At 40.7% G+C, this 288358-nt stretch overlaps 6 protein-coding genes across 9 annotated transcripts in view; 3 read left to right on the top strand and 3 right to left on the bottom strand.

Moving 5' to 3' along the window:
• Window positions 1-3219, bottom strand: part of LOC124134188 — a 12573-nt gene extending 9354 nt beyond the window's left edge. The window contains exon 1 of the mRNA XM_046498905.2: window positions 2023-3219. Coding sequence (XP_046354861.1) covers window positions 2023-2929 — 907 coding nt within the window. The 5' untranslated portion in view covers window positions 2930-3219. The remainder of the gene's footprint in view (window positions 1-2022) is intronic.
• Window positions 3220-65780: 62561 nt separating this feature from the next.
• LOC124134196 lies at window positions 65781-70074 on the bottom strand. Its single transcript, XM_046498917.2, has 2 exons — window positions 69074-70074; window positions 65781-67465 (listed from the first exon to the last, which is right to left on the bottom strand). Exons 1-2 carry the CDS (start codon window positions 69891-69893, stop codon window positions 66501-66503), a joined length of 1785 nt encoding a protein of 594 aa, XP_046354873.2. The 5' UTR covers window positions 69894-70074; the 3' UTR covers window positions 65781-66500.
• A 56518-nt stretch (window positions 70075-126592) lies between these two features.
• On the bottom strand, window positions 126593-161556 carry LOC124134180. Its single transcript, XM_046498891.2, has 4 exons — window positions 161267-161556; window positions 144254-144444; window positions 132222-132313; window positions 126593-127461 (listed from the first exon to the last, which is right to left on the bottom strand). Exons 2-4 carry the CDS (start codon window positions 144412-144414, stop codon window positions 127145-127147), a joined length of 570 nt encoding a protein of 189 aa, XP_046354847.1. The 5' UTR covers window positions 144415-144444; window positions 161267-161556; the 3' UTR covers window positions 126593-127144.
• Window positions 161557-167495: 5939 nt separating this feature from the next.
• On the top strand, window positions 167496-224563 carry LOC124134166. 3 transcript variants are annotated; one of them, XM_046498869.2, is made up of 31 exons: window positions 167496-167654; window positions 169462-169553; window positions 171525-171581; window positions 174348-174417; window positions 175487-175540; window positions 176399-176563; window positions 177157-177206; window positions 178547-178729; window positions 179842-179891; window positions 180049-180089; window positions 180231-180389; window positions 181595-181672; window positions 183878-183970; window positions 184652-184803; window positions 186970-187126; window positions 188410-188567; window positions 193340-193409; window positions 195978-196075; window positions 197214-197444; window positions 198749-198816; window positions 199199-199334; window positions 200146-200241; window positions 201033-201121; window positions 203045-203139; window positions 206519-206567; window positions 212920-212990; window positions 214605-214675; window positions 216974-217064; window positions 220431-220490; window positions 221396-221491; window positions 222246-224563. In XM_046498869.2, exons 1-31 carry the CDS (start codon window positions 167570-167572, stop codon window positions 222380-222382), a joined length of 3102 nt encoding a protein of 1033 aa, XP_046354825.2. In that variant the 5' UTR covers window positions 167496-167569; the 3' UTR covers window positions 222383-224563. The 3 variants fall into 3 exon arrangements, 2 of the variants coding, with proteins under 2 accessions (XP_046354825.2, XP_046354833.2); XM_046498877.2 differs by having other exon boundaries at window positions 167503-167654; window positions 220431-220469; XR_006861063.2 differs by lacking the exons at window positions 221396-221491; window positions 222246-224563 and having other exon boundaries at window positions 167503-167654; window positions 212933-212990; window positions 220431-220476.
• LOC125380994 lies at window positions 223289-224563 on the top strand. The gene is made up of 2 exons (XM_048396833.1): window positions 223289-223931; window positions 224065-224563. The coding sequence occupies exons 1-2, from the start codon at window positions 223289-223291 to the stop codon at window positions 224448-224450; spliced, it is 1029 nt and encodes a 342-aa protein (XP_048252790.1). The 3' UTR covers window positions 224451-224563.
• Window positions 224564-242691: 18128 nt separating this feature from the next.
• Window positions 242692-273184, top strand: LOC124134160 (transketolase-like). Of its 2 annotated transcripts, XM_048396831.1 has the most exons (13): window positions 242692-242903; window positions 253870-253987; window positions 255204-255317; window positions 257684-257781; window positions 259148-259153; window positions 262321-262512; window positions 263844-263971; window positions 264718-264914; window positions 265499-265612; window positions 266697-266904; window positions 268523-268737; window positions 270317-270533; window positions 272297-273184. In XM_048396831.1, the coding sequence occupies exons 1-13, from the start codon at window positions 242797-242799 to the stop codon at window positions 272467-272469; spliced, it is 1887 nt and encodes a 628-aa protein (XP_048252788.1). In that variant the 5' UTR covers window positions 242692-242796; the 3' UTR covers window positions 272470-273184. The 2 variants fall into 2 exon arrangements, with proteins under 2 accessions (XP_048252788.1, XP_048252789.1); XM_048396832.1 differs by lacking the exon at window positions 259148-259153 and having other exon boundaries at window positions 242693-242903.
• Window positions 273185-288358: the final 15174 nt, after the last annotated feature.

The raw sequence follows: 288358 nt of genomic DNA, 5'->3' as shown, positions 1-288358 counted from the left end.
TTCGATTCCAGACATGGGTACAATATGTGAGGCCTCTTTCTGGAGTCCCCCGCCGTGATATTGCTTGAATATTGCTAGATTCGGCGTAAAACCATACTCACTCACTCACTAAAACCAGCAATGAGATATGCACAAGCAGCGTGTAGCACAATCGCGGCAACTGCTCATACACGGATATGTAATCTCTGTCCTTACTTTACAAAGCCATATGACCATAATATCCAAACAAACAGATTATACATGACTTTACAAAGCCTTCTGAACATAACACCTAAGCAAATAGATCATAAAATATATGTCGTTTTATTTGTTGCATGTGACGTCAATCAGAGAAACACATGGTAAACAAAAGAGACAAAACCCTTTCATAATCATAAGAAATCTCTGCTAAAGTCACGTTATTTTGTTGACACTATGTCGATGGATATTGATACTGAAATCCCCTAGCTTTTGCTGGATTTGTTATATTTGTCCAAGAAAGTGTTGCGAAACAGCATCTCAAGACATACCATACACACTCGCCAACATAAAATGTTTACTTAGCTTACAATAAATCCTAAATCATTTGACAGCAGCAGACGAATGCAATGTTGAACATGTATTAAACATAACAACATTTGATGTAATCTTTAATTATTGAAATAGCACGTAATTACATGGAATAAAAAATAAAACAGGCCGAAACAGTTGACGCAATGTCATCTTCAGCTGTAGATCTTACCCATCACCATGGTGATATTTTATGAGTGTACATAAACTGCAAAAGTAAGTATACACATGAACACTGACACTTCACTTTGCTCATTACTGTAAAATTGCGACCACCACGTTCCTGGAGACGTCATTTAAATTATGCAATACTCGTTTTAATGATGCAATACTCATTTAAATGACGTAATATCGGCAAGATACCCGTATCAAACTCATCTCCATCAAATAATCATTTCTTGTTTGTTTTATTTTAGCCACCATCAAACATGGGTGTATGCTTTCTTTGTCCCAGCAGTCTACAATACAATACAAGGCGATACTAGAACAGTCCCTTTTCATGGTGCGTCTTTCCTTGTGGTAAACTTATTGCATGACAATGGTTAAATCTTAACCGGACAGTGGCTATAGGGCACGCAGGCCCCAGTATTCTGATCCTATCCCATCTATTGATTCATGCCTTCCTTGTACTGAGAGGTGTCAAGACGTGTCACCTTCGAACTTAGGCGAGGATAAATTGTCAAATATCTCAGGGGGGTGAACGATTTGACCATATAACCTTAATATAGATGAAGGTTCTTTACTGGTTTTCTATTCAAGGTTAAGAGGTGTTTCAATTTTATTGTTTCCATGTCAACAGCAACATTTCAAGTTAAATCAAATTCAGGCTTCTTTGCTTTATAATTTAGAAGAAAAAAAATGAAATAATGCGTTACATTGAAGATTTCGTTCATGTTGAAGGTATTCTTGGCAAAAAGATCGTACTTACAGATGCGATAATAACATGTTTGGTTACAGTGATACACATGAATGTTTGATGGAATTTACCAGCTATCATGACACCTTGAGTGGAAAAAGGTGTACCCTTTGCTAATTAACATGACAGGCTAATCAATTTCGCTGATATGATGTTTTACTCTGTTTAGTGTCAGTATACGTATTAAATAGTATGTTATCGATAAAATGATATTGTGCCTTTTGGTCATGCATATCTCAGTAACCAATGAAAGTTCTTTCGAATTTCAAAACAGCATATGACTGAATATGCAATAGAATTATGGCAGTTATGGTGGGCCAGCCACTCATTCTAGTGATATTTTTTTAGTTTGTACCATTCAATGTTATATATAGACTTAACGTTTTAATGTACATTGTCCCATGAAGAAAACTTTAGTTGCACGTTTAAGATATGTTCGTTTAACTCATACGTTTATAGGTCACGAGAGACTAGGTATTCCAGACATCATTTGTTCTGCAACTCTATAAAATATACCTTTTCGGTAGATGTAGGAAAGTATAGGTACACTTTCTTACCTGGCTTTCTGATGATTTTCCTTTGGGGCTTCGGCTCCTTTTTAACTTCTTTCTTCTTCGTCAGTTGTGTCTTCTTAATAAGAGGCTTCGCCGGGGGAGGCTGGTGCCGGGAGGCCACGCTGTTGACGGGAACTCGCCCTAGTGAACTTCGGATCGGGTTGTATCTAGTCCTTGATGTCCTTGAGGTCTTTGTCCTCGAGACCCTTGATGTCCTCGATGTCCTTGAGGTCCGTGGGGTGTAGGGGGACCCGGACCTGTAGCCAGGGGTTGGGGTGACAGGGCGGCGAGACATACGGGAACGGTTTGCAGGCGTTGCAGACTTCGCAGCCCACCATGGGTAATGGGCCAGGGTCCATTTGTCCCGATTCTGGTTGATGTTTGTGTCTACAGTTCTCGTGTCTTTCAGCTGATTTTTGTTTTCATGATAGGAGTGTTGCTTCTTGTACAGGTCATCGGCGACGTTGCGTTCCCTGTCAGTGGGGTTCTTGTACTTACGAGGACCGGTCAGGGCTGCCACGGCGTTCACAGGTTCACCCCGTGATTTAGAGGCTGCGCTGTTCACGTTTCCACCCTGTTTGTTGCTTTGCCAGGTGTACGACGGTTGTCGGCGACGTTGACCGCCGAACTGGCGTTGTGACATCTGTGGGGTTCGACGTTTAGGAGGTGGTTTGGTGACAACCTGAACAGGTCGACCACAGTCAGCGTTCCTGGGCCAGTCACATGTCTGGGTCTTGGTACTGAAGTGTAGGTTCCCTGGGCATTTCATTGTATACTGCTGATCTCCGATACAAATCATAAACTGACGAGGATTGGACGGGTGGCATACATACTTGTTCTGTACCCCGCCGCAACGCTGGGCTGACGACGCTCCCAGATATGCCACAGTTAGCAGCAACAGAGGGATCATGTTCAATTATTGTCCCAGTATATCGTCCACAAATGGTTCCTAAGAAATAACACGTTGCTGCTACGACCGAATCCACAGATGGTTGAGTGTTACTGCTGCCCACGTGTCTTGTCAAGAGATGTGAGACACCGGTTCGATCCCTTCTTGAGACTCAGGTTCTCTACAACCCCGTGGCCTAACGAGTGTCTACCCACACCGACAAGAGGTGGTTAACTGATGCTGCTACCCGTTGGACAGAAGGCTTAAATACTATCGCACTGGCAAGTACAAAAACTCCCTGGCTGCACGTACTGTCCCTCACAAACAATAACATGTGATCAAGGGAGTGTAAACATCGGCCCCCGCCGCTTCTCCGTCATTGCGCAGGTCACAAGGTCAACTGATGCCAAGAGCGCTAGCTCTCGGCCAATCAGATCGCTTGTCTCATCCCACTTGACAATCCTAGTTAAGGCAAAACAGACCGCCCATTTCTATTGCGAGATGTAGACAGGCTGGCACGTCCCTAAGTGACCCTAAATAGCTCTATATTTACAAATGTTTGCTAGACACCAGTCCTCAAGTTCGACAATAAAGGCTTTGATTAAAACAAAGCTTCTTTCGCAATTAACGATCCCAGCATGACAAGTTCGATTGACTTTGAAAAAATGGAACGTTTGACTTCTTGGATTTCAAATATTTCCACTGTAAGAGAATGACACTGGAAAACAACGGGGTTGTTAAGAGGACACTTTTTTACCTACATCTGTATGGATTCAACACTCTGGTTCTCCACGTCATCTGTCAGTTTCTTCCGATGAGAACAGGGCCACGTAATTAAGGAGTGTTTACAGAAACCTTAATCATTCGTTTTGTCAACGTTTTCGTTAAACCTTCCGTTCTTCTGATTAAAGACATGAGATTTGACAAGGTTACCACCAGTGTTCCCATCTCATATGATTCATAACTCATGAATTTAACCTAAAGAGCATTAAAATTGTGTGTCACAACGCCTACATGAAATATGCATTTCTCTGAAAAGTGAACTTTGCAACATAAAGCTATCTACTTTTCATTAATTCTCATTAATAATAAATTATACATCCAACATCCATACAGGTATCTTTATTTTCATATGGTTATTGATTAGTGTGAGTGGGTGAGTTGGCTTTAACACCAATTTGAACAGTATTCCAGTTATATCACGGCGTGTCAGCTTAATGTGGGAGGAAAGCCTGAAAGGTCTTAGATGTTTACCACTTTAGTGAAACCTACGAACAAGGGTATGGTGCTAACTAGTCAAGAAACATAATCGGGGCGAACCGGGTTTCGAACCCACGATCATAGGATTCTGGTAGGATTCGGCGCCTTAGACGACTGGGCCACCCGTGCCCCGGTTATTGATGAGAGCAACTGTCGAGTATATTATTTATGATAAATATCAAACTGAAATTATCATACCACACAGATCTCGGTTAATTGTGACAATGGATATGCTGCTTGACTTTTGTCAATACGTTAGTATCGCTGATACGTCAACCAGATGGAGGTTACAGATACAGTTTATCACAATGTCTCCCAAATAAGTTCGAGACAGTAGGGAATTCGACACATCCAAGTTCGACACAACACGGTTCGACAAAACAACCAAATGCTTTATTATTCGTTACATCAGTTAATACATCGTTTACAAAATATGAACTATACCAATCATGCCGCATTCGTAACATATCAACTGTTACAATGTAAGTAAGCTACACATGTGCACTGACACCCGTCAATACGGACGGTACCGTTCCGAATCCGGTAACTTGTCCGGAATAACGAACCATGGACACAATAATTTTCTGTATATAAACACAGACGTCCCCATAAGTAACCGTCGACCAGGGGTCCAGATTCACAACGTCCGGCCTAACGGGGTTTGACTGAAGTCCCATACATTATCCTACAACGATACACGAATTTTGCGATCACGCCTTCAGTTTGTCTTACTTGTATTAGGGCGGTGTGGTAGTCTAGTGGTTTAAGCGTTCGTTCGTCACGCCGATGACCCGAGTTCGATTCCCCACATGGGTACAATGTGTGAAGCCCATTTCTGTTGTCCCCCGCCTTGTAATTGCTGGAATATTGCTTAAAGCGGCGTAAAACCATACCCACTCACTGATATTTCTAGAATATTGCTCTAAGCGGCGTAAAAATCCAAATCACTCACTAACACAGGAACTTTATTCATCCTTTTTTCATTATCTCCATCATTCCTTTAATTTGTGTAAATTGTATTAATGTAGCCTTTCCCTCCCTCGCCGCCCTACTGCCTTTCACCGACCACTACGGCAATTCAGCGAGACCTGACCATCTATTCCGCGAACACGTGGTGTCCACATATATATCATTATATTCCCCGGAGCTTGCACATTCAATTGCGTTGGGGGGCACGGGTGGCCCAGTCGTCTAAGGCGCCGCGTTTCGCTGTGCAGAGTTGCGTCCCTTGGGCACGCCAGAAACCTATGATTCCGGGTTCGAATCCCGGTTCGCCCCAATTATGTTTCTAGGTTTGTCAGCACCATACCCGTGCTCGTGGGTTTCACCGAAGTGGTAAACGTCTGAGACCTGCATCATTTCGGGCTTTCCTCCTACATAAAGCTGACACACCGTGATATAACTGGAATACTGTTAAAAGCGGCGTTAAACCCCACTCACTCACTCAATTGCGTTCGTTCATATTTGATTTCTCGTTTGACAGATTTAGTAGCATAAATCGATTTGCGGAATTGATATTCGATCATGAAGATAGGTGATTAAACAATTCAAATATACGAAAACAAACATTTGCTTTCATTTTCACCACAGATTTGCCTTTCGTACCCCATCGAATCTAATACGGCAGATTAGCGCTAATAATTGTTCTTCGGAATTCACGTTTTATATTTACGCACACCTTACCATTGTGTGTTGTTTTTCTCCTTTTCGCAAACACCTGATATCATCACTATCTGATAGTGATTTATAAACATATGCCCACGATATACTCGGAATCGTACAATTGTCTCTACCTTACTTATGAATATGAAAAGAGTTTTATCGCTTTTATTTAGATGGTTAAGATTTTTCATTATCAGCAGTACATCAAACGTTGTATTTCCTATCCTTACATTGAATTTAATACAAGTGGTATAATTTATGTTTTCAAAAAGGAAAAAAAAATCGATATTTTCATTGTACACAGTAAGACATGTTGTTTTTGAAAAAAAATCAGCACAAAAAATGCGACACATTTTTTCTGTTGGCAGACGGGAAGTTTTGGCGTATGGCGAAGACATGTGTGGTGAAGGTGTTTTCTTGGATTTCGTGATTTACATAACAACAACTTCAATGCACTTCTCCTAAACTGATAAAATGCGGAACCCAACACAGTAATACAATTCTATCAAATATTCTTTCTTGTATTGAAATGTTTTAGGACTAAAAAACCCCAAAACCTACATTGAATATTTCTAACGATTTATCAACGTTTTATAATCCTTTACGTTCATTTTATAATCCCGCACAACAGACACCTTTTCTTTCTTTTTTATTAATATTTTATAATTCCGTAACTACTACAATCATATTTTATTTAAATAAGAGTAAATGCAGTAGTGGGTACAATGTTGAACATGTATAGTGTAGCAACAAATTTAAAGTCAGTTACTGTGTTCCCTAACAGATGAGTAACGAAGAAATCAGTCATGTGTCTGCGACGGGTGCCACCGTAAGACTGGAAACGCTCACTTTTTCTTGAACACTTGGTATCATCACTATTTGAAAGAGATTGATAGACACATGCTAAAGATTAAGTTGGAATTGTACCATGGACAGTAGTGATTTCTTTAGAATATGAAAATGGTTTTGTCACTTTGATTAACAATGCCAGATCGTTGATAGATATTCCGAAATATGTAGATTATCTCTCCCTTATTCCATACCTTGCTGGATTTCTGTCTGTATATCCACGTCATGGTATATCCACGTCATGGTATATCCACGTGGTAAGAAGAATACATGCCATTGATAACATTGTAGTTAGTTCAAATCTGACTTGCCGAATAAAATTTATTTAAAACTACAAAACTGGTGCATTGCACTTGTATCCATAAATAGCTTACACGCTTGAAATAGAAAACTTACCTCGGAATGATTTCCAACGATTAGAAATCTGTCAACATGTGGTAATCCATTTGCTGATGTAGCCCGCCGCTAACGGGATATCTTGCCAGTGGGAGATACTGATCGGGAGATTCCTGCCATGAAGGTGGCAAAAACCACTGTAGAGGTGCATACAGAAACAAGTGAAACACATAAGCATGTGCGTGTAAGGATGGCAGTTTCTGTATCGTGGATGAGCAGGTAAGGATAATAGTATATCCACGATTCAAAGAACGCGGGACTCTGCATTCCATTAGCATATTATCAGAGTGTGTTTCCGTAACTATCATATATTAAAAATGAAAATTGTATTAAGCGAGCCTTTGGGGAGCATAATACATATTTTGTATTCTTGATATTAATATATGATGTTTACGATTTAGAAAGACGGGAGGGTAGTACGCTCTTTATCATCATTCTAAAAAAATATGTTTAAGACTTTATTTCACTCACCAAAGTAACTTAAGAAACCACACATTGTGTCAACTGATATGAGTGAGTGAGTTGGGTTTAACGCCGCTTTTAACAGTATTCAAGTTATATCACGGCGCGTCAGCTTCATGTTGGAGGAAAGCTCAAAGTCATGCAGGTCTTAGACGTTTACCACTTCGGTGAAACCCACGAGCACGGGTATGGTGCTGAGAAACAGAAGCATCCATAAATCAGAAACACCCATCTAAGCTTATTGAAAGTGTAAGGCAACAGTTTATTAAGCAAGCAGACATTGTTTCCATACCTGGCGCTTATTTAGAGTAGTTCTTGCTCATGATAGCAAGTTAATGTGATTCGTTTATCGTATGGATACCAATACCATCATATGATAAATATAGCTATGGATCTAACAGTAATATTTGATAATCTTCATATTTAGATGTCATCTAGGAATGATGGTTTAAGTGTATGAGTTAAAGCACTATGACATTATATTATATACTGTAATCGCCCGCAAGGTGGTTAAAGTGTTGTCTCGCACATAGGAAGAGCGATCTACGAATGGGTACAATATATGAATCCCTTTTCATTCCTTATAAAGTAATTGATGGTTCTTGTATTACCAACAAAGCAGTTGTACAGATCACCTGTTGTATTACCAACACAGCAGTTGTACTGGTTACCTGTTGTATTACCAACACAGCAGTTGTACAGGTAACCCGTTGTATTACCAACACAGCAGTTGTACAGGTTACCTGTTGTATGACAACACAGCAGTTGTACAGGTTACCTGTTGTATTACCAACACAACAGTTGTACAGATCACCTGTTGTATTACCAATACAGCAGTTGTACTGGTTACCTGTTGTATTACCAACACAGCAGTTGTACAGGTAACCCGTTGTATTACCAACACAGCAGTTGTACAGATCGCCCGTTGTATTACCAACACAGCAGTTGTACATATCGCCTGTTGTATTACCAATACAGCAGTTGTACTGGTTACCTGTTGTATTACCAACACAGCAGTTGTACAGGTAACCCGTTGTATTACCAACACAGCAGTTGTACAGATCGCCCTTTGTATTACCAACACAGCAGTTGTACAGATCACCTGTTGGATTACCAACACAACAGTTGTACTGGTTACCTGTTGTATTACCAACACAACAGTTGTACAGATCACCTGTTGTATTACCAACACAGCAGTTGTGCAGGTTACCTGTTGTATTACCAACACAGCAGTTGTACATATCGCCTGTTGTATTACCAATACAGCAGTTGTACTGGTTACCTGTTGTATTACCAACACAGCATTTGTACAGATCACCTGTTGTATTACCAACACAACAGTTGTACAGATCACCTGTTGTATTACCAACACAGCAGTTGTACAGGTTACCTGTTGTATTACCAACAGCAGTTGTACAGATCACCTGTTGTATTACCAACACAGCAGTTGTACAGATCACCTGTTGTATTACCAACACAACAGTTGTACAGATCACCCGTTGTATTACCAACACAGCAGTTGTACAGGTTACCTGTTGTATTACCAACACAGCAGTTGTACATATCGCCTGTTGTATTACCAACACAACAATAGTACAGGTTACCTGTTGTATTACCAACACAGCAATAGTACAGATTACCTGTTATATTACCAACACAGCAATAGTACAGGTTACCTGTTGTATTACCAACACTGCAATAGTACAGATTACCTGTTGTATTACCAACACTGCAATAGTACAGATTACCTGTTGTATTACCAACACATGAATACATATTACTTGTTGTATTACCAACACAGCAATAGTACATTTTACCTGTTGTATTACCAACACAGCAATAGTACAGATTACCTGTTGTATTACCAACACAGCAATAGTACATATTACCTGTTGTATTACCAACACATGAGTACATATTACCTGTTATATTACCAACACATGAGTACAGATTACCTGTTGTATTACCAACACATGAGTACATTTTACCTGTTGTATTACCAACACAGCAATAGTACAAATTACCTGTTGTATTACCAACACAGCAGTACAGATTACCTGTTGTATTACCAACACAGCAGTGGTACAGATTACCTGTTGTATTACCAACACAGCAAGAGTACATATTAACTGTTGTATTACCAACACAGCAATAGTACAGGTTACTTGTTGTATTACCAACACAGCAATAGTACAGATCACCTGTTGTTTTACCAACACATCAATAGTACAGATTACTTGTTCTATTACCAACACAGCAATAGTACAGGTAACCTGTTGTATTACCAACACAGCAGTAGTACAGATTACCTGTTGTATTACCAACACAGCAATAGTACAGATTACCTGTTATATTACCAGAGGAACATTAGTGTAGTTGCAGTAGTTATCAATATAACATATGATATTACCCTGGGTCTATGGTTCAATAATCTCCACAGATCACGTTACACCATATCAATTTCTCACTTTCGTTAATATCTTATTAACTGTCATGTAGAGTATACAGTCACGTTTGCTTTTCTGCCACGAATTGAAGTCAAAGCAGTCATCCAAAGAATATGATAAACGTATTGTCTTTAAGAGGAACATCCTCATTTCACAAAACAAGATGTAAAATGCTCTGAAAGATTAATGTATCACAAAAAAAACCAGTTGTGTATCTTAATAATAATAAATAAAAGTAACAAGGCCATTTCCATATTCATAATAAATCTCTGCTAAAAGCAGAGTTGACTGTAATTTATCATGACCATGTGTGAATGAACCACTATCAGGCATGGCACCAGGTGTTGGCGAGCGTGTCATTCCCCACCGGTGGCATCCGTCACAAACTTGTCATATTGTCACATAACACAAACCTTCCAAGACAAGAAATAAATAAATAAAGTTAAATATAGAATCGATTATCCAGATCATTATTGTTCTACGTTAGCTAAACTTATAAATGAACTCTCTTTATTTTTGAAACCGTCCAGCCCGAGCCATTTGATGTTAAGCTTAGTATGTCCATATTTAAATTTCACATGCTTTTTCTGAATTCATTTACTATTGCAAGCTTAGCATCTTTTATTTTTGTTCTCATTAGCGTTGTTTGTTGAAAAGACTAGACTATACGCGAGGCCAGGCAGTGACAGCCTTAATATTTTTAACACTGTTAAAGCAGCGGTGCTGTTTATGGAACGTTGTTAACACTATCACGCGACTTTCAACAAAGAAATCTCTTGTTTTCCTATTCGCCTGGTTTATCAACCTCGGCCTTTGTGTGTTAAAAATTAGAAAGGAAAACTGTTTTTCATACAGGACATATTTCAGACATGGGTCTGACAGGAAGTTTAAACATAAAATAATAATGATGATGATGATGATGATGATGATGATGATGATGATGACAGTGTGTGCTTACGTATAACGTACCGGTATTTTGAAGAATCTACTAAACATGAACAATAACTTGTATTGCTATAATAGCATATACTTAAATGCTTTGGGAAATTATTTTAATTATGTATATTATATGAATCAATGTCTTATAAGTATTCATATCGTATAAAAATGAAAATGGTGATTTTTGGAAGCCTACATTCATGACTCGTTGTAATATTTCATTTGTTACATCGGTGTTCGCGAATAGTGGCATTAAGGTGCAGTACGAGGGTTTCTAATGGTGCCACCGGTTGAGCAGGACACGCTTATCCTTTTTGCGAACACTTGACCCAATCAATAATTTTCAGTGATCCATTCATAACAGTTTCACCATTATTTTGCCTTCTACGCCCAATTAATACTTCATGAGATAATTGTCTGGAGTTAAATATTACTATTCCTTATAAATGAAGGGCAATATAAGTCTTCCAGATGCTCGCTATAGCCTAACTAGTTATCAATGTTAGATGTGGCGCACACCCACATCCTGGAATATGTTCACCTGGAAAATAGATGAACACAACCCCTTCCATATGTTCACTGCCTGTGCATGTGTTTGTGACGGGTGCCGCCGGCGGGGCAGGATATGCTAAGCTATTTCCGAACACCTGGCAGTGATTCATAAACACCAGCTCATGATATAGTTGGAATCGGACAATCGAATCTGCTTTTAGCAGAGATTTCCAGAGATATGGAAAGGGTTTTGTCTCTCCTATTTATATTCATATATCGCGAACTTTTTAACCTTTTAAAATATATATACATGACATTGATCTCATTTTGATAAATGTCAAAGACACCACTGATACGTACTGACGGTAAAACAAGAACGCTGCATGTTTCTCCAGATGGTACCGAGTCATACAATGCAAAGCGTGAGTGAGTGAGTGAGTTTGGTTTAACGCCGCTTTTAACAGTATTCAAGTTACATCGCGGCGTGTCAGATTGATGTGGGAGGAAAGCCCGAAGTGATGCAGGTCTCAGACGTCTACCACTTCCGTGAAACCCACGAGGACGGGTATGGTGCTGACAAACCTAGAAACATAATCGGGGCGAACCGGGATTCGAACCCATAATCATAGGTTTCTGGGATGCCCAAGGGATGCAACTCTGCACAGCGAATCACGGCGCCTTAGACGACTGGGCCAACAGTTCCCCCTACAATGCAAAGAAGTTCAGAAAGCAAATAAAAGGGTAGCCAAATGATTATTACCATGAAACAGCTACAATATATAACGTCAAAGACAGATTCCCTTGGTTGTAAAAGGCAAAATAACGCATGGGCGGATACAGATGGGGGGGGGGGGGGGGGTGTCGAAAAAATCTTCATTTTTGTATAAATTACCACCAAAGACAATACATAGATCTTAATTGTGCACCCCACCCCCCCACCCCTTTTCAAAAAAGCTGTATTCGCCCATGTAGTGGTACAGATTATGTGAGTCAAAGTCAGTGATGACACCAGGTGTTCGCGACAAAAGATGTCATTGAATAATCGGTTTTGTTTCTGTATTTTAATATTGGTAAAGTACTATAAAATATCCAAACAATTTTTTTTCTCCCGAAGAATTCATAAGCATTAATAAATCTCTACAAAATCTATGGAGGTAATATACAGACGTAATTTGGACAATTATAGTCTATAATGTCTACGGTGCACAAGCGAATATATGAGGGACGAAATAGCAATTTACAATTTTCTATAACTCGTTACAATATGTTATCATGGACATGTTATTTGATCACGATGACAAATCAAGCTTTGAAGCTCATTTATCGAAATGCCACTTTACCGTTCAACTGACGCAGGTGATGTGAAAACTTGGCATGGTCATGAAATTCTTTTTTTAACATTCTCATTGTTGTCTCAATTAATATGCGTCTCAAAATCAAATGTTGAAAGAACGAATTTGTTCACAAATCACAAAAAAGGGACAAATTTTTTTAATGTTGACTGTTTTTTAGATTTCGTATTAATTCTACTTCCTGTCTCCTACTATGCATGTATAGACATTGTTTTTGTACCCCATCTGTTTAATGAACAATGCTAGAAGAAAAGATAAATTAAACTGATGACAACTGTGGGCATACACACTGCGATGAAGACAAACAATAAGATTTTGCATTGAAACAACACGTATTACAATACAAACATGATCATGAGAAAAAAATTAGATAGATGTTTAGTGATAAATTCTTCTCTAAAATAACATTCCCTTTTTAAACATCAGAATTACAGGTATGCTGTTCATGTGCACAGACATGTAGAAGGGATTCTTTTCTCGGGTAATTGAATTCTATAGGACGAGTAAATAAATGATAATAACATGGCCACACACACAATCACAACGGTGTGTCGGTCCGTCCTATCAACGTGTCTGCAAGTGTGAAGAGGTCTGGCCTTTCTGGAACTATTTGAATTGGACATCCTGTTTCCTGAAAAAAAAAATGCTCAAAGATAGATGTGTGAAACTCACGCTGTCTTCCCATCCTTTAATACAAGTTGGAATATTTGGGACACAAATATCTTAAATTCGTCAATGTCGATACTGTGAATGTTAGAAATGTTCTTTTGCCGAATCACATTGATTACTTGGTTTAAAAAAGGAAGAAACTAGACAGCATCAATAGGTTACTAAGCCCGTCTTGGTGCTTAGTGTAACTTGCGTTATTTGCTAGCAAGTAGAGTCTTATTGCCAATAAAAACATGCACTCGGAGACGAGCGCCGTCAGAAACAAATAACGGTATACCCATTAACTATACAAATATCTGACTTTTCTAGTGTGTGTATGTCTTAACTTTCAGATGTTTTAGTTCCAAATCCGACCTTCGTGCTTAAGGAGATGAAAATCGAGTACATACTATTACGATGAGATTGACATGTTTGTAACCAAACATTTTGTATTCTTATTACACGTGAACTACGTCGCATTCATGATGTACGCTCTCAACTGATGTTCTGGTAAACGACATGGCGATGATGACGCCATGAGTGTAATTGTCAGAGTGCATTTTTAAAGTCGCATCTCAAATAATCCAAATATTTGAACGAGCGTTTCATTAAAAATAACAAACCACAAGCTACTCTAATTTGTTTCCGTGGTGAAATTTGATTTAAATTTATTCCCCGCCAGCAATGTTAATTAGCATGCGGCTGTTTAAGTCGCCACGTGAGATGTTTTAAGCTGCCCCTTATACGGATCACCAAACAAAGGGCCCCGTGCTCCCGTCTACCGCGGGTTCTGCACATCTTCAGCATGGGAATGTTTACTGGGGGCTTTACTTTATTAAGCATGTTTAACTTTAGACGTTTTAGCGCACGTTTCATCTACTTGCCAACATTATATAACCTCTTAGTGAACAAATGTTTATTTGGTAATTTGGACTTGTTGCGCAGGTGAAATCTTTAATTCTGTCTGATTAAAGCCCTGTAAAAATTGAATGAGTCAATAGATGAACAAATATGGATTAAAGACGATTTGAATAGTTTGTTTTGTCGTCAGTTCCGTCGTGGTATTCAGCGTCTATTGACATTGCATTGTTAATCACTGCTTTAATTAGATTAGGTTGCAAGCTTGTGTGATACTCCCACACTTAACAGGGAGCGCTATCGCGTCAGGCGTGTGTTTAAGGTAGCTTTGTCCGAAAGCAATCTTGCTCTTGTCATTGCTTTTAATAGTCGTTGTCCATTTTTCCAGTTTCATAATAGCATCCAATCAGTGTGACAGACATACACAGCATTTTCTTCAACTGTTAATGACACTGTCGCCATACTTGGACCTATTGAAGCTAATTGCATATGTTCATGTTTGACATCCAACATGACCCTTCAATAATGGCACTTAGTATTTTACGTGTTTAATATATGTTACAAACGTGAACAGACGCACAGACACAAAGACGTGAAGAACTAAAACAGAATCAAATAATTGTGAACTTAAACCTATCATGGAGATAAATAGTTATAAATAAAAGATTAAAGTGGCTGGAATACGCAGAAGAAAAGAACGAGGCATCTCCTCGTTGAAACAGTCTGTTGCTTTTAGCTGTTGTCGGCGATATGAGTGTAGCGGCCATCCCGTGATGGGATTCGAACCACGGACCTTCTGATCAGAGGTCGGACGCCTTGTCCACATGACCAAAGAGGTTAACCCCGTCAGCAAGCTGACAAGGTAAGGATGTCATCTGTGGGATGACTCCACGCCCTGCTACATACTTCCCCGTCAACAGAAGGCACGTCCCGGGCCACATAGTAGGGTACTGAGGCTTATTTTGCTCAAATTTAATATGAACATGCCCACCCCTTGTTGGGCGCCAATGTAGTGGCCATAAAATTTCCGAGTCCCGTGATGGGATTCGAACCACGGACCATCTGATCAGAGATCGGACGCCTTGTCCACATGACCAAAGAGGTTAACCCCAGTCGGCCGCCCAGAGGGTGAAAGAGTCTTTGAAACCAAACATTCAGATCCCTGATCCGGACAGGTTCGACACAGTACACAGGATGGAATCTAAGGAGACTATGCCAGTTATAATTGCCAGGTTCATGTGTAGAAACAGCAGACAGAACACTGCTGCAAGACAAGAGGGATCACAGGGCGTCGGGGATTTTACCTTTGACACGAGGGGTATCCGAAGAAAATTAATTCCTTGGAAACTGCGAGAGAAGTGAAGGAGGCCTTTTGTCTCAAGATAAACTTGATTGATGTTGTACCAGCTAGGATGTCAAAGTCACTCGCAAGAAGACGGAACGATGCATCTACTAAAGGATTGGGACCTGGAACCGACCCCAAGCAGCAATCGTTCCGGACTAAAGTCTCAAATGATGTATCTACAAGGGAAGGGGGTTACTAAATATGCATTGATTAAAAGGCATAGAAGAGTGATTTTAGCAAGTTGTATAATTTTGATAAAGAATATTTCTTGAATTATCAGCGTTTCCAAATGTGGATGAACATCTTAGAAAACCCTGAAATTTGTGAGACTTGCCGTCTGTCTTTTGAAGACCTATGTAGTGAGTTTCATAAATCAGAAGTTTTATACCAGCCCTTTTAATAAGCTAAAACAGGTAAAGTTCCAGGAAAGGATATATTCCCGCAGAGTATTTTAAGTCAAAAAAGGTCTCTCATGTGCCACGTTTTATCACTTGTTAATCAGTTATGTTGCACAGGGCAAATTCATAAGAGTTGGACTGTGGTTTTGAGGGTAGTGTTAGTGATCCTAATAGTTGTAGAGCTGCTACTTTGCTAAACATTATGAATAAGATCAGATCAGTTTGTACAAATCATTGTTAGTATTGGCTAGTGCCAAGGCGGAGTTAGAAGAAGCCATTCTACTGTCGTAAATATTTATATTCTTCAATCTCTTGTCCAAAAATGCATTACTCGAAATAACGGCAAATTATATGTTGCTTTCATCGCTTATCGCAAAGCATTCGATCTGGTCAATAGGATCAAGATGACTATATTTCTTTCTTTATTACAAAATGGTGTCCATGGAACATCCAAATAGAATAATGGAGAGTAATGCATGAAAGTGGAACATTTGCAGTTGTCATTGAAAATGGTAAGAAACTTTCCGATTTGTTTCTGGACTTCCGGTGTCCGGCAGGGATGTACGTTCAGTCCCTTGCTGTTTTCTAGTTTTATTTAGGAACCGGTCGAGTATATGTCTTCTCTGCAGGATGGATGTTCTTGTCTCCGAAGACATGTTTAATGTAATAGCGCTATTGTTTGCAGATGATCTAACTTTAGTAGCAAATACTCCGTTGCAACTGCAAAAGAGACAAGAATTATTACATATATACACGTACTCAGGGGAATGGAAATTATTACAGTCTACATCTCATATAACGGTATTCAAAAACCGTCATCTCTCATTACACTCCTTACATGACAAATGGTTATATTATAGTAATGTAATGATTGTTGTTAATGCCTATAAATATCTTGGTCTCATGATTAGGCCTAAAGTTGTGTGAACAAAGCCTCGAAGACGCTATTAGAACAGGGTAATGAGATACTTATCCCACTGAAGTCAGTATCAAAAACCGTCTAAGGTTGCCTTTGAGATGTTTGATAAAAAAATTGTACCTGTATTAACCTGTGGATGTGAAATAAGGTTTTTTTCAGTCCACAAATCTATCGAACACGTCCACACACAATTTTGTAAATTATGTTAAAAATGAGTTATCAAGCATCAATTAGTGTGGTGTACGTTGAACGGGGTAGATATGATTTATCTGTTATTTACCACACAGGATCATTGCCAACATATAGATATCCAAATGCGGAGTGAGTATACTGTGTCTGAGTGGGGTATTCATGTTAAACTGCGGCATGGTATTTCAGTGAGCAAGCAATATAAATCGGCATCAGTCCGGACTAGTACAAGCAGCCACACACACACACAAACACGTGTATGCACGTCGCTATATAAGTACAATAATCTTGGACGCGACGTTAAACCCAATTTCACCACACCCCACCTTCTGTATATGTAGTATATGTCATATAGCCTTGAAATCATATAAAACATGGCTAACATAAACAATGTGGCTCACATTTAACTGAGGAATACCTGCGTCTCCTCAGTATGGATGGACATCTCTGTATCTTGCAAATTATACTCTTTAATTGTGAATTGTTCAGATACATACCCAATACGTATCTATTTTTCAAAGCATCCTTAGATTTGTTATGTATTTGCACTGAAAACTGTGGGAGGTGATCATTGCGTGATTTCATCTTGAGCTTCAGGTAAAATGGATGATCTGGTATCGTTTTATAATGTTCAAATAGCAACTCCTTTCCACTGATTTACCCAACGGAACTAGAAATAAAGAGACAAATGAAGCAACCTCATATTTAGATCTGTCATAAAGATTCAGAGTGACAAAATATTAGCAAGACTGTGGGAGAAGAGAGATGATTTCATCTTTCCAATAGTCAACTGTCCTTTCATGTCGAGAAATATTCCAACAGCATCAGCTTCTGTGTGAGTGAGTGAGTTGGGTTTAACGCCGCTTTTAACAGTATTCCAGTTATATCACGGCGTGTCAGCTTATTGTGGGAGGAAAGCCCGAAGTGATGCAGTTCTCAGACGTTCACCATTTCGGTGAAACCCACGAGCACGGGTACGGTGCTGACAAACCTAGAAACATAATCGGGGCGAACCAGGATTCGAACCCACAATCATAGGTTTCTGGCGTGCCCATGGGGCGCAACTCTGCACAGCAAATCGCTTCACCTGGGCCACCCGTGCCCCCTCAGCCTTAGGTGTCTACATTCTGAGGTACATGTACCATCTTTCTTCGAATATTTTAAAGAGCGTCAACGGACAATGGTTACAACATGGATTGGTATTTCCGTTCTTGTCGTCATGCTGGTGAACAATTAACTTGCCATTGCATGATTGTGTATGTGATGGATGCCCCCGGTGGCCCGGACAGGATGCACTGGTACCATCACTATTTTATAGAGAGTCAGCAGATATCTGTTTGAAATGTTGTCTTTTACGCCCGAAGGAATCTGCTTCATCGGTTATTCGACACTGGCTATTCCCTAGCGTTGACATTTTATATCTAATGCAGGGTGATGTTACGAAGACACGAAGATGCGATGCTAAGAAACATCATGTCATCGCACCATCGTACCATCATACCATCATAACATTGTCCCCGTTCAAATATATGCGATAAATGAGTTTGATTATTGGATTCAAACAAAGTTTAAGTAGAAGTGGTGGTTAAAAGATTATTTGTTTATGAGTGGACACTTCTGAAGTATGAGAGATGTATCTTTAAATAGTTAGTTGTAATCGATGTCATCATCTATGGTGAACACTTTCCATCAAGTACGAGTGAACAGTTCTTACACTGGTGCTTTTATAAGGAAGGTAGGCGAAACCGGGCATCATACGCAACAATGGCAAGCGCACACGTTGTCCAATAGCTCATGGAGTAGATATCTGTCAGGATGAGGATTAATGAATAGAGTTTATAAGAAAAAACGAGATTGGATTTCTTGGAGCGGCATTATAATAGACTGTGGATCGTCTTCTCCTTCTATAAATTACCTCGTCATGATGGCTAGAAATAACCACACCCACCCAGCTGTTCTGACTGACGTAAAGGAAGTTCTTATCCACAACTGAATCCATAACACAAATGTAAAATGCATGTAAATGTATGATGGACAAATATTTATTGGATGTCGATGAAAATATAAACACCATATCAAACCAAATCAAGATATTACAGACATAGAAAACCTTTAATTTATAGTAGTTTGTTTGGTAAGAATGTCGTTATTAACGAACACTCGTGTCGACAAAGAACTATTGTGCTCTATTGTGCTCTAAAGTTAGACATGTGTATGCTTCAGACGAATATGCAAAGTTCTGCCGAAACCGTGAACTCTTAGATTTCTTGTCTGCAAGCGAGGACTTTGTCAATATCCCACGTGTAAGAACCTGTTGATGTATGAACATGAAAAACGCATCAACTATTCCAGCCATATCATGAGCATGTGTCTTCGAGTCACTGTCAAATAGTGCTAATACCAGATGTTCGCGAAAAGGTATTTTCCATGTAGAAATACAATAGTAAAGAATAAACTATGCAGTCATGATAATAATATCTTATTATGAATGTACAACTTATGCATGTGCACCCATGTTGAAGGATTATCATTATAAGTTTCTTCACTTTAATAAAGCCAAACAGACTGAATTCTATACGAAATGGGCTCCTTATGAAAACCTTTTGAAAATATAAACATTTGCTATTCCAAAACTTTACTAAATATATATCCTGCATTCTGTCTTCATAAGTACTAAAGCTTCTAGTGAGTGTGAATGTGTGTATGGATATGTTCGAATGATATGTACTTTCTTAAAAAACCCTGGTCATGTATTTTGTCTCTCATCCAAACATGATGTACTTTTACCAGGAACAATAAAAAAAATAATAATAAAAAAAATAAAATTATAAGTTTCTTCACACTTGATAATGTTAATCCCGTAACATCAAGAAAGAAAGATTCAGAGTGACAAAACCCTCTCCACAAGACAAGAGGGGTGACTTTAACGTTCCTAAGGTCAACTTTCCTTTTATATCGAGCAATATTCCTGCAGCTCCAGTCCATGGTGTCTACATTTGTCAACTTCTGAGGTGCTAATCGAGCATGCTCTTTCTACCAAAATTTCAAAGAGCGTCATACGACTCTTGCTCAGGAGTTGTTTGATCAAGGTTACAACATTCAAGGCCTCGGTAGAGATTTCACATAGTTTTATGAAACACATATGGGGAGAACATTTCCGAATTTGACGCATCAGTGGCAAGAATGATCTCCGATGCAATTCCCTATTTTGACTTGTACCATATATTGCCGTCTTTTTTATATGAACAATTGACTTGCCTTTGCATGTGTTTGTGACGGGTGTAACCGGTATGGCAGGATAGGCTCACCATCAAATAGTGATGATACCAATTGTTCGCTTAAAGACGAGCGTATCCTGCCCCGATCAAATTGCATCGGAAATTTGAAAATGTCCTCAACATTTTTGAAAGCTTTACCGAGGGCTTGAATGTTGTAAACAACTTTTAAGCAATAGTATGACGTTCTTTGCAATCTTCGAAGCAAGAGAATGCCAGATTGTACCTAAAAAGTTGTGAAATGTAGACACCAAAGGCTCGAGCTGCTGGGATATTGCAGGACATAAAGGGAAGTTGACTATTGGAAAGTTGAAGTCATCCCTCTTCTCACACAGTCTTGTGCATATGTATGCATAGTTTTTAATATGAAACGATGAGGCAGTTTCATTGGTCCCTTATATTTATATACCACCGACAAAAAAAGGGAACTGATGAAATGATAGTGAAGGTGTAGTGACGATAAATGTTCGAAAATAAATTTCGTGCGTGTAGATCAATATCTAGTGTCTCCACTATGCTGGGTGATACATGCACGACACCTTGGCATGCTGTTGATTAACTTGCGTATGGTTGCTTTGGTATTGCCCGCCATTCAGCCTGAAGAGCTACCCCAAGCTGGTCCATGTTGGCGGATGCTGGGTCTGTAGCGTACACTCTTCTTCCGAGATAATCAAACAGATGCTGTATTGGGGACATGTCAGGGGACTTAGCGGACCAGTCCAATGTCCGTATGCCTTCTTGTCGGAGGTAATCGGTGACGTTCCTGGCTCGATGTTGTCTGCCATTGTCCTCTTGCAGTTCAGATTCTGCCGAATGCAACAATTGGGCACACACTGTCGCTGGACAGTCAAATGTCCATTCACAATGAGAAAATGTGAGCAAAACTACCGCCCCCAAACCGATAATGGTCAAGAAATGTTGTCCTGGCATACCGCTCGCCGCTACGTCGCCAACAACATTTTCTGACATCTGTGAATAGGAGAAAAACCCTTGATTCGTCTGTAAACATGCAGTAACGCCATTGGCGCACATAGGGCCCCTGGTGTTGCCTGCACACTATAATCTTTGCCACCTATGGTAAGCTGGTAGGATTACACCCTTCACAGGTCGCCATGCTTTCTGGCGGGCTGCAATAGTGCTGATTTTTCAACGATCGATGTTGAAATTCGCCTTCCTGTTATTGTGCGGAATTCGCTATTGATAACAGGAGCAGATTTTGCTTTGCACTATTGCATCAGTTATCGCGAGTTACCCTATAGACGCACACACTTATGTGTGCACGTACATAACGTGCTCTTTATGCATGATGTGAAATTTCATTCTGATTAGATGTTGTGTTCAGAGGCAACGCAACGGTAATGTAAATGTACACTTCATAGATTCAAATAATTAGTTCCCATAAGTAGTGTCCACTTGGCTCAAATATTTTCTGTGAATGTACAGTCCCTCCTTGATTTTATTAAGGATTATAGTTAATCTAGGAGACAGGGATTTGGACCCAGCAATATATCTCTTTAGTGGAGTTTTGGAATCCAGTACAAATAGGAGTGGGCATGTCTTTAGGCTTCATAGTCCAACCAGTTAGCAGTACTGATGCGTGGCTCTGGCAGATTGCTGCCACTTTCTGCAACTCGTCCTTACAACTGAACAACTTGGATGAGATGGTGTTCGTACAGGAAAATGAAATTGTTTGTTGTTCCTGAAATGTCTTGGGGCATTTAGGGAAACTGATTTTTGTCTGATAATGTTACTAAGTCTAAACCCTCAATTCCCTTGCGACATGGGTACAATGTGTGAAGCCCATTTCTGTTGTCCCCCGCCGTGATATTGCTGGAATATTGCTAAAAGCGGCGTAAAACCATACTCACTCACTCAATTCCCTTGTTTGCATATTTCAATTTCAGGAAAGTGCATTTTTTCTGATTTAGTGGTCTTTTGGCCAAACGTTTCAAACTATATCAATAAATATTCTCTTTAGTCTATAGTGTGGGGTCTCACTGTTTGTAGACCATCAGCAAATGTTGCTCAAGTCGTTTGATTTTCTTTCAACGACACGGAGCATCGTCTTGTTCTTACATTGTGCAGACCCAATAGTTTCTGGAGGAGGGACAACGAAGCTTCCAAATCAGTAGTATCATTTGGCCTTCGTCTTTTCTTGTGGCCATGACTGCGTACATATACGTTGGCAGTCCGTTGCTTGGAAAGACTGCCAACTTTCTTTTATTTTGTCAGTTTTTCCATACAGGCTCAAAGATTTAAAAATACAAACTTAAACAATTTGAAACATTCTACCAATCAATTGCTGTTTTCATTATAGGTTATTGGGATATAATTTATTCCCCGTGGAGAACTACAGAAGTTTAAAAGTGAAACAACATTGTCTTCACGTCTTTTTTACCCCAAGGAAAATTAAAACGGTATCATGCTTCTCTGGAATACCTTGACAAGTGGGTTGCTTTACACACGCGATGTAATCATATTTATCATAAAGTTTAAGTTGCCAATACATCTATATGATAACCGCTACGTTATCCCTTGAGTAAATGTTGTTCATGCATGTAGCTTGTGGACATGAATTAGAGTACCAATCCTTTGAAATAACAAAACGATATCAATAGACAATGTGCTTAAATATTTTCTCATCATGAAGACCTGACAATTTGAACTAAATTGAAACAATTGTGGGCACGTTTCTCGTAGTTCGCAACGTAGTGCCATGTCACTTCAGGGAATGAATGGGGAGTCTAGGTTTCTCTAAATACGAATGGACACTTCTCATACTCAACGGAAAGGTTAAATCGAAGACTGACCCGAATCACGTAATGGCAAAAAAGTACGAATATTCCCCACATGTAAATAAAAACAGAAGCGGATTTGTCCTAATCAGGAATTACAACCATCATCATCCGCGTTCCGTACATTTACCATCGTATGTGACATGGGTGTGAGATATTTATTCTTAATTGTGTTAATCCACTTGGTTGACAAGAGTCCGACTCTTTGACATACTCCACGTGTTTCTAGGAGGATAGTGGAGTGTTGTATCACAACACACGGGCATCTATTCTCCATATTGTCTTGCCCATCGCCCTGTCTTTCGACAAATTTGTACTCGGGGTTTATACAGACAGGGGATCACGTGGGTCAGGAGAAGATGACCCTCTTGGTGTTTGTGTAGCTCGTACAGCGCGCACTTGTTAATTACAAATATTATGACAGTCTCGAGGTGAACGCAGTCAGGCTCTGTTTGCATCACATAGATTTACCGCAATCCCATTGACGTTTCCGCATAATTTGTCACATTTGTTCTTGTTCCACACTTTTGAAATTATAAATTACTCTGGTTATACAGTGTTATAATCCTACAGCAAGGTGAAGAGCCTGCCAATGTATATTCCATGAGCTCGACATGCAACACTCGACGGACTTTACAACTTTGTCCTCTGCAAGAACAAAGTAACAATTTATTAAGTACATATATTGTCAGGTATACAGTCGGCCTAAATTACCCCGTAATAACAATATTATATAGTCCGGATACAATACCATACCCATATGAAGTAGTGCAATGTGTTCCCGCTGAACCTTAACCATACTAGTCTCGTGGCAGGATCTGTTCCCAATCCGAGTTTGAAATCAAGTCATTTAAACCAACCTTAAGCTCAAATAAATGCATCAGTTTGTAGTTTGTTTTTAAGTATTACAAACGCCTGTGTAATCAAATTATATGTTGCAAACACCTGTGTGTTTCAAGGAAGTGTTACAAACGCCTGTGTAATCAAATTATATGTTGCAAACACCTGTGTGTTTCAAGGAAGTGTTACAAACGCCTGTGTAATCAAATTATATGTTGCAAACACCTGTGTGTTTCAAGTAAGTGTTACAAACGCATGTGTAATCACAGTAAGTATGGCAAAGGTAAGTGTAATCACAGTAAGTATTACAAACGCCTGTGTGATCACAAAAAAATGTTGCAAACACCTGTGTAATCCACATAAGAGTTACAATGATTCGCGGGTGTCGCTATCTATGAAATAAACACTTTAATTTGTTGATACTGCGATGTTACGTCGTCAGTAGGTAAAACTAATCAATTAAAGTAATCACATATCCCCCACTATGTAACAACCAAACGCTCATATGCATAAGGCGGCGATATACATTTTTTATATTTTTCCCTTTTCTCTATTCATCTTAGCAGGTACAGCATATATATACATATCATGTCAACAAATTGTTATACATGGTATTCATGAAGTGGAAAACTATTCATACATATAAATTCTTGCCTATAAAGTCAAAGTGCCTGTATCACTGTGTATTGCAGATTAGTTATTAAACAAAGTGTGGAAGGAAGACCAGAAACTAAAACCTTTTGCATAGTTGCAATTTGTAAATGAAATTACCTTTGTAGTATTGTAATAACTAATTATCTCATGCTGTAGTTGTTAAAAATGTTGCATTAATTTGTTCATTCAATGTGTATAACTTGTTTTGTTATTAAAAGTACAATATTCAATGGGGTGTTATGTTTGCATTGAAATCCAAATAAAACATTTTCTCTTTTCAAATCAACGGTTCCTTCCACAACGGTTTTTATCCAAATGTACAGTTTCTCCCAAATCTTTCCTACATGTTCACACTCATACAACATATGTATTATAGCTTCAGGTTGACTTGTACAGAAAGTACACAAAGGAGAATTAACATATCCAATTTTATATAAATATTTGTTAGTTGTAAGGATGTAAGGATTAATCTTAAACGGAAACCATCTAATCTTCACTTTGAGTAAATCTTTTTGCAATCAATATATGTTTTTGCCAATCCGTTTCACTAAATGTCTTATTTAGTAAACTGTCCCAATTTTCAATGCCATGAAATTTATCTAACTTTGGTGCTGATAAAGTCTTGTAAAATTCTTTACTACCTATATCTTGGTTTAGCAGATTTGATTTATTGAATGACATGGTTGGTCAAGGAGATATAGAATTAAACACATTATGTTAAATTACCTTACAAAATTGTTTGACTGCATTGTTTGACTTAATATTAGATGGCGATATAAATACATACTTCAACCCATATCCCTTTCCGTAAACTGGAGATGCCTGTATGTTTCAATCAACCGTCAAAATATATTGGCATCACATATTCCCATTGTGTCTCAATATATCTATTCTTGTCATACACAATGCAATTGAACAAAGTATATATGAATGGCAAGGATCGAAAAAGACACAGACAAAACATGTTTGTCCCACCGATACTGATACGACTTTTTGCGACATAAACACATGTTTGTGAACCAAATAGTTTACATAAATAATACAATTTAAACCTCCCGAGGCATCTGTTTATTTAAACTCATAAATCCGCCACAACAATATACGGGTTGAGCATTTATATTTTTACTAAAATTCTGTTATAACCAACTTTATGCCAATGGTACAGCGCATAGAAATCAATTCGTTGTTGGGGAATACCTCAATGTAATTTTACAGACCAAAGAAAAACACACTAATCCTAAAACAGCCTTCTTTATGTTTGTATTTACTTCGTATTATTGACATATCCCCAGCTATCATTAGAACAAAAGTTAGCGGCCACATATGGCTATTTCGAGTATTTAATATGTGACTTGTTCTTGGATTTGGTAAATTCTCCTTTGGAGCTAACTGTAATGTCAGTCATGTTGTATGTCCAAGAACCTTTGAAGTTCACCTTCTGATGTGATATGAACATTAAGAGGCACATGGTCATCAATAGTTCTTGACGTGTACGACTTGCATACTGGCACGTATGTCGTACAAAATGCATTCGTGGATGACGTACCAGAGACAGCATTGTTGAGATTGGATGGAACAAATGCACAATGATTATCCTACTGAAATGCCATTTAGTAGAAATATGAGAACTTGTTTGGGGGGCTCATTTCGTATTGGCTGTTTGAAGTGAAACACGTATGTTGCACATACTCTCAGCATTGGGGGGACGAGGCAACATACACTGAGGGAACTGCTATGAATATAGGTGATATAAAAGTTATGAATCGAATTGTGTTAACACTATTTCATTTGATACAAATACTTGAGATCTTTGTCACTATATGTTGATGATCACGAATCATTGTACTGCTGTGGGGTGTTTGGCAATAAACACTTACTTTTATATGCTTAAAGTGTAAGTGGCGGTGCTACCAGTAGAACAAGGAATGCTTACCCTTTTCGCGAACATCTGGTGTCATCACGACTCATTAGTGTAATTTTGACCAATATTTTGCCTTTTACGCCCAATGGACTCTGTTTCGGAATTTAATCGAGATTAATATTCTCTGTCGTTTGTCGGGTTGTATTATATGTATAAACAGTTCGACGTTTTATTGCACGTATCTCTGAATTTGAAAAAAAATGTAATATCTTTAACAAATATGCAATCAATGTATTTAAATAAAGACCGTACCACCTTGGTCACGTGTGTGAGAAAAATCGAAAATACGGATCCAGTTTTGAAAATACGTCTTTTTTCAAAAGTTGAAACGCGGACATTTAACTTCATGGCATTTATGTCATACACGAGAAAAATGGGTCTGCCGTGTAAATTGCCCCACGTTTCGTTGTCGTGGAGTCACTTTCACATGGCGATGGTGTGCAAAAGAATCAATTTTAAGAGAAGAGGCAAATATTGGACCTTTCAACCTTTTTAACACCTTGCAACAGCTGACACACATCATGGGCGATCTCCAAAGAGTATCGGTGTGGTTGTGTGATGGTTATCTGACCTTGGACTATCTCAAACACCTTGTGATATTGAACACCTGCGGGGTTAATCAATGTTAAGGTGTATCAGATCATTGGAATATGTCATTTATTGAATACCGATGTGTCAGAGAATCAAAGCAAACTTAGAAATGGACTGGGCCAGGTAGTGCGGTGTCACTGTTCAGACTTATAACATACAGAATGGTTTCAAATGAATGTTTTCACATGAAAAGCGATAAAATGTGTAGCTTCCATGTAGAACCAACATCTGTTGTTACGTTAAAGGGTTTTGAATGTGAATTGCTTAATTGTGAATTTGAGTTCTCTACACGTAATTCAAAATTAACATATCGTTTTCAGTTTTAACAAAATCAGCAAACGCTATCAGGTCACTGGATAAACTGGCCCAAATCAATTGATTCTCTGGTCAAGACTCGATTGTATGGCTGTGCATCTGTGCATCTGTGCGGCGAAAGACAACAAATAAATGTAAAACACTTACGTTTTTAAGCAAGATGTGTGAGTGGCGGTGATACAGGGTAGAGAAGGGTATGCTTACCATCACTAACTTTCAGCGATCCATTCATACAATTATCACCACTCGTAGGCCTTTCAAGGCCAATGAAATCGGTTTCGGGAGATAATATAAGGGTAACGCTATTTTTCAGGGCATTATCATTTGCAGAAGCCCGAGGTTTTTCATTAACTGCCCTCCTTCGTCGGGTGACGTCATAGGGTAGTCGGGCAGTTAATGAAAAACCTCGGGCTTCTGCAAATGATAATGCCCTGAAAAAGAGCGTTACCGTTATTATAGCTAAAATGGATGGAATTTGTTATCAAATAAAAAGAAACAACAATATCGGTTTTGAAACATTTACTGCAATCAACACGAATGTCCCTGACCACATTTTACAAATATGGAAACGTCATAGAACAAACCAGATGACGTCACTATAATACGTGACGTAATTTTCTCAACCCTATGACGTCACCTAACAACGGGCGTGATAATGGCCCGTCGTCAAGTAATATGAGGGCATTATCAAGTTACAGTGGCCCGCTCATTTCTGATAACTCGCGGGCGGTTTAATGATAATTCTATCAATTTTAGCTATAATCGAGAATAGTTATTCCCTGGCGTTGCCTTTATGTATTAACAGTCACTAAGAACGTGTTTTTACAAACTAATCTATAATCTAATCACCCATCTAAATCTGAATCTGGAGTTAAGCCCTTTGCCTGACGAACAGAAGGTAGGTATAATGATAGTTATGTAAGTAGGGGTTGAATATCCACTGTCTGCACTCCTCTATAAAACACTTAAATTCGCATTGTACAAAGAAGTAAATAATTCAGCATGACGGTATCAAGTATCCAATCGATGTGGGAGTTTACATGATACATATGTCCACGATGAAAAGGAATCTGGTGGGCTTTCCTTTCTGAACAAAATCGTTGTATTGAGGGATAATTGATTCCACAAATGGCTTACTAGTATTTGACATAGATTGCCTGCTTATTAACAATACAGATTATACAATATGACTCGACATTTCATTGACATAAGAATAAGTAAACGTGTTTGGAAAGCGTAACAAATCTTTGTCATATTCACCACCACCCGGGTATATCAGTGTTTTTGTCATAACCATTGTTGATGGATAAAACAAATGATCTAACACCCTCATAAAATCAGACAAATATGCTTGTATAAATATGTTATATTGCGTACAGACACACGATCAACGGCCTACTGAAGTAATGTAAAATGTATTCGTTTTTTATCACTTCAGAATCTTTTCCTGATAATGTCGGTTCCATGGTTAAGTTTAAGTAAATGACATAAATATATTCAATATTGTTATTGTTCAAAGACAACACGACAATTAATCCTGCAGTTGTGTTAATGGCCATGAGAAATAAGCAACATTAACCACCTGTGTTTTACAATGCCAGCGACTAGCTATTGGCGTGTTTACTGAACGTGCAGAGGATGTTGTTCTAGCCATATTTTTATGATGCGAAGGTCAATGACTTTTGATATTGTAAAGTTTAATAACAAACTTTGCGACATGGCTTTTATTTGACTAGTAATGTGATGACGAATACACGTTTCAATTGTTAGAGTTTGTAACACGCATACGAATATACTTAGCGATTCAGTGTGTGTGTGCCTTTCTTTCTCTCGCATCAGGCTGTTATCTGGATTGTCTGGTCAAGAGTCGTTTGTTTACAGGCCGCCGTCGTGTGGCAGGAGTATTGCTGAGTGCGGCGTTAGGCAACAACAAACTTTTAATTATTAATGACAATTGTGTGGCTGGCGGGTGCTGCCAGTAGTGAAGGACATGCTTACCCTTTACGTGAACACCTGGTGTCATCACTGATTTTCAGTGATCTATTCAAAATAATTTTCACTACTATTTCGCCTTTTACGTCCTGAGGAATCTGTTTAGGCAGATAATCTGATTATTCTCTGGCTTCTACATTTCATTTTGATAGTGACTCATAATCACATACTTACGATATACTCGGAATCGCAATGGACTACAATGAGTATTTTTAGAGTGGAGTGAGTATGGTTTTACGCCGCTTTTAGCAATATTACAGCAATATCACGGCGGGGGACACCAGAAATGGGCTTCACACATTGTACCCATGTCGGGAATCGAGCCCGGGTCTTCGGCTGACGAGCGAACGCTTTAACCACTAGGCTACCCAACCGCAAGTATTTTTAGAATATAGGAAATATCCTTTTCGCGTTATATGAAACAACACTAATCTGTTAAAGGAAATGCCGGTATGTACAAAAAAAAGGAAGCAATTTCACTCTTTTTGCTTTTTGACATGTAATAGACATACATGTAATGAAAAAACTTTTTATTTTTGATACTGTATTTGTTTCTCGTTATGCCTTTTATTAATTCAGTAAGTCGGGGTTTTTTTTATAAAACGTGTTATTTAACATTCAGTAGTTAAACGGTACGTATACGCGGTACCAGCAATGCTATAAATTCTTCAATAAACACCTTCGTTATCAATGTAATTTTCGTGCAGCAATTGATAAATTTCCCGCTAACTGGGTCATAGCAAATGTGATAATCTCCGGTTCAGAACACAATGTTCGGAGAAACGGGTTTAAAAAACACTAGCTAGCTATAAAAGCACTATACAAAATAACATTTGAAGACACAACTTCGTTCACAGAAATACACTTTCCGTTAAACAATCACGCAGTTTTTGTATGTTTAAGATATATGTACCGTTGTTACACAATGACAACAGCATGACAAGCTAAAACTTAAACAATATACTGTCGTTTTTACTATGGCCCTCTTTAAGAATTCCCCGAATGCGACTTAGCCTGTTGTAGATGCATATCTCAGAATCCAAACACAGTGATCACAACTAAATTGATCGTCATCTCTTACAGGCGCTATTATTTGAAGAACAAAACAAGGCAAACATTTTCTGAACAGTAAACGAAAAGGCTAATTGAAATCCTTGGGCAACAGACTGACTAACGCCCTGCCCGCAGTGAATATTGTTATGTTAAGCCGCGACCTTGAATCATCAAAATGTCACGTTTTGCGTAATCTTTGATGATTTCTTTCAGTCAAATATACGGTGAATATGACGAAGCAAGTCCACATGACAGAAGGGCATACACCACTAACTGCCTCTTTTGAAGCTCTTTGTTAACATTGATTACACTACTGACTCAAACAAATTTAACTCAGTAGACTTATCAAAACACAAGTTTCAATATTTACTAATTGCATGATACAATTAAATGTGTCAGTATATCATTTTTAAAGATCATTTTACCTGAACAAAAAACGCCATAGACGCCACGCGGGGCTGATTGGGTTCATCGAGTCACGCAAACCTCACGTGACAATAACAAAGTAAAAATAAAATAAAACAAATTGACTTGAATAAATAATATTCGTGTAAATACTGATTTTTGTATCGCCGATTCCTATATATGTACACGTTCATGCATGTGCATGACATGACTTAACAGAATGTGTACTAAATAACATTAACAACTAACATTCACGCGGTCTGTTTGCAGTGACACATCAAGAACAGGTAACATGTTTAGACTAGGGTTCTGTAATGAGATGAAGCATATCTGTCTTCTGCACGAAAGCGTCTTCCAATCAACACCTTCTGCTATGCCTTGTCCTGTCATCGTGAATGTGAATCACGCACACAGATGTATTTTCGTCGGTGGAACTCAAACCGTTGCATTGAGGTTCATAACGGACATCGCTGCTTTCAAAGGCGATGGGAAAGAAGAAGTCAAGTCATTGGCTAAACAAACTTTTATAATTGTAAACAAACTCGCCAAATAGCGTCAAATATATGTACCCATCCCTCTTCGTGCCGTGGAAGCTGTTAGTTTCTATTTTGGAAATCTATTCATACCGTACGTGAATCCCAGCTTGCTCGGATGCCTGTTAAACAACACTAAGTGTCTCCTGTAAATAGTTGTATATTTAGAAATATTAGAAATAGTGAAACATGTATGCACTGTTCATCTGTTATTGGAGCAATGGTGCAAACTATCCGTCGTCACAATGTTAGTGTTACTGGGGAATTGTATGGTAATAGTTCAGTTACTACTCAACAGAGGGCGATGGGGGCTTCAGGAAGGGGTGGGGCCATGCCAAGGAGGGTGAGCTCATCAACTATTTCTGGTGTGTGTGTGTGAGCGTGCGTGCGTGCGTGTGCGTGTGTGTTTGCGTGCGTGCGTGTGTGTTTGCGTGCGTGCGTGCGTGCGTGTGTGTGTATGCGTGCGTGTGTGGCGGGAGGGGTGGAGGTAGGGGTAAAACGCCGTCTGAACCTGTTTCTCCATATAATTACTGATATCATTAATTACTCTAAAAACTTCATTATCATTAAAATATCATTGCATCACTGAAGGTTCCACTACGTCCATGCATACGGTTCTTCCTCAAATATAGAACATGTTTTGATTATCAATTGATTCATGCTCACATCACAGAGACTACATATTTTTATGCTAATATTATTATTTATTATTTACCAAGGACATCCAGTACGTAAGGTTAATAGCGTGGATGTAACAAACTGACAGGTGTTGTATCTCCTCATTACCTGTTCCTCACAGAAACATGTCTGAATCTTCATATTCATTTGCTTGCAATTGTTTGTTTTTAATATCTAAAGGAAATAATATATGTAAATGGCAGCCCATAAAGTTCATGGTATGATACACATTAGCATCACACATATTGCTGAGAGACGCGGGAACATAAAAACGTCGACTCCGGACGCCCGCAGCAATATCGGCACGTGTTGTGATATATGGGGTGCGAACTCCACTCAAACAGAAAAACAGCACAGGTCAGTTTGTCTTGCAACAAGAAAGTTTGCTTCCACAGCGACATCTAGTGCGGGGAGTTTTTTTCAATATTGTTTTCTGTGTTTGAAGTAGAACTTGTCGAAAAGCCGATAGATTTACAAAATGAGAAACCATCACCAGGCATGGTTTTACACAAGAGTGTCGGTGTCACCAAAAGTAGACTAAATACACGCTTAAAGGGACAATCCTACTGAGCAACATTGAACTTGAAAAGTGATTGGGTTTGTTTTTCTATTTTGTCATCAGGGTCATGTTGGCCATTCGAAAACGTACGTGACATTTGATAGACTTAAACTTCCTTCTCGTATAAAGGACATTAGTAATTGTTCTTTTTTTGTCCTTAATTACAACATTATTGTTAGCTCTTCAAACATCAAATATTAAAATGGTTACTTTTCGAAGTAGTTTAAATTATTATTTCTAAAAAAAAGAAAGTAAAGTTCATAAGGTATAAAAAGTGCACGACGGTCATGATTACAACGCTTCACAAAAAACAACACTGGTATTTAGGCATGTCTGATCATGATTCTAAATACACGAAACTATCAAAATATTTGCCATATTGGCGCATACTGAATATGTCAAATGCATTTCAGGATTCGGGGTGATCTCACTGACGTGCATTCTCTCTTTTCATTGCCAAGGTTACGAGATGAACCTCGGTTGGGGTTTGGAAGTCTTTAGGATGTCCCTCGTGCTGTTTTCACGTGTGTGAGTTAAGCCGTACAGCCATTCTTTGTTTATTCTTGCCGGGAGAATATTGCTAAAAGTCGGTAAACACATTTTTAATCACAGTTGACTGCCGAATCCACTTCGATTTTTTTCCGAAAGAAGAAACGCCAATGCTGAATGTGATATTTTGTTGTCAGAATTTAAAGCAAGAGAAGACTTTTGAATAATATCATTGCTTTATGATGAATTTCTATTTATCTTTTCGCTTTGCTATTTGTTTGAGGCTCTACTCTCATCCTTTGTCAATTTACCTGGTCAAAAAATACAATATGGCGCTTTCATATTAACGAGTGAGACATTTAGAAAAGCAAAAATGCATTTAAAGCGACAAAAAGAAAGTATGAACTATTTACATTGTGTATTTGTTTCAATATGATTTTATTTACTAACGAAAGTTACATTGATACTCTGATATTTTAGATACATGGCATTTGCTATATCCACCTCACCTGTGAACTATGCTTACCGCTAAATTTGCAGAAGGACATCTTTCTTCTTTATTCTTTTCTATAACATTCAATGATAATGTGAGCGAGATAGGCACATAGTAGAGTGTGACTTTTTGCATTGATCCGTTTCACACTGAATAACATGTGTTTAAAAAAAATAAAATACATAGCGCATGAAATGTCTTTCGTCATTATGATACTTGCTATTTATCAAGTTTATATTGCGATTTACAAGCTGCGAGTCATAGAGAGTGGGGTAGCTCTGGGGGTAGGGACGAAAAGGTCGGGAGGGAGCGATGGTTTCTTTGCATAAAAAGTATATGTGTTGAAAAGATGACACCTTGAAGATGAAATGTCCCTTAAGTATTTGATGTGACATAATCAGTTTGACATATGAAAGTTTGTTACATGAACGATGGTGCCATGCAAATGATATTGTGTACTGATGTGACATACTTCAAACTTGGTGATGGTTTTTTCTGATTCTTAATTGTGATCGATATATCGGGACAGGTGGTATCAATGTTGTCTTGTTCTTTGTCTTGTGAAAGAGATGCAGGTATTGGCGTGATCTCTTGATTTACAGTCTTTAAAAATAACATTTAACCAGTCTCGTAATTTGAAATAGAACTTTAAGGCCAAAGTGTGTATTTTGTTTTTTTAAATATACCACGCTAGAGGGGCTATGTAATACACCAACACAACACAATATATCCATACTGTTTACATTTGATTAATTCATTGTGTTCCCTCTTCCTCCTGTTCTCCTCCCAATGTGTCTCCTGCAAACACCCCTCCCACATTTCACATCTATGAAAAAAATGTGCTTGACCACAACCATTTGAAGAATTTCCAAATACATTCTATGCCAAGAGATATTTTCATCCCACAATGCAAGCATCGCCCAACGGTTTTGTGTTTGAACATTACAACTCTTCATGCCCAGAGCGTTCGTGATCTGCCCCTCCCGCCTGCCCCTCTTTACCAACAAGCCAGTAACTATCTTCGTACACAAACACAATCCCCTCGACACACCAGATAAGCCTTAATAAGCACAAACCCATGATCTGTGTTTCCTTAAGCATATATCGCTTTTTGTATGTACACATTAAGCGTTCCATATAAGACATTAGACATTTCACTTATTGGTATGTAATTTGAGTTTTCGACACCTCCTAAACATTGTAAATACTTTGCTGTTTACTTTCATTGTGGTGACTGTTTTCAGTGTGTCTTCCACGTTTTGCAAATACACACTTTAAATATTTTACGCAAACACATATGTATATCATGTTTATCCTTGCTGCACGTACGTGTTTTACAAGACACTTGTAGGTGGAGTACTGTGTACAAGGTATCATACATCTTCATTTATGTATTCATTGCGAGCGGATGTTTTATCACCTGAATGTCACCTAGACACATTGGTACATACATGTTGTAGAAAATCCTGGGGTATTAAAATATCATACACGCTTCTTATGAATTGCTGCAATCACACAGATAACATGTGTTCTGCGATACAGAATGTACCGCCCTAAAAGTATCAATTTTGGATTCTCACTACATGACCACCAGCCTCCATGAAAATATAAGTATTTGTGTCAACTTGTAGTGGATATGGGGACGGTCGGGTAGCCTAGTGGTTAAAGCGTTCGCTCGTCACGTCGGAGACCCGGGTTCAATTCCCGATATGGGTACAATGAGTGAAGCCCATTGCTGGTGTCCCCCGCCGTGATATTGCTGGAAAATAGCTGAAAACGGCGTAAAACCATACTCACTCACTGTAGTGGATAGAGCGTCTGCTAGGCGAGCGGAAGGTAGGTAGTTCGATCACCGGTCGCGTCTTACGAAAAGACGGTAATTAGGGTGGTAAGTGTTGTTACCCTCTCCTCATGAGTAGTGTGCGAACCATACACATACACAGAAGGGCATGTAAGATGTCTCCTTTTGAAAATGTTATGTTTTCCATTTTTTTGTCAACCATTTCTCGGCATACAAGTTCCTTACTACATTAACTATTTGTTTATTGCAAAGACATGAACAATATGAGTTTGGGCATTGCAGAGGAAATCTAATCATGGCATTTGTTTATGAAAATAAATAGTAAATGTGCAAAATAAGGCTATTAAGGACAACAGAAAACTTCATGAGAATAATCAGTCTCGATTATCTGCCGAAACAGATTCCATTGGGGGTAAAGAGCAAAATAATGGTGAAAGTTATAGGATCAATGAAAATCAGCGATGACACCAGGTGTTCGGGTAAACATGGTCTGTTCTACCAGTAGCTCCCCAACAAACACAATTTGCATAAAAAGTAAGTCTTTGTGAAGAAGAAGTCATTGTGATATCATTTTAAGGAGTGCAACACAGCCTTAGCATAGGACAGTGGATAGTGACATAGCATAGTGAATAGTGAAATAGCATAGTGAATAGGGACATGACATAGTCAATAGTGACATGGCAGAGTGAATGGTGACATACTGGAAGATTGCAACATTTCCTCAGTATAGTATAGTATAGCCCAGCATAGCAGCATATACTATGCTTCAGGATTGCAACACGACTTCAGCATAGCATAGTATAGCAAATTGCAACACAAATCAATGTGAAGTATTGCAACATTTTCCGCAGCATAGCATAACATGGCAACCTTTAACACGTATCATGGTTGTAACATTGTCGTAGCATAGAATAACATAGCAACATTTAACATACTAAGTATTGCATCATTTTATTATCACAACACACTTTTGAAGCATATCACATACTTCAGGACTGCACTTTGACTGTTGTATAACACAGCACTGTAGCGTATCACTTGTTGACGTATTGCAATAAACGCGACCACATTCATTCCATAATGAGCAAGAGCCGAATGACGCTCTTTAAAAGGAAAAGAGTGTGCTCGATTGTACTTCAAAAGAAATGTAGACACCAAAGGCTGGAGCTGCTGGAATATTGTTCGACCTAAAGGGAGTTGAAAGGCAAGTCATCCCTCTTGTCATAGTCTTGTGGATAGTTTTTAGCATGGCACATCATTGAAGCATATCAAATACACAAGGATAGTAATACGACTCTATGGTAGCACATCGATTTTATCATTGTAGCAAATCACATACTTCAGAACTGTAATGCAACTTTAGGCCAGCACATCGATCATTGTAGCATATCACATACTTTAGGCCCCTATCGCAACTTTAGGCCAGCACAGCGATCATTGTAGCATATCACATACTATAGGCCCCTATCGCAACTTTAGGCCAGCACATCGATCATTGTAGCATATCATACTTCAGGACTGTAACGCAACCTTAGGCCAGCACATCGATCATTGTAGCATATCACATACTTCAGGACTGTAACGCAACCTTAGGCCAGCACATCGATCATTTTAGCATATCACATACTTCAGGACTGCAATGCAACTTTAGGCCAGCACATCGATCATTGTAGCATATCACATACTTCAGGACTGCAATGCAACTTTAGGCCAGCACATTGATCATTGTAGCATATCATACTTCAGGACTGCAATGCAACTTTAGGCCAGCACATCGATCATTGTAGCATATCACATACTTCAGGACTGCAATGCAGCTTTAGGCCAGCACATCGATCATTGTAGCATATCACATACTTCAGGACTGCAATGCAACTTTAGGCCAGCACATCGATCATTGTAGCATATCACATACTTCAGGACTGTAACGCAACCTTAGGCCAGCGCATCGATCATTGTAGCATATCACATACTTCAGGTCTGTAACGCAACTTTAGGCCAGCACATCGATCATTGTAGCATATCACATTCTTCAGGACTGTAATGCAACTTTAGGCCAGCACATTGATCATTGTAGCATATCACATTCTTCAGGACTGTAATGCAACTTTAGGCCAGCACATTGATCATTGTAGCATATCACATACTTCAGGACTGTAACGCAACTTTAGGCCAGCACATCGATCATTGTAGCATATCACATACTTCAGGACTGTAATGCAACTTTAGGCCAGCACATCGATCATTGTAGCATATCACATACTTCAGGATTGTACCACGTCTTCTTTGTGGAATCGTAAGGTGTCAGTTAAACTTCCAAAGACATTCTTTATGAATATAAAACGTCAACGGAATAACCAGTTTGGATTATCCTTCGAAACTTACTGCATTTAGCGTTGAAGATAAAATAGTATTGACACGTAATTATGTTTGTATATTTCCTTGGATAACTTCTATTTGTGCATTTTATATCTGTTGTACGTTCACAATAACGCATCATTAGGTAATGATGAAGCATTTGGCTTCTTTGTGAATTAATAATATTGTCTGGGGAATTATTGGTTACTTTCTACTAAAGCCTTTAGCATTCTTTGGGAATTTGTAACACTGTGTTTTTGAACCCATGGTTACTTTCTAATAAAGGTTTTCTCATCCATCGTGGGCTTATATAATGCCCTTGGCATCCGTGGATACATTGCAAATATGCCTTGGCAGAGACCATCGCTTTCTTGTATTGTCTAATGAATCAATGGATGTTTGACGCGTCAGTGATGGCTTGGTGAAATGTTTGGTGCATTCTCGATAGTTTTGTAATACTACCTGTCGCCTTCTTGATAGTGTGTAGTAAGACCTCTCAACAGAAATATCAGCTAAGCTCACCCAACTATAAATCAACCTGTCTATAGATATTTTCAAAACGATATACACACAAATTCTTTACTTAAAATTTTAAGATATGCAAACCTAACATAGGGTAGCATTCACGACTTTTGTTATGGAAGAGTGTTTCAGGGATTTGTCATAAACCTCTTCTCCCCTACACAACAAATAACAAGCACATGTCAGTTACAACACTTGGCAACGGCGCGGATGCCATTTATGGCCTACTCTGTTTTAGCATCCACTTGACCTTGCATTCTACAATGTATGGTTGGGTCACAAGGGCGATAATTCCTCAAATAGGCAAGCCTTTACGTTATAGATTTTGGATGAAGTGCCAGAATTTAAAAAAAAATACTTGGGTTGAGGGGAGTTAGCAGACTGATGGTATTGTTCTGTTATAGATCGCTGATACTATGTCTTATATTCGATTTTATTCAATTCAGCTACCTAGTAATATTAGTTAATACGAATCTAAATTCACATATTTGGTAATAAGTATGAACAGTTTTGATGTATGAATTTGTTCAGTACCTGACCTAATCAGTACATCGACTTTTCCAGAACAAAAAACCCGCATAGCCTACAGACTATACAATTTACATTTATTTTTCGTGATATTATTGTTTATAAATGTCCGATTCTTTATATCTTTCTATAGCGACAATTAAATTTGCCTTGTTCCATGTGTGATGTTTCAGCCAGTATTTGAACATTGTTCTTTGCTCTTCAACACATCAAGTAGTTTCTTCATTGAGGACAACGGTCTCTCGTCATGACTGTTGTTCACTTAACAAAAAGCTTGCACAAATTCAAATGATGTGATAGAAACTGGTCAACTGACTTGGATAAATTCCCTCTGCTATGTTGATACAACCCCTGATTGACCACATGCCAGGCATGAATAGCAGGACTTCCTTTCTTGTAAGTTCGGGGGCCAAATGTCAATTTTAGAATTAGGTACAGTTTGAGTAAAGATTACAAATTAATTCACATGTCTATTTATTTTTCAATTAAATCACAAGGAGCCAAGTCATAGTCAAACATGAGTGCAATAAGAATCATATAACGAGTAACCATATACCAGTTTCTAATCTCAAAATATGATAATTTTCCAACAAGAAACATAAAAAACACATATCGCTCAGAGAATGCTTTAATGTTACATAATATGGATTGAATCGTCTTTTAATAAAATATCCTATTCAACTGTCTTACTAAACAAGTTTAAACATGTGTCCTCACATAATATTTTGATAACCGCAATCGAAAAAGAGCTTATCATTTGCTGATTGAGATTGTCGTCATGAATGACCTTTTTCAAAATATATGTCTATATGTTTGGTCCGTGTGTAATGTACAATGTTGCAAACTTGATCTCTGACCTCCGTCCACGACGGCATTATCCATTCGGGAGTATTATTACACACCTTATTGGGGGCACGTGTGGCCCAGTCGTCTAAGGCGGCGCGATTCGCTGTGCAGAGTTGCGTCCCTTGGGCATTCCAGAAACCTATGATTGTGGGTTCGAATCCCGGTTCGCCCCGATTATGTTTGTCAGCACCATACCCGTGCTCGTGGGTTTCACCGAAGTGGTAAACGTCTGTGACCTGCATCACTTCGGGCTTTCCTCCCACATTAAGCTGTAACGCCGTGATATAACTGGAATAATGTTAATAGCGGTTAAACCTAACTCACTCACTCACTACACACCTTATTAAAGCCGATTATCTTTAAGGTATTGTGTTCGATTGTGTTGCGTGTGAAAGATATGAGAGTTAGACAATTTCTGACGACGTGAGGCTCAAGTTTGCAATCATGCAGCAGAAACAGGGGAAATAGTATAGCCATTATTGATCAGCTGACTAGGGAACTGATAACGCCAGGGACCCAGGTTCAATCCCAAGCACCTGTATAATATGTACAAAAGGGTGAGGTTGGGAAAATCCTATTAGTATCTTTGTTACACGTAATTAAAAAGGAATTCTGTTAAAATAAAATGGAACTTGAAGTAGAAACTCACGATTCATGATCACTTTGTAAAAAGTGAAAAAAAGACAAGCTGTTCGCTTAGCTGGTCCATTTTGTCTACCATGGGGATGTTGCTGCAATACGTTTTTTTTTATTTCATCCTAAAACCGCACTCGTGGAATACTTACTCCACTGATACAATTTCAAGATAGTGTCGACAGCAACAGAAACTAGCTGGTGATACTATAAGCTGTGAACAAAGAATCATGCATGTTACAACGCCACACGTAACACGTAAGCAAGGAACCAGTTGGCATTCAATAGCAAAGAATTACAACATCAGCTATATGCAACTTGAAACAAATTCGTACATAATTGATACTGTGTCTGTTTATGTACAAATCGTAACAATTTAATAAAATATTTGCAATTGATGAAAAAAAAAGCCCAATACCTTGCTTCGACCGAAAACCGATGCATATTTGAACAGGTGCTAATTATAGATCTCAACTAAATAAACTATCGCAATGTGTCACTTTTTGTGCTGATATAAATAAACACATGCTATTTGTCTTACGGCACCAGTCTGTTAAGTACAAGTAAGAGTCTACTTGGTATGGCTCGTGGATACAAGGGACATGTGGACAATGGCGACTGCCAAGTTGGTGCTCGTGTGTTATCGTCAGTTTGCTTGCACCTTGTCGTTCAGACATCGCCAAGTATAGTGTTCGATGTATTTGACTATCAAGATTTCCTGTGCTACTGATGTTGTTTTTTTTTCTTGGGGTCAGAGAAAACTTTAATTTACTCAGGCAACGTCTAAAAAAAGGTATGCACTTGCATGGGTAGCTCCAGGTATATTTTGAAATATATATTGTATCTAACAGCTATGAAAACAGTAATATTTTCAATAGTAGTCTACAGACAGAATAATAGTCACTGATCAATAATTCGTACAACAATGTTATCCTTTGAATGAAAAACTTTACAAAGCAAAATTTAAAATATATTTTTCCAACTTTAGACTTTTTTAATATTATAGCTTCAGAATTATACATGCCTTATAAATACATTTTCTCAATTATCAAAAGCAATGATAAATACTCTAAATGACTCGACAAGAAGAAATCTGAAACAAATGTTTAAGCCCTTAAATAAATCACTTTGAAAAAAATGTTACCGCCCTTTAAAAATGAAATCTAAAAATATGTCACTAAAGAAGAATTTTTCTAAACACAAGCATTGAACTTGAACCTAATACGACGAATGCTTGTTGATCGATTTTGGCAGGGTTTGTCTCAAGATCCGAATTAACACCAGCATGCCTCAACATCAACAGATGTGTACAAGGTCAACTCTGAAAGAGACGCATTCTGGGAATAATAACGTTTGTAACCCTGCCAATTATTCGTCTCATTCATGTGTCGTATATTTGCTAGTCAGCTTGAAAAGGGCTGTCGTTATGAAACTATGGAGACAACTCTTGTTTGAGAAGGGCTTAAGATAGGCTCATTTCTCAAGAGAGCTGCACAAATAAATACTTTTAGCCTCTTGACATTTACTTTGTGTTGTGTTTACGTATAGGTATAGTTTGTATTGCATTTACTTGTATCGTCATTAAATATGACCATGTGAGCATTTAATCTTCGTATTCATAAACATTGATGTCTTGCATGTTTTGACCACGATGCCTCACACGTGCAGTTTGAATAAATCCATGCTCACACATATTGTGATTGCGTAGAGATTAAAGTTTACTAATACGAAATACTTATCAATGGCGATTCGTTTTATATGAATGGTATTGCTTGCTGAATAAACTATCTCAATTACCCATTTTATGTATTTCATTTCCAGCATTTAGCATTAAGAATACGCCCATAATGTACACACGCCATCGCTCTCTCATTACATTTTTTCTCCTAAAATCAATCAATCAATCAATCAATCAATCAATCAATCTTTCCAATAATTAATATTCCGTAGATACGTTTGATACAGCCCAGATGTAGCCACGTGAGGAATCGAACCATGGGTCCTAGACGAGATAAGCGAACGCGAACCACTGTGCCACCTTGCCTCTGATGCTAAGAACCATAAGTTGTCCCTAATTGCAGTTCGCTTATGGTACAAGGATTGTATAGGGCATGGAATGGAACATACTTGGACATCCGGTCCAAACAAGGCTGTAATATTTGTAAAATGTTACAGTTAACTGTATTTACTATCTCAGATATTGCACTGAGATATCTGAATAGGATAGGATTTCTGTTCTTCATATAATGAAGACGTCATTGGCCTCAGGCCAAGGGAAGGATTGGGACATTTTGTTGATAATAAGGCGGCATAAATGTACACGCTCACCTGTAATGTAATAATAATATGATTATGTTATTGTATTGTGTGTTGCTTTCATTTTTTGGGGGAGATCTACATCATTTCTATTTATTTATTAATAATATGAATTTCCTCTTCAAGTCAAAATAAGTCAAGTTTCCCTATTTGGGTAAGAACAACATTTCTTAACACCAATGTTTCTGAATAAAGGTATAGTATTGGAAAGGAAGAAATATAGTATACAATAACATACATGAAACGTATTAATTTTAAAACAAAGAATGAAATAAAACTTTGTGTGTGATTTTTTTAAAAGAAACAACATTTCTACATGTACTTAAGTAGAAACATCAGATTAAATTGATTGATGATTTACACAGTATTTCTCTACTAATATCCTATGTATAAGACAGCTTTACTGCAAGGACTAGTTGCAATTTAAAGTCTTCATCTCCTATTCCCCAGATTTCCTTTCGGGAATACTTCAACTCCTGCACATTGTGGCATGTAACGTTACAAGATGGCAGCCATATCTACAATTCACGGGGCCTGTGGCACCATCTCCGGTATCTGCGAGGATGACCTGCTTACATTGTTCAAACATTATGTAACTTGACCTTTGTTCAACCTGAAACGACGCACACGGGCAGTACATCAAGCTGAAAGTGAATGAAAACAAACTGTAAAAATCCTTTTTCGCGTGAATAAATTTTACACTTTTTAAACTTCATTTTTTTATCTTGCTTTTATCGCTTTATCTGTCATGATTTAAGAGATGTATTGATTTTCTTCATTGAAATATGTAAAATTCAATTTGGTTTCTCCATCAAACTAATTGCCTCCACTAATGATTTTAAACGTTTTTAGAAGAAATAAAACACTATTGAATAATGCATAGCTTTTGTTAAAGTAATTGAGTGGGTGAATTGAATAAACGATGATTCGGACAATGCTTCATCTAATAACACATTGTGTCAGCTTATTGATGAAGGAAGGCCACGGAGGTCGTGGGCGTGTGAGCCCCCGAACACGATATGGTTCTGATAGACCAAGATTCATAATCGGAGCTGAGATTAGACCCAGTGGATCGTGACAGCTCATTGATACAGCTCTACACTGGGAAGCAGGTGTCTTAGCCATCCATGCCTGAATATACTTCATGGAAATAAGTGGAAAACATGTTAAAAATGGTATAATGTAAATGCAATTATTATCATAATCATCAGGACCACAACACTGTCTACCCTTTACGAATTCATAAACTGTGTGATTCTGTCACTGACATTATTTAGATTTAGAAACTATATTATTCGAAAACGTATATTCTATTGCATAAGATATATTGTTTTAAAGTGGAAGAACCCTTTACCTGCAACCAATACCAGTGTTGGTCTCCACATTGCGCTCCATAGATGGCCTGCTTGTTCATGTAAATAAAGAAAGAAACAGATGAGTTTTTCTCATTAATTATCTAACTTCATATATGCATAGAAAGTCAAGAACCTTTTCTAACCACACATGTTTGTAACAAAAGATATGACCTCCATGTTTTCATGGTCAATTGCAGAATATTAATGTGGACATTCAGAGGAATGTATTCAACATGATACGTCGCTTGTCAACACGATGCGATACCATGCTATGCCCCTTACATGGAGTTTTCTCACATTCTTGTTCATTGGTAATTTGATGGATCGGGTGGTCAGGTTCCTTGCTCATAATATCAATCACTGGATTGTCATGACTCGATTGTTTACTAACATTGCCTAAGGCAACAAACATTTACATTTTTTAGGAACATTTTTCCGATACCGGGTGCTACCTGTAAATCAAGATATGCTTACACTTTTCGCAAAAGCCTGGTGTCATTACTGATTTTCAGTTACCCATTTATAAAATTTCATCACTGTTTTGCCTTTTACTCCCAACGGAACCTGTTTCACAGATACTCGCGGATGGTTATTCTCTGGCGTTGATGTTTTGAATGTCCTTCATGTCAAACAATATTCTCTTTGTACCAATAAACATTTTAAATATTTATACCCCGTCCGTTTACTATTCAGATATTCCCTCGAAACGTTTCCTTCTTGTTATCATATGACATATACCTGGTGATCTCAAGAACTACTTCTGAAGGATGTACCTATACGGTGAAGATTTGTTACAATGTAATCATTTTCGTCAACCCAAAACTACCGGAGAGAGAGAGAGAGAGAGAGAGAGAGAGAGAGAGAGAGAGAGAGAGAGAGAGAGAGAGACCGCCTCCGTGGTCTAGTGGTAGAACGTCTGACAGAAACCGGAGTTCCCGGCCGCGTCATACCAAAAAACGCTAAAGGATGGGCCTTGATGTTACCCTGCCTGGTCCGCGGCATTAAGGGGCTAAACCAAGAACTGATCAGCTCGGAGTTGGTAAGATGTGTCTGATGGGGATTTATGTTAAACTGCGGCAACGTATCTCAGGGCAAGCACTGTAAAAAAACGTATTAGTACAAGCATACACACAAACGTGCATGCACGTCGCCATATAAGTGCAATAGTCTTGAACGCGACGTTAAACCCCATTTCACCTCATCTCACCTCAGGGAGAAGGCATCCATGGTGAGTACAGCTGTTAGGAGTTGACTCATTTTTTTCACCAAGTTAAAAATGATCAGTATTTTATTACTGAATGCCATGTAATGTGAAGTGACAATCAATAAATGTTGTATCAAGAATAAAATTTAAGGTAAAGTCGATTGTAAATGCCTATGTATCATGAAGGAGAACATTATTTGGTTCAGCCAAAATAATATGTTGTTTCTTATATTTATCGATTGCACAATTTATTTTTAAAGCAGATGCATCAGAAGTAGTATGTGAATAATTATTGCATATCTTGAAAACTTGCTATACAAATACACTATTGATCCATTTCAAATCGAAAGTGTAAACTTGCATTTCAAACGTTCGAATCAGGAATTGAGGAATGCATGGCTTTGAGGGCCCAACACCTGTTTGTATACAACATACCTTTACTCTTCTACAGTGCACAAAACATTGAACAGTTCGTTCGTTCATTTCATGCCCAGAATGAGAGGTAAGCAGAAGCGTTGGGTTTCGTTTACTTTGTGATTAACATTTTCGTACTCAACCTGAGTGCAAAAAACAACAATGCGCCGATGACTCAACATCTTTTGACTCAAAGGGTAAAACTGAGGAGTCTGGTGCTTCTTATGACGCGAGGATGAAACGATGACGACAGACCAGCCACGGTGGCTTAGTGCCCCAAGAATCCCCACAACTAAAACAATGTGCCTTGTATCACTGAGCAAATAGGTCATTGGTTTCACCATGTACGATTACAACCGTATTGTTCATTCCACGAGTACAACAAACACGAGTGGTAGTTCTATTCACATGTCCCACATTGTGGATTTACTGCAAACCTCGCCACAATGAACGGCACATATTTCAACCAATTAAATGAGTTCCACAGTACAGAGCAAGGAGCTGAGGTTTTGTTGCAGCCGCCGGAAAACCTTTGAAATCCACGTCGTCTCCGGAACGAATTAGACACACCGTCTCCAGCGAGTAAACCTGCAGCAGGAGCACCTGTAGACCACACACGTGGCTCGCTTGTTCTAGTGGGGATCAGAGTGCCACGCCCCTTTTCTCTAGCTGTTGAGGTCGAAGGAGAAGACAGAGAGGGTTAATCCCAATAATCCTCATACAAGCGTAAAGCAAACAGACTCTAAACGAGTTGTTTTTTCGAACTTTCGTTGTGAATTTGATGGGAAATACGTGAGAACTTAGTAAAGCTGGTAATATTAGGTTTTTGATTGTTTGTAAAGTTAAAAAGGATTTTGGAGTAATTAAATCTTTAAAAAATTGCAAATGATACTGCTGCATCTCATAAGAACACACCTTTGAAATACCACGTATGTCTTAAACAGACTCAGCGACCACGTGATTTGAAAAGAAATAGTATTGAGGAGGATCAGCTCGGTGTTAAATGACACCTGTGAATGACACCTTCATGTCAGTAGCATGTGTCTACACACACGTGCATCAAACAGATCAAACTTAGGAGTAGAGATAACATAATCATTGTAGTTTGTTTGTTTGTGTTTAACGCCGCACTCACCATATTCCAGCTATATGACGGCGGTCTGTAAATAATCGAGTCTGGACCAGACAATCCAGTGTTTGCCATCATAAGCATCGATCCACGCAATTGGGAAACGATGACATGCATCAACCAAGTCAGCGAGTCTGACCACCCGAACCCGTTAGTCGCCTCTTATGACAAGCATAGTCGCGGTCTGTAAATAATCGAATCTGGACCAGACAATCCAGTGTTTGACATCATAAGCATCGATCCACGCAAGTGGGATACGATGACATGCATCAACCAAGTCAGCGAGTCTGACCACCCGATCCCGTTAGTCGCCTCTTATGACAAGCATAGTCGCCTTTTACGGCAAGCTAGGTTGGTGAAGAGATCTTCTTTACCCGGATCTTCACGGGTCTCATAATCATTGTAAGACCCAGGATTCACCTTTATATTTATAACCATGACTGATGCACACGTGGGACCACATTAAGACTCTCAGGATCAGTCTTGGTCCTGAAACAAACTTAAGCTCTAACATTAATATGATAATGTTTTACCCTTAGATAAAGTACCGGGCAAAAGAAAGTATACATCCATGTTTGATGGTTGCTAAACTGAAACAAACAAGAAATGGCTGTTCGATGGTGTTGTATTTGATACGAGTATCATAGTTCTACTTGGAACTTAGGTTTTCACTATTTCGGGGACTTTTTTAGCCAAGTAACGTTTTGTAATTTTTTAAGAGTATATTTTCTTTTGCCCGGTAGTTTATGTCAATACTATAAAGAACCCAGGCTATATAAAAGTATTCGCAAACACTAAATGCATATTTTTTTCTTCATATGTCAATGTAATATTCATTTATTAATTCGTTCAGAGTACAAAACAATAATTTAAAATGTTTGCAATGTTGACAATTTGGCAGATCTGGCGTTCTATTGTATTTCAGCTTTATATTAGTTTTGTTATGATAGAAAATTGCAAAAGAACATCAGAGGAGTAAGTGTTTCTGAAACATAATTTGCAAACTCCACTGGGTTTTCAATGTATATCTAGGTCAAGTAAACAGCTGAAGTTGGTTAATAAGTGCGATTTTGCAAAATGAATCTACACTGCCGGGCAAGATAGTATACACTTGGAAATTCGATTTGACCTAGAACACCACAAACGTTATCAAGATATTAGTAAGCTAAAAACGGTCGCAGAAACACTACAAACGTACGGTCCAAAACACAACACGTGTCAAATACATCACCATCGAATATCCATTTCTCGTTTGTTTCATATTTAGCCAACGTCAAACATGGGTGTATGCATTCTGTTTCCCAGCACTTTATATCTCTATGCTTCATTCTCAGGGCATATTCTCAGTTCTATTCTGAACTAATTGTGCTGTCACAACGAAAATATTTACCAAATACAACAAACGGTTTCTACATTTGACTAAGCTATATATAACCGAAGAATTGATTCTGTGTTACTTCGCCTTTTAAGATTAACCTAAATACATAAACAATCGGTGTCAGTTTTCGAAAGCTTTGGCACCATGTACACACACCAACGGACATAACACTCACTGTTCAACATAGCTGATTCATTGTTGGTTGGTAACTCCTGGACAATCAATGAGTCAATGTAGGCCGCGCATTTGCTTTTGTGTTTTCGGAATTTTGGGGGTGGCAGTTTTTATTTGAACAGATTGATTTCCAATCAACATGTTCTCACTTATTGCCTTGAGATATTATTGTGATATGCGAGGTGTTTTTTTCCAAGGCCTTATTCAGCATTGTAGAAATGTTGAATGTGACCGCTAATGTATCTTACATATAGTGGCGTGACTGTATCCACTCTCAGTCACATAACAATGGGAATTGTAATCCTGACATCCTGTTCAAAGCAAACATTATGTGCCACAAAAGGTTGTCCGTGAACAACTATTAATATGAACCAGGGCACATGCATCCAATTTACAGTTTGCGTGAATAAGACTGATGACAAAAAATATTCCTCCAGACGCAGACTGTATACAATGACAGTATTCTTCCCAATAAGCGCCTGTTAAATCTGTGTTCAGAGATCGAGCGGTAGTGAACAGACATAATATGAACGTCGGTGAAAAGTCTTTTTTTAAATAATAGTTACGATGCAATTATATACTCCTTCTGCACTGATGTTTGTTAAAGGGGAATCCATAACATACACTAGTAAATCTGGAATGTGATGTACATTTTCGGTCTTAGTAGGGGAGGCTTGTAATGATTACATATTTAGATTTGACGCATCAGTCACACAACTGATGTCCATACCCAATTTGGACGTTTAACATATGTTTCCGTGTTATTTCAGGTGAACAATTGACTCTGGCGAATGTCACGGATGAGGAAGGATACGTTCACCTTATGCTTATAATACAGTCGGAAAAGTACAATGAACTCTGTAGTCTGTCTTACAGACCCTGATACAAATATATATCAAATACAGCCCGTGCAAGTCTATAATGTTTGGAAAGTCTAGAAAATGAAGGGAGTCACTGGGCTCCCTTTTATTATATCTTTATTAAGATAACTGAACAACTGTTTTTTCTGTATGATATGTTCATTTCAGAGACTAGATGTTAGTCTATGAACTCTGCTTTTAGTAGAGATTTCTTATGATTCTGGAAATGTTTTTGGTCGCTTTTATTCACAGATTGATCCAGAAGTTGATCAAGCGGCGCTTATTAGTTCTTACCCGATTTTCAGATAAATAACTACTAAACATAATCTGCAGGCCGTTGTCATGGGATCTCTAGAGAACCGGCACATTATGTCAATCACCAGCTTTTGCGGTCGAATTTCATTAAAGTTTTCGTTGTGAGGTATTAACAAAAAGACATATTTGTACATATCTAAAAATAACTTATAATATTTGGGCGATATTTGCCCTCTTTCCAACGCCAATTTGAAAAAATGAAATCTTTATCTAAGTTTATATCAATCGTATGCTCGAAAATAAGATATAAGAAACTATAGCTTATTTGTTGTAAATATCATAATGTATGTGAAATATGTAATACATTGCTCTTGAACCACCAGCGGTGGTTTATGGAGAAATGTCAGCTTCATTGTTTGTATATAAGGTATTGTAGAGAAGAAATATGAAGAGATTTATGATACATTTCATAAAACATTTAACTGCCATTACGGCTGTACATCACCATGTCATCACAAACATGCATTCCGCAGCCATGACGTCATTGATCACTCACAAGAACTATATATTGTTATATTGTCACTTAAATGACAAAGTAACACGCATTGTAATCAATGCTTTCTGTCATGATAACGCTACATAACAACCCTCTGTATCTATCCTCTGTATATTGATGTGGGTATTTTTCTCTATCTTCATCAAAGGCACCACATAAACTCTAATCAATAGCAAACGTTTTCCAAGTACGGATGCAAACTGTGTGATTTAGCTAGTGTTAATTTGTCAGATGAAGGAGGATGTTGTTCATATTTAACTTGGTTGTTTCTCTGTTCCCATCGTTTTAACTCGGCTAAAGAAATGTTTGTCACAGCCATTTGAAGGTTAGATTTATATTGTGATTTGATAGGAAACGCCATTTACAATGTGATCATAGTAAAAGATGTCTTTGAGCTTGGAAGACAAGGAATCATGTTACTTAGATGACGTTAATGGTAAAATATCTTCCTATTCCAGGGTTTAGGAATCTCAATGTCGTGATTTAGAATTGTGTCACTAAATAGTATTAGAATTCCAGAGACGGACTTTCGCTGTAAAATTCAAAGACTGAAAGCCAACGTACATAATGCTCACCCTTTTTGTGAACACCTGGTGTTATTCTCGTCCTTTGTGGTGATTGTAATGTTTTTCCTGGTTTCCTGATCAGGGGATCGTTGCATGTATCTCAATGGCGTTGGGACGTAAACTGATGCCTCGCGAAGAAATGTTGTTACAACATAATTATGCTACATGTTTTCTCCATTGTTTTTTTATTTTGTCTCGATAATTTCAATTTCTCGGATGAACCCAGTTATATTTTACACATACATACATACATACATACATACATACATACATACATACATACATACATGTACATACATACATACATACATACATACATACATACATACATACATACATACATACATACATACATACATACATACATACATACATACTTCTACTTCTACATATTTCTACTTCAAAAGAAATCTGGATCCAGGTGATAACGTAATAACAGCTGGTATTGTATAAGATAAACATGTATGCTAAATGTAAGCATACAAAATGCGCTAATTAAATAAATGAAGCCATTGCATTGAAGCATTGGTGTCTGTGAAATAAAATAATGCAGTTTTCCATTACTATATGGATAGAATTAAGCTACTCAATTCTTTGGTTTTGACAGTGAAATCGTGAACTGATTGAAGAATAGCCATGTTTGTAGAACTGCTGACTGAACTATTGCTCTGTGATATTGTTTTTAAATCATTCTTATGTGTGGAGAAATTCATAGTGTTTCTGACATTATCGTTTTTTGACAGGTATAGAAAAAGTTAATTGCATGGAAATCAATATATTGGGGACATAAGATGAAGTTTGAAGTAAAAGAAGTAAGAAAATGTGGTATCTGGTTTAAGAATTCCTAAACAAGCCACAAGGATGGCTCTATAAAAAACAGGCAGGGTTGTTTGGACTTCATTCCAATGCTCTTAGAAAGGTGTGTCTCGAAGTGAGAACGTTATGCAGGAGGAAACTATATAGCAACGAATACTCTAAGTATATGACAAACACCATGAAATCCTAGACACACCAATATATAATACCACAATCTCTAAAGGAAACAATCAAAATCCCAACACAAATAACGCCCCAGCCTCAGCCCATAGCATAGTGCGCATCTACATGACGTGAAGGTATTTAATCTGCTGATAGATACACGGGATGCTATGTGGTAGTGTTTCTGCACTGGTCTTAAAGTGCTCCTCCCAAAGACATGCGGCTACATCGCTGAACCGTTTGTTGAGCCACCTCCCTGTACAATATACTCACAGGATCATACAACCATCATATACATTTTTGTCACCCCAAATAAATCATCGATGTGGATAAAAACACCCAACAGAGTGATGGGGAGTATTTAAGCACTGAATATTTCTTGACAAAGAAGTATGCATCAAGTACTCTTTCTTCTACATACTGAACAGTACATGATTCTGTCCCAGAAAGTGTCCAGGGCGTGAGGTTTGCCTTGGTAGTATGTAATTAATGTCATAACAAGTCCCATCCACACTGTGGCCTCGGTGGATGTTTACCATCGTACACGGATGGTGTGACTCGTTTATCATTTCCATGGGATTTTCGTCAAAGAATATGGTTCAGGCAGTGCTGCCAGCCATCAGTTCACCCTGATTGGATGAGCTAAAGAGTTCTTCTTCGGATCCACAACACATTTTATTCAGGACAAACCGTCAACATTAATTTGTGTGTAAACCATTAGGAAAAAAAAAATTCAAATATTTTTATTTATTATTATAAACTGACGGCCAAATGAAACTTATTGATGAATTTGAATTTGCAAAGAATTAAAAACAAAAGTTCAAACTAACTTTAGAAAAAAATAAAAACTAGTGCCGCTTGGGAGGCCGAAACTACACGTGCAATAAGGGTATATGAATTATACGGACGGCAAGTCAGACACTCACACAGATAAAAAACAACACCACAGAAATGCCACGATTGACACCAGAGCAACGCGTGCGGACCCTGGGCCAGACAGGCCATGAACAGGCAGACCCAGGGTAACTGCACCCAATGAATACCGGTACTTGCGTACTTTGCATCTCTGGAATCGATTCCTGACAGTGACGTCATCAGCGACAAATGCCTTAGGGCATTAGTCGACAGACAGTGGCCAGGCAACTCAAGGCTCAAGGAATTAGGGCTTACAGATAGTTATTGACAGTTATTGACAGAGACTGTACGTTGTTCGCAGCGACATGACTGGCAGAGGGTCGTCTACACTCATGAAAGCCGTTTCTTTCTGTTCAGTGGGGGTGTGGAGAAGCATTTATGGGTAGGAGAGAACACCACTGGTCATCTTTAACGGAAATGTGACAGCTCAGCGTTACATAGATGACATTCTTCTCCGATTATCCTACTATTTCTACACACCAGCTGCTACGTGAAGCCCTATCAACATGACAACGCCAGACCCCAGTAAATCATGTTTTGTACTTCGTTCGCTATATGTCTTGAAGACCCTAACGTTTAGCGTCCCACTGTTAAGCGATAAATGTAAGTAGATTAACAGTGTTAAAGCCAGAAAAGTAGTGAGTTGCGCCACCTTTGGTAATATTCCAGCTACATCAATGCGGGGGGCATCGGAAATGTGCTTCACACATTGTAACCATGAGGGGAATCCAACCCAGGCCTTCGGTGTGACGAGCGAACGCTTTAACCACATGGCTATTGATAGTGAACAATGAATGAATTACTTAATGAGTCATATGTGAGGTAAGTTAGGTTAAACGCCGCGTTTAACAGTATTCCAGTTATATCAATGCGTGTCAGCTTGATGTGGGAGAAAGCCCAAAGTGATGCAGGTCTCAGACGTTTTCCACTTTGGTGAAATCCACGAGCACAGGTATGGTTTTAACAAACATAGAAACAAATTCAGAGCGGAACCCGGATTCGAACGTTTCTGGCGGGTCAAGGGACGTAAACCTGGACAGCGGATTGTGGCGCCTTAGACGACTGGGCCACCCGTTGAAACAGTTAGAGCCTCTGCTGAACAAACTCAGTATACATAAATGACTAAGCTTGTGGAGGGAAAGCTGAAGGTGACACAGATCTTGTTCGTTTAAAACCCACAGATGTTGTGATATATTGCGATGTTATGGCAAAGAAACCTATCCACATTAAACTGCGGTGACCTCGACAACTGAGCCACCAGTGTCCACCTGTCGCGTCTGCTCGGGATATATAGCATACTATGCATAACATACTAGCTACGGGCCTTTGGAACTTCGCTTATCTGCAACAACTTTCCTAATAAAAGAAAAATAGGTGCATTTTTAACTACCTAATAAAAATTACATGGAATTCGACTCCATGCTGAAATGTGACTTATCGCAATCATTTACTTGTAGTTTTTACGATATTCTTTCTATTTTTATTTGGTTTTTTTCCACTGCATTGTGTCATTATTTGAATAGTTATTTCTTTCGAAGAGAATGCAGCAGCGGCAAATAGACAGGTCGTTTTACGTAATGAAACTATTTGCTAAAACAGAGCGTCGAGGATAGATAAAACGATTGCTTTCGTTACAACATAAAAATTCTTTCCGATATAAAGGTCTGTGGGTTCTAAATCAGGCAGCCAATTATTAAACTAATCTACATAATGTTCCTAATGGTGTGCATGTGTACAAAAGATCGATGGGAGATAAGTCATCTACTTTTGGGAACTGTTGTAGAGCCATTTTAACAAAATATTGTCTAAGTTGTTTTTAGTCAAGGACAGGAGGCATTACAAGTTAGTTAATTTCTTTCTTTTGGGAGAAAGCCCAAAGTGATGCATGTCTAAGACTTTTACAACTGAAATCCACGACCACGGGTTTGGTGCTGCCAAACATAAACCACTTCAGAGCGGATCCGGATCCGAACCCACACTCATAGGTTTCGGGCGGGCCTGGACGTCACCCTGTACAGCGACTTTGTAGCGCCTAAAACGACTAGGTATGAAAAATTAATAACCTAATTGTTTGGTGTATGACTGCTTACATTAATACTTTCTAATATATCAAAAGGTAACAATGTATTTTGACCTGACATGAGAATATATTCCGATTCATTAAACCGGGCATTGTACTTTCATAAACCATCATGTAAGAAACTTTCAGATGTATTTTCTCTGATTCGTCAAACATTTATGTTTTTTACTATGTTGGCTGCTAACATGTCTTAGTCATATGGACATATTTGGATATATACTAATGTATAGCAATTCGTTTCTGAGAGACAATGCATTTTAACATGTGTAGCCATTTGTAATATGACAGCAGCATCTTTTGAAGAGGGAAAAGAAATAAAAGCAGGTACAGGATAATTTGACAATTAGCTTGTTTCTAAGATCACAATAAGAAGGACATACAAAAGTAAATAAAATTCATTTTCTGTAGCTGAATTACATAATGGGCATAACCTCTTCGACTTTTCAGTGGACATGTTTCTTCCTTCATTTATCGTGAGATCCAACAATCCAAGCCTAAATTGAATAAATGGACGTCGATGGGTTCTTGATGTTAATATAGTTAAGTATTTTTTTTCTGGTTGAATAAGACTCTTAAACGTTCTATACAAGTCATACCTTGAACTGTTTTCTGTATTGGTAAAATATAGTTATAGATTGTTCACGAACTTGTTTCAAAAAGAGTTTAACATCACCAACAGCTTGGTTTAACCATACAAAGCGGTAGCCATGAGAAAACAAAGGATTTCTTATATGTGATGACCATGTTACTTTGCCCATGTCATATGAATGTACAAGCATATTATAAGCATGTATGGACATTCGGCGTTCATGCATTCCAAGAACCAGTATTTCAAGCATCTAATTTGGGAGTTGGTGTATAACGGGTATCTGCCACACTCACCATAGACCATACAACTGGGTGTTAATGGACCAACAGATAAGATTTGTTTACAGGGTAAAAGCGTAGCTTTTCGAGACAGTCGTATCGCTAAGATCCTCATCCTTCTGATCCATATAACAGGATTGGTTTGATTTGGGCATCAAATGATTAAAACATATATTCGATGAAAAAGCTCCCACTGTCTGCGAAAGAGACATTATATTAATTAAGGACTTCTTAGCACGTGATGTTAAGTTCGAAACACTTTTCCTGAAGTTTATTGTATGGGTAAACATTACACCATGTATAATGACATTAACACATTTACCATCAAAAAACATCTTTCATTGAATGCCACCTGACCCCCTCTTCTAAAAATGACAATATTTGTTTTATCGCCATTAACTGATAATTTCCATCGGCAAAAAGAACACCGTTAGTCGTAATTTTATAATACAATTCACCAATAAAACATGAGAACAATATCGGACTGAAGATACATCCTTGTCGTAAGCCAACATGGCAGTCAAAGAAATCGGTTACATCGTCACCACATCGTACACATGATTTGATATTTGAGTACATACATGTAGCTTTTAATATAGAGTTCATTTACCCCTGCTGACCAGTAGTTCGTTAACAGCGTTTGTTTATAACGATCAACGAAGTCAAAAGGGTTTTTTAATCGACAAAGGCTACATACACTTTGTGTTGACGGCGCGATAGACATATTTGGATTATTGCACGTAATGTGAATATATCATCTGACGTTGAGTAATTCGTTCTAAACCCAGCTTGAATTTTATGAATCTTATCTCGTATTTTAGCTCATTTCCTAACACATTCCCAAGAATACTCGTTACTAATCATATACTCGTGTAAAGATATCTTTGTAAAGATATGGTATTTTTTACTGATAACGATCATTGAAAACAGTCATCATGATAGTAGATTTATGACCAGATCGTCTGCTAGGACAAAGGGGCACAACTTCATTTCCACTCAATATTTCTACGTCACGTAGCGTCAAGAGTAGCGTCCCTTAATTACACTTGCCAGGAAGATTTTACGTAACCACTAGACGTTACTACTTGAGGTTTTGTCTTTGATGGATGAGCAAAATGATTAATAAAACGGTCCAAAAATAACTGCTGTTGAAGAAGAAGAAGAAGAAGAAGAATAGATTCAAAGCCTTCTCAGATAGAAGTCAATGCTTTGCTGATGAATGCGTTTCTTTTTTAGGGGGAGCCTTTCTAGCCAATAATAACGTAAATGTGCTTCCCTGGCCATCTAGAATGCCAGATTTGAACCCAATTGAGCATCTTTGGGACGAACTCGACCGACGTCTACGACAGCGTCAACCACAGCCTGTAACACTTCATTAACTGGCTCGAACACTGCAGGAGAAATGAAAAAGTATTACCAGGCCAAACTTCAGAAACTAATACGTGCGGTCCATGCCTTGACGCTGCCGTGCGGTTATGTAAGCACGTGGTGGTCTCAACAGATATTGAAATGACCATCTGCACGACATCCGTGTGTTATGAAATCCGGAACATCATATAGACAAACATTGTTGCTCCAATAATGGAAATTTCCTGGGGGCACGGGTGGCCCAGTCGTCTAACAACACACAAGAATTGCAGCAGGCCCTGAGAGACGGGTGGCAACGGATTCCAGTCCACGTCATCAGAAGACTGACGTCATCGATGAGGCGGCGTACCACAGCATGCATTGAGGCAGCTGGAGGTCATACACGCTATTGAAGGCAACTGTGTCGACAATGAACTTGTAGTGTGTCTGACAATTTTTTGGTGACATTTCAGACAACTTTTGAAAATGAAATTTCTTACCCCACTATTGTTTACCTTGAGCTTACATTACCTGTGATTGCACACTTTCATTCAAACTGTGGTTGATCAATCATTTGTTACGCCTCCTTAGATTATACTATAATTCACAACAAAACCTCTTCTTGTTATTTTAATCGATCATGGAACTCGACCTATACTTTCTTTTGCCGCCCAGTTTAGAATACTTCCACCACAGGTTCATGATGTATGTGTACTCGTTTGTTTGTTTGTTTGTTAGTTGTTTAACGCATCCATCAGGAATATTCCAGCTTTATGACGTTGGTCTGTAACTAATCGAGACTGGACCAGACAATCCAGTGATTGACATCATAAGTATCGCTTTATGCAAATGGGATACGATTACATGCATCAACCAAATCAGAGAGCCTGAGCATCCGATCCCGTTAGTCACCTCTTAAGACAAGCACGGGGGTACTGGTTACTAATGCGTAGGGCCACCCTCAATAGAAAAGCATTTTCTCGACCAACAATTAAAGAGAGGGCACTGTCTCAATATCAAGACTCAACACACAGGTCATATTATTTATTTGTAGGGGTTCCAGGTTAGAGTGTGTCCCTAACAACCTCTGCTGGTCATATGAAGCGACTCAATAGATCGGATGGTCAGACTCAGTGACTCGGTTGATTGCTTGGCATCTTACCTCGAATCTTTGCTGCTGAACTGCTGAAGATCGATTCTTACCCGAATTTTCCGGGGCAACTGGAATATATCAGGCATCAAGGACCACAGTATCGGTAAATGTTTCGACAAGTTATATAATGAACTTTTTTGGTTATTGTTGTCCAACAGACGGAATCGCAGATGACAACAGCACCGGTTTGGACATACTCTTTCTTTTGACGTATTCAAGCTTTAGTCTCAGAGGATGACTGAAGAGACTGCTATCCTGTCGCGACCCGATCGCCATCCGATAGTAACCAGGTCGGAATCCGTCGGGATCTGGTCGGGATCTGGTCGAGATCCTAACACCATCGGTACCTTACAAAATCGCGATAGTTTTCAAGCGTAGTTGTGTAGTGTGTTTGAAAAATAATTGGTAACTCATTAGAAATCCTACCTCGGTGATTATAAGTTGAGATTACACCGGGATATCATGATCTCTAAAGGTCTACTACTGGGATGTATTCAATAGATTTTCTTGTAGGGTAGCCGCGGTTGTGTGGACTGCTCGTTATCGTTCGAGACGTGGATTATGTGATCATAATGGCTACAGTGTATGTTTGTTTGTTGTTTAACTAAGCTCTAAGCAATAGTCCATCTATATGACTGTGGCCTATAAATAATCAAGTCTGGACTAGACAACACATTGATTGACATCATGAGGATCCGATGACATGTATCAACCCAGTCACTGAGCCTGATCACTGTCAAGTCTATGACCTTTCAACTTTCAACGATACCTGTCTGAAGTCAGTACACATTAAAGGGTTATATTACAGATTGAGTGAGTGAGTTGGGTTTTATGCCGCTTTTAACAGTATTCCAGTTATATCACGGCGTTTCAGCTTAATGTGGGAGGAAAGCCCGAAGTGATGCAGGTCTCAGACGTTTACCACTTCGGTGAAACCCACGAGCATGGGTATGGTGCTGACAAACCTAGAAACATAATCAGGACGAACCGGGATTCGAACCCACAATCATAGGTTTCTGGCGTGCCCAAGGGACGCAACTCTGCACAGCGTATCGCGGCGCCTTAGACGACTGGGCCACCCGTGCCCCCTGCTAGGCTACAGAATACCGGATACCTTTGGCCATATTGGTAAGCAATCTGGAATTCATTCCTTAGTAACGGTTTCTATTGTCATCGCCACTTGAAACAGAATCACGAAATATCGCGGTTATTTATAAACGACGATAGCTGCATCTGTACTGATTATAAAGTTAAAAAAAACCTTTCCGGCAATAAGGAATATTACTGCTTGCCCGTTCCAGAAATAGCCATTTAGCTAGTAATAAACTTCATCATTGAGTTTTGATCACAATCGGATCGGCAGTCGGTGACTGAGAGCGGTTGTATTTAGCAGTGCATGCATCTCGAACTAGGTTAATATCAGTTTAATTACTACATCTGCACGTCATTTTCTTTCAGTTCGTGCTGGTAAAGCACGTACAACGATATTGACCGCTAAATATAACTACCAGTGTATTATCATGCTACACACGATATAAAGTCGCCTTCCTGCAATGAACCAAACAAACAATATAGGTATCCGGTATCCTGGAGATGTTCCCATTGAAGTGTTTGGTATTTACATCACAACCACCCATAGGAACGTTACATATATCTTACAAGTGACTAGGAAATATATCCTGATAGAGAATTCGAAGTGTACTGTGTTACTACTGCAGTCAGTACACGTTATATTTCAATGTATGAATATGCTTCACAAATCTGCAACTTTGATCATTCAAAAGTTATCTTAAGAAATCACTGTCGCAAATGTTTCGATATAAATTATTTAGGGTTTCGAACTGTAAACCTTCAGAGGACAGTGGTTGAGACAGCTCTACTAACATGTTTGAAGAGTTATTCCCCTTTCATTTGATTTCCTAAAACGTTGACATGCTCTGAAGATTTACAAGCGCTTCTAACAATAGCTGTGTCGATTGAAGAGGTGTATCAATGTCTTGGTTGCAGAGCTTTGCGGAATACAAAATACTAACATGAAACTTGGTAATGAACACCAAAGATATACACTGGGGGTTGGGATGTTTGAATTATTGAAACTGATGCAATAGTGGCATGTACGTTAGATTTAACTTATCAAATTATTCTGATTACAAATACAATCCGTGTTAGATGTCCTTTCCGCAATCACTCAGTAAAAACAAGAATTCCAGATCTTTAATAAGCATAAAGCTTCACCAAATCTTGTGAAATAGGAAATATGGGGAAGGGTACTTATTCATTTATAAACATAAATTAAAACTTCAAGTGAAGGCAACATGCAATGCTGCTATAGGGCATCCTGACGTTTCTGCCGTGAAATAATTTATCTTAGCTTATACGGAAATGGTGTTTCGTTAGTCTAGGTCTATTACATCTGCCCCAAACCGTGTATGTATGGAACAGTACCGGGACTAACCGCTTCCAGATATATGCATGTGATAATATATGGATATTTTTTTCTTAAAAAAATGACAGAAATATATTTACAAACAAAAAATGATTAATACGGGGGCGGGTGAAAAGGTTCTAAGCCTGACTAACTTTCAACTATGGGTCATAATAAAGCGAAATGGACATTTGTTTGAGTAGTTCATTGCAAGTGTATTTGGTCTGCTGAGGCCGTTTGTATATTAGTTACTTCCAGTTGAACGTGTTATGGGTCCAAATGGACACAGAAATGGAAAAGAACGAGTACCGAGCAGTCATCAAGTTTTTGACTTTAGACAAAAGTACTGCCCAAGAAATGTGTATGGGAATAAATGCCCAAGCTATTCCAATATTAAACGTTGGGCAGCTATGTTTAAGGCTGAGAGACAAAGCTTTGATGATGACCCAATGTCTGGACGTCCCTCAACTTCCATCAATGAAGATACAATCAAGGAGATAGGAAAGTTTATACTGTCAGATAGACGTATGGCCATTGCTGAACTTGAGGAGGTCTTAGCCATGGATCCATTGAAACTATTATTCATGCATATTTACAGACGAATAAGATATCTGCTCGTGGGGGCAAAGTTTTAAATTCTGATGTTGAGGAAAAAAGAACTAACATGGCCAGAGAAGATTCAGAGGTAAGTGAGAAGGATTTTTGTCAAATTCAAAATGATTAGTAACGGATGATGAATCATGGATCTACCACTATGATACCGAGTCAGAACGTCAATCAATGGAATGGCACTATTCCACTACTCCGGCACCAAAGAAATTCAAGTCTTCAAAATCAGTGAATAAAGTTATGGCCACTGTATTCTGGGATGCAAAGGATGTGATCCTTGTTGATTACTTAGAATGTCAAAATGCGATTACCGGTGCCTACTATGCTGATTTCTTCATCGCCTGAGATACTGCTAGTTGCTGGAGTTCTACTGTTTCATGACAATAAACTCAAAGCTGCCGTGGGGGGGGGGGGGGGGGGGGGGGTTAAAGCGTTCGCTCGTCACGCCGAACACCCGGGTTCGATTCCCGACATGGGTACAATGCGTGAAGCCCATTTCTATTCCCGACATGGGTACAATGTGTGAAGCCCATTTCTGGTGTCCCCCGCCGTGATATTGCGGGAATATTACTAAAAGCGGCGTAAAACCATACTCACTCACTCAAAGCCGCTCTACATTGGTTTTTCAGTATGGCTTCAGAAAACTTCTTCCCGACTGGAATTGAAAAGCTTCACTATGAATATGTGAAGTGTGAAGTGTATTTGAAAAGCATGGAGATTATGTTGAAAAAAATATTAAAAACACATTCACATTTGTTGGTTTTGTTTGTTAGGACATATAGAGTGTTCATATTCGTCTGCTTGTTGATGATGTTACAGTGGCGTTACAATTTTACACATGTTCTTAAAATATAATAATTACATGTTGCAGTATATGGTGTTGGTATTCAGTGTTCAGTGTGGATAGTATACAGCTACCTCGACCTAACCATGTTCCACATTCAGTATCCTTGACCTCACCATGTCCAACATACAGCTACCTCGACCTAACCATGTCCAACATACAGCTACATTTGTACCTCGACCTCACCATGTCCCACATACAGTATCCTTGACATCACAATGTCCCAAATACAGCAATCTCGACCTCACCATGTCCAACATACAGCTACCTCGACCTCACCATGTCCCACATACAGCTACCTCGACATCATATACAGCTATCTCGACCTCGCCATGTTCCACATACAGCTACCCCGACTTCACATACAGCTACCCCGACCTCACCATGTCCCACATACAGCTACCTCGACCTCACCATGTTCCACATACAGCTACCCCGACTTCACATACAGCTACCCCGACCTCACCATGTCCCACATACAGCTACCTCGACCTCACCATGTCCCACATACAGCTACCCCGACCTCACATACAGCTACCTCGACTTCACGATGTCGCACAACGTATTGGAATAGAAATTTGCCAAAGCTTCAAACAGCGATCTGCAATGTCTCCCCAGATCTCTCTACACTAGCTCGGGGGCCTCTGACCTCTGCGCTTTTAGCCGACGGCATGATTGAACAATTGAAAAGTCAATACTGAAGACGTGGGTATATTTGTAAAGAAACCGCACACATATATATACCTAGGGATATGAACGTGACATGTTAGGAATAAGCACTGCATGTCCAGATATCGTGTCACGTACAATATAAAAATTAAAATAAACCAGTAAACTTGAATTGTTTGAAAGGCAGTTTTTAGAAGTTGGCGGATGACAAAGTAGACGCAATTTATGGATAACAACTTCTTTATTTTACTGTAATGGCAGCTGTTACAGCATTATCCCTCTGTTGTTATTATTTAACGTACTCATGTTAATCTCTCTCATATATACAATTGTTGTTTCTGTTAATCCTCCACCCACGATATATATTCTGTACCATGTTTCATGTTTTAGCCGTGCTTGACAACGGTATGAGGATCTATACCGAAACGTCGTCATTAGAGTAAAATAAAGAAGTTGTTATCCATAAATTGTGTTTACTTTGAAACCAGTAAACGAGAATTACTTTGTGAAGTAATATAAGATTTTAGACAGATTGGTTGACCTTGGAATAGTTGTGAAATAGTCATTATATATTTTCAGGGTGGATCATTGGGTTGGTGTATCATCTTGAATATAATCAATCAGATATTCAGTATGTTTGACGTAGTTTATGGTGAATCAGACCATTCGACCTTTTCCTTTGACCATAACGAATAACTATAAGACCCGCAAGCACCAGAAATGGGCTTCACACATTGTACCTTAGTCGGGAATCGAACCCGGATCTTCGACGTGACGAGCGAACGCTTTAACCACCAGGCCACCGACCGCCCCGCACTTAAAAGTAACACATAAAGTAATAATTGAGGGGAGATAGTCACCTTGTGACAGCCCTCGTTGAGCATCAACCTGATTGGATATTTTCCAATCATGATCAACTTTAAATTATTGCGAATATGAGTGAGTGAATATTGTTGTACGCCGCTTTTGGCACTATATCAGCAATACCACAGGGGGGCACCGGAAATGGGCTTCAAACATTGTACTCATGTTGGGAGTCGAACACGGGACTTCGGTGTGACGAGCGAACGCTTTAATCACTAGGCTACCCTAACGCCCGATTGTTACTGTGAAAGACGGGGATAGTTTTTTCCATGTTTTCCAAATGAAATACTCTAAAAGGTTACCTTCTTTTTGTTTTACTCGTTTCAGATAATTAACGAAACGTGGTTTTAAAACGTAATTGTCCATTTATCTTAAGATCGGGTCCAGCTTGAGTAAGTGATATATTTTGTCTTCTTCATAGTAAATAACAGAAATCATTTTTCAGCTTTTGAAATGAAACCGGATTGCAGTCCTTGCAGCAATCTGAAACAGATGTTTCTCATATGACTTAAACATTTACTTAATCTGGATGTGGCGTTACACCATTGATTTAAATGTTTAATATGTCAATAATCTTGAAGCTAAGGAGAAATACTTGGGGCAGCATTGCTTAACCGGTTGATGGAAGTAAGACTGACATGCGCACACCGCGTGGGTCAAAATCTGTCGCGTGCAACAGTAACTAAACAGATATGAAATCTACAAACAACTACCGCCAGCATATAGAATCGCCGCAGTACCACTGGCGACGTCGGGTGCAAGGTTCTCGCCAGCATATACCAAGGTCAATGTCACCGCTGAATTATATAAAGATAAACCCCAGTTATTTTGGTTTTCACTTGTTGATTTATTTCGCTCTATGTGTATATTGCCAACTTCCATTTAACAATCGCAAGAACGTATTCTAAAACAATATTTACCCTTGCCCTCCTTCCAGATGAAGATGAGGAGTCACGCCAAGTTGGCCAGAGACTGATAACGTGATGACGGTAGTAACCATGACTAGGATAAGCTGTCTTAGCTCATGAGACACTTCGACTTACGGCCGGGGTCGGGTTCCTCGCCACATACAAATCCTCCATCAAAGCCTAACAACTTCGTCATGAGGCTCAAGCATTTGAGATGCCTTTGAACTGAGTTGTTTGGGAAAACCATGTCATTCTATGTCAAACATAACACTACACGGTTACAAACAAGAAACATGCATTCTTCTGTGAGCGAATACAAAACATCATTTTTTTGCATCATTTTTTAAAAATAAACGGTTGCATATTCTCTCGACGCACAACACAACAAAAATGAGGTGTTGATTCTTGCGTCGAGTATAGTATGAAAGCTTAACATTTTCACACGTTTGGGTATGACTGACAGCAAGTGACGTCAGCCAGTATTAAACGCTAACATGCATAGCGACTACCACAGTGGTATTACCACGGGAGCGGAGAAATATGTAGTGAAAGCACCGTACCCTATTATTTTAGTGTATACCAGTGCTACTCAACAGCATTTCGCTGAATTTTCATATGTTCCACATGAAGTGATTATCATAATATTATTGTTTAAGCCAAACCTATACTCATTGCAGTGACATTTGGTGGAAGTGTGTGAAAGTTGGTTGACTATACTGAGAGGTCAGCAGTGTGCGGGTGCCGAAGCGTATATATGTTCACTGGTATATCTACTCACTAGATCTACATGGTAGTATTCACACGTGTAATATCTGTAGAACTAGACAAGTGAACACCCATTGCATATAACTGTTGTTGTAACGGTTGTGTTTGTTGGTTAAAGGCGCACTCACTCACGACGGTGGTCTGTAACTATTCAAGTCTGGACCGGAAATCCAGTGATTGACAATTCGCATCATGAGCACCAATTCAAACAACTGGGAACAATGTCATAATTGCATATGACAACAATGAAATGAAAAGCAGGTCGTTGAAACAAGTGTCTTCCTAGCAGGATAAAGTGCAACTGATAATCAGTCGCAGAGCATCGTATTTACTATTCGTGATAATGAGAGGCTGTGTGGACATATCGCAGTCGCAGGTATTTATCAACGACTCAATGAAATACCCCAGTAAACGAAAACCTCGTCTCATATAAATTCCAAACGTCAACGTTAGAGAATAACCAGTTGCGACTATCTTTCGAACCATATTCCATTTGGCTTTACAGGCAAATAGTGATAAATAAATGAATAAACCACTGAAAATCAGTGATGACGCAGGTGTAAGCATGTCCTGCTTTAACGGTGGCACCGACATTTTGCATAAGAAGGTAAATGTTTGTAACCTAAGTAATATTCAAAGTATGAAACATGATTAAGTAACGTTTTCGTCCCGATTGTTGTCATGGGTTGTCATCCTACACTCCTACACTCGGCAGTGTGAATGAAATGAATACAAAGTTTCAAATAATTTCAATGAAGTTTTATTGTTGCAATGGGATATAAGCAATATACAGCCTTCATGTGACCGCTGATATGATACAATGGCAAGACTATGTGACACAAATGAGGTAAATATACAACACAATCAAAATTCGCATACATACATGCATAGGATCCTTATCACACACTCTCAAGACACACACTCCAAACATAACGGTTTATGTACAATCAAATCTCTCCTCGACTTTCAGCATCAGATAAATGCATCCTTCTCTCGTCTCAACGGCTTGCAGCATTTGCTGCCTCTCATCTATTTCATTAGAAACATTATCTTCTATTTGATTTGAAACATACGTTGTATGTAATTCGAAGAAAAATATAGATTTTGATCAAATATAGAGATATGGTATACATACGAACACAGGAAAACGAGATGGCGTATGTGGATAGATGATAGTCACGTTTGACTCTCAAGGAGATATTTATCACAAAATATGAGAAATGGATCATAATGAATGGCCTTCGTATTTTAGAATACAAATGAATGATCTGATAAACACTCTGAAATTGTAATGATATGAGGAACGTGACCCTGACAGTACGACTAACTTGAAAAACCTGAAAACGTTGAGCAATGTTCTGAACAGGGATTGTTGATGGTATTAAGTGCATCGTTTAACAGATCATTGAACTTTTTCAGTGAAGTTCACTGTTTCTCGTCATATATAGTGTAGCGTTATCAGGCTTACTTCCTCTTGTCAACTCCTCCCTCACAAGACCAGGGCCCGAAGCCGCCAACTGAATGAACAGGAGTTGGGTTCTTCATCCATTCAATCACCTGGGACGGTGTGACGATGTAGACATCATCCATCTGCAACAGCTCGTCGATGAAGCGGTCAAGGGCCTCGATGTGATGTTCTGTGTGGAACCATCTGGCGTGGACGAAAATGCCAAGTGGGGCGCGGTTGGAGTTGTAATAACGGAGGAAGTTGCTACGGAAGAATTCAAGAGCTTCGTCAGCATCACCAGTGGAAGTGCAACCATCGGGCATAGCGCAAGAGTGACCATCAACTCCGTACCAACGCTGGACAGGGATCTCCCAGAGGCCGGGGTATTGGTCTTGTGGGCAGGGGCCGTGTTGACAGTAGTACTGTCCGGGGACAAAGTCAAGGGTGAAGGGCCAGACTGGTTCGCCGCCTTCCCAGACAGCCCCGGTGAACATGGAAGTATCGTAAGTGAATTTACCATCGTAAAGGGTCTTGTACATATTGTCGCCGCCAAGCTGAAGGAAGGGGACACGGAAACCCTTGATGCTTTCCTGGGGCACGCCAGCCTTCTCGGTGAGGGCTCTCTTCATGCCGATGACCTCATCGTAGTATTCTCTGTACGAGGCGGTGGACCACCAGGTGTGGGGGAATCTGTGGGACAAGGTGTGGCTGGCGACCTCAACACCCATGGCGTACAGGGGATACACCAGGTCGTAGTCGGTGCCGGAGCCGCTGACGTAGAGACAACCACGGACGGGGCAACCGTTGGGGTTGTATCTGCCGGGACGGAACAGACGCTGGAAGTAGCCGTAGTAGGCGGCGGAGACCTCGTCGTCGAAGGTGATCATGACCATCTGGGGGGTGCTCTTGGGGGAGAGGCCGTGGGGGATGCTGGAGCCGGGACAGTAGCAGCTGGGGAGCTTGCAGTTGTGGGGGCCACATTCTGAGGAGAAAGTAAAGAGTGTGTATAACCGTTGCATCTAAAGTTGTATTTTATCATTTAGCACAGAGTTCAAAAAGACTATAATTTTAAACTTCAACGCCAGAGAATCGGCGAAAGAGATTCCATTGGGCGTAAATTGCAAAATAGTGGCGAACATGGGTAAGCATGTACTGCTCTACAGGTAGCCCGTTCTAAGAAAATTAGCGGAATTTGGAATGGTATCATTACTCGGCTATTCGTTCATTTACGTCTTAAATAAAATGAGAATATATCACACGACTATTTTCTTAAAATGTACACACGATTGCAGACGAAATATTTTAATACCGTTTACAATGTCATCGAATGAACGTTCGTAAAAAGAAAAGAATTAAAACAACATTTAATCTGCCAACGGTAAGAGCGGTGTTGTATTGATCTTGTAGAACCGGCCTTGTGTTGTCGTGTCAACACTGAAGACAGCGGTGTTTGCCATCCCGGCAACCACGTGCTTCCACACAACGAGGGTACTAAAACGTATGTGCATAGATCGACAAGGTTCGCCAATATTAACATCCCAAACAATGACATTACATGTGGTTAACGGGTTAAAATCAAAATATTGCAGTTGACGTAAAATAAATGTTCGTTACGCAGATGTCCATGGGTATATTTAGAGACATTTGTTTGCAATCATATTAGAAAATAACGCTGTTTGACATTGTCGTGTTTAGAGCTCTCTCCACATGGCCCGGAAAACAAATCCTTTTTGTGTGTCGACCAATATGAATGCCATGTGCATTTGATCCACATTAAAATGCCGATGGTGTCGTTATTGTCTTGTTAATCCACGTGTTTTAAAAAGTGTTTCCTTTATATTCCGTGAGAATTTTTAAAGCTGAATTTGATTATCTCAATAAACCAGCATCCTTAAATTAAATTACTCGAAGCCGATAACGATTTGACACTCGTCTATATATATGAATACCAACTTAGACGAATGTACACATGTTTACTTTTGGAAAATTGAAATGGACATTTTAGCAATGAAACATGCCTATTTGATTTATGTTGTCATTCTCTCAATAAACATTAACGTTAATGAAATCGCATTCCTTTGTGATACTACAATGATCGATCATGCTTTGCTGAAGTAATTTAGTAGGGTCAGAATATACATTTTTGTATACTAAACATATCAACATAATTGTCTGGAAATAGCTATAATTGTTTTGCAAAGTTATAAAAGTACGTGATTAGACAAAATTTAATGGTACATGTTACGCAATTACCAGACTGATCTTTGTGACCATGTGATTGTTTTACATTTTTACGAGTCACTAAATCTTTGGTAAAAGTTGATATGAAGTCTTAACCTTGTGTTAGCTGTATGTCTTTAATAAATGCCACCCTAAAATCATTAAATGAAAGCAAGTCTAACATGATTGCTCTTATTCCTGTCCTGAAGAATCTTAAAAGGGGTTAATTAATGAGTGTTTTCAATAATATTCTGCAATATGACAGCCTAAACATTCTGGAAGTTTTGTCAGTTATTCGTAACTCAGGTATAAATTTGTTATGTACGGACTGTAATTACTCCGATACGCTCTATATTCGAAGTAGACTCACCTCCTTCAGGCTTGGAGACGCTGCCGTGGTCTGGTCTGTGGGTCTTGTCAGCAGAGGCGCTGATGGGGTTATGGACGGGTTTCTCAGGCTGTGGGGCGGGTTTGTGGTCGTGAGTCGGTTCCTGTGGGGACCCGTGACCACCCGCTCCGTGAGAGTGATCGCCTGAGCTTCCAGATTTACCAGAGTTACCAGAGCTGCCGGAACTACCCGAACTACCCGAACTGCCAGAGTTTCCAGAGCTTCCAGAGCTTCCAGAATTGCCAGAGCTACCAGAGCTTCCAGAATTGCCAGAGCTACCAGAGCTTCCAGAGCTGCCAGAGCTACCAGAGCTGCCAGAGTTTGATGTGTGTTCTCCGCCATCGCTGCTGTCCTTGTCGAATGGAAGCTCGAAGAGGTTATCGGTTCTTTCCCATGAAGCAGGGTCTACGTTCTTTGGTCTCCACCAGGGATGGGGGGTAGCACCATGACCACTGGAGCCGCTGGAGCCGCTGGAACCGCTGGAACCGCTGGAACCGCTTGATGCAGATCCACCCACCTTTGAAGCAGATTCAGCCACTTTCTTCACTTGTTTGGCACTTCCTCCGAGTTTGTAGCTACAGTCGGCAGATTCGGGCCAGTCACAGGTCTGGGTCTGGGTGTTGAAGTGGAGTCCATCTGGGCAGTAGAACTCGTAGAGCTGACCGTCGAGGCATCTGGTGAAGGCTCCGGCATCCGAGGAGTGGCAGTTGAAGGCTCCGTGGTCGGAACACTTAATGTCAAGCTTGACTGCTGCTGAGGCAAGACTTGCTAGCAAGGCTCCTACGACAAGTTGAGGAATCATGATGGTAGACTTCAGTATAACTCCGAGATATAGTGTAGTTTTAAAGACAAGTGTAGCTCGCCGTGTGGCTTGCAGTGTATCTATTCCACCTGTTCTGAATGAGCAGCTGAGCTGACTGTGCCTCTAACCTGTGCCGCGCGGCCTTTTATAATGGATACAAAACACACAGGGACGATTGAAACAATTCCAACCATTGTTTACATATTTGTCTGCGATTTATCCACTTACAGTTTTCCTCGGACAAACAACAGGTTTGGCAGACAAGCAACTCACGTTTTCTCAAGAGCGTCTTTGCCTGCACTGGTCGCACTTTGCCGCGATTCAGGATTGGGCCTAGCAAAATCAAATACACTTGGCATGGGCCCCGTCACAGACCCCTCAACTGCCGGTGGCCGTTAAGTGTTGATAGCCTTCAAATTGCGCTCGCCCCAACACCTGACACCCTGTATAGTTTCTGACCTCTAAAACCACTCCGACCTTGACAGAAACAGGCAGAACAACCGTTCGTTTTGTTTACGCAAATTGTTTCTAATATTCCCATGGAAAAACATGATTCACATTTCAGATATCACCAACTGAAACATAGTTTATAATAAATTTCAGTGAAATATGCACACCTCCAAACAGTGCTACTGATTTGAGCGTATATAAATAGAGAAACTGTAACAATACTTATATGCTGGTGTAAAAAAAAACATAGAGCAAAGCTATAATGTACACCTGGACGTGTCCCTATATGCAAGTAATCCCGGTCACACTTGTAAGTCTACACAAGAGGAAGCATACCTTGCGAAATCCGCTCAAACCCCCAAATCCGACGAAATGACATGCTTATTTGTTACCATAACATATTTTGTTTTAATCGTTTAGTTTCCCGATTGTGTTTCCTCTATTCCCCGCATTAATGATGAGTCGTACACTCGGTGCAAGATGGGATGAAAAAAGGTAGTGGTTACTGTATATTTGATATTTTCTATAAATATGGTATTGTGTCACTATCAACCTTGGTATTATTTTCGTAAGAATGGTGCTTTGTGAATGCATTTTGTCAACATTTGAATCAAATCATTTAGGTAAGGAATGAATCTATACCCTGAAACTTATAACAGCATCGGTTTCCTTCCATGCAAAATCGTGACAAGGCATGGCATGGAAGGCAATATTTATAAATTCGTTTCTTTGCGAAATCAGACAAATTCTGAAATTAACTAATCGCTCTCTCTCTCTCTCTCTCTTATCTGTTTCAATACAAATAATTTTCATTTGCAAGTACCGTTTGAACAATCAGTATTTTGGTATTAAACACTCTCTCTCTCTCTCTCTCTCACTCTCTCTCTCTCTCTGCTCTCTCTGACTCTCTCTCTCTCTCTGCTCTCTCTCTCACTCTCACTCTCTCTCTCTCTCTCTCTCTCTCTCTCTCTCTCTGTCTCAAATATACTTATGTTCGACATATCGCCTGACCATGTATAACTTTATATGTGCATGAGAAAGATTTCACTTACATGATAATTATCCTACACTTTAAGAGCAGGGGATATTTTAACTGGAGGCAAACACGCTACGTATGGGGAGAGGAATGCGGTTACAGATGTTTATCAGTGAGGGAGATATTGAACCGTGCCTTTACCGCTTTCTTCGGGACAGCACAGAACCCTGACTCAGACAATAAAGAGATGGAAATAAGTTCTGCACACTTTTAACTCTAAGTTTGTTTAAAACTCGATGACACAGATATGTTTTTACATTATTTACCTACATGTATTACGTCACGAGCATGAAACTAGTTCATGATAGTATTTGTTACTTCATCGTGATTAATGAATATTTTCATCTGTGGAATATGAAGGTGGTGTTTGCGTGAAATATAAAAACTATTTATACAAATATGGCATACTACCACTCTATGCGGCATGTAGCCTTACATTTTCCCTGTTTACCACAACGTCTTTCTCGCCAAAGTGTTCATATTTGTTGAAAATACTTTCCCAGAATGTGAACCAGGAGATGTGTTAATATGTCGCCACTCAGGCTGTCCTTTTTCACTGGGATAATTGGAAAACTTGAAAGGCTTGAAGAATGTAAATCAAAGTTTGAAAAATACTTATCATGAAAAAGATTGACATTTCGTGTGTGTATGTAAATCTATGCGTTGTCGAAAAAGAAGTTTTCAAATCTCAGCCAAACGATAGAAAAATGGAACTGAAAAATGTCATCATTAACGGGTTGACGTGAGGTCGACGATGACGTAAGGTTTTCGAAAAATGTGTCAATATTTTCTCCAGACTGCAAAAGTAAACAGTATCCATTTAATTCAAAATGAAACCAAAGATTAATTAAAGTGTTCGTGTCCTGTTTGCTGCAAGGTTATCTTTCATTCAGATTTAATACATACATGTTTCATATCGTCACTAATTTCAACTTATATATTTTTTCAGACACAATTTGATTAGACTTGCTACAAGGCTGTACGGAAAGAAAGGTCCATGGATGTGTAGTAATTCTATCCTCCTAATAGGCAAGTCTAGATATGTGAACAGGACACCAGTCTCTTTTTGGGACAACTTGTTCTTATTATTTATATGATCTAGAAATTATGTTTTAAACTAATAATTATTGCCTCAGAGACTTGTGCAATTCTAACAAAATATATTTTCAATGTTATTGCGTTCTCATAATATATGATAGGTGATTCATCTTGAGTGTATTGACAACGAGAATATCTAAATATTTGACTGTCTCGACATGAAATAAAGTTCTTTATCAGTTTATATATGCGTATTGATTATCATGTCTAACAACAAAATGTTTAAATGTTTAGATCTAAATAATGTAAACCATTCGGTTAACAAAGTTACAATTATCTCCCTGATCGTCCCCGAATGTCCATAGGTCACAGACATTTACCAATGTCCATTTTCAAAGAAAATCCACAAACAATCATACCATATCCCTTTTATTTGTTCCGTTGTATTTATAGGAATTTCATCACTATAGAAATCCCCATTTATGCAAGTTGCCTTCCATAGAATATACTATTTACGGGGGAGGTAGGTATAATAAGCTAATCTTGGTGTGGCCAAAGCCGGAAAAAAAAGGTTAAAGGGCCTCGGTGGTGTCTGAAGTGGACCAAGTCTTCAAGGTCATGTCAGACCTAGCTTCATATAAACCAATCAAATACTCATACAAATTAAGTACTCCCTCTTGGTTATCATAAAGGCTTTCCAATCTGGAGGCATTGTCAATTATCTTAATATTTGATATACGATTTCGTTCTTTGGAGACGTGATAAAAACTAACTCATTTAGACAAGGGGCAGGCAAAGAGTCGAGATATTGCAACTTTTCATATTGAATAAAATTCAAAACATTGTTATATAACGTGTACGGATCACCTGTTGTTGTTATCATTACTGATGCATTGATGATGTGAGTGATAATACACGTGTACAAATGATAATAACGAAATCCAGTGAAGACTCCGGTAAAACTTTCATGGCACACTTGTGGAGGACATTTCCAAATTAGATACCAATGATGCCAGATGTAATTATCTATTTTGACTTATACCATTTGTTCCCGTGTTGTTTTTCTGGTGAACATTTGATTTGCCTGTGCATGTGTTTGTGACGGATGCCACCGACGAGGCAGGATACGCTCACGTTTCCGCAAAATCACTAATTTGATTGTGATTCATTAACACATGCTCTTGATATATCGTAAAACGGTATAAGTAAACGTGTCTAATTATTTTGGAGTGGATTTTGTAGGGTTTATTTTATTGTATCATACTCGAAACTTTGTCACCATAACACATTTAGTTGTTGTTGCCTAACCTTCCCAAACCCTCCTTACTTATAATATGTCTTTGATTTGTGGTACTGAATTTGTTTTTCAAGATTTTTGGTACAAGATTGTTGGTACTTGATGATGTTGTGTACCCGTGAAGATCCGGGGTAGAATAGGTCTTCAGCAACCTATGCTTGCCGTAAAGAGTGACCATGCTTGTCGCAAGAGGCGACTAACGGGATCGGGTGGTCAGGCTCGCTGACTTGATTGATGCATGTCATCGTATCCCAATTGCGTGGATCGATGCTCATGATGTCAATCACTGGAGTGTCTGGTCCAGAATCGATTATTTACAGACAGCCGTCATATAGCTTGAATTTCACTGAGTGCGGCGTTAAACAACAAGCAAACAAACAAACAGATTATGTTCATGTGAATGATGAATGGGTGATTGTTTTAAACTGATTTTTGATACCCCCGATACGGGGTATCAGGTGTAGTTATTATTCGAAATGAACGCAGAAATTTAAACACGTCGATATAACATGGTTTCGATATAGAGGAGAAGAAATTCATAGATATAAGTTCGAGATCCCACCATAGGAAATAACGAGTCGAATATATTATCAACGATTTGTCAATATATCGCTGTTGGTTGGTCCCTTTCATATCACTACGTGAGTGGGTATGGTTTTACGCCGATTTCAGTCATATGCTAGCGATCTTCTAAACATTTCACAGTTGTGTTTTGCATTAGGTACATTAGAACAGCCATTACAGTTTATTATCACATAGATGCACGACTTTGTCTCTCGGACATCCATCATGCATTTAAGTAAGTACGGATGAAAAAATAGGAAATCCAATGTGTAACTGGTAACTTCTCTCGCCCTTGACCGCCTCCGTGGTCTAGTGGTAGAGCATCCGCCCCGAGAGCGGAAGGTCCGGGGTTCGATCCCCGCCGCGTCATACCAAAAGGCATTAAGATATGGTACTTGTTGTTTCCCTGCCTGGCGCTCGGCATTAAGGGGCTAAACAAGTAGCTAAAGTATACTGTGTCTGAGTGGGGTATTCATGTTTAACTGCGGCATGCTATCTCAGTGGGCTAGCACTATAAAATTGGCATTTGTCCGGACAAACACACACAAATGCACGTCGCTATATAAGTGCAATAATCTTGAGCGCAACGTTAAGCCCCATTCCACCTTATCTCCCCTCTCCCCTCTTATCAACCCCGTAGGGACCCGGGTTAGACTAAGTTCCCAACACTCTAATCTTTGTCGGAGGTCGACTACATTGCTCAGGTGATCTGGCTTTGTGACTTTCTTAATAACCCTCATGCTCATAATATCAGTTACTGTATTATTTAAATCTTTTGCTATTGATGGAATATTGCTGTCTGGCTGTGAAAACAAACAAAAACAACCAGCAGACTAACAGTACATTAACATAAAACGCCATGCCAGAGAATAAGAATATCGATTTCCTGTCGAAACAGATTCCATTCGGCGTAAAAGGCAAAATAGTGATGAAAATTATATGAAGGGAGTTAATGACTTATGTACTTCAAGGTCCTTACCTATTCTTTCAATAGAACATTTCGATACAGATAATTGAACCTCTTGAAAACTCTTAGAGCAAAATGATGAACGTCTGGTCGGACGTGGTCATATAGCTAACGTTACATATACACAGAGATGATCAAACACAGCAACCAGGGCTGCACAAGACGACAAGGACTTGAGCCTGTAAAAACAATTTGTGACAAGATGGTGTAATTACAGCGTGTCGTACAACAGTGATACTGTGTGTTCTGGTTGATGAGGTCATGGGAGGCTGATGGGATGAAGTAACAAACAAACTGGCCCCTATTAAAGCCCTAAGCTGAGCTAATACCATTCACGTTAAATCCTGGTGCATGAATCCTTATCCTAATACCAGGGTCGCTGCGGCTCCGGGTCGCCATGTTGTAAGTATCTGGTACATAAAAGTACAGACGATTAAATCCGGTTTATCTAATTAAAACACTGATTTCCTCAGCTTTCAGACACAGAGCCAATCGCCGGCCCAATGAGAAGTCATCCGGGGGCAAGCTCACATGGTCCTGTGAAGTCCTCACCCCCGTGGACTCTCCACACGGAGACGACAACGAACACGATCGCTGAAGATTACCTGGCTTATCTTGGAGTCCGACAAGCAACGGCATTGCCTTTGGTAGACGACGAAACGCTGAGATTTGATTTACAATTTTCTGAAACCGAAATCACCAAAACCTGCGAATGAAGTGTTTCCTCAGATTAAACTTCTTGTGATGTGATTTGGTTATCGTCGTTTGTTTGAAATGATGACAAAATCAAGCAATATATTCTTTAATGGTCTGGGTTTGTGTACCTAAGGCTACAGCGTGGAGTGTTTTGTAGGTTTTGCAGAGTTGATTTGTGTCGCGTTATCTGTTGTTGGCTGTATATTTTGGCATGTATGGTACAAACATTACACTGTGAAATCCTGTGGCTATTGCCCGTACAACGCCTTAGGAATGCATTTCTTTGTGAAATAAAGTTTTTTCCCCAGGTAAGGCACATGTCTGTAATGCAATTCATTCAAGTTCTTAAATGCTTCACATCACAGCTTCATGCACACAACACGTATTCGTGCACATGGACGGGTTCGGCAGACCAGGTTTCTATCTTGTTTTAAGAGGGACGGTGGCGTAGTCAAGTTGATAAAGTGTTCGCCCGTCACGCTAAAGGCTCAGGTTCAACTCCCCACATGGGTACAATGTGTGAAGCCGTTTCTGCTGTCTCCTGTCATGATATTGTTGGAATAGTGCTAAAAGCCGCTCAAAAGCCATACTCACTCACTCTTGTTTTTCGGGTTTGTTTTCCAAGATGCAAGATGCAGCATGCAAGATGTAAGAAGCAATAGGGGCCATGAAACCTACATATATTCAAATGTACCCCGATGTGTCTTCAGGAATATTTCTTTAATCAAACTCTTGAAATAACATAAGAAAAATAAAACGTCAAGAACAGAAAAATAAAACGTCAACGCCAAAGTATAACCAGTCATGATTACCCGGGGAAACAGATTCCATTGGGCGTAAAAGGTAAAATAGCGGTGAAAAGTATTTGAATGATTCACTGAAAATCAATGATGACACCAGGTGTTCGCGAAAAGGGTAAGCATGTCCTGCCTTTTGAATCGCTGGTAAAAGTTAGGCTTGTCAGCTAGATATATCAAAGGTAAACTAACAGTACCATAGTCTATGGCAGTGTTTAACTGCACAGAAAATCAAAGGCTACAAATACAACATAAGTATCCATTGTCTCACATATCGCTAATTAATAATATAATTTTATATCCATATCGAATCAACTATGAATTAACGATTTCGGAAAATTTACAACATAATAATGCCATGAAATTATCCACAAACCTATAGTTATCCAAAGCAATGACCTCGTCATAACTTTTGCCATTAACTTGTGATAGTTCCCATTGACTTTGCTTTGTTTGTGATTCAATTCAAGGTTAAAACATTTTGTACACACCATGGCAACATTACCGTTAGCATGTACATAACTATTACAATTAATACCCCCCCAGACCACCACCACCACCACCACCTCTTGCAATCTAATGTAGGTCAACAGGAAAATGTAGCGCAATGGTTAGTCATTATTAGTTAAATTTGATGTTGGCTTTCTTGCTTGGCTTGAGGGCTCAGTTAACCTTGCCCTGAAGCATGTTGAAGACGGGTCAAAGCATTTCGGCCTTTGTTGCTAATTCGCGAAGAACATACTACAGCTAGTAAATGCTGAAGCATCTATTCCAGGCAATCTACTTGTACACGTCTACACGTTTGTGTAGTTTTTTTATGTTTCAAGAAAATACATTGCCTTGTCTATATTTAGCATCACAGTCTTGAACCAGCCTGTATGTTGCAACTAAACAATTCGACCAAAGGACGAATGTAAGATATTTATTTCATTGTTGAATAATGGTGATTAAAAATGTAACATAGTTTGTCTTTGGGGTTGAATTAAATACGCCACTTTACTCAATTCGATTTAAATATACGGAATCCTAAAACATGTTTTAATGTGGATTATGTATAGCCCCGTGCAAACTCTTTGAAACGGTAGCACATAATTATCTATCCATCTGTAATTATGTGAGGCCATTCCGTTATGGTAGCTTCACTGAAAAAAACAATATTGGTTTTAAATAAAAGCGACAAAACCCTTTTCCACATGTCAAAGAAAAGCGGCACAAATTATGGAATAGAAAAGTGCAAATAATGGAAGTAACTACACTCTTATGGTTTCATTCTCAGTTCTTAACAATAATTTTAACAATAATCTTATACATTTCTCCTCATGGTATTCATCCAATATATATGTTATGTAATTTAGCTGTGGGAGACGAGTATCACTTTCTGGTAGGATGACCAAGTTTTTCATACTTAAGAAACCTCTTATACCTAAATATTTCTGTAAATATCCATCTTTGTCTACCTAATGCAATGTACTTACAAATTACACTTTTGACAACATTAGTTAAGCATAACGGAGGAGGTCTAAGCATGTATTACTATATTGCTGTACTGGTTAATCGTGTATTTTGTAAATGACTCATCTAACATCGGCTCTGCATAAGAGCTGTTTGTTCTCTATGTCACTGTTTGTGATTCACGAGAATATACTTCTTCCTCTTCTTCGTCTTCTTTCCCTTCTTCTTCTTCTTTTGCACTGTGCCTTAGCATTGACCGTTATGAAGCAATCACTTCCAATTCTCTTCAGCCCACCTCCATCACGTCGATTGATCCAAGTGTACTATTACGTCCAGACAACTCAAAACATGGGCATGTATGAAACATGTTCCAGCCATGTCATTCCTAGTTCCTTTTCCATCCAATATCCCTTCTTCAACGTTCCTCTTGACACCTGTTTTAATGTGGCTTAACGTGACTTTGCCACCAACATTATCGGATCAAGGGCTTCCAAGATAATGCTGTGGGGCTCGGAGTTACATGTGTAGCATACCAAAACATGACGTCGGAGTCATAGTATTGGTGGTGACGTCACAGAGCAAATTCTTCTCCTTTACGTCTGCAGCTGTGAAGAATCCCTACCGTTGTTTCATAATAATAACTTGCTATAAAACATATCTTTGATGGTTGATGGTTTTGGTTAATATATACTGTTATCTTTGTCCAAAGTTATATAGTAGGGTAACATTGTTCATTATGTTTATTGCATTCCGTGGCATGACGTAGAGTTGAGAAAGTTAGAAGTGTTTTTATATATTTCTTAACGTTTCTCTTTACTTACAAGCAGCAAAATCTCTGCACTTGTACGTGATTCAAAATTAACACATCGTTTTTATTCGTTTCAACAAAATCAGTAATGGTACTCTCGTGTCACTAGATTTTCTGGTTCATCGATCACTTGATTGTCTAGTATCCTTCAGGATGACGTTGCATGGCAGGAGTACTTCTGTTCTGCGTAAGGTAATTATTCTTACTTTTTTATGCAAATTTTATGAATGGCGGGTGATACTGATAGGGCAGGACATGCTTACCATTTCGCGAACACCTGGTGTCATCACTGATTCTCAGTGGTCCATTCATGTAATTTAAGTGGAATAATATATTTATTATCATATCATATATATAATAATAATAATATAACACCAAGTGGAATCTGTTTGACCAGACAATCTAGGCAGGTTATTCTCTTGCATTGACAATTATATCATAATTATAAAATGATAATAGCACTGCGTAGGCTTTTTGTTTAAAGAACATCACATGCCTTCAGTCTCTACTGTTTGCAGGAGGTAAGATTGAAAGGTGATATTCCATTCCAAAAGCTACATATTTAGTAAACTGTACTTTCTTATTATCAACTTGTTCATGACTTCGTTTAGAAAAAAATACATCTACACATTGTGCGCGACTTGCGGAAACATACGTCAAAACTACTGAAGAAAAAGAATATAAAAGAGTATAAATATGTTATCATCGTGTTGTCATACAGTACAACCCATGTCGTATGTGTCATGATTTTCAGTGATCCATTCATACAATATTTATCACTATGGAATCTGTTTCGGCTGATAATAGAGACTGGTTATTTTCTGGCGTTTACGTTTGGAATTTATAAGGATACAGATTTTGAAAAATATTATTCAATAGTTAACATGTATTTAACATGCATTCTTGAACTTGCGTTTGTGATCAACATTTACAGGAGTGTAAGTAAGTATGTGTGACTTGTGCCCTTTCCATCGATAAAATATATCAACTCAAATCACTCATCTGTCAGTTACGGACGTATGGTTCTGACTGTCATCTTATCCTCTCTGAATTCCTTAATCTATTCACAGTAATTCTGTCAACGTTTCATTTGTACTAGTACCAAGATGAACACTGAGGGAGCATGTTGTATTTCCTGAAAGTTTTAATAGATGTTTGGGACGAGCGTGATGATCACGTATGAAACCACAAATCTAATACCACAAAGTATTTCTGAAAGTTAAATACCTCTAAATTCCTTAGTATCTTTAAAATCAAGTTGAAATTAAAATTATACAGACTCTATTTGTGAATTTATACAGTATTAATGTTATATTCCAAATTTGATGTACGATCCAAATTTTATGTGTTATAATGGCTAAATATCGAAATAAGACAGAAACATCGAGTTTTTTGTCAGTTTTCCTTCACTAATCTAGTTTTGAACTTAAAAATCCATCAGTGTCACGTTTTCAGATTTTCAAAATGCACTTATTTTGAAGCTATAACTGGTATTTTGGTAATATTTCTAACGCTGGGCTGTCAAATAAATTACGTTGAAATGTTCTATTTCTGACTCTAATATTCGTTGCGGGCATTATGTCACAGGTTGCCTACTCGCCGTGTATGGCATGCACTTATCAATATTGTAAGCGGCGTCATGTCGGGGTGGTCATTCGCTGAATTCATATTGTTCACCTGAATACCCAAACCCTTTGAAGCTGGGTCATGAATTTATTGATAAGTTAGACATGGAAATAATCTATGCAAAGGTTTGGTGATTCCTCCATATGATCCATGTAGAATTACGCTCTCTGAAGGAATCTGTCTGCCCGTGCATTGGACGGAAATATCGACGGATGATTGTTTCTTGAAACTTATTTTGTAATTGTGTTTATGACTGTTAATAGATTTAATGACGCTATTGAATGCGTTGTTTGTTAATACGTTATTGTAAAATTGTAAAGTGCAACATGCTAAATTATTACTGATATATTATACATTTAATGAAGGTTTACACAGATCAGCCTATCTGGTGTCATCGCTGATTTTCAGTGATCCATCTATGTAATTTTCACCTCTATTTGCCTTTTACGCCGAAGGGGATGTGTTTCGTCCGATAATCGAGACTGGTTACACTTTGGCATTGACCTTGTGTATTTATGTGGGAATAAATTCAATTCAATATGAAGACATTGTTAATTTGTTTCCGAATAACGTTATTCAATTATATGAACACAGATAAAATCTAAAATGCATCACAAGCACTAATAAACACTTTTTGTCACAGTACGGAGCACAATTTTTTTTCTCTGACCTGTTTTTCAATCGTTGGTCTAAAATTGTGACACACAGAAGATAATGGAAACTTGTTTAGGGTGACTAAAACTGAATTTATCTAATGTGGAGGTAAACTGTGATTTACTAACCTAAATTAAACATTGTGTTGTCGTTATTTTTTTGGACAAATTGGAATGTAACATGCGACCTTGTAATTGAAACAGCGTGGAACTTGTTACGCATTCATTGTAACACCCAACAGCTTGTTGGTTAACGAGTGGGTTAGGACTATGAGGCGATTAAAGAGCGTACCAAACAGACGCCGATACAAGGGTGTTACATTCAGACTATTGGGCCAACGATCTCAGCAGAACACAAAGAAGCCACAAGACATTCCAAGCACTGAGGTACACCATTTTCGACGGAACATTGAAATTTTGTTTAAAGTTTTCAGATGCTTAACTTTGAGAGAACTTAAAACATGTTTTAAACCGAGCCTGTACTTAAGATGCAGTGTTTGTGGTTGTATGGTATGACGTCATCCACTCCAGATCACACGTTCCAAACATCGGAGAGGTCATTGTCCGAATTCTTTGATTATCAGCATCATGATATGGTCATTGTGGTGAGGAAAAGGATCCAAACTACTGCGTCTAAACTGTAGAAGGAAGTACACTGAATCGCTTAGGCCTGGATAAATCAAAAACATGTACAAACAAATACAGAAGGAGCGAAAATAGAATTAAAAAATGAATGTACCACGTGAAACTCTTGATCCCGGCGAGAACCCAGTATGGCATCCATTTAATCGGTGCTAAACATCCGTGATTAAACCTGTTGCGTCTAGCGTTTTTACTTAGTTCTTCCTACTTTTACTGCGTGTGTCTTGTTAATTCTGTTTATAAACGTAACACTTTAATATTAGCGAGTTATTGTGTTGAGGTCATGCTGTAGTGTATCAAATTATTTTATAAGAACGCTACGTGTCATACAACTTGTGAATATTGCAGCTCTAGAATTTATATGTGTCTCTATAACTTAACTTATTCTGGTGAATGTTGAAATTGTGATATTTACTAAACTGTTTTAAGGTCCAAATTTGACAACTATTAATTAATAATTAACTGGTTCTCGTTGCTATATAGCTGAATTATTGCCACTTCTATGTAATAGCTTGCTCACTCACATTCATTATATTTAGAGCATAATGTTGGGAAATCAGTCCTTACATTTTTAACCATATGTGTAATCTATATCTCATAGTAAAAACCGCCTCCGTGGTGTAGTGGTAGAGCGTCCGCCCGGATAATGGAAGGTCCGGGGTTCGATCCCCGGCCGCGTCGTACCAAATAACGTTAAAAGATGATACCCTGTCCGGCGCTCGGAGTCAGTATACTGTGTCTGAGTGGGGTATTAATGTTAAACTGGCATGGTATCTCAGTGAGTTAGCACTATAAATCGGCATCAGTCCGGACTAGTATAAGCAGCCACACACACACGCGCGCGCGCGCGCCCACACACACACGCGTGCATGCACGTCGCTTTATAAGTGCAATAATCTTGGACGCGACGTTAAACACAATTTCATCACACCTCACAGTAAAAGGGCCTAGATACTCAATTGTATTCGACATGTACATAGCTTGTCAATCTGTTGTGCTATGGAATGAATTCTCGACTTTAACAAGATGAAGAAAGACATCCATGTGTTACAGGACAAATATTGACCAAGACAGGAGGCCGCTGTTTGGAGAGCTTAAGTTGAAAACGCTTTCAAATAATTTTTTTAGATTACAGTCTGACATTGTGATATGTTGTCCGTTGTAATTTTCGCGTTTGGACAAAAATGTCAATTTACGCCAGTAGGTATTTGGTTAAACTTAAACAAATTTGAGTTTCATTATGGAATGGCATCTCCTCTTGTTTCTAATTGGTCAATGGCATGCTTGAAACATTGTGATGAAATGTCACAGAGTAACAAAACAATTACAAATAATTGTAATTGCTGCAACAGTTTAAAAAAAAACAATTTTGAATTTTTATTTTGAAACCTTTTATTTTAGTTGTTCCGAGACAAGAAGGAGGTGGATCATTTTTATTTTGAGTGAATTCATACAAAGGGAATCTTGCTGCCTTATTGATATTCAGGTAATCAATTTTAGTGTGATAAGAATTCTCATTGCTTAAATATTTAAGTACCTGATCTCCAAGACCATCGTTCAATTTCTGTGTCAAAAGTATTTTTTTCGTCTGTGTTCAGAGACAGTAATACCAAATAACAAGAATATTGACGGGATTATTTTCCCATTAAACATTTAAGTTGTTACCGTCGTTTACACAGATGAGTCAAAGAATGACAATACTGGTATTTGTTTAAAGGATAATTCTATTATATTGCATCCACGTACAGCTACATGTGGACGGACCATGGCGTCATGTTGGGTCTTTGATGACCTGCCAACATAACAAGAAGGCTCTAACATGGCCCCCAGATAACCCAAAATCATAACACAAACATTAGATTCAAAACACAAATCTCGGCTTAAATCTGTGGATTTTGTCCAACAATGACAAAACGACGAAAACATCTTCTGTTATTTTTTACTGTATATTGTTTCTAATTAACATTATCACCCACTATTTAAAACATACAAGATCATTAGACATGGACACAAATAACACGTTTGTTTATTATTTAAGATCCATTATCATGCCATATGATATAATATATAATTTCATAATGTTTCAGACAGACAGACATTTTATTCAGTATGCAAGGCCATATGGCCCATAGTACAGTTCAATTTTAACAGATACATAAAAATCAACGTGATCTTGAACATAGCATAACATATTCACTTCAGTCTAAATATATGCTTCAAATACATTGCTAAAAATTTGATACCTTCTTCATTCTGCGAATTCAACAAATTGGTCATTAATTGATATGTGTGTAATATCTAAATTAGGTAGAAACCTTAATCTCAACGTTTTATATTTTTCACATATAAAAATTGAAACTCGTCTTCAATCTACAAACATATACAATTTTCACAATCACTATCCTTCGTTCTACGATATTTATTGACAAGGAAGTTATGGGGATATATTCTAAATTTACAATGTTTCGATTGCATATGAGTATACAATCATGTTAAATTCATTTTATTGGATTGTACATTTTTACTATACTTTGTACGAATTGTCTTAGGCATTGTTTGATATCCCGCATCCTACGGTTAATTCAAACAGCGTAGCACTTCATATCTGTTGCAAAATTGCCAGACCTTTTCAATGAATTCGTACTGCAAACCTCTGAATCCTACTGAAAATAAAAACGTGTTGGATGTGTTTTATGACTGGCAATTCCTGTTACATCTGCCCCATATCTCCAACATAGGCCTTCCCACCATCACCCAACTGTCAGTATTCCTGTATGACAAACCTGTTGATTCTTCTCCTTCTGAGTAAGCCATCGTGCCACAGTGTCACATGGCCGTGTGGGCTTAGGCAGATATGGCGTCTCCACCTCTGGACAGGTTACAAGTTCAAGTCCATACATATTGAACACCCTAAGCTTTCCAGATTAACATTTTAATGACAGACAGGTTGATGGAGAGTGTGTATGTTCTTGTCTCTCAAGCATGGCCAGTTTGTGGGAGAAGAGGACGGGTTGTGCACTTGTTCAAGTGTTTTTCTCATAACTTTGAGCTACAGGGTTTATCATATTCTCTTAAATCATCACAGGGACATAGCGGCCTTTCATTATTAGCACATTGCTCATCGGCGGGGCAGGATACGCTCACCTTTTCGCGAACACCTGGTATCATCACCATTTGATAGTGATTCATAAACACATGCTATATGATATAGTCGGAATCGTGCACTCGACTCTGCTTTTAACAGAGAGTTCTTTCTAATGTATTCATTCTGTTGACAAGATAATATCTATGAATTATTAAGAGCATCACTTGAATCTCAAACACTGTGTATCGAAATGTATTGAACTACTGATTGAAAGAAGATGGAGTGTTATAAAAAGTTTGTTCTCAGTATGTCACTTCTAGTTTACCTAAAGGAAAAGGGGACGATTCAGCAATGTAATGAACACACAGCAATATTGAAACCATGTCTAGGTTGTCCATGCGATGTCCATACGTTATGCATCACTTTGTCAAATGCTCGTCTAGGTATCAAGGTCTATTGATTGTAACATGTTACATGTTTCATTTCATAAATATTTAAATGCAAGATTGCAAAATATAGTTTATGGACACATACGAGCCCCTGGAACTATTTTATGTAAGCATAGTGATCACGCACGTCAGTGTATATGGATATTAGTGAACACTTGTACCAATAAACCTTATCTTTGTACTGGAATTCATGTACATATTACATGATCACATTATCTTTCTAAATCACCTTGATATTAGTGCCGCGTAAACCAGACACCTGTATTTCTATTTTGGGATGCAGACAGACAGACAGACAGACAGACGGACGGACGGACGGACGGACAAACAAACAGACAGACAGACAGACAGATAGATACATACATACATACATACATACATACATACATACATACATACATACATACATACATACATACATACATACATAGATAAATAGATAGAGAGAGAGGTAGATAGTACCCTTAAGACCTTGACATTCTTAATTCAACCTATTACGAAGTGACATTTAATCACCTGTAAGTCACCAATTTCTCCTTGTCTTCAAACATGATCAGGTGGATTATCTACTGTTGACCTGCTGGCGTCTGTTGTGATTAAAGGATATCAGAAACTCCACGGCTTTCACCCAGCATAAACCCTACTACCCATCCTAATGCACTGTGTTATTTACTTAAAATATCACATATGTATTCAAATCCACATCGTGGACACGCAAGGGCATACGTCTCAGTCACAATTTCCGTTGTCCATCAAAGGGAACACTGGTTCAGTGGCAAGCGCTTTTGACGAGGATGTTAAAATATTCTTGCCAAGACTATTTTGCAGTTTACGTGAGAGAATCGTGCCTTCAACTTGGCATCAAATCTCGGGGTCCTTTTTCTGTGAGACTCAGGAGTATTCAATACAAACATCTGTTTATGGTGTTTACATTTAGTTTAAATGGTTTGTCGTTAAAGGAAAGAGGCGTGCTTAATCTTGACCACACCCATATCTAGATATTTCTTCTCGAATAGTCTATAGATGTGCAATGTACAAATGAGGTTTTAGAGTTTAAAAAGTACATGTAATAATATTTTTATGCTTCAAAAGCGATAAGGAATGCAAGAGAAACATTTCTCCAGAAAAAGATGAAAACCCCGTAAGGGTACTCCTTGTAACCAAGACCGATATTTTGTAAACATACCATTATCTGCTGAATCCTTATATTACTAACGTTTTGCATGTAGGCAATATAAACACATAAACAGTTAAATGGTGTGGAGGTTAAAGCCGGGCATCCAATAGTTTCATACCTGATGATTATTGAAACAGACAACATTGTATCTTACGAGCCGGATGCATTCTTCGTTATGATTCTCACAGTGTACTCATGCATTGCATAATTTAAGATATCGATTGGTATTGCCTAGCGTGTTACACGTGAATATGTCATAATCACGCAGCACGTGACATCCAAATCCATACAAGCATCTTTTTCAAAACGATTATCAAATATTGTTTGAAGGTGCATTGATGCAGACAACAAATGAAGTCTTAAGGGGAAATTTGATTAGTGGTATCATTAACAGCAGGACACGAACGAAAATAGTTTTTGCAGCCGTAAATGATCGACCAGTAGTGTGATACGGTGTTTGATTACTAATTCAAGCGTACACTAATTGAATGCACTTGGGAGAGCAAAAGATAAAAAAAATATTTCTTTACAGACATCTGTCTAACTTAAGAAGTGCAAATTGAACAAGGGCAAACATGAAATATATTACACCTCAAAATGAGCATCAAAGTGTCAGGTGCGTTTGATGCCACAGAAAGTGCTGGAGGGAAGATCACGTTCTTAGTATAATCATTGCAAAAGGTAAATGAATGTCACTCGGAAATACAGGTTTGTGCATCTGTTGAAGGCCCGGAGACAACTCTTCATACCACTTTGCACGGATATTCAATGTTTTAAATAAAAAGGACATGTTAAACAAATTTGACTATATTTATATCCTAATATATTGACATTGTTGCAATGTTTAAACGTGAGTTGACTGTCAGTGCTTCTTTAAACGAGCACACACAACCTTGGGCCTTGTGGTTCACTCGGAACCGTCTTCTGGTTCGAAGTAAAACATGCTCTCTTCAGTTGACTCTGCATGCGGTAATTTTAGCCTGTTTGGTCACAGTACTTGTACTTCGTGACAAATAATTTGTTTCTGAACTTCTCTTAACTTCATTAAGAGATTTGCTCAAAGTCAAACGATTTCTTTTTTCAAACAAACAGGTTAATTTCGTTAACTTAAACTACGAATGTTGTCCCAGTCTGTAAACAGTTTGTTGACTGCCGAAGCCTATATAAGAATGAATTGCTGCAAGAGACATTAAAGGGAGAACCTGGTACATGTAAGTTATTAAATATTTTACACTTTCCCTATAAATTGCTGTTTTGAAATATATTTCACTCTAGATTGATCAATGGCCTTGTGTACTGGTGTCAGCTCCTGTTCAAGGTAGGGTGTAAATATAAAACCTTAAAGCCAGAGAATAATCAGTCTCGATTATCTGCCGAAACAGATTCCATTGTGCTATTTGTAATGAAATGTACATGACTGGACAGACATTTAATTGGACACAGGCTTGTCAAATAGGACTGGTCAGTGGTTTACAAAGATATTATATATATATACCCCAAACCTCTAAACAAATTAAAGATTGTACATAAATATTTCCAAGAGTTCATATATCCTGTACATATGCATGTATAAACTTCGTGAGATTTCCCAGACAGTAGGGGACATATTGCGAACGTCCCTCTGGGCTCTTGTTTGCAGAGATAACAATTACACCTTTGTACACGTTATAACTATTTATGTCTTTACCATAATAACCTGTTGTCCTTCACAACATATCCACTGGCAATGGCTAACCCTTCCCAAATACTCCAATGTACCTCTAGACTTGCGCGGTAGTCCTACGTTATTATAACGACAAATTATGTAATTTATGTTGATGTCATACCTTACACTGTCTGTGAGTAATCAGTGTCATATTCTCAAACATCCAAATGCTGCATTAATTTTACATAAAAAAGTAACTAAGGATTTTCAACACGTTAATGTTATTCAAATACTTTTCCTCTGCGTTATATGTGTCATTGTCCAAACCAAAAGTTTCAATATTGCTTAAATTCGGTTGTGGCCTACTTGAAGAAGGACATTTTGATTTCGGCACGTTAATCTTGAATTAGGTATGCACTTGATAGCCTGGACCCCGAAGTATTAAATCATTATTACATTGACAGAGAGCAAGATAAACCAACACACCATGTGTCCCAGCTGCTGTCACAACAACCATTGCTGACTTCTGACCCTGAAACCTACAATCAATCGTGGATCCGTGGGATGACGACCAATCCTGCTTTGATGCTGGCCTAATTGAGTGTTCAATAGATGTCAACAGTTGTAAGGTATCAATAAATAAGTGCTGTGGTGTTGACATTCCCAGCATCAGACGAAGCCCAGTCAGAGCACACCAACCCATGAACATGGCGGGAATGCCAGTTTATCGTTAAAAGTATTAAGAGATCAAGCTCTCTCCGGTGTCTTGGTGCTTACTATGGATTGATAAATTCTTAATTCTTTTAAGTTTTCGCTTCACTTCCTTTTCATGTTCCGTGTGAAATGGGTTTTTTTATGTTTAGATCATAATGAGATATGTCCTCTCTTTTCCAAACACTTTATCTTAATCTTCAAATCTACATGGTTTTAAATTGTAATGTATTTTCTCCACTTTGAAAAAAATATCAAATCTCACAGTTGGGGTCGGAATAGGTTTCCACCACCGGTGGGTCAGTCTACGCTTGCCTATTCGCTAACACCTGGTGTCGTCACTATTTGGTCCTGATTCACAAACACATGCTTGTCCGAACCAGTACATATTGTGCTTTGTACCATATGTTCCGTGCCTTTTTCAGGTAAACAGATATCTGGCCTTTGCATCTGTTTGTGACGGGTGCTATCAGTGGGGCAGGATACGCTCACCTTTTCTAATGATTATGGAAATGTTTTTTTGTCTTTTATATTTCCAAGCAAGGTTATAAGGCTTTGATTTATCGTAGCTAAAATCAGAGTAGCACATGCCCCATCAGTGAAGTATCCACTCCACCATATGTCAGTGCAGTAAAGATGTCTTTACCACTTTTCTACCAGCTTTGATAACACCGGGTGTCACCACTGGCTGTTGACTTGCATTGATTCGGTCGTGTAAGTTATTGCGTTTGCTAGTCACGATGAAGGCGCGTGTTTGATTCCTCACGTGATGAAATTGTGCTAATAAATAAAAGCAAGGGGAAGACCCTTCCCATAATTACAACTGAGTGAGAAAGTTCGGTTTTACGCCGCTTTTAGCAATATTAAAACAATATCACGGCGGGGGACACCAGAAATGGGCTTCACACATCGTACCCATGTTGGGAACCGAACCCGAGTCTTCGGCGTGACGAGCTAACGCTTTAACCACTAGGCTACCCGACCGCCCCCATATTCACAAGACATCCCTGACAAAAGCAGAGTTCATCATAAGATTCCGACTATATCATGAGTATGTGTTTATGAATCTATGTCAAATAGTGATGCTACCAGGTGTTCGCGAAAAGGTGGAGCGCATATCTGGTGTCCCCCGTCATGATATTTCTGGCATGCTGCTAAAATGAGTGAGAAAAGACAACCACTCACTCTTGTTTCCATTTTGGTTGACCAGGTACTTGTATCTGAATACCCCTGAAGCGTTGACGTATTTTGCAATACACATCTGTGACGTATAGAATATCCTTCATTTTAATCCTTCATTTATGTTTCAGCAATATCATGGCCAGCTTTTTAAATATTATGTTCGTACACTCCAGTTTATTACTTGCAGATATATAACACTTTGTATCGAAGATGGGTTTTTTCATTTTCTCAATCTGAGTTGTGCTCAGGGCAACACGCCTCGAGTGACCAATGTCCGACTGTGATTGTGACTGCCAAGGGTGTAATAAGTACAAACTATGAATGTATATACGGAGTACAATGAATGTATTTGTTGTGTGCAATGAGTGCATATGCGAATTACAATTAATGTATATATTGTGTGCAATGAATGTATCTGTGGAGTACAATGAATGTATCTGTGGAGTACAATGAATGTATATGTTGAGTGCAATGAATGTATCTGTGGAGTACAATGAATGTATCTGTGGAGTACAATGAATGCATCTGTTGAGTGCAATGAATGTATCTGTGGAGTACAATGAATGTATATGTTGTGTGCAATGAATGTATATGTTGTGTGCAATGAATGTATATGTTGTGTGCAATGAATGTATATACGGAGTACAATGAATGTATATGTTGAGTGCAATGAATGTATCTGTGGAGTACAATGAATGTATACGTTGAGTGCAATGAATGTATATACGGAGTACAATGAATGTATCTTTGGAGTACAATGAATGTATCTGTGGAGTACAATGAATGTATATGTTGAGTGCAATGAATGTATCTGTGGAGTACAATGAATGTATATGTTGTGTGCAATGAATGTATCTGTGGAGTACAATGAATGTATATGTTGAGTGCAATGAATGTATCTGTGGAGTACAATGAATGTATATGTTGAGTGCAATGAATGTATCTTTGGAGTACAATGAATGTATATGTTGAGTGCAATGAATGTATCTGTGGAGTACAATGAATGTATATGTTGAGTACAATGAATGCATCTGTGGAGTACAATGAATGTATATGTTGAGTGCAATGAATGTATCTGTGGAGTACAATGAATGTATATGTTGAGTGCAATGAATGTATATGTTGAGTGCAATGAATGTATCTGTGGAGTACAATGAATGTATATGTTGAGTGCAATGACTGTATCTGTGGAGTACAATGAATGTATATGTTGAGTGCAATGAATGTATCTGTGGAGTACAATGAATGTATATGTTGAGTGCAATGAATGTGTCTGTGGAGTACAATGAATGTATATGTTGAGTGCAATGAATGTATCTTTGGAGTACAATGAATGTATATGTTGAGTGCAATGAATGTATCTGTGGAGTACAATGAATGTATATGTTGAGTGCAATGAATGTATCTGTGGAGTACAATGAATGTATATGTTGAGTGCAATGAATGTATCTGTGGAGTACAATGAATGTATATGTTGAGTGCAATGAATGTATCTGTGGAGTACAATAAATGTATATGTTGAGTGCAATGAATGCATCTGTGGAGTACAATGAATGTATATATTGTGTGCAATGAATGTATCTGTGGAGTACAATGAATGTATATGTTGAGTGCAATGAATGTATCTGTGGAGTACAATGAATGTATATGTTGAGTGCAATGAATGTATCTGTGGAGTACAATGAATGTATATGTTGAGTGCAATGAATGTATCTGTGGAGTACAATGAATGTATCTGTGGAGTACAATGAATGTATATGTTGAGTGCAATGAATGTATATGTTGAGTGCAATGAATGTATCTGTGGAGTACAATGAATGTATCTGTGGAGTACAATGAATGTATATGTTGAGTGCAATGAATGTATCTGTGGAGTGCAATGAATGTATATGTTGAGTGCAATGAATGTATATGTTGAGTGCAATGAATGTGTCTGTGGAGTACAATGAATGTATCTGTGGAGTACAATGAATGTATATGTTGAGTGCAATGAATGTATATGTTGAGTGCAATGAATGTGTCTGTGGAGTACAATGAATGTATCTGTGGAGTACAATGAATGTATATGTTGAGTGCAATGAATGTGTCTGTGGAGTACAATGAATGTATCTGTGGAGTACAATGAATGTATATGTTAAGTACAATGAATGTATCTGTGGAGTACAATGAATGTATATGTTGAGTGCAATGAATGTATATTTTGAGTACAATGAATGTGTCTGTGGAGTACAATGAATGTGTCTGTGGAGTACAATGAATGTATATGTTGAGTGCAATGAATGTATATGTTGAGTGCAATGAATGTATATGTTGAGTGCAATGAATGTGTCTGTGGAGTACAATGAATGTATATGTTGAGTGCAATGAATGTATATGTTGAGTACAATGAATGTGTCTGTGGAGTACAATGAATGTATCTGTGGAGTACAATGAATGTATCTGTGGAGTACAATGAATGTGTCTGTGGAGTACAATGAATGTACATGTTGAGTGCAATGAATGTATATGTTGAGTGCAATGAATGTATGTATATGTTGAGTGCAATGAATGTGTCTGTGGAGTACAATGAATGTATCTGTGGAGTACAATGAATGTATATGTTAAGTACAATGAATGTGTCTGTGGAGTACAATGAATGTATCTGTGGAGTACAATGAATGTATATGTTAAGTACAATGAATGTGTCTGTGGAGTACAATGAATGTATATGTTAAGTACAATGAATGTATCTGTGGAGTACAATGAATGTGTCTGTGGAGTACAATGAATGTATCTGTGGAGTACAATGAATGTATCTGTGGAGTACAATGAATGTATATGTTGAGTACAATGAATGTATATGTTGAGTACAATGAATGTATCTGTGGAGTACAATGAATGTATATGTTGAGTGCAATGAATGTATCTGTGGAGTACAATGAATGTGTCTGTGGAGTACAATGAATGTATATGTTGAGTGCAATGAATGTATCTGTTGAGTGCAATGAATGTATCTGTGGAGTACAATGAATGTATATGTTGAGTACAATGAATGTATATGTTGAGTGCAATGAATGTATCTGTGGAGTACAATGAATGTATCTGTGGAGTACAATGAATGTATATGTTGAGTGCAATGAATGTATATGTTGAGTACAATGAATGTATATGTTGAGTGCAATGAATGTATATGTTGAGTACAATGAATGTATCTGTGGAGTACAATGAATGTATCTGTGGAGTACAATGAATGTATATGTTGAGTGCAATGAATGTATCTGTGGAGTACAATGAATGTATCTGTGGAGTACAATGAATGTATCTGTGGAGTACAATGAATGTATATACGGAGTACAATGAATGTATCTGTGGAGTACAATGAATGTATCTGTGGAGTACAATGAATGTATCTGTGGAGTACAATGAATGTATCTGTGGAGTACAATGAATGTATCTGTGGAGTACAATGAATGTATATGTTGAGTGCAATGAATGAATCTGTGGAGTGCAATTAGTTTATAAAAGGTAGCCTGTGGACGTGTGGTGCATTGTAATATTCGATCAGGATTGAATTGTCAGTAACAATTACATAGATATCGTCCGCTTACTGCAGGTTAAGACAACGACGCCTTCAATACAAAATATCTTGCACTGAATACCTTGCAAGACAAAAAGGCTTATACTGCAAGACATTTCCTCTAAACAACGATCAAATATTCAAGTCAGTGTTTCCGTCTTTCCAGGTGGCTTTTGAATGCATAGCTAAGTGTTTTGCTTCGGTGCTTGGGTATACAATTCTAAAACTTCAGTAATAGATTATCGATACCATTTTCTGTCATCAACAAGAAAGCGTGTGGCGTGTTCAGAGCGCTGGACGCCTCCCTAACCCTGTAGGTATGAAAGGGCAAGCAACCTGAATTTATTTATCCATTTAGGTCCGGGATGTGATCTGTAGCCAATGCCACTACTCCTGCTTAGGGTATGCTCCAGTCAAAAGCTTCGCCTACTCAACATAGCTCTCATAGAGAGTGACAGTGGACTCAATACGCCGCCACACGTGTGTTTGAGCAAGATTTAGGGATGTAAGTCAAGCAGATGTACACTACGTTTTCTGGGCCTGATCCAATTGTTTACAGTAGCTTAAAATGGAGCTCAAAGAATCGGTTTGGTCTGATGGACAGATTTACTATGGCGCATGTAATGTCTGCTGGTGGTTACCAGTGAATTCATATGTATAAAAAACTATATGTATGCCAAAAACTGAATAGAAAATAAATAGAGGTAACAGATTTCTTTCCATAATCATAAAAAGTCTCTGCTAAAAGTCCATTGACCGGTTCCGACAGTATCATAAGCATGTGTTTATGATTCACTATCAAATTGGGTATTTATTTCTAAACCTTCATTGGTACTGTTATTCTTTGCACCCTTAATGAAGAAGAAATACGTTAGAAATAAACTATTTAAGGTCAATAAATCTTTATGCTAGTATGGCCAGGAAGCAAAATTCTAAAGGACATTCCAATGATATTCACTGGAATGAACAAATCAAAATGTTACATGTTTCTGAATCTAACACATTTTGGATCTCATGTACTATTCAAATTGACACAACCTCTGGCTGAGGAATGGCATTAAATCAATGTCTATATTTTGGGTGCAACCTTCACGGTAACTGGGTGGGATGGTGGTTAATATGCTGCTCATCATGAAACAGATTGGGTTGGAATCATAAGTGCATTATAGTGCCGTAATTGGCGGGATGCCTTAAATGTGGCCCACATAACGTAACACCCCAGAAGCCCAAGTAAATCGTGTTACAAGCTAATCAATTAAATCAATGTCATTGTGACCTCGATAAAGTCGCATCTCCTAACATATTTGACAATCTGTTCGTAATCCAAATTACATATTTTCATTTGTAACAGAAATTCCCATTCTCTATGTCAAGGGCAGGATTAGCCTCGCGTTAAGCCTGGGAAAAGAAAATCAACATGAAACGCGTCTGTGCGGTGGTCAGTGAGGCTGGTCGATGCTTGACCAAGATTTTGGTCTGAGGTTAAATAATCTAACAGTTGTTAAGGGCGACGGGGATCTGAGATACTGACCATCGGCTTGTGTGGACATACCAGTGTGTACTCCTCTTGAAGTGCACTGGACCTGGACACGGTTCGAAAAAGCGTTGCGACCACACAGTACGTGGTGTAAAGTGCGTTGCCACCACACAGTACATGGTGTAAAGTGCGTTGTTGTCGCCGGCTATGGAGAAGTGCCACTATTGTGGGTCCTGTTTTATGTCAGTGTCTTGTGCGAATAATATCATAACTGATTTGAGTGAGTGAGTGAGTATGGCTTTACGCCGCTTTTAGCAATATTCCAGCAATATCACGGCGGGGGACACCAGAAATGGGCTTCACACATTGTACCCATGTCGGGAATCTAACCCGGGTCTTCGGCGTGACGAGCGAACGCTTTAACCACTAGGCTACCCGACCGCCCCCTCATAGTTGATTTGAACTTTTACAAGAATGTAAGAGCGGTGGGGTAGCTTAGTAGTTAAAGCGGTAGCTCGTCACGCCGAATCCTTGGGATCGATTCATCAGTGTATGAAGCACTTTTCTGGTGTAAAACCCTGCTCACAAAATGGTTGTCCAGGACTACACACCCTGTAATACACTTATTATGTCAAATATAACATCATAAGGTTTAACAGGTACTTATATTTAATTATCATCCAAAACTGGCTCCCACAGGAGATATCGCTTGGATGAGATCAAGCGATATCTACACTGTAGATATCGCTGCAATGAAATTACATCACAATGCTTTGCAGACCATTGTGACATCACTGGTTACCATGACGTCACAATCAAATGACATAACTAATAGCTCTGCTACTGAAGCTGTTAGCAGTACTTTTTACACTGAAGACACTGCTAATTACTGTCTACAAATTGAAAAAGTTGGAAGAATGATGTTGGATGATAAATAAAATCTCACCCTCGTGTCTTTTGACATCAAATATATCAACACTCGTTGATAAAAGTGGCAAAAATCCTCGGCAAGCCTCGGAAATTTTCCACTTTTATCAACTCGTGTTGATGTATTTGGTATCAAAAGACACTCGGGTGAGATTCTCTATATATACACAAATATCTACAAACGATATATTCCATCTTAGGGACAACGCTTTATGGGTAAGGACATCGCCTCTGAAAAGAGAAGATCCTTGTCTCCGATCATATTGGCTGGAGAGCCGACGCACGTGAACAGGTCATCTTGAAGTTGTTGCTTGATCCTTCTGATAATGGGTTAGCCCTCTGGTAATAGCGTTCGCATGAGATCATCAGGCCAGGGCCGGTCGGGTAGCCTAGTAGTTAAAGCGTTCGCTCGTCACGTCGAAGACCCGGGTTCGATTCCCCATATGGTTGAGGCACATTTCTGGCGTCCCCCGCCGTGATATTCCTGGAATATTGCTGAGAGCGGCGTGAAAACATACTCACTCAATCACTCATCAATTTAATTCTCCACAATGAAACAAACTCTGCAACCAGCCCTGATGTGCTCCAATAGTGCTTTATAGCTGTAAACTACTCACTCTTCAACCTCGGTACAGATAATTTCATGACGATCATTTCCAACATTCTTCCTCTGTTATGCATGTGTGAGTGAGTTGGTCAGTGAGTGGGGTTTAACATGGCTATTCCAGTTATAGCATGGCGTGTCAGCTTAATGTGGGAGGAAAGCCCGAAGTGATGCAGGTCTCAAACGTTTACCACCTTGGTGAAACCCACGAGCACGGATATGGTGCTGACGAACCTGGAAACATAATCGGCTCGAACCAGGACCCACAATCACAGGTTTCTGGTCTACCCAAGGGTCGTAAGTCTGCACAGCGAACGGCGGCGTCAAGACTCGATTATTTACAGGCCGCAGTCATATAGCTGGTATATTGCTGAATAAAACAAATAAACAAACAAACATTGACCTGATGAGGAATGTCATAGTTAATCCGAAATGTTCTTTCATTAAATGATGGGAAAGGGAAGCGCTGGTATCATCACTATTTGAACACCTGGTGTCACATATTTCACATTTTGCAAACACCTGGAATCATCACTATTATATATGGATTCATAAACACACGTTCATGATATAGCCGGAATCGTTCAATCGACTCTGCTTTTGGATGAGATTTCTGATGACTTGTGAAAAGGGTTTTGCCGCTTTTATTTAGATATTCCAATTTGCATACGAATGTTCAAAGACACATATGACACCAGCTGTAAACGAGAAGAATTGCCAATATTGTGTATCATATATTATTTCTATCATATGTGACAAAAGACTATTCACTTTTTCGGAAAACCAAAGAATGGTTCTGAATTAATCATCACCAATGGCATCATCTACACGAGTGTCCTATTAAAATATGTTTACACCCAAAGCTTCAAATTTAAACTAGTTTGTTTGTTATTTTTACAAAATTGCCCGACATGTATTTTCTAAATATCATAGGATTTTGGCCTATTTTCTAAATATCATAGAATTTTGGCCTATTTTCTAAATACCATGGGACTTTGGCCTTCAGAGTAACAATAACTCTGTATAAAAGCCCCGCAGCAGTTGTCCGTTAGCTGCTATATTTACATTAGCTTCGTGCGGCAGTACTGAAAGAAATCAAGCGGTTTATTCATAATACTTGTCAAGTGAAGTTCTGAAGTTCCACATCTTCTTGGGAAACATTCTGTTCCTGTTTCATCCTGAGTGTGTTCCCAAGGTCAAGAAAGTGTCCAGGTGCTAAACCCCAGGACTAAACTGCTCAGAGACCAAAGGGCGGCTGACCAGACCCCTCCCATGTCAATAATGCGGAATCAGGGAGGTGTCACTTCATGGTCAGAACAAATCACAAACAACACACGCAGGTGCCAGGCTCCTTACAATGGATACGCGTTATTTAGGAAGATTTTCTTGTTTACGCTTGCACTAGTGTCAGTGTTAGGACTCCATGTCAGGGAGTGTCGACTAAAAACGTATCTCATCTTAATCTGACTTTTGGCGATATGTGTGCTTCGTGTGGCCAATGATAATATCGGTTTCGATGCGAAGGACAGAAGGTTAGCGTCATGTATTCCAACAATGTTGTTGATAGGAAATCAAGACGCCCATCCACGCCTTGACCGTGGTAATGAGTATCTCTATGACATTGACACATATTGACAAATTTCAAAGAACCAAGTTCGTCTGTCTGGGTGACTAACAAAATTTATGTCAACTGAGCGGTTAAAGTATTTTATAATTTATTAAATTTACCACAGCTGGTTTGTGTTGGGCTGTTTGTTTAAATATATGCTATTTGTTATCATCTTTCACCCACAAAGGTGACCGTTGCGAAGTGACTTAACAAGATTGGATAGGCATAAGCTTTATAATTTCAAATGATTGAATCAAGCATTTAAAAAACGTAAAAGGTTTAATATAAACGCTTCTTTGAAAATGAATGTATTAATAAGTACATGAATTTGTTCAACCATATCAGGAACACGGTGTATCAAGGACAACAACAATTTGATAGGGAAGCCAGATTTGCCCTATCATTTATAACAATGGGACAGGCCCGAGAAGAGGAAGTGGGTATATCTGTGAACGTTTAGGGATATAGAGATTTTTTCAGGAGCAAATGACTACTCTTAGCTTACCGAATTACTTAATTTGACAACGGCTCACAATACATTTATATACCAAGTAAACGATGCACATTCGACCAAAAAATGAATCATGTACCTAAAATGTGATAAAATACTATCTCAATCTTTGACGTTGTTTTGGTCATGAAAAGCAATTAATATTGTCATGTCAACTTTAACACAACAAAATATTGCTTGTCGTATTCTCACTTAGGTGAGCTTGCATAGAACGTGTTTTCATTTGGTGTGGCCTCGCATAAACTGTGTAAATTTGTCTTTGTCTAAGTGTGTATATTTTATGAAAAGTCTGTTGTGAAATGGTTACATTCGTTTGAAGTATTATGTGATAATGTACTATTGTCTTAGAAACGACCATAGAGCATCTTGTAGTGAATAAAACGAACCTCGTTAATCCAGACTTACCTTACTAGTGACATCGTCCGGATTAACGAACTTTTAAGTAGTATTGTCCCTTTAGCTATACAAAGACGTTCAAACATTATTTTTCCCAAAGATGCGATTTCTGGATTAACAGGGTCCAGACTTACGAGGTTTCACTTTATACCTGCATGAATTTAATTTTGTAAACCCATTTCTTTCACAAAGAAACGACAATGGGTAAAAAAAAAATACACGACGCTCTATTGTAATACCTAATCTAAACAAAGAGTTCAGAAATACCAAAATTCACAATCATTTAGGTGAGACTTGTTTTTAGTCCTTAGGAAATAAACGAATTTATTTTTTTGTATTTTTAAAAAAAAGGCTGGCATCGCCAACTTAAAGATTGTAACGGTTTACCGGAAAGGAGAAGGTTTTGGCAGGTGTCAATGCTTTATGTCCTGTAGGGAGCTATTGACACCCTGGAAGTAGACTTTAGTCCCACTTTGGAACTATCTCGCTAATTTTGGCAACACATGCAAAGAACTTTACTTTGTAGAACTTATCCAGGTAACATGGGCTAGGCGGACTCGTGGGCATAAAAACATTGCCTCTCTACAAGAATCTCTTCAAGTAACCTATAGCATTTTAACCCCATGGGTCAATATTTGTTGGAAGTATACACTTTTCCGTGACGTCATCAAAACATGTGGCCGTAAGCCAGTGGTTGCAGAGATCAGATTTGAATTTACTTGACTAAGCTTTGGGTTCTATGTGTGAATTATATGTATATAAAGGAATAACTTTATTGTTTATGTAACTTAAAAAAAAGCATTGTGGGAAATGAAGTCGGATAGGTGGAACATTTCAAAAATACACAAAACATATCGTGAATGGTGTTCACAGGGCTTTGTATATATAGCAGGAAAATATGTCCTTGAAACAATTTCGAAAGGCGCAAACATTCTTGTTCTTAGTTTTTTCGAGTAGTTTGTTTGTTGATTTGTTTGAGAGAATACGTGTCCAAGATAAACGATATATGAGTGGCACGTGCAAATATGATTACATTAACATTATTAACAGTCAGTGATCTATGTATGACATATATCAAAATCATATATCTGTTTAAGTGTAGATAAAACAGACCTAATCTAAAGAAGTCTCTTCTTGATGAACTGTCATCCACATGTCTACCATTAAGCCTTTTGACAACTCTGCCAAGGTATTGAATGTTGTAACCTTGATCAAGCAACTTTTGAGCAAGGGTCATGCTTTTCTACCACCGATTTTGTGAAACTTTAAATACAATTGTAATAACGGTAAAATATATTGTTTTATCACTAGTGTACTATCCCATCTCGTGCCTCCCACGTGACATGCTGAAATGTGAATACTGTAGACATCGGCTGTAAATAATCTCAATCGATACTTGGTACACATATGTCCATTGTGTTGTACAGACAGTGCCCGCTGTACCGGACACTGTCTCCGGTCAGTCAAATGTCAAGCATTATGATTCTGTTTGTCTTGCGTCGTTACGCCAAGAAGGTAGAGGGAAGCGAGGGAGGACTGTGTGTCGCAAGTACAGGTTACAAGTACCAGGCTGGATAGTCCACATATTTCATTAGTTACATCTGGGGTTCTGTCGTCCTGAATATCTGACTTACAAAATCCTTACAGGCCAAGCATTTGTGTTTTGAGGTGGCCCAGGATTTCCTTTTTAACACAATTATTTGTTCCAGGATATACTTAAAAACCTGCCTCAGATGTTACACAAAATGTTCGTTGAAAAAATGTGTTAAATTATAATGTTATAATATTTAGCTCCACCTCTGAGAGAATATTTTTTGTATGATGTCTAAATGTTCAACCAAATATTGTATGATGCCGAAATATTTGTCTTTAACCAAATATTGTATGATGCCGAAATATTTGTCTTCAACCAAATATTGTATAATGCCTATATGTTTGTCTTCAATCAAATATCGTCACTAATGCACAGAACATCATGGACCGGATTGGATCGTTATTAGCCTTGCTCCAAGGCTGTACTGAAAGAAAAGTCCATGGATGTGTTGTTGTTCTGTCCTCCTAATAGGTAAGTCTAGATATGTGAACAGTACAATACTCCAGTCTCTTATGGGGACAACTTGTTCTTGTTATTAACATTAAGCAGAACTTGTGAGTTAAACTTATAATTATGACTTAGAGACTTGTGCAAGTCTAGATCGTTATGTCTCGGCGGATAATCGAGACTGGTTATACTCTGGCCTTGACGTTCTAAATTCAATACTGTCGATGTGTCATTTAATCTTAAGGCAACGGTGTAAACAACGATCATAGCCTTAAACAGTGAAAAGATAACGGTATTTTTACTTTACCCTGAGGGGTTATGTATACCCTTTGACTCAAAAGAAACAGAATACAGACAATTTTCATAATCTGGTTATCTTTGATTCAGGTTCTAATCCTAAGCAAGGGAAACTAAATACTAATTTGTTCATTGTGAGGCACGGTTTTGAACATGAACGTTAAAATGGGTATTTGCCTTGCAGTTCAATATTATGCGGACAAACTGGATGTTCGGCAAATGTTATGTAATGCCATGATATTTGTGAAGCTTATATTGGCATCGCTATCGGGACGCTAGTTGCAGGAATTAAACATGCACATTTCTTTTTGATGCACTTCCTACATCGACATTAAACACAGAATGACGTCTTTATTTAGGCTTAAAAAGCTCACAAACACACGCTGTTTCCTAGCTTGATTGACTTTTAATTTTAGTTTATGTAAATCGTCGTTTAGTTTAACTGATTTTAAATCATTTTGTATGATCCATTTGATAAATTGTCTTGACGTTTACTGGTGCACAAGGTAGCGTGCCCCTGAGGGTACAGTGTGCATGTTTACCAAGAACATCGATTCTTATTTATCCCCATTTAGTGTTGTTCTTTCCTGTTCTTGAGAGTGCTTGGATTTCTTTCCACATACATGACAACTGGGAATTTACTTTTCACAGCGATTCTAATTCCAAGGGATAAAAAAACAATTAAAAGGAAACGGAACTGCAACGTCTTTACCCGTCGATCGGTGTAAACCTAGACCCTACTTTCCCCAAACGATGCCAGTTGATGTGTTGGACATGTCTGGGACACATAATTCTCTCACACACAAATCGTTAAGACACAATAGATCTCACATAAAACATAGGTGTCTGGGCCGTATGTGATGTGTTGCATCAAGAGCCAGAAGCAAAAGAGTTGTGCACTTTACCGTCAGAAGGTAGGGCAAAAGATAAGGTATGTTGTAACATATCATGGTATAAGAAATTGCTACCGGGGTATATATTTCCTGTGGCTTTGTTATATGAGACAACGCTAATGCGGTACTAGTATTCATACCTGTGTCTTGGTCACAAGTGAAAATGCTACCGAGGTACGAAAACCTGTGTCTTTGTCACATGAAACAATGCTACCGAGGTATTCACACCTGTGTCTTTGTCGTGTTAGACACTTTTACCGAGGTATTCACACCTGTGTCTTTGTCATGTTAGACACTACTACCGAGGTATTCACACCTGTGTCTTTGTCATGTTAGACACTACTACCGAGGTATTCATACCTGTGTCTTTGTCATGTTAGACACTACTACCGAGGTATTCATACCAGTGTCTTTGTCATGTTAGACACTACTACCGAGGGATTTATACATGTTTTTTTGTCCTATGAGACAATGCCACAGAGGTATTTATACCTGTTTCTTTGTCATATGAAACAATGTTACTGAGGTATTCATACCGTCTACATCGCCAGCAGCACTCTTTTAACAAAAACTAATGATATTTTTCATGTATGTTTTAACCTGGCAGGACATTACCTTTTGGGTTGGTCGGGTAGCCTAGTGGTTAAAGCGTTCGCTCGTCACGCCGAAGACCCGGGTTCGATTCCCGACATGGGTACAATGTGTGAAGCCCATTTCTGGTGTCCCCCGCCGTGATATTGCTGGAATATTGCTAAAAGCGGCGTAAAATCAAACTCACTCACTCACTCACATTCACCCAAATGAGTAAAATACTAAAAGTATGTTATACTTCTTGATTCCTATTTTTGTGTCTGGGGCTAACCGAGTGGTGAGAATCTTCGACTCGCCAAAGATCCGGGTGAATCACAGGTCTGGTGTACCGTGTTGTGATGATATAGCTAGAGTATTGCTTAAAGCTGTCTAAAATTGGGCTCATTCGCCCAGTCTTTTGATTGATTTGGCCTTCATCTTTTTCCAAGTTTACTATATTATTTTATAAAATGTGTCCTTGCAACAATGTAAAACAATGACCCAGTCGGGCGTTAAATGTTATGTGGATCTGGGATCTATAAGTGCGGTGTGTTTGTTGTGTGATAAAAGACAAAAAAGATGAACACATTCAATAAACACATTCCGCCCTCGATTGTTTCACGTGCAAATGTCCAAACAGTTATGACCTTTTTATTGGTTGACTTTCGTATTCCGGGCCGCGTTCTTATATATGTGACAGATTAGCAAGTAATAAGAGCTCATTTCTCTGTCAACATTTAAACTGACTCATATTTGTCTCAAACATTAGTGGGAATGAACTTGTCTGATCAAACAATCAGTTCATTAAATTGTCTGGTGGAACTTGTTGACTAGCGTGACAAAACCTGTCAATCCTTTAGCCTTTTCCAATAAAAACGCTGTCCTTTTTTATTTGTTCCCTCCAGTTAAAACATCCAAAAAGGAACAAATGGAATTAAAAAAAACAAGGATTGCAAAAACTATTTTGGCTGGAGCGCTATTGGGCTAAGTCAGAACCTTGGAAACATTAACGCGTGCTTAAGCCTCGGTTCTTAACAAGGTCAGATGACGTCATCATATTTGCATATTGTATTCGTAATCAGGTGGCAAGTTTGCGATAGTTACAGCAGCCGTTTAACAAGCGTCTAATCCTCGCTGAGTGTAGGCCGGACAAATATCTCTCACAGTTGTGCAATGTTTGGATGGCTGGGGAACCCATGTATCGTGTGAATGTGTTGCTGTATGTAAGTGTATATATCACTGTATTCTTTTTCATAGCGGTTATTGTTGTATAAAATATGTGCCATATTTGACATATACATCGTGCACAATCCGTACTTGCATCTCCAAACTTTGCTCTTTCACTCCGTCTGAACATGAATGTGTAATGTTAGAGTCTGGAGGTATAGAGAAAAATGGAACGGATTAAAATACTTTCAACATTAATACTTTACATCACCAAACCAAAACATTTTCTATGACGTCTTTTTCGTCTGTAAAGAAATTTGTTTATGTTAATGAGCTTAAGAGATGATCCGTTACGTAGGTGAGGAGGAATGTACAAGGAAACAGTGGGCGTCTTATGGAGTGAGTGAGTGAATGAGTTACCCTATGTCAGTTTGAACGTCGCTCTAAAAGTGCAATAATCGTGGAGGCGTTAAACCCCATTTCACCTCACCATTTATGATTTTGGTGACACGGGCACAACGATGGTGCTGACAAACCTAGAAACAATAAGCGCTACTCACGATCATGGGTTTCTTAGGTGCCAGCTCTGCACAGCGAGAAACGGCACCTTACGATTTGACCACCCGTACCCCAACTGTATGTCTGAATAGCACATTTTACTATAGACAATATGAAATATCGACAGTAATCCGAATACAATGAGTATCAAACGTCAACGCCAGATAATATCCAGTCTCAATTATCCACGGAAACTGATTTCATTTGGCGTAAAAGACAAAATACCGGTGAAAAATATACATTCATACAAACATATATACATACATATTGCACTCAGCAATATTCCAACTGTATGACGGTGGTCTGTAAATAATCGAGACCAGACAATTCAGGGCCCCGTTCCACAAAGCGCTAAGACTGTCGTAAGTCTATGTTAAAGTATGGGAGTTACGATCGTCTTACCGCTACGATCGCTTTGTGGAACGGGACCCAGTGATCGATATTGCGAGCAACGATCCACGCCATTGGAGGGAGGAGGACACGCCATGAACCAAGTCACTGATCCTCAGCATCCGATCCATTTGGTCGCCTCTAAAGTCTTGCATAGGTTGCTGAGGACCTAATCTAACCCAGAATCTCAATGGGGTCCATCCCATATGCCCATGGGGCATATCAACATTATTACTTCAGGGAGCAACCGGGGGCACGGGTGGCCCAGTCGTCTAAGGCGCCGCATATTCGCTGTGCAGAGTTGCGTCCCTTGGGCACGCCAGAAACCTATGATTGTGGGTTCGAATCCCGGTTCGCCCCGATTATGTTTCTAGGTTTGTCAGCCCCATACCCGTGCTCTTGGGTTTCACCGGAGTGGTAAACGTCTGAGACCTGCATCGCTTCGGGCTTTCCTCCCACATTAAGCTGACACGCCGTGATATAACTGGAAATCTGTTAAAAGCGGCGTTAAACCCAACTTATTCACATAGGGACCAACCATCTATTACGGGATGGGGTGGGGTGGGGTGGGGTGGGGTGGGGTGGGGTGGGGTTGGGTGGGGTGGGGTGGGGTGCCTGAGATTTTGTATAGAGACTAGATATTGTTCAGCAACAGCTACAGCTATAGCAAAGTAAAGCGTGCTTCTACTGCGAGCTGTTTCTGTGTTTATCTTGTGCCTGAAGGTTCAGCGCGTGAAGCCAACATCCAACTGAAGACTCCTACAGCAGTTTACATAAATGTTCGATGATTTATTGTTCAGTCAGTTGTGACGTGGTGGGTATGTGACGTCATCACAATCCTACTGACGTCATGATGTTAGAGCATGGCGGCCGATTGACTTCTATATTATATACATGTAACAAGGCGGCGATTGGTCAGTTTATATAAAGCCGTAATGAAATGTTGTTTTACTCACTGGATATGTCTTTGTTGCACAATGTTGAATGATTGTTTGTATGTGTCTGTCCTAAATCGTGTATGTCGTATTGTATGTCCCTTCATACTCACATGACTCTCCCAAGATGGGGCAGTGGTCAGACTTGATTGACACACTGGCGCAATTATCAGGCTCTTGGCAGACTTATGTCAAAGACCTTTTTCATCTAATTTAAATTGTCCACATTTGACCCCAGAGCTGGCAGTGTATATGATAAGGTCATGTTAGAATAAATAGCTTCGACTGAATGGAATGTCTTGGTTCTTATTCAATCGTCTAAAGATCTTGCCAGTTAAGTCTGTTTTTCACCTCCCTGGTAATAATGCCATATTTTTCTTTGTCATGACAACCAGGGTGGACTGTAAGAGTCGTCCAATATAGCATGACGCATTGCATGTCTTTTTAAAAGATGGAATCTGTTGTTACCCTGCTCGGTTTAAAGGGATGAAAGAAAGACTGGTCTGATCATAGTCAGTAAAATGTGTCTTGACGGAGTATCAATGTTAAACTGCGGCATGACGTCTCAGTGGGTTAGCACTAAAAGTGGCCTAAGTCCATACTAGTACAAGCAGCCACACACACACACGTGAATGTACGTCGCTATTCAAGTGCAATAATGTTGAACGCGACGTCAAACCATTTCCCCTCACCCCACCCTTGTTGTAAACTGTTGTTTGAGTCGTTGTTTGACTTCGTTGTACAATTTTGTATTGCGCATCGAGTGGGCTTGTTGTACACCTCCTCCGTTGTACAAATATGACAAGATGTTCCACATGCATTTTTCCTCTCTCCTCTAGATTCTTTTCAAACAACAGAAAACAAGACAAATACATGTTACATTGCTCTGCTGTGAAGTCCGTTAAACAGCGGCACGCTAACTACTAATGCAAATAATGATTGTTCAACTATTGTTCAACTGGCAACCATTATGAATAATATTAGCTCGACATGTAAATAATCACGCGATTGTGGTATGCTTCCTCCTTGAACAGATCAATACATTTAGGTCTCAAAATTAATATTTGACAAGCCAACACAGCCGTTAAAATTGGAGAAACTGGCGACAATCTTACACTCGGAATGTTAAAAAACATCATATCTCAGGATTTCTGTGACTTGCGGCAGGAACTGTTTTCTTCGTGAAGGTCGTTGAACACTGCATAAACAGTTGAATCATGTCCGCAAGTCTACAAGAAACAGAAAGGTTTGTTTGTTGAGGCAACGTAAAAGTAAAGTAAAAAGTATATGACGAGGAGTATCTGTGTCAGGCTTGTACTCACTTTCTGGGTATGTCATAAAGTTGAACAGTATGTTGCACTGGAACTAATACCTGCATTTCTTGACGTCATTCTGATCAATTCCAATCTTCTTGTACCTTTGACAATTGTGCCATATTTTTTTCTGGTTTTATCGAAACATTAGACCACCTGACTATATGTCACACGTTTCTTGTTTGTATTTCAGTTTTGACTTCATGGAGGAGGGTAGATTTAACTTACCAACTTACCAACTTACCAACATAAGCACACCAATATCACACACTGCTAAAGCTAAGGATATTAAAATGTGCATTTTTCAAATATACATTTTCAGGAACTGTAAACTTCACTCTTTCTTGATACCATCCCGACAAACGTGTGTCTGACTTGTCGTGACAACATTAATTTCGCAATGGATTTATATGACCTGTTTAATACGTGTCTTTGCAATGTTCGTTGGTGCATTAAATTCAATTCCTCGTTCGCAAGAAAACGTTATCAAGGATATTACAAAACAAGACAACAACAGCATGTTATTTGTCCGTTGAACCAGTCGGACTTATTCAGCAGTCATTACAAAACTCCAAATATGCCTCGCAGGAAGCAGGTGCCCAGGTTTTCGAATCACAAATCTCCTGTTCTCATCCAACAGACCCGCCTTCGTGAAGCCGACAGAGCGGTAAGATAATTATATTCCAAGCGTCTCTGTCACGTCAGGAATCGGCAATATAATTGCATCCATGGGCATCCTATGCTAGACTCAAACACTGACTCGTGTGTTTAATTAAGGAGAGAAAAAATAGGTCCGTATTTCCGCCATTCAAACTGTGGAATGCGTTGTAGTCTCGCGGTGACTGGGAAAGGCACACTCAATAACGGCTCTCTGGAAGGATGGTATGGTTTTTATTCTGAATAATGTCAATTGTCAGTTTTTAGCAGTTGCCTTTCAAAATCCTTTCTGTGAATCAAAACATGTTTGTCTAAACACTAACACCGTATATACGACACCATATCATGTTAAACATGTTTGTTTATTGACTTATTGCGTGGCCCTGAACATTATGTTCCCGTCTTACAGGCGAGGACACACCTTCAATTCTTACAGGGTTTCCAAATTCCACTGCCCAAATATGAAACATTGTTATGTTATTTTTTTCAGCAAAAATGAAAACGCATATGTACCGATCGGAAGAAAAAAGAGCGCTACAGTATGAGGTATGTTTCCAAATTGGACGCATCAGTGACAAAAATGTCCGATGCCATTCCCTATTTTGACTCCCGTGGGTGTTTTCAGGTGACCACTTGACTTGCCTTTTCGTGTGCTTATGACGGGTGCCATAGTTTTGGCAGGATACGCTCACCTTTTCTCGAACATGTGATTTTTTCAGGTTTATACACAGAAGACAGAGTCTAGATATTAGTGCTTGTCAAAACCCTTCATGATATATATACACTGAAGATCGATCTGGTATTTGGACGGTGATCATTTCGACATTTTGGTGTCTGTTCCTGTGTGTTATTCATCAACAGAGGAACGGAAAGGAGATTCAATCTTTCATTTGACGCCGTGTGGATGAGTATTTCAGTTATTAACGAGGCGCTAGCGCCGATTCTTATCCTTGTCAGAACAATACATGTGGTAACGTCCACGACCTGCATCTCTTTAGGCTTTCCCCCACACTAAATATAAACAAACTCACTCACTCACTCCAGCAATCGTCAGCGTACACCAAGGATAGGCTTCCGACATTGTACCCAACTGGGAAATCGAACCTGAGTCTCTGGCGTCAAGATCGATGCTGTAACCACTGGACTAAGGCTCCAAGCCACCCGACCAACTCTTCTATCAGTACGAAGAACGTCCCTTGACATCTTGTTCATAAGAACGATTACTTTTCTAGCCAACCCGTATAAGACCCTAAAGGTTCTACCTTGTACGATGAGCTACCTACCAACACTAGGTTCCACTATATACAGGTAACAAGCATTTACATTTACACCACGGGGATAACGGCAGAAGTGCTGACCATGTGGGCACCCCGCCACAACGTTTTCTTAGCCCTGCGAGTGTAGTCAGGCAATGTTCATGTGGTGCGGTAGGGTAGTCCAGTGGTTAAAATGTAGACTCGTCACGCCGAAGGTCCGGGTTCGATTCCCCATTTGGGTACAAAGTTTGAAATCCATTTCTGGTGTTCCCCGACCTAATATTGCTGGAATATGGATAAATTCGGTTTCAAACCAACCCATCACTCATGTTCACGTTCTGTATTTCACAAAAAACAACTCCCAGTGGTACACAGTATATACAGTAAACTACGTTTATAACGAACACGCTTATAAGGAACTGATGTATATAACAAACTGCTTTTGGTCCCGTCCATTTGTTCTATATATATGGTGTATATATGCTTATAACGAACTACGGTTATAACAAACTAAACTTAATGGTACCTTTGGGTTCGTTATAACCGTAGTTGACTGTATGTTAATATTATAAATAAAATAGTGTGAGGCAATAATGCGGGACATGATGTAACCTTTGGACAAACTATGGACCTACACTGCAATTCGGCTTTAGGACAAAGCATTTCAACTTTTCAAATATGCATTTGATAGATTGTTCAGGCCACATAATACCTCAGTGTTGCTGGTTGCCCAATGTTAAATTATCGGAGTTACGATCGTCTTAGAGCTTTGTAGAAGGGGACCCGGAACGTGATTGGCGGTTCTACATGTATATAGCATATAATCCCCAGTGCAGATGGTAACTCCATAATCACTCACTCATACACAGTCAGCAGAGAGCTTCTGTGTTTGCTACACTTTAAAACGTTGTTGACATATGTGTTATCAAAGGATACGGGGGATGATTCATTGTATGATAACAAGATAAAGCATCAGTTACGCCAACAGTGTTTGAATTTGTAAATAAAGTAGATATTTGACTTTGTCTTAAAGATATCTATTTGGATTCATCTGAATTATTTGCTACCGCACCATTTTTGTATACACGAACAACATATAAATAAAATCACGACCTATATGTTACATTTGCAGTTGATAAGATGTACCGCCAGTAAGGAGAGACAAATCTCCTTCATGATGTCACAGTTAAAAAGTGACGTTACATTGTTGCTTTGCCATACTGTGACGTCACCATGATGGTATGTTTTAACTTATACTTACTAAGATCCCCCTGTCCATCGGCGATCAATCAAACGTATTGGATTATACATTTTGTAAAAATATGACAGAGAAACTTTTAAAAAATCAACATGCATTCTTGTCAACATGCAGATGGCCCGATTTGTCCCTTGTCAACACACTCACAAACAATACACTGCATGCGGGCGTGACATCACATCAGTATATGCATTGATTTTCATCGAATTGAACCTTGTGTTTGCTTCGCCAAAAATACTTAGGCGCTGGCTGAAATATGCTGACGATTGTACATATACGTGAAGCAAGGATTCTCGTGTCAACGACCCTCATCACGTTCCTTCTGTATAAACGTCTGGATAGTCTCGTTGACCCTGCTGCTGTGATACGTGTACGTGATCTCGCGAATATCTCCGTGATTCACTACGCCTTGCGTGGGATCGCTTGGAAGTATATTGCATCAGGAGAAACGTTGTATTTTTTAACAGCAACCCTGCAACCCAAGTCCTTCGCTTAGGTTCAGTCGGCTGGCCTGAAAAGTGAAACAGAAACCATCCATGTGAGATTTTGCGTCAAAATGTTAATATGAAATGTTGATTATGCAATGAATTAAAGGGCACAAACACAGTATCTTAAGCGACATGATGGCAAATATGCGGACCTCGCTTTCGAAATGTCACGCTTTCATCCCAAGTACCAAATTATCCGACTCCCCATTGTTCTCGATGTCTTAGGTTTTGTACCTCCTAATCTGTTGACTGACATTGGAGGAGTATACCCGGGTTTTCTGGGTAATGCAGAAGGCTGTAGTGTTTGAGAGTCTTCACATTCTCCTAAAGGTTCTCGGTGGGTTTGACTAGGCAGCGCTTCCTGGGAGAAGTCCAATTCGCTGTCTCGGCTGCGTGTAGAAGGGACAAGGGCCCTGAGCTGATGATGAGCCTAACCAGCCTGACTGTGCCAGGATCACCCAAACCCTCTTTGCCTCTGTACATGATAATAATATCAAGAAAACCTTTCCCAATATTATAAGAAGTCTCTGCTGCCAAAAGCAGAGTCGATTGTACGATTCTAACTGCATCATAAGAATCAGTATCAAATAGTGATGATACCAGGTGTTCACGAAAAGGTGAGCGCATCCTGCCCGACCGGAGGCGCCCGTCACAAAATCATTCGACCCGTGAAGATCCGGGGTAGAATAGGTCTTCAGCAACCCATGCTTGCCGTTTAAGGCGACGATGCTTGCGTTAGGAGACTAACGGGACTGGGTGGTCAGGCTCACTTACTTGGTTGATGCATGTTATCGTATCCCAGTTTTGTGGATCGATGCTCATCCATCGGTGTATTGTCTGTATATGACCGCCGTCATATAGCTGGAATATTACTGGGTGCGGCGTTAAACAACAAACAAACAAACAAACAAACAAACACAAAATCATTCAAAACCAAATTTGGGTGTCTACAAACTCAAATTAAGTTTTTACCGGTATAGCGTTCGTGCATCCCCCGACGTTTACATAATCTCAGTGTGACAGAAAGTAATAATAACTACATCGATACCTTGAAATGTACCCCTGACCATGGACCGGAGGATAGCACTTCGTTAAGTACACTTGGTGACCCAGTACGTTTATCAAGGAATATATCTCTTTTTGCAGTAAATGTTCAACTTCAATATCATAATTTCACATTCTCACTTAACGTCGTTTCAAAACCCTACTAATATTTTAATAACGACCGATTTGAATGTGAATAGTATATTCCTCGCTTGCTGTACAAATTTAGAATGCTTTCTATCAAACCACATTGTACATTTGTGATAGATAGATAGATAGATAGATAGATAGATAGATAGATAGAAGCATTTACATCAACTGAAATAACATTATTGCTCTATACTTTACAAGTGAGGTGTTTTGTACTTGCAAGAATCTGAACCAGAGACGTATTATTCCATAAATCTAGCTATGTATGAAACATACCAATTAGTTTTCCCCATAAACAACACCATTTCATGTTACACGCTGTACATTCTGAAAATATGAAGGGATATTTAGATGCACTTTTAGAATGTCAATCACTTTCATTAAACCTTCCACATCTTGGTCATAATACAAACTATCGGCAAATGTTTTATATCTCCAAATACAAATAACTTTGGAAATCTTTATCAAAATAGCAATTGAATTTAGTTGGGGTTCATATTTGGCAATTCCTCGCATACGCAGACTCCTAAACCAGGATTTAGGTTTGTCAAATACACACTTATATGAAGATGCCCAACGCCTGAGGATGTGATTCACTCTTTGCTCAGTGCATCATCAACGTTTGAACACATATTGTCACCTTTGTAAGATCTACATTGTCTAATTACATGTCTGGTTGCGAGGGACACATGTTTCGGGAACATTGCCGACGATGTAAGGGTACACGAGTCAGCAACATTCGCCTGGGCTGGAATGTACGCCATCTGAGCAGCGGTCAACAGAAACTTTCACCGGTTGACAGACCAAATATTGTCCAGTCACATCTAACGCTACAGTCTTGGAAAACATGGACCATCATCTACACCCATTTCCCTCATCTGATCAATCATCAGCAATCGCACCTCCAGCTAAATAAAACTTTGTTTCTTCAATTAAGACAGTGGCATTGCATTTGGTACACATGGGCTACATCGTGTAACGCTCCCAACGGACGATTTAGGTAACCAGTGGCCAGTTATGCTAACCCGTGCTGTAAGTATTTAGACAGTCCGTGTGAATCGTCCACAATCTGTTGTCTTTAATTAGACCAACAAGACGCGTTTGTATACAGGTTTACGTTGACAGGGGACTATATTTATTAGGGACTGCAGTAAAGGTAAAGAGTCTTTAAGCACTTGGGGCCCCGTGGGGAATTTCCATGTCATGATTTGTCATTAATAAACATTGATTTTGTTTGGATTGATACACAGCAAAAGGTCCAAGGCAAAGAAGCCATTTTGCAAATGTCCTTTGAGCCCCTGTGTGAAATTTCATTGGTATTGCTAGTCATTAATTACCGCTGCAGAGCCAAGGTCCGGGTCAAGAAGTGATGCACGATAGGTATTTTGAACACCTGTGTTAAATGTCTTTGAAATGACTTCCCCTTATAACACTGAAATAGCTCTCCGAAGAACGGAAATATATCAGCGTAATATAAAAAGGGGACTTGAAGAGAAAAAGCATGTTTCATGATTGTGCGAAATTGTGATATAATGATGTATGCTGACATTTTTCTTGTTTCAGGTTGTTTTTGTGAGCTGAACACGTGTTTTGCTGCACATTTGATATTTAACCATGAGCAAGGGCAACTATCAAGAAAATTTCGGCTATTTAAAACTGTGCGAAATTTCTTGAAATTGATTAATCCTGACATTGTGCATTGTGCATATTTACTTTGATTTGTTAAACCGATCTTAGTAAACATCTTTTAACGCGTCACGTTTTGTTGATAACAATCTTGTTCAACCCTCGACCCTGTTTTGTCTTGTTAAGATGGAAATGACTAACACGGGTGATGAATTCTACAATATTGACGGTGCAGAACAATACGAGTAATAGACAACAACGTCGGTGACAAATGTCTGTGTGATATCGCATGAGTATGCTTTTTTCCATTACAAAGGAACACATTAAGGCTGCCTGAAACGATAGTGTATGTGTACCTTGATATAAAGGAGCGAAACACCAAAAACATCTTCATAAAGGTAGACACCAGAGTCATAACGACACCATTCAAACGCCAACGCCAAACCTACACTCACATTTACAACATTAACACCAATACCAGCCTAACTTTATCACCAACGTTGCACTACCACTGAAGCAGTACCAGCACCAATGCAACATCCAACACTGACGCCAACACCAAACTAAACCATCACTTATACAACACCAACGTAACGTCATCGCAATCGCCAGACAACGTCAAATATATGTAAAGTCAACACCAGAAGAAACAATTTTATCGTCCAAAACAAATACCATTGGGCGTAAAAGGCAAAATTGCGGTGACAATTATATAAATGGATCACTAAAATCCAAGGATGACACCAGGCGTTTGCGAAAAGCAACGTCAAGAGCAACACCTTTATCGTCAGCCAAAACGCCAACCAAGGGCCAGCACAACATCATCCTCTACAGCAACGCATCCGCAAATCCAATACAAGCATGACACAATACTCATGCTGCAGCTGCAAGAGATATTCATCATGATTGTGTGCATAAACATGAAACAATTAGCCATCGCGAACACCTGGTGTCATCATTTATTTTCAGTGACCATTTCATATAATTTTCACCGCTATTTTACCTTTTACGCCCAATGGAATAAGTTCCGGCGGAGAATCGAGACTGGTTATTGTCTGTCGTGGACGTTGTATATTCACATCACGCACAACCTTAGAGGCAAACTGGGGAGAGGACGCACTGACGCACATGGGTATTGAGGGCAACACCTGTCACAATACAAAAAGGGCCACTCTGACTTGGTACAAGATGTACTTGTGAAGCCTTTACTATTTGCATCTGCAATATTCTCATCATTCTGCTCATCGTTTTCATCATTCTGCCGCCGCTCTGTTTTCTCAAGTCCGTTTCTTGTCACCTTTTTCAGATCCTTGACTTGATGCTTTGAGAAGAAACGGGACAAACACAATCTTGGCCATGAAACGACGTTGTGTGATGGGGATGTTGCCGCAACACGTTAGTTGGATTGCAGCAGGTGTTAAACGTTCAGTCATATGTATGTACGCATGATGTCGCGGTCAATAAGAATGTTTACGTGGAGTCGTTATGTGTAGAACAGTTGTAGTGTAGTGTGGTATCGCTTTGGGAAGTACAATAAGAGCGAGCATATGACGTCGTTATGGTGGTTAAAGAATGTACACAGTCATGCTATCGTTTGTACAATTGGACACATGCTGTCGGTATTGTTTAAATATGTACCATGCGCTTACAAATGCTGTCGTTGTGGTTAGTACATTTAACGTGTACGTACACATGCTGTCGTTATTGTTAGGACATTTAACGTGTACGTACACATGCTGTCGTTATTGTTAGGACATTTAACGTGTACGTACACATGCTGTCGTTATTGTTAGGACATTTAGCGTGTACGTACAAATGCTATCGTTATTGTTAGGACATTTAGCGTGTACGTACAAATGCTGTCGTTATTGTTAGGACATTTTGCGTGTAAGTACAAATGCTGTCGTTATTATTAGGACTTTTAGCGTGTACGTACACATGCTGTCGTTATTGTTAGGACATTTCGCGTGTACGTACACATGCTGTCGTTATTGTCAGGACATCTAGCGTGTACGTACAAATGCTGTCGTTATTGTTAGTACATTAAGCGTGTACGTACACATGCTGTCGTTATTGTTGGGACATTTAGCGTGTACGTACAAATGCTATCGTTATTGTCAGGACATTTCGCGTGTACGTACAAATGCTATCGTTATTGTTAGGACATTAAGCGTGTACGTACAAATGCTATCGTTATTGTCAGGACATTTAGCGTGTACGTACACATGCTGTCGTTATTGTTAGTACATTAAGCGTGTACGTACACATGCTATCGTTATTGTTAGGACATTTAGCGTGTACGTACACATGCTGTCGTTATTGTTAGGACATTTAGCGTGTAAGTACAAATGCTATCGTTATTGTCAGGACATTTAGCGTGTACGTACACATGCTGTCGTTATTGTCAGGACATTTAGCGTGTACGTACACATGCTGTCGTTATTGTTAGGACATTTAGCGTGTACGTACAAATGCTATCGTTATTGTTAGGACATTTAGCGTGTAAGTACAAATGCTATCGTTATTGTCAGGACATTTAGCGTGTACGTACACATGCTGTCGTTATTGTCAGGACATTTAGCGTGTACGTACACATGCTGTCGTTATTGTTAGGACATTTAGCGTGTACGTACACATGCTGTCGTTATTGTTAGGACTTTTAGCGTGTACGTACAAATGCTGTCGTTATACTTAGGACATTTAGCACTTACGTACACATGCATTTGTTAATATTGTTAGGACATTTAGCGTGTACGTACACATGCTGTCGTTATTGTTAGGACATTAAGCGTGTACGTACACATGCTGTCGTTATTGTTAGTACATTTAGCGTGTACGTATACATGCTATCGTTATTGTAAGGACTTTTAGCGTGTACGTACAAATGCTGTCGTTATTGTTAGGACATTAAGCGTGTACGTACACATGCTATCGTTATTGTTAGGACATTAAGCGTGCACGTACACATGCTGTCGTTATTGTTAATACATTGAGCGTGTACGTACAAATGCTATCGTCATTGTTAGGACATTTAGCGTGTACGTACACATGCTATCGTTATTGTTAGTACATTAAGCGTGTACGTACACATGCTGTCGTTATTGTTAGGACATTTAGCGTGTACGTATACATGCTATCGTTATTGTTAGGACATTTAGCGTGTACGTATACATGCTATCGTTATTGTCAGGACATTTAGCGTGTACGTATACATGCTATCGTTATTGTTAGGACATTTAGCGTGTACGTACACATGCTGTCGTTATTGTTAGGACATTTAGCGTGTACGTACACATGCTATCGTTATTGTCAGGACATTTAGCGTGTACGTACAAATGCTGTCGTTATACTTAGGACATTTAGCACTTACGTACACATGCATTTGTTAATATTATTAGGACATTAAGCGTGTACGTACACATGCTATCGTTATTGTTAGGACATTTAGCGTGTACGTACACATGCTATCGTTATTGTTAGGACATTTAGCGTGTACGTACAAATGCTATCGTTATTGTTAGGACATTAAGCGTGTACGTACAAATGCTATCGTTATTGTTAGGACATTTAGCGTGTACGTACAAATGCTATCGTTATTGTTAGGACATTAAGCGTGTACGTACAAATGCTATCGTTATTGTTAGGACATTTAGCGTGTACGTACACATGCTATCGTTATTGTTAGGACATTAAGCGTGTACGTACACATGCTGTCGTTATTGTTAGGACATTTAGCGTGTACGTACACATGCTATCGTTATTGTTAGTATATTTGAAGTGTACGTACACATGCTATCGTTATTGTTAGTATATTTGAAGTGTACGTACATATGTAGTGTTTATAAACTCATTAGGAATGTACACACAGTGTCATCAGAGCTAGTACAATACACCACATGGCAATGTATGTACATTGCTTGCTACACTTTGAGGTATCGTCTACACTGTATATCAAAGAATAATCAACGACATGGAATCGAATGACTGTGAAGTTACATTGGTGACACAGGATTGGTAAAACCATTTTATGATTCTAACTTTAAGGGATATCGGCAATTCTGTACACTCTTAAAAGAAAGGAGGGGATATTCGGAAATATCGATACATTTTCAAAACCTTTGTTATATTCATAAGAAATCTCAAGTCAAAATAGGGAAGTGCATCGTACATCATTCTTGACACTGGTGTGTCACGGGTGTGGCTACTGCGTGAGGCACGTGCAGACCATAGGATGTGTTTTGGTGTTAAGTTTTACAGACATTAACGTTCTTGCAAAGGATGCCTGTCGTCAACACGTGTCTTTGTTTTAGTATTTTGCATTAAGATTTACCTTTTATCATCCCCTACTGTTTTTAAGAGTATATATTATCTTGAAATATCTTAACATGCCAAGGATGTTTTTATCTTTATGATCAATTAAGACTACAATGTAATAGTAGCGAGGGTAAGAACCTTAAACGACTTCCATTCTTAAGGAATACGATCAGCTTTCCTCCCGAATAAATATCTTTGGGATTATATCCAAAGCCTTAATCAAATTTCCTTTTTACAACTGCTTCAAATTTGAAGGATTAAAGTAAAAAAGCAAAATCATTTCGCACCATCTAAAACTAAAAAATATGTAGTCTAACAAAACTAATACCACCTGTCTACACCATTCCTCAAATCACCAGCGAACCTACCCCTCCCCCTCTGCCCCCCTCCCGCAAGCCTGACCCCTCGAGCATTGTTGGAACTCCCCGGTGAAGAATGTTCCTGTCCTCACCCCCACGAGTTAAAAAAGGTTGTGTAACTGGTAGATTCATGGATTAGAGTGCCAAGCATGTTTCAAGGACAACCAGTGCACCTTTATTAGGATTTATTTGGAGCCTTAAACTTCGATTTGAATTACATGCTCCCCGTTGTTAGAAGCAAACAAATTCTTTCCGCGGTAAAGTGTGTTGACAGTCAAGTATTAAGAGTCAAGAGCAAATATATCTGTGCAATCGGGTATTGCTGTGATATAGCCTGTTATTACACGATTAACAAAATAATTATTCATAACGTGAAATATCATTTACAATGCCATTGTTCTTATGTGTTTACTTAATAATTGTTGACGCTGAGCAATTAAAATATCATTCTGTTGTTTATGTATTAACCAATATCATAGGAAGAATGTGCATTCTCAGCAGAAAATGACAGTTCTGTCACACTGTGTTGGTATAACAGATGGCCGTTGTAACGTTCAGTGAGCTCGAATAAAGTTATGTATTACTTACATACTCAGGGTCACTAAGCAAATGTCATGAGTTTGATCCTAAATTCGCTGCACTAACTATATTGGTTGGTACACATCGGGCTTTGCTCTCACATAAAGCTGACAAATCGTTACATGACTGAAACAATGTTCAAAACGACGCTATATTGATACTATGGTTTTATTGACAATCACAGAATGTATTATAGGGTACTTTGCGTTCGCATCAGAAATGTTTTTGTACCATTCATTTATTGGATAACCTTTTTGGTGACATTACCTGACAGAAATGTGAATATGACTAATGGTGTGTGAGAATTTTCCATTATAATGGAAATGGGCTCAGACATTATGCGCGTGTAGGGGGATGGGACCCGGGTCTTCCCAGTGACGAGCGAACGCTTTGACCACTACCTCACCGCTTCGTATGAATATGACAATAATAATATTAATAAATTATAAATTATTAATAGGGCGTCTTACAAAATACTCCCTGCTCGATGCCCTCCGCCATATGCTCTTTTGAAGAGGGTGTCTTGAGCTTTGACTAAAAGCTGCTGACAGTCTTGGATCTCCGGACATCCATTGGAAGCTTATTCAACAGGAATATAATCCTGTAGCATCGTGAATATCATTAAATTGACAAAAACCTTCCCTGACAACATTTTTACTCAATAAAACTTAAAGATTAATTATTGCTTATTCTCGATATAGGTGTTCTGTGTGTCCGAGTCTGCAGAACAAAGGTAGATATTTGATTAACCATCTGCAATGATAACATAGGCTCTGTCTTACATTTTTACTCAATTAAACTTAAAGATTGATTATTGCTTATTCTCGATATAGGTGTTCTGTGTTTCCGATTCTGAAGAACAAAGGTAGATATTTGATTAACCATCTGCAATGATTACATAGGCTCTGTCGTTTGACAATTCTACATCTCAACGGCAAATGGGTCATCACACAATTATACCTGTGTTCTACCTCGTCGCATAGGGAATGCTTACATATGTACAGTACTGCATCGCCTACGGTTACTTACGTCATGGCATTTCTACATGAAACACCTTCATAGGTCGTCCTCCGCGAGAAAGGTCCCCTTATTTACCCTTAAAGTCCATCGAAGAACGCTTGTCTACGTGTATATACACACTTTAAGCCCACTCCAACTAGATCGACGAACGCTTTCACACGTATCTGGCATGGTAAACACTTCTGAGGTTAACTTCAGGTTTCTGCAAGTTTTTCGAAATTTGGTTCCACGGACATGTACCCTTTCTGTGCAAGACAGCGTTAATTGTTGTCTCAATGCGTTGGTTCAGCTATTTCTATCTCCTGTGATATTCCAAGAGGCAACGATTTTTTCTCCGTCTTTGATAGCACAGAATCTCTAATTCCTTTGTCAAGCGTTTTTTGTTGAATCACACTGACAAAATATTCCTCATTGCTTTCGATGTAACTAATTCTTCGTGTTTCATGCACAAAAACCAACATCCTATTATCGTATAATGTTTTCAAATTTGGTTAAGATGGATTTTTCTTGAGAGCTGATCATCCTGTTCAAATCTCGACCTCCTCTTTCAGCTGTGTTCTATACAACATGGAGAATATGTTTAAATGTACGACCAGGCAAATAGCCGCTCACGTTGTGTAGCTCTGTTGGAATATGCAGTGTATTGGGTAAAACATCACAATTTAGAACCTGTTCTATATAATGATGTGAACTGATTTTCTGAATATAACGGTATGAACATGTTGAAATATCCAATGATTAATATTTTATGACACTGCTGATACTGCTGATACTGCTGCTGATGCTGCTGCTGATGCTGCTGCTGATGGTGATGATAATGATGATGATGATGGAAGACGTTGCTAATATTGTAAGGTGTCAGATCGCTTTCTTTGTGGCGTTATTTCGACAGTTTACTTTATTTGCTACAGTTTACTGTTGTGTAAATAGAAAATGTATTTGAGTACAAAATGTTGCTTTACCCTCATCATGGTGTGATGCTGACGTTAAGAGCGAGTGGGTGAGTGTATGAGCTTCTAACAGTATTCCAGTTATGTCACGGCAAGTCAGCCTAATGTGGGAGAAAAATTATGCAGGGTTTTTATGAAATGCTTATGGTAGACATGTAGAGGACATTTCCAAATTTGACGCATCAGAAACAAAAATGATGTCCGATGCCATTCCTTATTTTGACTTGTACTCCCCGTGACATTATTTTGATTTGATTCCGTGTTTTTTCAGGTGGGCAATTGACTTGGCTTTGCATGTGTTTGTGAAGGGTGCCACGGGTGGGGCAGGATAAGCTCACCTTTTCGGGAACACTTGTACCATCACTATGTTATAGTGATTCATAAACACATGCCCATGATATAGTCGTAATCTTATAATCGAGTGGTTTTGGCAGAGATTTCTTGTGAATATGAAAAGGGTTTTGTCGACTTATTTGGACGTGTATTACTCTGGTGAAACCCAAGATTATGGGCTTACCGTGCTGACAAACGTTGAAACATTAAAAAATAAAGAGCTACAACAGTGTCATATAAAAGTGTATTTCATTGTTAACAAATGTTTTGACAATGGTTAGTAGTCAGGAATGTAGTACTATCCAATGTAAGCAGTAGTGTGGAAGTTACTATGTTTAATTGATTTTAGAGTCATGTGTAGTCTGGAATTTTCTAGAACAGCTGGACTAACCCAGCATGGTATAGAACCTTCTAGAAAGTATTTAGGCTATACAAGGGGCACAATGAATTATTTTGGATAGATTGAGTATAGATGTTTTGATAAATTATTGTTTCAATTTGGACGTCGACACGTAACAACAGATCAATGTCAGTCAATGTGAATTTTGTTTTCTTTATTCAATTTCCACCAACGACCCAGCGCAGCACATGCGATGATGGACACCTAAATATGTTTACTGTGATCCTGCTCAAAATCTTTCCATTGCACCCTAAAGTCTGTCGTGTGTAACGAGTGTGTGAGTGAGTTTGGTTTTACGCCGCTTTAAGCAATTTTTTTTCAGCAATATCACGGCGGGGGACACCAGAAATGGGCTTCACACATTATACCCATGTCGGGAATCGAACCTGGTTCTTCGGCGTGACGAGCGAACGCTTTAAGCACCAGGCTACCTGACCGCCCCCGTGTGTAACGAAGCGGCTAAATTCGCATCTCTATAGCAAATGTAGCTAGAGTCCATATCAGAGTCCAGATCTGTGGCTGCTAACATGTAGCTAAGACAGCTAGGTATAATATACTACTCAAGAGAAGTGAAGGACCGCCCGATTCCTTCTTATTATTGTAATCTGTCTTGCCATGATAGATGAATTATAGTTATATGAAAGAATCGGTGGTCCTTAACTTCTTTTGAGTAGTATAGATTAAGTTAAGAAAGATAACATAATCATGATACTTATGGAATGTTCTTTTATTGAACGTTTTAACAAGGAAACACAAGTCCATGATCATGTATGCACCCAGTGTCGCATTGTCCAAATGACAAGCAAGATCTTCCATCTTCTTTAAAATATATTTTAAGAAACTCTTTAAACATTTTTGGAAATGTCAGAAGAAATAGACAGTTCGTTGACATGAAAAGTATTGTACTCTTTTTTTTGTGTGGAAGAAAATGTCTATTTTCATAACTGTTACAGGGACGAGTTTTGCCCAGCGTGCCACATACTGAGAGAGCTAAGTGTCTGTATATACAGGGGATGACGATCCGAGCTAGTATTCATTATTATTTACATTTCTCAACAAAGATCGAAACATTTCGCAAATATGTGTGAAGATGGTATTTGCATAAACCTCCCGCATTCAGTGAGTAACATTCTTGAGTCATAAAAAGGAAAAAGCTGTAAACAAAAACACATCGATTAGATAAATGTAGTGTTTGGCCATTAAACTGCTAATAAAGCTAGGAGGGACGGTATAAAAACGTGTCAGTGTTATGTTGAAATATTTAACAATATAATATATGTACCCATCCACAACGTTGGTGTCTGCACAAATCCTTTGTACATATAGTGTTCGTCTAAACATGGAGGACGCAACGCTGTCTTTTATTGGCCGACAAGAAGTGGCTCAAAGAACTTTTGGGACAGTCCCGAAAACGCATCGATCCCGTTGTGACAAGAGTTGTTTGCCCTTGAATGGGTTTCATTTGGCTGCCGCTGGTCAAGTGAACGTCATTGCCCTCTGATTCAACACTGGGAACATCGAACTAAGTAGTTTGGGGAAATTAGCAATTAAACATTCAACAAAGGGTATGACGTCATTCAAGGTTACCTGATTGATTAGGTTTCGTTGACATTCTTTTCGCTGGGACCACAGGAATTTCAGCAAGTTGCTTCTGGACACAACTGAAACTGCTGTAAAAAGTATATGCACATGTTGTGTCACGAGGTGCACGTGCCGCATGCTTCTGGGGATATGAGATTGCATAGGGACACTTGAACACCGGAATACTGCATGTCTGCACACAGGCAGTTACATAAAACTTGTGGAGATCCAGGCATATAGTTTGTTTGTTGTTTAACGCCGCACTCAACAATATTACTCAATAATCGAGTATGGACATGACAATCCAGTGACTGATGTCATGAGCATCGATTCGCGCAATTGGGATACGATGGCATACATCAACTAAGTCTGCGAGCCTGGCCACCCGATCCCGTTAGTCACCTCTTACGACAAGCATGGGTTCGGGAAGACCAGTTCTTACCCGGATCTTCACGGGTTCCAGGTGTATAGAACGTATCCGAACCGGTGAGTTAGTAGTCGGAGCGGAGGATTATCAGGGGGATGTGGGTGGGGGTAAATACATGACATTGATACTTAGTTATAGGTAGTATTTAGGGATACACAGGTCACATATCAGACTGAAGCACGAGTAGCACATGTAGCACATGTGGTGTGTCCTAAGGCAGGTGACTTCAAAATGTGCCTCTGTTCACCTGGCAGTAAATGGGTACCCGGTAGAATGATATGACAATGCGTCTTTTATAATGAGGGAAGGTGCCTTCTTTTTAAACCGGAATCCCATATTACCCTCATTCATATCACCATTCCACCGTCGCGTAACTCCGTACAAAAAATCAACAGGAAATCATCACAGGCTATACAGTTTTATTTTGTTTTATTGTGGTTACATAGGGGGCTACAAGTATCAAATAATTCCTCGTGTTTTGTCTTTGATCTGCATGTACCCTATGTCCAGATACAAGTGTTGTTCGAATAGTTTAGTTGGTGTTTCTCCTCCTCCCTTGTTCTCTCTGTTCTCACAAAACCAAGGTCGGCCGAAATTGTCCCGGTATAATGCCACGTTACGTGGCAGACAGACAATAGACAACATATCATCCAAAACTGGCTCCCACAGGAGATATCACTGGGTGAGATCAAGCGATATCTACACTGTAGATATCGCTGCAATGAAATTGCGTCACAATGTTTTGCAAACCATTGTGACGTCATTGGTTACCATGACTTCACAATCAAATGACGTCACTAATGGCTTTGCAACTGAAGCTGTTAGTATTCTTTACACTTAAGACGCTGCTTATTACTATCTACAAATTGAAAAAGTTTGAAGAATGATGTTGGATGATAAATAAAATCTCACCCTCGTGTCTTTTGATATCAAATATATCAACACTCGTTGATATATTTGATACCAAAAGACACTCGGGTGAGATTCTCTATATATTATACATAGACAACGTTTACGGACTACTCCTTGTCCCTTCACCCCATTGAGCGTTGTGTGTGTCATAGTGAGAGAGTGAGTATGGTTTAGCAATATTTCAGCAGCATCACAGCTTCAAATAGTATACCAATTTGGACGTATGTATGATAAAGAAATAGTTGTCCATAAAATTCCTTGTCATAAAAAAGTCATCGTCTTATAGATTTCGATAACGAAGCAGTAATTACAGTCGACCACGTCTCATATGAAGGTAGAGTTGACTTACGGAACTACCATCAATATCCTGGCGGCTGGGGGTTCGACAGGATATATTTTCGACATTTGTTTCTGTGATATGTTTGTTTCCACAGACCACCAGCATGTTGTAAACAATCCCTAACCCACCACTCCACATTCCACCACCCCACACATTCCACCACCCCATCCAATTATCAAATGACGATACCCTTGTGGATTTCAACTTTTTTCTTTATGCTTTCCAGTGCGATGTTTTGGTAAAAGTGCTAGTATGTGTGAGTGTGTGTGAATGAGTGAGAGAGAGAGAGAGAGTGTGTGTGTGTGTGTTAGTGAGTGAGAGTGAGAGAGACAGTGTGTGTGTGTGTGAGTGAGTGAGAAAGAGAGAGAGTGTGTTTGAGTTGTGTGTGTGAGTGTGTGAGAGTGTGTGTATTTGTGAGTGTGTGTGTATGTGTGTGTGTGTGAGAGAGAGAGAAACAGTGCGTGTGTGTATGTGAGTAAGTGTGTGAGAGTTGTGTGTGAGTGTGTGTATGTGTGCGTGTGTGAGAGAGACCGTGTGTGTGCGAAAGTGTGTGTGTGTGTGTGTGTGTGTGTGTGTGTGTGTGTGTGTGTGTGTGTGTGTGTGTGTGTGTGTGTGAACGTGTGTTAGGCAAAGTATATATACATAACATACATAATTTCGTTGAAAGCCATGTAAGGGTATGTTGGACGATGGGCCTCTATTGTAACACACCTATGAACATATATACACTCTGTTCCCCGTTTCTCTTCATATATTGCTGATTTTTCTTTCAAACGAAAGCAGAAAATATAAAATGAGTATCCAATTTCATGATGTAAACTATTAATCTTTTTATCAAATGAAAGATATAATATAACACGTACAAAACAGTTGGTAGTTAAGATTAGTAGTTTCAGACCAATAGGTTCATGAATAGTTCCCAATAACGGGAGAAGTAGTAGAAGAGTGAGTGACTGCTGTTTTATGCCGCAGTCAGGACCAAGCAAACCAGTGGCTGACAGCACGAGCAAACGATACGTGCCATCTTGCCCAAGCAAGGGGTTTCACACACTGTACCCATTTTGGGAATCGAACCCGGGTCTTCCGCGTGCCAAGAGAACGCATTAACCATTATGCTAAGCCACCGCCCCCGGGCGGCCATTACATTACAACCCCCGAGTGTTTTACATGCTTATTTATGCTCACAATAATTTTCAAGATTCATTCAGATATATGCAATAGAGATAGTATATATATATATCTGTGTAATTTTAACTTGAAATTTCCTTTTTAAGCTCTTTACTATTGAACATTCGGTTTCATGCCGACCAACTCCGTGGCCTAGTGGTAGAACATCCGCTCGTAGAGCGTTAAAAATACGTTAAAAGATGGTACTTGTTGTTTCCCTGCCCGGCGCTAAGCATTAAGGGGCTATAACAAGGACTGGTCGGCTCGGTGTCAGTGTACTGTCTGAGTGGGGTATTCATGTTAAATTGCGACATGGTATCTCAGTGAGCTAGCACTATAAGTCGGCATCAGTCCGGACTAGTACAAGCAGACACACACACGCAGTGCATTCACGTCGCTATATAAGTGCAATAATCTTGGACGTGACGTTAAGCCCCATTTCACCAAACCTCACCTCGGTTTCAGATCGAAATCCACAGTACGGGCGACAAACTGTCAACTCAACAGTCAAGATATATATTGTTCTGATTCTCCGGACCAGTTACTTCATTGGCAAAATTTGTGTTATTTGTCTGTCGACACTAGCCTAGATCAACTCGACATAGCAATACACCAAAACCATAAAGACGAAAGTTAAATCCATTTAAACTCAAAGAAAGTTCAAACTTATAGACGTTTCTCATGCGAACGCATGTTCTTATTACCAGGCCCAAGGGCTGAGTGACACTTAATAAAGTAAAAAACTTTGAGCTTAAGCCGAGAACAAAGAAATACTGTGAAATACTATATTGTGGAGATATGGTAATTGCTACGCATGTTCACTGCATTCCTCCGTGATGTAGTTCCGGTTAAACCAAACCACAGTTTCACGTCAGCCTTGTACATCCGGCAACGATTCCTTGCTCTTCAATATCTTCTCTCTGGAATCAGTTCTCTTGTTGCCATGAGAACGTGCAGTAAATCCATTTAAAATAGTCCACCTAGGTTCTGTTTGTGTATTCTCTGTACTGATCATTGCGGGCTTGCTGCTCATCACCGTGATTGGACGACGGGGTTCTGACCGGAAGTGATCCGAGTGTACGTTGAATTCTGGGAGACTCGGCCTCGCCATGGAATGTCTGGTACCGGTGCGACTCTGCACGGTCTGACTGATAGTCTCTCCGAACACGCTCTTCCTGTGCCCCAAACCTGGAGAAATAAACAACATATACTCTATTGAAAATGTACATGTACACGCGGGTGAGCCTATTGCATTTCAAACACACTGCGGCGAGTTGGTGGCTGAGTGAGTGAGTGGACTGATTGGTGAGTGAGTGAGGGGATGAATGGGTGGGTGAGTGAGTGAGTGAGTGGACTGATGGGTGAGTGAGTGAGGGGATGAATTGGTGGGTGAGTGAGTGAGTGAGTGGACTGATGGGTGAGTGAGTGAGGGGATGAATTGGTGGGTGAGTGAGTGAGTGAGTGGACTGATTGGTGAGTGAGTGAGGGGATGAATGGGTGGGTGAGTGAGTGAGTGAGTGGACTGATGGGTGAGTGAGTGAGGGGATGAATTGGTGGGTGAGTGAGTGAGTGAGTGGACTGATGGGTGAGTGAGTGAGGGGATGAATTGGTGGGTGAGTGAGTGAGTGAGTGGACTGATGGGTGAGTGAATGAGAGGATGAATGGGTGGGTGAGTGAGTGAGTGAGTGAGTGGACTGATGGGTGAGTGAGTGAGGGGATGAATGGGTGGGTGAGTGAGTGAGTGAGTGGACTGATGGGTGAGTGAGTGAGAGGATGAATGGGTGAATGAGTGAGTTAGTGAGTGAGTGAGAAGATGACTCGACGAGTGAGGGAATGACTGGGTGAGTGAGTGAGTGAGTGAGTGAGTGACTCGGCGAGTGAGGGAATGACTGGGTAATACGTGTGTAACTGTCACCGTGTGAGTGAATGGCTGGGCGAGTGAGTTAAGGGGATGGCCGAGCGAGTGAGTGGCTGGATAACTGGGCGTGTGAGAATGTGAGTGCGGCGATAAATGGGCGAGTAATTGGCTGGTTGACTGGTTGAATGAGTGTGTGATGTAAGGTAGCTGAGCGAGTTAGTGGGTGTGTAGGATTTAGTGAAATTTAGGTGTGCAGTTTAAGGTGTGGGCTGGGCTGGCGATGTCTAAACAATTGTCTAGTCTTAGGAGGACGTCAACCCACAGTGTGCACATGAAAGGGGTCGTACATTGTGACATTTACGTAAATATCGACCCTATGATACATTCAGATGGGGCACTGCACCTACAGTCATAAACAATAGAATGTACGCATTATACAATTATATCACATTAATTAATAATTACTTTACGTACTTCAGTAAAACAAGCTCCAAGAAATTAAAAGTTCCAATTTTATCCTTCTGACTCTTTTCACGCATCTTGTTCCTGGACATGCTGCCGCCCTGTCACTCTCCTCCTACAAATATCGCTTATCACAATAATATTGTATTAGGATCCCTTTCAGAACGCGGATATTTACACATAACCATGACAACCTCAAACCATTTCACTCTTTGTTTAAAAAAAACACTACCGTCACACTTGGACATTCAAGACAGTTGTGTGAATCTTCGCCCGGCATTAGCCAGATACTTGATGGCACTGACCAAACCAAGCCAAACACTGCCATCATGCCAACACCCGTTTATACCAACTCGGGGATTAACGTTGTGGAATCAGCCTATCGGAATTACTCTTTTCGGATTCAAATAGCGTCAAATAAATTCTTGAAGAATGCTGTAAAATGAAGGCATCATATGTGGTATGGGGTACCATTTGAGTGCTTATGTGAGCATGCAGAAATGAAATAAAGTGGACAGATAAATGTGTAAGCTTCTACGGGTGTGTTTGTTTGTTTATTGTGTAACGTTGCCCTCGGCAATATCCAAGCCGTGTTACGTTCGGTTGTTTCGAGGGTAGTGTTGGTCGCCAAGAAACAGTTAAAAAACACGTCTACATGGTCAACATGTTTTGTTGGTTTTGTTTGTTGTTTAGCACCGAATATTCCAGCTATATGACGGCGGTCTGTAAATAATCGAGTCTGAACCACACCATCCAGTGATTGATATTATGAGCAACGACCCAAGCCGTACGTCGAGCTACGATAACAGGCAATCCACCAAGTCACCGAGTCTGACTACCCGATAAATTAAGTCGCCTCCCACAATGACTCGTTATTGCGGAATATTGATAACCAGCACCAGGAACGTTACGGTCCAGATTAACGAGGTCTCATCGCGTTAAAGCAGTGGAATTTTGAAAAAAATCTATATTGTTTAACGCCGCACTCAGCAATATACAAGTTATATGACGGCGGCACATAGTTGACCAACTCTGGGCCAGACAATCCAGTGGTTGATATTTTGGGCAACTATGCGATAACAGACAGTCAAACCAGGTCACTGAGCCATTTAATCGCCTCTTGGGTTAGAGGGGCCGATTCAAACCCGGAACCCACATTGGCGCAGTGGGAGTAGATTTCAGGAAGTGACTAATAGACATGAGTTATATTAGCAGGAAGACATCTGGGAAATAAAATGAGCCCAAGAGGGAAATACGTGTGGGAATTGTGCGTGATCTGGGCGGGTAATCAACTAGTGTGTGAGAGAGTGAATTTTGGGGGGTGGGATTGAGTCGGGGTGTGAGTGATCGAGTGAGTGGGTAGGTGGGTCAGTGAGTAAGTTGGTGGTTGGATGAGAGGGTGGTTGGTTGAGTGATGAGTAAGTGAGTGAGTGAGTGAGTGAGTTTGTTGGTGGGTGGGTTTGGTGTGTAGATGAATGGTTAAATGAGTGAGTGAGTGAGTAAGATATTTGTTCTCCCTCAAGGCAACAAAACCACTTCTCCCTAAAAGAAACAAAATCACTTCTCCCTAAAAGAAACAAAACCACTTCTCCCTAAAAGAAACAAAACCACTTCTCCCTAAAAGAATCAAAACCACTTCTCCCTTAAAGAAACAAAATCACTTCTCCCTCAAGGCAACAAAATCACTTCTCCCTAAAAGAAACAAAATCACTTCTCCCTTAAGGAAACAAAACCACTTCTCCCTAAAAGAAACAAAATCACTTCTCCCTAAAAGAAACAAAACCACTTCTCCCTAAAAGAAACAAAACCACTTCTCCCTTAAGGAAACAAAATCACTTCTCCCTCAAGGCAACAAAATATCTTCTCCCTAAAAGAAACAAAATCACTTCTCCCTCAAGGAAACAAAATCACTTCTCCCTAAAAGAAACAAAACCACTTCTCCCTAAAAGAAACAAAACCACTTCTCCCTAAAAGAAACAAAACCACAAAACCACTTCTCCCGCAAGGAAACAAAACCACTTCTCCCTCAAGGCAACAAAACCACTTCTTCCTCAAGGCAACAAAACCCCTTCTCCCTCAAGGGAACAAAACCACTTCTCCCTCAAGGCAACAAAACCACTTCTCCCTGCAACTGTTCAGTGTGCCCGTTTGGCTCAGTTCTACATGACAAAGGCGGGTTCACGTCATAACCGATCAACGGCTCAACTTACGTGTCTGTCAAAATTGGTTCTTGGTTAGATGTGTTTACCATGAACATATTCTGAGCATGGTAATAAAAGAATACAACCTGGACAAAAAGTCGTCAAGGTAATCGATGGAAGCCACTTCGTCTGTTGTGACAATGACGAGGCAGGCTGTCGTGGTTTTGAAAACAGCGTTATTCGCCAAGAAACAGACGACGAGTGAAAACACGACCACGTGTTCAGCAGGTTTTGCTGGTCTGTTTGATGTTTAACGCCGCACTCAGCAATGTTCCAGGTATATAGCGGCGGTCCGTCAATAATCGATTCTGGACCAGACAATCCAGTGATTGACATCATAAGCATCGATCTACGCAATTGGGATTTGATGACATGCATTAACCAAGTCAGCGAGCCTGACCACCCGATCCCGTTAGTCGCCTCTTAAAACAAGCATGGGTTCCTGAAGACAAATGCTAACCCGGTTCTTCAAGCGTGGAGACAAGCATGGGTTGCTGAAGACCAATGCTAACCTGGATCTTCACGGATCTGTTCAGCAGGTACACGTGTACACGTCTTTGCCGCACCTCCGTCTCAGCAAGCCACGTGTGTCGGTTAGCATGGCGCGAGATACATGTCAGTGAAATTGCATATCAGTAATAATGTCTTCGTCATACAATTTTAGAAACCAGGTAGTAATACAATGCCCGAGTGAACCAACCCGTGTATTATATAGTGCCAAATGATTCACGCCCACGTGTCTGCACATAAACACTCAAACTTCGGGAAGCATTCACTTGAACTCCATGTGAACGTTAGGCAATTGTTCTTCGAGCAAGTAGACATTGAATCGATATATGGAGCTTATCCTACTATGAGACCTCATTTGCAAATTTATCGAATCGTGGACGCATTAGTTTAACACAACGAAAACAGAATTATATGATAAAATGCTTGGAAGTTCGGCCATTAAACATTTATTCTAAGAATCTATGTGTATTTCAGCAACATCAAATTGGACATTGCAAGAGAGAGTTTATTCAGTATTGAAGGCCTCGTGGCCAAGAGTACAATTTCTTTCATATGGCACGACAAGGACAAACATCTTGTTATAAGCTATTTATTGCAAAAATACCACTGAACGTAAATTACTTTATTACTTTAAATTATGTGCTTATAATAAGGAATAAGTTTTATAACGACACATCACCTCAGTGGTCACAGCTTAATAGTGATTTAACCAGTCATCACAAATATGTCCCTCCCAGTCGCCATTGTGGCCATTGTGGCCCCCGGATCCCCTTTTTACCGGCTTTAGGTTGGGTATCAAGACTAATTCCACGCCATGATACCCCCGGGGTCGTGTTAATACACATGTTTTTGGAAGCAATTAACATTGTTGACTTAGTACAGAGAGTACAGTTACGAAATATTGAGAAACGACGTACCATGTCCTGGCTTCCGGTTGCGACAGATGACATAGGTGATGATGAGGATGATGACACCCAATCCTGCTAAACCGGCGAATATCAACCAGAATCTGCGAACAGTACTCACATATTATTATACAATTAGAGCATGAAAAAACATATTTAACAAACATACACACCTGGACCTGTATTATAGTATTTAATATATTATCACCATTTAGAACCATATGATGATCTGTTCGGGAAGAAATAGACTCGCGACATCTAATTTGTTGTGGCACGTGGTCCTATCACAGGCTCTTGTGTTGTTGTTTGAATATTTCCGGATCACGTAAAGATATAATAGGAAAATAAATTTCTGACACTCGTGATTTTAATTATCTAGAAATATTTAAGCACAAGGGCTGGTGAGTCCTATGTACAGCGCACTGGTCACATATCAGGCAGAGTTAAGTAACGTGGGTAGGGAGAGTTGGTGGATCGGCGACTGTGTTCGGTAGCTTGGCTCCTGGGAGTTTCTTTGGTTTCTAACACATATATGTCGTAACAAATGTAATAACAAACACAGAACTGACCCAACAATAACTAAGACAGAAATGTCGTAACAATAACTAACTTAGAAATGTAACAATAACCAACACAAAAACGTAACAATAACCAACACAGAAACGTAACAATAAACATATAGTAATGAAACAATAACCAACACAGAAATGTCGTAACAATAACCAACACAGGAATGTCGTAACAATAACCAACATAGAAATGTAACAATAACCAACACAGAATTGTAACAATAACCAACACAGAAATGTAACAATAACCAACACAGGAATGTAACAATAACCAACACAGAAATGTCGTAACAATAACCAACATAGAAATGTAACAATAACCAACATAGAAATGTAACAATAACCAACACAGAAATGTAACAATAACCAACACAGGAATGTAACAATAACCAACACAGAAATGTAACAATAACCAACACAGAAATGTAACAATAACCAACACAGAAATGTCGTAACAATAACCAACATAGAAATGTAACAATAACCAACACAGAAATGTAACAATAACCAACATAGAAATGTAACAATAACCAACACAGGAATGTAACAATAACCAACACAGGAATGTAACAATAACCAACACAGATATGTCGTAACAATAACCAACATAGAAATGTAACAATAACCAACACAGGAATGTAACAATAACCAACACAGATATGTCGTAACAATAACCAACACAGAAATGTAACAATAACCAACACAGAAATGTTACAATAACCAACACTGGAATGTAACAATAACCAACATAGAAATGTAACAATAACCAACACAGAAATGTTACAATAACCAACACAGGAATGTAACAATAACCAACACAGAAATGTAACAATAACCAACACAGGAATGTTACAATAACCAACACAGGAATGTAACAATAACCAACATAGAAATGTAACAATAACCAACACAGAAATGTAACAATAACCAACACAGAAATGTAACAATAACCAACATAGAAATGTAACAATAACCAACACAGAAATGTAACAATAACCAACACAGAAATGTAACAATAAAAATACAGTAATGAAACAATAACCAGCATAGAAATGTAACAATAACCAACACAGAAATGTCGTAACAATAATCAACATAGAAATGTAACAATAACCAACACAGAAATGTAACAATAACCAACACAGAAATGTAACAATAAAAACACAGTAATGAAATAATAACCAACACAGAAATGTAACAATAACCAACACAGAAATGTCGTAACAATAATCAACATAGAAATGTAACAATAACCAACACAGAAATGTAACAATAACCAACATAGAAATGTAACAATAACTAACTTAGAAATGTAACAATAACCAACATAGAAATGTAACAATAACCAACATAGAAATGTAACAATAACCAACATAGAAATGTAACAATAACCAACACAGAAATGTAACAATAAAAATACAGTAATGAAACAATAACCAACATAGAAATGTAACAATAACCAACACAGAAATGTAGCAATAACCAACATAGAAATGTAACAATAACCAACACAGAAATGTAACAATAAAAATACAGTAATGAAACAATAACCAGCATAGAAATGTAACAATAACCAACACAGAAATGTAACAATAACCAACACAGGAATGTAACAATAACCAGCATAGAAATGTAACAATAACCAACACAGAAATGTAACAATAACCAACACAGGAATGTAACAATAACCAACATAGAAATGTAACAATAACCAACACAGGAATGTAACAATAACCAACACAGATATGTCGTAACAATAACCAACACAGAAATGTAACAATAACCAACACAGAAATGTTACAATAACCAACACTGGAATGTAACAATAACCAACACAGAAATGTAACAATAACCAACACAGAAATGTTACAATAACCAACACAGAAATGTAACAATAACCAACACAGAAATGTTACAATAACCAACATAGAAATGTAACAATAACCAACACAGAAATGTCGTAACAATAATCAACATAGAAATGTAACAATAACCAACACAGAAATGTAACAATAACCAACACAGAAATGTCGTAACAATAATCAACATAGAAATGTAACAATAACCAACACAGAAATGTAACAATAACCAACACAGAAATGTAACAATAAAAACACAGTAATGAAATAATAACCAGCATAGAAATGTAACAATAACCAACACAGAAATGTCGTAACAATAATCAACATAGAAATGTAACAATAACCAACACAGAAATGTAACAATAAAAATACAGTAATGAAATAATAACCAACATAGAAATGTAACAATAACCAACACAGAAATGTCGTAACAATAACCAACATAGAAATGTAACAATAACCAACACAGAAATGTAACAATAACCAACACAGAAATGAAACAATAACCAACACAGAAATGTAACAATAACCAACACAGAAATGTCGTAACAATAACCAACACAGAAATGTAACAATAACCAACATAGAAATGTAACAATAACCAACACAGAAATGTAACAATAACCAACACAGGAATGTAACAATAACCAACACAGAAATGTAACAATAACCAACACAGAAATGTAACAATAACCAACACAGAAATGTAACAATAACCAACACAGAAATGTAGCAATAACCAACATAGAAATGTAACAATAACCAACACAGAAATGTAACAATAACCAACACAGAAATGTAACAATAAAAATACAGTAATGAAACAATAACCAGCATAGAAATGTAACAATAACCAACACAGAAATGTCGTAACAATAATCAACATAGAAATGTAACAATAACCAACACAGAAATGTAACAATAACCAACACAGAAATGTAACAATAAAAACACAGTAATGAAATAATAACCAACATAGAAATGTAACAATAACCAACATAGAAATGTAACAATAACCAACATAGAAATGTAACAATAACCAACACAGAAATGTAGCAATAACCAACATAGAAATGTAACAATAACCAACACAGAAATGTAACAATAAAAATACAGTAATGAAATAATAACCAACATAGAAATGTAACAATAACCAACACAGAAATGTAACAATAACCAACATAGAAATGTAACAATAACCAACACAGAAATGTAGCAATAACCAACATAGAAATGTAACAATAACCAACACAGAAATGTAACAATAACCAACACAGAAATGTAACAATAACCAACACAGAAATGTAACAATAACCAACATAGAAATGTAACAATAACCAACACAGAAATGTAACAATAACCAACACAGAAATGTAACAATAACCAACATAGAAATGTAACAATAACCAACATAGAAATGTAACAATAACTAACACAGAAATGTAACAATAACCAACATAGAAATGTAACAATAACCAACACAGGAATGTAACAATAACCAACACAGAAATGTAACAATAACCAACACAGAAATGTAACAATAACCAACATAGAAATGTAACCAACACAGAAATGTAACAATAACCAACACAGAAATGTAACAATAACCAACATAGAAATGTAACAATAACCAACACAGAAATACGGTAACAATAATTAACACAATAATGTCGTAACAGTTATATATGGCAGTTGTCTATTCACAATATCACGTCACAAGTAATGTCCCCAATTTCTGCTTCAAAGACCTTGAACTTAACGAATGTGCTAAGCAGGAGCGACGTGACGTGACAACGCCCTCTACAAAATACTAGCACAAGGACGAAGCCTTCACCCAATGCTATGTTACAGAAAAACAAGAAACGCAATCCCCTTGAGTGAAGCCAACATAGACAGCACCCTTTTAGGCACTTAAACACCCAATATGTATAAAGGATTCAAATGTTCATATATTTTTAATATATTGTTTTAATCCTCTAAAAAGAAAGATATTCTAAAAATAAACGTAAGCAAGTAAGCGGTAACTTGGCAAAATATGTCTATGTGCTTCGCTTTGGAGTGCTGGTGGATTTCCGACCGCGTGAGCCGGATTACATTAAATCTCACGTTATCAAGAACACCGGCGATAACAACGAGATTCCGAGAGATTTCCTCTTGTGTGTCGATGCCAGGCACAGTTAACATCAATTTGGATCGACGTGACCTCCGATCTGGAATAACTGAGGAAACCTTGAATCATGCTGAATCCAGCTAGTTCATGATGCCAAGGGATTCGTAGGTTTGACGCACTCTGTGACAATATCAACGACTAGCGTGAAGATCACATTGCATAGAATAAGCAAAACACATATTTGCATCTTAAAGGTACGCGTCCTTTCTTTGTATCAAGAATCAATATTGATTCCCGATTGTAGTCATTTGTGTATATCAGTTTTGATACAATCTTTCGGTGGATATTATATATACATTCAGGCCGGATTTAGTTGTCAGCGTCTAAAAAGTTATCTTGACAAAAGTTGTATACGCTATGCAAGGTGTGTTTATGTCACAACATTCGCTTCTATCGTAAATCTATATGTCTATATATCTATATAAGGTAGAATAACAACTAGCTGTAGATGCTCAACCACGTCAATACACACAGTGTTCAGCTATGGATGTATGTCCCTACATTCAGTGGAACTTTATTGACGTATTCAATGTGGTTCAGTCAGTACCATGAGTTACTACATACACGTGCTTATATCGTGTTTACCTTCACCCCCCCCCCCCCCCCCCCCCCCCAACCCCCCCACCCCCCCCCCCCCCCCCTCTCTCTCTCTCTCTCTCTCTCTGGGGCAGCGCGGCGAGGGTAACCCTTCAACGCAGAATGCCCGCAGCTCGTTACTTCACACTCCCTACTGACGTTGCTTATGAAGCATAACGTATGACACATCTGTACAATTAGATTGTGTAACATTAGTTTCCGCGCACCTGTTAACTTGGTAAGTCAAATATAGAGATGACTGGGGGAAGATTTGTATTAGTAAATCATTACAGTATACCAATGACTGAATCCTAAGTGCAATGTATGTTTACAGTGTTCGATGTTTTGGGTTGTTTATATGAACTTTAAGCTCTTGTCGGGGTTGGGGTTCGATTTGTTGTTTTGATGAGCTAGTTCTAAAAATGCTTTGTCGCGGGTTTTTTTCTCATGTGATTTTTGTTGCTTTTCTGTCTGGATTTGATTGATTTGGTCATTTCATGTGGGTTTTTTTAAGGGTGAGTGATATTTTTGGTTCTTTATTTGTTTTCAATTGTGAGGAGTTTTTTTGTGTTTTTTTTGTGATTTTTTAAACGGAGTAAGGTTGGTGTGTAGTTGTATTTGTACTTTCACTAAACTAACGAGGTTATAGTAAATAAACATGAAATAATTGCAGCTGGGACAGGTGTACATTCGTTTATCAACTGATTATCACGAAAGCATTGGCAGTGTCTCACCAAACTATACATTCGCCCGTTACCGCCGTGTTATCTGTGGCAGATGATATCGCAATGACACACAACGTCATCAATGTTGAGTATTTATATGTTTTAAGCCCAAGTCTGACAGTGACTCATCCTTACTCTACTCTGGGATATAATCTGATGACAGAGCAATGTTAATGAGTGAATTGTACCCAGCTGGCATCAGCAACTGCCACCATCAGTTGAAACCATCTACCTAATGGAGAGTCGAGACGACCCCACAAAGAGGCTTATCGCTTAAAGCATGTCCGTTTCGGATGGACTTGTCGCGATCAACATGGGCATGTACTTAACGCTACGCTGGTCAATTCGGTTATAATCTGGGTAAGCGGGATACAGTAGATTATTGTCACGATAATCGATACCACTTGTGATTGACTTATCGATCTGCCGGTTCCTTTGAAGCCAGAAAGCATAAAGGGGTGGTATATGACAGTTATATGTACCCGGTAACTCTTAGAACAACTATTGATCGCAAGAAATAACACAACCGTTACTTCTTTGTTTATTACACCGCTTCCTATTCGCTAATTAACTGAACTGATATCTACCAAACATGTTTGTGACTTTGAGTAAACTATTAAGACGTCGTCATGAACAACAGCCATGTTATTGCAAACTCTTTGTTACAGTTGTTCTTACTTTAAAAAAGATTTAAAGATACGATTCGCCCGCAAACGAAAGGGACGTAACTCTAATATTGGTGAAGCTGTGCTGCATAATCACTGAAGCGGAATAAAAGGTATATTGAAAAGCGACACGCCGAGCTAATAAAGATTATTTAAAAAATAGCTCCTGTTTCACACCACTGAACTTGCTAGCAATGACAAGGCAACATTGTGACATTCTGTGGGTATATTATTGACAATTGGCTATTTGATATTAATGAATAAATAAGCCATAGATTATTAGGTATGTTCTTAAATATAATGCTTTATCAATACCACATTATTTTCCATCCTTTTAATGTTAATGTAAATACTGTTAATGGTCCAAATCCGTCAGCGTGCCCTAGACCAATACATCAAGCTCATGCTAAGGAGTGAACTGTTTCTAAAGACGTCATACCAGAATGCTTTAAACTTCAATAATGAATAGCGGTTAGAAAATTTATGGTCGCATAATACTATTAGCAGGTATTGGTGGGGAAGTGATTATGATATATTCAATAAATAGAAAGTCGAGTCTGCGGAGGAGTGGGGATTGTATTTCTCGTTAAGAACGAATATATTACATGGCCCTGTGTATCACGTGAGGTGGTTTATATCATACACGTTGACGGGAAATGTATTACATACTGGTCGGATATCGCTGGGGATTCTCAGGCCGACTATTTTCCCAGCACCCTTTGCTTGTCTTACCGTGGGAATTCTAAAGTAGAGTATGTCCCCAGCACCCTTTGCTTGACATATCGTGGGAATTCTCAAGTAGAGTATGTCCCCAGCACCCTTTGCTTGTCTTACCGTGGGAATTATCAAGTAGATTATGTCCCCAGCACCCTTTGCTTGTCTTACCGTGGGAATTCTCAAGCAGAGAATGTCCCCAGCACCCTTTGCTTGTCTTACCGTGGGAATTATCAAGTAGAGTATGTCCCCAGCACCCTTTGCTTGTCTTACCGTGGGAATTCTCAAGTAGAGTATGTCCCCAGCACCGTTTGCTTGACTCACCGTGGGAATTCCCAGGCAGACTATCTTCTCAGCACCCTTCGCTTGTCATACCGTGGGAATTCTAGATTATGTCCCCAGTACCCATTGCTTGTCTTGTGGAACTTCTCCAGCAGAATAGATCAACAGTTACCATTGCTTGTCTTCCCATGGGAATGTCCAGGCAGACTATGTCCCCATCACCCTTCCCCTGTCTTCCCATTGGAATTCCCAAGCAGATTATGTCCCCAGTACCCATTGCCTGTCTTCTAGTGGATCAACAGTTACCATTGCTTGTCTTCCCATGCGAATTCCCAAGCAGAGCATGTCCCCAGTACCCATGTTTTTCTCTAGGGGGATTCCGGGTAAGAATAATAGGTCCCAAGTACCTAATGCTTGACTTCTCATGTGATTCCGGGGCAGAATAGTTCCTTTTTAACCCATGCTTGTCTCACCATCGGGACTCCGGGTCGGAAATGGTCGCGAGTATCACACGTTTGTTTCACTGTGGGATTCCGGGACAGAACAGGACACCAGTACATCAAGATTGTCTCCCTATGGGATTCCGGGACAGAACAGGTCCCTAGAACACCATGCTTGTCTCCCTGTGTGATTCCTGGACAGAACAGGACGCCAGAACACCATGCTTGTCTCCCTGTGGAATTCCGGGACAGAACAGGTCCCTAGAACACCATGCTTGTCTCCCTATGGGATTCCGGGACAGAACAGGACGCCAGAACACCAGGCTCGTCTCCCTGTGGGATTGCGGGACAGAACAGGACGCCAGAACACCATGCTTGTCTCCTTGTGGGATTCTGGGACAGAACAGGACGCCAGAGCACCATGCTTGTCTCCTTGTGGGATTCCGAGACAGAACAGGACGCCAGAACACCAGGCTTGTCTCCCTATGGGAAATCTTGGGCAGCACAGGCCCCAGTTAACCATCCTTGTCTCCGTGTGGGATTCCGGGACAGAACAGGACGCCAGAACACCATGCTTGTCTCCCTGTGGGAAAACGGGACAGAACAGGACGCCAGAACACCATGCTTGTCTCCCTGTGGGATTCCGGGACAAAACAGGTCCCTAGAACACCATGCTTGTCTCCCTATCGGATCCTGGGACAGAACAGGACGTCAGAACACCATGCTTGTCTCCCTGTGGGAAATCTTGGGCAGCACAGGCCCCAGTAAACCATGCTTGTCTCCCGGTCGGGATCCCGGGACAGAACAGGACGCCAGAACACCATGCATGTCTCCTTGTGGGATTCCGGGACAGAACAGGACGCCAGAATACCATTCTTGTCTCCTTGTGGGATCCGGGACAGAACAGGACGCCAGAATACCATGCTTGTCTCCTTGTGGGATTCCTGGACAGAACAGGACGCCAGAACACCAGGCTTGTCTCCCTGTGGGATTCCGGGACAGAACAGGACGCCGGAACACCATGCTTGTCTCCCTGTGGGATTCCGGGACAGAACAGGACGCCAGAACACCAGGCTTGTCTCCCTATGGGAAATCTTGGGCAGCACAGGCCCCAGTAAACCATGCTTGTCTCCCGGTCGGGATCCCGGGACAGAACAGGACGCCAGAACACCATGCATGTCTCCTTGTGGGATTCCGGGACAGAACAGGACGCCAGAATACCATGCTTGTCTCCTTGTGGGATTCCGGGACAGAACAGGACGCCAGAATACCATGCTTGTCTCCCTGTGGGATCCTGGACAGAACAGGACGCCAGAACACCATCCTTGTCTCCCTGTGGGATTCCGGGACAGAACAGGACGCCAGAACACCATGCTTGTCTCCCTGTGGGATTCCGGGACAGAACAGGACGCCAGTAAACCATGCTTGTCTCCATGTGGGAGTTCGGGACAGTTCAGGTCCCTAGAACAACATCTTTGTCTCCCTATGGGATTCCGGGACAGAACAGGGCGCCAGGACACCATGCTTGTCTCCCTGTGGGATTCCGGGACAGAACAGGACGCCAAAACACCATGCTTGTCTCCCTGTGGGAGTTCGGGACAGTTCAGGTCCCTAGAACACCATCCTTGTCTCCCTGTGGGATTCCGGGACAGAACAGGGCGCCAGGACACCATGCTTGTCTCCCTGTGGGATTCCGGGACAGAACAGGACGCCAGAACACCATGCTTGTCTCCCTGTGGGAGTTCGGGACAGTTCAGGTCCCTAGAACACTATCCTTGTCTCCCTGTGAGATTCCTGGACAGAACAGGACGCCAGAACACCATCCTTGTCTCCCTGTGGGATTCCGGGACAGAACAGGGCGCCAGGACACCATGCTTGTCTCCCTGTGGGATTCCGGGACAGAACAGGATGCCAGAACACCATGCTTGTCTCCCTGTGGGATTCCGGGACAGAACAAGCATCTATACCATGAACTACACTTAGGTTGCATTCGACATCTCGACATTCATTCGGTGCAGAACTATATGCATGACTGGCATAAGATCAATCTCACTTCTTTTTTCGCAGCTCAGCCTTGTTAATACTTAACATCATGAATCAAAAGAGGTCTTTTATTCAAATTGCATTCAAATGTATCTCACACGCATGGACGGGCTGAAACGAACATAAGTGCATTTCATTTAGAAACTCTCTGTCGATGTAACTTATCAATGGATGCCTTCCACACTACTTTCTTTCGAATAGATTAGTGAAAACAATCCTATCCTTCCTAGTCGTTTGGGGTCTTGGCATAATCGATGCAAGGATGAAATTGATTATTTTGTTGAACATTTATACTCGTTAGCGTGATACAAAGACTGTGCACTTGTCATAGCTGCGGACGTAGCCATTTTAATGAGCTATTGTTTTGGCTCTTATCGTGCAAGAAAATTTACGACAGCACCTAACGCGCTGATGAGAAATGACCAAAAGTATTAAAAAATGACAGAATATTTATTTCGGCCTTACACTAAATAACTGTTTATGGATAACAACTTCTGATTTATTACATTTGGCGACGTTTCGAAGTAGATTTTTACACCGTTATGAAGCTGGGGCGATGAGATGCAGGATGTGTTGTGATAAGCAGCTGATTAACATTAAGGCAACAGGTATTACATAACAAGAAGCACACAAATTGGATGAAACTGGATGTACAACAATAACAAATAGCACACAGGCAATGAAGCCAGATGTACAGTAAGGATGACAAATAGCACACAGGTACTGAAGCCAGATGTACAGTAAAGATAACAAATAGCACACAGGCACTGAAGCCAGATGTACAGAAAGGATAACAAATATCACACAGGTACTGAAGCCAGATGTACAGTAATAACAAATAGCACACAGGTACTGAAGCCAGATGGAGAGTAAGGATAACAAATAGCACACAGGAACTGAAGCCAGATGTACAGTAATAACAAATATAACACAGGCAATGAAGCCAGATGTACAGTAAGGATAACAAATAGCACACAGGCAATGAAGCCAGATGTACAGTAAGGATAACAAATAGCACACAGGTACTGAAGCCAGATGTACAGTAAGGATAACAAATAGCACACAGGTACTGAAGCCAGATGTACAGTAAGGATAACAAATAGCACACGGGTACTGGAGCCAGATGTACAGTAAGGACAACAAATAGCACACAGGTAAAGAAGCCAGATGTACAATAAGGATAACAAATAGCACACGGGTACTGAAGCCAGATGTACAGTAAGGATAACAAATAGCACACAGGCACTGAAGCCAGATGTACAATAAGGATAACAAATAGCACACAGGTACTGAAGTCAGTAAGGAGTAAGTATATACTACGAAACGTTGCGTTCCTCATACTAAAGAAGCTGACATCCATAAAATCACTTAACGATGTGTATCACTTCTAAATGCCATTCAAAGACATAATTGACGACTGCTTGTAAACAATCGAGTCTGGACCAAACAAACCAGTGATTGAAACCATGCGCAACACCCCGCGCCAAAGTGATGACATACAGTCAGTCAAGTCACCGAGCTTGAACACACGATCCTGTTATTCGCCCCAATCTTCCCGAGGCAAGGGAGTTCACTGATTTTGAATTTCTGGGCTCGATCGTAGAGCCACCAGTGGCTATTACGAGTTATGTTCCCCCTAATGACCAATCAGAATAACATATATATAAATATAACTCCATAATTCCAGCTTAGTTCGGCAAGGGTGGATGTCGGTTAACTCCCTTGCCTCGGGAAGATGAGTCGCCTTGTACGGCCAGCATAAGTTCCTGAGGCCATTGCTGACCCGGAAACTCAATTGTGGTGTTCTAGGAAGATATCCGACTATGTATTATATTCTTTGCACCTACACAACCCCACTTATCCGGAACCCAGATATCCGGAAACCTTGCCTACCGGACGATATTTACGTGAAACGAGATATATGCAACATAAAATGCTTCATGTATCCGAAAATCCGGATAAGCGAGGTTCGGCAGTACACGCTGCCGTCATACTCACGCATATGTGGAGAGGGTAGGCGTCACGCTGACACCGCACGTCGACGACGAGCAGACCTTGACGTCACCGTTGACGCAACAGAAGATGGTGTCTTCTGCGCACTTGTTCTCGTGGTAGACGTTGGTGGAGTCGGTGTAGCTACAGTCAGCGCCGGTATCCATCCTCACTGGAAGGCATGGTGCAGGTACTCCCTGGAACAGGCGGGGGAGTCAGTGAAAGGGGGAGTGGCTAAGACAATCTGTTACGGCGGACGGGGAGTTAGTGAGTGAATTTCAACGTCGCTTTTGACAGTATTTCTGTTATGTCACGGTGCGTAAGGAGGTGGGATGCCCAAAGTGATGATTCAAGCAGAAATTCTGCTTATCGCATTTTATATCCTGTGACATACATTGTTTGTTTGTTGTTTAACGCCGCACTATGCAATAGTCCAGCTTTATGACGGCGGTCTGTAAATGATCGAATCTGGACCAGACAATCCAGTGATTGGCATTATGAGCATCGATCCACGCAATTGGGATACGATGACATGCATCAACCAAGTTAGCGAGCCTGACCACCCGATCCCGTTAGTCGCCTCTTACGACAAGCATAGTCGCCTTATACGGCAAGCATGGGTTGCTGAAGACCTATTCTACCCAGATCTATTGGTATCTGAAATATATACGGCGCGACACAATTTCGTTTATGGCACATATTGTTATGATATTTTACATCAATGTCAGCAATAATACAGCTCCAGGTGACACTGCAGGTAACCAGGTCTGTGCCCGACAGACCAGTGGTTGATAGCATGAGTCACGATCGGAGTATGTTGACACACAATCGACAAGGTGACACTCGGTAACAATCTTATGTAAGTTCTTAGGATTGGCTACTGGGGACATATGTTTATCCTTGAACCGAAACGGAGAAGGAATCTGAAAATCCCCACTGGTAGACAAACATCACATACAAGCATCTGCAAGAGGCAAGCATGACGTACATAGACCTAGTCTGATCTGGAATCCCCAAAAGGTAAACATGACGTTCATAGACCTAGTCTGACCTGGAACCCCCAAGAGACAGACAAGCATGACGTACATATACTTAGTCTGACCTGGAATTCCTAAAAGGCAAACATGACGTACATTGACCTAGTCTGATCTGGAACCCCCAAGAGACAGGCAAGCATAACGTACATTGACCTAGTCTGACCTGGAACCCCCAAGAGACAGAAAAGCATGACGTACATTGACCTTGTCTGACTTGAAACCCCCAAGAGACAGACAGGCATGACGTACATGAACCTAGTCTGACCTGGAACCCCCAAGAGACAGACAGGCATGACGTACATGGACCTAGTCTGACCTGGAACCCCCAAGAGACAGACAAGCATGACATACATGGTCCTTGTCTGATTTGGAATCCTCAAGAGGCGATCATGACGTATATGGACCCTTTCTACCCTGGAATCCCCCATTGGGAAACACACATGACGTACACGAAGCTTGTCTGACCTGGAATCCTGACAGGAAGAGAAGCATGACGTACATGGACCCTTTCTACCCTGGAATCCCCAAGAGAGGACCTAGTCTATTCAGGAACCCCCACTGGATGAGAAGCATAATATTTGTTTGTTTGTTTGATGTTTAACGCCGCACATGGACCTAGTCTTCCCGAGGGACAATTATTCATGACACACCTCAAGAGGCCGCGCCTTGGACAGCTGGGTTACCCGGATGTTGTCATCACTCTCTTTGGGAATCCTGGCATGTCTGGGAGGCTCCCGGTAAAAACGATTTATCATTCAGTTTTGTTTGTTTGTTGTTTAACGCCGCACTCAGAGATATTGCTATATCACGGCGGTCTGTAAATAATCGAGTCTGGACAAGGCAACCCAGTGATTGAAATCATGAGCATCTATCTACGCAATTGGGATACGATTACATGCTTATCATTCTGCCCGAGAGCGGCGTGCACACAGGTATGCGCAGGTGTTTGTCTCTGTCTGCCGGAGCAACCAACCTTTTCATGTCAAATTGCCATTCACGCCGATATGGCGCAATCAGCTGACATTCTCAATCAATCATTTGCGGTTCTTTGTTATTGGGATAATAAAACAATTAATCAATGGAAACCCCTGTGTGAATATAATCAAAAAGAAGCATACGAATGTTATATATCTGCTGTTGTATGAAACGGACAAACAGTTATCAAACGAAATTCACCTTAGGCTGTATAATCTGTAGTTTTACATCACGCCGTGTTAACCTTAAAGAACGATATGTCTGTGTGAATGTGTTTGTGAGTGGTAGACGTGTCCTCATGATTAAAATATATTTGACAGTACAGGTTTGTACCCTTTCTATCTGCTTTCTTTATGGTAAGCTCGTCAATGTAATAGGTAACGCGATCGCAGAATCTAAGTAATAAATGTAATCAATCGTGAATATCCGACTCGGTCAGAAGGCATCGCGTTTCACGTGATTATTATTTCAAACTCTAAGTTAAAGCGCCATCCCGTAAGTAAGATTGTGAGTGAAAGGTATGTTTAAGTTCAATTACTATCATTTATGTATAAATTTTACTTTTTAATGTTGTTCCGTCACACCTAACGTGTGCCGCCAAAAGCATTCATTGTTACATTCAATTTATATAAAGGAACAGCTTTCGAATATTGTATTTAGCTATTCTATTCAAAGTAACCGTATCAAAATACTGTATTTAGACGATATATTCCGACTTTTTGTCACGCCACAGGCGAGGGAGGACCTTCTTGCTTCCTCGACTGAATAGCAATTAATATTGATACTATTTATATCTATTACAGAGAATGAATTGTTTTAAACCATCTTCAACCATCTCAGTTCACTTCAGTACATCGTCGGCCAGGGCCCGCGACACAATAGCGTAGAGCCACAACATCACTGACAACGTCATCACAACATCAACATCATCACGACCGATTTCATCCCTTCATATACATCGCTGTCGTTATCGTCAACGTGATAATCGTCATGATATGGGTCTGCAATTTCACTGAAAGAGTAAAATGTTTATTAATTGCCTGTCCTCTTTTCACCTGTGTTTGAGACTGTCAAATAAGCAAGTCTCTATTATATATAAATCGCTTGATTTTGATACCAGTCGTCTTAGTCGCCGCGATTCGCTTTGCAGAGTTGCGTCCCTTGGGCACGCCAGAAACCTAAGTATGATTGTGGGTTCGAATCCCGGTTCGCCCCGATTATGTTTTTAGGTTTGTCAGCACCATACCCCTGCTCGTGGGTTTCACCGAAGTGGTAAACGTCTGAGACCTGCATCACTTCGGGCTTTCCTCCCACATTAAGCTGACACGCCGTGATATAACTGGAATGCTGTTAAAAGCGGCGTTAAACCCAACTCACTCACTCACTCACTGATGCCAAAATCAAGTGATGTGGCTGCGTGGTATTGTGTGGCGTGTTCCAGCACGCTTTCGTCAGTTTTCATAACCTCACTTTCGATAACCACTGGTATTATGAGCCCTCACGTGCAGAACGTGCATTACACCACATGACTTTGTCATCTCACGCGCGTGTCAGTTTTGACATCACGTGCAGCACGTGAAGATACCACAGGACTGTATCGTGTTCGTGGATGTGACAGTCCTCGATTACAGTCACGTGATGATGTCGTGTATTTAGTAGATGTTTGGCTTTCTTGTCAAAATGTGATTGAGTGATTGACAAAGCTGAAATTTTCATGAGGGAAAAAGTCAACCGTGACACGTCACGATATATTTGATACGAAAGGGTATATGTTCTATTTGTTATGTGTTTTCGTATTGATCTTCATGAAGCATAGCCGCATTGCCTCTGTAACTCCGAACTGTGGCGTTGTGAGTTCATCTTTCAAAATTATCAAATCACAGCCGAAGTATGATATTATGATGCAAAATTTACAGATAATATTTTCTCCAACCTTATATTAACAGTTGAAATAATGTGTGATGTGACATGGGGTTCGCTTTCAAGATTATTGCACTTACAAAACGTGTGTGTGTGTGTGTGGCTGTTTGTACTGGTGCCGATTTTTATACTGCTGACCCACTGAGTGTAACAGGAATACCCCACTCAGACACAGTATACTGACTCCCAGCCGACCAGTCATTTTAGCCCTTTATTGCCGAGCGAGGCAGGGTGCGGACAACTACCATTGTTTTAACGTTTCTGGTATAACGCGGCCGGGGATCGACCCCACGACCTTCTGCTCTCCGGGCAGACGTTCTGTCCACGAGACCACGAAGGCGGTCAGCATAACCTGTAACCCGAGACACCCGACTGGAGTTGGTTAGTGAATACCACTGGTTTTCAGCATACTTTTTGAATGTTTAGAGTTCAGTTATTTTTTCCAATTATTGTTTTACTCCTTTTTAATATACATATTTCACTTATAAAAGAGAGAGAGAAGAAGAATAAGTGCTTCATGGAACAGTATTTCTAGTACATGTATTTTATTAGGGTGTGTCAGTGAGGAAAGAGAGCCCGACGTAATGATTTCCAAGTTAGTGAAACCCACAATTACTATCATGGCACTGACAAAATTACAAGAGAGCGTTTGCTTGTCAAAAAAACGGGGCGGTCGGGTAGCCTAGTGGTTAAAGCGTTCGCTCGTCACGCCGAAGACCCGGGTTCGATTCCCGACATGGGTACAATGTGTGAAGCCCATTTCTGGTGTCCCCGCCGTGATATTGCTGGAATATTGCTAAAAGCGGCGTAAAACCATACTCAATCACTCACTCAAAAAAACGTCGGAATGGAAGAGTGTAAGAAAACATAAAATCTGGGTCTAATGTTAGAGATAGAACTTGTCCTTGGTTACTGCTATAAAACGTACAATGTTTGTCTCTGAAAACAGGAAACTAGTTATTTTCAACTAAACGTTTCAGGACATCCGACATACAATTCCTAATACTGTAAGTGGTCATCTTTAGTAAGCCATACACGTGTTAGTACGGTGTTACCTTCTAAAATGACGAGGCATGAAGTTAGAATTACACCGACTGTTTGTTAGACATGAATATTACATTTTTTTTAAAAACCACACTAAATTTATTGTGCAAATAGCATATTGGCATCTCAATTTGGAAAACTCAAACAGAGGCGTTCTACAACGCCTTCAGCACTCGTGTGGGTCCTTGAATTTCGGCGACATTTTCAAACCAACAAAGATGAAATATAATGTTTTCCAACGTGTGTGTTACTTACTCTTCATGATTAGTGTGTAAAAGTAACTATTTCTCTGCGTTGCGTTGGTGTTTATGGTCATACAATAACAAAACCGCTTGCTGGGTGAATCTATTGCTTCTAGATATCGGATTAGAAAAAAAAATTGATCACTCCCTACTTGTATTGATTATTGGCTATGAACAATATAATGTGCTGACTCACATGGCTTGATGAGGAAATGAAAGCGAGGCTTAAGACACCCCTCAGCAGCTTACACGAACTGACCTGTTTACTGGAGAATGCCCCCGCCTGCGTGTCTCAATCGGCTTTCAAGGCCTACCGGCGTCCGGCAATTTCAAATATTCTAAAGGAGGAAGTTCTGGCTCAGAAACACAGGCTTTATTCTGTTTTGTCACAGATTGGTCTCGTTTTAGTGCCAGTTTCTTCCAAATTGTCCTATATGGCACAGTGTGACCATATTTATCCAGATGATAAACACCAACCTCAATAAGAGAGAACAAGTTATTCTTGTGTTAAATATACTGAACCGCAAAAGAAACGTCACCAAGGATAGATATATGAGAAACCTTATTCGTCTAAACACTGTAAACATACTTTGTGACATATTAAAAAGATGAAACTTGGCAAAACTGATCATCAAGGTTTAAATTAAAGTGTCAAATGTTCTTAAAGTGAAACACAACACAAATCTCTGAGAAAATGCCTCACAAGTCAGTATCTCGTGTGTCCGCCATGTACATTGATGACTGCCGTGCAACGTCGATACACGGAATGGATAGGCATAGTGTGAGCCCACACTCTGAGAAACGCCTGACGCAGTTCAGCTGCAGTTGTCGGCCTTGGTTGGACGTCATTCAGCCGTCTTTGAATCTCGTCCAACAGGTGCTCAATGGGATTTAAGGGCAGGCCACTGCATGGTTCTGATGCCATTCTGCTGGAGGAAGTCTCTTGTTGCTCTCGCAGTGTGGGCACGGGCGTTATTATGCTGAAACTCGTGGTTGTGGCGACGTGCCAAATGAGGTATGGCATGTGGTCTCAAGACTTGATCAATGTACCGAGCTACTGTGACACAATTGCCTCTCCCTGGACCGATGTTCTTGAAGACCACAGGGCCGACCCTTTGTGCAAGACCAATTCCACCCCACACCAAGATGCTCGGAGCACCCCACGAGTCTCACTCAACAACATAAGCATCCGAATAACTTTCCCCATGGCGTTGCCAGACTCTCTCTCTCTCTCTCTCTCTCTCTCTCTCTCTCTCTCTCTCTCTCTCTCTCTCTCTCTCTCTGCCATCGGCTGTTAAGATACGGCTCTCGTCTGAGAAGAGGACTCTTCTCCACTGCTAGTGGCCCCAATGCTGGTGTTGTGTTGCCCACTGAAGACGGCCCCAGCGATGACGTGGTGTCAGAATGGGTCCTGTGACAGTGGAGGTGTCTGCTCGTCAATCGTTGACGCACGGTGTCCGCACTAATGTGTCGCTGGTGTGTCCCGCTGGTCTGTTGAGCAGTTTCCTCAGCTGTAACAAAGCGATCTTGAAGATGCTGTCGCACAATCTGACGATCCTGACGTCGGGTGGTGACCCTTGGTCTTCCACTACGTGGTCGGTCATCTGCAGTATTGGTGGTTTGATATCGTTGCTGGAGCCTGTATATGGTCCTTACCTGGACTTGAAATGCATTGGCTACTTGCCGGGCGGTTTGTCCAGCTTGCAATCGTCCAAGGGCTTGGTGTCGCTGATTTCTTATCAATCTTGGCATGTGGCAGCAATTCAATAACGAATGAATGTTATCTGATCTGGGTGGATTTGTCATAGGGCAAGAAATGGGGGAACGCATGTGCATTTCAATTTGCACGGAACTCGCGTGCATCGGGTTACCATGGCCGTTGCCTTGATGCGTTTGGACGATGGTTTTATTGTCATCTGTTTTGTTTTTTATCAATAAATTTCATTTATCCGGACAAGGTAATGTTAATTTTTAGAAACTTTGACAAAGATTACCCTGATGTTTTTAATGGCAACTTTTCATGCAATGTTACTTGGGGTGATGTTACTTTTGCGGTTCAGTATATATGTTATTTGGCTGACCTTCAACGCTGTACGCCTTCCCAAAGATGTCCTTCCAAACACGCTGACAGATGGAGTAAAAACTCTAGGGCGGACCATTTGATATTTGGGGGGTGGGGGTGTTGGGATAGAGCCATGTTGTTTTTCTTCATTTTTAGAGGCTGAGATTGTATTTCTTCATAAAAGATAGCAGAGATGTTTTTGCGTCACATTTTAAATTCAACATATGGAAAGAATGTTAAAATTGTCTCACTGTTCACTAAAACAGTACAGATGTAGGTGATTGTAAACAACATTGTAATAAAGCAATTTACAACACCTTGTGTAGGACAAGCCAGATTGGCAGAAAACCTGTCAACGTGACATGTTTTGTACTCACAACTGCTCGATAAATGACTTTTCAATAACTAAGACTATGGATGATGGACATAAATAGTATAAATTTTGATGTAAACTGACGAAGAAACGTTACCACAAAGACATTTGGGCACGTTGGGTCCAAACTCTGAATAATGGTTGAGAATCAATCACTTGAGTTTTAAGTGACTCGTGGCTGCACTTACAGCATGTCAACCTATAAAGATACGGGTATAAAAGGAACGATGTACTGTTCATTCACACCCAAGCCGTTGGACAGTAGCATGCTGTTATTAACCCTACAACAGAATGAACAGGCTGTTTGTATGATACATTAAAGAGCAACGCATGATCACGTTGCAAGATGTTTAGGCTTAGACCAGTGATAGTCACAAGGCGCATGGCCTGTTTCAGGCAGACAGGGCGGAAGAGAGACCGGCCTAGGAGTAGCAGACCTCTTGTCACCACCACCCACGATACTTTACTTGGGTGTCCTCCATTATTCCTATCAATGCAGCATATGTAGCCAAGTTAAGATACATCTGGTGATTTTGGAAGGAAACATCACTGGGCAGCATTACATTGGACAAACTCTCTATCCTGTTGTACTACCGTTCTTGCAACAGAACAGGACAGATCCTGTTTCAACAAAATTTTAAAAAAACATACAATATCTTGCCTTGGCCAGCACAATCACCCGACTTATCACCTGTAGAACTCTTGTGGGATCACCTTGGCCGCCACATTAGCGTACGACCAGGTCCCACTTATAACAAGAATCAGTTAGCACAGGCCATCTGATCTAAGAAGAATGGTATTGAATCCTATTTCCTGTGATCAGACGTTTCCCATTGTCGAGTTCGGGCGTGCATTGATTGCCGTGGTGGGAATACACTGACTGACAGTCGGGATATTCTGAAGGATTAAAGGGAGTTTCATGTGCTGATTGGAGCCTTGATGGCTGATCGAATACTGAACAACCATCTTTCAAACTGTGGACACAATACCTTCTTTTTTTTGTTTTCATTCACAACTTGTAATGATGTTGATATATGACATGTCTTTTCACAATACACGTATGTTTATGTTGCTTTTTTCCAAGTAAGGGTAAATGATGCTTAATGAACATTTCACATCACAGTCAACAACTGTTTCAGTCACATCACAGCGGAACACGTGGAGACAATAACCTTGTCCAAGGATGCGACACGGTGACTTGCATGATATAGCACCTTGAAAAGGAGATTTGAAATGATTATTAATAGATAACTGTTACGGGCATACTGTCTATCATGCCCATGTCTCGATATAAAAAAATGTGACTTTGCTCACGAAATACTCTGTATCGATGAGGAAGGCCATATTGTGGTGGAGGCGTTTTTTTTTAGGATAAGTTTATTTTTTTCAAGCAGAAAATCAAATGGTCCACCCCATATGACCGCTCTTGTATATTATTTGACATGATGTCTTTTTATGGGGACAAGGATACGTCGTCACTGTTTCAGAGTTGACCTTACGTTCTTTAACGCCATACCAATAACTATACCAGAATGTCAGCGGTACTGAAGCTCTCCTTTATTAAATGTTATAAAACGTTAGTGGGGATGTGCTAAACCGCCTAATATGTCCCACTATCACTGCGTTTTCATCGGTTTTGTGAAACATGTTTCGATAATTTGGATTTGTTTAAAAGCTGACAGATCTGACTGTCGGTATAACAGATATTTTTCATATATCATTGAGAAGCGAAGCCAAGCAATTTTCATTTGCACACATATTACAATAATTACAAAAAAAATAAATAATTAATATATGTTGAATACATACAAATAGCAACATATAAAAGGAATCTTACGCCCAAGAAAGAGAATGTTTATACAAGTCACAATTGATTCAATCATTTTTTATGAACGTCATTGGTAAAAGTAATTACCATTGCAGCCTCCATTCGTTCAAACCCTCTTGATAATGAATCTGAGTTTCTACACATATAAGTTTTCATAAACGAAGTTATACACATATCCGTGTTCATATATTGTTTCAGTCTTTGGAAGTATTATACTGCTTTTGTTAAATCTTTGCCTTATTGCATTCTGGTGGCCTTGCAACTTGGCCCAAATGTCGTGTGGCTAGTTTGATGAGTAGGTATCAAGGTATTTGGGTCGAAAGCTGTTATATAATTATTTCATTCTTGTGAACTTGACCCACAAATTCAGCGTACCACACCCTAGAATGAGCACACGTACATACATGATACACACAGGTAATGTGGTTGACAAGTTTGGGTTGATTGAGTTTATAAACCCTATATCAGACACCTGCCACGACAATTACTTTAAAAATATACCCCTTATTTCAATATATAAAAAACTGTTATGAAAACAATATGTCTCGTGCTATATAGTTGTGCGGGAGAAGAGGCTGACATGAAAGCTGCACTCTTCACAAAACTGTAATGTGGGGGCGACCATTTTTAATATGGAACTTGAGAAGTCTATTTTGTTGAAGAAAGGGACAAGCAGAACACGTTATGAGAATATAATATTCATAATATTTATTTATTTATTTTTTATATCTGGGAGGATGGACAAACGACGGACAAAATTACATATGGTCTAACCTCACTTTCACATTGTCAAGGTAAGCTAGTAGCAATAAAGTATTCGCAAGTCCACAACACCAAGCGCCAGACATATATATGGTAAAACATAGAGTGATAGTGTACTTGAAGGACATCATGTCCATATGAAGTGTTGGTGCGTGCATTGGAATGAAAACAGACATATTGCTGCATCTCATGTATTTACACAATGCGACATTTTCAACAGGAATGTCCAAATCGAAAAAGGCAGTGTGTGGTCGATATTTCAACAACCTGAAAAATGGGCATCGAGTGATCGTCACCGTTTAATGTGTCAGTGTGTTTGTAGGGTGTCATCTGATCAATCTGTGAAGAGTTTATAATGCCTTTGTGTTGATCCAGGAATATCTCCTGGGTAAATACTGCTGTGTTTCTGCATGTCTCTTAGGTGATTCCACACAATACCCTTGCATCACACGCTCATGCAAATAGTAGGCCAGCTGCAATTCTAGAAGTGTGTCTGAATGCCGCTCAATTTCTTTCAATGTCAGTATCGATGGGATAAACATACGTTATCTGGTAGGTATGTGAGGAGCGGATATTCGACATAAAAAAATCAATGTTAAGACGCCGCTTTGAAGGAAGATGTCAGGATTACTGGACATTGAAATCCGTGAACTTTTATTTATAATTGTTTTAATTCCTATGTACATAAACAAGCTATGTGCTAAGTATAGAACATATGTCCATATTGCGTAATGAAAATTAAAAGAAGATATGGACAAGTTCACAATGGTCACACCAGAGTCAGTATACATTTTATGTACAATACTGACACTGGGTGTGACCATATATCTTGTAGCTGCTATTTTTTGCGTAACAAGCCCTGTGTACAAGTTGTACGTGAAGGCACGTCGACTTCCGGTATAAGCCTTCTTCACGGATCCATGACCAGATCAGTCCACAGTGATATTACCGCCACATAATGTCTTTGGTTAAAACCTCACTCACTCACACTCTGGAAACGTTTATGTTTGGTTCGGTCTGAGCCTTATGGATATCCGAAATTTTCTTTCTGTCAGCGAGCGATGTTAAAATATATTTGCTCCAAAGACATGTTGAATAATCACGTGTTGGACAAAGGTTCTAAGGAAGACGATGGCGTATTCATGTTTAACTATCATGGCTTTGGCTCCGTATTTTGTATACTTTGAGAAACAACTGACGGTCCCCTGAAATACCTTCAAATGTTTCTTTCAATTCAATCTATAAATTTACATACGCTAACATTAGAACCATTAATTATTTATTATTTTTGTCGTAGGAATCGTTGATTGTCTTTGGTTGTGTGAAAGACATTACCAAGTTGTGCTAAATGGGGTCTCTCTCGGGTGTCGCATTCAATAACTGATGTTCCCATTTAATAATATATTTTTTAATAAATAATCGAGTCTGGACCCTATAATCATGTGATTGACAACATGTGCATTTATCAACGCAATTGGGACACGATGACATGCAATCAGCCAAGTCAGTGAGACTGACCACCCGATCAATCTGTTCGCCTCTTACAACATCCATAGATCCATAGGTTGCTGGGGCCTATTATCGCCTAGAATCTCCACGGGTCTCGTATTTAAACGTCAAAAGAAATTGTCTGGATTGAGGTGTTTCAAGAATTACGGGGTTCCGGACAACAAGGTTACATTGACATATAAAAGCAGTACAATACATCCATTATGAGGGCACGACACAAACTGACAGGTAGCTCTAGCTAACATTGGTTTGTTTAATGTTAAATGTTAATACTACCAACTTGTACTTGTACGTCCCGAAAGAGGTGCCTTTATGTCAGACATAACGCCATACAAAATGTGGCTCCAGTATTAAGTACCGACAAACAAGATTTTAATTCGTATTCAATATATTGGGAAATGCCAACAGCGAGTTTCCAAGAAGAAAACACGAAGTGGAAAATTCCATTACTGCCTGGAAAAGGGCAAATCAATGTGCTATAAAACCTGGAATTATTTCCACAAACCGTGCCAGGCAGTCGTTCAAATAACTATCAGTTGGGCCAAGGTTAAGTGCTAGCGATATTATTTTTTTTCATACAAAGGCGTATTTAGTTAATGTTGAGTTAATATATTTTAAACACGCGCGATTCTAAATACACTCTTCATAAAAAGAAACGCACAAGTAGATTTTTGAGTACATTTATTGTACCTAATAAAATCGATATATTTAATTTAATATCATAGATGCAAATATGAAATTTTGGAGCTCGATAGTCACATGCTGACGTTGTAGAAAGGCATTGAAAACTGTTCAATGCCATGTCACATAAGGCCACAAGGTTGCGCTGAACTCAGTATCTCGTATGACCGCCCCGGGCAGCAATCACGGCTCTGCATCTCCTCGGCACTGACTGGAGAAGTATACGAATTATGTCCTGTGGAATTCTGCGCCATTCTACTTGTAACGCGTTGGCCAGTTGTGGGAGTGTCTGTGGCGTGTTCTGACGTTGACGTACACGTCGATCGAGTTCATCCCAGAGGTGTTCGATTGGGTTGAGATCTGGAGATCTCGACGGACAGGGCAATACGTTGATGTTGGCATTATTGATTGAAAGAAGGTGAGGTTGAAGAATCTGATTGTCAGATTTCCCTGAACCACAACCAAATCAGATCTCGTGATGTAGGATATGCGCTTCATTTCGATATAACATTAGTCATGAATAATATCCCGATAAACGTTCAGAATAGATGCAATGGGATCTCATGATTCAGGAAAGGGTGGGATGAGTTTTATTCCACACTGAAAGGCCACAGGCCCATGGTACAAAGTATTTTAGCCAGATCACGTGGATCAATCAGATCTCATCATTCTGACATGGAGGTAAGTTTAATCTGTTTACGGGGGTGGTTGCAAATATGTTTAACAGTTCATATTCTAATCAGCATTGCATGATAAAAAAAAACTGAGTTAGTTAATTGTGGGGGCAAGGTCATGGCTAATTCTTCATTATATGACATATCCGTACAAGATGATGAATGAGTCGATACATCGACACAGTACCCCTGGCATAGAGATGCAAGTACAGTGTACCGCATTGAGCATTCGCACGTACCCGTGAAGATCCGGGTTAGAAATAGTCTTTAATACGTGTCGTAAGAGACGATGACCGGGATCAGGTGATCAGGCTGCCTGACTTGGTTGAAGCTTATCGATGCTCATGGTGTTAATCACTGGATTGTCTGGTCCAGACTCGGTTATTTACAGACAGCCTGTGGGGACTTAACACATTGAACTGACTCCGAGCCGACCAGTCTTGGTTTTATGCCCTTCATGTCGAGCGCCAGGCAGATAACAAGTAACAGGTACCATCTTTTAACGTCTTTTGGTATGACGAGTACGGGAATCGAACCACGACCTTCAGCTCACCGGGCAGATGCCATATCTACTACACCACGGAGGCGGTCTTATTGCTCAAACGGACATGGCTGCCAAAAGTAAGACCAATCTTTATAATATAGTATGGATCTCCGATTGTGAACACACTCATGAATATTTGAAGACTATTTATTACTGATACACAGACAAGCCTGGTTATCTATTGTGCTCATCAATACATGTACACATGGGGTTGCTGAAGTTGTTATTGGGGCTGTGTATATAGCAGGGAGTCATATCATACGATGTAGTACCCCACAGGCCGACAACAGTGTGGGTGTAGAGGGGTCAGGGGATCATTTGGGAAGGGGGTCTTAAATTTTTCCACGGGTTCAAATCTGACAAGATGGTACAGGGGAATTCGTCTTAAGTTCAATAACATAAAGGTATTTTTTGGTTTCAGTTTAAAGGAGGGTGCCGGTTACCGGTAAATACAGATAGTCCACAATATGTCTACCAGGCCGTTCAGTGTAACATCTCAATGCAAGGCTGGTGTTTCCTGATCACAAAAGAGAATACCAGACTGTTACTCAGTCTAGGTAGATCTGTGCCTTTCCTATTCACGAGTTAGCTGACTGACTGCTCATGTAGGGTTCTCGCCCGCTGTTGAATCGACTTTCTCACAAGATACAATTATGAAGGAGGTTTTGAGAACATTATACACCTCCAACATCACACATTTGCTCTTCGGCTGGGTTAACCCACTGGATGCCACAGGCACATATATGTCACTTTTAAGTCAAACAAAATTCAAAATACATCACGCACATAAATACTCTTCAATTTATTTATAATTCTGTTCTGTGATATCATCAACTGTTATTGAGGTAATGCAGATTACTGAAATGACCTCTGAAAAGTAAGTACATTGTAAATATCTCTATTTTTGACATATTACTAAAAACTATCTCTGCATCCAGAGAGTCATCACAATGAATGTTCCTTCGGATTCGAACCCGTACACATCCACACCGCAAGACATTTGGCTAATGATTGTCAATTCGATACCTTATAAATAGTGGGAAAAGAAATTGTTTGTGGCGTGCAATTAGGTTCCGAGCTTAAGTTCAATATAGTTATTTGACAAGAAACGTTAATTGTTCTATTTATTATGTTTCTTCATGAGTAATTTTCCTGATCTATCATAGTGTCAAGACACTCTCGTACCCAGGGTTCACTCACTTATTCAATGTACGGTTTTGTTTGTTTGTTGTTTGACGCTGCACTCAGCAATATTCCAGCTATATGACGGCGGTCTGTAAATAATCGAGTCTGGACCAGACAATCCAGTGATTGATATCATGATCATCAATCAATTGGGATACGATGACATGCATCAACCAAGTCAGCGAGTCTGACCACCTGATCCTGTTATTCGCCTCTTACGACAAGCATAGTCGCCTTTTACAATGTACGATGGCGGGATATGGCTGGAATGTTGTGAAAAGTCACTCACTCACTCACACACTCACTCACTCACTCACTCACTCACTCACCCATCCACTCACTCACTCACTCACTCACTCGTGATACTGTTCTACTGAACTATGTGTTTCCTGAAGGCCAAGGTTGAGTCAGCTTGTTGCCGTGCCTGTCTACTACATCACCCCGTGTGTTACCTGTGTCAATATTGACACACTGCAGCTCCACTTTGAAGTACAATAACAGGATACGCGGTCAGACACCGACAATCGCCTAGGTCACTGCGGGTAACGAGATATCGTTTATGAATATAATTGTGTTTCTTGATAAATGGCATATGGCCGCTTGGAATGATTTATACATCATCGATTTATCATTTTAACAGCTAGTGTCAATATTTATCAGTTTACGTAATTAGTCTAACCAGTTGATAAAATAATTAAGCATTGAATTTTCCTGTTTACTCAGAGGATGGTAATATTTGAACTAATTAAGTAATTCACCAACGACCTTACATAGAAAGTAAATTGACAAAGTGATTGTGTTAATAATATGAAGTTGAGTTATATAATTAATAATATTACAAATCCGATAATGTGATATCGTGCAATATAACTCTCATGGCGGTTCATATGTTCAATTATTACGTTCACAATATTGCATCAAAACGTGATGAAATTACTTCAAATATCTTGCGACTAAATTAGCTCCAACCAAACAAGATCCGAGACAACCCGCCCGGGAGATAAAAATATGTAAACCTGATATTACAGGCAAAACGACTCACATTACATGCTTTGTCAAACACTATTTATTCATCACTACCCGGGTATTTAGCCTGTCTGGCATATACATACATTGGGTAATGGGAGAATTGTGTCGCTTGCATAGGTTTCATTTTAAGGGGCGGTGGGGTAGCCTAGTGGTTAAAGCTTCAGCTCGTCACGCCGAAGACCTGGGTTCGATTCCACATAGGTACAATGTGTGAAGCCCATTTTCTGGTGTCCCCCGCCGTGATATTGCTGAAATATTGCTTAAAGCGACGTAAAACCAATACTCATTCACTTCAGTTTAAAATGACGTCATTGCATGAAAGGCATTATTTTCATATGTGAGTGAATGTTATTTTACGTCACAGTCAAACTAACTGCTATATCAAGCGGCCTGTAAATAATACATGGTGCCTGGACCGGGCAAACCAGCGGTTGATAGCATGAGCACCAGTATACGTCATCGGGGCACAATCAGTGACATAATAACCCCTTGTCCTCATGTTAGCGGGCTCATAGTCAAGCGCTGGGATCTGTCCCGTAATTTCAGCATTTTAAGTATTTATTTAACGAATCCTCAGCCATGACGAGCCGTATTAATGTATTTACGGGGTTTTATATCTGCTACCCGTAGCGGACTGTTTACTCATGGAAATATTTTATTTGTTTGTTAATTTATAACACCTTACTCAGCAGGATTCCAGCTCTATGGGGGTGCCCGTAAATAATCGAGTCTGGACCAGACAAGCCAGTGATTGATATTATGAGCAACGATCAACGCCGTCGGGGTACGGTGTCATGCTATCAACCAATTCACAAAACCTGACCACCCGATCCATTTGGTCGACTCTTATGACCAGCATAGTCTGCTGGGGACCTGTTCTAAACCTGAATACCCACGCGGTATCCAAATATACCAACACCTAACAACAATACATATGTTCTGAGAATATCGGCATTGACAGTCTGTATTTACTCTACAAAATTGATAATACATTTTTAAAATTGTTAGCCAAAATGTTTGTTTTTACAAAAACTTTTCCTTTCAAGGCAACACACCGAGGTCTACTTACGATATATGGACATTAAATACAAACATAAACTGTCAACATTTTTCAATCGTTCACGCCAAATAGCAAAATGCAAACTGTCACTTACCCTTGAAAACTAGGGTTCAGTCATTTACCGTCTGTAAGTTCAATTTTCTGCAGAGGTGTGAACAAGTTATCCTGTGTCAATGAAATTACTCCTTCGCAGACTGTTGGCCAGCGTAGTGCAGCGTCCAAATCAGCGGAAATACTCAGCATCGCCTCCCGAGACTGGCGCCGAAGTGAAAGCAATCAATTATTGATTAACCGCTTTTATCAGCTCGTGCTGATTGATTGACTAGCAGACGACAGTGACGTCATCGGGTATAGTTGGAGAGAGTCTTTTGTGGAAGCGCTGAATGGTACCTGACAAGAAGGAGTTGTTGAGGAGAGAAATCATGCATGTATAACCAATTGGCTGCGACGAAACAACAAATGGTCTTCTGACTGCAGATTGCCTCCTCGTATGATGGCGTGAGTGTGTATACCCCTTCAACACGCGGTGTAAATAGGTAATGTGTATTTTTCTTACAAGTGAGCTTTGAATAAAGTCTCCCCTCTAAATCAGTCGTTGCATGACAATTATTAGCTTCGGGATTATTGATGCAAAGCAGCGTTCATTCACTGCCGAAGATCCCCGAGGGATGCTACTTGCCAAAGGTCAACATATAGCTGGATTTGTGAGTGACGTGGCTTTAACTCCGCTTTGAACAGTTTTCGAGTAAAACGTGCCACCCCGCTGTGGGAGGAAAGCCCGAAGTAATGCAGGTCTTAGACGTTTAGCAATTAGTGAAACCCATAAGCATGGGTATGGTGCTGACAAACCTTTGAACATTATAAGGGCGAACCGGGATTCGAACTCACAATCAAGATTTTTGGTGTGCCCAAGGGACGCAGCTCTGCACAGCGACTGGGCCACCCGTGCCCTTCTCGATTAGTTTTGTTTGATGTTTAACGCCACACTCAGCACTATTTCAGCTATATGACGGCGGTCTGTAAATAATCGAGTCTGGATTAGACATTCCAGTGATTAATATCATGAGCATCGATCCACGCAATTGGGATACGATGACATGCATCAACTAAGTCAGCGAGCCTTGCCACCCGATCCCGTTAGTCGCCTCTTACGACAAGCACAGTCGCCTTTTACGTCAAGCATGGGTTGCTGAAGACCTATTCTACCCCGGATCTTCACGGGTCAATTTCAGAAGCAATGCAAACATCAAAAGAGCTGTAACGCTCCGACATGTCACCATGTCCTATAATTTCATTCTACCTTCTTTACATTCATAAAATATATCCATTTGTAACAAAGTATGTATTTTTACATATTTTGATGTAGTATCGACAGTTATGGATACAAACTAAATCATTAATTAAAGGAACGGTCAACATTTATATAATAGTTTAAGTGAGTGAGTGTGTTGGGTTAAGCGCCGCTGTGGGCAGTGTTCCAGTTATACCATGGCATGTCAGCTTGACTTGGGAGGAAAGCCCAAGAAATGCAGGTCATACACATTTACCACGTGTGTGAAACCCACAAGCACGGGTATGATGCTGACATATCCAGGATTATAGTCAAGGCAAATAGAGAATTTCGTACCCAACGATCATATTCTGTCACACCTGAGGGAGGCAATTCTGCACAGCTAATTACAGAGCCTTCGAAGGGCGGTCGGGTAGCCTAGTGGTTAAAGCGTTCGCTCGTCACGCCGAAGACCCGGGTTCGATTCCCGACATGGGTACAATGTGTGAAGCCCATTTCTGGTGTCCCCCGCCATGATATTGCTGGAATATTGCTAAAAGCGGCGTAAAACCATACTCACTCACTCACTCACAGAGCCTTCGATCAGCGGGTTCAGTGAACACACTGAGGCTAAAGGCAGGTGAATACCTAAACTAGATCCACTACAAAGAACCAAATGATTATAGATGCAGCGGAATACCAAAAACTTTCCACACTAGCAGCATATACCATTGAAAAGCGACCAAGCGAGCATAGATACAGCAGACTCACATAACACAATTGCTCCAAGCTACTGGCGACCAAGCGAGCATAGATACAGCTGATTCACATAACACAAATGGTACAAGCTACTGGCGACCAAGCGAGCATAGATACAGCAGACTCACATAACACAAATGGTACAAGCTACTGGCGACCAAGCGAGCTTAGATACAGCTGACTCACATAACACAAATGGTACAAGCTACTGGCGACCAAGCGAGCATAGATACAGCAGACTCACATAACACAAATGGTACAAGCTACTGGAGACCAGGCGAGCATAGATACAGCTGACTCACATAACACAAATGGTACAAGCTACTGGCGACCAAGCGAGCATAGATACATCTGACTCACATAACACAAATGGTACAAGCTACTGGCGACCAAGCGAGCATAGATACATCTGACTCACATAACACAAATGGTACAAGCTACTGGAGACCAAGCGAGCATAGATACAGCTGACTCACATAACACAAATGGTACAAGCTACTGGAGACCAAGCGAGCATAGATACAGCTGACTCACATAACACAAATGGTACAAGCTACTGGCGACCAAGCGAGCATAGATACAGCTGACTCACATAACACAAATGGTACAAGCTACTGACGACCAAGCGAGCATAGATACAGCTGACTCACATAACACAAATGGTACAAGCTACTGGAGACCAGGTGAGCATAGATACAGCTGACTCACATAACACAAATGCTACAACCTACTGGAGACCAGGCGAGCATAGATACAGCTGACTCACATAACACAAATGGTACAAGCTACGAGAGACCAGGCGAGCATAGATACAGCTGACTCACATAACACAAATGGTACAAGCTACGAGAGACCAGGCGAGCATAGATACAGCTGACTCACATAACACAAATGGTACAAGCTACTGGCTACATCTGAATCAGATTGTGAGTGAGTGAGTTGGGTTTAACGCCGCTTTTAACACTATTCCAGTAATATTGCGGTGTGTCAGCTTAATGTGGGAGGAAAGCCCCAAGTGATGCAGGCGATGTTTACCCCTTCGGTGAAACCCACGAGCACGGGTATGGTGCTGACAAACCTAGAAACATAATCGGGGCGAACCGGGATTCGAACCCACAACCATAGGTTTCTGGCGTGCCCAAGGGACACAACTCTGCACAGCGAATCGCGGCGCCTTAGACGACTGGGCCACCCGTACCCCTTCATAACACAAAGGCTACAAGCTACAAGCGACCAGGAAAGCATAGATACAGCTGATTCACATAACACAAATGGTACAAGCTCCTGGCGAGCATAGATAAAGCTGATTCACATAACACAAATGGCACAAGCTACTGGCAAGCATAGATACAGCTGATTCACATAACACAAATGGCACAAGCTACTGGCGAGCATAGATACAGCTGATTCACATAACACAAATGGCACAAGCTACTGGCGAGCATAGATACAGCTGATTCACATAACACAAATGACACAAGCTACTGGCGACCAAGCGATCGTACATACAGCTGAATCACATAACACAAAGCATCAGAACTGAAACAGCAAACACAGAACGACACCATGTGTTAAGTGAGAAAGATACAATTTGATCACAAAACAAAACGCTACATGCTACTGGCGACCAATTAGGCATAAATACAGCTGAAGAAAACAACGCTCCTGGCGCCCAAGGCAGCACAGATACAGATACAAATACATCTTCATTTTCAGACATAGAGCTGCCCTACGTTGTATTTATTATAAGGTATCACGGAATATCTCGGGGGAACACGGGCAGGATGTCCTGCCTAGTCCGCCCAGCACGACATGATTGCTCTGCACGTTGTGTTTGTAAATAATAAATGACGACAAGAAGCCATTTCCTTTGTGCAGCAAGCAGCCTCAACCACAGGGTGCACCTGCATCAACATGCTATAAATTGATCCAAGCTTCAGGTACACTAATGGCGGGTGATAACATGTCCCATAAACGAGTTTACAATATTGCTAACCATCACGGTCTCAATATACCAGTAGTTAATAATTGAGACATAGTTCTAGTTCTAGTTCTGCTCCCCCAGTCGCCATGGACATATAAATACTATTAATATGTGACCATTCCTTATCAAAATGAAATAGCACAGTGCCTGCCAAATTATGTCTACATTTCCCTGTGTTTTACCCGTCCTACCTTTTTTCTGTAACTCTTTTCTTTCTTTATTGATTGTAATTGTTTTTAAATATATTCTTTTTCAACCTTTCTAAATTGTAATTCAAGACAAGACTTTTGATTTGGATAAATCAAAACATTATTCGGATCTTGTTTTGTTTCTAGCCGTTCTTTTCCCCTTGGCAACATGAGTTCCGCTGGTAGCTGAAGTACTCTGGCAGTCTGGTTGCCTGGGACGACAGGAATCTCACAACGGTGTCCTGACTTTTCACAACGCATGTGTCAATTTCCAATAGGACGATTCATCGCTCGTTTAAAGGGGGACTATCCCCGTGTTCTGCCTTGTTCTTGACATTGCAATTAACACTATGGAACAAACTAAGGCATTGACTGTGATTAGGGTAATCATTGAACTAGCGGACAAAGAATTTGTTGTTTGAATGATTCTGAAACAAACTGAACCCGTGAAGATCCGGGGTAGAATAGGTCTTCAGCAACCTATGCTTGCCGTAAAAGGCGATTATGCTTGTCGTAAGAGGCGACTAACGAGAACGGGTGGTCAGGCTCGTTGACTTGGTTGATGCATGTCATCGTATCTCAATTGCCCTTGATCGATGCTCATGATATCCATCACTTGATTGTCTGGTTCAGACTCGATAATTTACATCATATAGCTGGAATATAGGTGAGTAGAATGTGAGGTCCGTAACAGTAAAACTATAACAGCATGACGGCAGTATAATATATTTATATGTTTCTGGTTTGAGATCCTCGAGTCGTCCTTCACTTCTGAGATGTGACGATGTGTTTTTGGAATAGATGCTTATCATAAAGATGCGACTGATAGGTGGAATATTGCTGAATGCGGCATAAACAAAAACAAAACTATTTTTATTGTATATGAACTTTGGTACGTGATGTATCTTCGTCATATAGAAACGCTGTAGCTCTCAACAAAGGCTTTTTTCACTCATCGTTTCATTGTTCACGTGTTTTTGGAATAGATGCTTATCATAAGATGCGACTGATAGGTGGAATATTGCTGAATGCGGCATAAACAAAAACAAAACTATTTTTATTGTATATGAACTTTGGTACGTGATGTATCTTCGTCATATAGAAACGCTGTAGCTCTCAACGAAGGCTTTTTTCACTCATCGTTTCATCGTTCACGTGTTTTTGGAATAGATGCTTATCATAAGATGCGACTGATGGGTGGAATATTGCTGAATGCGGCATAAACAAAAAAACAAAACTATTTTTATTGCATATGAACTTTTGTACGTGATGTATCTTCGTCATATAAAAACGTTGTAGCTCTCAACAAAGGCTTGATTCATTCATCGTTCACCCAAGACTTTGGGGTACCCTATGTCCCACTGACCGTGCCTGCCACACGACTACTATAGGGATCCCTTGAATACCATGCCTAGTGAAGGGCGATGACCGAGAGATCATGAGATTACTTGAATTTCTCCTTGAAAATGTAAAGCCGTAATCTATATTGTTCAATTGTCTTTAATAACAGGCTACCGAAAGATGCTCTTTTAAACCAGTGTCAACAATTACGTATTATTTGTTACTTTTATAACAATAGAGATTGATCGACTACCGCCTCTTCAGCATAGTGTCAGTTATATAGCGACGAAATGCATTTACTTTATAATGTCAATAATGAATAATTGATATTACAAAAACCATTAAATTGACATCATAAAACATTTATTAATATCACAAATAGATTAGTTTTTATTATAAAAAAATGATCGGATTGGTGGTACATCATGTATCAATAAATAGAACTCTTGATACAACCAAAGACGTATATAGATATTATCATATATTATTATTATATATATACGTCTTTGGTTGTATCAAGAGTTCTATTTATTGATACTTGTCCGTCTTTGATACAACCTTTACAAATATCAGCACAATTTACTGCTATCTTTAATAATAGATTAAAAATAAATACACACAAAAATAAAAAAAAACAATCTGGAGGTTTTATTTTAAATTATTTGCACCATATGCATCGGCTGCTGTGTTTATTTGTCATCGACGCTTGCTTCCTCAGTTGAATGCATCGTGATCTAAGGGAAATAACTACGTATACACACATCTCGCAGCTGCTATTGCTTCCGGTACAATCACTGACATGTGACAAGCAAAAATGTCAACATCTTGGACGGCAGTAATGAAAAGGTCATCAGTATGATTGAATTTAAGAAATGTTTTGATTTGACAGGTTCAATTACTGCTTTTATATACCGAAGACGACAAGATCACGGAGTATCAGGTGCTGTTTTGCTCATCCACTGTTCATATTGGTTATATTAGCGTCTTTTGACACCACCCCCCAGCCAGAGGGAGGATTGACAAGTTATTGTCACAGTCCATGTACATTAAGGTATTACCGGTATATTGAGGTTCATGCTGTCCATGATACGTACCCCAGTATCATGTTTTAATGCTCGGTATATCGAGTGATTTCACATAGCGATTTTTATCATGTATTTAATCTTAAACACTTGCCAAATCCATGTACTTTCGAAATGTTTCCGTAATTCCAAAATGACAGTTCGCATTCTACTGTGGCAGTGGTATAAAACCAAGTCATCACTGTCCCGAAACTTGCATCCTTGAATATTTATAAAATGTGTAAACATTATGCTGTTCCAGCATCTTGTTTTGTTCCATTTGTGAACTTCAATTCCTTCATTGATGTTTGAATTGCTTCTGAATTCAAAATTTTGAATTATTCAATCATGATATGTATTGTAATACAGCCTTGTGCATTGTAAAAAATTGTGATACACTTTAAACATCCAATACCCATCCCTAATGTACAGACTACAGTATCGTGACATAGGCCCTAATTGCAATATCGTGATACACTTTAAACATCCAGTACCCATGCATCCCTAATGTACAGACTACAGTATCATGACATAGGCCCTAATTGCAATATCCTGCAGGGTGACAAGGCAGTTTACCAGGAGCATCTTACTGGTTCTATTTTAAAGTGCTAAGTGCACCCCTTTACAATCATTAGGGTTAGGTACCCCTTTCCGATCGAACACCCATTCACGATCCTTAGGGTTGGGCACCACTTGCCAATCAATCACACGTTTACTATCCTTAGGTTAGTTGTGAAATAAAGTATGAGTTAGCTATCTTTTTTTACAAATTAATCCTATGTAATTTGAAGAAATTCTGTGCAATTTCTATCACGTTTTGAGTTTCACTGAAAATATGGCTCCTGCACATGCTCGCAAAGGTAAACAATTGGTGCTGATGACTTGGTAAACGAGCACTAGTTTCTTTGTGATAGCGGTCATGGTCCCATTTTAGAATGTTGGCTAATTAGATTAGCCTAGCTTAGCTTCAAGCTGGCAACATAAGTTCGGTCAAAGTGCACTTCTCCCTCATGCACAACTGGAGAAGAGAGATCTCACTGTGATAACCTGCAAGTATTTCCACCAGGGCACCGTTGTACAAAACAACCTTAGCACTACGCCTGTTGTAAGTCTCCCTCATGCAGAACTGGAGAAGAGTGATCTCACTGTGCCTGTCGTAAGTCTATGTTAAGGTTTGGGAGTTACGATCATCTTAGCGCTAAGATAGCTTTGTACAATGGCACCCAGCTCTATATGAAATTTAGACATTGATAAGAACTTCCAACTGTAGGCCGTGCCTGGCTGGAATGATTAAAACTTCATTATGTAACACTTATGTATGATGGTTTATCAGCACCATACCCGTACTCGTGTGTCTTACCAAAGTCGTAGATGTCAGAGATCAGAGAAATGCATCTCTTGGGGCTTTCCTCCCACATCATGCTGACACACCATGGTATAACTTGAATATACTTCAAAAAGTAGCCTTAAAACAAACTCACTCACTCACTCACACTGTGGGACAGACAGTTTGTTTCTAAGATCTCTGAATCATGATTATTAATGTTTGGGTTTCTTGTATGGTTGTCTCATGATTAGCATCTGTTGACAAGTACCTTTGTGTCGGTTAGTTTCTAATTATTCTGAGTATGAGGGTGTTGTCATGGTATTCAATTAATATTTACTCTGTTCATCTGTTCCTATTAGATGCTGCGTCCATATCTCACCGAGTTCTGACACAAGAAAAGGATGGATCCATCATATATTCCTGGAATGACTTCAGTCCTCCAAACAAGAAGGTATGTCATGAGATAAATTACCTCCCTTGGCTGTGCCAGGATGTGCTGATCATGGGTTTGAATCCTAGACTCACCCTGATTATGACCCAAGGCCTGTCAGCACTATTAATTTATACTTATGGGCTCGCCAAAGTGGTTAATCATTACATGTACTCAACCTGTTTGGGCTTTCCTCCTACATGTAGTTGACATAAAATACAACTGTTTTTGAAAACTTCTCACTCTTGTATATTGTATTGAGCCTACATACTTGCAACTCGTTCTCAAGCCCTGGAAACCCGTGAAGATTCCGGGGTAGAATAGATCTTCAGCAACCCATGCTTGCCGTAAAAGGCGACTGCTTGTCATAAAAGGCGACTAACAGGATCGGGTGGTCAGGCTCGCTCACTTGGATGCTCGAATTGCGTGGATCGATGTTCATGATGTAAATCACTGGATTGTCTGGTCCAGACTCGATTATTTACAGACCGCCGTCATATAGCTGGAATATCCCTAATTTCTGCGTAAAACAACAAACCAAACCAAACCTCAAGCCCTGGTCCTCAGCAGCCAAAGTTGGTCTTGAGAGGCAAGTAAATGAATCTGGCAGTTGAGCTTGGTAACTTGAGACCACCTCCGTGGTCTAGTGGTAGAGCGACCGCCCAGAGAGTGGAAGGTCTGAGGTTCGAACCCCAGCCGCATCATACCAAAAGACGATAAAAAATGCTACTTGTTGTTACCCTGTCTGGTGCTCAGCATAAAGGGGCTAAAACAAGGCCTAGTCGGCTCGGAGTCAGTTTTCTGTGTCTGATTGGGATAATCATGTTAAACTGCGGCATGGTATCTCAGTGGGCTAGCACTACAAAATCAGCATCAGTCTGGACCAGTACAGCCACACAAACACCTGCATGCAAGTGCAAAGTACGAATATCTTGACGTGACGTTAAACCCCATTTCACCTCACCTCACCTTGGTGACTTGATAACTTGCTTGTCATCGTTCCCCGGCAGTGCAGGAAATTGCTCATAACATAAATCACTGGTTTGTCTGGTCCAGAGTCAATTATTTCCAGCCTATTGTGATATTGCTGTGGTATTGGTATGGTATTGCTGTGATAATGCTGTAATATTGTTGTGATATTGCTGTAATATTGCTGTGGTATTGCTGTAATATTGTTGTGGTATTGCTGTGATATTGCTGTGGTATTGCTGTAATATTGTTGTGATATTACTTTCATAATGCTGTGATATTGCTGTGGTATTGCTGTAATATTGTTGTGGTATTGCTGTGATATTGCTGTGGTATTGCTGTAATATTGCTGTGATATTACTTTCATAGTGCTGTGATATTGCTGGGGTATTGCTGTAATATTGCTGTGATATTACTTTCATAGTGCTGTGATATTGCTGTGGTATTGCTGTAATATTGCTGTGATATTACTTTCATAGTGCTGTGATATTGCTGTGGTATTGCGGTAATATTGCTGTGATATTACTTTCATAGTGCTGTGATATTGCTGTGGTATTGCTGTAATATTGTTGTGATATTACTTTCATAGTGCTGTGATATTGCTGTGGTATTGCTGTAATATTGTCGTGATATTCCTTTCATAGTGCTGTGATATTGCTGGGGTATTGCTGTAATATTGTTGTGATATTACTTTCATAGTGCTGTGATATTGCTGTGGTATTGCTGTAATATTGTTGTGATATTACTTTCATAGTGATGTGATATTGCTGTGGTATTGCTGTAATATTGTTGTGATATTACTTTCATAGTGCTGTGATATTGCTGTGGCATTGCTGTAATATTGTTGTGATATTACTTTCATAGTGCTGTGATATTGCTGTGGTATTGCTGTAATATTGTTGTGATAAAACGGTCATATTGCTGTGATATTGCTGTTATATTTCTGTTATATAGCTGTGAAATTGCTGTGAAATTGCTGAATGCAGCATTGAAAACAACTCCTCCATGTGTCCTCTGTTTTAGTCCGGATCCCTCGTGACCCATGTAGGGCTGTTTAACCCAGTTACTCAACAACACAAGGTCAGTCAATGTCCTCGGTGTATCAGCTGAATACTGTGTATAGTGCTTGTGTAGTGTGTGAGTGCTTGTGTAGTGTGTGAATGCTTGTGTAGTGTGAGAGTGCTTGTGTAGTATGTGAATGCTTGTGTAGTGTGTGAATGCTTGTGTAGTATATGAGTGCTTGTGTAGTGTGAGTGCTTTTGTAGTGTGTGAATGCTTGTGTAGTGTGTGTGCTTGGTTAGTATGTGAAGGCTTGTGTAGTGTGTAAGTGCTTGTGTAGTATGTGAATGCTTGTGTAGTGTGTGAGTGCTTGTGTAGTGTGAGTGCTTGTGTAGTGTGTGAATGCTTGTGTAGTGTGTAAGTGCTTGTGTAGTATGTGAATGCTTGTGTAGTGTGTGAGTGCTTGTGTATGGTGAGTGCTTGTGTAGTGTGAGTGCTTGTGTAGTGTGTGAATGCTTGTGTAGTGTGAGTCCTTGGGTAGTGTGTGAATGCTTGTGCAGTGTTTTAGTGCTTGTGTAGTGTGAGTGCTTGTGTAGTGTGAGTGCTTGTGTTGTGTGAGTGCTTGTGTAGTGTGTGAATGCTTGTGTAGTGTGAGTCCTTGGGTAGTGTGTGAATGCTTGTGCAGTGTTTTAGTGCTTGTGTAGTGTGAATGCTTGTGTAGTGTGAGTGCTTGTGTAGTGTGAGTGCTTGTGTACTTGGAGTGCTTGTGTAGTGTGAGTGCTTGTGTACTTGGAGTGCTTGTGTAGTGTGAGTGCTTGTGTACTTGGAGTGCTTGTGTAGTGTGAGTGCTTGTGTACTTGGAGTGCTTGTGTAGTGTGAGTGCTTGTGTAGTGTGAGTGCTTGTGTAGTGTGAGTGCTTGTGTAGTGGTAGTGCTTGTGTAGTGTGAATGCTTGTGTAGTGTGAGTTCTTGTGTAGTGTGTGAGGGCTTGTGTAATGTGTGAGTGCTTGTGTAGTGTGTGAATGCTTGTGTAGTGTGAGTGCTTGCGTAGTGTGAGTTCTTGTGTAGTGTGAGTGCTTGTGTAGTGTGAATGCTTGTGTAGTGTGAGTTCTTGTGTAGTGTGTGAGTGCTTGTGTAGTGTGTGAGTGCTTGTGTAGTGTGTGAATGCTTGTGTAGCGTGAGTGCTTGCGTAGTGTGAGTTCTTGTGTAGTGTGAGTGCTTGTGTAGTGTGAATGCTTGTGTAGTGTGAGTTCTTGTGTAGTGTGTGAGTGCTTGTGTAGTGTGAGTGCTTGTGTAGTGTTAGTGCTTGTGTACTTGGAGTGCTTGTGTAGTGTGAGTGCTTGTGTGGTGTGAGTGCTTGTGTAGTGTGAGTGCTTGTGTAGTGGATGAATGCTTGTGTAGTGTGAGAGCTTGTAGTGCTTGTGTAGTTGGTGAATGCTTGTGTAGTGTGAGTGCTTGTGTAGTGTATGAATGGTTGTGTAGTGTGAGTGCTTGTAGTGCTCGTGTAGTGGGTGTCTGTATTTTATGTCCACAGTAAAACGTCTGTCCAATGTCTGACCTATGTCTGACCTATAGTGTTCACAGTTACATGTAACTAGTCAGACCAGCCCACTCCTGGACCAGCAACAAGTACATGTACAAGTCAACAATGTAAGGCACTTAATTGCTTTGACAAGGAGTCAATTCTAAACGCCTGTGCAAATATAACTATTTCTAAAAGTTAAATTTTTAAAGTGTAAATTGAAAAGAAATAAGATAAGTACACTTTATGAAAAGATTTCAACAAACATTGAGAATATTAAGTAATATTATATTAATTATATTATATATATTATAAAGTGGTTTTCACTTTTTTGGATGATCAGTGTGTTTGACATGTTTGTGAAATAGATGCTGTTGAACAGCTTGAAGAATGCACATTTAAACACTTAAAAACTGTCGTGAAAACATTGATCAGTTAACTTCAAGGCTATCAATGGGGCGGTCGGGTAGCCTAGTGGTTAAAGCGTTCGCTTGTCACGCTAAAGACCCGGGTTCGATTCCCGACATGGGTACAATGTGTGAAGCCCATTTCTGGTGTGCCCCGCCGAGATATTGCTGGAATATTGCTAAAAGCGGCGTAAAGCCATACTCACTCACTCAAGGCTATCAGCGACTAAAAGAATTGATGGGTTGGTCGAGTTACTGTCAAAAAACACATTTTAGGATTAGTAATCATGGTTGTCATATACAAGGTGTAGTAAAATTTCAGAGGTTGTTGACAGTGTACGAGAATAACAATGAGCTTCAGTGCCTCAGAAGCAACTCTGTTAATCATGGTCCATTGGTTGTCATCTGCCTGGCCCTGTGTTTGCAGAGATGTACCGGGCGTACCTTGTTATCAGACACCCTGGAAGCAATTAGTTTCAGCAGGTATTAGGCATGGAGTGTTTTCTTTTGTTGTGAGACCGCCTCCGTGGTCTAGTGGTAGAGCGTCCGCCCGGAGAGCGGAAGGTCCGGGGTTCGATCCCCGGCCGCGTCATACCAAAAGACATTTAAAGATGGTACTTGTTGTTACCCTTTCTGGCGCTCGGCATTAAGGGGTTAAAGCAAGGACTGGTCGGCTCGGAGTCAGTATACTGTGTCTGAGTGGGGTATTCATGTTAAACTGCGGCATGATATCTCAGTGAGCTAGCACTATAAATCGGCATCAGTCCGGTCTAGTAAAAGCAGCCACACACACACACGTGCATGCACGTCGCTATATAAGTGCAATAATCTTGGAAGCGACGTTAAACCCAATTTCACCTCACCTCACCTCACCTCACCTCACCTCACCTCACCTCACCTCACCCTTTGTTGTGTTCAGGTTATACAAGTCAACAACCAGAGGCTGAAGATTGTGTCCTGCTCCATCAACAAGTCAAAGACGCTGCTAGGTAGGAGCACTTCCCCCAGGGAAGCCATATTTTATCACTGGAATAGCTAAACATTTCCCATCCTGAATGAAGAAATTAATGTGTTAGGCTGCATTTAAGGTTTACAGAATTTTTCTCACCAATTAACATGAGTAAGTCAAGATGAAAGCATTTATAAAGCTATCTCATTAAAACAAATTGATGGGTCGGTCGAGTTGCTGTTACAACATACATGCTTATTTTCTTTGGACATGTGCAATTGAAGAACAGTTACCTTTTTCACAATAGGGGTGGTGGGGTAGCCTAGTGGTTAAAGTGTTCGCTCGTTGTTACAGTGTGTGAAGCCTATTTCTGGGGTCCCCCGCTGTGATGTTGTTGGATTATTTCTAAGAGCAGTGTAAAACCATACTCACTATTTTGCACTGCTTTTAGCAATATTCCAGCAATATCACTGCAGGGGACACCAGAAATGGGCTTCACACATTGTACCCATGACGGGAATCGAAACCGGGTCTTCCGTGTGACGAGCTAATGCTTTAACCACTAGGCTACCCGACCGCCCCTATTTTCACAGTAACTTTTGTGTGCTTTAATTGTGTCTTTATAAGAAGTTTGCGTGACCAGAATCTTTATACAATGTTTGAGATCAATTATTTTTCAGATAGGTTACAGTTACTTTATTTTTGTGGTTGAATCTTTTGAATTTTCTAATCCATTAAACAGGAGCAGTGAGGCAAGTAAGAATAAATTTGAAGTCTGCCTCAGGAATGAAGTTTTTAGTTCAGTCATGTGAATAAGATTTTTGTGTGTGTGCGCTGTTCCTCCTACCGTTGTGCTCCCTCCATTCAAGATGTCAACTTGCACACATAACAACATGATAGTTTCTTCAACAACTTTTTCCAGTGATGGGAATAAAAATAACAAACAGCAGATATTGTTGGGAACAGGGTATTCATTGTCGTGTACTGCATTGACAATTAATAAACATTTCCCGATTTTGATTTATTTTGCAACTCATCGTTCTCATTTGGACTGTAATGTTGAACTGTTTTTGATCCCACAATGCATTTATGACATAAATCTGTTTCAGCTTTTACAACCTTCTCCAGGGGGGATGCATCTAAAGATGGAAAGACAGGAAGAGGTAATGATGCTGCCTGTTACGACTACGTGGGATTCCGGGTTAGAGAGGTCCCCAGCATCCTACGCTGGTCGTAAGAGACGACTACTGGAGCGATTATTTACCAGCCAGTGTGATGGAGCTACAGTATTGCTGACTGTGGTGTTAAGCAATAGTCACTCGCTCAGGCGTTTAGCTTGAAGACGGGCATCACATTGATACACAGATCAGTAAAGTTACATTGTTGTTTGTCTGTTGTTATATGCCAGAGCCAGCAATATTACATCTTTATCGTGGTGGCCTGTAAATAATCAAGTCACCTTGCTGGACCACCAGGTTTTGTTTAGTTTTGTTTTGTTTTGTTTTGTTTTGTTTGTTTGTTAGTTTGTTTGTTTGTTTGTTTGTTTGTTTGTTTGTTTAACACTGCAGTCAGCAATATTCCAGCTATATGACTATATATCTGTAAATAATCGAGTCTGGACCAGACAATCCAGCATCGTTCTACAGTTCTTCAATTGGGATACGATGACATGCATCAGCCAAGTCAGCGAGCCTGACCACCCAGTCCCGTTATTTGCCTCTTATGACAAGCAGAGTCACCTCTTACAGCAAGCAAGGGTTGGTTCTATGTTTCTGTTCACGATGAAACAAAGAGATTTGGATTCCTAAAGGCTAGACACCATGCAGTGATCCATCTAGTTCACACATTTCAAACACACATTTTAGGATTAATAATCATGGTTGCTATATACAAGGTGTAGTAAAATTTCAGAATTTTACGAATGTTGACTGTGTACAAGAATAATGGTGAACTTCAGTGCCTCAGAAGCAACTCTTAATCATGGTCCATTGGTTGTCATGTGCTTGGCGCTGTGTTTGCAGAGATGTACCGAGCATACCTTGCAGAGTTACAGGCCTTGGAGACTCGTGTCTTCTCCCTCAACCTTGAGCGACGCAACTTCCTCAAAGTCCAGTTTCTGTATGCTAGTCTTTCCGACCAATCAGCTCCCAGGGAGTCCCATCTTCTAGTCTTCCTTCATAAAGAGTGTAAGTATTACATAGCTAGTCTTTCCTACCCATCAGCTCCCAGGGAGTCCCATCTTCTCGTCTTCCTTCAAAAATTATTTTACAAACTGATTGATGCCATTATTTAATGTCTTTTGTCTTTTGTGTGAACCATTTTGTCTGGAAATTGTGATGATTATTGTATTTAAATTGTTGACTTGACCCACATATCTCTAATTGACGAGAATCATCAGTATATACACAATGACACCTGTTTTTAACTTGACTGTGACTGCCAAATTTTCAAGACTCCGATGCATGGCAAGACAGATTCATAAGGTCTTGATGACCCCAAGTGTTCCAGATGGCCGCCAAGTGTTCTTGTGTCCCCTTGTTTATCAGGGCAGGTTACGGAAATTTGGTGATAAACTGCTGCTTTGACTATTTTGTTGTTTGTTCTTTCATGAGAGTTGCATGTGTTTTCCATCTAACCTCAGAGCTCAGGGTATTGATTGGATTTCATCCACAAGGTGACAAGAGTTATCTCCCTTTCCTTATGAGCACACTTTCCAGCTTGGTCGTCATTAATTTATATTGTTTGTATGCTTGTATATTTTGTGTGTTTCTGTTTGCAGCAATAGGTTTATACAAGATCCCTATGGCTAGAGCTGGGGATAAGAGAACTGTAAGTAGTTTCTGAGTGTTGTCACGAATAATGACATTACGCTGTCACTGTTATCAATGGCTGTTGTTAATCCAGGTGTAAATATAGCTAGTTTTTAAGCATATTTTCATCAGAATATGTCCAAAACAGAAGAGCAATGGAAAACAAAGTCAAGTCCCTCATGTCCCCATTTACCCACCTGTTCCTGAAATGTACTTGTCCAATATTTTCCAAGGCGGGATTCTATTCAGGGAGTCATCATTAATAAAATTTGGGTTAATATATTTAAAGCTTGTAGATTTTTTCAACATCCTTTAAGAGGCTGTATATAATGTTGACATCACATATAAGAAATGAACGACTCGTGGTCGTTGTTTATCATACAATAAAACACTGCAGGGAGAATAAGCCATGAGGGGCTCCCCTCATGGTTGATTCTCGCTGCAGTGTTTTATTGTACGATAAACAACTCCCACTTGTTGTTTATTTCTTAAATTTAGTGCCAACATTCACACAGTAAAGAATGCCTAAGTCCAATGTTTATAATCCTGATAAACCCATCTCCTCCAGATGCCGTCCCATGTTTATAATGCTGATAAACCCATCTCCTCCAGATGCCGTCCCATGTTTATAATCCTGATAAACCAATCTGCTCCAGAAGCCGTCCCATGTTTATAATCCTGATAAACCCATCTCCTCCAGATGCTGTACCATGTTTATAATCCTGATAAACCCATCTCCTCCAGATGCCGTCCCATGTTTATAAACCTGATAAACCCATCTCCTCCAGATGCCGTCCCATGTTTATAATCCTGATAAACCCATCTCCTCCAGATGCCGTCCCATGTTTATTATCCTGATAAACCCATCTCCTCCAGATCCCATCCCATGTTTATAATCCTGATAAACCCATCTCCTCCAGATGCCGTCCCATGTATATAATCCTGATAAACCCATCTCCTCCAGATGCCGTCCCATGTCAATAATCCTGATAAAACCATCTCCTCCAGATCTCATCCCATGTTTATAATCCTGATAAACCTATCTCATCCAGATCCCATCCCATGTTTATAATCCTGATAAACCCATCTCCTCCAGATGCTGTCCCATGTTTATAATCCTTATAAACCCATCTCCTCTAGATGCCGTCCCATGTATATAATCCTGATAAACCCATCTCCTCCAGATGCCGTCCCATGTTTATAATCCTGATAAACCCATCTCCTCCAGATGCTGCCCATGTTCATAATCCTGATAAACCCATCTCCTCCAGATGCCATCCCATGTTTATAATCCTGATTAACCCATCTCCTCCAGATGCCGTCCCATGTTTATTATCCTTATAAACCCATCTCCTCCAGATCATGTCTGACCAACCACACACCATGCAGTTAGTGCGGAAGTTTGTGTGGTGTCAGTGGGACGCCGTCAACCAGCGACTCCACTACATCTACAACTACCGCCCACAAGGAGACAACAGCAACGTCGTGGCACAGAAACTTTCAACTCTTCAGTTCCATCAGAACGCTGACTATGACAGCATGGTAAGGCAGCAGGAGCTCTGGTGGCTTGGTAGTCTTAGTGATGGAAACCGAGAGGTCCGATTATAATCCTTGGTCTCTCACCGCCATACCTGTGATTGTACTCCGTCACTTGTATCAGGGGGTCACAGGTGGCCTAGTCAACTAAGGCACCACAATTCTCTGTGCAGAGTTGCGTTCCTTGGGCACCCAGGAAACCTATGATTGTAGGTTCGAATCTCGATTCAACCCGATTATGTTTCTAGGTTTGTCAACACGATATCCTTGCTCGTGGGTTTCACCAAAGAGGTAAACGTCTGAGACCTGCATCACTTCAGGCTTTCCTCCCACATCAATATGCTTCAAACCCAGTAATAGATTTCTGGCATGCCAAATGGCCGCAACTCAGCATGGTGAATTGCAGTGCCTTGGACAAGATGGCGTAGATCGATGCTATTGATGTCAATCACTGGATTGTCTGGTCCAGACTCAATTATTGTACAGACCGCCGTCATATAGCTGGAATACTGCTGAGTGCATCGTTAAACAACAATCAAACAAAACTGAGCAAACGATGACTGTTACAGTGCTATGACATCATGAAATGATGTTACAATGCAGTGACATCACAACGTAATGGTGCTGCTCTTCACTTTTGCTGTAAGCAATATGGAGATTGTTGTAAAATGGGAATCAATATTTATTTACCTATGTGCGACTATTTGACTTTTAGTGTAGGATTCCTAGCTTTTTGGCTTTATTTTCATAATAGGTTTATGCTAGTATGCCGTTAAGTATGTCATAAGGATTCCCAATGCATGACGTCCTTTATACTAATACAGTCGAACCTCATTGTGTCGAACTCATGGGGGCCTGAAAAAAGTTTGAATTACCCGTAGTTCGAAAAAATCAAATTATAAGCTTAATTTGGATACTTGCGACTCTCAAATGAGTTCGAGACAACCTCAAATTAGACACATCCAAGTTCGACACAGCAAGGTTTGACTGTATATTTCTCTGCAGATACACTCACTTCTTGCCGCCTAATATTGTTCAAAACCCTCCCTTGGTAGATTACAAAGACAAAACTGAGGTATGTTCAATCATAACAGCCTGGTTTGTTTCTGTTGTTTCAGCTTGACATTCCATTGAAGTTCCCATTTCCCTACATCAGGTCAACTTTAAGGTAAAGACTTTGGGGATCTAAACTCTACTTTCAAATTTGTCAACAAGCAAATGGATGATAGAGAAAATGTTTTTTTTATGTACAAGTTTTAAAAAATGTACTTGGTTTGTTTTCTTCTATTGTCACTGTGATCACAACTTTTGTCTTGGTTTGGCAGATCCCACTATGCAGATCGACCACTGAATCCTGGAATTCCTGGTAAGTCTCTCCGGAAGAATTGATTGATCACCACCAGTAATATATTCCTGATCATTTTAGCATTAAGATCTTTTTGTGCAAGTGGGCCCAGGTCTTTTATTGTTCATTATTGTTTTCAAGATGTATTTTGCGTTCGTGCAGATGTAAGTTTAAATGCCTGTGTGCTGAGTCAGGCTAACGGGACTTACTGCCTGTGCTATCAACATATGGCCTTCACCTCCAGCAAGGGCAAGGCCTCACCAACAGCAGCGGCAGACAGCGACAATGTCATCAACTACTACATCTGCATGGTGCATCACAGTAGGTAGACAACCTCGCCTCATCAACGGCTGGTTCAGGGGGACCACCACCTACCCCTTAACACATGCATGCTTACAGTCCGGGTATGAATCGACAGTCAGGTGACAGCGAGCAATTATATTTAGCAGTGACCTTGGTCAATAGTGCTTTAAATACTGCTTGAAATACTACATCTGCACATGTTTTTCTTTCAGTCGTGCCGCACACGCTGCTAAAAATAGTCACTCAACGTCACCTGACTGCCGATCCAAAGTCGGATTGTAGCAGCATGATCGAAACTCAATGATGACGTTTATCGTTAAGAACATGGATATTTCTTGAAAAGTGCACTTTGCATTTTCTGTCATTACTGTAAGTGATATTTCTTATCAGTTGAATGCCTCGTTGACACTTCATAAGTATTAGAACACCTGCAGCTACCTTTGTTAATTAATCCTTGCGATGTGGCAAGGACTATAGAAACATAAGCAAGGAAAACTGGGATTTAAACTGATGATCAGGGATCATGTTTAACTGGCACATAGGTACAGCGTGTAAAGTCCATTCCCCTGCTCTGATAGTGCTGGAATACAAAGGGTTCATAAGGCTCATGAAATTTTAATTTAGTTTTCTGACGACTGTAATAGTTTTGGAAAATAAAACAATTTTAGGAAGGCATGGAAAAATGGAAATATTTTGTTGGTGTTAACCCAGAATAACAAGCAAAGTGACTGAGTTTTATATGCTTTCTTGTCAATGATCACCAGAAAAAGACAATTGGTATAAAAAAATATTATGGTATAATAAATATTTTATATTTATTATCTAATATATCCCCGTGTTACATTCCTAGTTTTCTCAAGAACAACGTTAAAACATCTCACTCACTTATAAAAGACGACTTTATGTTAAAAATAGGACACTGAGTATTTACAATGTCTTTGTGAGGATACTCCCTTTGTTATAGCGAGAGTAATCGCGATAAACATGGCCGTCCCTAAACGTATGATGTCTGAAAACCTATGATCTGACGATATTTATATATTTGATATGGAAAACTGGCATAGTACCATGGAAAAGTCATGGAAATTTAGGCTATCGAATTAAGGGCCCTCTTACTCGCTGACTCAGTCGCAACCACCCACACACGTTGTCAGGGGTTTGCTTGCCCAGTGTGGTCTGTTTCATGTTTCTGTGTAGATCTGACACTGGTTGTTTATTTGCAGCAAAAGTTCTCCATGGGTGTGTTCCAGGACTGCCGAGGAGTTTGATTGGATCACGTAGACTTTCCTTTCACTGGATTGGTGAGTTGATTGGACAAAAGCATCTATTTAAGGATTGACTGTGTATTCATTTCGGTTCATTGAGTGCAAACTGTCTGAATCTGTGTAGCACATCGGTTTTTTTATTCATACCTCAATGAACCGAAAAAAATACACAGTCAATGCTTATAATTAAATTCAACAATGTAAAACATGTTTTATCTACAATATTTTATCCCAAAACAGTTGTATATATCAAAACAGACAAAGTGAAGAGATTGATAAACCTTCCAGGTGTAAGAATACATACTGTGGCGTGACATGAATCAGGTGATCGTTTAATTTAGGTACATAACCTGACATGCCTACACAGTCAGTAGCCAACCAACGGAGAGTAGGATCAAAACAATGTTCATTGGACCTGTCAATCAAGAGACGAGAAGAACTGCAACAGTCAGACTGTAACGAACTGGAAGAAATATGTCCCGGAGAAGGCGGCTGTTTCTAATGACATGGTCAGTTACTGCCAGATTCAAACATTACTTCCCTGAAAATGGGAAAACACAGTTTGAAAAATGCTAGTTAGAAATGAAACCCGAAGACATGCACGTTTGCTGTTTCGTTCATCTTCGGCCTTCGGTTTCAAAGGGTTGTTTGGACAATGAATATGCATGAAAGTCGCTAAATGTCCTGTGCATGATGATACAGGGGAGCAGAAAGGGAATTCCCTCGACTGTAATATTGGGATTCCCCGACATTCTGCAGTAATAAAAGTAGTGCGCCTCGGTGGGTGTGGCTTAAGTTTTTACATTCATTGGGAAATGAATGCAATAACACGTGGCCAATTCAGCTAATCAGAATGCAGGAATTTCAATGAACACATCGAAAATTTAATTATATTATAAGCATATATGTTCAGACAATGTTGACTGACTAAGATACCAACAAATGATTTGATAACGTCATCTCAGTGTCATCAATTCCTGGAACTAAGAAGACAGAAAACATAAAGTTACACTATTGAAAGTGTGACTTTCTTTTATTTACAGAAGAGAAAAGGTATATATAGGTTATTGTCTTACTGTTATTTGTATTCGTTTCAAACTGGTTTTATATACAAATCTGTGATGTTGCAAGTTATTTTACTTTCCTTTGACGACAGGGTTTTAGAAACTATTAATGCATTACTTTGTCTTGTAACAATATGGCTGAAGTATTGCTGATGTTCCTCAAACTTTTAACACACTCACTGACTCTTTCTGATTGGTTACAAAATGGGAAATCTTTTCCAATGTCCCCTATGCTGTATTGTATGAATGTGTATGAGGTTGATTGATACGTACTGATCGAGCCTCACATAGAAGAATAGTGGAATCTTTTGTTGTGGACAATGCATGATGTCATAGAGTTATAGCCACACAACTTGAATCAGAAAATTGCAGAAATTGTCATGAAGATAATTTCTACCCTTCGAGACTGGTTGACAACTCATATTATCCAACTGTTACGTAATGTCACAAACTGTGTATTGTATAGTGCTGTTCAAACTTAGTTCTTCTCTTCTCTTCTATGAGGCACATGTGGCCCAGTGATGGTAAGATGCATATTCCTGTGTAGTGTTGTGTCCCTTGGCCAGGCAAGGATCTGCTGGTTTAAGTTCAGATTCCAGATTGCCCTGTTTATGATTCTTGGTCTGTCGGGACAATACCCTTGCATGGTTTCAGCTGCACTCAAAGTCTACAAGACCATGCTTGTCATAAGAGGCGACCATGCTTGTTGTAAGAGGCGACCATGCTTGTCGAAAGAGGCGACCATGCTTGTTGAAAGAGGCAACCATGCTTGTCGTAAGAGGCGACTATGCTTGTCGTAAGAGGCAACTATGCCTGTCGTAAAGGCTACTGTGCTTGTCGTAAGAGGCGACCATGCTTGTTGTTAGAGGCGACTAACGGGATCAGGTGGTCAGTCTCGCTGACTTGGTTGATGCATGTCATCGTATCCCAATTGCGTGGATCGAGGCTCATGATGTCAATCACTGGATTGTCTAGTCCAGACTTGATTATTGACAGGCTGCCGTCATTTAGCTTGAATATTGCTGAGTGCATCATGAAACCAAAAAACAAATGTCTAGAACCTGGCTGGTTTGGGGCTTTCCTCCCACATTAAGCTGACACGCTACTTTTCACAAAGGTTTTTCACACTGACCCGCTCAACTCCAAACCTGACGCAAACTGATTCTCCTTGTTTCAGGTGACTACCTGATGGTGCTTCTCCCAGGATACTTTGTCCATCTGCTCAATGTCGGGATCGAGTTTGAACCGTGCCACCACATCCTCCTTCACAGTGAGTACTACGCTTAGGGGAATGAATGGGTTCCTGGACTTAATGAATCAGGTGGCCAGACTCCACAACTTGAAGAACTGCACATCACTGCGATCATTGATTTGGCAGCCATGACACAGCTAGAATATTGCTGATTAAGCAACAAACTACTACTCAGGTAATGTAGATACCCATAGATATGTAAACAGATTGTAGCCATTGTGTTGGCCCTCTTTCAGAATGTCTGTTACTCCAAAATAGAAGAGACCACCTCATGGTCTACTGGTTGTTCGTCTGCCTGGAGAGCGGAAGGTCAGGAGTTCGATTCCCCGGCCACGTCACACCAAAAGACATTGAAAGATGGTATTTGTTGTTTCCCTGTCTGGCGCTCGGCACAGAGGCTAAAACAAGGATTGGTCGGCTGGGAGTCAGTATACTGTGTCTGAGTGGTGTGTTCATGTTAAACTGTGGCATGGTATCTCAGTAGGCTAGCACTATAAAATAGGCATTAGCAGCCACACACACATACAAACACAGACCTGAGACCTGCATCACTTAGGGCTTTCCTTCCACATTAAACTGACACGCTGTGATATGACTGGAATACTGTCAGCGATAAACCAAACATACTCACTCACTCCTGTTCCAAATGTGGATAGAGCATGTATTTGTGTGGTGTGGTCATCAGTTCTGCTGTTCCAGATCATGCCAGGGACCGGTTGATGACCTCAAGCACAGCCAGCATGATGACCTCTGACCCAGAGAATGATCCTGCCCACGGGAGTGTGTCCGCCTCTGACATGGAAGGGACTGACACGCGGCCAGACACCCGCACCTACACTGTCCGGTTCCAGGTACACAGATAGGGATTCTGTTAGATGTCACACTATTGAAGGTTGTATCCCTGGGTATCCGTGATGGTTATGACATGTAAATACTCAGGACTTGGTTGTAGGGCTATAGTTGCCACAGGACTTGGTTGTAGTGCTATAGTTAGCCCCAGTACTTGGTTGTAGCGCTATACTTGGCCACAGGACTTGGTTGTAGTGCTATAGTTAGCCCCAGTACTTGGTTGTAGCGCTATAGTTAGCCACAGTACTTGGTTGTAGCGCTATAGTTAGCCACAGTACTTGGTTGTAGGACTATAGTTAGCCACAGTACTTGGTTGTAATGCTATAGTTAGCCACAGTACTTGGCTGTAGTGCTATAGTTAGCCACAGTACTTGGTTGTAGTGCTATACTTGGCCACAGTACTTGGTTGTAGCGCTATAGTTACCCACAGTACTTGGTTGTAGGGCTATAGTTAGCCACAGTACTTGGTTGTAGCGCTATAGTTGCCACAGTATTTGGTTGTAGCGCTATAGTTAGCCACAGTACTTGGTTGAAGCGCTATAGTTTGCCACAGTATTTGGTTGTAGTGCTATAGTTAGCCACAGTAGTTGGTTGTAGTGCTATAGTTAGCCACAGTACTTGGTTGTAGTGCTATAGTTAGCCACAGTAGTTGGTTGTAGTGCTATAGTTAGCCACAGTACTTGGTTGAAGCGCTATAGTTAGCCACAGTACTTGGTTGTAATGCTATACTTGGCCACAGTACTTGGTTGTAGTGCTATAGTTAGCCACAGTACTTGGTTGTAGTGCTATAGTTAGCCACAGTAGTTGGTTGTAGTGCTATACTTGGCCACAGTACTTGGTTGTAGCGCTATAGTTACCCACAGTACTTGGTTGTAGGGCTATAGTTAGCCACAGTACTTGGTTGTAGCGCTATAGTTGCCACAGTATTTGGTTGTAGCGCTATAGTTAGCCACAGTACTTGGTTGAAGCGCTATAGTTTGCCACAGTATTTGGTTGTAGTGCTATAGTTAGCCACAGTACTTGGTTGTAGTGCTATAGTTAGCCACAGTACTTGGTTGTAGTGCTATAGTTAGCCACAGTAGTTGGTTGTAGTGCTATAGTTAGCCACAGTACTTGGTTGAAGCGCTATAGTTAGCCACAGTACTTGGTTGTAATGCTATACTTGGCCACAGTACTTGGTTGTAGTGCTATAGTTAGCCACAGTACTTGGTTGTAGTGCTATAGTTAGCCACAGTAGTTGGTTGTAGTGCTATACTTGGCCACAGTACTTGGTTGTAGCGCTATAGTTAGCCACAGTACTTGGTTGTAGTGCTATAGTTGCCACAGTACTTGGTTGTAGCGCTATAGTAAGCCCCAGTACTTGGTTGTAGTGCTATAGTTGCCACAGTTCTTGGTTGTAGGACTATAGTTAGCCACAGTACTTGGTTGTAGCGCTATAGTTAGCCACAGTACTTGGTTGTAGCGCTATAGTTGCCACAGTACTTGGTTGTAGCGCTATAGTTAGCCACAGTACTTGGTTGTAGCGCAAAAGTTAGCCACAGTACTTGGATGTAGCGCTATAGTTGCCACAGTACTTGGTTGTAGCGCTATAGTTAGCCACAGTACTTGGTTGAAGCGCTATAGTTAGCCACAGTACTTGGTTGTAGCGCTATAGTTGCCACAGTACTTGGTTGTAGTGCTATAGTTGCCACATTACTTGGTTATAGCGCTATAGTTAGCCACAGTACTTGGTTATAGCGCTATAGTTAGTCACAGTTCTTGGTTGTAATGCTATAGTTAGCCACAGTACTTGGTTGTAATGCTATAGTTAGCCACAGTACTTGGTTGTAATGCTATAGTTAGCCACAGTACTTGGTTGTAATGCTATAGTTAGCCACAGTACTTGGTTGTAGCGCTATAGTTAGCCACAGTACTTGGTTGTAATGCTATAGTTAGCCACAGTACTTGGTTGTAGTGCTATAGTTAGCCACAGTACTTGGTTGTAGGGCTATAGTTAGCCACAGTACTTGGTTGTAGTGCTATAGTTAGCCACAGTACTTGGTTGTAGTGCTATAGTTAGCCACAGTACTTGGTTGTAGGGCTATAGTTAGCCACAGTACTTGGTTGTAGTGCTATAGTTAGCCACAGTTCTTGGTTGTGATTCTATAGTGTTGGTTCATGCTCTGCAGCTGGTGGACACCATGATCCCGACAGACGAGCAGTGTGTGAGCCAGGCCTCCCTGCAATCACGGACACTTGACATGCCAGACACCATGTCTGTGACCAGTCATCAGTGTAGGAACATCCACTCGCTGTCACCATGCAGGACGTTCACCAGAGAAATAGGTACACCCATATCACAGTTAACTCTCACTCACTCACTCACCCTCTCACTCACTCACTCACTCACTCACTCACTCACACACCTTTCTGCCCCCTCACTCACTCACTCACACACCCTCTCACTCACTCACCCTCTCACTCACTTACTCACCCACCTGTCTGCCCCCTCACTCACTCACTCACACACCCTCACTCACTCACCCTCTCAATCACTCATCAATCACCCACCTGTCTGCCACTCACTCATTCACTCACCCTTTCACTCACTCACTCGCTCAATCACCTACCTGTCCACCCCTTCCCTCAAACACTGACCCACCCACTCACTCACTCACTCAATCACCTACCTGTCCACCCCCTCTCTCCAACACTGACCCACCCACTCACTCACTCACTCACTCACTCACTCACCTACTCACTCACTCACTCACTCGCTCAATCACCCACCTGTCCGCCCCTTCCCTCAAACACTGACCCACCCACTCACTCACTCACTCAATCACCTACCTGTCCACCCCCTCTCTCCAAGACTGACCCACCCACTCACTCACTCATTCACTCACCCTCTCACTCACTCACTCACTCGCTCAATTACCTACCTGTCCACCCTTTCCCTCAAACACTGACCCACCCACTCACTTACTCACTCAATCACCTACCTGTCCACCACCTCTCTCCAACACTGACCCACCCACTCACTCACTCATTCACTCACCCTCTCACTCACTCGCTCAATTACCTACCTGTCCACCCTTTCCCTCAAACACTGACCCACCCACTCACTCACTCACTCAATCACCTACCTGTCCACCCCCTCTCTCCAACACTGACCCACCCACTCACTCACTCATTCACTCACCCTCTCACTCACTCACTCGCTCAATCACCTACCTGTCCACCCCCTCTCTCCAACACTGACCCACCCACTCACTCACTCATTCACTCACCCTCTCACTCACTCACTCGCTCAATAACCTACCTGTCCACCCCTTCCCTCAAACACTGAACCACCCATCCACTCACTCACTCATTCACCCTCCCACTCACCTACCTTATATGGAATGCTTTCCTTGTGCAAGTTTATTATCATCACCATCACCATCATCATCATCATCATCATCATCATCATCATTTTTATTATATTCCATGGTCTGTGAACGAAACTAGGGATAGCCAGTAGTAATGGTGTTATTGACAGTCTGAATTGGATTCTGATCATCAGTATTTGTAGATGGAAGTCTGTTGAGGGGTATGTGAGTTCTCTGAAAGTTGTTTTCTGCCACCAGGGGGCAGTGTGTACGACTACCGTAATGGCCAGGTGTGGAAGGTTGGCGTGTCACTGGAGGGGCTGGCGGAGAGCTTCAAGGCAGCTTACACCCCGACCCGACAAGCTCTGTTACACTACCTCATCATACGGACAAAAGACATCTACACAATCAAAAAGGTGATATACATCGCTGCCACCAGTGTGGACGCGGCAATTACAAGAATCTTGAAATACCCTCTAACCCCAAATGTAGTAATGTTTATACTTTTGTTTATGTCTTTGGGAATGCCATCATATTTCATTTTGAAAAGGTTTACGACTGACAATGTTTTCCAGATGAATTTACTTTGTTGTTTTAATAATCAGATTGGTTCGAGATTGCAGACTAACGCAAAACCAACCAACTTCTCCCGTACATTCTTACTATATCAATAATACAATAGTTCTAATGAAACAGAAATTCTAACTGACAAAGAAAGAAAGTACATGTAGGAGATAAATCGGGGATTTTTTAACAGTTCGTTGTATCCGTTTGTTCGCTATATTCGTGTTCGTTATATCCGTGTTCGTTATATCCGTGTTCTACTGTAATTTAACAGGGGTAAGTGTATTCGGCGTCACGACAGTCGCCACTTGTTTGTAAACATAACGGTCATTCGGTTGCGAGTTCAACTCCAAGCATGGTTGTGGCCACCTATCACAGTGGGGAGTTATGACTGGCGGCAGCGATAGTATAGAGAGCTCCGCGAACCCAAGGAGCTTGGGTGGATTGGTCCATGGGATCCACCCTTACCTTCTTTTGATAATCACACGTGGACTCCATTGACATGAACCCAAAGTTATACATTTGTAATATTGAAATACATCAGAAAACTTGTCTGATTGTCTGATTGTGTGGTTTTGAAGCATTGAAGAAAATACCATCCATCTTAACCTACATGTATCTGCCACTGAAGTTAAGAAATAAATAATGTTGCTGGTGTAGAAGTCTAGTTCTGATGCAGATATATTTGTGTTTGTGCCCTTGACCTCTACTATTCTGACAGTGTTCTCCGTTATAGTTAAAATAGAGGATTAACCACTGTGTTCGGTTGTTACCAAAAAATCTACACACGAGTGATGAATCTGCCACGATTAGAATGAGGCTTTGCCGAGTTCTAATTGTGGCAGATTAATCACGAGGCTTTGCCGAGTTCTAATTGTGGCAGATTAATCACGAGTGTGTAGATTTTTCGGTAACAACCGAACACAGTGGTTAATCCTTTTCCTCCCATAACAATACGCCATAAAAAGTCGAGATCGTAGTTGAAGATTTCCCGTGTTTAGTAACCACTCGGGATTCCCCCCAGCCTCGTTTTCGAATTTGCTCAGTGAGACAACTGCACCATAAACAGGTAAAAAGGATCTAGCGAAGACAACTCACACGTGTTTTCCGTGACAGGCAAGCCACTTATTAGCATTCATGTTATGTTTTTGGTAAACTATTAAAAGCTGATGGGAGTAACGTTTTGAGAATTAGTAATGTGATTTGATATTTGTTAATGGTTTTGGATTACTCGGCCCATAACTTTATTTGCATTCGTCTCGCCATACGTGACTATCATTCTCAATGCGCAACACTAAATAGGCCCACCTTTTTAGTGTATGTAAATACGTTATTCGTTTATTTGTTCGCGAGAAACAAATGTTATAAACCCAATTAAGAGGAAATTAAATATTGTCTTATATATTGTGAAATATTGTTAACGAAAAACAAGGGCCCAAAGGAACTGTCATCAGGATTGATCAGGCAAGATTCTATAAATACCATTCAGGCAACTGATCAGCTGATTACATCTTCTACATAAAATGAGTTATCTAATTTCCCCATATTTGTAAATGACAAGAAACAATGTGAATTTGACAAGCACAATAATTTATTGTGTGTGAAACATAAATACATAGGATATATGTAAACAATAAATTATCATTTCAGTAGTTCTACAAATATTTGCATTTTAATACCCTTGTAATTTTACATTGTTATTTTACTGCAACAGTTACCTCCAAACTTGTTATTTTATCAGATTAGAAGTTAAGACTTACTGATAATAGGTAATTTAAAATTAACATTTCTTCTATTTATCTTCATGAAAACAAGACATAATAATGTATTTTAGTGACCTGTTCATATGTGATTTTTTTTGGTAAAAAGTATTAAAATTAAAATAAGACATTGCTAATGTAAAGAAATGAGGTTTATGGTAAAATGTTATAAGAGGACCTCTTGTTGGTCATTTCTTCATCACCCATAAATTTGAGTTTTTCTTTACCTACCATGTTCTGAAAATTTACACATTAGAATAATTTAAGGTCTCTAGTTAAAATAGCGACACAGCTTTCCACTCCCAGGCAGCCAATTAGATTATGTGAAAAAATAAACCACTGTAAACCTTGTAATGGGAGAATAATAAATAAAAATACATTTCTTATTTTGTCATATGTCCAGTTTATCATCCCAAGAAATGCTAAATAATTATCATTAAAATTAAGCTAGCTATGCATATTGGGGCTCTTTGTCTTCTATGATAATATAACAATTGCATTATTAAAGAAGTGGGTTTTTTTCAGTAATCATGGTAAATAATAAATCTTTGGTTTAAAGAATATACTTGAGACAAACCTAATTCTACATGTCTTAATACTCTGTATTGTCTGTAAATTCTGAAAATAATTAACTGTGATATTGAGTTTCCACCTAAAACTAATAATATGAAATAAACTCCACCTGTTGAAAGGGGAAACAGCTGCTGTGGTTGCAAAACATCCTGGCAAAGATTGATCGTTTCCTGCATTAAAATTGAGTATTGCTTTAGATCCAAATTATTTGAGTGTTTATTTTCTTAAAATATGAAATTTAAGTCTCGATTATTTTAATATAACTATGAAATATGTTTTTGATCGATCGGCTCTAGATCAACACTTCATTATAACGTGACATTTCTTGTGTGGTTGATAGTTTTGTTTTTTTTAAATACCAAACAATATGGTTTGTTTCACTATTTCATTGGTATTTTTACATGAATTAATTAACTGTTTCATTAGCTTTGTTATTAGCCTTGAAAACGCCCAGTAAAGAATGTACCGGAGTTGCTCACCTGGTCCCGTAATATAGATGCGGTATCTCGCTTCGTTTACCGTCTTCTCATTCTGCAACTGAATCTGGTACATAGGGAAGCTGAAATTCTCTGATATATCTCCACATATCACACCCTTTCTTCCCCCACTAATTTTCTCTCGGTCACCAACTTCCGGCAATGGAAACATTGTCACTACGGTAATGTTTTGCCAGCTGGGGATTTCCTGTACTAGACGACCTCGGGTATCCCCGATGCGAAAATAGTGACGTAAATTATTTTTAGCCAGCCAATCAAAACGCGATGACACAACTCTCCACTCTCAGCCAGCCAATAAGATTGGGTGAAAAAAATAAACCACTGCGAATAAACCACTGCTGGCGATTGAAGATCAAGCCCTGTTATGGGTGAAACATGACTTCGAGGTTTTGGTTGAAACTGTAAAAGCACAAGCAACAGCGACATGTAATCAACCAAATCACTGAGTCTGAGAACACCATCCAATAAATCGCCTCCACAACCAGCATACGTTGTTGGTGTTGTGTTTTTGGTGTAAGAACCAGTGAAGATGGTGATTGGGTTATCACAAGGGTGGTTGAAAACAAAGTGACCACATTGGAATGACCAACTGTCAGACTCAGCATTGCCCACCCACCAAACATGACCCCTAGGGTTTGGTTGAAACTGTATCAGTTCAAGCAAGGTAAAATCCCAAGGTTTTACATTTTCACCCAAAACCGAGGAGGAGTGTTTTAACTTCATTATGAATCGTCTAACTGCATGAAATACCACAAAGAATAAAATAACATTGTTATACCTTATAGTGAAACAATACAGTAGTCGCATTATAAAAGGAATTTGATGAAAGCATGCAAGAGAAAGACCATGTGCAGCATGCAGACAACTGAAGTCATGACATGTAAAACTGAACACCCTTTCATCCCCTGCCCCAGTGGCTCAGTGGGAAAACAGTGGGTTACAATACTAAACGATATGTGAGGTTGCAGGATCGATTTACGTCATAGAATTTTCATTCGAAAGTCCACATTGGATCCATACTAAAAAACTGTCAACTGCAAAACCTAGATCTTACAATTCAAATGTTAAATTTCTGATCAGGTCTCACTTGAAAGTAGTACCCCTCACAAGGTTACTATGAGATAGCAAATGAGTGAGTGAGTGAGTTTGATTTTACCCTGCTTTTAACAATACTCCAGCTATATCACAGCGGGGGACACCAGAAATGGGTTTCACACATTCTACCCATGTCAGGAATCAAACGCGGGTCCTCGGTGTGATGAGCTTTAACCACTAGACTACCCGACCGCCCCATGAGATAGCACGATTACCTGCAATACTATTGACAAAAGTGGCAGGAGGTATATAAAGAGCAGGAATGAATATGTATTAGAATTGTTGCAGCATGTCTTGTTCCTCATCACTCCTATACTTGCCCAAGCCCAAATATTTTATTTTTATTTTAAAGCCCTGTTAAGAAAAAACTTTTCAAATCAAATTTCATTTCTGCAGCAAGTTTTTGTATGCATAATTTCATTCATACTGCTCTCACTGAGACTCTTGTCAAGGTCACTCTGGCTTCTGCTCACCTTTTCATACTTCGAGCCACAAGAGGTGTGACCAAAATAGTTCATTAGAATCAATTAGAATCAAGTTTATGTTTTATTTGAAATCTTCTAAAAACTGTAGATTTTCTCCAATCAAACCCAGTCAGTTTTGAAACAGATCCTTTCACTGTACCTACATTCACAATGCTACATGTTACAGGCTACAGTGGTGTTTGATGATAAGTCTGTCGTTCCCTTCCTGTTTAAGATCTTCAGCGACATCTGCCAGGACCTGACAAAGACAGAGCTGACACAGTCCATTGCTGAATACCTTGTTGGTGAGATGCTTCTGTAGTTAGGCAGTGTAGAGACTTGTGGCTGTCAGGAGCCTTGATTGGAGGTCACGTGAGGTGAGGTGAAATGGGGTTCCTCATCGAGTTCAAGATTAATGCAGTTATATAACAATGTGCATGCACAGGTGTTTTGGGGTTATTTTTGTGTGTGTGCGTGCCTGTGTGTGTGCATGCGTGCTAGGTAAAAGCTTTGCATGCAGCTACTTGTACTAATCCAAACTAATGCCGATTTTATAGTGCTAGCCCTCTGAGATACCATGCCACAGTTTAACATGAATACCCCACTCAGAAACAGTATACTGACTCCGAGCCAACCAGTCCTTGTTTCAGCCCCTTAATGCTGAGCGCCAGACAGGGTCACAAACAGTTCCATCTTTATTCGTCTTTTGGTATGATCCGGCCGTTGATTGAACCTCTGAAATTCCACTCTCCAGTCAGACGCCCTACCACTAGACCCCGGAGGTGGTCTGGAAGTTTAGTGGGTTTTTTTCACAATCTTAAAAACTGTAAATGTTCTAGTTAGATGGGCAAAACTAAAATATAAGCGTTATAAGCGTGTTCATTATAAACACAGTTTACTGTATTTTACTTTTACTTTTATGACAAATTTAATTCGCTTGATTTCATTTATTTTTTTATCATGATCTACTCTTGCTTTTGTAGAATGGGATGAGATAGGAAAATGTACTTGACATGAACTTTCTCGTATGTCTTTGTATTCAGATTCTTATATGAAAACATAAGGTAGTATAAAGATATCTATTGGAAGAAATAGCCCACACCTCTCTCTGGTAAGGTCTGTGTTACATCTGGGGAACGCCCAGCTGAGACTGCGTTAGATCAGGAAAAGACGCTCTGCAAGACAGTCTCTTTCTGGTCAGAGCTCCTTACAGCAACAACTCTAAGCATGCCTTACAACACTTCCACTAACAGATTGTTGTTTTATCTGATGCGTGTTGGGTCTAAAGTGTCTTCGGTCAGTAAAATGTTTGATGGTTTCAGGAACCCAACACACTCCTGAAGTTAAAGTAACAAATTGCATTTTGAGATTCACTGAAGTCCATTTAGTGACAGTAATTGCTGCAGTATATTTCAGGTATCAAATCAGTTGTTTACAGGTTTCAAACACTACATCCTTCATCACCCATGAATACAGTGGGGCGGATCCAGCATTTTCCAAAGGGAGGGGTCCAAAATATCAAAATCCTCTCTCAGATAATTTTACCGGTACTGCCTACAACATACTACATTTGGTTTTCGAAAGGGGGGCCCCCTGGACACACATCCCTCCCCCCCCCCCTCTGGATCAGCAAATGTTAAATTATTGTTTGTATTAAATAATGGAAGTCAAATGAGACCTACTCTGTACATGAACTTTGTACAAATCCGACCATTCCTTGACATTGAAGCAGTGTGTAGGGCAGATACCAAAAGTGAGTGACATAAGACATGCTGACGTTTGTTTGGTTAAACTGAACTCTCATTGGTCTGAGTACTCGATGTTTCCCAGACCGCCTCTGTGGTCTAGTGGTAGAGCGTCCGCCAGGAGAGAGGAAGGTCCGGGGTTCGATCCCAGACCCCATCATACCAAAAGACGTTAAAAGATGGTACTTGTTGTTACCCTGTCTGGCGCTCGGCATTAGGGGCTAAAACAAGGACTGGTCGGCTCGGAGTCAGTATACTGTGTCTGAGTGGGGTATTCATGTTAAACTGAGGCATGGTATCTCAGTGAGCTAGCACTTTAAATCAGCATCAGTCAGGACTAGTACAAGCAGCCACACACCCACACACACACGTGCATGCACGTCGCTATATAAGTGCAATAATCTTGGACACAACGTTAAACCCCATCTCACCTCACCTCGATGTTTCCCCTGCTGGAACCAGGCCAGGAAATGTGTCTCTGTGTTCCCGGGTGATGGAAGAATGCAGTGTACACAAACCTATGGAGTATTGACTATGACCGTTACATCCAGTTTCTGATGTTTCTGATAATAATTACTTCCCAGTTTCAGGGGTCACGGGTGGCCCAGTCATCTAAGGCACAGCAATTCTCTGTGCAGAGTAGCGTCCCTTGGGCACCCAGGAAACCTATGATTGTGTCATAGAGTAACAGTTTAAAACAATAAGCCATTCCCCGCGATTTCCACTTAAGCATAATAACTGCTCCCTTAGCAGGGAATTCTGGGAACCTCGCTCTGGCTGCTTCCGCCATGAATGTAAAGACTCAAGAAGAGTAAATGTACATCTTGACTATCCCTCTAATACCGGGTTGTCTTGTTGATGATATGACTGTATGTGGCCCTGTATGTAGTCTGGGGTTACCACAGATTGTGGGTTTGAATCTCAGTTCAACCAAATTATGTTTCTAGGTTTGTCAGCACCATACCCGTGCTCGTGGGTTTCACCAAAGTGGTAAATGTCCGAGACCTGCATCTCTTCGGGCTTTCCTCCAACATAAAGCTGAAACTCGGTGATATAACTTGAATACTGTTCAAAATGGCGTTAAACCAGCTCACTCACTCACTCACTAATGCACTCCCCGTGTTTCAGCGTCCACCTACAGCAGCATGAAGCGGCAGCTGGAAAAGGAAGTATTGCGGTTCCTGCCATTCACTGCCACAGACACATTACGTGGCCAGTTTGAACGGGTGAGCTGTCCTGCTCACTTGAACTTTTACCCCATCAGGACCACAATGACAGGGGGCACAGGTGGCCCAGTCGTCTAAGTCGCCGCGATTTGCTGTGCAGAGTTGGGTCCCTTGGGCACACCAGAAACCTATGATTGTGGGTTCCAATCCCGGTTCGCCCTGATTATGTTTCTAGGTTTGTCAGCACCATACCCGTGCTTGTGGGTTTCACCAAAGTGGTAAACGTCTAAGACCTGCATCACTTCGGGCTTTCCTCCCACATTAAGCTGACATGCCGTGATGTAACTAGAATACTGTTAAAAGCGGCGTTGAACCCAACTCACTCACTCACTCACTCCCACAATGACAAAGTGAAATTATTGCACGGCTCACTACCCATTGTCTGTCCCTCATTCTTTTAAACTTATGACTTAAATTTTTAACTGTCTGGCTTAAAAATTTAGATTATGGGACTCCAATTTTTTCAAAAGAATATACTATATTAATAAAAAGGGAGAGAAATTATAAGAACTTAACAGTAGAATTTATCCCACTGAATGCTGATATGAGTTGTCAACTGAAACAATTAGCATGCAATAGGTTAAAAGTGCAAGACACTAGGTTTAAAGCAAGCTTTAACACTGCACACATGGCAACAAATTCTGATAACACTTTTTAAAAATAAATATATCTGGAAGATTTTCTATTATATTTTTTTTCCAACAACCATGTTTACATAAAAAGTAATCTTGCAGCATGAACAAGCAGTGTGAACGAGCAGCACGAACTAGCAGTGTGAACAAGCAGCGTACGGGATTGAGTAGCGTAATCGAGCAGCATGAACGAGCAGTGTGAACGAGCAGCACGAACTAGCAGCACGAACTAGCAGTGTGAACATGAAGCATACGGGATTGAGTAGCGTAATCGAGCAGCATGAACGAGCAGTGTGAACGAGCAGCGTGAACGAGTAGCTTGATCGATCAGTGTGAACGAGCAGCGTGATCGAGGAGTGTTAACGAGCAGCGTGATCGAGCAGTGTGAACGAGCCACATGAACTAGCTAATCAAAATGATAATGCTTACTAAGAACTACTGAAATAAGTTCACCAATATGGTGACGATATCCCTTTAAAAACTTGAATGGTATGTTCCGATTGCAGAGCCCTTCAGGAGACAGACTTGCCCGTCTGTCCTACACGTCGTTCGACAGTATCAACATCAGTACCAAGACAGCCCGAGAGAGGGAGAGTCAGCAGCCAGTCAGTGAAGACATGTGGGACATCCTACGACGCAGACTCAGGATGAGACAACTGGATCATGCCCCACGATTTAACCTGGACATCATTGGCAAGCAGTTCGCAAAAATCACATCAGATGAGGAGAGAGAGAGGGTGGGTAGTTGGATCCTTATATTCACTATAATAAGGGCCGTTAAAGAATTGAGGGGTGGGGTGTACTTTTACCATTCACGCTTGAATTTGTTGTTAAGAGAATGAGTGGGAGAGCACGAACTTAATTCAAACGTAAGCAAATCTACCCAGAGGATGGGAGGGGGGTCCTCATCTACCCAGAGGAGCGGAGCAGGGTGCACATCTATCCAGAGAAGGGGAACAGGGTGCATATCTATCCAAAGAGGGTAGCAGGGTGCACATGTATCCAGAGGAGGGGAGCAGGGTGCACATCTATCCAGAGGAGGGGAGCAGGGTGCACATCTATCCAAAGAGGGTAGCAGGGTGCACATCTATCCAGAGGAGGGGAGCAGGGTGCTCATCTATCCAAAGAGGGGAGCAGGGTGCACATCTATCCAGAGGACGGGAGCAGGGTGCACATCTATCCAGAGGAGGGGAGCAGGGTGCACATCTATCCAGAGGAGGGGAGCAGGGTGCACATCTATCCAGAGGAGGGGAGCAGGGTGCACATCTATCCAGAAGAGGGGAGCAGGGTGCACATCTATCCAGAGGAGGGGAGCAGGGTGCACATCTATCCAGAGGAGGGGAGCAGGGTGCACATCTATCCAGAGGAGGGGAGCAGGGTGCACATCTATCCAGAAGAGGGGAGCAGGGTGCACATCTATCCAGAGGATGGGAGCAGGGTGCACATCTATCCAGAAGAGGGGAGCAGGGTGCACATCTATCCAGAGGAGGGGAGCAGGGTGCACATCTATCCAGAGGAGGGGAGTAGGGTGCACATCTATCCAGAGGAGGGGAGCTGGGTGCACATCTATCCAGAGAAGGGGAGCAGGGTGCACATCTATCCAGAGGAGGGGAGTGCAGATCTTTGAGGGACACCATGGGTTTCACAGACTGCATGTTGGGATATTGCAGAATGATATTTACAGAAAACAGTAAGGTTGAAGGATAGTATAATTGCCTTTTAACTATTATTGAAAACATTTGTGCGAGCATGCATACAGAGTTTCAGAAAAGGAGTGGTACATTTTTGTATTTGGAATTCCCTTTTGGTAATCATGTAATAATGAAACTTTAGAATATTAAATGTCTGTGTAATTAGAAACAGTGGGATGTGGACCCCCACCCCTCGTCTGGATATATATGCATTAATAACTACTGAAAATAGTGGCAAAATACAGGTTTGGGCAAGTTTTTGATGAAATACTGTTCAAAACAGCATTAGAGCCATCTCACTGTATTCTCCCAGATATTGGTGTGAGTGAACATTCCAGTGTCTACTTCAGGTCAAGTGGGAGAGAGTTATTAAACCATCCAGAGAGGCGTTCCTCGGAAGCATTCACAGAACCAACAGGTTGGTACTGTCCCTGTTGAGACAAGATCTGGGTTAAGATTGGGATCCTTTTAGGCTTTCTCTTTCTCTCACCCCATTGTAGAACTGTATTGGGATCTTCACCCTCCTCTTACCTCCACGAAAAATATTATATGCTACTCAACATGGTTATTTGGAGAAAATGTTAACTAGAGTGTTTCCGTTGTTTGAAAAGCTTTATACAAATTTATCTAAAGGTCACAAGTATCCACTGAAATAATCTGAATCATGCCTTATAATATGAAGATGTTGATGATGATAATAATAATAATAATTATTCGCTGGGCCAGTGATGATGATGATGATGATGATGATGATGATGATGATGATGATGGAGGAGAAATGGCCTAACATTGTACTGCAGGGATACCCCAGTGCAAGCGTCTAATGGTGGCAGTGGGCGACGTAGTCGGACAGAGATGGTGCTCGGACCTCAGCCTCAGTTCCTGCAGGGCGCCTATGGTGAAGATGTGTCCAGGACAAGGAAGCTAAATGCACTGGTAGGTGTTGTACTTTCATTGTTTCCTTTGATCATGAAGCGTTAATGTGTTAATTCAAATTTGAGCTCCTCCGCAGCCCCTGCAATTGGTTTTGAAGCCATATGCTTATGAGCTGATATGTTTCTGACATATGCTTAGATGATCTTGAAGGTCAAGGTCATTCATGACAAAAATAGCAGCACCCAGTCAGGATGATCTGATCGATAATCAAGATCTATACCTGTGATAAAATGGGTCTTACATCGCGAAATGCATCAAATCACGTGAGCACCTTGATTAAAACATGAAAAGATTTGGAAAATATCTGCTGACAACAAGTTGGCGGTGCACATGCTTTGCAAATCCTGCAATCAATCGAAATCTTCACGACAGTTTCGATTTCAGTGCGCGATTTTGATTGGACTATGCATAGACTCGTTAGTCTAGCCAAAATGAAACTCCATAATACCAGCCTAGGTCTGCAAGGGTGGAAACTGGACTTTTATTTTCAGTTAAATCTCTTGCCTTGGGAAGATGAACTCGTAATAACCACTGGTGGTGCTACAATCGAGCCCAGGAATTCCAGCCTTGTTCGGCAAGGGTGGAAACTGGACTTTTAAAGTCAGTCAACTCTCTTGCCTCGGGAAGATGCATTTTGGAGGCATTCACTCACTGTGCACTAACATTCTTGTTTTTGTGGTCAAATTAGATAAATAACTATACGGTCTGATCCAGAATACAATCAAGAGTCCAAGTGTGGTTTGATAACATTTCTAACACATTGAACAGCTAGAAGTGTCTCATGTTATGTCTCATGCCGACTGTGTTGTAGACAGAAGACTTGCTTACGTCCTACCTGGCTCGCCATCTCAAGAAGGACAACAAGGTGAAGGCTCACAACGTGGCCAAGGAATATGTGGCATGTCAGGTGGGTACACACATGTCCTGGAGTCCTGGAGATATAACTGAAATACTGCCTGTGTAGGTACAGCTGAGACACTGTGATATAACTGAAATACTGTCTGTGTAGGTACAGTGATATAACTGAAATACTGTCTGTGTAGGTACAGTGATATAACTGAAATACTGCCTGTGTAGGTACAGCTGAGACACTGTGATATAACTGAAATACTGCCTGTGTAGGTACAGTGATATTACTGAAATACTGTCTGTGTAGGTACAGGTGGCACACCGTGATATAACTGAAATACTGCCTGTGTAGGTACAGTGATATAACTGAAATACTGTCTGTGTAGGTACAGGTGGCACACCGTGATATAACTGAAATACTGCCTGTGTAGGTACAGTGATATAACTGAAATACTGTCTGTGTAGGTACAGGTGGCACACCGTGATATAACTGAAATACTGCCTGTGTAGGTACAGTGATATAACTGAAATACTGTCTGTGTAGGTACAGTGATATAACTGAAATACTGCCTGTGTAGGTACAGGTGGCACACCGTGATATAACTAAAATACTGCCTGTGTAGGTACAGTGATATTACTGAAATACTGTCTGTGTAGGTACAGGTGACACACCGTGATATAACTGAAATACTGCCTGTGTAGGTACAGCTGAGACACTGTGATATAACTGAAATACTGCCTGTGTAGGTACAGTGATATAACTGAAATACTGTCTGTGTAGGTACAGTGATATAACTTAAATACTGTCTGTGTAGGTACAGGGATATAACTGAAATACTGTCTGTGTAGGTACAGAAGACCAAGCAGCTGTGTCACCTGTTATGGAGTCTGAGACGGACAGAATCATCTGGGTATGACGACGACATCCTTCCCAACCTGTGAGTCGCATTCCAACCTTCACACTATCTTCCACACTTTACACTGTATTCCACACTTCACACTATCTTCCACACTTTACACTGTATTCCACACTTCACACCGTAGTCCACACTTCACACTGTATTCCACACTTCACACTGTATTCCACACTTCCACTTCACACTGTATTCCTCACTTTACACTGTATTCAACACTTCACACTGTATTCTTCACTTCACACTGTATTTCAGTGTTCACACCATAGTTCACACTTCACACTGTCTTCCACACTTTACACTGTATTCAACACTTCACACTGTATTCCACACTTTACACTGTCTTGCACACTTTAAACTGTATTCCACACTTCATACTGTATTCCACACTTCATACTGTATTCCACACTGCCACTTCACACTGTATTCCACACTTTACAATGTATTCCACACTTTACACTGTATTCCACACTTTACACTATTCAACACTTCACACTGTATTCCACACTTTACGCTGTATTCCACACTTTACACTGTCATCCTCACTTCACCTTGTATTCCTCACTTCACACTGTATTCCACACTTCACACTGTATTCCACACTTCACACTGTATTCCTCACTTCACACTGTATTCCACACTTCACACTTTAGTTCACACTTTACACTGTATTCCACACTTCACAATTTATTTCACACTTCACACTGTATTCCTCACTTTACACTGTATTCAACACTTCACACTATTCTTCAATTCACACTGTATTCCAGTGTTCACACCATAGTTCACACTTCACACTGTCTCCACATTTTACACTGTATTCAACACTTCACACTGTATTCCACACTTCACACTGTATTCCTCCTGCACTTCACACTGTATTCCACACTTCACACTGTATTCCACACTTCACACTGTATTTCACATTTTACACTGTATTCCACACTTCACACTTTATTTCACACTTTACACTGTATTCCTCCTGCACTTCACACTGTATTCCACACTTCACACTGTATTCCTCACTTCACACTTTAGTTCACACTTTACATTGTATTCCTCCTGCACTTCACACTGTATTCCAGTGTTCACACCATAGTCCACACTTCACTCTGTCATCCACACTTCACACTTTAGTTCACACTTTACACTGTCTTCCACACTTCACACTGTATTCCACACTTCACACTGTATTCCACACTTCACACTGTATTCCTCCTGCACTTCACACTGTATTCCACACTTCACTCTGTATTCCTCCTGCACTTCACACTGTATTCCACACTTCACTCTGTATTCCTCCTGCACTTCACACTGTATTCCAGTGTTCACACCATAGTCCACACTTCACACTGTATTTAACACTTCACACTGTATTCCACACTTCTCACTTCTTGCCTTGACATGTGAGGTTATGTGCATAAATTAAATGATCACCTGATTCATTTCACGCCACAGTATATATTCCTACATCAGGAATGTTTATCAATCTTGTCATTTTTGTCTGTTTTAATATGTTCAACTGTTTTTGGTTTAACTATTGTAGATAAAACATGTTTTACATTGTCGAATATAATTATAAGCATTGACTGTGTATTGTTTTCGGTTCATCCTTTTTTCGATTTATACCTCAATGAACAAAAAAAATACAAGGTCAATCCTTAAATATTTATGACTGATCAATGAATCCCCATTAAGTTGAATACCTAGAGGACTGTCCCTGTAAAAAGATAGATAGATAGATAGATAGATAGATAGATAGATAGATAGATAGATAGATAGATATTCTTTATTTCCTCCAACTGAATGAAGATTACAATATGCAGATATAATAATGTTACATGTTTAACATGAATTGGGGGTATATTTACACATGTTCATAAACATACAAGTTTTTTAGCATTTCCTTAAAAAGCGGCTTACATTCATCAATACTTCTGTGTATAGGTGTGAAGCAGCGGATGACGAGGAGTATGAACTGTTCCAGCTGTACGAGAGACTCTATCTGATGCTGTGTGAACTCTGCTTCCCCTCCCCCCCAGGTGAGCTTCCTCCCCGTCTAAACAACCACAACAACAATCAGATGACCAGTCTGGGGACCAATCAGCAAGAGGCTGTAACCAATTATACGGTACACTACACAGAGATTAACGAAGGGCATCTATTTGATCAGGGGTTATTTAAATATCTATAATAGCTGTGTGTCAGTATATCCAGTTTCTGTCAGTGCAGAAAAATACCAAGTCGGTCATCTGTGAACACGGTTCTTCAGCATCGGACATCAGCTGATTTTCTTACGTCCTTGACACACAAAGACCTCTTGACATGATGTAACTTACCAGGAAGAGAGGATAGTCGGATTGCAGACACAAGGTGGATGTCGTCCCAATATCATTAAAATCAGACCATAGTTCTTGCTACCGCTAAACAAAGATCTGAGGACATCCCATTAGGGGTCACGTCAGCACGACCTTTCATCCAACCAATCAGTGCGTCGCTTACCAGATTATGAAAGTGACAGTCGGAATGTGATTTCTAATCATGCAATCTCTAAAACTTTAACAGAGGGAATTCCGAACGATAGTAACGTGTTTAACGACTGAATCCTTACAATCTAGACCATATATTAGCCAATCCAGAATGTTTTTATTAGAACAGTTAAAGAAAATAACGACACCAATTCTCAAACTGTTTAAAATTATATTCCCAGGATATATATACACAACCAGGCAAAAGAAAATGCCTGCCATTCTATTATCACTCGTGTACAGTGAAATTGCAACCCCTGTGTTCCTTAAGACGTCATGTGCACGTCACCTGTTGTGAGACACTCATTGATATGATGCATGTAGTATCGCCTAAGATACCCAAAGCAAATATATCTCCATCGAATAACCATTTCTTGTTTGTTTCATTTTTAACCACCATTAAACATGGGTGTATACTTACTTTTGCCCGGCAGTTTACACAAGTTACAATTACTTCCCAATCATTCGATCACTGAGACGATTGGAACATGGTGGTCGCAATTACAAATTGCACAGTGAGGTGAGGTTAAATGGGGTTTACCGTCGCGTCCACGATTATTGCACTTTTATAGCGATGTGTGTGTGTGTGTGTGTGTGTGTGTGTGTGTGTGTGTGTGTGTGTGTGTGTGTGTGTGTGTGTGTGTGTGTGTGTGTGTGTGTGTGTGTGTGTGTGTTAAATGGGGGTCTGTTGGATATTACATAAAACATTCATCTTGAGCGGGATGGTACGTAGTTCGGGTTGGACAAGCATGTTAACTATGATTTTCTTAAGGTAGAGAATGCCGCGCATGAATGTATTAATGTGATTCCCAGGTACATGGGGGCTTTTCGGCAGGAATATCCATATAGAGGAGACTTAAATGGGGATCGGGTGAACATAATGTGGTACCTGGTAGATTGTGTGTCATCAAACCTGTTAACTTTGGTCTTTGACTGATTGTGGCGTAAAACACACTTATTCATTTACTTGCATCGGAAATTGAATGTTCATCTTAATTGTTATTGCTGAACACGTAATATAATTTTAAAGAAATAAAACAGTGACATAATAACTACAACTTTATGTGAGTACGAGTAGCTCTATTGGAGATTGAGAAGGAGATGAATAAGGGTTATAAAGTAGGCTTCTTCACAACCGTGTAACCATGAATTGACTTTATTGGGTAATCCAAAAAGACATATCGACCTAAAATAGCCAAATATCATACGATTTCACTTGTCCACCATCTTGGATGCAAGGCGAAAACATTTCAGCGAGTGTGAAGTTACTGAGAATGCCCCCTCAGAGTTGGACGCACATTTTGTGGTAGCGCGGTGGTGTTGACCAGAGGCTGTCAGCAGTATTTCCTGTCCAGGTTATTTAGGTCCGTTGTGTGTGTGTGCGTGCGTGCGTCCGTGTGTGTATGTGTGTGTGTGAGGGGGCATGGGGGGGGGGGGGGGAGAGTGGGGGTGATAGATGATGGATTTAACAACAAGTAAGGTCATCTTGGGCAGGACGGTTTTCGTAGATGGATTAGCATTGGCTCCAAATCGAAAAATGTTTGGTTCAGAATGCTCCATGTGACCTAAGGAGTCGTCCTGCAAAGTCTGAGACTCCTACGACGATTTGACGTTTTTGGTCGAAAATGCGCTAAGTCCAACACCCATGCACTCAAATGGCACTCGGATGTCAAACATGTCGCAGCGCATTGAAACTTTGCATGCGGGTAGACCTTGACCTCGCGGACACGTTTTCACCGTCCTTGACCCCAGATCACCTCTGTGAGCGGAGCTATGGGCTCTCTTTAAGTAGAAAATAAAGATCCACGATGTTCGACCTGGTAGAAGTGTGTAATCAAACCGCACAGCATTGGTCTTTGATTGACTGTGGCGTCAAAACAAACTCATTTATGTACTTGATCTGAATGTTCATCTTAATTTTTATGGATAGTCACGGAGCCGTGATCCAGAGAACAGGGGGTCATTAGATAAAAATGAAGTAATAATAGGATTACCAGAAAAACGGGGTATAACACCCAAGCCAATAAGCTTCGCTCAGGAACACCAGAGTAAGTCAGTACAAGATTGAAAACTGCCCCATAAGTAAGTATGACAGGCTAGTTGGGTATTGCTACTTGTATATGTGAAAACAAAGTTATTAAAATGAATAGCAAAACTGATGAAAGTCACCTGACCAAAAGTAAGCTTATATGTCATGGCCTGTTTGTCTAGCATCAGTCAGTGGGTTTCGGGATGCATGCTAAATATATTCTCCAACGAAACCACTGAAATTTACATACTTGACACCCAAATTTGTTCAAGAGGTTTGAATCCGGTTTTCAATATGGTCACCACGGCAGCCTTGAAAAGGATCTTTTGGGCCATTACTTAATTTCTTTACTATATGCTCTGAGGAAAGTTGGTATTTGTTGCATAGTTGTGGGATTCAGCACATATGTTCTGGTTTTTTTTAAAGAAAATAGCAAACCTGATGAAAGTCAGCTGACCGAAAGTAAGCTTATATGTCATGGCCTGTTTGTCTAGCATCAGTCAGTGGGTTTTGGGATGCATGCTAAATATATTCTCCAATGAAACCACTGAAATTTACATACTTGACACCCAAATTTGTTCAAGAGGTTTGAATCCGGTTTTCAATATGGCCACCACGGCAGCCTCGAAAAGGATCTTTTGGGCCAATTGACTTAATTTCTTTACTATTTGCTCTGATGAAAGCTGGTATTTGTTACATAGTTTTGGGATTCAGCACATATGGGTTTTTTTATGCAACAAGTTTTGTTGAGCAGATGTCTTTGTTGACCATTTTAAGACTTCATTAAAAAGCCAGGTCAGCCACAGTACCGTGGCACAACTTCTTCACTGTTTGGATGAAATTTAAAATTTGTTTTCCTTCCAGGTTTCCAGACCTATTTCACAGCTCTCGGCTTCCGCTGTCTGCACTTGAGGTACGTCCTGTCTGCAGCTCTCCTTCATCTTAATTTCAAGTGATATACGAAAATAAAAAATCCTTTGTCATGATGCTAGCAGACATATGAAAATCAAACATGGCGCACTTCACCCGACCTCAGAATAACTTATTGCCATTTTAATATGAACAAAGCTAACATTGCCTTCATACATATGCCTTGGCGACAGTTGACGATCTTCTCAATCAAAGAATGTTTCATTTGTAATTTTCCATTTAATATGATGAGAGAAAAACTAAAATAAAGATCATGAATTCTGATAGCAATATTTATACATAAGTGCAAAGTTCACCTGTTGTCATGTTACGATTCAGATTGTTTTTGCTTATAGTTAATTAAAAGTTGCTAGTTTTTAGAAATTAAGGAACTTGAGTGTTTACTTTTCATTAGGTAACCAAAAATTATGATCGAATGTGAATTAAGGAACTTGAGTGTTTACTTTTCATTAGGGAACCAAAAATTATGATCGAATGTGAAAAATGATGAAATAATTAACTATCAGACTGCATGCCGCTCAAAGTGAAGTGCCAAAAGTCAACAATGGCCGTTTCTGGTAGTTGTGTGCCGCGAAATTTGTCCAGTACTTTCTTAACTCACCATGTTTTCTTTTTGAGGTAAATAAACTATAGATAGTTTTGATATTTTGTAAGCTGAGCATCTACGCATACCAAACATAATTTAAATGACACGTAAAACCTACTTGAAAAATAGTTAGTGCAAGTTTTATTTTGGGGTGTCGTTGTGCTATTCGCCTGTCGAATGAGTTTGACAGTAGCAACACGGCTATTGACAATCTTTTTTGAAAGGGTTTGACAGTAGCATTGAGAGCATAATAAAGCAATACACTGATGACCAGGGGAATGACGACAACCACAGGTGATAGGGTTATGCTGTGTGATAATGACGACATTAAGCTGTTACATAAGTACTTGTTGCATAATGTGTAATTAGGATCCCTAAAAAAGAAGGGTAATTTCTGTTTTGAGCACATGAAGACATATTTGCATGTTTCGAAGTTCCTGGAGTGTTTGTTGAACATGTGGTTGACGTCGAAGGTGCCGATCCATCTCATCCCACATGTGCTTGATTGATGAGAGATCAGGGGAGTGAGCCAGCCAGGGGATGACATTCACGTTGTTTTGTTGAAGAGAATCCTGAACAAGTCGAGCAATATGAGGCCAAGCATTTTCAAGTTGAAAGGTAATGCCTGGGCCATGACGACGCAAAAACGGTAGAACAACAGGGCCAATGATCTCGTCGCGGTAGCGCTGTCCATTGAGATTTCCCTCTACCACTATCAAACCGGTCCTCTGCCTTGCTGTAATCCCACCCCATACCATGTAATGCCGCCCCTGAACCCATCTTCTTCCGTGACTCAATGATTGATGTAACGTTCACCTCGACATCGGTACACTCGAATCCGTCCATCGCTGTGGCTGAGGTGAAAACTAGACTCGTCAGTAAATAGAACTTGTCCCAACTGCATGGCCGTCCAGCATAGACGCTGTCTGCACCACTGTAGATGTGCTTGACGGTGGTTTCCTGTCAAAATTGGATGTCTGGCGGTTCTTCTGGTGACAATCCCTGCACATCTGAGGCGGCGACATACGGTTTGTGAAGATATTCGTCGAAGGCCAGGGATGCTTCTTGCAGTCACTGTTTCTGGCTGGAATCGATTTCGTAGGTGTGTTGTTCGAATTCAGTTGGTTTCGATTATTCGTTACGCGTGGCCTGCCACTTCGAGGATTGTCTCTGACTGCATTTGTCTGTTGCCAACGTTACCATAAACACCAAATGGTGTTTCTGTGGATGTTAAATTGTCTTGCAACATCCAGTGACTCAATCCTGCTTCAAGCATGCCAATGGCTCGCAGACGCTCATTTTCAGACAGGCGTGGCATTTCGTAATGTTGTATAATTGGTAATTTTGTTGTTTTTCTCAGTGGTTGTTGTCAGCACGGTGCTAAACAATGCATATGGAATCCCGTTAATGCACATGTTTTTATACCCATTCTTGGGTAGTGAAATGCAATGGGCTTGCATAAAAGTCAACTCTTGCATGGAATGCATGCTTTTCTGTAGCAGTTGCGTTTTTATGACTTGATTCCATACATGTACTACAATACTGAAAACCAAATTTTACTTGTTTGAAAAATACACTAAAATATTGGTGTCACAGGAACTTTTGTTGTTGAGTATACTATAATTTTTACCAATGTAATCTGTTTCGGCAGTTAATAGAGATTGACAATTCTCTGGTGTTGACGCTATATATTTATTCAAGCTACAGACTACGGAGTTACCACAATCATTCTGTCCTCCAGACAAACACTTGTTCAGGGTTTTTTATCATACGTAGTTTTTCAATTTCTCAACTGAGACTTAAAAATCAAGGTTTAAAGTCTGTAATTCTTCATAAAGTTATTTATCTGGGGAGTTACATGGACAATATATATAGAATTTTCTAAGAGTCAATCATTCCGACACATTTCATGTTTAGTGAATATGTTTGACATTGTATCAGCAATCTTTCAGTTTCAAGCAAGGACATTGTATGGTATATTTTAGTATTGTTAATAATGAGCTTAAATATTTCTACATATTGTTGAATTTATATGGTACCCCAGAGGCTTCAACAGGTTATTATAACATCAGTTGTAAGCATGGTGTCTTCTTATATACCAGCGTTGTTTTTAGAGAGTAATATTACTGATTTAATGTTTGGTATAACAGAATATATATATGTTTTTGTTTGGACCAAATTCATTTCATCGAATACTTTAATATACAAATAGGCAATTTTGGTAGGGTGTTCAGGGTAGCATTTGTCGTGCTGAACTCTTTACTAATTGTATGTTGGAGAATATGGTATGATATTGTAGTATGTTGGAGAATATGGTATGATATTGTAGTATGTTGGAGAATATGGAATGATATTGTAGTATGCTAGAGGATATGGAATGATATTGTAGTATGTTGGAGGATATGGAATGATATTGTAGTATGCTAGAGGATATGGAATGATATTGTAGTATGTTGGAAGATATGGAATGATATTGTAGTATGTTGGAGGATATGGAATGATATTGTAGTATGTTGGAGAATATGGAATGATATTGTAGTATGTTGGAGGATATGGAATGATATTGTAGTATGTTGGAGGATATGGAATGATATTGTAGTATGTTGGAGGATATGGAATGATATTGTAGTATGTTGGAGGATATGGAATGATATTGTAGTATGATGGAGGATATGGAATGATATTGTAGTATGTTGGAGGATATGGAATGATATTGTAGTAGTATGTTGGAGAATATGGAATGATATTGTAGTATGTTGGAGGATATGGGATGATGTTGTAGTATGGTGGAGGATATGGAATGATTTTGTAGTAGCGTATAGTATGTTTGAGAATATGGAATGATATTGTAGTATGTTGGAGAATATGGATGACATTGTAGTATGTTGGAGGATATGGAATGATATTGTAGTATGTTGGAGGATATGTAATGATATTGTAGTATGTTGGAGGATATGGAATGATATTGTAGTATGTTGGAGAATATGGAATGATATTGTAGTATGTTGGAGAATATGGATGACATTGTAGTATGTTGGAGGATATGTAATGATATTGTAGTATGTTGGAGAATATGGATGACATTGTAGTATGTTGGAGGATATGTAATGATATTGTAGTATGCTAGAGGATATGTAATGATATTGTAGTATGTTGGAGGATATGGAATGATATTGTAGTATGTTGGAGAATATGGAATGATATTGTAGTATGTTGGAGAATATGGATGACATTGTAGTATGTTGGAGGATATGGAATGATATTGTAGTATGTTGGAGGATATGGAATGATATTGTAGTATGTTGGAGGATATGGAATGATATTGTAGTATGTTGGAGAATATGGGATGATATTGTAGTATGTTGGAGGATATGGAATGATATTGTAGTATGATGGAGGATATGGAATGATATTGTGGTATGTTGGAGGATATGGAATGATATTGTAGTAGTATGTTGGAGAATATGGAATGATATTGTAGTATGGTGGAGGATATGGAATGATATTGTAGTATGGTGGAGGATATGGAATGATATTGTAGTATGGTGGAGGATATGGAATTATATTGTAGTATGGTGGAGGATATGGAATGATATTGTAGTATGTTGGAGGATATGGGATGATATTGTAGTATGTTGGAGGATATGGAATGATGTTGTAGTATGGTGGAGGTTGTGGAGTGATTTTGTAGTATGGTGGAGGATATGGAATGATATTGTAGTATTGTGGAGGATATGGAATGATTTTGTAGTATGTTGGAGGATATGGGATGATGTTGTAGTATGGTGGAGGATATGGAATGATTTTGTAGTATGGTGGAGGATATGGAATGATATTGTAGTATGGTGGAGGATATGGAATGATTTTGTGGTATGTTGGAGGATATGGGATGATGTTGTAGTATGGTGGAGGATATGGGATGATGTTGTAGTATGGTGGAGGATATGGAATGATATTGTAGTATGTTGGAGGATATGGAATGATGTTGTAGTATGTTGGAGGATATGGGATGATGTTGTAGTATGGTGGAGGATATGGAATGATATTGTAGTATGTTGGAGGATATGGAATGATATTGTAGTATGTTTGAGGATATGGAATGATATTGTAGTATGTTTGAGGATATGGAATGATGTTGTAGTATGTTGGAGGATATGGGATGATGTTGTAGTATGTTGGAGGATATGGGATGATGTTGTAGTATGTTGGAGGATATGGGATGATGTTGTAGTATGTTGGAGGATATGGGATGATGTTGTAGTATGTTGGAGGATATGGGATGATGTTGTAGTATGGTGGAGGATATGGAATGATTTTGTAGTAGCGTATAGTATGTTTGAGAATATGGAATGATATTGTAGTATGTTGGAGGATATGGAATGATATTGTAGTATGTTGGAGGATATTAGTAGTTATGGTGTCTTTACATGTTGCACACGAGTGACAAACGAGGTACACACCTGTGTTCAATGTGTTGCACACAGGTGTCACGAACCGTAAAAGATGGGTAGCACAGGTTGCGGATGTGTTGCCCATACGTGTAACTTGGTGTAAGGCAAATGAATTTCTAGAATTACTTGTTGACATAGAATCGTCAAATAAGAACAAATATGACTTTTAACGAGTCAAAGTATGGCATTTATGACATATGTATCCATTCTCTGTCAACTAAAGTTCGTTTCAAGGCGTCAATAGCGGTAATCTGATCATGGTTGCTGTTAATAAGGGTGAGTTGTGCGATCTTCTGATCACTTCACACACGATTTCGCCAAAATTAATTTAAACAATATTAAAAGGAGTTTTGAATAAAATTAATGAAATAAGTTACAAACATAAATCCAGATATACAAAGAACACTTTTTATAGCCAGACAGTGTAATTACATGATTAATTTGCGTACTTCAGTATGGATTTGTTGATATGGTATTTCCGGTGTAACGTGCTCACGGTAATGTCTTTCCGTGGGGGAAAAAAACATCCAAACTCATAATTCGTGAATAATGCGCGCTCCCTCCTACACAACTGTGGTTTTTTGGAAAGAAAAGTGTGCACTATACTCAAAAAAATACGGTAGTCTGCTAGCCAGAGACTACTAAATTGTGCTGAGGACAAGTCAAAACCCAAGAATGGTAGTCCTCTTTGACTAGCTTTTGATGTCTATAATTCTAAGCCAGCTCTCAATGCTTTAGTTTTGCTACAAATTGGAACCTTTTAAAACTGATGGAAAACTAAACATTTTTGTCTCGTTCAAGCAGGACTCGCTACAAAACCAGAGGACTAGTGGAATAAGGTTTACATCCATTAGTCCTCTGGAATAGTCTTAAAAAGGACTATTTCCTAGACTGTCACAGGTTTCACCTAAGTGGTAAACATCAGAGACACGTCAGGCTTTCCCCCTGCATCAAGCTGACATGGTGTTAAGAAATACTGTTCAAAGCATCGTTTAACCAAAGTCACTCACTCACTTAATAACTGCTTGAACAGAGCTCAGTGTTCCAGTGCTTGCTCATTCACTCACTCACTCACTCACTCACTCACTCACTTACTCACTCACTCACTCACTCACTCACTCAGTCACTCACTCACTCACTCACTCACTCACGCACTCACCCACTCACTCACGCACTCACTCACTCACTCACTCACGCACGCACGCACGCACGCACGCACTCACTCACTCAGTCACTCACACTCACTCACTCACTCACTCACTCACTCACTCACTCACTCACTCACTCACTCTCTGCAGGTTGTTTCTACAGTATGTGGACCGAGGAGTCTTGTCCCTCACTGGCCAGTTTGTCACACAGCTTCTTGCAGGTGAGATGTAAGACATGAAGGGGTTTGCTCCTCCTCTCCAATAATTTACTTTTACTCCATAACTTGAAGAAACATGGAGTTGGCAACCTCAAATAGGAGTTGTTTCAGTCAAGAGATATAGATATTGCCAGACACCCTCAGTACAGAGGTGTTTGTGTTATGAAGACATGGAATTGGAGACCTCAAAAAGGAGGGGTTTCTGTCAGGAGATATAGATATTGCCAGACACCCTCAGTACAGAGGTGTTTGTGTTATGAAGACATGGAGTTGGAGATGTCAAATAGGAGGGGTTTCTGTCAGGAGATATAGATATTGACAGACACCTTCGATACAGAGGTGTTTGTGTTATGAAGAAACATGGAGTTGGAGACCTCAAAAAAGAGGGGTTTCTGTCAGGAGATATAGATATTGCCAGATACCCTCAATACAGAGGTGTTTGTGTTATGAAGACATGGATTTGGAGACCTCAAAAAGGAGGGGTTTCTGTCAGGAGATATAGATATTGCCAGATACCCTCAATACAGAGGTGTTTGTGTTATGAAGAAACATGGATTTGGCGACCTCAAATAGAAGGGGTTTCTGTCAGGAGATATAGATATTGCCAGACACCCTCAATACAGAGGTGTTTGTGTTACGACTAAACATGGATTTGGAGACCTCAAATAGGAGGGGTTTCTGTCAGGAGATATAGATATTGCCAGACACCCTCAATACAGAGGTGTTTGTGTTATGAAGAAACATGGATTTGGCGACCTCAAATAGGAGGGGTTTCTGTCAGGAGATATAGATATTGCCAGACACCCTCAGTACTGAGGTGTTTTTGTTATGAAGAAACATTGATTTGGAGACCTCAAAATGGAGGGGTTTCTGTCAGGAGATATAGATATTGCCAGACACCCCCAATACAGAGGTGTTTTTGTTATGAAGAAACATTGATTTGGCGACCTCAAATAGAAGGGGTTTCTGTCAGGAGATATAGATATCGCCAGACACCCTCAATACAGAGGTGTTTGTGTTACGACTAAACATGGATTTGGAGACCTCAAATAGGAGGGGTTTCTGTCAGGAGATATAGATATTGCCAGACACCCTCAATACAGAGGTGTTTGTGTTATGAAGAAACATGGATTTGGCGACCTCAAATAGGAGGGGTTTCTGTCAGGAGATATAGATATTGCCAGACACCCTCAGTACAGAGGTGTTTTTGTTATGAAGAAACATTGATTTGGCAACCTCAAAAAGGAGGGGTTTCTGTCAGGAGATATAGATATTGACAGACACCTTCGATACAGAAATACCAGCACTGTAGGATGGAAATGTGGTACATATGCTTTTGATATAATTTTAATATAAGTTGGACGAAATCAGCAATTACAAACTTGAAAAGCATGTTGCAAATGATAGATGAGAGAGATTCATTCATTCATATACCTTGATAACAATCCTTTATCTATCAAAATCACATCTAGGTCCACTGGCTTCACCAGCGTAGGAAATTGGCAGGCCATGTGTTACATTGCCTAACTCATTAAGCTGGCACGCTATGACATAACTCAAATACCGTCAATAGTGGTGATTTGACCCAACTTCCACTAATTCTGATTGCTTTTCCAGATGTGCCTGATTGTGACGAGGATAAAGAAAATTCAGAGATCAAATACCAGATCATTTCCAGATTGCCAAAGGTACGATAATTAGATGCATGGATTGCACTACGATTGGAGTGGTGATTTGATCGGTTTGGAGTCAGAGTTTGGAGGACCCTGGACTATAGAGCTGGGTATCGCTTGATATCTTGCAATAAGATACATATCACGATACAGACTGACGATACAAAACAACAAATAAAATGACATGATGAAATCCCTGAAATACAACTCATACATACATTTATTTATTATTACCTCAAAACCTTTAACAGACAAAAAACAAGACCAAAACAGTTGTTTTAAATGAAGGGATGGTTATTAAATGTGTTAGTAGGCCACTATTACCACCACGTCCTTGAGTTCCGCCATGCTTACAGGTGGCGCTGTGCTACTTCCTCCTCTATGGGGGGCGGTCAGGTAGCCTAGTGGTTGAAGCGTTCACTGGTCACGCCGAAGACCTAGGTTCGATTCCCGACATGGGTACAATGTGTGAAGCCCATTTCTGGTGTCCCCCGCCGTGATATTGCTGGAACCATACTCACTCACTCACTCCTCCTTTATAGGAGGTAATTCCATCAGTTCCTGTTCTATTTGTAGCTTATTGTGATTTGACAATCTGACGATTTAAGTATCGTGTGTACCTATGTATTGATGATACCATAGGTATCGGTGAATCGCTACAGCCCAAGTGGATTAGTGCCATAGTTTAAGATTTAACACCTAACTACAATGTACAAAGTCTCAGTCTAATGTCCCCTGCAGTGATTTAGCCTGTATACTGTAAATCAGCCTTGTGTCCATTGCAGTGATTTAGCCTGTATACTGTAAATCAGCCTTGTGTCCATTGCAGTGATTTAGCCTGTATACTGTAAATCAGCCTTGTGTCCATTGCAGTGATTTAGCCTGTATACTGTAAATCAGCCTTGTGTCCATTGCAGTGATTTAGCCTGTATACTGTAAATCAGCCTTGTGTCCATTGCAGTGATTTAGCCTGTATACTGTAAATCAGCCTTGTGTCCATTGCAGTGATTTAGCCTGTATACTGTAAATCAGCCTTGAGTCCATTGCAGTGATTTAGCCTGTATACTGTAAATCAGCCTTGTGTCCATTGCAGTGATTTAGCCTGTATACTGTAAATAGGGCGAGAACAATTATATTGAATCTTAGGAACCCTGGTTAGAATGGGTCCCAAGCACTTTATACCACTTGGTGCAATAGTGAGTGAGTTGGGTTTAAAGCCGCTTTTAACAGTATTCCAGTTATATCTCGGCATGTCAGCTAAATGTGGGAGGAAAGCCTGAAGTGATGCAGGTCTCAGACGTTTACCACTTCGGTGAAACCCACGAGCACGGGTATGGTGCTGACAAACCTAGAAACATAATCGGGGCGAACCGGGATTCGAACCCACAATCATAGGGACACAACTCTGCACAGCGATTCGCGGCGCCTTAGACGACTGGGCCACCCGTGCCCCCCTTGGTGCAATAACAACTATATTGAATCATAGGAACCCGTTAGAATTGGTCCCAAGCACTTAAATTGCTCAGCGCAAGAACAACTGTATCAGATTGGATGGTTAAGTTTGTTGATTTGGTGTGTCATCGTACAATGTGGAATGCTGCTCATGATATCAATCACTGGATGGATTATTTACAGGCTGAAGTAATATTGCTGGACTGTTGCCGACTCATGTGAAACACCAAACATATTATGACCATTTTAAAAAACATTCCAATGATCATGGGTTTTACCAAAATGATAGATGTTTTTGAGTGCTATTTGGGCTTGACTGACAGCTTTGTTAAGTCGAATCCGTCAACTTTAGTTTCCAGGAATGGAGAAGTTTGTTTCAAGTGTGCCACACGGCACTAAAAGAGATGTTTGGGCATGCCCCTTGTAATTTAAGTGAGTGAGTTTGGTTTTATGCCGCTTGTAGCAATATTCCACCAATATCACAGCGGAGGACACCAGAAATGGTCTTCTCACATTGGACTCATGGCAAATCAAAACTGAGCCTTTGGCGTGACAAGCGAACGCTTTAACCATTAGGCTACCCCACCACCAATTTAGATTTAAATGTGCCACCCAGAATATATTTCAAAGAAAAAGGTTTATGTGCAAAGTTTATTTCTCAAATGTGTTACATAATTATGATCATCACAAGGCTTTCGTTACATTTTTACATGTGATTACTAAACGTGCCATTAGAGCATGGGGAACTTAGTTCAGCCGTGCCACTGTGATGTTAACTATGCCATTGGTGCTACAATACAAGAATGTTGTCCCCTGTTTTTTTGTGGTGTTCATTAGTTGTGGTGGTGTTATGTGTTCCAGACACTAGCTGAAGAGTGTTTCCGCCTCTGGAACCATCCCCTGTGTGACCGTTACTTCGCCCATCAGCAGGTGACGGAGATACTACTAGAAGGTAATCTGTCTCAACTACTTATCTATATCTAGTTCACCTATACATTGTTTATGTGAGCTTATATTTTAAGGTTCATACAGGCAGGAAAAGGCCTTGAATTTTAATGTCTCTCTTGAACAGCCTTGAATTTTAAGGCCTCTCTTGAAAAGCCTTGAATTTTAAGGTCTCTCTTGAAAAGCCTTGAATTTTAATGTCGCTCTTGAAAAGCCTTGAATTTTAAGGTCACTCTTGAAAAGCCTTGAATTTTAAGGTCTCTCTTGAAAAGCCTTGAATTTTAAGGTCCCTCTTGAAAAGCCTTGAATTTTAAGGTCCCTCTTTAAATCCTTGAATTTAAGTGTTAATCTTGAAAAGCCTTGAAAAATACAAAACTATCTTGAAAAGCCTTGAATGTGTCCAAAATGACATAAACTATAAAAGTATTAAAATTCACGACAGACATCCAATGACAGACAGCAATGTTTGTTGTGTTTACAATTTTTTTTTGTTCTGGTTAACGCTGCACTCACCAATATTCCAACTATGTGATGCTGGTCTGTAAATAATTGAGTCTGGAACAGACAGTCCAGTGATTGACATCATGAGCATCGATCCACGCAATTCGAATACAATGACATGCATCAACCAAGTCAGCGAGTCTGACCACCCAATCCCGTAAGTTGCCTCTTACGACAAGGATAGTTGCCTGTTACAGCAAGAATGGGTTGCTGAAGACCTATTCTACCCTGAATCTTAGCTGTGTTTATGAAGATGAGATAGTTTGAAATGTCCATTGACTGTCCAGTACATTTGTTTACGGCCTAATTAATTAGGTTAGAATTAATTTAAAATATTCCAGCATAGCCTTAAATTTAAGCAATCATCGCCAAGGTTTGTGGTGAACATGGAAGATACCCACTAGAAATTATCGTAAACAATTGATTTTTATTGGAGTAAAGTTTTACTTCAACAGTATAAACTGGCAGATGCACTATATGGGCTTGTGTATAAGACGCATCAACGTAACAGTAATTGTGACTTCCCCACTTTTAACTTGTATTCAAGCTCTTCAGGAGAGCACAGGGTTAAATTATCTGCAGTTATCGTAATCATTTACTAGCATTTAATGGTAGAAGTATACAGTTAGAACATTTCTGAAAGATCAATATTATAAAGTGAGTGAGTGAGTGAGTATGGTTTTACGCCGCTTAAGCAATATTCCAGCAATATCACGGCGAGGGACACCAGAAATGGGCTTCACACATTGTACCCATGTCGGGAATCGAACCCTGGTCTTCGGCGTGACGAGCGAACGATTTAACCACTAATTTGACAAATTTTCAAATTAAACTGTGACAAAACTGAAGTTCTTCTCTATGTGCAACAACGCCATCAGGGTGAGCTATCCTAGTCTCAACTTCGGAGGCAATATGATCGTTCCAGGCAAAGAAGTTTGTAACTACTTTGTTCCGATCAAGACTCAAAACCTATCTTTTCACCAAATCTTTCTTGGAGTATTGAGGCTTTGTGTTTTCCTAGGTGTGTAATGTCTCTTTTTCTGTAGACTCAAATGAAGTGCTTTTGAGCAGTTCTCCGAACTGGATACCAGCGCTATATAAATCTGTAGTTATTATAATTATTATTATTATTATTGAGATTCATAGTGGTACACACACGTTTAGGCCCTACATGACTTCAGGTTTTTCTCCCACATAAAACAGACACATGCTGTAGCTGAAGTACTGTTCCCATCAGCATAAAAATCCACTCTGTCATTGGTGCTCACATGCATGGTTTTAGGATGAAAAGAATTTTCTCCTAAGTGAGCTGATATGTAGGGGCTACATCATGTTCAGCCTGATATGGGGGCGGTCGGGTAGCCTAGTGGTTAAAGCGTTCGCTCGTCACGCCGAAGACCCGGGTTCGATTCCCGACATGGGCACAATGTGTGAAGCCCATTTCTGGTGTCCCCCGCCGTGATATTGCTGGAATATTGCTAAAAGCGGCGTAAAACCATACTCACTCACTCAGCCTGATATGATACTGAGAACAGTGAACACACAATGCCAGTTAGAATCCCGGACGGTAGTATGAGAATCTATACTTTACTCAGAAAGTGTTGTCCCAAATATAACGTGTTACATATGATGCTTAGAGTTGTGTTTAGTGATGCTGATGCTGATCTGATGCTAGAAAGGGGGCACGCGTGGCCCAGTCGTCTAAGGCGCCGCGATTTGCTGTGCAGAGTTGTGTCACGCCAGAAACCTATGATTGTGGGTTCGAATCCTGGTTCGCCCCAATTATGTTTCTAGGTTTGTCAGCATCATACCCATGCTCGTTGGTTTCACCGAAGTGGTAAACGTCTGAGACCTGCATCACTTCGGGCTTTCCTCCCACATTAAGCTGACGTGATATAACTCACGTGCATCACTCACTGATGCTAGAAATGTATCCCTGCAACACGTGTAATCCATAACTGCTGGCAATAATGAGGTGAGGTGAAATTGGGTTTCACGTCTTGTCCAAGATTGTTGCTCTTATATAGCGATGTGCTTGCACGTGTTTGTGTGTGTGTGTGTGTGTGTGTGTGTGTGTGTGTGTGTGTGGCTGCTTGTACTAGTCCGGACTGATGCCGATTAATAGTTCTAGCAGACTGAGATACCATGCCGCAGTTTAACATGAATACCCCACTCAGACACAATACTGACTCCAAGCCGATATGTCCTTGTTTCAAGCCCTTAATGCCGAGGGCCAGGCAGGGTAACAATAAGTACCATCTTTTAATGTCTTTTGATATAACGCGGCCGGGGATCGAACCCCGGACCTTCCGCTCTCCGGGCGGACACTCTACCACTAGACCACGGAGGCGGTCCAATAACGAAGCGAAATCTGTCATCTGCAAACAAATACATGGGGGGTGATTTGTGCGGATGATAATTATTGAAGTTTCTTTTAAGCACTAAACTTTGGCCATAATAAACAAGAGTGCACATTTGATACCATGCTATGTTTACCTTACTCGTTAAATGTCACCACATCTATCTCTCGCTATGCAGAGTTGCCTCCCTTTGTTGCATGCCTGAATACTATGATTGTCAGTTTGAATCCCAGTTCACCCTGATCGATTTTGGTTATCAGCACCATACCCATTTTCATGGCTTTAACCAAAATGGTAACGTCTGAAATCTTCATCACGGTTTTCGTCTCATATAACGCCGAGTCACCATGATACTATGGAAATACTGTTCATAATATCTTTAAAACCACTCACTCACTCACTCACTCACACGTATGCCATTCAACTTATTGTAGTGAGAACATTAGACTTTCATTTTCATGTGAATTAATTGCACCATTAAAATAGCTTTGTTCTTTCTTTCTTATCTGTAGGAGCCAAATTAGCAAAAGGGAAAGAAGACACAAGAGAAGGTCTGTCACTTAAGGATAGATGTAAGATATCTTTTAACAACATTCATAAGGTTTTTGTGGTCTGGGTACCTGTGTCAGGTGGTAGGGCTGGGTGGTTGTGGGTACCTGTGTCAGGTGGTTGATGGTACCTGTGTCAGGTGGTAGGGCTGGATGGTTGTGGGTACCTGTGTCAGGTGGTAGGGCTGGGTGGTTGTGGGTACCTGTGTCAGGTGGTTGATGGTACCTGTGTCAGGTGGTAGGGCTGGGTGGTTGTGGGTACCTGTGTCAGGTGGTTGATGGTACCTGTGTCAGGTGGTAGGGCTGGGTGGTTGTGGGTATCTGTGTCAGGTGGTTGATGGTACCTGTGTCAGGCGGTTGATGGTACCTGTGTCAGGTGGTAGGGCTGGGTGGTTGTGGGTACCTGTGTCAGGTGGTTGTGTGTACCTGTGTCAGGTGGTAGGGCTCGGTGGTTGTGGGTACCTGTGTCAGGTGGTTGATGGTACCTGTGTCAGGTGGTTGATGGTACCTGTGTCAGGTGGTTGATGGTACCTGTGTCAGGTGGTAGGGCTGGGTGGTTGTGGGTACCTGTGTCAGGTGGTTGTGTGTACCTGTGTCAGGTGGTAGGGCTCGGTGGTTGTGGGTACCTGTGTCAGGTGGTTGATGGTACCTGTGTCAGGTGGTTGATGGTACCTGTGTCAGGTGGTAGGGCTGGGTGGTTGTGGGTACCTGTGTCAGGTGGTTGTGTGTACCTGTGTCAGGTGGTAGGGCTCGGTGGTTGTGGGTACCTGTGTCAGGTGGTTGATGGTACCTGTGTCAGGTGGTTGATGGTACCTGTGTCAGGTTGTATCACATTCAGCCATTATTATTATTAGGACTGATGGCCTACCTAATTGTACTGTAGTTTCAACAGTGGTTCTCCATCAGTAAAAGTTCTGATCTCCTTGCAGCCAGGGACAATGACAGCATGGCCAGTGGATCCAGCAGCCACATGTCCTTCCCTCCACTGGAAATATTCATCCGTCATCTCAAGGACACAACAAAAGGTCAGCGCCTGCAACTTATGCTGCACTGTTGTATGATTTCAGTAAGGAACTGAGAGAAGGAGTTTAGTTTTGCGCCGCTTTTGACAGTATCTAGACATCTCAGCTTGATGATGCGGAAGTGATGCTAATCTTAGAGGTTTATGCCTCTTGGGAGAGTATTTCAGTTATATCACGGCATGTGGGAGGAAAGCCTGAAATGATGCAGATCTTAGATGTTTACCACTTTGATGAAATCCATGAAAATGGGTGTGGTGCTGACAACCCTGGAAACACTCAGGACAAGTTGGGACTCAAAACTCACGATCATATGTTTCTTGCATGCCTAACTGTAGACTGCATATAGCAGCATCTTTGACAACTGGGAGGCGAATTCAGATGTGTGTGTGGTTAGGCCACACTTTGTTTATTGTTTACATATTCTTGCTATTCAATAAATTTGTGTCAGTCAAAATATAAATAAATTTACCTAGATCTGTATTTTAACTTTTATACCTGATTTTTGTATTTGTTGTTTTTGTCATCAATCTTGAACCAATATATTTAAGTTGAAATGGGAAAAAAATAAATAAATATTGACAATTTCACGATTCATAATAATGACGTTCTCACAGACACACAAAATATACACTTGTATATTTTCAATTTGTGTTAAACTTTTAAAACTTCTTTTAATGGCAATGATACTGGGAGGGTAATGAAGATGTCACTTGAATGGAGCTTGACTCAACCCCATGTATATATATATATGTTACAGCTAGTGTAAAGCATCAGGGACGCACTGTGGCAGACTCAGTGGGCATCATGGACGTGGACACTGTGCTGTTGGAGGAGGTGGGACTGCAACATACAAAGACGTCCACACAATACAACATGTCAACTGTAAATTTCTAAACCTGAATATCCTGTGTGACACATGGTCCTGTGCTCAACACAGGTCTCAAATCAGATGAAATTCAACAACGTCGGTCACGGAGCGTCCTTGGATGGGTGACCGTGTTCGGCCGTGTTTCTTGGGATTCGGTTCTGCCCCCACACTGAAGTACATGTAGCACATGTGGTGTAACCTTTGGCAAGTGACTTTGTTTGACATGTGCCTCTGTTCACCCAGCAGAAAATTGGTACCCAGTGGGATGAGAGCGTAATGTGACTGTTAACAAGGCAGCTTGGCTAGTATACTCCCCAGGGAGCTGATAATGACAACCGAGCACGCTCTGATCCATTGACCGGGCTATTGATTTTAGGGCGATGAGCATGCACCGAGTGTATGATGGCTAGTGCAATATAAGTAGAAGATTGCTATTACTTTATGTAGCCTGCTTCTTTCAAAGTTGGAAACTGTTAGGACAAGCTATAATAACAGGGCATTTTAGGCCCATCGGATATGCGTAATACTAGAATGCAGCAAAAGCCGAAGAAATCATATTGAAAGTTTTCAGATGTGTTTAATTCAAAGCCAATTAGACTTTGTTCATTTCATTTTGGCCTTGTTTGTTCATTGTTGCCGTACTAATGTATTTGATCATGTCAGACATGTGGCAAGAGTAATAATGATGAAAGGCTGGATGTCACCGTACAAACATGTCTGATGATGTTGCATGACAACATTCAAGGTATTTCAAAAATGTTATTTCCAGTGACCTAAAAAAGTGCCTTTTCCCCAACCTCCCTCAGTCCCTTTCTTTCAGTTACATGCCCATAGTCCCTTAATTCAGTTATATGCCCAGAGTCCCATATTTAAGCTATATGCCCATATTCCCATATTTCAGTTATATGCCCATAGTCCCTTAATTCAGTTATATGCCCATAGTCCCTTCTTTCAGTTATATGCCCATCGTCCCTTCTTTCAGTTATATGCCCATCGTCCCTTCTTTCAGTTATATGCCCATCGTCCCTTCTTTCAGTTATATGCCCATCGTCCTTTCTTTCAGTTATATGCCCATCGTCCCTTCTTTCAGTTATATGCCCATCGTCCCTTCTTTCAGTTATATGCCCATCATCCCTTCTTTCAGTTATATGCCCATCGTCCCTTCTTTCAGTTATATGCCCATCGTCCCTTCTTTCAGTTATATGCCCATCGTCCCTTCTTTCAGTTATATGCCCATAGTTCTTTCTTTCAGTTATATGCCCATCGTCCTTTCTTTCAGTTATATGCCCATCGTCCCTTCTTTCAGTTATATGCCCATCGTCCCTTCTTTCAGTTATATGCCCATAGTTCTTTCTTTCAGTTATATGCCCATCGTCCTTTCTTTCAGTTATATGCCCATCGTCCTTTCTTTCAGTTATATGCCCATCGTCCCTTCTTTCAGTTATATGCCCATCGTCCCTTCTTTCAGTTATATGCCCAAGTCCTTTCGTTTAGTTATATGCCCATCATCCCTTCTTTCAGTTATATGCCCAAAGTCCTTTCTTTCAGTTATATGCCCATCGTCCCTTCTTTCAGTTATATGCCCAAGTCCTTTCGTTTAGTTATATGCCCATCGTCCCTTCTTTCAGTTATATGCCCATCGTCCCTTCTTTCAGTTATATGCCCATCGTCCCTTCTTTCAGTTATATGCCCAAGTCCTTTCGTTTAGTTATATGCCCATCATCCCTTCTTTCAGTTATATGCCCATCGTCCCTTCTTTCAGTTATATGCCCATCGTCCCTTCTTTCAGTTATATGCCCATCGTTCTTCCTTTCACTTATATGCCCATCGTCCCTTCTTTCAGTTATATGCCCATCGTCCCTTCTTTCAGTTATATGCCCATCGTCCCTTCTTTCAGTTATATGCCCATCGTCCCTTCTTTCAGTTATATGCCCATCGTCCCTTCTTTCACTTATATGCCCATCGTCCCTTCTTTCAGTTATATGCCCATCGTCCCTTCTTTCACTTATATGCCCATCGTCCCTTCGTTTAGTTATATGTCCATTCTTTCAGGCGAATTCCCATTTCCTTTCTTTCAGTCGTGTGCCCATATAGTATGACATTGTCTCAAACTGGAAGTATGTGTGACAAGATATTTATTGTAAACTTCATGATATGAATGAGTATGTATATGACAAGGGCACAAGCAATAAAATTAGGTTCTCATACCTTGTTTTTTCTTCCATTTAACAATGCCATTGTTAACCCCTCATTTTGAAAAATGGGGGGATATAGCAATCAGCCTGTCCGTTCATCCTTCCATCTATTTTCCGTTTCTGGAGCAGAGCTCCAAACCGTTGAATATTTCTGGATGAAACTTGATATACAGATCAGTCTAGTGTTAAAATTGGTGCCTTTTGATGATTTGAGTGAGTGAGTGAGTGAGTGAGTTGGGTTTAATGCCGCTTTTAACATTATTCCAGTTATATCACGGCGTGTCAGCTTAATGTGGGAGGAAAGCCCGAAGTGATGCAGGTCTAAGACGTTTACCACTTTGGTGAAACCCACGAGCACGGGTATGGTGCTGACAAACCTAGAAACATAATCGGAGCGAACCGGGATTCGAACCCACAATCATAGGTTTCTGGCGTGCCCAAGGGACGCAACTCTGCACAGCGAATCGCGGCGCCTTAGACGACTGGGCCACCCGTGCCCCCTTGATGATTTGAGATTTTGATAAATACTGAACAGCATTATTGTTTTCTTAATGTACGCTCCCTGAATGTTGTTGTAGTCACAGGCAAGGACTGAGTGTTGTGTAATGCGACAATTAACAATATTCCAGCCAGTAAATAATCTCAGGCAGACAAACCAGTGATTGAAAGCATGATCCCATGTCCCACGCTGATGGAGTATGTTGACACAGAATCAACCAAGTCCCAGATTCCCATCCGATTATATTCAGTGTGCTTTTACAAGAATAGGTTACTGTGGATCTATTCTGCCCTAGATTCATTACAGGGTCTCAGGGGTACTGAGGATCTCCTCTGCCCTGGAATCACTACAGGGTCACAAGGGTCACAAGGGTACTGAGGGTCTATTCTTGCCCTGGAATCACTATAGGGTCACAAGGGTACTGAGGGTCTATTCTTGCCCTGGAATCACTACAGGGTCACAAGGGTACTGAGGATCTATTCTTGCCCTGGAATCACTACAGGGTCACAAGGGTACTGAGGGTCTATTCTTGACCTGGAATCACTACAGGGTCACAAGGGTACTGAGGGTCTATTCTGCCCTGGAATCACTACAGGGTCACAAGGGTACTGAGGATCTATTCTTGCCCTGGAATCACTACAGGGTCACAAGTGTACTGAGGATCTATTCTTGCCCTGGAATCACTACAGGGTCACAAGGGTACTGAGGATCTCCTGGGCCCTGGAATCACTACAGGGTCACGCAGGTACTGAGGTTCTATTCTTGCCCTGGAATCACTACAGGGTCACAAGGGTACTGAGGATCTCCTCTGCCCTGGAATCACTACAGGGTCACAAGGGTACTGAGGGTCTATTCTTGCCCTGGAATCACTACAGGGTCACAAGGGTACTGAGGATCTTTTCTGCCCTGGAATCACTACAGGGTCACAAGGGTACTGAGGGTCTATTCTTGCCCTGGAATCACTACAGGGTCACGCAGGTCCTGAGGATCTATTCTGCCCTGGAATCACTACAGGGTCTCAGGGGTACTGAGGATCTATTCTTGCCCTGGAATCACTACAGGGTCACAAGGGTATTGAGGATCTCCTCTGCCCTGGAATCCCTACAGGGTCACAAGGGTACTGAGGGTCTATTCTGCCCTGGAATCACTACACGGTCACGAGGGTACTGAGGATCTATTCTGCCCTTGAATCACTGCAGGGTCATAAGGGTACTGAGGATCTCTTCTGCCCTGGAGTCACTAGTTTCACGAGGGTACTGAGGATCTCCTCTGCCCTGGAATCACAACAGGGGCTCAGGGGTACTGAGGATCTATTCTGCCCTGGAATCACTACAGGGTCACGAGGGTCTCAGGGGTACTGAGGATCTCCTCTGCCCTGGAATCACTACAGGGTCACGAGGGTACTGAGGATCTATTCTGCCCTTGAATCACAACAGGGTCACGAGGGTCTCAGGGGTACTGAGGATCTCCCCTGCCCTGGAATCACTACAGGGTCACGAGGGTAACGAGGATCTATTCTGCCCTTGAATCACAACAGGGTCTCAGGGGTACTGAGGATCTATTCTGCCCTGGGATCACTACAGGGTCTCAGGGGTACTGAGGATCTATCCTGCCCTTGAATCACAACAGGGTCTCAGGGGTACTGAGGATCTATTCTGCCCTTGAATCACTACAGGGTCTCAGGGGTACTGAGGATCTATTCTGCCCTGGATTCACTACAGGGTCTCAGGGGTACTGAGGATCTATTCTGCCCTGGAATCACTACAGGGTCACGAGGGTACTGAGGATCTATTCTGCCCTGGAATCGCTACAGGGTCTCAGGGGTACTGAGGATCTATTCTGCCCTGGGATCACTACAGGGTCTCAGGGGTACTGGGGATCTATTCTGCCCTGGAATCACTAAAGGGTCACGAGGGTACTGAGGATCTCCTCTGCCCTGGAATCACTACAGGGTCACGAGGGTACTGAGGATCTATTCTGCTCTGGACTCCATGTTATGGGTGAATACGATCCCCATCAGAGCTGTTTACTGCATGTTGACAAACAGTGCATGACACCTGTTGAACAGTGATTTCGAGCATTTAATCTGTCAGTATCGGACCTCCTTGTGTGTGAGTGTTTCCCATCAGATGTTACCAAATGGGTCAATACAAGGCATGATAGAGCCTCCATCTCCATCTTGTTTCCGAGCACCCAGTTACTTCGACACAGATGAGTTGTAGCTTTTGAGGCAGAACTGGGGCATGTTTTCCCACAGATTCCAGTCGTCTCGTCTCGTGGCTGATACAGCACTGACAAAGAAATAGCTATCACAGCCAACCAACCATTCATATCAGGTTTAATAATGTCCATTTAATGTTTGTATTAAGGAGCGTGGTGTGAGTTGGAATTCGTGCATCACAAGTCTTGGTTGTTTGTGTGTGTGTGTGTGTGTGTGTGTGTGTGCGTGCGTGCGTGCGTGCGTGCGTGCGTGCGTGCGTGCGTGCGTGTTTTATGATCATATCATAATACTGTTTCAGGATAGTTCAGAGAGCTTGTTGTGTGATCTACTTTAGATACGTATGAAAATGAAAAAAAAAATTTTTTATTAATGGTGGTGATTAAACGCATATATATTTGACATTCACGACCTTATATAGTTGGTGCTTATTTGCAATTAAAGAACAAATTAGATGTGTCTGTGTGTGTGTGTGTGTGTGTGTGTGTGTGTGTGCGCTTGCGTGCGTGCGTGCGTGCGTGTTTCATGGTCATGTCACAAAACTGTTTCAGAATAGTACAGAGAGCATGCCGTGTGTATGGCAAAGTACTGGGACACCTGTAACTTATTCATAACACAAGGGACCGCCTCCGTGGCCTAGTGGTAGAGCTCGGAGTCAGTATGCTCACGGGACCCTGAACCTTGTCTGCGCGTTTGTTTTTATTATTAGTTACATGGTCCTGTGGTTTATATGTGTCTGAGTGGAGTATACATGTTAAACTGTGGCATGGTATCTCAGTGGGCTAGCATATTAATCGGCATTAGTCCTGACTATAGCCTTGCTCCAAGGCTGTACTGAATGACAGGTCCATGAGTGTATACTGATTCTATCCTAATAAAAGGCAAGTCTAGATAAGTTGACAGTGCAAGGAAGCAGTCTCTTATTGGAACAACCTGTTCTTGTTATTTATGAAATCTAGAAATTATGATTTAAACTAATAGTGTTTGCCTAAGAGACTAATAAGAGATACCAAATGCAGACTATGGTTTAATATTCCTTCAGCTTGTTTGTAATGATATAAGCATTTCTTCAAGTGATGTGTAAGTCTCTCTGGGAGTTTAGGGGGCACGGGTGGCCCAGTCGTCTAAGGCACCGCGATTCGCTGTGCAGAGTCGCGTCCATTGGGCATGCCAGAAAGCTATTACTCTGGGTTCGAATCCCGGTTCGCCCCGATTATGTTTCTAGGTTTGTCAGCACCATACCCGTGCTTGTGGATTTCATCGAAGTGGTAAACGTCCTCTTTGCTCGCCTCCAGGCTCCATATCGGAGACCCATGGACCTCAAGGAACTAGACATGCTTCGCTTCGAGCTTTCCTCCCACATTAAGCTGACACGCCGTGATATAACTGGAATACTGTTAAAAGCAGCGTTAAACCCAACTCACTCACTCACTCACTCAGGGAGGTTAGGGAACAACAGCAACACACTGGGAGAAGCCCTGAGTATCTGGAGGACACCCCCTCAAACAAGCACTTACCTTAAAAACACTTTCAAAGTATCCACAGTGGACATGATGTTTAGAGCCCTGCAATTCACTGTGCAGAGGTACGTCCCCTAGCCATGCCAGAATTCTATGATGGTGGGATGGAATGCCAGATTCACCCTGATTATCTTTCTTGATTTCGCCTGAGTCTGTCCATGTTTCAGAGTTTCCCAACTCCCGCCCGCCCTGAATTTTAATTCCGAGGTGAAATAACATAAAGATTTTTGTATCTTGATTTTCCCCGCTGCTGTTGAAAATTGTACCCAGATATGATAAACAAAACAATCCTGCCACTGCACACACATAAAATACCCAGCTTTATCTTTCTTTAGCTGTGTATATTAAAAAATCGTTTCCGAAGCAAAGGGGCACGATCTAGATCATTAAATAATTTAAGGATAGGTCACAAACGAACCTAAGCAATTAGCGAAAAACAGTTGGGTTTTTTCTTTCTTTTTTTCATCTTTATTTTCGGGGCGGGATTTGATTTTACTCGCACACTTTCTTGCTGATTGAGGTTGGAGATGAGGCACATATAAAAAAAAGCCTAGGTTGTAAACGTCTAAAACTTACCGTATTCACCATAATGATTGTCCTTGGTGGTTGCAAATATGTAAAACACGACAAGACATTGTTAACAGACATCGGATGGAAGTGAACAAAATTACTTCAAGTGTCGATGACACTAAAACTTTTTTACAATAGCTACTGGGCTGAAGGTTGGGGGAGCTTATTGGGTAAGTTTTTGTTTGATTGCTGTTTAGCGCCGCACTCAGCAATATTACAGCAAAATGACGGCGGTCTGTAAATAATGGAGTCTGGACTAGACAATCCAGTGATTGACATCATGAGCATCGATCCACGCAAGTGGGATACGATGACATGCATCAACCAAGTCAGCGAGCCTGAGCACCCGATCCCGTTGGTCGCCTCTTACGACAAGCATAGTCGCCTTTTACGTCAAGCGTGGGTTGTTGAAGACCCGGATCTTCATGGTAGTAGAGTCATATCCCTGGAATCCGTGTGCAGTTTCTGTTACACCTTTGTCCATAGTACTATGGGTCTATTGGGAAAGTACGGTTAAAATACAGGGAATACGGTACAACACTTTCCTCCCACGCTGTGATATGGCCGAAATACTGAAGAAAACAGTGTTGAGCACAACTAACTCCACAAGTATCTACAATTACATTGTGTTGGTCGGCATGATACTCTATCTGCAATTTATTCAGCATGAGAAGCATGTTCGTGTTCTAGAAGCCTCTGTGCACCTGGGAACATGAGTGCAGTGCAAATAGTTGTCAAGTAGAGACATGGCGTCTTGAGTCAGGATTACCCAACAGCTATATATCATGGCGAAGTGTGACCTGCAAAGTCAGCTTACTTATAATGACAATGCACTTTTGTGAACTTTTCTTTTGACAAGGTGTTCACATGCATACACTTTAAACACATCAACCAGCGCTTTTGAATCGTTCACTTAAATGAACCCATCCAAACTGACGTTCAATTCTGAAAAGAAATTGTGTTTTGTGGTAAGTGTGTTGCCAGAAGTGGGTTCCCTATGTGTTACTGTCAGCACAAATTTCCATGTAAGTTCATTTTCAATGATATGGACAAAGGTGTAACAGAAACTGCACACGCGTGAGACAAGCATGATCAGTTTGTGATACTACACTTGAGGAAGCTGGTTCATGCAGATCCTGTTGATGTGGATATCCTGGCTGACACCATACAGTGTTGTACTGTGTTAACACTGTCCAGTTGATACCTATCTTAATTCTTCGAGTATACGCCGGGGTACTGGGTATCTGAAAACAATAAACACCGGGCCTTGACTAAACGCTGGTTTACTGGGTAACAGTAAACAATAAAAACTGGGCCCCGATTTATTGCCGGGTACTGGGTATCTGAAAACAATAAACAAAGGGTCTCGATTAAACGCCGGGGTACTGGGTATCTGAAAACAAGAAAACCCGGGCCTCGATTTAATCCTGAGGTACTGGGTATCTGAAAACAATAAACAAAGGGTCTCGATTAAACGCCGGTGATTGGGTATGTGAAAACAATAAACACCGGGCCTCGATTAAACGCCGGGGTACTGGGGATCTGAAAACAAGAAAAACCGGGCCTCGATTTAATCCTGAGGTACTGGGTATCTGAAAACAATAAACAAAGGGTCTCGATTAAACGCCGGTGATAGAGTATGTGAAAACAATCAACACCGGGCCTCGATTAAACGCCGGTGATAGAGTATGTGAAAACAATCAACACCGGGCCTCGATTAAACGCCGGTGATAGAGTATGTGAAAACAATCAACACCGGGCCTCGATTTATCGCCGGGGTATTGAGTACCTGAAATCAAGAAAAACCGGGCCTCGATTTAATCCTGAGGTACTGGGTATCTGAAAACAATAAACGCCGGTCCTCGATTTAATCCTAGGGTACAGGGTATCTGAAAACAATTTGTAATTTATCAAACACGCGCATGGTTGGGAGCAAACCCAATTCAGTTTATTTCTCACAAATTCAACATGAGCATATATCCAATGTCATACAATACAAAATAATACATCAATATGGCAGTTTCCTTGTACATGTTAAGTCTTTCTAAGCAACGTAAAGAAATGTACAATAAATCTTGCTAACTATTTTTAATCTATGTGAGTGAGTGAGTGAGTTTGGTTTTACGCCGCTTTTAGCAATATTCCAGCAATATCACGGCGGAGGACACCAGAAATGGGCTTCACACATTGTACCCATGTCGGGATTCGAACCCGGGTCTTCGGCGTGACGAGCGAACGCTTTAACCACTAGGCTACCCGACCCCCCTTTTAATCTATGATCTTTTGGGGAGATAATAGTGGAACATTCTGGAAATGGCAGACCCGAGTAAACATGGCGTATTTTACATTTTATATTAAAAATGACAGCGATGTGAATTACATCATTAAAAGATAAAATAATCTACACGCTGATACAGTTATAAATGACGAGATTTTTTTTAGCGAATTGTAATTCATTTTTTATACCAAGTACGCATGCATCAATCCGCCAGCGTTTGCACAGCATAACCAATGATCTATTTTCACGTTCATAAATGTCAAAGGACGTAACTGAAAACAATAAACACTGGGTCTCTCTTAAATGATTCCAGGTACCCAGTACCCGGGCCTGGTAGTTATTGTTTTCAGAGACCCAGTTCCCCAGCATTTAATCAAGACTAAGTGTTTATCGCTTGGATCCCTGAATTCTAAAGGTTGACCGTTCTATGATATTAAATAAATATGTCTTATTGTGTTTGAAGTATTATTCTGCTAATCTGAATTGGAAGATGCTGTGGGTCGGGTCTGCATATTTACAAACGACAGTGAAATTTTTATACAGCAAGTAATATATTAAGCACTAAACTCTTTCCCGTGTAATAACCATTTTATGAAACTCGTTAATAGTTTTGGAACCCGACTCGCTTTAGCTCCTCGTATACATGAACTATTCACTCGTTTCATTACAAGTTGTGTTGTGATATCTGTTATATTCTAAAGGGAAACATTTGAGTGAGTTTATGACCTGACATTGTGTCTTTTAAACTAGCATCACAATCTGACAAAAAAAGATTCCACAAATTTGAATGTCTATTCTAAAATGGAAAACAATGTCAAAAATAATTAAAACTCAGGCTAGATTAATTGGATTCTTGCTCACAATATCAGTCACTGGATTGTCTGGTCTAGACTCGATTATTTACAGTCCGTCGTCGGGGCGGTCGGGTAGCCTCGTGGTTAAAGCGTTCGCTCGTCACGCCGAAGACCCGGGTTCGATTCCCCACATGTGTATAATGTGTAAAGACAATTTTTCGGTGTCCCCTGGCGTGATATTGTTGGAATATTGCTAAAAGCGGCGTAAAACCTTCCACATTCACTTGTGATAAGATGTATGAAGGGGGAGAGAGTGGTCATCAACACCATGTCTGATGACTCAAGACTGAAGATCAATCATGCAGGGCTTTGTGTTTCCAACTGATCATTAATATAAGCTACCAGAAACCCATGATCTTGATGACCACTCACGCACTCACGCACGCACTCACTCACTCACGCACGCACGCACGCACTCACGCACTCACTCACTCACCCACATGAACAATGAGGGTGACAAGCAAACACATCTGAGACCTGCATCACTTCAGACTTTCCACCATATTAAGCTGACAGGCCGTGATATGACTGGAATACTGTTGAAAGCGTTAAACCCACTTCATTCGCTCACTCACTAACTCAACAATGGTCCAGTCAGTGCAAGATTGCACTCAATCAGCCAATTCACACATTGTGACCTCTTCAAAGTCGATGCTGACAACAAGCATGGAGTACTAGAAAGCTATTTTGTCACAAAGCTGGTGTTTTTCACCACCAACCCATTCCCACAATGCACCACGACCAGAGACCAGGATGTAAGATGAGTACCCATCAGGAAGCTGTCGTGATGAGATAAGATCACTAGATGTCAAGGTTGTCTACATAGGGAAGTGATATGGCTGTGATAAACATGCATGTGGCTGTATAATACTGGACCGGTATAGTGCTACTTAAACAGAGAATTTTCCAGGAATATGTGCATTGAAGATTATTTGTATCACAGTGGTAGCCCAATGAGATACCATGCCGCAGTTTCCCACTCAGACACTGTACTGACTCCGAACCGACCAGCCCTTATTTTAGTCCCTTAGTGCCTTGCGCCCGGCAGGGTAACAAGAAGTACAATATTTTACAGTCTATTTGGAGGACGCGACTGGGGATCGAACCACCGACCTTCCGCTCTCCGGGCAGACGCTTGATCCACTACACCATAGGGGCGACACAGAAACAGACCATGGATGCTACGATATCAGTCGCTCAGTGGCCAAGGGGCGGTCGGGTAGCCTAGTGGATAAAGCTTTCGCTCGTCACGCCGAAGACCTTGGTTCGATTCCCGACATGGGTACAATGTGTGAAGCCCATTTCTGGTGTCCCCAGCCATGATATTGCGGGAATATTGCTAAAAGCGGCGTAATACCATACTCACTTACTCTGATACAACTGAAATAACGGAATGGAATATTCTTAATCGAGGCTGGCTTCATTTGTGTTGTTTATTTTAACTTTGATTTTGGAAAGTGTTCAAATGGCAGTGCTACTGAGTTGACGTCACGCGTATATGGTTGCATGTGACTGAAACGATATTTTTGCCTTTATCAACATACAACATTGATTCTGGTTCCATTTTGACTCCTCGTTTCAGATTTTTCATTGGTTTAGCCTCGAGAAAAACAGTAGTCCCGATAGGGTGTTTGTGTGTTATTGTTTCATAGTCTGCAATATCATGCACATGAAAAAAGCCTGGTATGGATCGAGAACATCTGGTCGACATGGACCTTGAAAGCTGTAGCCTCCCTGTGGCTACGGCACTGGATATCAAATGAACTCATTCATGCATTGTATTGTTCGTCACGACTCTCCGCGTCAATTTACTCCTCATAACGTCGCCGGATGTTACGTAAGGCCTTGCACCAAAAAAACTGAGTCAGAGAGACAGAACCGGCCGCCGCCACACCAACGACCAGTCTACGATGAAGACTTCATGACTTAGTGCATAAGTAAGTGACAGAGTGGGTCTCCGCACCCGGGAACATTGGCCACGCGGTCCCGGTGTGCGTTCTGTCACGTGATGGCCATTACTTGCACTATTTCGACCTGCAACAATAAACATGTTTTTTTTGTCTTCCGTCTACACACTGGGCAAAATCTATGCGAACGGGTAATCGAAAGTTATAGTTGTTGATTGCATAGTTTATCGACTCTTACTCCAAGCTGTCTCTGTCAACATTCATGCGCCAGCCCTTGCACTCACCAGGAATAAACACAACACACGGGTTATTATACTTAATAATGCTCCAGGCCACCTTCAAATATAACATATATATAATATATTATTGAATGAGATATAGTGTATATGATTAAAATAGATTACAGAACAACAGTATCGCTCATTTCGTGCATATATAGAATATTAAATGACCTCACGTGTCATAGCATTTTTAGAAAACGAGTGAACCATGTTTCGCGAGGTTCATAAAACATGGTATTACACTCGTTTAGGCTCGTTTCGTATTGTATTACTCGCTTCTTTTATGCAAACTCAAGTATCGAAAACGATATCTATGCTTTTTTCTTCTTTTTTTTTTTGGGGGGGGGGGGGGTTATGGCGTGTTTAAAGATACATTTATTTAATGTTTACTAAATTAGATATTAATTTATCATATAAATTACATAGTTAGCAGTTTAGGAAGTTATACATGGCATCTTGTAAATGAACAAAAAGAAGAACAAGAAGAATGGTTTGTTTGTGTGTCACTATTTAAGCACCCATCCATTTTGGTGTTGTAAGATGGTATTTGTTCTTACCCTGTCTGGCGCGCGGCATTAAGGTTCTATAAATGGACTGGTGTTCAAAACGGCGTTAAACCCAACCCACCCTCACTCATCACATGAAAAAGGCTCAACTGTATTCTGTTAGTTAGAAACATTAAAGGGGATTAATTCCATATTTAATAATATCGTTACAGAGCAAACCATTATCTAAAATACACTCTTCAAAAAAGAAAAGCATAGTTAAAAAATAAGGATATTTATTAAACGGATGTATGGATTATTTGTGTAGGATTAAGTAGGATTATTTTGGTAATCCCCACGACAGAGGAACATGAAGTTTTAATGCGTTATAAGTTATAGTAGTTGAATGACACAGGACTATAAGGACCTGTACGATAATGTTGACTTAATTTTACCGACTGAAATGTGACAGTTTATGTTGAAGTTTAATATTTTCTAATTTAAATGTTCATTTGCAATGGTTTTTCATTTGGTAAATTCCAGGATAAAACCGTTTGTATTCTGTCTGTTTAATGGTGTGGCGATACAACTGTTGTAGTGAACCGTTAATGTAAATTGACTCATCACCCAAACAATAACTGCATGTCATTAGAAAGATCTACTGAATAGATACATGCATAACTCACGTTGGCTCAAACCTGCTTTATTTTGAACCATAACTTACAATCACCTGAGGTTTCCTGTGCCTTCTACACCAATGGCATCTGTTTCGGCAGATAATCAAGACTGGTATCTCTTTTTTTATATTCATGCAAAGATTGTCAACCTTATTCTGCTGTAAGGTTTAAAAAATTTGATCAACTTCAGTTATAAGGTAAAGAATCCAGACACAAAGAGGAATCATTTTTACGACTAGCTGCTTAAATCTCTCTCATGACTGCTAGAAAAACGTGGCATCTGTCAATTGTTTTATTTTAGGATTTCTCACAGAAAAATACACAAGAGCTAAGCAACAAATGGACCAGTGAAGATTCCGGGGTGGAATAGGTCTTCAGCAACACATACTTGCCGAAAAAGGCGACTATGCCTGTCGTAAGAGGCGACTAACGGGATCGGGTGGTCAGGCTCGCTGACTTGATTGATACATGTCATCGCTCCCCATTGCGTGGATCGATGCTTCTGATGTAAATCACTGGATTGTCTGGTCCAGACTCGATTATTTTACAGACCGCTGTCATAGAGCTTGGACATTGCTGAGTCGGGCTTTAAACAACAAACAAACAACAATAACTTATAGCCCGTAGTACTAGTTGTAGTATTTTACCATGTTTGAAATGTCTTTGGAGATGGTTTACCCAACTTGCCCAATATTTGTGGTTCCAAAAGTCTGAAACTTTCATTTCATAACGATACACCCAACGACTTCGGATACCTGTTCATGGATCGGGGGCACGGGTAGCCCTGTCGCCTAAATGCGCTCTGCAGAGTTGCGTGCCTTTTGCACGCCAGAAACCAGTGACCGTGGGTTCGAAGTCCGGCTGGCAGTGATTATGTTTCTAGGTTTGTCAGCAGCATACCCGTGCTCGTGGATTTCACCAAAGTGGTAAACTTGAAGCTGACTACTGCTCAAAGCGGCGTTGAAAAGCAACTCACTCACAATGTTTCCGGATCATTGTGGGCTGTGTCCTGACATGACGAAGTCAAACCCATACCGTTCCATGGCATTGTTTGTTTGCTTGTTGTTTAACGCCGCACTCAGCAAGTTCCAGCTGTATGAAGGCGGCGTGTGATAATCGAGTCTGGACCAGACAAACCAATCATTGATATTATTAGTAACGTCCCACGCCGTCGGGGTATGATGACACACAAATAACCAAGTTATGCAGCGTGACAACCGATCCATTTTGTCGTCTTTTACGACAAGGATAAGTTGCTTGGAGCCTGTGCTAACCCGTTATCCATACGGAGGCCGTCCATAGCATCTTCACTTCAATATGACCGCCGAATACGAACACTCGCTTTTACTTTGATATGATTGGTATTTTAGGAAACCAAATAATATTAAAACAACTCAAAAACATAAGTTGTCCTCCTTTTTTCATTTATTGATGAAGACCGCCTCAGTGGTCTAGTGCATGGATAGGGCGTCTGTCGGGATAACGAAAGGCCGGTGGTTCGATCCCCATTCCCGTCAAACCAAAAGACGTTACAATATGGTACTTGTTGTTACCCTGCCTGGCTTAATCAAGGAGTGGCCGCCTCGAAGTCAGTATACTGTATCTGAGTTGGGTATCCCTGTAAACCATAGATGAGAAGTCACTGTATGCCCAATTGGCTGTCACCCAGCCCAGTCAGACACAATGGGGTATGCCTTTGTGTTCTCAAGCATTGATAATTAGTTACTGGATTGATGTACATCATCAAATTTCACTTGAATCTTGAAAGTATCAGACATGTTCCAACTGTCCTTCTTGCTAAAACACTTGCACGTTTGGGAGGTTTGGAACGTTTGGCTAAATTTTCCAAATTCAAAACAAACTAATTATAACCTAGAAAAGTTCTTTGACGACTTTTGTACTGTTTTTCATTTCATTTCCAAAGAAAATTGCTTGCTCATGTTCAAACATTAAAAAATTCTGAAATCCTATAAAACTCAATGTTTGTTGACAAACCTGCAAGCGTTCACTTACAAACCTACAAGCGTACACTTACAAAAGTCTCATTCACATGGCCATAGATATACAGGCAGATATTTTATAAGTCCACGACGACCGGTCAATGTGGTGACGTTATGTCTCACGTTCGTTACCGCAACAATATTACGATTCCACGCTTCAGGTTATTCAGAAAAAGAATGCAAGGTCTGTCTCAGTGTCATCTCAACTAAACAAGTGTTTTATAATGTATAGAGCCGCGTGGGGAGCCACGTACGAGCATCAGCGACATCTACATTTCGACTCGATGAACATAATTGCTTAAAGTCATGGACAACATGATGCATGCATGAGGATACAACGTGTGTGGGGGGATATATATATATTCAATGCCAGACAGTGACAATGTGTGTGTGTGTGTGTGTAAGTATGTTTTATTTTGTTTATTTGTTGTTCAACGCCGCTCTCAGCAATATTCCAGCTATATGACAGCGGTCTGTAAATAATGGAGTTTGGACCAGACAATCCAGTGTTTGACATAATGAGGATCGATCCACATATTTGGGATACGATGACATGGATCAACCAAGTCAGCGAGCCCGACCACCACTCTGTGTGCGTCTGTGTGCGTCTGTGTACGTGTATGTGCGCGCGTGCGTGTGTGTGTGTGTGTGTACGTGCGTGCGTGCGTGCGTGTGTGTGTGTGCGTCTGTGTGTGTGTGTGTGCGTCTGTGTAGATATATGGTAGATAGATAGATAGATAGATAGATAGATAGATAGATAGATAGATAGATAGATAGATAGATAGATAGATAGATAGATAGATATAATCAGCTTTGTCATGAATGCTATGACCGGATATGCTTCCGAAGTTAATACCCCAGTGAATATATAATGTATTTCGACTTCCATTCAGGATTCAGGTTCTACAATTTCTGACTATTTTCTAAATTTACAAGGTTTCAAATATGAACATTTCCTTGAGCGAGGAAACATTTGTAAATTTGTAAATGTGCACATGATTTAGAAAGTTGTGTACCATTTCAGATAGGAAGGGAAATCAATGTATTTGAATAGTTTTGATTTGTTCATAATCGCATAACCGCTACTGAAACAAGATGGCCGAAGGTGTTTCCAATATGTGACATAATAACCCCACAGTGCTCTGTTTTCACAGATGCTGATACCTTAGCGATCAAGGCTCACATGACCTATTTAACATAATAACGCTGAAGGTCTGGCTAAGCGAAAACCCAATAATTATGCAAGGTGACACGTTCCAATTAGGTCAGCATTTTAATCAATTCCCTTCAATTGGTTGCCAATTATTCACACAATATGAATGGGTCAGTGGGATACAATATTCCAGATAATTGTTTCAGCCATTGGGTATTCGCTCACATGTTTCCATTCACATTAGGTAGTGATTGTGTCCTGTTTTTGTTGTTGTTATTTTCTTTTAGTTTAGTTTTTGTACTTGTACTAAACTTTGTTTAGGTGGGGGATGGGGGTGACGGAGGGGTTGTATAAAATTACTCTCTTAGGTCCAGTCTACCGAAGACTTTTTAAAACTAGTTCTACTTCTATGCTGTTTCAGACAGCTTCTGGTTAGCATGCGTTCGCGTTTCATATGTCACATATGTCGGGATATGTTGCACATGTGTATTATTCACTGCAGTAGAGTTACTGTACACGTGGTGCCTGCACCAGGTATATGTCTCGTGAACTCTCTGTTTGAAGCTGAACCAGAAAGGTTCTTGCAACCAATTGTGACAATGGATGAAACCTGGGTTCAAACATTAATCTAAACAGTGGAACGGTTATGGCCTCCGTGTTCTGGTATGGCGAGGGTGTCATCATGGTGGACGGTCTTCCAAATGGTAGCACAGTAAACTGAGCAAATACTCTGCACTAGTTGAGTGTTTGTTTGTTTGTTTGTATAGTTCAGCGCCAAACTCAGCAATATTCCAGGTATGACGGCAGTCTGTAAACAATTGAGTCTGGACCAGACAACCCAGTGATTGACATCATAAGCATCGATCCACTCAATTGGGACACGATGACATGCATCAACCAAGTCAGCGAGCCTGACCATCTGATCTAGTTATAGTCGCCTCTTACGACAATCACTCTGTAGACCTATTCTACCCCGGATCTTCACGGGTCCGCTGCTCTTTTGAGAAATTACGGGATGAAATTAAGACATGTGTAGCTGACAAGTCCCTCCACCTATACAATGGGCCAGTGCACAAATCAGTCATTGCCATGGCAACAATTGGCGAGTGTTTCTTTCATTATTAATATACTGAGTGTTTAAAGGTGATATTTAATTAAATGCTAATATTTGTAAAGGATCAAACCTTGAAATCAAAATGCTTATATAACATCTAATTGACAACAGCAAACAGTTAACTCCCTGCAACTTGGAAAGTATTCATATATCAGTCGATAAGGGGGCGTGGTAAGTCCATTTTTTGTTGAGTGAGTGCGGTGTTACGCCACGCTATTCCATCAGTTTTACGACGGCCTGTAAATAATCGAGCAGGTTTTTGACAAAGCTTACCGCCGCCGAGTGACACATGGTAAGTTGAAATGGCGTTTAACTGGATTTTATGTTGATGACTCGATGGATTCTTGTATTAACTGTGTACCCTCATGTATACAGGACCATCTTGGGGGTGCTCTAGTGACTTATGGTATAAACTGTGTACCCTCATATATACATGACCGTCCCGGGGGTACTCGCGTGACTTATGGTATAAACTGTGTACCCTCATGTATACATGACCGTCCCGGGGGGTACTCTCGTGACTTATGGTATAAACTGTGTACCCTCATATATACATAACCGTCCCGGGGGTACTCCCATGACTTATGGTATAAACTGTGTACCCTCATATATACATGACCGTCCCGGGGGTAATCCAGTGACTTATGGTATAAACTGTGTACCCTCATATATACATGACCGTCCCGGGGGTACTCTTGTGACTTATGGTATAAACTGTGTACCCTCATGTATACATGACCGTCCCGGGGGTACTCTCGTGACTTATGGTATAAACTGTGTACCCTCATGTATACATGACCGTCCCGGTGGTACTCTCGTGACTTATGGTATAAACTGTGTACCCTCATATATACATGACCGTCCCGGGGGTACTCTCGTGACTTATGGTATAAACTGTGTACCCTCATGTATACATGACCGTCCCGGGGGTACCCACGTGACTTATGGTATAAACTGTGTACCCTCATGTATACATGACCGTCCCGGTGGTACTCTCGTGACTTATGGTATAAACTGTGTACCCTCATGTATACATGACCGTCCCGGGGGTAATCCAGTGACTTATGGTATAAACTGTGTACCCTCATATATACATGACAGTCCCGGGGGTACTCTTGTGACTTATGGTATAAACTGTGTACCCTCATATATACATGACCGTCCCGGGGGTACTCCAGTGACTTATGGTATTAACTGTGTACCCTCATGTATACATGACCGTCCTGGGGGTACTCTCGTGACTTATGGTATAAACTGTGTACCCTCATGTATACATGACCGTCCCGGTGGTACTCTCGTGACTTATGGTATAAACTGTGTACCCTCATGTATACATGACCGTCCCGTTGGTACTCTAGTGACTTATGGTATAAACTGTGTACCCTCATGTAAACATGACCGTCCCGGGGGTACTCTCGTGACTTATGGTATAAACTGTGTACCCTCATGTATACATGACCGTCCCGTTGGTACTCTAGTGATTTATGGTATAAACTGTGTACCCTTAAGTATACATGACCGTCCCATTTGCACAAAGCGATCTTAGCGCTAAGACTATCGTAAGCCTATGTTAAAGTATAGGAGTTACAATCATCATAGCACTAAGATCGCTTTGTGCAAGTGGGCCCTGGGGCATCCTCCAGCCATCTAGCATTATATAGGAGATTGGTCTAAATACCGAAGCTATAGCAAGATATCATTGGAAAGCTTAGAGTCTCTCGTTTCGATGTATGAGAGTATTTCACACTCTTTACTCACACGGTTAATGTTCTTACCCTAAACTACAACACGCGTACTTGTCCTCCAAGATTTCAAGAGTAATGAAATCTGTGTCCTTATATATGCACAGCATTTACGATTTTTGCACATTATTTATTTCAAGACCTGCGTGATACGTGCACATTTTGCAGCCAAACGTATATTTCAAACGTTGGCCATATGGACCTCGAATAGTTTTTTGGAATTACTCTGCTTTCGTGTGGTGCAGAGTTGCGTCCCTTGGGCACGCCAGAAACCTATGATTGTGGGTTCGAATCTCGGTTCGCCCCGATTATGTTTCTAGGTTTGTCAGCACCATACCCGTGCTCGTGGGTTTCACCAAAGTGGTAAACGTCTTAGACCTGCATCACTTCGGGCTTTCCTCCCACAATAAGCTGACACGCCGTGGTATAACTGGAATAATGTTGAAAGCGGCGTTAAACCCAACACACTCACTCACTCTGATGCATTGCTAGCAAACAATAGCCGACAACCGCCGAGTTTACTCTGCTGTGCCCGCCATATTCCGCGAGAGAAGGTTCTGCTCCAGTAACCAAGGCAAATTGCATGTACAGGTATGAAACAATATAATGCAAATATTTGATAAAGATATGTACAATGCATTGTGATGCAGTCTCTGTATTGAAGAGAAGGCGAGAATGAGTTGGTCGTTATCGTGAATTAGCCACAACACGACAAGAATCCTATCACGAGCTTCTATGTATTCGAACTGTGGATCTTGTGTGTGACGAGTGACAGCGACCCTTGAAGACAGAAGAGTTGTCTTTCCCTGACGCACCTGCTAGATGGCGCTTGCACACATCATATAGGGTCGTGGGTTCATTGCCAAGGCCATTCAGCGAGCACCGGCGTGGGACGTTCATTCGAAAAGCTCTGTTAGAGAAGGAAATATCTCGTGACAACTGTCAAAATGAGTGAATACCACAGACCAGATGCCAAGAAAATACAAGCTTTAAAGGACATCGCCAATAAACTGAGGATAAGCAGCATCCTTGCAACAAATGAGAGCAAGTCAGGGTGAGTAGTCCGTGGACCATGAACATGCAGTTTGTACAGGCAACGTGGGTATTGGGAACACGAAAAGAATGTGTAAACTCATAGCTGCTAAAAATATTGAACCATGACTTTGCAAAAACTTTCTGTTAGTGAATGTTAAGAAAACTTGCCTATTTGAAACGATTTATTAATTTATGTTTCATGTAAGAATTTAGTTGAAACCGGGTGATTTTGCTGGAGAGAAATATCAGGCATTTTCATGATAATGAGGACATTGTTTTAGCCCATTTCATTAACAAATTTGAATAAAATTCTAAGAACAATTTGGATAACAATCAGTCTGCGTCCTAGAAAGTGGACCAATCTGAAACCGAGCAACAACAAATTTCTGTACATTTTATTCACTTGAGTTTGGTGAATTTAAAATAGATCTATAACCAGGCCCACATACAAGTGACATGTCTACACACAGGGCATGCTGACCAGTTCTTGTTTTATCCCAATATTTGATCCCCCAGTTAAGGGGCGTGTCTGTACAGAGGGGACATGTCTACAGACAGGGGATGTCTGTCCACATTGCATGTCTACACACAGGGAGTTCTTGTTTTATGCCATTATGCCCAGCAGCTGACAGGGTATACAGGAACCACCTTTTTAGATCTTTTGGTATGACACAGCCTTTCTCTATGCACCAGACCATGTCTGTTTGTAGCAAGCAACTATACATGGCTTAAGTGGGTAATGGCGTGGGTTTTTTTCATTTTCTTTTTAAACAGATACGCAGCTTGGCTATCTGGAATTATATAAAGACTGTGATGTAGTGTTACTCTCCTAGAATGGTCATGTCATTAAGATACGTATGTAGAGTTGAATATACCAACATGGCCATGGTACACTGGACATATTTTCTTGAATAGGTTCCTGTTAACATGGTTAAGTGATTTTATGACTTTATTATCAGAGCTATCTTCCATTGCAGTCATGGTGTTTTGGTTTGTTATATGAAGCAATCAGTATGATGAGGGGACATACTCTAGTTGACTATAAAATAGCTTTCAGCCTTTTACTCTGGATGAACGGTGAATGATCAGAGGATTCATAGCTGTTGTTATATGTCCTTTCTCAAGGTCATTCACCGGCCATGAAAGTCTCGCTTCTTCTCAGACATTACCGTATTCGACGGGGCGCTCTCAAAATTAGAGATAGGGGGCTCTTATTAGAATATTATTTTGAGTTGAAAGATCATAAATTTTATGGTTTATGCTGACAGCCTGAAATGTTTATATACGACAGAAATATTTCTCCAGGATTTAATTGCCCAAAATTAAGGGTTCATATAACATACGAGTGCGTATTATACATGAATAAATAAGTCTTGTGTACAGTTGGAATGGGTGCTGATTGAGATTGTTCACTGACTAATATATTAGCGAATATCGCCTTGGGCGCTTATTACGTCGAATACGGTATGTGAAATCAGACATCCCGGATGAGTGAGGTGTAACACTGCTGACATTATCAAATTCACTTGGTCCCTTGGAACTGACTTGAGTAGGAATCATTGATCTATGACTTCGCCGATTGTCATCATTGTTCGTAGTTTTCAGTTTTTTATGCCACTGACCCAATACATATTCCTGAGGCAATAGAGTTAACTGACTGTAAAAGTCCAGTTTCCACCCTTGCACTAGGCTGGAATTTCTGGCCTCGGTTGTCTTACTTTTTACTTGACCAAGCTCGGTTTTTGTAAGGCTTCTTTTTCAATTCTCTTATACTGAGGTGTGGTTGGGTAGCCTTGTGGTTGAAGTGTTCACTCTTCGCACCGAAGATCCGGGTTAGATCCCCGACATGGGTAGTTTGTTACTAGTCTCCTTCCACAGTTAGAATCTGAAAGTCCATGAAGTCAATAAGGTGAGGTGTGACATCAGTGATAAAACTGAAACACCCATGTATTATTTTCAGATGTGCGTAAAAGTTTGTTTAGATACTTCAATAGAACAAATGTTGTGGAATAAGCTTGACTTGGATCGATTCTCACGATGTCGATCACTTGATTGTCTGGTCCAGACTTGATTAGTTACAGACCGCCATCATATAGCTGGAATATTGCTGAGAGCGGCGTTAAACAACAAACGAAAGAATGCGGGATTACAGATGTAGTTACAGTATTTAGCTTTTCAGCACGACATTTCAACTATTACAGCTTGAATGATATTGAGATCAACGTCCTTGATTTCTGCTAGTATAAGTCTTAAAAATATGTTTAATGACTTGGAGATCACGGAATAAGATTTTTGTGCGCTACCAAAGTGATTAGTTTGTAAACACACTTGTTTTGCCAATCAGGGATTAAAAAACATGTTGCGCACCCCACCATTGTCAGCTGATGCGAAGCTCCATGCAGTGATTTTGGAATCGGTTATGCACAGTAAGAGATACCATGCAATGTGGCGAGCATGCAAATCGCTGTTTCGATTAACAACTTTTGGCAATTGAATAAACTAGCGTGTAAGTTTTCTAATGACATTTTTAGGTACCGTAGATAAATTTATTTAAGCAATACGACATTTTCGATTTTTGTAGATGAAAATGAGTGTGAACATGGTTAATGCAGATAAAACCATTGAAAGATTTTTTCAATCGCACTGATTGAATGTTGATGCAACAACTATGCAAAAATATCGTGGAATCGCAGCCTAAGTCAATCCCAGATATCGACAAACAGTGTTTCAGTTTCAAGTTTGGCACAATTCATGCGAATGGACATTATGGAGAGTCCGCTGCTTGGTGGGCAATTTCTGCAGCTGCAAACTCGGGATTGCCTTGTATCAACATTAATTTCAGTACTAACCCATTTACATGCAGTGTCCTTGTACACCCAGATGTACAGCATACCAATGAGAGACAGAGGGAATGGACTGCTTAACCTGTTGACATTGACTGGTATCATCAAACTGTGGTCGGGATTGTTAATGAGACACCATATTGAGTTCTCCTTGGACTGCTTGTAACAGCTGGTTAATAAATTTCACAAATGTTTTTTCTTGATTTCTTTATGGTGAGTTTGCTTGAATTACAAGTTGTATGATGGGGCATGCTCACATTTTAGAAAATGACATTTTTTATGATGGTTTTACCCCACACAGAAACTTGCATGTTATATGCATACAAAAATTGGAATTGACGCAAATATTATCCACTGTGATTCCCAACGCAAGAGTATGATTTTTGAAGGATTGCACGAGACATGGTATGTACTGGTATGTTGGTTGCACTGTCACAGATCTGTTGGTGTATCAATGATGTGTTGGTGTGTCACTGATGTGTTGGTGTGTCACTGATGTGGTGTGTCACTGATGTGGTGTGTCACAGGGCTGATGTGTTGGTGTGTCACAGGGCTGATGTGTTGGTGTGTCACAGGGCTGATGTGTTGGTGTGTCACAGGGCTGATGTGTTGGTGTGTCACAGGGCTGATGTGGTGTGTCACAGGGCTGATGTGTTGGTGTGTCACAGGGCTGATGTGGTGTGTCCCAGGGCTGATGTGTTGGTGTGTCACAGTGCTGATGTGGTGTGTCACTGATGTGGTGTGTCACTGATGTGGTGTGTCACAGGGCTGATGTGTTGGTGTGTCACAGGGCTGATGTGGTGTGTCACTGATGTGGTGTGTCACTGATGTGGTGTGTCACAGGGCTGATGTGTTGGTGTGTCACAGGGCTGATGTGGTGTGTCACAGGGCTGATGTGGTGTATCACTGATGTGTTGGTGTATCACTGATGTGTTGGTGTGTCACAGGGCTGATGCGTTGGTGTGTCACTGATGTGTTGGTGTGTCACAGGGCTGATGTGGTGTGTCACTGATGTGGTGTGTCACTGATGTGGTGTGTCACAGGGCTGATGTGTTGGTGTGTCACAGGGCTGATGCGTTGGTGTGTCATTGATGTGTTGGTGTGTCACAGGGCTGATGCGTTGGTGTATCACTGATGTGTTGGTGTGTCACAGGGCTGATGTGGTGTGTCACTGATGTGGTGTGTCACTGATGTGGTGTGTCACAGGGCTGATGTGTTGGTGTGTCACAGGGCTGATGTGGTGTGTCACTGATGTGGTGTGTCACTGATGTGGTGTGTCACAGGGCTGATGTGTTGGTGTGTCACAGGGCTGATGTGTTGGTGTGTCACAGGGCTGATGTGTTGGTGTGTCACAGGGCTGATGTGTTGGCGTGTCACTGATGTGGTGGTGTGTCACAGTGCTGATGTGTTGGTGTGTCACAGGGCTGATGTGGTGGTGTGTCACAGGGCTGATGTGGTGGTGTGTCACAGGGCTGATGTGGTGGTGTGTCACAGTGCTGATGTGTTGGTGTGTCACAGGGCTGATGTGTTGGTGTGTCACAGTGCTGATGTGGTGGTGTGTCACAGGGCTGATGTGTTGGTGTGTCACAGGGCTGATGTGGTGGTGTGTCACAGGGCTGATGTGGTGGTGTGTCACAGGGCTGATGTGGTGGTGTGTCACAGGGCTGATGTGGTGGTGTGTCACAGGGCTGATGTGGTGGTGTGTCACTGATGTGGTGGTGTGTCACTGATGTGTTGGTGTGTCACAGGGCTGATGTGTTGGTGTGTCACTGATGTGTTGGTGTGTCACAGGGCTGATGTGTTGGTGTGTCACTGATGTGGTGGTGTGTCACAGGGCTGATGTGTTGGTGTGTCACAGGGCTGATGTGTTGGTGTGTCACAAGGCTGATGTGGTGGTGTGTCACAGGGCTGATGTGGTGGTGTGTCACAGGGCTGATGTGGTGGTGTGTCACAGGGCTGATGTGGTGGTGTGTCACAGGGCTGATGTGGTGGTGTGTCACTGATGTGGTGGTGTGTCACTGATGTGTTGGTGTGTCACAGGGCTGATGTGTTGGTGTGTCACTGATGTGTTGGTGTGTCACAGGGCTGATGTGTTGGTGTGTCACTGATGTGGTGGTGTGTCACAGGGCTGATGTGTTGGTGTGTCACAGGGCTGATGTGGTGTGTCACTGATGTGGTGTGTCACAGGGCTGATGTGTTGGTGTGTCACAGGGCTGATGTGTTGGTGTGTCACATGGCTGATGTGTTGGTGTGTCACAGGGCTGATGTGTTGGTGTGTCACAGGGCTGATGTGGTGGTGTGTCACAGGGCTGATGTGTTGGTGTGTCACAGGGCTGATGTGTTGGTGTGTCACAGGGCTGATGTGTTGGTGTGTCACTGATGTGGTGGTGTGTCACAGTGCTGATGTGTTGGTGTGTCACAGGGCTGATGTGGTGGTGTGTCACAGGGCTGATGTGGTGGTGTGTCACAGGGCTGATGTGGTGGTGTGTCACAGTGCTGATGTGTTGGTGTGTCACAGGGCTGATGTGTTGGTGTGTCACAGTGCTGATGTGGTGGTGTGTCACAGGGCTGATGTGTTGGTGTGTCACAGGGCTGATGTGGTGGTGTGTCACAGGGCTGATGTGGTGGTGTGTCACAGGGCTGATGTGGTGGTGTGTCACAGGGCTGATGTGGTGGTGTGTCACAGGGCTGATGTGGTGGTGTGTCACTGATGTGTTGGTGTGTCACTGATGTGTTGGTGTGTCACAGGGCTGATGTGTTGGTGTGTCACTGATGTGTTGGTGTGTCACAGGGCTGATGTGTTGGTGTGTCACTGATGTGTTGGTGTGTCACAGGGCTGATGTGTTGGTGTGTCACTGATGTGGTGGTGTGTCACAGGGCTGATGTGTTGGTGTGTCACAGGGCTGATGTGTTGGTGTGTCACAGGGCTGATGTGTTGGTGTGTCACTGATGTGTTGGTGTGTCACAGGGCTGATGTGTTGGTGTGTCACTGATGTGTTGGTGTGTCACAGGGTTGGTGTGTCACTGTGTTGGTGTGTCACAGGGCTGATGTGTTGGTGTGTCACAGGGCTGATGTGTTGGTGTGTCACAGGGCTGATGTGTTGGTGTGTCACAGGGCTGATGCAGTGGTGTGTCACAAGGCTGATGTGTTGGTGTGTCACTGATGTGTTGGTGTGTCACAGGGCTGATGTGTCACCTTAGCATTAGCCTGGTGATTGTGTATGCGTTGAAACTTGCATCCTGGATGGATCGGTACATTGTAGTTGAAACTCAAGACTCACCAGTTGACTTCACATCAGGTGAAAAGTGTGTTTTATCCTCGTGAAATAGACTGTAAACATGGTAAAGTTTGTTACACTGAATTAAACTGGAAGTGGGTGACATTGTTATGTCATGAGAAGGAGAGATATCTAGTTTAATAGATATTACAGGTTGACTTGTATGCTTGCGCTATCTGAATAAAGTACATCACAGGGTTTCTCAGAAACTGGATCTGCATTGTTCACTGGGATGTGGCTTAAGTATGCAGGAAGGACATAAAATCTAAAAATACACTATGCACAAACATGCACTTCATTATGTTCTTAGTTATGGCTTCGTTGGGACGTTTTCTGTCCAGTCAAATCTGTAATTTTGTTTCAAGTTATTTTATGCAAAGAAAATATACATTAAACAACCTTTTAAAATTTGGTATTTCATAAAATTGCTATACACATGCTATATGTGACATCTACTAAATCACCATTTTCAGCATTATTTCATGTTTTAGAAAATGTGTAGATCAGCTGTTGAAGTAAACTTTCCACCTCGAAAGGGTGCACGGGAATCATGCACGCATGTTACGGTGTTAGCGTTGGGCGTCTCAACGTGTGTGATTCCCGTGCACCCTTTCAAGTTGAGTTGATTGGTTCAACTGTGTCATATGGCCCTGTGACCCAGGGGTAGCATTATGCAGATGGCTGTTTCAATGAATGCTCGTTCCACCCGTGTCAAACAGGTCTGGTTGTTGATGAAATATAGTGATAGCTAAATAGACAGATTTTTTATTCATGCACCGATTGTCTTTAAATGTAATATCCAGTTATGTATGACTGTTTAATAATCTCATACCAACTTTGACTGGAGTAGGTCCGATAGTTTTTCAGATATTGTAGTAAACGTTGGTACCTTAAATTACCTTCCAGATTATACAAATGGGGTTGAAAACAGTTTGGTCTAGGTATATCCGCGTGCACTTTTGCAAGACCACAGTGGTCAGATGTCAGTACAAGATATTGCCAAGTCCTCAGCAACCCATGCTTGTCGTAAAAAGTATACAATAACACAATGACAATGGTCAGCCAGGGTGTCTCGGTACATGATATTCCCCGATACAATGTGACATTACAAGTTATGCAATGCCACCCTAGTGGACAATGGTCAGCCAGGGTGTCTTGGTACATGATATTCCCCGATACAATGTGACATTACAAGTTATTCAATGCCACCCTGGTGGACAATGGTCAGCCAGGGTGTCTCGGTACATGATATTCCCCGATACAATGTGACATTACAAGTTATTCAATGCCACCCTAGTGGACAATGGTCAGCCAGGGTGTCTTGGTACATGATATTCCCCGATACAGTGTGACATTACAAGTTATGCAATGCCACCCTAGTGGACAATGGTCAGCCAGGGTGTCTCAGTACATGATATTCCCCGATACAATGTGACATTACAAGTTATGCAATGGCACCCTAGTGGACAATGGTCAGCCAGGGTGTCTCGGTACATGATAATCCCCGATACAATGTGACATTACAAGTTATGCAATGCCACCCTAGTGGACAATGGTCAGCCAGGGTGTCTCGGTACATGATAATCCCCGATACAATGTGACATTACAAGTTATTCAATGCCACCCTAGTGGACAATGGTCAGCCAGGGTGTCTCGGTACATGATAATCCCCGATACAATGTGACATTACAAGTTATTCAGTGCCACCCTAGTGGACAATGGTCAGCCAGGGTGTCTTGGTACATGATATTCCCCGATACAATGTGACATTACAAGTTATGCAATGCCGCCCTAGTGGACAATGGTCAGCCAGGGTGTCTTGGTACATGATATTCTCTAACAATGTTGTGTGGCATGCTGTAGAGGCACAGTGTGTGTTGCCCTACTGACCCTGCAGCTGTATAGATAGGCCTATCACTCACCAAGGTCACAGCCATGCTCCGTGTACAGGACAAGACCACATTCACCTCCTTGTCAAAGATCAGCCTGGATCAGGGTGACTATCTGTGCATGCCATGAGGCCCATGTTCGTTCGTTCGTTCGTTCGCTCGTTCATTCGTTCCCGTACAATGTTTGAAGCAAAGTGGTGAACTTCTGAGACCTGCATCACTTCAGACTTTCAGGCTTTCCTCCCACATTTAGCTGACACGCCATGACATATAACTGGAATACTGTTCAATGCCAACTCACTCACTCACAATGTGTGAAGCCTGTTTCTATTGTGCCCCTCATGATACATCTTCCCGATGCAAGATCGTCCTCTAGCCTATTTATCAAGGTCTAGTTTCCACCCTTGCCACATCAAGCTCGCTTTCCTGTGCTAAATATGATTGGATTATGGCACATATTGATAGTCCAACCAGAGAACATCTATTAAAATCAGCATCTGGTCCAAAAAACCATGGCCACTGCCATATAGCTTGTCGAATTTGTGCTGAAGTTCTTTCAACAATTAAGCGAAGACAAGTATTTTCTAATCATTCCAAGTTTTAGATCTATTTGCCCAAGTACTGCAATAGCGGTACCATAATGAGAACGGTCATTGGACATGTCTGTTACACATCAGTCATAGAAGCTAACGCCCATTCAAAAATTTAAAATAGGTTTTAACATTCACCCATTCACCATCTTGAATATAAGACAACCCCATTCTTTCTTATTACTATAGTTAATCTTTCATGGCATGACATATTAGCTGCAGTTCAATGAAAGAATTGGGTGATCCTTAACTTCATTGGTGGAGTATATCATCACACTTTGGGAACAAAATGAATTTCACCATCTGTTGAAGCTTTCAACATCAACTAAAACCATTTAACAAGTAAATTTCAATATCCTTGTCAGCAAGACAATCGGAAAATGTTCAATTTTTTAAACTATTTCTGATATATGACGACTGATGAAAGATTGTCACCACATCACCTGCTGCGTTCTATTTCAAACTTTGAAACATGTGAATGTTTTATTAAAAAATTGTTGATTTGAAAACAGCCGGTTCATCTTCTCTCAACCATGACAAAGGCAGAAAAGAATTGTAGATACCTGCTACTTTTTCGTAATAGCAGAAGTGATGCAGCGTTAAACAAACAATGATCGTTCCAGACAGTCGTGTTTATTTTGATATTACAGACATGTCATACATACAGTGTTTTTGTTTGCCTATTATTTACTTGATTTTCGCCATGTTCACTAGGGTTGTTACAAAAAATTACAATAAGATACTCTTTTGAGCCTACCTGCCCAAACTTGGCTTTGCGCATCATGTTTTATGCATATTAGTCTTGGCATATGGACTTCTATAGTAGCTGAGCTTACTTATCCGAACAAAAGTTTACAAGAATCAGTCTTCGGACTAGTTGCTAAAGTTGCAGACTGATCCTTATCCTAATTCAAATTCATGCGACAATACTTAAAAGGGGCGATCGGGTAGCCTAGTGGTTAAAGCGTTCGCTCGTCAAGCTGAAGACCCGGGTTCGATTCCCGACATGGGTACAATGTGTGAAGCCCATTTCTGGTGTCGCCCGCCATGATATTGCTGGAATATTGCTAAAAGCGGCGTAAAACCATACTCACTCACTCAATACTTAAAAACCATGCAACTTGTCATGCTATGGAGATAAGTTCCATGATCTAAGGTCTAATTCGCCATGTTCGTGAGGGGGTGTCGATCAGTGATATACACATGCTAGAACAGGCTGCGTAACATATCATATGACTGCTCCTTGTTGATGTTTGTTTGTTTTGTTTTGTTTGTTTGTTTGTTTGTTGTTTAAAGCCACACACTATTCCAGCTATATGACGGTGGTCTGTAAATAATGGGGTCTGGACCAGACAACCCAGTGATTGATATCATGAGCAATTGGAATACGATGACATGCAACATCCTGTTAGTCGCCTGTTACGACTAGCATGGGTTGCTGAAGGCCTATTCAAACCCTGAGTTTCATGGATTCCATGTTGATATAAACATGCTGGCATACTCAGCACTATGACAACTGTTATTGTAACAGCTGCATGTTATGCTTTTGATATTCATCTGTATTTTAAATAGAGTTGGAACAATACACCTACTGCGAGATCCGATACATGTCATACCTTGCTCACGATCCAATACGTATCATGTTACTTGCATGAGCGCTTGTCTTTGGTGCATAAGCCATCTTTTTCATAGACAGGATGACCAAATACCTGGCATATTAACGATTTACAGTTGGCTGTGTCAAGTCTGGTGCAGATGATGAAATTATTTACGTTTTCCTACTCATTTTCACTCGCAATTAATGTTTGGTGTAACATCTATTACAAGAACAAATTTAACGTAAAAATCAATACTTTTACTTAGTGTGCAATTGTGATCAATACTTTTATCGAGACGAAAAAATTGCGGTCCACCAATGCATTGGTGTATTGTCCCAATACTAATTGGAAACCATGCGCTTCAAATACCATGCCTTGCTAATAATGCCTGTTCCATGATTGAGAATGTCAGTGTGTAACCAATGCTACTGTATTGTTTCAGTCACCCGACGTCATGCTGCTCCATGATTGAGAATGTCAGTGTGTAACCAATGCTACTGTATTGTTTCAGTCACCCGACGTCATGCTGCTCCATGATTGAGAATGTCAGTGTGTAACCAATGCTACTGTATTGTTTCAGTCACCCGACGTCATGCTGCTCCATGATTGAGAATGTCAGTGTGTAACCAATGCTACTGTATTGTTTCAGTCACCCGACGTCATGCTGCTCCATGATTGAGAATGTCAGTGTGTAACCAATGCAACTGTATTGTTTCAGTCACCCGACGTCATGCTGCTCCATGATTGAGAATGTCAGTGTGTAACCAATGCAACTGTATTGTTTCAGTCACCCGACGTCATGCTGCTCCATGGCCGAGATCATGTCGGTGTTATTCTTCAACACCATGCGCTACACCACTGAGGAGCCACGGAGTGCCTCGGCTGACAGATTTGTCCTCTCCAAGGTACGGAAAACACACTTTCTTCTTTCCTTTCTTTGTTTCTTTGTTAAACGCCACTCTCAGCAATATTCCAGCTATATGACGGTGGTCTTTATATAATTGAGTCTGGATCAGACAGTTCAGTGATTGACATCATGAGCATCGATCCACGTAATTGGGATACAATGACATGCATCAAGCAAGTCAGCGAGTCTGACCACCCGATACTGTAAGTCACCTCTTACGACAAGCAAAGTCACCTTTTACAGCAAGCATGGGATGCTGAAGACCTTTTCTACTCGTCTTTATGGATCAAGTAAACATGCAGTCAGGTTTACCTTGTTGCTGGACAGCATCAGAATCACGTTTGTTTTCTTTGACAGATGTGTTTATAAGCAATGTTGTCTGCAAAACTTTTAAGATTTTGTTTTTATTTTGATAATTGATGCACACATCGACACAACCCTTAGCCATCCTTTCCAGTGAGAAGCTGACGTGCCATGTTTTTGTCATAGGAAAGAATGGGTGGTGGGGTAGCCTGGTTGTTAGTGTTTGTTTGGTACACCAAGGCCCCGAGCTCAATCCCGGTCTCCTGAAACATAGAACCATACTCACTTACTTACTCATGTGATAAGAAGCAGGACTAATTAACCAATTTTAGTTGGTCCTGACTTGAACAATTATGTTGCCAATGTCTTAAAAACATGACCGATACAACTTTGTTTCTTGGTGCGAAATATATAAATTATCAACAGTTCTTTAACCTTCTTCTCAGAACAACAATTTATCATCCAAAACTGGCTCCCACAGGAGATATCGCTTGAATTAGATCAAGCGATATCTACACTGTAGATATCGCTGCAATGAAATTACATCACAATGCTTTGCAGACCATTGTTACGTCACTGGTTACCATGACGTCACAATCAAATGACATCTCTAATGGCTCTGCTACTGAAGCTGTTAGCAGTACTTTTTACACTGAAGACACTGCTAATTACTGTCTACAAATTGAAAAAGTTGCAAGAATGATGTTGGATGATAAATAAAATCTCACCCTCGTGTCTTTTGATATCAAATATATCAACACTCGTTGATAAAAGTGGCAAAAATCCTCGGCAAGCACTTTTATCAACTCGTGTTGATATATTTGATATCAAAAGACACTTGGTTGAGATTCTCTATATGCTTGGATGAGGCTGTGGAAAACCTATAACCTGACACCTCTCTGTTGTTCCAGGGCCACGCTGCTCCTATACTGTATGCTGCCTGGGCCGAGGCGGGGCTTTTCCCAGAGGCCGACCTTTTGAACCTCCGCAAACTCAGCTCGGATCTGGAAGGGCATCCAACCCCTGTATGTCAATTGTGTTTTTGTTTTTACCTTTACATAAGCTCCCTGTATGTGACCTGTGTGTTTAGTACCTCAGGGCTCTTTCAAGAGAGGCTGAAGTTATGTTATTATTGTAAAAACTAATATAATGGCTTTTGCGTTTAGGAACGCTTATGAGACGCCCAAGGGATGGAAACGATTCGTATGGTAAAATCTTTCAGAACAAGGAACCTTCTTTATATTCAGCCTGTCCTAGTGATACATTGTTAATTTCTTCCCATGACCACTCCTCGATACAGAACAGGTGCGCCTATATGTCTACAAGGGATTTGGCATTGGTTCGCTGACAACACAGTTTTCCATGTGTCCCATTTTGGAATTTTTAAATATCTTTTTCTCCTTTTGAGTGCCACAGGCACATAGCTTGGTGTCCTAGAAAAATTCCTGAACCTTTACCTTTCCTGTAGGATTTTGGGGCATTTGGCATCAACAGTACCTCGTACTGGTTGCAAAAGACGAGTAAAATGGGGACACGGTGATCAGGGCCAGGAATTGATGGAATGCACTGTTGTTATGCTGTCAACCCCTGGCCTGATTGAGAAGACTTGTATATAAAAATAACGAAATATAATGAAAAAGTAATAAAAATTCTTACTTACCGTATTCGACGTAATAAGCGCCCAGGGCGCTCTCAAAATTAGAAATAGGGGGCTCTTATAAGAATATTATTTTGGTGAAAAGATATGAAAGATAAATTTCGTGGTTTATCCTGACAGCCTGAAGTGTTTATATACGACAGATATATTTTTTCCAGAATTTAATTGCCCATAATTGAGGGTGCATATTACACACGAGTGCGTATTATACACGAATAAATAGGTCTTGTGTCAATTGATCAATCGGAAGGGGTGCTAATTGGGATTGTTCACTAGCCAATATATTAGCAAATATCGCCGTGGGCGCTTATTAGAGCAGGGCGCTTATTACGTCGAATAAGGGTAACCATTATCACCCCGGTCAGTGGATCAGTGTGCACTGAAAATTTATTCGAGGGCAGTGGGTCAGGCGAGTGGTTAAAGTGTTGGCTCGTCATACCGAAGATCTGGGTTAGGGATTTCCCACATGCCGTGGTATTGCTGGAACACTGCTTAAAGGGGAAGTGTACACGCAAAAATCACTTTCTTTCTTTTTCTAAACAAAACGCAATTTTAGAATTAATTAGTATCTGTGTTTGAAAATATACACTCATTTTTTTCACAGTGAAAGTAGGAAGCTCACAATAGTGTGAAAATGATATGCCGTTATGAGACCTTCGTTTTTCGAGCTAAACAGGCCTGAGTTATCCCCCTAAGATTATGACGTAATTGGTGCCAATTCAACTGGGTCCCTGTCTATTCTCAACGCAAAAGATATCAATTACCAGTTTGCGGTAAAACAACATGGCCTACGACACACTCCGGCGCAGTGGTGACTCAGCATAACACTATGCTGGCTGGCATCTGAGATGCTAGAATCACACACCTAGACCTACACCACGTGAAACGGCTCTAACAAAGCATGATGACGTCATAATGTTTATCAATTGGCACCAATGACGTCATATTGCAAGGGGCATAAGCCATGGTGTTTTTGTTGTCGAAATAGAACACTTGGTAAATGTGAAAAATATAAATCATTTTAATGCGAAAAATATGTTAATTAATTGTGATATTTTTATATTTTTGTCTATGACACTTCTAGGTTAACACTTTTAATGTGGAAAAAGTACAAGAAAAATAGGTTAATTTCCGTGTGAACTTGCCCTTTAAAGCAGTGTTAGACCATACTCACTCACTCTACTTGTTGTTACCCTGTCTGGTGCACGGCATTAAAGGGCCAAAACAATTACTGGTTGGCTCGGAGTCAGTATACTGTGTGTGGTGCGGCATGATATCTCCGTGGCCTTGCATTATGAACTCGGCATTAGTCCTGACCAGCATGCACTCGCTCGCGGCACTCACTTACGTACATCGTTATATATTTGAGCAGTAATCTTGAACGCGACGTTTAACATTTCACCTCACCTACAGATATTTACAGGCTGCCATTATTGTTTGCCATACTCAGTAATGTTCCAGCTATATGACAGCGATCTGTAAATAATTGAGTCTGGACTAGACAAACCAGTGATTGACATCATGAACATCGATCCACGCAATTGGGATAGGATGACATGCATCCCGCAGGTCGCCTCTTACGACAAGCATAGTCGCCTGTTACGGCAAGCATGGCTTGCTGAAGACCTATTCTAACCCGGATCTTCACGGGTTAGGCTGCCATTATATAGCTTGCATATTGACTGTGTTGTAAAACAACATTCACTCACTTACGGTATATATTTTATGTTGCAGAGACTGAACTTCATTGATGTAGCTACAGGCTCACTAGGTCAAGGTCTGAGCGTGGCAGCAGGCATGGCGTACACGGCCAAACATTTCGATAAAGCTGAGTAAGTGGTGCAGCTATTTCAATAGACTAACATTAAGTCTCTGAAATCTTATATTACCCAATATCCTTCTTGACTCTAAAACTAAAAAAAATTTCCCTATACTGCTTAATAGAGCTAGCTAGGGCTGGCGAGACTTGCTTTTGTATGCGTTTTGAGATTTTTTAATATTTTTTTTCATAAAATAAATATATTCCACGGTCATGGTGCAGGACTACTATTTTAACTTCCATTGCAATATAGGTGATACCATTGCAAGAAAATACTCTTTTCCTGGTCCAGTTTTGGTTATATACTTGTTGCCATGTTTTAAGGCCATAGAATATTAATTGCTAGATTATCATCCCCCCGACCAACCTCCACCACACAAATTAATTTTATTTGCCTGTGTGAAATGTTTAGGGCTCCGTAATAACATTTCATGTTTACAACAAGCAATAGACTAACATTAAACTGGTCTACAACCAACTCTTGGTGCGTGCATGGTGCTGTCAGCTATCAAGATGGTGCTCCGTATTTTGAAAATACGAGACGGTGTGCAAACCATTAAGGACTGGTATGCCTGTCCTTTGCCAGAGTCTTGAGTTTGCTGGCAGGGAACTTGACAACTTAACATCAATTGAGGATAAATTCTTAAACGCACGAGTACAAGTTAGGGCAGGGAAAATGAAGATAGGTTTGACACATCAGACTGCTACTATTAAAATCAATATTTATTTATTATCTTTGTTATTTCAGTCATCTATTGTTCATACCAAAGTCCAGTCTTCGACTTGACGACTTTAATAGAAAATAAAACATAAAAAGCCTCCCTCCCTACTTTTGAAAAAAACCACGTATGATAATCTAGCAATTAATATATTATGGCCTACCTGGAAAATGTTATATTGGCACCAACTGAGGACATCCACATCATTGGTCTAGTGGATAGTGTCTGCCCAGGGAGTAGAAGGTTGGTGATTCAATCCCCGTCCAGGTCCTACCAAAAGACTTCTTGTTACTCAAAAAGGGTCTGGTCGGTTCAGAGTCACTACACTGCGTCTGAATTGGGTATTCATGTTAAACTGCAGCATGGTATCTCGGTGGAAGGGCACTATAAAACCGGCATTAGTCTGGACTAGAACAAGCCAGCACATGCACACGCATACACACACAGATGCACACAAACACATGCATGCACATCACTACAGTATACAATAGTCTTGAACGCAACCATTTCACCCCACCTCACCTCGTCTCACCTCGTCTCACCCACTTCGGAGTACTAACTGTTTCATGCCTTCTGTCTTGTGGAGGTGTTTATGAAGGAATGTAAAATGTTCATCATGTTGCAAACAATTCACTTCCTATTTTTGTTGATGATTTTCAGCAAGCAGTAAGTATTAAAACTGTTACCGTGGTTACCTTTTTTGGTCTGTTTTCAGTTGTGAGGGATTTGTTGTGACTGAGGATGGAATGCAGTATTTTGTGTTCAGTTTCAGTCAAATTGTAAATGGCTGTTGGCTATGTTTCATCTGTTGTCGTGACAAACAGAAACTAACCAGAGGTGTAATGGTTCCAGGGTTCGTACAGGCTTGAAAAAGCCTTGAATTTTAAGGTCCCTATTGAAAAGCCTTGATTTTTAGTGTCAACCGTGAAAAGCCTTGAAAAGCCTTGAAAATCACCAATACAGCTTGAAAAGTGTTGAATTTGTTCAAAATGACCTATATACTACTCAAAACAAGTGAAAGAACACCTGATATTTTTACATGACTACAGTTGATATGTAATAGCTGGTTCGTACTGCAACACATAGCCTTCCAATTGTGGGTGTTGTTTAACTTGTTTTGAGTAGTATACTTCTTAATCAATTTATTAAAGCACATAAAAATATGTACCAAAGGTGTTTCAGTGGGATTTATCACAGTGATAGATTTGTGTGCCAAAGATCCTGAAGAATTCATGATAGACTTAGTTCATATAGTTCTTATTGGAAAATGTGTGATGGTCATACTGCTTTTTAAGTCTGACGACTAATATATGGTAAACTGGATTCAATAATATACTGACAGACTAAGGCTAATATCCCAACTAAGAAAAACTTGAAAATGACAGTTGGCAGCCTTGAAAAGGCCTGGAATATTCCATGTCTGAATGAGCCTTGAATTCTCCCTGCACACCTTTCTATTGCACACTGTCTTTGTTACTTTGGTTTCAATTGTTATCCCCCTATTGTTGTGTTTCACTGAAATCAGTGTATAGTTAGTAAGTCAATGCTTTTTTCTGAGGTCGAAGATAAGTTCATTTAGTGTCTGCTTCAGAGTGAGCAGGCTGTGTATGGGACGCGTGGAAGGATGCTTAGTGTCTGCTTCACAGTGAGCAGGCTGTGTTTGGGATGCAAGGAAGGATGCTTGGTGTCTGCTTCAGAGTGAGCAAGCTGTGTATGGGACAGGTGGAAGGATGCTTAGTGTCTGCTTCAGAGTGAGCAAGCTGTGTATTGGACAGGTGGAAGGACGCTAAGTGTCTGCTTCAGAGTAAGCAAGCTGTGTATGGGATGCATGGAAGGATGCTTGGTGTCTGCTTCAGAGTGAGCAGGCTGTGTATTGGACAGGTGGAAGGATGCTAAGTGTCTGCTTCAGAGTGAGCAGGCTGTGTATTGGACAGGTGGAAGGATGCTTAGTGTCTGCTTCAGAGTGAGCAGGCTGTGTATTGGACAGGTGGAAGGATGCTTAGTGTCTGCTTCACAGTGAGCAGGCTGTGTTTGGGATGCGTGGAAGGACGCTAAGTGTCTGCTTCAGAGTAAGCAAGCTGTGTATTGGACAGGTGGAAGGACGCTAAGTGTCTGCTTCACAGTGAGCAGGTTGTGTGTGGGATGCGTGGAAGGACGCTAAGTGTCTGCTTCAGAGTAAACCAGCTGTGTATGGACAGGTGGAAGGACGCTAAGTGTCTGCTTCAGAGTAAGCCAGCTGTGTATTGGACAGGTGGAAGGACGCTAAGTGTCTGCTTCACAGTGAGCAGGTTGTGTGTGGGATGCGTGGAAGGACGCTAAGTGTCTGCTTCAGAGTAAGCCAGCTGTGTATTGGACAGGTGGAAGGACGCTAAGTGTCTGCTTCAGAGTGAGCAGGTTGTGTATTGGACAGGTGGAAGGACGCTAAGTGTCTGCTTCAGAGTAAACAAGCTGTGTATGGGATGCATGGAAGGATGCTTGGTGTTTCTGTTCTTGTGCTGTGTATTCGCTCTGTTGTGATCAACATTCAGTGCCTCTAGTGCCCGTCTTCCTGATGACCACTTTTGACAGTGGCACAAACAACATTCCCCCCACTCTGTTGAGTAACTGGAGCAGATACAAATGAGTTCACCCAATTTTTAGTTACATCCTTCTCCTCCCATGATTATTCAGTTGGCATGTTTTACTATGTTTCAAAATGGCTATGGCTTCTTTATGTCTTATTAGTTTGCATGTATACTACTCCACCTTTGATAAGGATATCTTTTGTCTTTCCATCATCTACATATAGAATACTAAACGAGCTCCCGTGTAATACCAATTTTATGAAACTCGTGAATAGTTGTACTATTCACGAGTTTCATAAAATTGGTTTTACACTGGAGCTCGTTTAGTATTTTATTTATTACTTGCCATTCATAACGTTTTTAGAATTATACTGTTGAGTATGAATAGGCTGACACCTACACGATCCATGGCATGGTCCAATTGAGTTTAACAGAATAAAACTTCAAACACGTCAAAAGTTGAAACGTATGAATTTAATACCATACAACGGTCCACCTTTAGATTCACAAAATTATCGTAGGGCTAAGACTATCGCAACTCACATACTTTAACAGACTAATGGCTGTCGTTGCGCTACAATACGGTCGCCTTGTGGAACGGGCCTTGCACCTCAAAGTTTACAATAACGTCACAATACCCGATGACGTAATTTGTGGAATTTTGTTGCAAGATCCATTGGCGAAACAATGCCATGTGACGTCAGCCTAGCAACAAGGTTGCTAGGGTCATCGAGTGTGCATAAGCTCCTCTCAGTGATCTATCATCTCCACATGCAATGTCGTTGAATAAGCCAAGGGATGTTGAGAGCTTTCAATATTTGTTCGTGAAACGTGTTTCAAGAGTACAAAAGCACACGTTTTGGTATTACACAATGTGTAATAAAGCAGGATGTTTATTAAATGGGTGATCTCTTCAAGTACCGGTAATAGAAAAAATGATTCTCTTGATGTGTCAATATTTAATATTTACTGACATCTGATTATCCTTACCAAAAGTGGAGTGGTATGGGTTTACAACCAAAATATAGATCAAGCATTTACAATGTGCTACGTGACTGATTGTGTATAACAGACCAGTGGCAGATTCATAACCTCTGCTCTGAGCCACTGGTTTGCCTGGACCAGACTTTATTTAAAAGCCTAGGGAAGAGGTGCTCAAGTATGATTCTGTTGATGTACAAAACAAAGATTGATTGCTTGAATCTCCAGGTAGATATATCATGGTGGACTACCTGAGAGAGTTGTTCATTCCTGGTGTTTTTGTTGCAGCTACCGGACATTCTGTCTAATAGGTGATGGGGAGAGTGCAGAGGGCTCTATCTGGGAGGCTATTGCGTTCGCCAGCCACTACAAGCTCGACAATCTTGTCTGCATCTTCGACATCAACCGACTGGGCCAGAGCGAGCCCACTAGCCTGGGACATGACACAGATATATACAAGAGGCGCATGGAAGCTTTCGGGTTGGTGGATGGCATTGTACTAGACGAATTGTTGCCTAAATTGTTTTTTTATCACAAGAAAAGTCGCCCCATGGGGTTTCCAGGGCAGAGTAGGTCTCCAGTACCCCGTGCTTGTCTCCCTGTGGTGATTCTGGGGCAGAGAAGGTCCCCTGTACCCCGTGCTTGTCTCCCTGTGATGATTCTGGGGCAGAGTAGGTCCCCAGTACCCCATGCTTGTCTCCCTGTGGTGATTCTGGGGCAGAGTAGGTCCCCAGTACCCCATGCTTGTCTTTCTGTGGGGATTCTTGGGCAGAGTAGGTCCCCAGTACCCCATGCTTGTCTCCCTGTGGTGATTCTGGGGCAGAGAAGGTCCCCTGTACCCCATGCTTGTCTTTCTGTAGGGATTCTAGGGCAGAGTAGGTCCCCAGTGCCCCATGCTTGTCTCCCTGTGGTGATTCTTGGGCAGAGTAGGTCACCAGTGCTCCATGCTTGTCTCCCTGTGTGGATTCTTGGGCAGAGTAGGTCCCCTGTACCCCATGCTTGTCTCCCTGTGGTGATTCTGGGGCAAAGTAGGTCACCTGTACCCCATGCTTGTCTCCCTGTGGTGATTCTGGGGCAGAGTAGGTCCCCTGTACCCCATGCTTGTCTCCCTGTGGTGATTCTGGGGCAGAGTAGGTCCCCTGTACCCCATGCTTGTCTCCCTGTGGTGATTCTGGGGCAGAGTAGGTCACCTGTACCCCATGCTTGTCTCCCTGTGGTGATTCTGGGGCAGAGTAGGTCCCCTGTACCCCATGCTTGTCTTTCTGTGGTGATTCTTGGGCAGAGTAGGTCCCCAGTGCCCCATGCTTGTCTCCCTGTGGTGATGGGCCGCGTCATACAAAAAGACGTTAAAAGATTGTACTTGTTGTTACCCTGTCTGGCGCTCGGCATTAAGGGGCTAAAACAAGGACTGGTCGGCTCAGAGTCAGTATACTGTGTCTGAGTGGGGTATTCATGTTAAACTGCGGCATGGTATCTCAGTGAGCTAGCACTATAAATCGGCATCAGTCCGGACTAGTACAAGCAGCCACACACACACATACACGTGCATGCACGTCGCTATATAAGTGCAATAATCTTGGACGCGACGTTAAACCCAATTTCACCTCACCTCACCCTGTGGTGATTCTTGGGCAGAGTAGGTCCCCAGCACCCCATGCTTGTCTCACTCAGGGGTGGCTACCCATTATCTGCATCCTGACAGTGTTTCATCAATTTTATACTTCCAAATTTGATATGAATGAAATATTGGAGACCATGCCAAAATCAGGTTAACATGATAAAAATTCTGATATGCAATATTTCTTTGTCAGATGGAACACAACCGTTGTTGACGGTCATGATGTAGAGGCTCTAAGCAAGGTGTTCTTCAATGCTGGTACAGTCAAGGGCCAACCAACCTGTATCATCGCTAAGACATTCAAGGGGAAGGGCTGTCCTGGTGAGTTGTATACCTGTATCATTGTTAAGACCTTCTAGGGGAAGGGCTGTCCAGGTGAGTTGTATACCTGTATCATCACTAAGACCTTCTAGGGGAGGGGCTGTGTAGGTGAGTTGTATACCTGTATCATTGTTAAGACCTTCTAGGGGAAGGGCTGTCCTGGTGAGTTGTATACCTGTATCATTGTTAAGACCTTCTAGGGGAGGGGCTGTGTAGGTGAGTTGTATACCTGTATCATCGCTAAGACCTTCAAGGGGCGGGGCTGTCCAGGTGAGTTGTATACCTGTATCATCGCTAAGACCTTCTAGGGGAGGGGCTGTGTAGGTGAGTTGTATACCTGTATCATTGTTAAGACCTTCTACGGGAGGGGCTGTGTAGGTGAGTTGTATACCTGTATCATTGTTAAGACCTTCTAGGGGAGGGGCTGTCCAGGTGAGTTGTATACCTGTATCATCGCTAAGACCTTCAAGGGGCGGGGCTGTCCAGGTGAGTTGTATACCTGTATCATCGCTAAGACCTTCAAGGGGCGGGGCTGTCCAGGTGAGTTGTATAACTGTATCATCGCTAAGACTTTCAAGTAGAGGGGCTGTCCAGGTGAGGTATACCTGTGTCAACGCAAAGACCTTCAAGGAGATTGGCTGTTCATGCGAGTTTTATACCTGTCATATAAGGTGAGGGGCTGTTTTGTATCATGATGCCATGAAATTTAGGTAATCTCTACAGGAAGTCCTTGTGATGTGTTATAGGTATCGAGGACATGGAAAACTGGCATGGTAAAGCCCTTGGTGCCAAGGGAGACGAGTGTATAGAGGCCATCAAGGCCGTCATGTCAAACAACGGTCCTTTCGGCCTCAAGCCTTCAGCCCCCACCATGATCGTGCCAGATGTGGACATCACCAACGTGAAACTTGGCGAGGCACCCAAATACAAGAAGGACGAACAGGTATGTGCTGGCTCAGTGTTATTGTGTATTATCAATACTGCAACAGTTCAATTTAAATGATAGGCCCACCCAGCCATTTGTGTGAGAGTCATTTTGTAATTTAGTCTTATGACAGCAAGACCAACCTAGGAAGGGCTAAAAAGACCCTAATAAATTTTGTAAGATAAAATCATCTAGCTCGTCAGCTGATGTTGTCATCCATCAACTGTCTTCATTTTCAACTGAATTTTTTTGGGCATGTTTATTATAATAAGTTTGTTCAAGGCATCAAAATAAGAATTTCAGTATGGCCGCTAGGTAGCCATCTTTCATTTTTATTTTAACACATACATTAAGGGCCAGAGACCTGAAACATGATGGGTCAAATGGTCACCATAAGTCATGTACTTTCTTCGGAAAGTATGTATTGGAAAATATCATTTGTTTTTAATATCTTTCCTCAGCAACTACATGAGCAATGATGCTGAATTTTGTGTGTTCCCACAAAATATAATGACCCAATTTGTTTCCTGTGTATCATGGCGGTAGTGTTGTGATATAGCTGCACATACTCTAACTGCCAGCTTCCAACATTGTACTTTCAGATTGCTACCCGTGTTGCGTATGGCAGTGCCTTGCTGAAGTTAGGGAAGGCCAACAACAGAGTTGTTGCCCTTGATGGTGATATGAAGAACTCAACATATTCCAACAAGTTCCAGGTGACTCCCTTTAGGTCTGGCTAGTTAAAGTAGCTGTTGTAGTAGCTGCTGCAATAGCTGTTGCAGTAGCTGTTGAGGTAGCTGTTGAGGTAGCTGCTGCATTAGCTGTTGCATTAGCTGTTGTAGTAGCTGTTGCAGTAGCTGTTGCATTAGCTGTTGAGGTAGCTGCTGCATTAGCTGTTGCAGTAGCTGCTGCAGTAGCTGTTGTAGTAGCTGCTGCATTAGCTGTTGTAGTAGCTGTTGTAGTAGCTGTTGCAGTAGCTGTTGAGGTAGCTGCTGCATTAGCTGTTGCAGTAGCTGCTGCAGTAGCTGTTGTAGTAGCTGCTGCATTAGCTGTTGTAGTAGCTGTTGTAGTAGCTGCTGCATTAGCTGCTGCATTAGCTGTTGCAGTAGCTGTTGCAGTAGATGTTGCAGTAGCTGTTGTAGTAGCTGTTGCAGTAGCTGTTGAGGTAGCTGCTGCATTAGCTGTTGCAGTAGCTGCTGCAGTAGCTGTTGTAGTAGCTGCTGCATTAGCTGTTGTAGTAGCTGTTGTAGTAGCTGCTGCATTAGCTGCTGCATTAGCTGTTGTAGTAGCTGTTGAGGTAGCTGCTGCATTAGCTGTTGCAGTAGCTGTTGCAGTAGATGTTGCAGTAGCTGTTGTAGTAGCTGTTGTAGTAGCTGTAGTCGTCGTTCCCCAATTGCAAAGATTGATGCTCATGAGGTCAATCACTGGATCATCTGGTCCAACCTTGTTTGTTTACAGATTGCCGTCATGAAGCTGGAATATTACTGAGTGTGACATTAATCAACAAAAAAACAAAAAAACCTGGCATTAATGGGATAAAACAAGGACTGGTTGTCTCAGTCTGAGTGGGGTATTCCTGGTAGACTGCAGCATGATATCACAGTGGGTTAGCACTATGAAACGAGCACTAGTCTCGACTAGTACACATAGGCACAAGCAAGTAAATTGCATGCATTTTATAAACGCGTGCAAACAATATATAAGTGCAATATTCTTGCATGCCACTTTAACCCACATGTCATGTGACCTGCTACACTTACAATCAGCGATACCATAATACTTATTATTCTTGTTTTGCAGGCTGCTTTCCCAGAACGCTTCATCGAGTGTTTTATTGCTGAGCAGAACATGGTTGGTGTCGGAATTGGCTGTGCAACTCGGGATCGCACCATCGTGTTCATGAGCACCTTCTCCGCCTTCTTCACTCGCGCCTTTGATCAGATCAGAATCGGCGCCATCTCGCAGACCAATGCCAACTTTGTAGGATCTCACGCTGGCGTGTCCATTGGTAAGGCTGACGTCATCACCCCAGGGGCTGACTGGTGTATCTCTCCTCCAGGGACAGGAGGGACCAGTTGGCTCAGGCACCATAGTATGCTATGCATAGCGGCGTCCCTTAGTTGTGCTTGGCAAGTCTACTACTCAGCTTTGATAGGGATAATCAGACATGTCATTCTGTTTAAATATACACTTGACATTTCATGAGAATCAGTTTTGTTTATCATGGAAAGATAAAAAAATATCCCTCTCAAAAGCTGTGAGGTATATGGTGATGAGAGTTTCTAGGTTTGCCAGCACCATGTCCATGTTCGTGAGGTTCACCAAAGTGGCAAACGTCGTAGACCTGCATCACTTCAGGCTTTGTCCCACATCAAGCTATATACCAAGATAGACCGATGTTCATGTCAATCACTGGATTGTCTGGTCCAGACTCGATTATATACAGACCGCCGTCATAGAGCTGGAATATTGCTGAATGCGGCGTTAAACAACAAACAGACACTCAAGATGTAAACCATCACTCTCATGACTTCCAATCCAATTCTTTATTGCCTACAGATGTAGGCTAGCAGCCCGTGGTACATTGTCTAATACAGTATACAGCTCAGTGCAGTTATATATTATAACACTGCGTCGAGCTTTCAGATCATAATACTATAAGTTTCCTAACATTCCTTGCATGGTAGATAAAGGTAGCTAAATTTTTCAAAACTGTTTCATTTGAGGTAGACATGAGTATATATTTAACTTTCCCAGTGATGGATGGAAGTAATATTTCTGGAGTAATACATTTGGCGGAGATCTTTATACACAGAAAATGGAACTCTGCATAGCCAAGGTTATAAACCTTGCATAGTCTTTGTTCTGTAGGTACATGTACATATCTACCTGTCTCAATAGATAACTGACCCGTGAAGACCGGGGGTAGAAAAGGTCTTCAGCAACCCATGCTTGCCATAAAAGGCACTTGTCGTAAGAGGCGACTAACGCTGACTTGATTGATGCATGTCATCGATCCCAATTGTGTGGATCGATGCCCATGATGTCAGTCACTGGATTGTCTGATGCAGACTGCCGCCATATAGCTGGAATATTGCTGAGTGCAGCAGTAAACAACAAACAAACAAACAATCAATAGATAACTGATATGAGCTACAGCAGAACTCTGCAATAGCATCCCTGAATTTACTGTATTTATAGAAGGCTCAACAGAAAGTTTATTCTTGAATATTGAATAATGAAACATCTTCGTACTACCACATATCTCAGCATGCCAGACCTGTTGATGGGTGACATTTAATCTGCAAATAAATTCTGCTATAAACATGATAAAAGATTCCTGACTGTCAAGTCTCAGCTTTTCCCAAATAAATCCAGAACCATATTTGTGGAGAAGGGACTTTCTCTTTGATGCCACTCTCATGACTTAATTACATATTTATGAGGGGCGTTGGGGTAGCCTAGTGGTTAAAGCGTTTGCTCGTCACGCCGAAGACCCGGGTTCGATTCCCCACATGGGTACAATGTGTGAAGCCCATTTCTGGTGAGTGATATTGCTGGAATTTTGCTAAAAGCGGCGTAAAACCATACTCACTCACTCACTCTCACATATTTATGTGCCACAGGTGAGGACGGTCCTTCCCAGATGGCGCTAGAGGACCTTGCGATGTTCCGTACCATCCCCGGGTCGACTGTGTTCTACCCCAGTGATGCAGTGTCAGCCGAGCGAGCCGTGGAGCTTGCTGCCAACACCAAGGGAATCTGCTTCATCCGGGTCTCTCGCCCCAACACTCCCATTCTCTATGAGTGCAATGAGAAATTCCAAATTGGGAAAGCAAAGGTGAAGTTCTGTAATTCTTTTAAGAGTTATTTTTTTCTAGAGCCTTAATAATGGCCACAATGACTGACAAGCTTTTTCTAATACCCCGTTCACATGCACCTCTATACGTATGTGTATGTGCATACGTGTTGACTGAAGTTATATCTTTACTCAAACATATAAAGTCAGAAGGAATAGGTGCATAGTCAGAAAGAAATGCAAACGTTAGTGGCTTGTAGTGTAACCACTGATTTTTAGATAACTTTTGTCATTAAACAATATATCATGTGACTAACCACGTGTCCGGGTTGTCCTGTAGGTACCCAGGTCTTGGTCAGGACCCACCTTACCTGAGTACCCAGGTCCTACTCAGTACCCACCTTACCTGAGTACCCAGGTCCTACTCAGTACCCACCTTACCTGAGTACCCGAGCTACCCATCCCAGCCCAAAAGGAAACCCACGTTTACACATTAAGGGAAAATTAGCTTTTGGGAAAAGCCCATGTTAACATTAAACTTAACTTTAAAAAAAAATATTAACCTTTCCATTTTCATTTATTAACACTCCATATTCCTTTACAGAATATTTAAACAAAGTTCATCTTGCCAGGCATTCCTAAAGGAAAAGCTTTCCAATTTCAAAATATTCAGCAGTTATGATTTCACAGTTTTAAGCCAGTTTATTAGCCCTGTTCAACAAAGTGATGCTAGGGCTATGGGAGTCAGTCATCTTGGCACCAAGATTGTTTTGTAGAATAGGGCCCATGTCCTGTACTGAGGCCTTCTTATAATAAAAGCAATTAGTTTATGCAATATTTCTCATATATCATATTACTGTTAAAGAAGATAAGAAACACCATCATTAATTGATGAATCAAATGTGTGTGGATAATACGAGGGGATGATTATTGCCATAAAAAGGTTGAACCTGCATGAACAGAATTGAAAATTTCTTGCCAAATACTTCCTTCTCTTTTAGGCATCCCTTATCCAAACCTATCAGTGGGGCATGGGTGGCCCAGTTGTCTGAGGCTCCATAGTCACTGTCTGCCACCCACTCATGCTGTGTACCCGTGAAGATCCGGGGTAGAATAGGTCTTCAGCAACCCATGCTTGCCATAAAAGGCGACTATGCTTGTCGTAAGAGGCGACTAACGGGATCGGGTGGTCAGGCTCGCTGACTTGGTTAATGCATGTCATCATATCCCAATTGCGTGGATTGATGCTCGTGATATCAATCACTGGATTGCCTGGTCCAGACTCAATTATTTACAGATCGCCGTCATATAGCTGGAATATTGCTGAGTGCTATGTTAAACAACAAACAAAGTAATGCTGTGGTTTGTGATGCATAGAACATGGGAGACAACTCTTACTTAGGAGATAAACATTGTGCTTTCAGTCTGTGTCCCACCTTCCTAATGTAAACATATCGTGATGATTTTGAGCATCTATTATACATAGACGATTTTTGGCTTCAAACCCCATTTAAAACCACTTTCATCTGACCAGATTACGGCACACACTTTGGTTAAATATCAGGACAAAAAATATTTGTTGACATCTGTTAAAATGGCATCTACGTTTATGTTATTGTAGATTGTGCGCCAGAGTGATAGCGATGTTGTGACAATCGTAGCATCATGTGTGACACTTGTGGAGGCGTTAAAGGCTGCAGACACTCTCGCATCCAGTGGCGTGAATGTCAGGGTCATCGATCCCTTCACTATCAAACCCATTGACGCTGCCACCATCATCAGCAGCGCTAGGAAGACAAATGGTCGCATCATCACTGTGGAGGACCACTATCCTGAAGGTACGCAACATTACCACAATATCATCACAACATCACCGCCACATCACCGTCATGTCACTGTCATATCACTGTCACATTGCCGCCTCATTCCCACATCACCAAACATCCCCACGCACCGCAACATCACCGCCACATCACCATCACATTGCTGCCTCATTCCGACATCACCAAACATCCCCACTTCACCACAACATCAACGCCACATCACCGCCACATCACTGTCACATCACTGTCACATTGCCGCCTCATCCCCACATCACTGCAACATCACCGCCACATCACTGTCACATTGCCGCCTCATCCCCACATCACTGCAACATCACCGCCACATCACTGTCACATTGCCGCCTCATTCCCACATCACCGCAACATCACCCCAACATCACCCCAACATCACCCCAACATCACCCCAACATCACATCAGTTACATTCCCACAATATCATCACATCACCACATTACCGCCGCAACATCGCCACTACACCACCACCACATATACCCACATCACACCAAACATGACAGGCATTGAAAGTGTATCGCAACAAACGTAAACCAACAATGCACCCCTAAAGTAGATGAAACAAGCCTTGCAAGATTTAGTTTTTACCCCTCACTATTGTGATGTCACACTGTGTAGTTTATTTTAACATCCATGAAATGTCAGTCGGATATAGAAAAGCACAGACTTTTCAAGCTCAGTTTGTCCTAATAGTGGAAACTCTCTCTCTTACTATTTGATTTGTGTTCTGCTAAAATGATATTGCCACACATACTCGGCATTTTTAAAGCTATAGTTGTTCAGGTCATTATTTCCACAAACTACAATTAGGGAAGAAGTATGTTTCTACCAATCTTAGGTTCTGTGTGGATGGGGATGTCAAGTCAACGAAAACTGTTTCTATCAGAGGTGGTTATTGTGATTTGAAGCCCTGATTCAGCAATCGGGATTACTGTATTCGACATAATAAGCGCCAAGTGCGCTCTCAAAATTAGAAATAGGGGGCTTATTAGAAAATTATTTTGGTGTTGAAAGATAAATTTCGTGGTTTATGCTGACAGCCTGAAATGTTTATATACGACAGATATTTTTTTCCAGAATTTAATTGACCGCCACTGTGGTCTAGTGGTAGAGCGTTCGCCTGGAGAGCGGAAGGTCCGGGGTTCGATCCCTGGCCGCGTGATACCAAAAGACATTAAAAGAGGGTACTTGTTGTTACCCTGTCTGGTGCTCAGCATTAAGGGGCTAAAACAAGGACTGGTCGGCTCGGAGTCAGTATACTGTGTCTGAGTGGGGTATTCATGTTAAACTGCGGCATGGTATCTCAGTGAGCTAGCACTATAAATCGGCATCAGTTCGGACTAGTACAAGCAGACACACACACACACACACGCTCACACTCACACTCACACTCACACTCACACTCACACTCACACACACGTACATGTACATGCACGTCGCTATATAAGTGCAATAGTCTTGGACGCGACGTTCAACCCCATTTCACCTCACCTCACCTCACCAGAATTTAATTGCCCATAATTAAGGGTGCATATAACACACCAGTGCGTATCATAAGCGAATGAATAAGTCTTGTGTGCATTGATCAATCGGAAGGGGTGCTAATTGGCATTGTTCACTCGCCAATATATTATGAAAAATCGCCGTGGGCGCTTATTAGAGCAGGGCGTTTATTACGTCGAATACGGTATGTATATTCCAATTCGTGAAAGAATAACTAACAAGCGTATTTGTTTGTGTCCTTAGGAGGAATAGGGGAGGCTGTGCAGAGTGCGGTCAGCATGGAAAAGGACATCATCGTGAAACGACTAGCAGTCCAGGAGGTCCCACGCAGCGGTAAACCAGCTGAACTCATTGAGAAGTATGGAATCAGTGCCAACTGTATCGTCAAGGCTGTCAACCAGATTATGTCTCAGTGAGCTCGACAACTGCCACTGTACAGAACAAAGGAAAGATTCCGTTGTGTTTCCTTTGAAAGGAAACAGGCCACCATTGTAAACTGCATTTAGGAAATCATTAAGAGGGGGAAATATGTTTTGTTAATGTTTCTGTTATGAACAGTTGTTTGTGCATTTGTCAAGTGATTATGGATGATCTTGAATATTCACATGGGCATTTCATTGTGGATAGTATGTTGTGTCAGTGTGTTAGCACAAGAATGATATCACTTTGTTGTATTGTAAGGTCCTTGTTAAGGGATGTGTTTGTCACAGCTCCAGTGCTTGTTGATCAACTGTTACAGCGTGTGCAGTTTGCCATACATTGTTGAGCCTTGTTTTAGTACAGAGAACATGAACCAATGACTACATACAGTGAGGTGTGAAATAAAAATATAGGGAAATGTTTATAGTTTTATTTTATATATATATAGCTTTTTACTGTTGCAAGAAATTTAATCAAGACTAACAAAGTATATGACTCTTCTGAACTTCTATTTCTAATTGAACATTTACTGTGCTAGTTGCTAACTTTTGTTTTTTACAAGTCTACATCAGTCTGCTTGCTACCCCTTTAGTAAATGTCTTTAGTAGGGGATAGGCCTTGTACACCAGGGGGCACCTGTGAACTTCAGCATAATTACAGCCTTGATATATTGCCTTAAGTTTCATCTTTGAAATAAAAATGGATTATGAACTGATTGAGTTTGTTTTGTGCCTACGCTTGACCTTGACATTCAGAATATGGCCATGAATATATTGCCAAGCTCACTCCTGCCACCAAGAGTGAGGGTGATTTTGGTCTTAGACCCTCTTTGAATAGCATTTTGGTTTAATATCAATTAGTCAGCTGAAGGTGAGGGCAAGGTCAAATGCAGGTCCTAGACTTTTCAGTGAGTTTGGTTTTCATGACACTTTGAACAGTAGTTCAGTTTTGGGGACTGGTCATTTATTATTGGGAGGAGGGAGATTGGTCTCTCTCCTCTCTCTCTCTCTCTCACAGACCGCCTCCGTGGTCTTGTGGTAGAGCGTCCGCCCTGAGAGCGGAAGGTCCAGGGTTCGATCCCGGGCCGCGTCATACAAAAAGACGTTAAAAGATTGTACTTGTTGTTACCCTGTCTGGCGCTCGGCATTAAGGGGCTAAAACAAGGACTGGTCGGCTCAGAGTCAGTATACTGTGTCTGAGTGGGGTATTCATGTTAAACTGCGGCATGGTATCTCAGTGAGCTAGCACTATAAATCGGCATCAGTCCGGACTAGTACAAGCAGCCATACACGTGCATGCACGTCGCTATATAAGTGCAATAATCTTGGACGCGACGTTAAACCCAATTTCACCTCACCTCTCTCTCACACTCACACTCACACTCACACTCACACACACTCACACTCACACTCACTCACACTCACACTCACACCTACACACCTATGACATGCTCCTGGCTTGCCTCTGGGCTGCAACACTGCACAGTGAATTCCAGTGCCACAGACAATTGGAACCTGATTCCCTGCTCCTGCCAACATGTAGAACCATTGAAAAAAATACAATAACCTGAATTGTGGGTGATAGGTGTCCTGCACCAGGTTTAATGCATAATTATTGCTTTGGTAGCATCAGCACAGCATGGTTTTGTAGGAAGTGCCTTGTGACTGGAGAAGTGGGTGGTTCTATCCCCAGCCACATCATTCCAAAAGAGACCGCCTCTGTGATCTAGTGGTAGAGCGTCCGCCCGGAGAGCGGAAGGTCAAGAGTTCGATCCCCGGCCCGTCATACCAAAAGACGTTAAAAGATGGTACTTGTTGTTACCCTGTCTGGCACTCGGCATTAAGGGGCTAAAACAAGGACTGGTCGGCTCGGAGTCAGTATACTGTGTCTGAGTGGGGTATTCATGTTAAACTGCGGCATGGTATCTCAGTGAGCTAGCACTATAAATCGGCATCAGTCCGGACTAGTACAAGCAGCCATACACGTGCATGCACGTCGCTATATAAGTGCAATAATCTTGGACGCGACGTTAAACCCAATTTCACCTCACCTCTCTCTCACACTCACACACACTCACGCTCTCACACACACTCACACTCACACACACTCACACTCACACTCACACTCACACCTACACACCTATGACATGCTCCTGGCTTGCCTCTGGGCTGCAACACTGCACAGTGAATTCCAGTGCCACAGACAATTGGAACCTGATTCCCTGCTCCTGCCAACATGTAGAACCATTGAAAAAAATACAATAACCTGAATTGTGGGTGATAGGTGTCCTGCACCGGGTTTAATGCATAATTATTGCTTTGGTAGCATCAGCACAGCATGGTTTTGTAGGAAGTGCCTTGTGACTGGAGAAGTGGGTGGTTCTATCCCCAGCCACATCATTCCAAAAGAGACCGCCTCTGTGGTCTAGTGGTAGAGCGTCCGCCCGGAGAGCGGAAGGTCAAGAGTTCGATCCCCGGCCCGTCATACCAAAAGACGTTAAAAGATGGTACTTGTTGTTACCCTGTCTGGCACTCGGCATTAAGGGGCTAAAACAAGGACTGGTCGGCTCGGAGTCAGTATACTGTGTCTGAGTGGGGTATTCATGTTAAACTGCGGCATGGTATCTCAGTGAGCTAGCACTATAAATCGGCATCAGTCCGGTCTAGTACAAACAGCCACACACATACACGTGCATGCACGTCGCTATATAAGTGCAATAATCTTGGACGCGACGTTAAACCCCATTTCACCTTACCTCACCTCACCTTTGCATTCCAAAAGATGGTACTTGATGTTACCCTGGATGGCACTGCATAAGGGGATAAAGCAAGGACTGGTCAGTATACTGTGTCTGAGTAGGGTATCCATGTTTAACTGGGACATGGTATCTCAGTGGGCTGGCACTATAAAACCAGCATTTGTCCTGAGTTAGTACAGGTTGCCACACATAGCCACACATAGCCACACACAAGCATGTACATCGCTGAATGAGTGCAATAATATTGAATGGATGTTTAACCCCATTTCACCTGACCTCACCTCAATTGTGGAGACCTTGGGATTTGGTGGTGCAAACTGATCCACACTCAGTGTATTTACAGGCAGCCATGATGTAGCTGATATACTGCTGAATGATTCGCTCACTCATTCACTACACAATGTCAAAAGATATCAAGTGACACTCTCAACTGCAACTAAAAAAAGTTGACAGGATAAATGTGGATATTTATCGAAGCATTCGTAAAATCTAATTGGCACGTCTAATTTTTAAAGGGAGACAACTTTAGTTGGTGATAAACTTGTAGGCCTGTTGCAGTTATTCTGTAATGCATATTTATTGTCTTCAACAAGGGTGAATACGACAGCATATTTTATTATAAGATCATTAAAGGGGGATGAGCCTCTGACAAGTTGACAGGCCCAGCAGGCGATGTGTAAATAACAATTCAGACAATAACAATTGTACCAGACAATCCAGTGATTGACATCATGAGCATCAATCACAATTAGATACAATGACATGCATCAACCAATTCCATTGTGTCCGACCATCCGATCTATTTAGTAGTCACCACTTGCGACATGCATACATTGCTGGGTACCCATGTTTGGAATCTCCACTGATGAATCCACGATCTTATTACAAGCATGGGTTGCTGGAGACCAATTCTAACCTGTATCTTCACAAAATAGCATTATGCACATAACACCGTACATAGAGGCAATGTCTTCGTGTTTAACAGGGCACTACTTCCAACATCCAGACCTTGACTGGAAATATTCACCAGAACCTGGATCATGGCCTCCCTTTGACTAGTCTCCCTGTTGTTTGTTAGTTTTTAGTTGTTGTTAAACGCAGCACTCAACAAGCTATATGACTGCGGTCAGTTAAAAATCGAGTCTGGACAAGACAATCCAGATATTGACATCATGAGCATCGATCTACGTAAAAGGGATACGCTGACATGCATCAACCAAGTCAGCGGGCCTGACCAACCGATCCCGTAAGTCGCCTCTTGCGGCAAGCATAGTCGCCTTTTACGGCAAGCATTGGTTGCTGAAGACCTATTCTACCTCGGATCTTCACGGGTACCCCCTTTAGATACGTTCGAAAGACTCCCTTTAAATGCTTTGATCGTTTCCCATTAAATGCTTCCTTGAGAGGTATTTGGAAGTTGGAGTTCTAAGTAAGGATAAGATATATGGATGAAAAACATCTTCATTACAATTAGGAGGGACAGTGTAGGTTATAACGCCGTTATCAAGCATGTGAGAACATACACCGAAACGTCGCTCCTAATTTTAATAAAGAAATTGTTCATCCATATAGCCTATTGTAAAAAGAGACTAACGGGATCGGGTGGTCAGGCTCACTGACTTGCTTGGTGCATGTAATCGTATCCCAAATGCGTGGATCGATGCTCATGGTGTCAATCACTGGATTGTACGGAAGCCTTTTAGGGCCATTTGTTTTTGGGTTTTTTTCGATACTATCTTGAAATTTCAGGTTACTAAGTTATAATTTAAAGATACTATCTTGAAATTTCAAGATACTAAGTTGAAATTTCAAGATACTAAGTTAAAATTCAAGATACTAAGTTGAAATTTCAAGACTTTCTTGAAATTTTAAGATACTAAGTTGAAATTTCAAGATAATAAGTTTTTAACATCCTAAGATGTAAAAATACGTTTGAAGTGAATAATCTTGAAATATCAACTTCGTATCTTGAAATTTCAACTTAGTATCTTGAAATTTCAACTTCTCTATCTTTAGATTTCAACTTAGTATCTTGAAATTTCAAGATAGTATCTTGAAATTTCAACTTCTCTATCTTGAAATTTCAACTTAGAATCTTGAAATTTCAAGATAGTATCGAAAAAAATAAAAAAACAAATGGCCCTAAAAGGCTTCCGTAGGATTGTCTGTCTTGTCCAGACTCGATCATGTTTTCAGACTGCTGTCATATAGCTGGAATATTGCAAAGTGTGGCGTTAAACAACAACGAAACAAACAAACATGTAAATATCCCCAAAAATATTCATGATCACTAAGTTCAGTATACTTCTACCCAGCACAGGTGACGATACAGTAAGCCCTCATATTGCATTGTCATATGATATTATCAGATCAGCGGCACGTGCAAGTCGTATATATAGACTAATGCATCTTGATGAAAACCAAGAGTATCGACCGCCTCCGTGGTCTTGTGGATAGTGTCCGCCCGGAGACCGTTCGATCCCCAGCCGCGTCATACCAAAAGACGTTAAAAGATAACTTTCGGTTACCCTGCCTGGCTTGGCATTAAGGGGCTAAAACAAGGACTGGTCGGCTCGGAGTCAGTATACTGTGTCTGAGTGGGGTATCCATGTTACACTGCGGCATTAGTCCGGACTAGTACAAGCAGCCACACACGCACGCACGCACGCACGCACGCACGCACGCACGCACACACACACACACACACACGTGCATTCACGTCGCGGCTTAAGTGCTATAATCTTGAACGCGACGTTAAACCCCATTTCACCCCACGAGCGTCGAACCTGTGATATGCGATACATAGTCGTGTTGTGAGGTTGTTTCAGTTAATAACGTATAATCTTCATGTATACCAATACCCCGTACACATGCACAACATTTACTCACGTAAGTAATTTTGCACAGGTGTAACTATACATACGTGTGTATATGTATTTACTATGCGTTCACATGAAAATCAACATGTGTCTATAAAGTATGTAAATTGTGTAAGGCACACATATTCGTCAGTCTGTTTACGACTTTCAACACAAAACAGGTTGTTTTCCAATCAAAGATGAAGGTGAAGAGAGTTGCTTCACCGAAGATTTTCGCGTGAAGCAGCGTGTGTTTGATTTAATTTGTACATAAAGTTTTGACTCCTTGAAACTAAAAGAAAACACCGTCCGCTCAACTCTGTATATACGCATAAAAGTTGGCAACTGTTGACAATTTGTTTGGTGTTGGCAAAAGAACAGATATTAATTAGATCATCCTCTCACGTTAACATAATCGTTCACATTGAACATATACACACTGTGCAAATTTACATTTACCTGCTCCGGACACGATGCAAATTTGCTCCTGGTGTAAATATACACACACGAGTAAATGCGTTCACATGACAAGTATACTCACGTATGTATTTCTACACATGTATGCACATGTATGCACATATACACACAGTGCAAATTTACATTTACATTTGCACATGCTCCGGACATGATGCAAATTTGCTCCTGGTGTAAATATACCCACATGAGTAAACGCGTTCACATGACAAGTATACTCACGTATGTATTTCTACACACGTATACACACATACACACATATGTATAGAGGCGCATGTGAACGGGGTATTTAAGACCCGTGAACATTCCGGATAATATATACTACGCCAAAAAAGTAGGGGATAGTAGGAATCATCACGACATATCTTCTGATCTGTATCAGTCGTCTAAGGCGCCGCAATTCGCTGTGCAGAGTTGCGTCCCTTGGGCACGCCAGAAACCTATGGTTGTGGGTTCGAATCCCGGTTCACCCCGATTATGTTTCTAGGTTTGTCAGCACCGTACCCGTGCTCGTGGGTTTCACCGAAGTGGTAAACGTCTGAGACCTGCATCACTTCGGGCTTTCCTCCCACATTAAGCTGACACGCCGTGATATAACTGGAATACTGTTAAAAGCGGCGTAAAACCTAACTCACTCACTCACTCACTCTGATCTGTATGGTATTGCCAAGGCAAATGGAAATGATACGATAATATCTGCGGGGAAGTAGGCGATCAGATCAAATGGGTTCTATTATAAAAATGGATCTAATTGTTGGTGTGATGAGATGGTACGTGGCGCACTATAGGCCGTAAAAGAGGTCGGGGTCAGATTCGAAATTTGCATTTTGCAGCTAACAGGGTTAACAACGGTAAATCTGGCATTCCACCCCTTGCACGTGGTGTCCGAGGTCACAATGTTTTGTTTGGGAGCTTGATTTCTTCGGAAATATTCTTACCACCTAAATCACTTACTTTCCATTGCCAGACATTGGTGCATTTTTAGTAGTTTCACATCAAAACAAAATATCCCGTACGTTTTAGCATACTACATAGGTCCCTGGTGATGTATGCTTGTAAGAGGCAACTAAATAGATCTGGTATAGTCAGGCTCGGTGACTTGGTTGCTGGAATGTCATTGTATCCCAGTTGAGTGCATGGATCAGTGCTGAAGATGATCACGGATTGTCTGGTCCAAACTCAATTATTTACAAACCGCCCTTATATCGATGGAATATTATTGAGTTAAAAATTAATTAAATTAAAAATATAAACAAAGATGCTGAGACGGTGCAATGATTGCCAGTACCGCCCCTGGATTTCGCCAAATAAAGCTGAAACGTTAACTGAAATACGGTGAAAAGAGGCGTTAAATCCAACCATCAGCTGTAAGGCGACTCTCCTCTATGACTGGACATCATAGTGAGTGAGTGAGTATGGTTTTACGCCGCTTTTAGCAATATTCCAGCAATATCACGGCGGGGGACACCAGAAATGGGCTTCACACATTGTACCCATGTCGGGAATCGGACCCGGGTCTTCGGCGTGACGAGCGAACGCTTTAACCACTAGGCTACCCGACCGCCCTTATATACGAATGAATGAATGAATGAATGAATGAATGAGTTTAGACACTGTTTCAGTTTCCACGAGTACGAGTATGGTGCTGACAAGCATAGAACCATAATCAGAGCGAATATGTGTTTCGAACCCACTATCACTACAACAGGTTTCTGGCAAGCCTAAGGGACGCAACTCTGCACAGCGAATTGCGTGGCCTCAGACGACTGGGCCACCCGTGCCTCCTATGAGCAGGATGGACGACGATCAAGACAAGAACCACCTCGTATATTTCCCTTAAAATATATATTTACATTTGTTTACGTCAACAATAAAAAAAAAGACAAAATAATCATGTGGTATAGTCCTGTGCGGTAGAAGCTGGGAACGTTGGCAACTGTGGGAAAATAACTCACCATTTGCGATGTAATATTAGTACATGCAGTTATGTATCATACATGACATGACACATTGGTAGAGATCGACAAAGTATGAACACTATTCACAGTCAGTCGCGCACAGTATGGTGTTATTGTCTGCTGACATTCTGTCTTGGAATTTACATCAATATTCCACTAATGACGGTATGTGCTTATCTTGACGTCACAGGTCAAAGGTCGGTATAATTAAAGTATCCGACATTCCGTGTTTCTAATTAAGGAAGACCTGATCGCTACACTATTCACTACAGGAAGGAAACGCCAAAGTGGCGTATTTTACCACAGGAAATACAACTCGCGACTCTAAGCTTGGTCTCAAGTCCACAGCAGCATATCAACTAGAATACGTATACGCATACATGTATACCGTAGTTCATCTATTAATAGACCGCCTCCGTGGTCTTGTGGTAGAGCGTCCGCCCGGAGAGCGGAAGGTCCAGGGTTCGATCCCGGGCCGCGTCATACAAAAAGACGTTAAAAGATTGTACTTGTTGTTACCCTGTCTGGCGCTCGGCATTAAGGGGCTAAAACAAGGACTGGTCGGCTCGGAGTCAGTATACTGTGTCTGAGTGGGGTATTCATGTTAAACTGCGGCATGGTATCTCAGTGAGCTAGCACTATAAATCGGCATCAGTCCGGACTAGTACAAGCAGCCACACACACACATACACGTGCATGCACGTCGCTATATAAGTGCAATAATCTTGGACGCGACGTTAAACCCCATTTCACCTCACCTCATCTATTAATAGCCGATTATATAAGGTGCAATGCTTTGAAATAACTTCAAATAAGAATAGGCTTTTTAATAAGGGCGGGCGATGGGTTGGATTTGTGGTGAAAGGGTTCATTCGTGACGAAGGCCCGGGTTCGAGCCTCACATGGCTACAATGTACATATAAAACACACTCACTTACTCTGATAAGATGTTACATTTGAATACCATAACGTTTATAAACGAAGCGGACACATCTCCATTGTTTGTTGCTTAACGTCGCATTTAACAATACATATATGACGGCGGCATGTACATGTCTGGACCACACAATCCAGTGATTGACATCATGAATATCGATCTAGGTAATTGGGAAACGATAACACGCATCAACCACGTCTGCGAGCCTGACCACCCGATCCCGTTAGTCGCCTCCTACGACAAGCATGGGTTGCTGAAGACCAATTCTATACCGGATCTTCATAGGCTGTCTCTATAATATGGGCTTGGTCAGAACGTATCTTTTATTAGAAAGGGCTGGACTCGTAAGAAAGGAAATACGACGTGCAGCTCGGCTACACACACACACACGCACGCACGCACGCACGCACGCACGCACGCACGCACGCACGCACGCACACACACACACACACACACACACACACTGTATTGAATCTCGGGCCTGTCTGCATGTCTAATTGACGCCAGACATTTGTCGCCAGATTATTAATTTTAAAAAGTAATGTGAAAGAAAAACATCTGGAGGAAGGATGTCATAATGCCAGTTTCAGATGCATCCGCTGGGATGGTTTTAAAAATAATACAAGTATTACTGGGCCAAATATAAATATGTCTCGGGTTTTATCCCAAAAAATTATGTGTTTACTGACTGCTGGATCAAAAACATAATTGAGAGTTAACGCCACATATACAGTATATTCAGCTATAACACGGCGTGTCAGCTTGATGTCGGAGGAAAGACCGAAGCGATGCAGGTCTTAGACGTTTACCACTCTAATGAAACCCAGAAGTGCTGATAGCATGAGATTATATATCAGGGCCGACCAATGCTCATCACCGGACCTCACACAACAAAATGACGCATCTCTGCCAAAGCGCCCCAGACATATGATAGTTTCCAAGTTGATTGGGCGTGACAGACAAGAGAAAGATGCGATATTCATTTCTCATAATATAAAAACATATCTCCATGCATTGTTAACATCACCAGTATGTCACTACGTTCTTCTTGAAGAGGATGCCCTCTCACCCTGTACTTTGCAGATCCGTACAACCTACACACATCATCATCATCATAATTGTGTTGTGCATGCATGTCTAGTGTGCGATGGGTTTAATGCCGTTTTGAACATCGTTTCATTTGTATCAAAACACTTAGTGATGCGGGTCTTAGACGTTCACCACTTTGGAGAAACCCACGAGCACGGGTATGGTGCTGACCAACCAAAAACATTATCATGGTGTACAACCCACGGACATAGGTTTCTGGGTCTCTGCACGTCGAATTGTTACACCCATGACGACTAGACCTCAGATGCCCCGTGAATATGAAAAGGGCACTTAATACTATATTTTGTATATGATATATATTTTTATGTAGAATATTTGAATACCAAGTTCAGACCCTTGAAGATCCGGGGTAGATCTAAAACCTGTGGTACCGATGGCAGTCCTGATTTCAAACACTGCTTGAATGCCCAAGTTTTGTAATGCAATAGCCATCTAACTCTACTTGGTAAACCAAACAAACACTTTAACCAACAGGCTACCCCACCAACCATTCTTTCCTATGACAAAAACTATCACAGTTTTTATCATGGCACGTCAGCTTGTCACTGGAAAGGATGGCTAAGGGTTGTGTCCATGTGTGCATCAGTTATCAAAATAAAACTAAAATCTTAAAAGTTTTGCCGACAACATTGCTTAAAACACATCTGGTTGATGTATGTCATCGTATTCCAATTGCGTTGACCGATGTTCATGATGCCAATCACCGGACTGTCTGGTCCAGGCTTGATTATTTACAGACTGCAGTCATATAGCTGGAATATTGCTGAGCGCGGCGTTAAACAACAAAGAAAGAAACAAACAAGCGAATTCAGGGATTATGGCTGTATAAGTATTAAATATACAAAAATGATATTCGTGCTTATCAAAACTCCTTTATCCACACAAGCTATATGTAATCATGATTCGTAATTCTGAACTGTAACTATCACCCGAAGAACCCTCGAGAGCAATTCAATCCTTGGTGTATTTATTTCAAATAAATAACTCTAAAACTGTACTGTTAACATTTGTTAACATAAGTAGGTCGGACACGTACGTTGTCCAAACACCGCTTTGTTTGTTTGCTTCCTCGCGTTATAGACTATATACATCAGTCTGGCAGTTAATGTTAACCCTAATTACACAAAGACAATGTCTCTGTTTTACACAGTGCTGTAATTACAACGCCTGGAGCTATAATGCAAATGGAAACAGGGCAGTCTAAACAAAGTTTAGGCATAAAAAGGAAAGCAAGCAGATCGAATAGAAAAAGGCTATAAACGCTTAATAGTTGTGTAAAATTATTGGAAACCCGGATATTTGACGGGGCACAGACTGAAAAACAACAACACACAAACACGTGACGTCACCCGCTGTATCATGACGTCAAGGGATTCCAGCGTGATGTCATACTTATCTCCGCTACAGAAAATTACTTTTTTGTACTTCACTGTAATTTTATTATATACTTCAGCGTGAAAGACTGAGTTTTCTGAAGTTGATAAAAGTGATATTTTCATTGCAGTGAACATAACGCTTGATATTTCACTGCAGTGAAAATGACACAAAATTAATGTTGACGTTCTTTTTACGTTAGTTCCACATTTGCTTGGCAAAATAATAACGGATGGTCATTTTTGGAGTTAATATCACATCTAGCCGTTTATTCTTCACTCGAAAATGTTTCGTTATAAACTGTCCCCTAGTATTCAAGAATATTTTTTGTTGAAGTTGAATTTTTTATATAATCATATCGAAATGTATGTTAAGAATTGTCGTGACCCTAAATATTTCTTGATACTTTTGTTTCTCTCATCGAGTGACGGGTGGAAAGGAGATATTTTCGCGAGCGAAACATGATACTTCACTCGACACATGAAATATCCTCAATGCCTTCCTATGTTTAGTTTTATTGTGACGTCACACAGCCCATTGTTCAAAAGATATGACGCCAGAGTCAGAGAAACAGTGTTTTTGTGTTTTATAACGCCGCACTTAGCAATATTCAGCTATATATGACGGTGGTCTGTAAAGAATCGAGTCTGGACCAGACAATCCATTGAGCATGGATGTACGAAATTGGGATACGATGACATGCATCAACAAAGTCAGCGAGCCTGACCACCCGATTCCGTTAGTCGCCTCTTACGACAAGCATGGGTTCCTGAAGACCCGATTCTACTCCGGATCTTCACGGGTCTATTTGCCACGAATGATGTACAGGAACATTTTCCCGCTAGTATACATGTATTGACACGTTTTCTAATCCTCGGCCCTCAGTACCCTGCCACACAGCTTTCCACAGAGGAACGTGTCATCGTGCCAAGATGGCGTCCATTGTTGCTCATGCTTTCAGTCACTGGTATTCCTGATCAAGATTCGATTATTTATAGGCCGCCATCATATATAGCTGGAACTTTGCTGACTGCTGCTTTAAACAACATTCACACGTTATTTACATGTTGTATATACCAAACGCCATGACAAAAATGATACCCTTATATAGCCGTTGCATTATATATTTCCATCAGTATATATACAGGCCGTGTGATGTCCATTGTTAGTTGTATTATCCGACATTTGAAAGCAGGGACGATAGTTTCAACGTGAATTGATATGTCCTTTATGCTCTTAAAAGTCAAAGCATATATTTGACTCGGAATGCGTCTCCTACAACATGAAAAGACATCAAGATGCCACGCATGAAGGTACCTCTGGCTGGCAAACTCAGGCACGTAAGGAATCCATATCACCACGACCTGAAAAGAAACTCAAAACACAAGATGTGGAGGGCGTTTACGTTGTTCTTTTGTTTTTTTAAAATTTATCGTAAATCGTCCAATAAGCGGCTCGTTTTTATTTATTTTGTTGTGCCAATTATTGTATGAAGGCAGATGTTTGTTATTTTCGGGATCGTTTGAAGTTTTGTAGGGAAGAAATATGAAATATAATTTTGGGTTAACAGACACGTGCACGTGGACGTGGTACCGGCAGGACAGGACATAATTACCCTTTTTTGGTGTCACCACTGTCATCTTGTATGCTTACCTTGTGTCACCACTGTCATCTGGTATGCTTACCTGGTGTCATCACTGTCATCTGGTATGCTTACCTTGTGTCACCACTGCCATCTGGTATGCTTACCTGGTGTCACCACTGTCATCTTGTATGCTTACCTTGTGTCACCACTGTCATCTGGTATGCTTACCTGGTGTCACCACTGTCATCTGGTATGCTTACCTTGTGTCACCACTGTCATCTGGTATGCTTACCTGGTGTCACCACTGTCATCTGGTATGCTTACCTGGTGTCACCACTGTCATCTGGTATGCTTACCTGGTGTCACCACTGTCATCTGGTATGCTTACCTGGTGTCACCACTGTCATCTGGTATGCTTACCTGGTGTCATCACTGTCATCTGGTATGCTTACCTGGTGTCACCACTGTCATCTGGTATGCTTACCTGGTGTCACCACTGTCATCTGGTATGCTTACCTTGTGTCACCACTGTCATCTGGTATGCTTACCTGGTGTCACCAGTAATCCATTCATATAATTTTCACCGCTATTTTGCCTTTTACACCCAATGGAATCTGTTTCGGTGGATAATCGAGACTGGTTGTTCTCTGGCGTTGACGGTTGAAATTGGTAAGATAAAGTCTTGATCTTACACTGGGATGTTTAAAATCGTGCTGTAAAAATTTATTTTGTACCATCTAACATCATCCCCGATTATCCAGGGTATATTTCCATTCAATGCTGATATATACCCTGGACCTATTTGCTGTCAAAGTTTTGTTTTGAACCCGATTCTAAAAGTACGACGCTACAAATAGCCGTCCAATGAAATTAATGTCACGAGCGAGAGATATTCTTGGCCGAGTTTCGAGAAATGCGCGATGGAATAGGGAGTCATTTCCGAATGGAAGTCATGGTGATGAATAAGTCCTGAGTATTTATCATGCTAGAACAGATGTACAATACACTGGATAATGGAGAATGACCAAGGCTTTTCTTTCAGTGCGTTAGTTGACCCGGCGTTTATTTCAATGACTTACGGTACGTCTTGTCTTATGGGACAAGCGTGTTCAGGTCTGCTGGTTTGACTTGATATGTAAAACATGATTAGGGTATTCCGGAATGTTGAGTTTCGGGAAATCAGGCTCCAAAAATATAAAGTACATTAAACTACGCTTATAACGAACACGCTTATAACGAACTGACGGATATAACGAACTTACTTTTTTGTCCCGACTAACTGCTGTATTATTCTGTATATGTGCTTATAACGAACTACGGTTATAACGAACTAAAATTAGTGGTCCCTTTGAGTTCGTTATAACCGTAGTTTACTGTATTGACAAGCTGGTGCAGTCAACAAAAGTCAATGGGGTGGTCAACGCCCCTGTCAATATATAGTTCAGTTATACTACTCAAAAGAAGTTTAAGAACACCCGATTCTTTCATAACTACACTTAATCTGTCACGGCGTGGCATGACAGATGAACAATTTGATGTGAAAGAATCGGGTGTTCTTTAACTTCTACTGAGTAGTATGTAGTCAACGGCAGATGAGCTTTAAGTGATGCTGGTCCAGGAGGCTTACTCCGTTAGTGAAACCCACGAACGTGAGCGTGCTTCTGGCAGAGCAGCGATCATAATCTTTGTTTCTTACTCCCAATCCTGGCACGGCTTTATGACGCTATTCTGTATGTCGAGGGTCGGCGCTTTATAAATGTGACCACTGGGGGTTGTTCCGAGTAGGTCTAAGAACGAATGCATGGCTATATGTAAACTTCTGTGTATAGAATATTCGGCATACCATCTACATACTACAAGCGACTATGCTTGTAAGAGGTGACTAACGGGATCGGGTGGTCATGCTCGCTGACTTGGTTGATGCATGTCATCGTATCCCAATTGCCTAGATCGATGATCATGATGTCAAACACTGGACTGTCTGGTCCAGACTCGATTATTTACAGACCGTCGTCATACAGGTGGAATATTGTTGACATACTACAATCCTAACCACATGTGTTCACAGATGCATTATCATATTCCACGTACCGATTTCCATGGTTTAAGACGCCTCCGTGGTCTAGTGGTATGGCGTCCGTCCGGAGAACGGAAGGTCCGAGGGTCGATTCCCGACCGCGTCATACCAAAAGACGTTACACTGTCTGGCGCACGGCATTAACCGGTTTAAACAAGGACTGGTCCGCTGGGAGTCAGTATTCTTCGAGTGGGGTATTCATTTTAAACTGTGGCATATGGTATCTCAGTGGGCTAGCACTATTAATCGCACGCGCGTGCATGCACGTCGCTATATAAATGCAATAATCTTGGACGCAACCTTAAACTCCATTTCACCTCACCAAAGGTTTTATTTTGTGTAATATAAGTTTCAATTTTCGAAGATAACATGTGTCCATGGGGCCAATTAATCCATATATTGGCACAGATATATTAATAAAACACAAACAGGTACATCAATAAAACATAGTGATCATGCAACATCTTGCATATAATAATTATCAATCACTGGAGTGTCAAGCTGGATTATTTACAGACCGTCATATACAATATTGCTAGAACACATACATATTGGTTGGTTGGTTGTTTAACCCCACACTCAGCAATATTCCAGCTATGTGACGGCGGTCTGTAAATAATCGAGTCTGGACCAGACAATCCAGTGATTAATATCATGAGCATCGATCCACGCAATTGGGATCGATGACATGCATCAACCAAGTCAGCGAGCCTGACCACCCGATCCCATTAGTCGCCTCTTACGACAAGCATAG

The sequence above is a fragment of the Haliotis rufescens genome, unplaced genomic scaffold, assembly GCF_023055435.1.
Source record: "Haliotis rufescens isolate VD_foot unplaced genomic scaffold, xgHalRufe1.0.p SCAF_16, whole genome shotgun sequence".
NCBI classification, from domain to species: Eukaryota; Metazoa; Mollusca; class Gastropoda; order Lepetellida; family Haliotidae; genus Haliotis; species Haliotis rufescens.
The sequence above is the reverse complement of the archived record's forward strand: the minus strand, read 5'-3'. Positions and strand labels throughout refer to the sequence as shown.

Coding starts and splice junctions, on each gene's coding strand:
- LOC124134166 (XM_046498869.2), top strand. CDS start 167,570: ATGATTGAATTTAAGAAATGTTTTGATTTGACAGGTTCAATTACTGCT. Junction 183,971..184,651: donor CCACCACATCCTCCTTCACA/GTGAGTACTACG, acceptor CTGCTGTTCCAG/ATCATGCCAGGGACCGGTTG. Junction 203,140..206,518: donor CTGCTTCCCCTCCCCCCCAG/GTGAGCTTCCTC, acceptor TTTTCCTTCCAG/GTTTCCAGACCTATTTCACA.
- LOC124134196 (XM_046498917.2), bottom strand. CDS start 69,893: ATGATTCCTCAACTTGTCGTAGGAGCCTTGCTAGCAAGTCTTGCCTCA. Junction 67,466..69,073: donor CGTCTCCAAGCCTGAAGGAG/GTGAGTCTACTT, acceptor CTTTCTCCTCAG/AATGTGGCCCCCACAACTGC.
- LOC125380994 (XM_048396833.1), top strand. CDS start 223,289: ATGCCCATAGTCCCTTCTTTCAGTTATATGCCCATCGTCCCTTCTTTC. Junction 223,932..224,064: donor CCCATCGTCCCTTCTTTCAG/TTATATGCCCAA, acceptor CCTTTCGTTTAG/TTATATGCCCATCATCCCTT.
- LOC124134180 (XM_046498891.2), bottom strand. CDS start 144,414: ATGGATACCGGCGCTGACTGTAGCTACACCGACTCCACCAACGTCTAC. Junction 132,314..144,253: donor CCTACCCTCTCCACATATGC/GTGAGTATGACG, acceptor TACTGTTCGCAG/ATTCTGGTTGATATTCGCCG. Junction 127,462..132,221: donor CAACCGGAAGCCAGGACATG/GTACGTCGTTTC, acceptor TTATTTCTCCAG/GTTTGGGGCACAGGAAGAGC.
- LOC124134160 (XM_048396831.1), top strand. CDS start 242,797: ATGAGTGAATACCACAGACCAGATGCCAAGAAAATACAAGCTTTAAAG. Junction 255,318..257,683: donor TGGAAGGGCATCCAACCCCT/GTATGTCAATTG, acceptor TTTATGTTGCAG/AGACTGAACTTCATTGATGT. Junction 264,915..265,498: donor AATACAAGAAGGACGAACAG/GTATGTGCTGGC, acceptor TTGTACTTTCAG/ATTGCTACCCGTGTTGCGTA.